This window comes from Chiloscyllium plagiosum, unplaced genomic scaffold, assembly GCF_037043375.1.
Source record: "Chiloscyllium plagiosum isolate Xiang-an unplaced genomic scaffold, Cpla_swu_hap1 HiC_scaffold_13, whole genome shotgun sequence".
Classification (NCBI taxonomy): Eukaryota; Metazoa; Chordata; class Chondrichthyes; order Orectolobiformes; family Hemiscylliidae; genus Chiloscyllium; species Chiloscyllium plagiosum.
Window position 1 is genome coordinate 37,389,434 of NW_028270151.1, and position 288,358 is coordinate 37,677,791.

General features: G+C 39.7%; 1 protein-coding gene and 2 long non-coding RNA genes across 7 annotated transcripts; 2 read left to right on the forward strand and 1 right to left on the reverse strand.

The window, feature by feature from the left end:
- The first annotated feature begins 7,023 nt into the window (after window positions 1-7,023).
- Window positions 7,024-71,202, forward strand: LOC122556009 (uncharacterized). The gene is made up of 3 exons (XR_006313432.2): window positions 7,024-7,207; window positions 67,790-67,837; window positions 70,109-71,202. It is a non-coding gene; the product is annotated as an uncharacterized LOC122556009 (long non-coding RNA).
- Window positions 71,203-122,749: 51,547 nt separating this feature from the next.
- On the reverse strand, window positions 122,750-133,347 carry LOC122556003 (uncharacterized). The gene is made up of 3 exons (XR_006313423.2): window positions 132,265-133,347; window positions 129,981-130,085; window positions 122,750-122,881 (listed from the first exon to the last, which is right to left on the reverse strand). It is a non-coding gene; the product is annotated as an uncharacterized LOC122556003 (long non-coding RNA).
- Window positions 122,873-235,539, forward strand: sox2 (SRY-box transcription factor 2). Of its 5 annotated transcripts, none has more exons than XR_006313422.2 (3): window positions 122,873-125,901; window positions 217,627-217,815; window positions 232,053-235,539. XR_006313422.2 is itself a non-coding variant. In XM_043702357.2 (3 exons), exons 1-3 carry the CDS (start codon window positions 134,566-134,568, stop codon window positions 141,933-141,935), a joined length of 765 nt encoding a protein of 254 aa, XP_043558292.1. In that variant the 5' UTR covers window positions 134,053-134,565; the 3' UTR covers window positions 141,936-142,800. The 5 variants fall into 5 exon arrangements, 3 of the variants coding, with proteins under 3 accessions (XP_087849656.1, XP_043558292.1, XP_043558293.1); XM_043702357.2 differs by lacking the exons at window positions 122,873-125,901; window positions 217,627-217,815; window positions 232,053-235,539 and adding exons at window positions 134,053-135,253; window positions 138,572-138,635; window positions 141,923-142,800; XR_015759173.1 differs by lacking the exons at window positions 217,627-217,815; window positions 232,053-235,539 and adding an exon at window positions 141,923-143,302.
- Window positions 235,540-288,358: the final 52,819 nt, after the last annotated feature.

A 288,358-nucleotide genomic window follows, 5' to 3' on the forward strand; every position in this document is an offset into this window, starting at 1 on the left:
GATGTCCACTGAGGTTTTCACTTAAGTGAGAAATTCTAACAATGTATGTATACTTGAGGGCAAACTGGCCCCCCAGAAAGGGCATCGCACTATTTCAGGAAATAGAGGAGCGTACTGATAATAAATTGTAATGGAATCATTTATGGGATGTGTGACCAATTTTCCCCTTGCTTACACCACTTTTTCTTGTAGCAACATGCAGAAATTCCCAATGATGCAAGAAAGCTGGTTGATGTTGCCTCCCTAACCCAAGAGTACAGAGCTTTGTTGAGCATTACATGCCACTTGTTGAGCATTGCTACCACTCTAACTGAGGTCAGTCATTACACATATGCTGGGTGATCAAACTTGGCATGAACTAACCACTTGCTGAGTCACCACAAGAGTCCCTGATCTCCACTCATTAATTTAAAATTTTGCATGATCATACAGTGATCCCCAACTCCATTTATTCTTATTCTGTCATCAGAGGAGAAAAGGAACTTGTTAATGGTCACATAGAGACTATTGCTGAAACTACTCATTCGAGGCTCAGAACATAAGATATACCCTTAACACTTCTGGTCTTAGAATGAATTGCATTTGTAGGAATGTAAGAAAAGGCAGCAGGAGCAGATTATTCAGCCCCTAGAGCCTGTTCCACCATTCAACACAATAATGGTTGATCTTTGGCCTCAATACCATTTTCCCATACTATTCTGCCTCAGGCAACTGACTGTGTGGAGTTTGCACATTCTCCCCATGTCTGCATGGGTTTCCTCTGGTTGATCCGGTTTCCTCCCACAGTCCAAAGATGTACAGGTTAGATGAATTGGCATGCTAAATTGTCCATAGTGTTAGGTGCGTTAGTCAGGGATTAATACAGGGTGGGGGAATGGGTCTGGGTGGGTGTGGACTTGTTGGGCTGAGGGGCCTGTTTCCATACTGTAGGGAATCTATCCCCATGTCCTTTGATATATTTAATATCTAAAGTATTTCACTCTCTGTCATGAATCTGCTCAATAACTTGGCTTCCACAACACAGCAATTTCAAAGATTGACCACTATCTGCATGAAGCTATGTCCACTTATCTCAGTCCAAATGATCTTATTTTGAGACTGTGTCCCTAGTTCACAAGAATGCATCTTTTTACCTGGTATCTCCAGATATCTGAAACAAAGTCACAGCGCTGGAGAAATATAGCAAGTCTGGCAACATCTATGGAGATCCTGTCTTGTTTCCAATTTCCAGCATCTGCAGTCTGTGTTTATCTTCAGACATCTACCTTGTTGAACGCTATAAGAATTTTGTATGTTTCAATGAAATCACCTCTCATTCCTCATATTGCAGACAATTCTGATCTTCTTCCTATTGGAAGTATATTGTGAAACTTGAAAGAGTTCAGAAAAGATTAACAAGGATGTTGCCAGGATTGGAGGATTTGAGCTACAGGGAGAGGCTGAAAAGGCTGGGGCTGTTTTCCTTGGAGCATCTGAGGCCAAGGGGTGATCTTATAGAGGTTTACAAAATTATGAGGGGCATAGATAGGATAAATAGACAAGGTTTTTTTCCCTGGGTTGGGTGAGTCCAGAGCTGGCCGGCATAGGTTTAGGGTGAGAGGGGAAAGATATAAAAGGGACCTATGGGGCAACTGTTTCAAGCAAAGGGTGATGCTTGTTTGGAATGAGCTGCCAGAGGAAGTGGTGGAGGCTGGTACAATTACAACATTTAAAGGAATCTGGATGGGTATATGAATAGGAAGGGTATAGAGAGATATGGGCCAAGTGCTGACAAATGGGACTAGATTAGGTAAAATATCTGGTCGGCATGGACGAGTTGGACTGAAGGGTCTGTTTCTGTGCTGTACATCTCTATGACTCTATAATTCTAAATTCCAAGTCCAATTTTTTCATATTTTCCTCATAGGACAATCCTGCCATCCCTGGGATTAGTCTGGTGAGATTTTGTTGCATTCCTCCGATGGAAAGCATATCCTTTAAAATACTACACAATTCTACACAATAGTGCAGATGCAGACTCACCAAGTATCTACACAATTGCAGCAAAATTTATTTTCCCCTGTACTCAAATCCTCTTGCAATGAAAGCCAATGTACCACTTGTTTTTCTAATTGCTTGTTGCACTTGTGTGATACTTTTTTGTGACTTATGAACAAAAACAGACTCGTTATTTTGGACATTGGGGCACTGACTTGAAAGAAATTCTGTGATTTACATATTAATCAATCAAAACTGCATCCCCATTCTAAGTGATTAAATACTTAACGCCATCTAGGTTTGTCTAATACGTTGCATCAGTTGTATGACATTTTGATTTTTTACATATAAATTCCGTGCCCTATGTACTCTGGCCCACGAGCTACCTTACGAAGGAGCAGCACTCTGGAAGCTTATATTTTCAAATAAACCTGTTGGACTATAACCTGGTGTTGTGTGATTTTTCAACCTTTGGACATCAACATTTTCCTATCTCTCACCATTGAATAAGTACCCTGCACTTTTGTTTTCCTCACTCAACTTGATAGCTTCAGGTGTTTCCATATTTATTCCATCTGCTATGTTCTTGTCTTCTCACCTAGCCTGTTTAAATCCCCATGCATCCTTCTCAAAACTTAGATTTGCACCTTGTATTGTAGCATCAGCAAACTTGGAAATATTACATTTAGTCCCCACATTCAAATCATTGATATGGATTGTCAATAGCTATCGCTCAAGACCTAATTCTCATGTTATCCCACTTGTCATAATCTGCAAATCTCAGAATGACTTGTTTATTCTGCACTCTGGAATGTGTATCTTCAGGTCCAGGGATACATCAATTTAATTTTGTATTAATTTCCCCAGTCCTACTTTTTATTCCCTATTATTGATTTCAGTGTTTTATCATCAATACTCACTCAGCTCTCTAGATTTCTAGAATAGCATGTGGATTATTTTTAGTCTTCCTCTGTAAAGACAGACAAGAACCATTTAATTAGTTTCTCTAAAATTTCCTTATTCCCCATCATAAATCCTCCTGCCTCTGTCTGTAATGGACTCACATTTGCATTTGCTAATCTTTTCCTTTTTTATATACCTATTGAAGCTTTTACAGTTTGTTTTTATGATCCTTACTAGTTCATGTACATTTTTAAAATTGCCTTTTTTATCAGTTTTTTGGTCCTCCTTTGCTGAATTCTAAAATGCTCCCAGTCATCAGGTTACATTTTGTCAATTTCATAAGCCTGTTTCTTCGATCTAATACAACCTTTAACTTTTCTATTGGCTATTCTTGCATGATACTTGCACATTCAAAACAATGTAAATTTGTTATAAACCAAGTATTTATTATATAAATGTTATTCATTGTCTGTTTACTGTTGCAAGTTTCCTAAACTTCAACAGCCAATTTTGCCCTTTATATCTTTGTATTTTCCTTTGTTTAGATTTAAGACCTCGTTTTCAATTGACCTACATCATTTCCAAACCTAAATACAAAAATGTATCATATTGTGGTCAACCTCCCTAGAACATCGTTTGCCATGAGGTTATTAATCAGCCCTTTCTCAGTGCACAGTGTTATATTTCAATAGCCCATTCTGAGGTTGGTTCCTCAACATACTATTCTAGAAAATCATCGCATATGCATTCCAGGAATTTGTCCTCTTCAACAATAATGCTAATCAGGTGTACCCAAACTATATGTAAATTGAATTGCCCAATGATTACTGTATTACATATTTTACATGCCCCTCTAATTTCTTGAATTTTACTATGCCCTTCATCTACATTACTATCTAGTGGCATGTAAATAACTCCTACCAATGTTTACTGCCTCATGCTATTGCTTAGCTCCACCCAAACTGATTCCACATCTTGATAGAGTCATAAAGATGTACAGCATGGAAACAGATCCTTCGGTCCAACCCATCCATGCCGACTAGATATCCCAACTCAATCTAATCCCACCTGCCAGCATCCGGCCCATATCCCTCCAAACCCTTCCTATTCATATAGCCATCCAAATGCCTTTTAAATGTTGCAATTGTACTAGCCTCCACCACTTTCTCTGGCAGCTCATTCCATACACGTACCACCCTCTGCGTGAAAACGTTGCCCCTTAGATCTGTTTTATATCTTTCCCCCCTCATCCTAAACCTATGCCCTCTAGTTCTGGAATCTTCAGATATAAGATCCTCTGTCACTAATATACTAATCTAATTCTTTATTAACAGTAGCTCCCAGCCAGAAAGGACAGGTCATCCTGCAGCAACATCTCCATGATAGCAGTTAGGTCATACATTTTATTTCCATTTGTGCTGTCAACTCATCTATTTTATCTCCTGAAAATCTTAGCAAATTAAGGAATTTGTTTGCCATTTCTTATTGTAGATTAGAAGAGCCTTTTACCTGACCATCAGTCAACATTTATGACAATTGTAATCAGCCAATAATTCCTCAAAAAGCCATTTCTTGTGTAGAGCAAGGGTTTACTGTGGGAAAAATAAATGATTAATTTTAAAATTCAAACTCTGTTGTTTTCCACTAAGTGTAATGTTTTCAGCAGTATGCTTTTTAGATTGACACTTAGCTGTTTCACTTTGATAGTTTGTCTATTTAATACTGTACTAAGCTTACCCATTGATTGTGAAATCCAACTGGAATTCTTTCTGTTGTGTGAAAGGCTATCCCAATTCATTTGGGCAAACAGAAATTGTGTCTTCCACACTAATTAAATAAGTACAACAACTTTTTAATATTGCATCTTTGTCATGATAAACATCCTAAAGTTCTTCATGGGGAGCAATATAAAACAAAACATGACATTGGATTGTATAAGGTGACATCAGGCAAGATTACCAAAACCTTGGACAAATAATATGGTTTTAGAAATTGTCTAAAAGGAGGATTAAACAAGCAGATGGATGTTGGGAGACTACTGAATGGTGGAACAATAAAAATTGGCAATGCCCGTCAGGCCAGAATTAGAGGAATGCAAATATTTTGCAGGGTTATAGGCCTGAAGGAGATTATGCAGCTAGGGAAGGGTGAAGCAGGGAGAGATCTGAAAATAAATATGCGCTTTTAAAAATCAAGATATTTCTTGACCATGTAGTTCAGTGATATAGGTTAACCGTTACAACATTGTGCCTGGAAAGTTACTTTGCATGAATGTGAAATATTTTAAGGAAAAATAATATCTCTGTAATTCACTTGAGTTAATAAAGTTGATCAGCATTAGTTGATCTCTATTGTAACTAACAATTAGAGATTTTGATGATACTTTTGGAGAATGAAATGAACAGCATGACCTTGTGTTTAATTCTACATTTAAGTCTGAAACCTAGCTCTGCACAAATACTCAGAAAATTGTACAGTACGTCTGCACACAAACAGAGCGAGATGACTTCCTTCAAGTTAACTGCAATCTACTTTCTTCTATTGTCAGACTAGGCACTGATTGGGGTTTACCATGTAACTATTATTGGTGCAAAGTAAAGTGGCTTCACACCAACCCTATACTGTTGAGTTGATTGCTTCCTTCAGAATAACAAGGAATTTTTCAATTGAGCAACACATTAACTGTACTGAGCCAAAGAGCATTAATAGTTAACAAAAAAATGTGGATAAAGTTCAAGGTCACATCGAGTATTCCATGTCTATTCAGACACATCTTATCTTACACTCACATGCCTAATTTTTCTCTACAAAGAATAGCTCTGGCGTTGAATAGGACCCTAAGTCCGGCCCAGTGCCATCTCTCATTCAGGATCCTTTATGCTCCTCTTTTTAAAGAAGCTGTCAAGTTCCTTTCTGCAGTTGGCAGGAAAGGCCAAATCTACAGTATAAGAATAGGGACAAAAAAGGAAACTTTTTGTTGTGTTGCTATTGTACTAAGTGAGTGAAGGAGAATTTTAGAATCATGTAATTTACTCTGGAGGCATTTACTGTACATAGCTTTAGTAATGGTAATTTCTCCTATTGTAAGACTGAAAAGATAACCATCAATCAGTTGTCAATTGGTCAATTGCTGAACTGATGAAAAGGAGCTGGTAGGAACAATCACTTCTATGGCTACCTAGAGCATTCAGTGGTCTGAAGGAAAACTGGGAACTGGATCTTTTTTATAAAAAGGAACTTGGAATTTTTTAAAATGGCTAAACGGTACAAGGGAAAAAAAAAGGCCCATAAATATAATCCACTTATAGTGTATCCTATACCAGAACAAAAATTAGTCTTTCTTTGCATGAGATGTAATTAATTCCAAGTCAATGCTTATTTTTTGGGCACATTTGTGAGAAGAAATATTTTGCAGGTTTATGCATTTAATTTTGAACAAATAATTATTCTGCTTAAAAAAAATGTAAGGACAAATGATCTAAGCAAAAGCCTAAATGCTGGGCATGCAGAGTAGATTAGTCAGAATCTCTGAGAAGAATGGATGGACTAATCTTTTGGTTATAGCACCTCATTCAACGTTCATAGCTTTTTACACTTGTAAACTGTCTGCTGCTAAAGGTTATGCAGTTGAATGTTCACTGAAAATACATTTCAAAGAATAGCATTTTCCTGCTCAATGAAAGTATGTAGAAACTGTAATACTGAAATTACATATTTCCTTATTGTCTCTGGACCTCTGTCATTAAAATGTCAGTTATTAAGTTTTATCATAAATTTTACTTGATCAGAATTTTTTCCTGTCCATGGATCATCTTATTCTGTTGAATTCCTTTTTCCATTTAAGCAGACTGATTATTGATTTTGGTTTATGTTCTCCTCAATCATTTGGACTGGTTAAGAAAAAAGATTACTGAACAGTGGATGAATGAGATATGATCTACTTATAATCCAGCCCATGGTTTCCTAGCTACCATATTGTCTATTCTGTTCCGCTATGTGAAAAATGTTGAATATCAACAATGGGTTTCAGTGCTGTATTGTTGAGTTTTGTATGAACTAATCTTGCTTCACTAAAAAAGACCTACAGCTTTGGAAAAAGTCTATAGCCAGTGCATTCCTAACTCCCCCTGCACTGGTGCTTGTTGTAGCTGTGGGAAGACATTTTACTCTCTTACTCTTTTCTGTTTCCTTTTTAAAAATTTTGTTAATATTAGATATTGTGTTTTACCTATGTAGTGTTACACCTGTTAGAGTTGTGTGTCTGGGAAAACATCTGGATTTATCTGCGGATTTAGGCCTCATACAGATGTCTGTATTTTGTGTGAAGGTAAGCCCTACAAACTGTTTTGCTGACTTCAGCTAAGCTGCCAGTTTCTAAACCTCTCTATATTTAGTCAAATTCATAATTTCATCAATGTTCCATATTACCAGGAAGTGCTAAGGATTTCAATTTCACAGGCCAATAACACAGGAGAATATCATGTATATAGGTCCAGTATGTCAGTCATCACAAGTTCGCACAATTCTTATGTTTTGACTTTGCTAAACTATGAACAAACTTGTTCTTAAGTGGGAAGTTAATATTACAACATTTTTTACCAAGCTGATTCTTGTCTATAAAGTTTCCTTTTCCAGCTGAACAATTATTCTTCGATTTTATTATTGCAGAACAATAGGTGTTTCTAGTCGTAGGCATATGATTTTCCTCACCATGGGCTGCCTTTGGAAGTGGGGGGAAGGATGCTTCCACTGTAATAAATGGGTGAAAAACTTTATAAGTAAACATAAGATATGTTTTTCTTCAAAATAATTTTTGTATGGATGGTGAAAGTAAAAGGGATTTTAATTGGAAGATGAAGGATTTTATTTTGCTTCTTGATACTTATAGGTCAGCTTTGCAAAATAATTACATGAAGCTTTTGTGATGGATGTACCATCAAATAAAAAAAATATAAAAGTTCAATAGTGCATAAATATTAGACACGGTGAATCACTTGCATATCCTAGAGGACAGCCTAAATTTTATTAATCTGGACTGCATAAATTTCAATTCCAATAATGTCTGTATGAAATAAGAAATTTTACTGACTCTAGGAGGTAGTTCATGTTGCTTGTCCCCAAATATGAATATTTCAGGAATAGCTGTATGGTAGTTAAAATTGGAATTTTTTGAAACATCAGAGAAACTTTCTTAAACTAGACTTGAAAGCTTCTTTTACATGTTATTGCAAAATTAATGAATATCTGTTAGTAATTTTTAATCTATAATTTTGAGAATAGTTATAAAAATTACACCTCTTAATTGGTCTGTTGAATAATAACATTTCCAATTTATGTTAACATGTGAAATATACTTCATCATTAAAAGTAATAAGTGGATTTTAATATCAAGTGTGCAAGTCTGTGGGCATGCAAATCAGTGTGCAAGTTTCCTATAAAGCTTCATTGGATTTGAAGTAGCTTCTAGTTGTTTTAAATTAGCTAGCAAGTGTTCTCCATATTTTATTTAATGGAAGCAATTAGGAATCTCAAAGCTACTTAAAATGATTCACTTTAAACTCTGTTTGATATTCTTACCATTATTTTCACAAAGCTATCAATCTATAAAGTGTGAACAGATTGTAGCAAATATACTAAGGTTTTGAGTAATTACTAAATAAAAGTAATTTGTAATCTGTAGTGGATTTTAAACTTTTTTATTTGGGAATTGAAAAATACAGGTATTTAACTGAGTTTCTATGTAACTTCAAAACAGGAGAATCCCTTTAGGGGATTACAGTGGCAAGCTACTACAAATACATTTGCAAAGAAACCGCCAACAGCATTCCTCAAGCTTTTAATAAAAACATAGTTAAAGAAAATAGACAAATTGCATAAAATGATTTTGTAACTCTTTTCATAGACCTCCCAAGTTTAGGCCTGTGGCTGAGGGAGAAAGATGAGCAGCAGATCTGCCCATAGTGCTCAATTAATTTTGTACAGAATGTCAGAGGATGATGGCCTCTCTGTGAAACATTGTCAGACCCTCTGCCTGCAGTAGTGAGCCTGATTTTTTTCTCCTTTTTTGATCATCTTTGTCAACCAATTATAGAATGGAACTGAACCAGAAAACCTGGTACAATCTGGCAATTAGTACAAAGAGTTTTCAGTCTAGTGTAAAGACAGAGTTGCAGAAGCCCAAGCAGCCATAGAAATAGCTTCGATTGGACAAGGCATTAGCTTTTAGTGCTGCTTGGATTCATCCTAATGGTATTGGCTTCTACCCTACAGGTCTTTACTGTAAAGTATTACATTATGGACTTGGCTTTCGATGAGCCTATTTCACTTTTCATTTTAGCTTGTCCATCTTACATTTTCTCTTTATCTTTTTGATCCATCATTCAGACAGGTTTTGACTTGAGCAACAAAGAACCAAGTTATTTGAACACTCACAGAATTTGACATTTTTAATTCATTCTCTATTATGTATCATAGCATGGCAGTCAGCGTAAAATGCATTAAAAGTTTTTTTGTATCTGTCTTGAAATTCCAGACTCTACTGGTGATATTCCTTTCACATTAATGTTTTTCTTCTTTATTTTCTTTTCTATTGTTGCTCCTGATGTGATGATGATGATGATGATGGTTACTAGCTAGCACAAACTGATTTATGATTTCCTGACCTTGAATTGCCACAAATCTCATTATTGTATTTCTACAACTAACGTGTTGACCACATAAGGCAAAATGATAAGACTAAACAAATGCATATAATAACGTGTAGAGCAATCTCACTGGAAACAATGCAGCATCCAAATTGCTTCCCCCGACATTGTAACAGATAATTAAAATTTTATAATTCCAATTTAAATCTGATAATTTCACTGCATGAGAATAAGTTAAACTGGAAAATGGATGCTCAAATAGCATCAAAAATAACTAATCTTGTTTCATTTCAGAAAAAATCCTGAGCAATGTACTTTTTGGCATATTAAAGCCAGTTTCCCTGTTTCAAATGTGACTTGTAATGTGTGTGCTGAATTCACAATTAGTTTGTTCTAATTTCTACCTCTATATAACCTGTGTTATGCTTACTGTCAGCACATTCTTACTCCTAGCACTTAAGGTTTCAATATGTTGCGATACTTACTATTAAGAGGTTCTTTCCAAGTTAATCTGGATTAATCTAACAATTTGAGCAAGAAAGCTGGCTAATAAGTGTATTTTTAATTGTATTGATGTTTTCAAACATTTGTAATTGCATACCTCCCACCTACTCATGCATACTTCCTTTCCAAAGTTAGGATTTTGGTACCCAATCATGCTTATTTAATTTCCACTGTTTAACACAGTCATCAGGTTTAATTGTTCTTGTGAAAGTCAATATTTATGGAAAGTAAAACTGTTAACAAAGGTTCAGCAATTCTTTTCAGATTTGAGATGATTGATTGAACCAAGTTGGGGTATATGGTTGTCACAAAAAGGATTTGCATTTACCTCATAAGGTTCATCAGCATTTGCCATAAAAGTAAAAAAATTAAATGGAATTTTAAAATTAAGATGAACAGTTCCACAGTATATCTGGTGAAGGCACAAAGGAACATTCAAGGTATAGGAACAAATCACTGCAGATGCTGGAATCTGCACTGAAAACAACAAATGGTGGAGAATGCAGTGGGTCAGACAGCATCCATGGAGAGAGCAAGCTAAGATTTCGAGCCTAGTTGACTCTTCATCAGAGCTGATGTGAAGTGGGATAGCATTTATGCTGTAGTTATGTTATAGAACATTCAAGCCCTAGAGACAGTATAGAAAGAGCCGTGAGACTGATCTTCAGCATAAAAGGATTATTGGAAAGATTACAGAAACTTGGGCTTCTCAGCCCTGAAGGAAAAAGGCTAACAAGTGATTTTCTTGAGGTATATGAAATAATAAACAACTTAGAAATAGTAAATCTCAAGCATTAATTCAAATTAAACTGTAACAATTAGGAAAAGAGATACATGTTTGAGCTTGTGGAATAATAACTTGACACAGATATTAGATAAATCAAGAGTAATGAAAGTTGGGTCTAATTTTGGGCAGGGTAATAGGAACATAGAAACAGGAGTGGTCTATTGAATAGCTTTTTTTCCAGCATTCAAGGAGACTATGATTAATCTGTGACCTAATGCCTTACAACCACTTTTAATTCATTTCCTTTCCATGTAAAGGAAAGTTCAGAATTACTTCAGAAACAGTTAGATGATCTGCTGGGAAATATAGATTATTTCTGAATCTAATCACATTAAGATGGAGTCATAGGGTTAAACAGCACAGAAACAGTCCCTTCTGTCCAACTTGTCCGCACCGACCAAACATCCTAATCTGACCTAGATCCATTTGCCAGCATTTGGCTCATATCCCTCTAAACCCTTCCTATTCATATACCCATCCAGATGCCGTTTAAATGTTTTAGTTGTACCAGCCTCTACCACTTCCTCTGGCAATTTGTTCCATGCACGCACAGCCTTCTGTGTTAAAAAATTACCCCACAAGCCCTTTTTAAATTTTACCAGTCTCACCTTAACCTATGCTCTCTTACTTTGGACTCACCCATCCTAGGAAAAAGACCTTGCCCCTCATGATTTTATAAACCTCTATGATGAATTTCCTATCTCGCCCCTGTATTGGAAAGTAGAAACAATGAGTTATATAGATCCTCTGTTCCACTATTTAGTGACATTATGGCAGTATGGGACCAAACTTCACATCTCCACTTTTGGACCATAAGCCTAAATACGTCTGGTTAATGGAAATCCATCAATCATCAACTATAAAGCATCAATTGCTATTCATAAGAGACCTGCTTCCTGCAGGGTTTACGGATTTTACTTTCGAGGTCTGTTCTAATGTTTAGACTATGCACTCTTGTCTCAGATTCCTGAACCGTTGAAAACAATTTCTAACTATTTACCCGATTTAGTTGTCTGAAAAGTTTAATTAAATTACACTTCAACCTTAAATTCCAGGAATTACAACCTAGTTTGTGTAAGCCCTCCTTGTAATTTAACTAATGGAGTCCAGGTATTAAATCCCGCTGACTAATTTTCTTCTTTCAGGAAGGAATGCTTACCGGCTGACCATGTATAACTTAAAGGGGTAGTCCTGATTGGCTATCTGAGATACCTGGACTTTATTGTGACTCTCATAACTCCCAAACTAGATCATTGCAAGCTACTCAGGAATAGGAACTACTTCAATTTTTATTCCACCTTCCCTGAACCAGGAGTGATGGGCTAATAGCACGGGACACCTTCCCCTGCTATTCCAGATATTGATTATTTAACAGAGATTGAGAATCACAGCTGGAATTTTCTTAGTTCCCAATTATCAATGAGCCATCCGGAGCACATTACAAAAATCAAGTTTGCTTTTGTTTTCAATATTCATATTGCACTTTATATGTTTTATAGTTAAAACTACTACTGTATGATTCATATTTTAACAATAACAATGACAGCATTTGAATGTTACTCCAAGAAAGAGATGTGCAGTCAAAAGCTTTTCATCTTGCACTCATCTGGACAGAATCACAAGAATGCCAAACCTTACAGGGGGCAATAGTTTATAATATATAGGAAGAGGATGCAGATTCTTTAGCATGTGGACACATTTGATTGGTGGAGTCATTGGAAGCAGTTAACTGACAAGCATTTGTTTCAATTCAAACCAGTAAGTTGAGCCATTGCTATGGGGAATAAACTTGGAAATGCCTGTCCTCTAAATATCTGATTTGTTTGGAAAAGACACAATATATTTAAATGTTCTTTCATTCGCAAAAGCCTCGGCTTTGTATGTCAGTGAGCCACACTGTGAAATTAAATTACTGGTAATCTTCAATTAATGTGCTTTTAGCATTCTTGGGGTTGTTTTTCAAGTGTTGTCCAATTAAGGAATCATTCCTAATGCTGGACACTATGTTCTGGATTTTATAAGCAGTGGTTGGACACAGTCAGCATTCTGTCTGTTGGGGAAACAAAAGGACTTGAAATAAAAGCTTGGCAGTTAAATGTTCTCTAGTGCATTCTACATGGTAATACCTCCATCAATGACAATTTACTAACCAATTAATCAGCACTGTCTTCTCATTCTTGGTTCCTTTGCAATTTGGTACTCTTGTCATTCTGTTATGATGGGTGCAAACTGTCAAGCTTTTACAGCTTATCTTTTCATCAGCAACACCCAAGTTTTGTGTTAACAAGCAGCCATTAATAACAGTGTTCCTAATATGGCAAAATGCCTCAAGGTGCTTCTTAGGCGCGTACTCAGAAAAAAAATTTATCAAAGGCACAGAGGGCAAGTCTCTGGGTGAGAGATTTCTATATTGATTACCAAGACTGGTTCAATAGCACAAGTACTGCCTGACTTGACCAAGGTGCAAAGGACATAGCTGTTAAGACTTGAGCAGGTAACATGCGAAATGGGAACAATAAGATGAAAAACAACTTGTCCTTATGATCAACCTGTTGCAGAGGCAGTATCGTAAGGAATTACAAAGACACGATCCTTTTGGAGATGAAATCTCATCTTTACGTTGAGGATACCCTCTGCCATGTTGTGTGCCACTACCACTATACTAAAAGGGATCGATTTTGAACAGATCCAGAAAGTCAAAACTGGACATCCATGATGTTCTGTGGGCCACTAGCAACAGCAGAATTATATTCAAACACAGGATGTAACTTCATGGCCCAGCAAATGCCTCAATCTATCATTATCATCAAGCTAGGGGATCAACTTTCATTCATCAAAGAATGCAGAAGGGCATGCCAGAAACAGTACCAGGCATACCTATAACTGAAGTGTCAAACTGATGATACAGGGCTACTTGAATGCCAAACAGGAAAAATAGTATGCTATAGACAAAGCTAAGTGATCCCACAACCAATGAATTAAATCAAAACTCTGCCACATCAGGTCATGAACAATGATGGACAATTAAACAACTAACAAGAATGGGACGTGTCACAAACAATCCCATCCTCAATAATGGGGAAGCCTAGCAGTTCAGTGTAAAAGACAAAGCTAAATTGTTTGCATCAATCTTCAGCCAGAATTGTTGAATAAAAGATCTACCGCAGTCTTATCATGTGGATTAGTATCAAGACATGTTGGTCTGCAGTCAATTTTTTAAAAATATGATACCAAAAAGTGGCTGCAAGTACTAGATATGGCAAAACATACGAATGCTGATGATAATCTGGCATCAGCACTAAAAACTTGTGTTCCAGAATTGGCTGTGCCCCTGCCAAGCTGTTCCAGTACAGCTACAACGCTGACCATCTACCCAACAATATGAACATATTCTCTATTTTCTATCTGCCAATCAAGCTGCAGCCAATTCCCTGTGGGCAGAAATCCAGGATCTTGTACTGAGCAACACCACGGAAGAGGCAGGAGCTACAGGTGGAATTGCACCACTGGAGTCTCAGAATTGGGAAGGGCATGGGACAAATGAAATGATGTGCAGGCAAGATTTCTTCAGGTTGGTGATTGCGGTGAGTGGAGAGTGGGAGTTGTGTTTCTGAAGCAAAAGCAGAGAGGGAGCATGCAGTGCCTCCTACCCCTGCCTGCTGTCAACTCCCTCGATTAGCAATGATTATCTTTGATTGGAGGACCTCCCCATTCCCCTGAGGTGACAATTTTCCTACAGAGTAGCAGTTATCAGGAACAGTGTGTGATGACAGGCCTGCCAGCAGTTGACTTAATCCCATCAGCAATAGGCTAAGGCCCTTAATTGGTCACTTAAGGGTGTCAATTAATGGTGGGTGGGAAGGTTGACTATGGGCATTCCCACCCAGAATCTTTTTCATTTATGTCAGCTTCTCCCCACTCAACCATGTATTTTTCAAAATAATTCTGCATGCTTTTCACAAATATTCATTTATTGATACTTTGAATTATTTAAAGCTGGGCAAGGAAGAAAACAATGATCAAGTACCAGAATGAAAGACCATTACTGGAATTGGCAGTCTGTTTAGTAAGTCATGCAAATATTGATACGAAACTGGAATGCTACTTTGGGTTCTAATGCTGGGAGCCAATGCAAGAAATGAACTTTGGAACTGGTGTCACTGCTGTAACAGCTTATGTGAGAAAGACAGTTTATTAGCAATAGAAAGTGACAACAAAATGAAATTGATAAGGGAAATTTTTAAAATTATGTGAAACACATTTGTGGAAGGTCGGCACATTTAAGTTGAACTATGCTTATTATTTCAGCCCCAATTTTAGATTAAACAATTTAAAAACAAAGAAAGCTAGTTAGACAAATCTACTGACAACAAAAATAATCAAAAGCAAAATAGGAAAGAATGAAAAAGTTGTAAATGTTCCAGTAGGTGAAGATCATGTCTGTACAATATAAAGAAAATAAATGCAGTTCAGCACAATTTGCAACTCCTCAGATGCTGAAGCAGTCCATATCCAAATGCAGCAAGGCCTGGACAGTATCCAGGCTTGACCTGAAAAGTGGAAAATAATTTTGCACCACACAAGTGCCAGGCAATGACCATCTCCAATAAGAAACAATCTAACTACTGCTCCTTGACATTCAATAATGTTACCATCACTGAATTTCTCATTATCAATATCTTAAGGATCATCATTGACCAGAAATTGAACTGGACTCACCATAAAAACAGTGGCTGCCAGAGCAAGTCAGATGCTAGGAATACTAAAGCAAGTAACTCAACTCCTGACTCCCCAAAGCCTACCTATCATCTACAAGGTACAAGTCAGGAGTGCAATGGAATTCTCACACTTGCCTGGAAGGGTGCAGCTCCAAATATAATCAAGAAACTTGATACCATCCAAGACAAAAGAGACTGCTTGATTGGCGCTACACACCCAAACATTCAGTCACTCTATCACTAATGCTCAGTCGTAGCAGTGTGTACCATCTACAAGATGCACTGCAGAAATTTACCAAAGATCTTTAGGTAACACTTTGCAAACCAAAAACCACTACTACCTAGAAGGACAAGGGCAGCCGATATATAGGAACAACACCACCTGCAAGTTCTCCTCCAAGCCACTCACCATCCTGCCTTCGAAGTATATCATCATTACTTCAGTATCACTGGGCCAAATTCCTTGCATCCCCTACCTAACAACATTTCGATCTACTTATAGCACATGGATGGGGCGGTTCAAGAAGGCAGCTCACCACCAACTGCTTAAGGGCAACCAGAGACAGGCAATAAATGGCCAAACCAGCGATGCTGACATCCCTCAAGTGAACATAAATGAATTAAGTTTAACTGAGATATTGAGAATGGAAGTGAGGTTTGAAACCAACTCTTTGGTCACTGTAAGAAGTATAGGCCTCTGGAGGGGAGTTTTATCTTTACAAATTGAAATATTATGTATTCACCTATATTAGTGTGAAATATATTTTGCATTATATTAAACCACATTGCTGTGTCTTTAGATTAAAAATTAAGAAGGCAACTGAAATCAGTTTTGGAAAAATAAATTCAGAGATATTTTTCACTTTACGGCTTTATAGGACATTGGTGAGACCACTTTTGGAGTAGGAGTTCTGGATGTCCTGCTCTAGGAAGGATATTATTAAATTGGAAAGGGTGCAGAAAAGATTTACAAAGATATTACTGGCTCTGAATAGCTTATTCTCTGAAGGCTGGATAGCTTTTCCCTGGAGGGTAGAAGGTTGAGGGGTGACCTTATAGAGATTTATAAAATCATGAAGGGCATAAATAAGGTGAATAGCAAAGGTCTTTCTCTTGTCGGGAGTTCAAAACTAGAGAGTAAATGTTTAAGGTGAGAGGGGAAAGATTTGTAAGGGACCTGAGAGGCAACTTTTCCACACAAAATGCGGTGCATATATGGAACGAGATGCCAGAGGAGGTGGTATATGCAGTACAGTTACAACATTTAAAAGATGTTTGAACAGGTACATGGATAGGAAAGATTTCAAGGGATATGGGCCAAACACAAGAAAATGGGAGTAGCTTAGTTTGGGAAACCTGGTTCACATGGACAAGTTGGACTGAAGGGTACATTTTTGTGTCCTATGACTTTATTATCCATATGGCAATCATTGTGCTAGAAAATTGATAGCTGCCAAATTAAGTGTTTTTTTTTGCTTTGTACCTCCTTCTTGAATGTTAATTTTTTATATTTGGTTCTGTTTGGGTGAATTAGTACGTCACTATGTGGAACACTTGGAAAGTATGTATTTTCAAATGCTGCAAGTAGGTTTCTAAGTTTCATAGACACATAGAATATACACTATACTTATGCAAAATTGAGATTTTTTTTGCTTTTATTTATTTGTGTTGGAAACAATATCAGCCTTAAAAGCATTCAAACGCACAGTCTCAAATTATTGGGAAACAAATAATGTTTGGCATTCTTGAATGCTCCAATGCTGATGGTTTGCATTGCCCTTAATGTAAAGTTTTTAGTAGGTTATTTAAGACTTATATAAATTTGTTTAAATCTAAGTTTGAATATAACAGTTGAAGCTGAATGTGAGTTGTTTAGACATCTTGAATACTCAATTAGAACTCATTTAATTTTGTGTCCACATACATTAATGTGTAGTACATATTTGTCATGCATGCTGTGCATGTTTGTTGCTTTCTAAATCAAGCCAGTAATGATGTGAATAAGTGTGTCCCTTGGTGGTAGATGAGAGCAAATTCATCAACCTTTTGAATACTGAATGGTTTCTGCAGCTGGCACAATTTGCATTATGGAACATCTGCAAAAAAAGTATTTTCAGAGCTTGCTTTCTCCTCAGTGCTATGAATCACAATTTGTGAAACGCACATAGCCATGATTGGTGTGAATACAAACCTCCACAATAGATTAACTTCGATCAGAAGCACCTGACTTCCTGCTATGATTGGCTTTAACAGTTCCATAAATGGAGCTGAACAGATAACAAAATTTGTAAGCCTTCTAAAATTAGAGTATTCAAATCATTGGGGGAGGAAATAGTGCTCTTGTTGGTCCCTGTCACAAAGTGGATGATCTGTCTGGAACAAATCCCTAAAGAATGCAAACTGTATCTTCCTACAAATTATGCCCTGAGACAATTTCCTGAATGCTGTTGAAGCTCTCAATGTCAGTTGACTGTCTCAACTGCAACTTATGTGTATGAGCTTTTCTAAAAGCCCCAGACAAATCCTGCTACGATGGCAGAAATAGACCATATCAGCCCAATGTATTGTCTTGCAACTAAAAAAAACACTCCTGATTGTCCTTGCTTCACGTTCAGATAAGTGAAGAAACAAAAATGTACGTGTCATTCAATGGCCACCAATTGTCCCATTAAAGAACTGCTTTGCCCAATTTGACATTAAGTTATTAAAACAAAAGTAAAGACCCAATTAACATAATAAATGGGATTGTTTAAGGAAAGCACCTTGCACATTTGGATATTTGCCTTGAATGTTGGACTCAAAGAACTGATGTATTTAGGGTGATGATCAGTGAATCACGCAAAAATGAAAGGGGAAAATTCAGTAGAGTAGAATCACATAGACTGTCTCTTCCTCAAGATTTGAGCCCCCATTTATTCAGCTCATGCATTTTTCTTCATTTTTATCGACAGTTAAAGTGACACACACAATGAACTTTTCTCCCAAACTATATTTACCTAATTAGAGGAACTGCGTGATTTATATCCAGGAAAAGGAGTACATGTAACATTGTTTGTCAAATGGTTATTCTAGATTAAATAAGGGACAGAAAACTGAATTGTACATCTGTCTATCTGAGTTGTAGGTTATGGAATTGAAGAAAAACCCTACTGACCTGGTTAAGAAATTGGATAGGCAGAGGAGACTATTAATAATTGACAGACACTTTATTGGTAGAATGTCCTTTGTACTGTCCTGCAGGGGCATACAGCTATTTATTGTATATATTAGTGACTTGGACAGTGGGATAGAAAGATAGATATGGAAATTTTTCAATGACACAAATATAGGACACATTGTAAATAGTGTGGTTGAAAGAAAAATTACAAAATTATATTCCCACAGTTTGCCTATTCACTTAGTCTATCAATATCTCTTTGATAGATGAAATGAATCACAAAAACTGTGGCAATTGGACTTGCAGGCATTTATGAAATCAGTGACTTCAGACTCAAAAATGATAGATTATTCTAAATGCTAACATTTATTCTCCGTCTCTAGTTGCCCTTGAGAAGGTGTTGGTGAGCTTCTTGAACTTCTGTAGGCTTTTCACTCAACAAATCTGAATAGTGAGTACCTTAGCAGGGAACTTGCAGGTGGTAGTGGTGTTCCCATTTATCTGCTGCCCTTGTCCTGTAGGTTGTACTAGTCACAGGTTTGGAAGGTGCTGTCTCAAGATGTTCAGTAAATTTATGCAGTGCATCTTGTAGATGGTATACACTGCTGCTACTGAGCATAAGTTGTGGACTGACTGAATGTTGTGGCTGTAGTGCCAATCAAGAGGGCAGATTTGGCCTGAGTGGTGTTAACATTTTGAGTGCTGTTGGAGCTGCACTCATCCAGGAAAGTGGGGATCACTCCATCATACTCCTAATTTGTGCCTTGTAGATGGCGGACAGGATTTGGGAAGTCCGATGGTGAGTTACTTGCTGTTGCACAGTATTAATTCAGTGAGTCTAGTTTAGTTTCCATTCGATGGTAAACCCAATATTGATCGTGGGGGTTTCATCAATGTTACTGCCATTGAATGTCAATCGGTGATAATTAGATTCTCTCTTGTTAGAGATAATCATTGTCTAGCGCTTATATCCTGCTGTGCTGCTTGCCATTAATGAGCCTAAATTTGTATATTGGTTAGATCTTGCTACACTTGAACTGGGCTGCTTCAGCCTCTGAGGAGTCACAAGTGGAGCTGAACATTGTCAATCATCAGCAAACTTATCACTTCTGACCTTATATAGAAGAGTAGATCACTGAAGCAACAGAAGATGGTTGGGTGTGAGCATGATTCTGAAAAAATCCTGCAGAGATGAACTGGATCTGAGATAACTGACCACCAACATCACAATCATCTTCTCTTGTGCCAGGTATGACTCCAACCAGCAGAGAGTTATTACCTGATTTCCAGTGACTCTATCGTTGCTCAGCCTCTTTGACAAAACTGTCTGTCAAATATGGCCTTGATTTCAAGGGCAGTCACTCTCACTTCACCTTAGAATTTAGCTATTTTATATGTTTGAGCCAACACTGGATGTGGCAGGACTGCAGAGATTTTATCTGATCTGTTGATTGTGGAATCGCTTAGCTTTGTTTATTCCATATTGCTTATGCTTTTTTCCATAAAATATTATGGAATGTTTAGTTCCATAATTAAACATTTATTATATTTAATAATCATAAATTTATGTTTAGTCCTCTGTTATAGCTTCACCTCATTTTTAGGTATGCATGATTCTGCTCCTGACGTACCAACCTGCACTCATCATTGAACCAGATTTGATCAGCTGGCTTGATGGCAATAGTAGTGTGAGGCATATGCTGAGCCATGGCTGTGACCCATAGTTCCTCATGAATATCCAGTCTTAAGTTGCTAGATCTGTTCAAATTCTATTCCATTTAGCAAAGTGGTATTGCTACATAACATGATGGAGGGTATGCACAGTGTGAAGAGGGGCTTGCCTTCACAAGGACTGTGCGATAGTCACACCTACGGATACTGTCATGTATAGATACATCTGCAGCTGGAGATTGGTGAGGATGAGGTCAATTATATTTTTCCCTTTTGTTGGTTCCTTCACAATCTGCCACAAACAAAGTCTAGCAGCTACTCCTTTAGGACTCAACTAATTTGGTCAGTAGTGGTGCTGCTGAGTCACTTTTGTGATGGACATTGAAAACTCTCACCCAGAGTATGTTCTGTTCCCTTGCCAACCTTGGTGCTTCCTGTCAGTGCAGATCAAGATGGAGGAGTACTGATTTATCGGGTGAAGAATGTCAGTAATGTAGTAATCAGCATGAGTTTTCCTTGCCCATATTTGACCTGATGCCATATGTCTTTGTGGAGTCCAGAGTCAATGTTGAGGACTCACAAAGCAACTCATTCCTGACTGTGCTTCCATCTCTGCTGGGTCTGCCCTTCTGATGGAATGCAACATAACCAGAGACGATTGATGGTGTTGTCTGAGACATTGTCTGTGTCTATTCTGTGAGACAGGTCTCCAGTTTTAGCACTAGCCCCCAGATGTTGGTCAGGAGTGATAGTTCAGATAGTTACTTTTAGTATAATCATTCACTGTTTTAGACATGGATGTTAGCTACTGGGAATCACATCTGCCCTCTGCCCTCATCTCTCCTGGGAAACACCCTTCCCCCTACATCACTCACTTTTGTCCTGGGTCCTCCACGATTCTACAGCTGATGATTTGACAGAACTCACTGCCCCTCCTTGCCATCATTGGGCACAAAAGCTGCTGGCTTCAGATTTACTGATAGCTCTCACTAGTCAGGACACCTGCCCTGATTCAAGGGGAAGTCCCACCAGTGACCTTGGGACTGCCTGAATGATTGTAGTTTGGTGGGCCTTCACTGGAAGAGAGAGCACATGTATATTGCCAACTCTCCAGATGGGTCAAGGCCTCTGAGACCTCAAGAAGATTCCCCTGGAATTTAGCAAGTTAAGGCTAATTGCATCAAAGTCATTAAGATATTAAAGGAAAGTGAAAGGATTGAGCAAAACTCTTTCCATTTGTTGAGGAATCTAGTATGAGACACATAGTCAAAAGAAATTACAGCTAGAAATTCATAATTTAACACAAAGGGTTCTAGAAGCTTGGAAATTCCTTCCCCAAATGTTAATTCAGTTAAATCAATTATTAATTGTAATATTAAGATTAATAGAATTTTGTTAGCCAAGGCATTAAAGGATGTAGAATTAAAGCAGGTATATGAAGTTAGATCACAGATCAGCTGCCTATTCCATCTACTTGTAACATTGATTGAATGTTAAGGTGGCATTAGTTTCAAAAGATAAAATGGAACAAAATTGATTGAGTTCTTTCTTTGTCACAAATGGTGTACTGTTGACAATTGGGGCTTAAACAATTTGTATTGTATTTACCTCAAAAACCACTTGCATTCAGTGAATGTTACACTTGGCTTAAAATTTCGTTCACTTCAGAAGAGGTGGGAAACGGGCCCTTTGTTCATGATGTTTTTACCTTGTTCAATGGATAATGTTGAGCTGGTAATATAGTAACGAGCTGACAGTGTACTGACAGTGTACAGATTTTAAAAAAACTTTTTATACTTTGAAATTTAATAGCCATTTGGAAGAAACATTTAAAAACCAAAAGAATTGCAAATGCTATGAATCAGAGACAAAATTAGAAATTGCTGGAAAAGCTAAGCAGGTCTGGCAGCATCAGTGGAGAATGTTTTCAGAAAGGGTGACTTGACCCAAAACGTTACCTCTGATTTCTCTCCACAGATGCTGCCAGACCTGCTGAGTTTTTCCAGCAATTTCTATTTGGCTTTTTGTTTCTAATTTACAACATCTGCAACTCTTGTTTTTCTTTTAAACAAGTCTTTATTGTTCTCATTTTCCCATTCTCATGTTGGAACTTAATGCTGTTAACTCTTTAGTCATTTGTCGAAGTGGCATTTTTTTTTACAAATCAGTCTACAAACTATAAGCAGCTATCGTGACCACAATTGCTTCACAATAAAGCCTGGTTCTTATCCTTTAATAGCTGATAGTGATCAGGTGCAGGAACTCTGAGTGATCCCTCCCTTTCTCTAGTTCAGGATCGCTGAAGGCAATTGTGTCTCTCTGCACACCCTAACTACATCAACTGAAATAAACTGATTTAACATCAACCGTGGATTAATCTGGGACTTTGTTAGTTTATATATTTCCCATACTTCATTTATTCATTGAACTATGAAGGAAACATCCTGAATTTAAGTTAAAAATTCTATCTTATCTAGTTCAAAAAAAATTAATGTCTATGTGAAGTGAAAAAGGTCCAAGGATTGCAGTGCTATTCTCAGTTCAAATCAAAAAGGGCAATCAGTTTTTTTTCTTGGGAATAAGTGTAAGAAGATTCCATTTATTTCTATAATTCTGTTTTAAAGAATTCAAAGTAGGCAGAGTACTATTCCAATAATATAAGTATGCATAGATATTTTTACAAATGTATTTCAATGAGCTATTACCCTGAGGCATAGGTATTTCAACTAGGACAAAGTGAGGACTGCAGATGCCGGAGATCGGAGTCGAGAGTGTGGTGCTGGAAAAATACAGCAGGTCAGGCAGCATCTGAGGAGCAAGAGAATCGATATTTCAGGCAGGAGCCCTTCATCAGGAATGAGGCTTGTGAGTCGAGGGGTAGAGAGATAAATGGGAGGAGGTGGTGCTGGTGGCAAGGTAGCTGAGGATGCGATAGGTAGATGGAGGTGGGGGTAATGGTGATAGATTGCAGAGGAGGGTGGAGCGAATAGGTGGGAAGGAAGATGGCGTCATGATGGCAGTGCTGAGTTGGAAAGTTGGAACTGGGATAAAGTGGGGGTGGGGAAATGAGGAAACTAGTGAAGTCCACATTGATGCAGTGTGGTTGGAGGTTCCCAGGGCAGAAGAGGAGGCGTTCTTCCTCCAGGCATCAGGTGGTTAGGGTGGTTAGGGTGTAGCGATGGAGGAGGCCCAGGACCCACATTGCCTCAGTGGAGTGGGAGGGGGAGTTGAAGTGTTCGGCGGTGGGGTTGATTGGTGCGGGTCTCCCGGAGATGTTCTCCAACGTGCTCTGGAAGCAAAGTACTGTTCTCAACTCAAATCCAGTAGCACCACATTCTCGACAAAAAAATTCAAGCAGAGTTATCATAAGAAATCTTCGGGGCGAAATTGGTCGAATGACAGCAACTCAAAACAGAAACTAGTTGGAACTGATTTTTCACAGCTCCTGAAACTAGTGAAAAACCTAGTGTTTCCGGCCAATATATAGGCCAATTTCGTCTCTGGCCCAATAGACACAAAGACTGAGCTATGAGCCTATTAGTGATGAATCTGCAATGTTCATTTTCATCATGCAGTGTAAAACTCAGATTAATAATTTGGGTGATTGGTGGTCAGTCAAGGAAGATTTTGGCGGCTTAAAGCATAATAAATTGTAAGTAAACATTATAACATGATAATTAATCTGCAATATTTGGCAGGTTGTTTTATTTAGCCCGGTGCTTAATTGAAATCTAATTATGATTCCTGTGTTTTGGAGTGGGAACATTTGCAAGAACAAACTCGTTGTGCATATTTTTGATGTTATAGAAGAATAACTCATTGTCGAGCAAGCATTGTCATCTGTAATGTGCTACACCAGCATATACTTTGGAATCAGTGAGTTCCAATCATGGGAAATATTATCAAATGGGAACTTAGCCATAGCAGAGCCATTTTTTATTTAACTAATGGATTTGAAGATCTTTGCAGTTCGTAAGAGGAGATATTATGAATTTACCAACTACAGGAAGCTGGCTCGAAAAAGCTAATGAGCCAAATTTTTCAGTCAATAATACTCACCGTTCACCTCAAAACTTTGTAGGTAGCTTTTCTTATCAGGAGAAGTTTGTTTAAAAAAAATGTAAATTGTATTTAAAGTGTTAAAATTAAGCTTTCAAGGTAGGAAGGGTTCTCAACATTAATTGTGGCCTGGACTAAACTGGCTCTCAGGAGATGGAATGAGAGTTTGAGGACTGGTAAAATTGTGAGAAGCTAGGTGTGATCCGCTGTCTGATGTGGTGCCACAATCAGGGCATTTTACTTTTGGTATTACCAGATAAGAAATAGCTGCTCCCTCAAAAGCTGTAGGCAGCTATAACTAACTAAAATAAAACTTAGGAGTCACTTTGTGGTGTTGTCAGAAAAGGGCTATCCCCCATAACGCAGGGAGACTGCTAATTAAATGGAGGGTGCCTCACAGAGCAGCAGTGGTAGGATGGTTTTATGGAACAAAGAAGGATCATTAGCAAGGAAAACAGAATTTTGTAAAATTACCTATTCTCGGCCCAAGGTCTCCCATTCTCGGCCAGTCAGGCAGCATACAAGGAGTAGGAGAATCAACCTTTCAGGCATAAACCCTTCATCAGGAATGTGGAGGGGGAAGAGGGCTGAGAGATAAATGGGAGGGTGGGGGTGAGGTAGGGGAAAGGTAGCCGGGAAGGGGATAGGTGGATGCAGGTAGCGGATAATTGTAGGATGGTGGAGTGGGTGAGGTAGGACAGGTCAAGAGGATGGTGCTGAGTTGGAGGGTTGGATGTGGGATGAGGTGGGGGGAGGGGGGGAGGGGAGATTTGGAACTAGTGAAGTCGATGTTGATGCCATAGATGGTGTCATCTTGAAAAATGTCCATATTACAGAGGAGGAAATGCTGGATGTCTTGAAACGCATAAGGTGAATAGATCCCCAGGATCTGATCAGGTGTATCCTAGAACTCTGTGGGAAGCTAGAGAAGTGATTGCTGGCCTCTTGCTGAGATATTTGTATCATTGATAGTCACAGGTGAGGTGCCGGAAGACTGGAGGTTGGCTAACGCGGTGCCACTGTTTAAAAAGGGTGGTAAGGACAAGCCAGGGAACTATAGACCAGTGAGCCTGACGTCAGTGGTGGGCAAGTTGTTGGAGGGAATCCTGAGGGATAGGATTTACACACTTTTGGAAAGGCAATGACTGATTAGGGATAGTCAACATGGCTTTGTGCATGGGAAATCATGTCTCACAAACTTGATTGAGTTGAGTAACAAAGAAGATTGATGAGGGCAGAGTGGGAGATGTGATCTGTATGGACTTCAGTAAGGCATTCGACAAGGCTTCATATGGGAGACTGGTTAGCAAGTTTAGATCACAGGGAGAACTAGCCATTTAGATAAAGAACGGGCTCAAAGGTACAAGACAGAGGGTGGTGGTGGAGGGTTCTTTTTCAGAATGGAGGCCTGTGACCAGTGGAGTGCCACAAGGATTGGTGCTGGGCCCACTACCTTTCGTCATTTATATAAATGATTTGGATGTGAGCATAAGAGGTATAGTTAGTAAGTTTGCAGATGACACCAAAATTGGAGGTGCAGTGGACAGCGAAGAAGATTACTTCAGATTACAACAGGATCTTGATCAGATGGGCCGATGGACTGAGAAGTGGCAGATGAAGTTAAATTCAGATAAATACGAGGTGCTGCATTTTGGGAAAGCAAATCTTAGCAGGACTTATACACTTAATGGTAAGGTCCTAGGGAGTGTTGCTGAACAAAGAGACCTTGGAATGCAGGTTCATAGCTCCTTGAAAGTGGAGTCATAGGTAGATAGGATAGTGAAGAAAGTGTTTGGTATGCTTTCCTTTATTGGTTAGAGTATTGAGTACAAGAGTTGGGAGGTCATATTGCGACTGTACAGCACATTGGTTAGGCCACTGTTGGAATATTGCGTGCAATTCTGGCCTCCTTCCTATCGGAAAGATGTTGTGAAACTTGAAAGGGTCCAGAAAAGATTTACAAGGATGTTGCCAAGGTTGGAGGATTTGAGTTGTAGGGAGAGGTTGAATAGGCTGGGGCTGTTTTCCCTGGAGCATCGGAGACTGAGGGGTGACCTTATAGAGGTTTACAAAATTATGAGGGGCATGGATAGGACAAATAGACAAACTCTTTTCCCTGGGGTGGATGAGTCCAGAACGAGAGAGCATAGGTGTAGGGTGAGAGGGGAAAGATATAAAAGAGACCTAAGGGGCAACTTTTTCATACAGCGGATGGTACGTGTGTGGAATGAGCTGCCAGAGGATGTGGTGGAGGCTGGTACAATTGCAACATTTAAAAGGCATTTGGATGGGTATATGAATAGGAAGGGTTTGGAGGGATATGGGCCGAGTGCTGGCAGATGGGACTATATTGGGTTGGAATATCTGGTCGGCATGGACAGGTTGGACCGAAGGGTCTGTTTCCATGCTGTACATCTCTGACTCCATGACCGTAAGTGTTCTTCCTTCAGTTCTCGTGTGGCTTGGATTTGGTGGTGGAGCAGGCCCAGGACTTACATGTCCTTGGCGGAGTGGGAGGGGGAGTTGAAGTGGTCAGCCACAGGGCAGTGGAGTTGTTTGGTGTGTGTGTCCCAGAGATGTTCCCTGCACACTCCGCATGTTGTTGACCTGTCTCCCCGATGTAACTGAGATCCCATCGAGAATAATGGACACAGTGGATGAGGTGGATGAATGTGCAGGAAACTCTCTGCTGAATGTGAAAAGATCCTTTGGGCCCTTGGACGGAGGTGAGATGGTAGGTGCGGTTGCAAGTTTTACTCCTTTTGCAGTAGCAACAAAAGGTGCCAGGTGTGGAGGATGGGTTGGTGATGGGCGTGGACCCAACGAGCAATCATGGAGGGAATAGTCTCTGCGTAGCGCAGGTAAGGGTGGGAAAGCTGCATGGAGAACCTATCTTCTATCAATAATTAAATGTCAGGTTCGTAGACACCCAATTTGGAGGCCTACTATGGTAAAATTGCAAAACACTTCCTGCTGCCAGAAGATGCCAGCCTAATCCAGAGCTTGGTCCTAAATCACCTTGTAAAATTCAGTCTTATAAATTAATGTACCTTTAAAAATTCAGTCGCTCCTGATGAACACAGTCTCTATCATCAGCCTTTTTAAACGTTGCTTGTTGGTAGTTTTGGCTCATGCCTTGCCACTGAATTCTGTACACAAAAGCAACATACTGCAGATTATGAGAAACTAAAATAAAGAGAAAATACCACAAGTAGTCAACAGATCTGGAAACATTTGTCGCGAGAAAAACAGGTTTTTTGTGTTTTTAATAATTCAGGTCTGTGAATTTCTATTTATGCAGGGAGCAAACATAGATTCTTAAAATGAGTCTCCCATGCTGAATAAAGTGGAATTCTTTCCCACTCTTCTTGTGAAAGAAATTGTAATACAGTTTTGTGGTTCTAGCCCTATAGTTTCTTCAAAACTCAAAGGACAGTTCTTGAAAACCTGAATATATTTGTACAACAGTTTCAGCAGTAATTTGTTTTTACAACTTGTGCTACTTATTTTTAAAAGTGACCAGTTATTATGAGAAGTAGGTTCCACCTGAATGTAGGCACCCTTTCCTGGGACATAATAGTTTTATTCAAAACTAACTAAATAATGAAAAGTCAAGTGGTTTAAACTTTGCAAAATTGTTTAAATTTTAAATTGTTCTACTGTGTACGGAGAAACCTTGATTATCCAGTATTCGATTATCTGAATTTCGGATTATCGGCAAGATTGCAACGTTCCAATGCTTGGCTAAACTATGTTATCCGGCATTCGATTATCTGGCATTTAATTAACTAAACGAAATACTCCCCGCTTGTGTTCTTTGGATAAATGAGGTATACATTTTCTTAAGGTATTCAATGCTATCATCTTCAGTCATGCAAGCTTTTGAGGTAGTCATTTCAATGTTTTTAGAAATGCTACCAACCGTGTATGAAATAATTTCATAGAAGCTGGTATCCCATCACCAAGTTACCCTTTATTTACAAATGGAGAGTCCTTGACACTGATCCAGCTCCCTCAGAGAGAGCTCTGAGAGAGAACAGGTGTCTGACACTCAAGTTCTTATCTGTCAGCTAGGACTTCCTGATTGGAACAGATTAACAGCCCCAATCAGGGAACTCATATTCTATGATGTCCACTTGGCTGACATCATTACAACCTATTCACTGTCGTCTTAGATGACCAGAACAAATGTGACCAATTTTAGAGAATTTGCATTTTTCATCACGAAAATAAATTATATGCTAAACAGTTTAAATTTCTAAGTCACATTCCAGAATTAGGAAGAAACAAATTGTGTAAAGGTTTGATGGACACTTAACTGCTGGTTTTCTTTAATCTGCTTTGAAAGTTAATTACAAGGCTTTTAACTTTACATTAATAGGATTTCTTTTAATTGCAAATGCATACCAATGTTAATGTATGTATATTTTCTATAGTTCATGTGAAATAAAATCTCTTACATTCTTCATTACTAAACTTTTAGAGATTTCTAACCAAATACATGATTCCATTTCAAATTGGCTGCGTATATGCAAACTTCCACCTATTCATTTCAGTTCATGGAAAATTGTGGATAGGCACGTACAAAAGTGGAGTTTATACCTGTTGTATGCATCAATGTCAAGTAAGTGTCTGGTATGAAATGTATGAAGGAGTTATATTTATCTTGTTGTGATTAAATATCTCATATTGATGGTCAACATTCTGCTTCTTATACTACTGGGAATTCTGATTCTAACATCTCATCTTTGAAAAGCCTAACATGATAACTCTTTGAGCATATCACTCTTGAAGTCTTTCAAAAGAGATCAAGAATTGGACTTTTTAAAAATGGGCCAGATCCACTGGTACCAAAAGCAGCAAATAGAGTCATAGAGATGTACAGCACAGAAACAGACCCTTTGGTCCAACTCATCTATGCCAACTAGATATCCTAACCAAATCTAGTCCCATTTGCCAGCACTTGGCCCATATTACTCTAAACCCTTCCTATTCATATGCCCATCTTTTTAAATGTTATAATTGTCTAGGCAACTTAGACTCCACTACTTCCTCTGGCAGCTCATTCCATATATGCACCAACCTCTGCATAAAAAGGTTGCCCCTTAGGTCCCTTTTAAATTTTTTCCCCTCATCCTAAACCTATGTCCTCTAATTCTGGACTCCACCACCCAAAGGCTAATATCTTCTCTATTTATCCTATCCATGCCCCGCATGATTTTATAAACCTCCAGAAGGTCACTCTTCAGCCTCCGATCTCCAGGGAAAACAGTCTCCGCCTTTTCAACCTCTCCCAAAGCTCAAATTTTCCAACCCTGTCAACAAATTTGTAAATCTTTTCCGAACCCTTTCAATTTTCACAACATCCTTCTGATAGGAGGGGGACCAGAATTGCACACAATATTCTACAAGTGGCCGAACCAATGTCCTGTATAGCCGCAACATAACCTTCCAATTCCTATACTCAATCCTCTGTCCAATAAAGGGAAGCATCCGAAACACCTTCTTCACTATCCTATTTACCTGAGACTCTACTTTCAAGGAACTATGAACTTGCACTCCAAGGTCCAAGCAACACTTTCAAGGACCTTACTATGCAGTGTATAAATCCTGCTCTGATTTGCCTTTCCAAAATATAGAACTCACATTTATCTAAATTAAACTCCATCTGCCACTCCTCAGCTCATTGGCCCATCTGATGAAGATCCCATTGTACTCTAAGGTAACCTTCTTTGCTGTCCACTATACCTCCATCATGTTGAGGTGTTCACTAATGTTGCACTTTAAAACAAACCCTTACGCATGCGCTGTAATTTCCAGGGAAGTTGTGCTGATTTGTGTTGCCCAGAACCCTCCACAGTGTCCCTTGCACTGACTCTGTTACCCTAAATACTATACTGTAGTTCCGACCTACTTTTGAACCAAAGATTACTTTGACAACTTCCTGATTTGGTAAGAATCTGACTTGATTCACCTTGGCGTTTCTAATCATTGATCCAACAAAATAACTTTTTCTAAGCAAAAGGATACCCTTTTGTCACTTTATTTTCCTAACTTGTTTAATGCAAAGTATATTCTAAGTTGTTCACTCCAATTTGATGGATTCTGAGATAGCTGAAAGTTTTGAATGATTAACACCTCAGCGCTGAATATATTAGCCTTTCGTGTCACCTGGTTTAAAGGATCTTGCAAAGTCTGCACTCCTCCAGTACTTTCAGGTGGTTACTGTAGATTGTTTGTTTCTCTGAAACCTATCAGATATATGAATCAATACTGCCAGTAAGCTATGACATTAATCTTTGGGTTGAGATTCTGGTTCTCCTCTTTTGTTTTCCTCAGTCTGCCAAAGACTGAGCTCACACATTGGAGACGATGGTGAATTTCATAGACTTCTGTGCCTTGATCAAGAGGAAATTGCCAAGATATTGAACGTAGTCCACACTTTCCAGGATCTTATTGTTCATCTTGTGGAATATGGTCTAAGCACTGTTGCCTAGAGAATCATAGCTTCCTGGTGTTCAGTAAAAGGCATATTCTTCAGAGATGGCATTGACAATGACCTAAAGCGGAGTTTCTGAGTGGTTTGCGATGCAGTTTTCATCTGCATAATGAAGATTAATGATGGATTGAAAGTAGTGCAAGATGAACAACTATTACTTCTGTTCTATAGTTTATGACTGTGTCTGTTGGTCATTTGTTAGAGTTGAGTATTGCAGCAAGGAAAATGGAAAGAGAAGATTGTGCAATGTTATAATGACATAACCTTGTTTGAGACTGTGCTGTGATAAGATCTATGGTCATTCTGTTGGTGAGAATCGTGTCATTATGGAGAAGGGAGAGAGCAGTGTTAAATTTCTGAGGGCATCCAAATTCGAGGAGGAAAATTGATGAGCCTTTGTAGTTAACAGAGTCAAAGGCATTAATGAGATTGAGAAAAGCAAAATGGTTTTCTTGAATTTAGCACACAGCAAAGATCTTTTTTTGATACACTTGGTTTTATTGATCGGTTCATTAAGTATAGGAGTTAGGATGTCATGTTATGGCTGTACAGGACATTCATTAGGCCACTTTTGGAATATTGCATCCAGTTCTGATATCCCTGCTATAGGAAAAAATGATGTTGGACTTCAAATGATGCAGAAAAGATTTACAAGGATGTTGTAAGAGTTGGAAGGTTTGAACTATTGGGAGAGGCTGAATAGTCTGGGGCTATTTTCCCTGGAGCATCAGAGGCTAAGGCTCTGATAGAGGTTTATGAAATCATGAGGGGCATGGACAGGGTAAAGAGACAAGGTCTTTTGCCCAGAGTAAGGGAGTCCAAAACTGGAGAGCATAGGTGAAGGAGAGAGAGGAAAAATGTAAAAAGGACCTAAGGGGCAATGTTTTCATGCAGAGGGTGGTGTCTACAGGTATATAGAATCATCTGCCAGAGGAAGTGGTGGAGGCTGGTACAATTACAACATTTAAAAGGCAACTGGATGAGTACATGAATAGGAAGAGATCAGAGGTAAATGGACCAAATGCTGGCAAATGGGACTAGATTAATTTAGGATATCTAGTCAGCAAGGATGAGTTGGACTGAAGGATCTGTTTCTGTGCTGTACAACTCTATGCTTCTATCTGTGTTTGCACTCTTATATTTTAAAACAAGCGATTGTTCAAAGTTCAAATCTTAACTTCAACTCACAGTACCAATTGAAAACTAAGAAAAATAAATGAAAAATAATGATGGACTTTATACCTGCAATGATCTTCCCTGGCAAACAATGAGAGAGCTCTCTGTTGTTACCATTATTGGATTTTTCTCACTTCCCAAATATAGTCATGATCACAGCAGATTCCAGGGTAAATATTTGTTAAGGCTGTGTTAAGCTGAGAGGAAACAATTTGAAATCCTATACCATGCTTAACATACCTTGGGGACATTTAAGAAACTCTTATGTTTTGTCATTCACTTGATATCGTTGATTCTGACAAAGTGTAGATGTTTTTCAAACTGTATCATCTTAAAATGCTATGTTTTTTTCAGAAATACTGTGACAAAAGGTGTATGATTTTAATATTTGTGTATTTTTTAAAATATAAATCAATTTATGGATTTTGAATGAGTGTCATGTGGATTTTGGTTTGTGTGTGTGCAGGGTTTAATGCTGAACTTGTTAGGCTTTCTGGAGCCATGATTCTTTTGGAAACTGGTATGAGAGAGAGACTTCCTGTAGGTAATAATGGCAATTTGTTTGCATTGGAAGTGTTTTATAAGTGAACAGAGTAAATATTGAGGAGCATTACCTTGATTTCTTGTTTAGAAGAATAAAATCTTGTTTTTGTTTTTTTTGTTTGGGGAAGATTCCACAGTTTGAAAAGCTTTGGTTTCAGTTCTCAGAAGTCCTGGTTGAAGTTAGATATTTGAAAGAGTTTGCCCTAGATGAAAGGAGGGAGTTTAGAACTGTTAGGAAACACCGTTGCCCTGGTGTATATGCAGAGATTGGAACAAGGTCAGCCAGCTGTACCTCATCGAATATGAGTTTCCAATTGGGGCTGTTAACCTGATCCAGTCAGGGACTGCTGCCTGACAGATATAAACAGGAATGTCTATTTCCCCCTCCAACTCTATTTTGATTTAATCCCTACCCTCCCCTTCACTGTTTGATCACACAGCATTGCCCTTTGATGTGAAGGGCAGTGCTTGTCACTGGCCACTCGGGTGTTTTCCTGTCTTCCTGGTGGTGGAAACTGAATAAAGATTTGTGCACCTTATGTCTTTCACTGTGTATCACACCTGCACACACACACACACACACACCATGGGTGCTGGGAAAAAATAAGCACTACCGCAGTTAGGCGGTAGTGTGGGGGTTAATTTTTTAAAAAAGAAAAAAGAAGAAAAAAAATAAAAATAAACAGGAATGTCAGGAATTCTGTTCACTCTCGAAGCCAGCTCTGAGCTGGCTGGATCAGTGTCATGTACTATGCACATGGAAATAAAGGGTGTCTTGGTGATGGGACACTGGCCTTCGTGGAGTTATTTCAGTGGCAAGGAGAGAAAAACAAGCCCCTGAAGATATTCACTTGTAACAGTCATCTTTTGAGTTAGGGTAAGCATTTCTGGCATCATGCCTCTATTGGGGAAGTTTCAGCCATTTAATCTTGTTATCATAGACTGGACTCAGTATGGGGAGAGAATTTTTTCCAGGCAAATGACATTGGGGCAGATGAAAAGCAAAGGGTAATTCTCCTGACAACTTGTGGAACTGCAGTTTTTTCAGTTATTTGATGGATTTAGCTAATGAATATTACAACCCCAAGCTTCCTCTAATTCAGAGATGTTATCAGTTTTACTTGGTAATTCAAGAACCAGAGGAATTCCATATCAGGATTTTTGACGAGGTTACGATAACTTGTAGAGGCTTGTGACTTTGATTTAACCCTAAGTAAGATGGTAAGAGACCATTTGGTATGTGGGATTAATGATGTAACTGGACTTCAAACAGGCACTATAACCGGTTTTATCATTGAAAAATGAGATCAGTGGAGCATATGAGTTGCAGGATATTCTGATAAAAATGGACATCCTTGCCATATCACTGAGCTTGAGGAACAGCACTTCAGTGAAGGCATTGTATCGCCTCACTTGGGACATATCCTGAAGAAAGGGACTCTAAGTCAGCCACAGCAAAATTCCAACACAAAGCCAAGTCTCAGCCAAACGGTTAAAATTTTCTTAAGGATTAGGCTGGCAGGTTATTGCACGTGCTGTTGGTATATGGACTCGAAACAGCATAAGAGTCCCCCATGAGGCCTGAATTGAGGAAGAGAACTCATAGACCAGTATCCAGCAGCGTTCAAATGAGAATCAATCGAAATAAATATCTGGCTAAATTATCATCCAGTTATAATGGAGGTCAATACCAGTGTGCCTGCATCAGTGATTGCGGAACCAGTCTTTACCAAAGTTCGCTCTGGACTTCAACCCTTAACTTTGTGTAAGACCTCGACCAAGTTAAGAGCCTAACCTGGGGATCACCTACAAATTAAGGGTACAGCTTGGTTCCAGAGTCTTATGAGAAGCAACTTGTTCCATTACCACTTGATTGTAATAAAATACTCGGGCCCAAGTCTAATGGTGTGAAATTGGTTGCAAAAGATACAACTTGATTGGCTCAACATTTTTCAATTGGAAAATGGCTGCCTGAGTGAAGTGTTAATTAAGTACACAGAGGTTTTTCAGGAAGGTCTAGGGACTATCAAAGGGGCCAAGACCACCTGACATATTGACCAAGAAGGAGGAAGTGAGCACTGCTGATATGGGAGATCAGAGTCAAGAGTGTGGTGCTGGAGACATACAACAGGTCAGGCAGTATTCAAGAAGCAGGAGGATCAACGTTTCGGGCATAAGCCCTTCAACTTGATATTGACCAAAAAACGATTCCACAATTCTGTACGGCTCACCCAATGTCATTTGCCTAATGTGCAAAAGTAGAGACAGAAACCAGGAGGCTCAAAAGTGAAGAAATCATCAAGCCATTATAGTTTGCAGAATGGGCTGCATTGGTTATCCCAATTGTGAAGCCTGACGGATCAGTTGGCCTTTGTGGGGATTTCAAACACATGGTAAATTGCTTTTCGCAGCTGGATAAATACCCAATCTCTTGCATAGAGGACTTAGACACAAAATTGATGGTGGCTGCCGTCCTTCACAAAGGTAGATATGAGCCATGCTATTGCAGTTAGATGAGGATTCCTAGACATATACTACAAACAATACCCATAAGGTTTTGTATCAGTATACGAATACACCAAGGTCTTTTGTGGTATTATCAGCCTGCACCATTTTCCAGCAGACATTTTTACAAGATGTACTAATAACCAAGACTAATAAAGAGCACTTAGAGAAGTTGGTCATAGTGCTTAAACATTTCTCCAAGGCAGGTTTACATCTTAGGATTGATTCTGATTTGGATATTGCTAAGCAATTTAACTGTTCCAAATCAGCTGTCAGCAGACTTTACAGAGTGTGCACTCTCCTAGATACTTACCTACTCGGGCTACAGAGTTACACCCATTGGAAGATAAGGTTGAGAGTGATCAAAGTTGCCCCAGCTGTCATGTCTGTACCAGAGCTTGGGTCTTTCCCTGGATTGGTGAATTATTATAGAAAATTCATACGTAATCTGGCCTCCATCCTGGCTATTGAAAAGGGTGAACTTGGAAATGGTCTCATAGCCAAGACGTACCCTTTAGGAAAGTGAAGAAGTGGCTGTCAACATCCAAGATGTTGGCATACTATGATCCCAGGCGAGATGTGGTGCTAACTTGAGATGCCTTCCCTGTACAGTATCAGGGTAGTGTTGGCTTACAGATTGGCCAATGGAGAGGAACACCCAATTGCTGTATAATTCCTGTTCATTGGCTGATTCATAGAATCCCAACAGTGTGGAAGCAGGCAATTCAGCCCATTGAGTCCACACCAGCCCTCCAAATGGCATCGCATCCAGGGCCACCCCGCTACCGTTTCCCTGTAACCCTGCATTTCCCTTGGCTAGCCCACCTAGCCTGCACATCCCTGGACACTATGGGTGATTTAGCAAGGCCAATCCGCTTAACGTGCACATCTTTGGGCTGTCGGAGGAAACCAGAACCCCTGGAGGAAACCCACGCAAACACAGGAGAATGTGCAAACTCCACACAGATAGTCACCCAAGGCTGGAATTGAAGCTGGGTCCCTGCCACTGTGAGGCAGCAGGCTAACCACTGAGCCACCATGCTGTCCCAAATAAAGATATGTTTAGACAGCGAAGGAACATTTGGTGGTCATCATTGGTGTGAGAAAGTTCCACCAATGCTTTTACAGATGTAAATTTATAATAGTAACAGACCACAAAACCCTTGTAGGGCTACTTAAAGAGGTCAGGCCATGCCGCCCATAGGTTTCAGGTTGAATTCAGCGGTGGGCTCTTATTCTAGTGCATACAATTACAAGTTGGAACACTGTCCAAAAAGGCAAGTAGCAAATGCAGATACTTTGAGCCACCTCACACTGGCAGATACACCACTAGTGGTGCCGCCACTCGAACAGTCCATTCTGGTTTTAAATTTTCTGGGCATCCTTCTGATCACTGCTGATGATACCAGATTGTGGACACAAAAAGATCCTATCCTGACTTCCTCTTGAATGTGGAAGATTTTACAATCTCTTACTAGCATCTTCAACTTCCTTTACAGTGAGAACAGTTCTCAACAACATGTTGGCAACGTATGTCTGCTTCAATTATTTGTAGAGACAAAAACTGCAGATGCTGGAGTCTGAAATACACAGGCAGGAGGCTGCAAGCCCTTCTTGTTATACCAAAAATGTTGACTTCTCAACCTCCTGATGCTGTGTGGCTTGCCATGTTCTTCCAGCCTCCTGCCTATGTATTTCAATTATTTTTACGTCATTTCCAACTGATATCTCTGTAAGCAAATGAACATTCTTTTTTGCAGAGGCTTTGGAGCAGATGGGAATGCTTTGAGAAGAATGCTTTGAAGTAGTTTGTGGTCACTCTGCTATCTTTCAGGCTGGACTTGAGGGCTGCAGGAACTCTACTAAATTACTCTTACTGTCCCATCTACTCCAGGATTAAATTTACCAGAGAGACCGCCAAGACCCATAAATCTCCTTGGGCATATGTAGTCTTACCAGCCCAAGCTATAGATTTGCTTCATTTGAGATGAGTGGATTTTTCTTGACATCTGCAATCTCAATCTGCAGATCATTCATCCCATTGAATTGGATTCTCAGTTTTGTTTGCCCTCTTGGGATATTCCATTCTATCCTACAGCCTGAATTTTAACTTTAGGATTGTATTCTTGAGTAATCATCTTGAACCACTTGTCACAAGTATTCAAAGCTCATGACATTGTACATAATCTATTTTTATATGGATTCTCACAGTCATAAACTACTTATCACCTTTAGACTTGATGATGCAAATCTTTGTATAGTATTAAGTGATTTGTCAGATTCATCATTTGACATCACTCCAGCAGTCAGCTTTATAGGCTTGCTTTGTTTCACTCCAGCAAAACCCAGGCATGCAGAGTAGTTCAGCTTTTTGTAATTTGACCACTTCTTTCCTCATATTGGACACATTTCCTTTTATTTTCTGTGGAGTCCTCTGCAATATTTGTAACTTGTACTTTGGCCTTAATCTTTCCACACTCTTTCCTCAATACTAACAACAGAATTGTTATCCTTATTCGTTTAGTTTTTGGTTTAACGCTGGCAAAAATATGAAGTAGCTACATGAGACTGGAAGATGTTCCAATTCTGTCTCATATCACCTTTCACTTAATCAGCCCCAGGAACTGGAAAATTCACAGCTATCCTGACTCAGCCAGTGGTTAATATTTGTTGACAGCTGATCTACTAATTCTTTCTGTTTGTTACTGCAGTTGGCTCTCTTACAGCTCTCGTTCCACATAATTTCAGCTGCACACTAATGAGACTGCGTTTTGTGCAATGAATTTAATGGCTACTACTCCAGTTGAAACGACATTTGAGGTCCTACGACTATAGCAAATCAGAGTGTGCAATATGTGTGCAACATTCCTCCAACAGTTCTCTTTATCTGTGTTGGCTGTATAGTTCTTCTATCCAATGAATTTGGGTAGTCTTTGCCCTAGTTTCATGAAGCCATTGCCCTAATTGATACTAATTTGGCTATTAGAGATTCCACACAGATTGATGAGGTTGAGGAATTAAAACATCTTAAAGTTGATTTTCTGGTGATAGCTTTATGAAGCATTTTTTTGGAATGGAGTAATAAGAGGTCTATTCTGCATCCAATCTTTACTATTTTTGATCAAGTATCCTTGTTGCAGACTTTAGTGAGCTGAAGTGAAAACATTATAAATTTGCTAGTGACAGCATTGACATTGATACTTTGATAAGTCTAAAACAAAATTCAAAAGCAACGGACTATATAAAAAGTTGGAACACCTCACCACATCACTGCAATCACAAAGCCAAATATGTCTCTCCTACCTTGACATTAAAATCTTGTCCCTCTATATCCTGCTAGATCATGTAATAAAAAAAAGTTCAGATCTGGCATCTTGATTAATTTTAGCCACTAATATTTGATTGAAAATGTAAGAGTCTATAATATATTTTGCTTAAAATTGAGAATTTTAAATTTACATTATAAAACTGCTGTAGATTTAAATGTAAGTCACTTTGAATTAATCTATAGATTATATGGAGGCAGAGTATGTCTTGCACTCAATTTTTGCACCATTGCCACATTGCCAGTCAAGCGTTACAAAGGTCTAGCTAAATTGTAAAAATTAATTAGCTGTATAAATGCCTGAAACGTTCTATTGTCGTGATACCTTTTGTAAAATTTGTGTTTTTTTTTGATGAAATCACTTTACTTAATCATTTAAAATATTTCTGATCACTGAATTAATAGTTTTTTCGGCCTGTTTTTAGATATTCATTGACATAGGTGATTGCCTCTTAATTACTACACTGCCCTTACTCCATTCATTCATATTAATTCATGTTTTTCTGGCACAGTCCCAAAAGGCAGCCTTTCCCTATATCTTCTAATTACTTCTGTAATTGAATTTGCCCACTTTTTCCAACCTTTTTTTAAAGTGACTGTGTTTGTTCATGGGCTTATTGTTTCTCTTTGTGCCTGCTCCGTTCAGACAGAGCATACATTGATTCCTTTCTCATTTCTCATTAATTTTTCAGGGTCTTGCAGTGCGTCTTTCTCACCCTGTCAAATTGAATGCTTGACAAAAATAAGGGCCTGCTTATTAAAGGTTAGGCAAAACAGACTGAAGTTAATTAATTCATTAGTAACTCTAAGCCAATTATTGTAGCCTTCTCTTATTTTTACACTTGTTAGCGAGCCAGAGATGGGAACAGCTAATTAAAACAGGCATTTATTTATGTCAGGAATCATATAAAAATTGCCCAGTGGGGGTTGTTTACATTTATATTTGTTAATAAGCTTTGGAACAGTTTTCATAATAGCTTGGAAAGTGCAACTCCCATACAAAAGAAGGTTTCGGGGCTTAGGTGCATTGTAAGAGGCCAAAACATTTGGTATGCATCAATGCCTTTTAATTATGGTGTTCTACATTTGAATCCAACACAGGAATGGCTGAAGTTAAAAAAAAATCACTGAAGATTGTTAAAATCACAATTGAAATGAGCTTCAGATCATATGAGGTAAGAGTCCAAATTGTATAAGTGATGGTTCTTTAACTGCTGGAACCATAGAAGTCCCATTAGGAGAAATAAAGCCCAATAGAATATGAGTACGGATCTTCTGGATTTTTGATGCAGTTGTTGGTAAGTGTTTGCAATGGGGTGGGGTGGAGCAGGGACAGAGAAAACAAGAAGTGAAGCTACAATACATTTCCAAGAAGAATAATCTTATTTATTAGAGTTAATGGTAAAACAGATTGTGTGTGATCTACAAACAGTAAGTACAGAATTACCTATTCTTATGTTTTCTGTTCATACATCCTGCAAATGGCCCATCTTTTTAGCTCATGGTGTTTGAGTATTCTGATTGCAATATCAAAAACTGTGGCAAAATGGTAGCTCCTATTTCAACACCAAGAATGGAATTGCTTCACTTAAACAATATCAACAGTTCAAAACATTCTCATCTCAAGTACGTAAGGACTGTAATCTGCCAGATAATGGTGGAAGAGCAAGAAGACAGTGAAGAAGAAACATTGTTATTCACTCTCAACCACAACTCAAATACTGACACTGCATGTACTTTAGAAGATAGTTTGGAGGAAGGAATTCATGTGGTGAGATATCAAACTCAAGTAGCTTGCTGTTACATCAGGAAACAAGAATAGCACAATTGCCCGCTTGATAGAGGATGCGGTTGCACATGAGTATTGCTATTGAGGACACAGATGATGATCTTGATCTAGTCACATACAAATGAACACTAATGAACATGTACATTTGCATTAGTAGGCCTGCCATAAAGGTAATGTTCATTGTCAAGGACCATGGATTTTGCAACAAGCTTGTGGAAAATGCTTTCCATAGAGGTGGTGGCCAACTCCATGAGCATACTTGTGGAACTAACTATAATGTAGCATCTGATGGCCAAAGTTTGAGTTTCTTTTTTGCAAATGTTTGGATGCTGAATTGGAAAATCAGGTTCAAGTCATGCAGGTAGAGTAGCAGGAAGAGCACAGCAATTCAGGCAGCATCCGAGGACAGGCAAAATCGACGTTTCGGGCAAAAGCCCTTCATCAGGAATAAAGGCAGAGAGCCTGAAGCATGGAGAGATAAGCTAGAGGAGGGTGGGGGTGGGGAGAGAGTAGCATAGAGACAATAGGTCAGTGGGGAAGGAGATGAAGGTGATAGGTCAGGGAAGAGAGGGTGGAGTGGAAAAGGTGGAAAAGGAGCTGGGCAGGTCGGACAAGTCCGGACAAGTCGAGTTGCTGGAGGTTAGAAACTAGGATGAGGTGGGGGAAGGGGAAATGAGGAAACTGTTGAAATCCACATTGATGCCCTGGGGTTGAAGTGTTCCGAGGCGGAAGATGAGGCGTTCTTCCTCCAGGCATCTGGTGGTGAGGGAGCGGCGGTGGAGGAGGCCCAGCACCTCCATATCCTCGGCAGAGTGGGAGGGGGAGTTGAAATGTTGAGCCACTGGGCGATTTGGTTGATTGATGCGGGTGTCTCTGAGATGTTCCCTAAAGCGCTCTGCTAGGAGGCGCCCAGTCTCCCCAATGTAGAGGAGACCGCATCGGGAGCAACGGATACAATAGATGATATTAGTGGATGTGCAGGTAAAGCTTTGATGGTTGTGGAAGGCTCCTTTAGGGCCTTGGATGGAGGTGAGGGAGGAGGTGTGGGCACAGGTTCCACCATAGAACACACCAGATGGCCTCCTTCTTTAGAGACCGCAATTTCCCTTCCCACGTGGTTAAAGATGCCCTCCAACGCATCTCATCCACATCCCGCACCTCCGCCCTCAGACCCAACCCCTCCAACCGTAACAAGGACAGAACGCCCCTGGTGCTCACCTTCCACCCTACCAACCTTCACATGCCCTTTAATTTTGGACTCCCCTACCCTGGGAAAAAGACCTGGACTATTCACCCAATCCATGCCCCTCATGATTTTATAAATGTCTATCAAGTTACCCCTCACCTTCCGATGCTCCAGGGAAAATAGCACCAGCCTATTCAGTCCCTCCCTACAGCTCAAACCATCCAGCCCTGGCAACATTCTTGTAATCTTCTCAGCACCCTTTCAAGTCTTTCCTATAGCAGGCAGACCAGAATTGAACGCAGTTTTCCAAATGTGGCCTAATCAATGACCAGTACAGCCGCAACATGACATCCCAACTCCTATACTCAAGTTATATACATTTTTAAGTTTATAAATTTGGTTTAGCATATTTATTTTGTGATAACTTTTTTTTATTTTTGCATTGTAGCCAGATGAAAGCTATGATGGTCTACAGCATAGGAAAGGAAGGTGTGGTTGAGGTACCTGAGAATGGAAGAACGAGGAGCATGAGTAGGCAATTCAGCCCCTCCAGCCTGCTCCGTCATTCAGTACAATCATGACCGATTTCATCTTGGCCTCATGCCCACTTTCTTGCTCACTCTCCATAACTCTTCAACTTATTCTCAATTTCTCCTCCTTACATTTTACTCAGTATCGCAGTATGCACCACATTCTGGTAGTGAATTCCACAGATTCACGATCCTTTGAGAGAAGTAATTTCTCCTTATCACTGTGTTAAATCTGCTACCTTTATCTTAAAACTATGACCTCTCATTCTAGATTGCCCACAAAAGGAAACATCCTTTTTATATCTACTTGTTGATCCTCTTTAGCATCTTATATACCTCAATTAGGTCTCCTCTCATTCTTTACGCTCCAGCGAGTAATGGCCTAAACTGCTCAATCTCTCTTCAAAAGACAAACTCCTCATCTCTGGAATCAATCTGGCAAACCTCCTCCAAACTGCCTCCAGAGTAACTACATCCCTCCTCAAGTAAGGGGACCAAAAATATATGTAATACTCCATGTGCAATTTCACTAATACCTTGTACAGTTGCCACAGTACTTCCCTAATTTTATACTCTTCCTTTGGCAATAAATACCAAAATTTCATTTGTCTTCCTTATTACCTGCTGAACCTATATACACATTTTCTGTGATTAATGCATGAGAACACCCAAATCCCTCTGCACTGAAGCTTCTCTCAATTTAGATAATAAGTTGTCTTTCTATTCTTCCAGCCAAAATGGATAACCTCATCCTTATTCATGTTAGTCTCCATCTGCCAAATTTTGGACCATTTATCTAACCTAGTTGTACTCATTTATAAATTTACATTTCTTTATTTCAACTTACTTTCCAACCTATTTTAGTGTTATCTGAAAATTTGGCCAAACCCCTGCATCCAGATTATTAATATAGATTGTAAATAATTGCAGCCTGAGAACCAACCCTGTGAATTCCCACTAGTTACATCTTGCCAACCAGAAAAAGACCCAATTATCCCAACTTCTGCTTTCTGTTGGTTAGCCAATCCTCTATCCAAACCACGTGCTAGCCCCACGTGATCTTTCTTATGTATTAATCTTTTGTGAGGCACCTTATCAAATGCCTTCTGGAAATCCAGATTTACTACATCTACAGAATCTCAGTTATCCACTTTGAGTTGTTATATCTTCAAAGAACTCTAGCAAATTAGTCAAGTATAATTTACCCTTCATAAAACCATGCAGGCTTTACCTTAATAATGGATTCAAACAATTTCCCAATGACAGATAATAAACTAACTGGTCTATAAGTTTCTATTTATGACTCCTCCCTTTTTGAATAGAGTGTTTATATTCGCATTTTTCCAATTCACTGGAACTTCTCCTTCAGGGAATTTTGTATTATTATGACCAATTGATGCACTATCTATACTGTCAATTCCTCAAAGTATCTTCAATGTAGTAAATGGCATCCTGAAATTCTCATGGAGCCACGTGTTCAATCCACCTTGTTTTCCATGCCAAGAAAGAATGAAATGTATTTAGCTCTATTGAACTACTTGAACCTGGATATATTCCTTTTATGGATTAATGAAGGGCAACTTAGAAATATTTCCTGCTGCAGTCTGAAAGGATCCAAATGAATTAATTATGTGGTCACCATCACAGCCACAGGCAATGAAGTTTTTGGCCTGCTCTGAGACTGCAGTTGCAGATACAGCATGTGGCAGATTTAGCGAAGGGCATCCTTAGTGATGTTTCTTACTTGGTTTGAGATCAGAGAGTTTTTTTTTCTGAACACTCTGGATGAATATGTCCATCCACTCGTGCCCTTCCTTATCCTCCTCCCTTTTTCACTTGCTTATCCCAGTCATGCTGCATTTATCCACTCATGTCTGGAAGGGAATGTGTTTTTTTTAATAAAAATATCCTTTATTCATAGCATATTTAAAATGACAATCCAAAACCTTTCAAATTAGACCTTCAGGAAGATGCAATAAAATATGTTTCTCCATTGAGCATGTTGCATTTTTCAATGCATCACTCCAATTGCAAAATCTGTGACTTCTTTTGTGTGCATTCAGTGACAAGTACAAACTCCAAAGGATTCCATAAGACTTCAGTTTTACTAGTGCCTTATGATTAAAAGCTGACAAGTTTTAAACAATGACTTTTCCTGGACTTTGAAATGTGTCAGTATGTAACATTCTGTTGAGGATAACTCCTCTCTCTTTGCACTGGTAGACATAAAAGCACTTTTCACCAAGTTCATATTAAAACGTCTACTTTTACCATGCAACACAAATTAATGCTTGCTGATTTCACATGTCATTCCTCACATACATCACACTCAAAAGTTTCTCTTCTGTTGCAAGTTAGTTGGTTCTGTATTAATTTTAAGCACTCACACAACATTTTGTGAGTAGATGTTGTGAAATCTGAATAAAAACATACCTTAATTTGATCTTCCCAATTGATTATCTAACTTATGTGATATTATTGTTAAACCCTGAATAGAAAATCCATTAAAAATGTGGAACACTTAATTATGTATTTATGATTTTGCACTGAGAGTGTGGAAGTTCATGTAACAAGATTGCAAATTGTGACTATTGGACATGAAAGCAAGTATGCCTGATTTGTAGTTTTAACAATTTTCCATCTCATTAACAATTTTATGAAAGGGAAAACTGTGTGGGCATAAATCAATTTGCTGATTCCCAAGCATGAAATTCTGATCTCAACTCCCAAAAGACACTCAGCTCTGTGCCAACAGTAAAAGTCATAAATTTTGATCAACATCTGTATTTGCAATCCTGTGCTGTGAAGTATTTTTCATTTGATCCAGTATAAAAACAAATGCATTTGTTTTACCATGAGTTGTTGTTGGACATGAGAAACAGAACAAAAATTACAAGAAGATTTTAAAAACAAGTAAATTCCACTGGGATCAACAATTTAACTTCATTGCTGCTTTTCATTTTTGCTTACCCATATTCTCAAAATGGGGATGTTGTGATAGAGTTATAGAGATGTACAGCACGGAAACAGACCCTTCGGTCCAACTCGTCCATGTCAACCAGATAGCCCAACCAAATCTAGTCCCACCTGCCAGCACATGGCCCATATCCCTCCAAACCCTTCCTATCCAAATGCCTTTTAAATGTTGCAATTGTACTGGCCTCCTCTGGCAGTTCATTCCATACACATGCCACCCTCTGCTTGAAAACGTTGCCCCTTAGGTCACTTTTATATCTTTCCCCTCTCACCCTAAACCTATGCCCTCCAGTTCTGGACTCCCCCACCCCAGGGAAAAGACTTTGTCTCTTTATCCTATCCATGCCACTCATGATTTTATAAACCTCCATAAGGTCACCCCTCAGCCTAATGCTCCAGGGAAAACAGCCCCAGCCTATTCAACCTTTCCCTATAGCTCAAATCCTCCAACCCTGGCAACATCCTTGTAAATCTTTTCTGAACCCTTTCAAATTTCACAACATCTAGGACCTTACCATTAAGAGTATAAATCCTGCTAAGATTTGCTTTCCCAAAATGCAGCACCTCACATTTATCTGAATTAAACTCTATCTGCCACTTCTCAACCCAGTGGCCCATCTGCTCAAAATCCCATTGTAATCTGAGGTAACCTTCTTCGCTGTCCACTACACCTCCAATTTTGGTGTAATCTGCAAATTTACTAACTATACCTCTTATGCTCATATCCAAATCCTTTATATAAATGATGAAAAGTGGTGGTCCCAGTACCGATCCTTGTGGCACTCCACTGGTCACAGGGTCTCCAGTCTGAAAAACAACCCTCCACTACCACCCTCTGTCTTCTACCTTTGAGCCAGTTTTGTATCCGAATGGGTAGTTCTCCCTGTATTCCATGAGATCTAAGCTTGCTAACCAGTCTCCCTTGGGGAATCTTGTCGAAAACCTTACTGGAGTCTATATAGATCACGTCTCCCACTCTGCCCTCATTAATCATCTTTGCTACTTCTTCAAAAACTCCATCAAGTTTGTGAGATATGATTTCCCATACAAAAAGCCATGTTGACTATGCCAAATCAGTCCTTGCCTTTCCACGTATGTGTACATCCTGTCCCTCAGGATTCCCTCCAACAACTTGCCCACCACTGATATCAGGCTCAGTAGTCTATAGATCCCTGGCTTGTCCTTGCCATCTTCTTAAACAGTGGCACCACGTTAGCCAACCTCCAGTTTTCCGGTACCTCATCTGTGACTAGCAATGATACAAATATCTCAGCAAGAGGCCTAACAATCACTTCCCTCGCATCCCACAGAGTTCTAGGGTACACCTGATCAGATGCTGGGGATTTATCCACTTTTCTGTGTGTCAAGACATCCAGCACTTCCTCCTCTGTAATATGGACATTTTTCAAGATGTCACCATCTATTTCCCTGCATTCTATAGTACAGTCAATACTGATGCAAAATACTCATTTAGTATTTCCCTCATCTCCTGCAGCTCCACACAAAGGCCGTCTTGCTGATCTTTAGGGGCCCTATTCTCTCCCTAATTACCCTTTTGTCCTTAATGTATTTGTAAAATCCCTTTGGATTCTCCTTAACTCTATTTGCAAAGGTATCTCATGTCCCCTTTTTGCTCTCCTGATTTCCCTCTTATGTATACTCCTATTGCCTTTATAGTCTTCTAAGGATTCACTCGATCTATCCTGTCAATACCTGACATATGCTTCCTTCTGTTTCTTAACCAAACACTCAACTTCTTTAGTCATCCAACATTCCCTATACTTAGCAGCCGTTCCTTTCACCATAACAGGAATATACTTTTTCTGGATTCTTGTTATCTCATTTCTGAAGGTTTCCCATTTTCCAGCCGTCCCTTTACCTGTGAACATCTGCCTCCAATCAGCTTTTGAAAGTTGTTGCCTAATACCATCAAAATTGGCCTTTCTCCAATTTAGAACTTCAACTTTTAGATCTGGTCTATCCTTTTCCATAACTACTTTAAAACTAATAGAATTATGGTCACTGGCCCCAAAGTGCTCCCCCACTGACACCTCAGTCACCCGCCCTGCCTTATTTCCCAAGAGTAGGTCAAGTTTTGCACCTTCTGTAGTAGATACATCCACTTTATGAATCAGAAAATTGTCTTCTACACACTTAACAAATTCCTCTCCATCTAAACCCTTAACACTATGGCAGTCCCAGTCAATGTTTGGAAAGTTAAAATCCCCTACCATAACCACCCTTTTATTCTTACAGATAACTGAAATCTCCTTACAAATTTGTTTCTCAATTTCCCTCTGACTATTAAGGGGTCTATAATACAATCCCAATAAGGTGATCATCCCTTTCTTATTTCTCAGTTCCACCCAAGTAACTTCCTGGATGTATTTCCAGGAATATCCTCCCTCAGCATAGCTGTAATGCTATCCCTTATCAAAAACACCACTCCCCCTCCTCTGTTGCCTCCCTTTATGTCCTTCCCCTGTGAGTTTAATGAATACATACTTCATAAAACAATTTACAATTTATTACAGAGTCAACAGAAGAAGTATTTTCTCTCCTTCGAGAAGAGGTTTGATAATTGTTTTCAAAATAATGTGGGTTTTAGACAGAGTAGCTAGCAAGAAACTGTGAACATCGGGTCATTTGAAGCTTTCAAGAACAAATTGAATCTTTCTGTGAAAAGGGAAAATTTGAAGAACTGCAGGGATAAAGACAGGGAAGTGCCACTAGGTGAATTTCTCATTCCGAGAAGATCAACATCATTCAGGACAAAGCAGCCTGCTTGATTGCTTCCTCCATTCATCAAGCCTTTATCATATGCAAGACGCAATGCAGCAACTCATCAAGGCTCCTTTCACAGCATTTTCCAAAGCAATATTTCATACTTCACATCTGTCTTCTCCAAAAGAATGAGGATGAAGGTATGGAAGTCAACAGGAAAGACTGCAAAGTGTTTGAGAAAATTAACTTAGGGAATAACAAGGTATTGAAGGTGTTGGTAGGCTTAAAAGTGGATAGATCTTCAGGTCCAGACGAATTGTGTCCCAGACTACTGTGGGTGGGGAGAGTTATTACAGGGGTATTGGCCCAAATTTTAATTTCTCTCTGATGATGGGTGAGGTGCCAGAGAACTGGAGAATAGCTAATGTGATTCTGATATTTAAGAAGGGTTGTAGAGATAAGTCAGAGACCAGTGAATCTTAAGTTAACGTTGAAATGTTAAAAAAAATTCTGAAGGAGAGCATCTACCTCCACTTGGAGAAGAAAGTCTTGATTAGGGATAGTCAGCCTGGCTTTGTCACAGGAGACCATGCCAAACAAATGTGATTAAACTTTTTCAGGAGATGACCAGGTGTGTAGGTGAAGGTAATGCAGTTGATCAAACCCTTTGACAAGGTGCCACATAGGAGACTTACCATGAAGGTAAATACTCATGGGATACAGGATAATTTGATCAAGTGGATTCAGATTTGGCTCAGTTTCAGAGATGAAGAGTGATGACAATTTCCTTCGTGACTAGAAGCCAGTGTCCAGTGGTGTACCACAGGGGTTTGTGCTGGTTCCCTATTATTTGTCATTTATATAATACATGACTGTGTGGGGTATTGGATTAGTACATTTGCAGATGACACAAAGGTTGGGTGGTTAACAGTGAGATTGAGTGTCTTGGGCTACAAGAAGATATAAACATGATGCTCACATGGGAAGGTGAGTGGCAGATGGCATTTAACCTTGAAAATTGTGAGGTGATATACTTTGGAAGGAGGAACTTGACAATGAATGGCATGACACTAGGAACTTCTGTGGAAGAAGGGGATTTTGGTGTGTTTGTCCATAGATCTCGGGACGCAGAAGGGTATATTTGTAGGCTGGTTAAAAAAGACACATGGGACACTTGCCCTTACCAACTGAAATCTAGATTACAAAAAACAGGAAAGTCATGTTGGAGTTGTATGAAACTTTGGTGAGACCACAGCCAGAGCACTGTGTGGAGTTCTGGGTTGCCACATTTGCAGGAAGGATGTGATTGCACTGGAGGGGGTGCAAAGGAGAATCACCGGGAAACTGCCTGGTATCGAAAATTTAAGTCATGAGGAAAGGTTGGATCAGATTGGCTTTTTCTTTTTTGGAGCAGAAAAGGCTGTCTGAAGGTCTGTCTGATTGAGGTGTACAAGATATAAGGGGTATGCACAGAGTGGATAAGGAGCAGCTGTGCCCCTTAGTTGAAGGGTCAATCATGAGGGAAAACAGGTTCAAAGTGAGGGGCAGGGGGTTTGTGGGGAATGTTAGGAAAAGCCTTTTATCCAGAGTGTGGTGACGGTCTGGAATGTGCTGCCTGAGTGGATTGTCGAGGGACAAGCACTTGGGAATCATAACATTCAAGGCCATTGGGCCAAGTGCTGGTAAATGGGATTAGGTTGATGTTCAGGTGTTTCTCACATCTCAGTGCAGACTCGATGGGCTGAAGGGCCTTTTTTGCAGTGTATGATTCTACGATTCAATAACCTCTTCCACTTAGAAAGACAAGAGCAGCAGATGCACTTGAACACCATCATCTGCAAGTTCCCCTCCAAGTCACTAAGCATTCTAACTCAAAACTTTACTCCCGATCATTTATTGTCATGTTATCAAAAGCCTGGAGGAACCTTCCTTACAGGACTGTAGGTACACCTGTGTCAGATGGACTACAGCAGTTAAAGTTTATTTTCACCAGCTCCTTTCCTAGGACAATTTGGGATCAACAGCAAATATTTGCATTGCTAGCAATGCCCACACCTAATGGAAGGAAATAAAGGCCCTGCACAGACACACTGTATTGAATGCCTTTCTGTGTATCACCATTCTTTGATTCTATGGAGTGATTTATACAGTTTTGGTGTGGGTTGGGATGCATATTAATTCCCACTCCCCAAACCAGTCAAACAGTTGGTTGACACTGTATGCAAACTTTAAGTCTAGCAGCCCACGGCAATAATTTGCAGGTGGTGGCCATAATGGGGTGAGAGTGGGACTTTCACCCCTCGGGGCAAAGAAATACCACCTTTGAGAACTGCCAGCCAATCAGATTTGTTGGCAGCTCTGCAATCCCAGATGTCTGAGAAAGCGAGTAGTAGTCATTGCTGAGACAACATACAATCCCCACAAAGGAATAATGTGGAAACAGACTTAAAGATCTCAGCATTTTGGTCACGAATGGAGTGGAAACCTCAGAGAGAGGCTTGGGGTATGTTTATTTTCGAGGGCAGCAGGAGCATTGTAGGGAGTTACATCCTTGAGGTGGGAGCCTGAATACATACAGAGAAATCCCCAAAGCAGATATTCCTCTTTCATCTTTACCTATACAGTGAAATCTTCTGTGCTGGCCACCTTCAGTTGTATTAGGGCATAGATTCCAGACCACTCATCTATACCTGTAACACAGTTACATGACATCATACCATGTGACGTTCTATTATAAAATTACCCACCATCCCTTCAGCCTCTGTCATTGTGAAGGAGCAGAGAAGGTAATGGGGGAACTTAAATAGAGTTGTATAAGACATGTACAGCATAGAAACAGACCCTTCAGTCCAACTCATCCATGCCAACCAGATATCCTAACCCAACCTAGTCCCATTTGCCAACACTTGGCCCATATACCTCTAAACTTTTCTTATTCATATATCCATCCAGATGCCTTTTAAATGTTGTGATTGTACCAGCCTCCACTAGCAGCTCCTTCCATACACACACCCCAACCCTCTGTGTGAAAACGTTACCTCTTAGGTCCCTTTTAAAATCTTTCCCCTCTCACTTTAAACCTATGCCCTCTACTTCTGGACTCCCCCACCCCAGGGAAAAGACCTTGTATATTAACCCTAACCACGCCCTTCATGATTTTATATTCTTGCGCACACAAAACCAGGATTCCTAAAATAGTTCAACATTTGTCAGGCACAAAATGGGTCTGTGAGGTTAATGCCTGTGTTCTCTTTCTGGTAAACACCTTCTATTAGCAAACAGAAAGATACCTTGAAGCAGCTGACTCACAATTTGCCACGTACACAGCGAGCTCCCAGCCTTCATCCCTGGCCTGTGCTGAATGAGGAGAGAGTGAGGTCTGCAGATGCTGGAGGTCAGAGCTGAAAATGTGTTGCTGGAAAAGCGCAGCAGGTCAGGCAGCATCCAGGGAACAGGAGAAGCGACGTTTCGGGCATAAGCCCTTCTTCAGGAATGGCTCTGTGTTCCTGTTCCCTGGATGCTGCCTGACCTGCTGCGCTTTTCCAGCAACACATTTTCAGCTCTTTCTGTGCTGAATGAGCCAGTCTCAGGTTGATGCTTAATGGAATAAAGCCGCAATGTTAAACTGGAGATGTGGGGTGAGCACATTCCATTCCAGATAGCCAGGTGGTGAAAACTAAACAGCACCTAAACTTTCCCCACTTTTGGAAATATTTATTTACAGAGACCTCCACATATGCACCTTCAGACTTTCAGTCTGCTCCTTTTTATAGAAGTACAAGTGAATGACCACCACTTCAATAAAATTACAAATACAATTCACAACAGTACCCAGGATGATGACACCAGGAGTCTACAGCAAGTTGTTTTATGCTTGGTTCTCACTTACAGGTCCCACTGCCAAGCCCTTCCCAAAACCAGATAACGGATAGTCTGACTGTCAGCTTCACAACGATCATAGTCAAGGGACCTCCAAGGAAAGACAACCCCAAACTAAGCACTTGTGGCATTCAGAGAAACAATACCATTTCACCTAATCCATCATGAATACTTTTGAAAAGCAAAACGAAAGACCAGCAGCAACTGAGCTTTCCTGGGTCCTCACCCTGTTCAAGGCCAGGCTCTGACTCATTGCTTGGGAACAGGAGATGGCTTGATGCCTCACTGTTAGAGCAATATCTGCTCAATTATGACTACTGGGGCTGTGGCATTGGAATTTATACGAGGCTGCACCCCACATGTACACACACATGCACAGGCATACACAAACTACACAGGCATGCACATAGACAAAGATGCACAGATTTCAGAGACAGACAAGTGTGCGCCCACACATTCATAAGCTACAGAGACACGTGTGTCCACAGACATAAAACCTAAACACAAACTACACAGAAACATAAACATGTGTGTGCACACCTGTACAAATTACAAAGAGACACAGGCACCTACCAAGGGCTTAGATGCTTCTGGAAACATCTGCGTCAAAACGGCAGGGAGGGTTAACCACTGGCAGTGACAAGGCAGATATCTCCCAGCCTAGAAAGGCTAAAGTCAGAAATCGCTGTGTCTCCTGCACTCACTTGGATGAAGCTCCCATGAGGATGCATTGCTGACAACCCAAAGAAAAGGAAAGAAATTGTGGAGCAGCTTCACTCTGCTGACCAATGAAGTACACTTTTAACATGCAGTCAAGGTCTGCCAACAGCAGAGAAGAATCTGGTCACTCCATTTGGGGCACTGTGAGCAGACCTGGGCACCACCCCTTAGGAAGGATACATTGGCCTTGGAGGGAGAACAGTATAGGTTTACAAGAATGAATACCTGGACTTTGAGAATTAGGTTATGAGGAGAGATTATAAAAACTAGGCCTGTTTTCTCTAGAATTTAGAAGGTTATAGATTAGATACCTTACAGTATGGAAATAGGCCCTTTAGCCCAACAAGTCCACACCAACCCTCCGAAAAGTAACCCACCCAGAACCATTCCCCCTACTCTATATTTACCCCTGACTAATGCACCTAATACTATGGGCAATTTAACATGGCCAATTCACCTGACCTGAACAACTTCACGATTGTCAGAGGAAACCGGATCTGATTGAAGTCTTCAAGATATGAACAGGAAAGACAATGCAGATAATGATAAGCTATTTCCACTGGTTGGGGATTCCGAATGAGGGGAATATTCTGACAATTAGGGTAAAACCTTTCAGTAGATGGAGTTCAATCTGAATAAATGCAAGGTATTGTATTTTGGTACAACCAACAAGAGTAGGGCTTCACCATTAATGGTAGTGTCTTGTTGTCAAACAGAGGGACCTAGGAGTTCAGGTACATTATTCTTTAAAGTTTGCATCACATGTAGACAGGGTGTTTAAAAAGATGTTTGGCACACTTGCCTTTATTGCTCAGTCCTTTGAATATAGGAGTTAGAAACTCACTTTGGGTTTTCTAGAGAAAACAGGCCTAGTTTTTATAATCTCAATACATAAGAAACAAACGACAGGCAAAAGTAGACATTGGGCCACTTCAGACTGATGCTGGAAGCCTAGTGATGGGAGATAAGGAAATAGCAGGAGAACTTAATAAGTACTTTGCGTCAGTCTTCACAGTGGAAGATATGAGTAATATCCCAACAACTAAAGGGAGTCAGGGGGCTGAGTTGAGTATGGTTGCCATTACAAAAGAGAAAGTGCTAGAAAAGCTAAAAGGTCTTAAAATTGATAAATTTCCTGGCCCCGATGGGTTACATCCTAGAGTTCTGAGGGAGGTGGCTGAGGAAATAGTGGAGGCGTTGGTTGAAATCTTTCAAAAGTCACTGGAGTCAGGGAAAGTCCCGAATGATTGGAAGATCGCTGTTGTAACCCCCTTGTTCAAGAAAGGATCAAGACAAAAGATGGCAAATTATAGGCCAATTAGCCTAACGTCGGTTGTTGGTAAAATTCTAGAATCCATCATTAAGGATGAGGTTTCTAAATTCTTGGAAGAGCAGGGTCAGATTAGAACAAGTCAACATGGATTTAGTAAGGGGAGGTCATGCCTGACAAACCTGTTGGAATTCTTTGAAGAGGTGACAAGTAGGTTAGACCAGGGAAACCCAGTAGATGTGGTCTACCTAGACTTTCCAAAAGGCCTTTGATAAGGTGCCACACGGGAGGCTGCTAAGCAAGGTGAAGGCTCATGGTGTTCGAGGTGAGCTACAGGTATGGATTGAGGATTGGCTGTCTGACAGAAGGCAGAGAGTTGGGATAAAAGGTTCTTTTTTGGAATGGCAGCTGGTGACAAGCGGTGTCCCGCAGGGTTCAATGTTGGGGCCGCAGCTGTTCACGTTATATATTAATGATCTGGATAAAGGGACTGGGGGCATTCTAGCGAAGTTTGCCGATGATACGAAGTTAGGTGGACAGGCAGGTAGTACTGAGGAAGTGGGGAGGCTGCAGAAGGATCTAGACAGTTTGGGAGAGTGGTCCAGGAAATGGCTGATGGAATTCAATGTAAGCAAATGCGAGGTCTTGCACTTTGGAAAAAAGAATACAAACATGGACTACTTTCTAAGCGGTGAGAAAATTCATAAAGCCAAAGTACAAAGGGATCTGGGAGTGCTAGTTGAGGATTCTCTAAAGATAAACATGCAGGTGAGATTAAGAGAGCGAATGCAATGTTGTCATTTACCTCAAGGGGGTTGGAATATAAAAGCACCGTTGTGCTACTGAGGCTTTATAAAGCTCTGGTTAGGCCCCATTTGGAGTACTGTGTCCAGTTTTGGTCCCCACACCTCAGGAAGGACATACTGGAACTGGAGCGTGTCCAACGGAGATTCACACGGATGATCCCTGGAATGGTAGGCCTAACATATGAGGAACGGCTGAGGATCCTGGGATTGTATTCATTGGAGTTTAGAAGATTAAAGGGAGATCTTATAGAAACTTACAAGATAATACATGGCTTGGAAAGGGTGGACGAGAGGAAATTGTTTCCGTTAGGCGAGGAGACTAGGACCCATGAATACAGCTTAGAATTAGAGGGGGTAAATTCAGAACAGCAATGCGGAGACATTTCTTCAGCCAGAGAGTGGTGGGCTTGTGGAATTCATTGCCGCAGAGTGCAGTGGAGGCCGGGACGCTAAATGTCTTCAAGGCAGAGATTGATAAATTCTTGATGTCACAAGGAATTAAGGGCTACGGGGAGAATGCGGGTAAGTGGAGTTGAAATGCCCATCAGCCATGATTGAATGGCGGAGTGGACTCGATGGGCTGAATGGCCTTACTTCCACTCCTATGTCTTATGGTCTTATGTCTTCTGGTCTTTACAGGACATTGGTGAGGCCTCTTCTGGAATATTGTATCCAGTTCTGGTTACCCAGTTATTGGAAGGATATGATGAAGCTGGGGAAGATTCAGAAGAGATTTGCCAGGATGTTGCTGGGTATGGAAGGTTTGAATTATAAAGAAAGGCTAGATAAGCTAGGACATTTTTCACTGGAATGTAGGATGTTGAGAGGGCATCTGATAGAAGTTTATAAAATGATAAAGAATATAGATAGAGTTAATGACAGTTATCCTTTCCCTAGGATGGGAGATTTCAAGAGAGGGGGCACAAAGGTGAGGACGGGATTTTAAAAAACATGAGGGGAAATTCTTTATGCAGAGGGAGGTTTGCATGTGGAATGAACTTCCTAAGGAAGTGATGGATGTGGGTACAATTATGTTTAAAAGACTTGGCTAAGCATAAATTTGAAAGGATTGGAGGGATGTGGGCTAGGGGCAGGCAGATGGGACCAGTTTAGCTTGGGATTCTGTTTAGCATGGAATGATTGAACTGAAGGGTCTGTTTCCATGCTGTATGACTATGACTCTATAAGAGATATTAGGAAGTACTTCTACATACAAAGGGTGGTAGATGTTTGGAACTCTCTTCCTCAAAAGGCCGTGGATGTTGGATCAATTGTTAATTTTAAATGTGAGATAACTTTTTGTTAAGCAAAGGTATGAAGAGACACAGGTCAAAGGCAGCTACATGAAGTTAGGCCAAAAATCAGCCATGATCTAATTGAATGGCGGAATGGGGTTGGCGGGGGGAGGGGGGGGCGGAATTAAAGGCCTAGTTATGTTGCTATGCTCTAAGGAGAAAAGGAAAAGGAAAGATTCAACGCAATATAGTTGAAAACTGCCTCATCTTTAATGGCACACAGCACCTGGTATTACAGTAATACCAGCCATTACAGCTAAATAAATGTTATATGTAGTTTGGAGCACACTCAAAATCCACTGCACTCAAGTGGGCATTTTTGAAAAGTGATTTTCAAAAATTCCCGGACACCCACTGTGTTAACTCCCATGATGAATTCCCTTTCACCACTCAATCCCCATCTACAAATCCTTTGTACACTGCTGAAAATCCATTTGAAAGTCACCATCTATGCAAAGTGCAATTTTAATTTTTAATAAATATTATACTAAGATTGAAAGGCATGGCCACAATGAAATGAAAGCAGCTGGTCCCCTTAGCTGATGGGGCAATAACAGGAGGCATAACTTTAAAGGCAGGGGGTTTACTGGGGAAAATCTTTTCACCAAGAAAATGGGAGGGGTCTGAAATGAAGAGTAATTGAGGAGGTAACTTCACAGCTTTTAAAAAGTACTTCAATGGGCACTTGAAATGTCATAATATTCAAGGCTACAGGTCCAGTGCTGGAAGATGGAAATAGTGTAGATTTAGTGCTACAGACCTGGTGGGCCAAAGGGCCTTTTCTATACTGTATAATTTCATGAAATAGAATCTGTGTAAAGTCTTCAGTCAGTCTGCTATATAAATGCAGTGTACAGCAACATTAGTAAGCACACAAACTACACTGTGTGTGCAAGTCTGTGATACTGTGTCTGCATAGCTATTTAGTTTTGTAAATAACCTTCAACCAATCTATTTTAACAAGAACCTAATTCTCTGCAGCATATGTTATGTGGGCTAACATATAGAAAACTGCAAAGTATATCATGGTAGTAGCACATAGATATCCATTACTGTCACTAACTAGCTGTCACAACGAGCTTTTAGTACCTAAGTGCTGAAAAGCTGATAACAGTTGACAGTTGTGGAAAGTCTTTCTTTCCTAGCATCCATCAATTGGTCTGTATGAGTTCAGAGATGAAGTTCAGAACTGCAACGAAAGTTAAAGTGCTACAACTAAAAGTAAAGGCTACAAATCTGTACTGAAGCATTATGAACACACTACCTCTGTCTCATTCAAAAAAATCTTTACAAGAGGCCCAAGACTGCTCCAGTTCAGCCCCAATTTTAAAAAATCACAAAAATGCTGAAGTATCGCACCAATCTAAGAAACTTTTCTGAGAACAAAATGCATATAAAAGTACCATACAAAGTATCAATACACTAAAGAGGCATCTGTCAATGGGTGCTGTCAGAGAAGCAGAACCTTTTACCTCCATCCAAATGATAAATCCCCAAAAGAATAGATAACATGTGCTAAATGCTATGATTGACACTGATTACAGTGCAAGTATCATCCTCTTTATTTATCTTACGTAAGATATAGTCAGGAAACTGACACATTGTGGTGCAGTCCACGCAGCTGTTTATAGCAGGTCTGACATCCAACATTGTTGTATTATTTGGCTTAAATGTTAATATGGCTCCTTGGGATGGACATCTGAAACATTCAACATTGTCAAAACAGATAGACCGCCTATTATTGGGCGACCAGTATGCACGGTTGTACATATTAGTGTGATCCACAAGGTAACAAATCCACCAATTGGAGCACCAAAGATTCCAGGCCGCCACATTGAGTCTCTCCATATCCCCAAGGTCAGAAGTCACACAACACCAGGTTATAGTCCAACAAGTTTATTTGAAATCACAAGCTTCCAAATTGCTGCTCCTTCATCAACTGACGAAGCAGCAGCGCTCCAAAAGCTTGTGATTTCAAATAAACCTGTTGCACTATAACCTGGTGTCTGACTTCTAACCTTATCCACCCCCATCCAACACCAGCACCAGACATCATATCCATATCCTGACTAACCTCAAGCGATGCAGGTTTGGTGCTATTGCTATCTTTAAAGTGTAGCTTTCACAATTCAAGAAAGGCTCAAAATGGAATTGGATTACATTATACAAAAGAAAATCCACGAAGTTGAACACCATACTGGCTGGTACAGCTCCATTACTTATATTGTGATGATAGATCACAATATGTTTGCTAGATCAACGATAACTAAATATTGCACTCAAAAAAAATGTCCACACAAGATTCCTACCCTGGAAGAACTGAATACCAATCTCAGGTCCCAAGCAATTTTCCAAGCTCAATGTCAAGAATGGACATTGGTCCATTCATCTTTACCTGGAGTCACCAGTCTGATGACATTTAGAATGCCTTTTTAGTGGACAATGTTTCTTTGGATTCCCATTTGGATTATCGGTCAGCCAGGACACATTCCAAAAGCATATGGATCTTGTTATCTAAAATCTACCAGCTTGTCTCACAGATGGCACTGCAGTTCTCAAAGGAAATAAACATAGCATGGCACAAACCTCCATCAGCTCATTGTAACTGCATAAAACATTTTGATTTCAACAGTGAAAATGTTAAATCAACATGAGCCAAATCAATTTGCTTAGTTTGATCTACCTGTCAAAAGGTATACCCGATTATACCAAAATAGAAGTCTTATGGGAGATGCCTACTTTGTAAGCCAGAAGTGACTCGCAAAAGTCAAGTAATTTCTTTAATTTTTAAATCGCCATATCCTCCAAACTTTGGAACCAAAGTAACTCTTTCTCAAGACCTTATACACAAATTACATCATTCATGGCAGGAAGAACTCCAATTTTTTTTCAATTTTTAAAAAAATGCTCTATCATCGAGTAAGTAAGCATTTCAATACTTTGATATCTCCAACCTTCACCATGTTGAGAGTAGATACATCCCAGAAAGCCTCACAGCATGTTGACTGCAGGATGACAAGCCTATTGCATTGTGTACTAAAGTCCTTATGACAACTCAGGCTAACTACTCCAACATTGAAAGACAGACTCTTGCTCTAGTTTTCAGAATATAGTGTTTTTTTACATATTTTGTAAGCATTTAAATTATTCATATTGACTATAAACATCAGAAATTATGTATCAAAAACTTTCCACGAATGCATCTCTGCAATGTCTACGTGTGAAGATTCAATGGTGTGATTTAGAAGCACATCACTGGTGCTGTTTGCTAACTTCCAAACTCTGCTAAGAAGAAAGATATTCCTTTAAGCCTCGAAATGGATATAATGCATCTGAATTGGAAGTTAGTCTTAACATTGATCTAATACATAATGGTCATGGCCAAGCAGAGCATATTCAACAATTTATATCAGAAGCAGAACTGCAGAAGCTCAAAAAAGTGAAAGCATCCAACAGGTTACCAAACTAACACATTTGTTTTGGTCATGCAGAAATGGACTGGAATTCTGTAAGAATGTAATCTTCAAAGGCAAACAAGTTGTGATTTTGCCAGCTCTATGTCAAGACATGCTAGGTCATATATTTAGGTCCAAAAGAAATAAGACATTGGCTTGTGAATCCACATATTGGCACTGCATTAACTAGGACAATGATCAACTAACCTAGTCTAATGCAATGTGTCAACTTTATCAACCTCAACAATTGAGGGATTATCTGCTTTTGAGTCATGATAGAAGATTGTTAATGATATTTTCCAAGATGAAGATCATGATTACATTCTAGTGATTAACTATTTCACCAAATTCCCCTTTTGTGCAAGTGGAAATCCCTTATCATTAACTGTAAAGGTACTTGCCAAAATTTTCAGATAGCTATGCTAATTCTACATGTGACTTCTCTGGGCAATGGTTTATCCTCACTGACAACTCACATATTTGGGTGACCAATCCACACAGATCATCCCTCCCACATTTATGAGAAAGAAGAGAGAAAATGGCATGAGAGTGTGATAAACGTCCCAGCATGCACCAAGGGCAAAGCAAAAGAATTCAAGATTTTCATATAAACACATGAGTTTATGGAAGGAGACCATGCTGTTGTGCTCTGCCTAGGACTTAAGGCATTGTCATAAGCAATCATCAAGTTCTGTGAAGAAATAGATAACATATCCAATCTATATATCATCAACCACCCATTACAATTCAGATACTGAAGATTTCATGAAAGACAATAGCCTCATGTCTAAAACAAATTATACATAGAAAGATAGAAATTAGGAACAGGAGTAGACCTTTCAAGCCTGCTCAGCCTTTCAATCAGATCATTACTGAGCATCCAACTCTGTACCCTATTCCTGATTCTCCTCATATACTTTCATCTCCTTAGCCATAAGAATTATATATATATCTCCTTCTTGAAAAAAGTCAATGGCTTTTCCCTCAACTGCTTTCTGTGACAGAGAATTCCACAGTCACACCACTCTCTCGGTAAAGAAATTTCTTGTCATCTCAGTCCTAATTGACATACCCCATATCCTGAGACTGTGACCATTGGTTTTAGATTCCTGGTCATTGGGAATTTGATAGCCTCTTGCTTGAGTATTGAGGTTAACTAATCTAACTGAGGTTATATTTTAGCAGGTGCAAATAACACCTTCAGGGTTCTAACCAACACTTGCAGCCTGGAACTTTCAAACTAAAACCTTCGCACTGAAGTAACCTATTTCTAACTTCTATGAATTAATTTCTTGCTTCAGGAGAGCAATTACATAAATCTAACTTTAACCAGGATATTTGTGAATTGAAGTTAAATACTATCTGAATTATGGGTGCTTCCCCCAGACATTATAAAAAATTAGATCTTGATCCTTCTAACCAAAAGCAGCCTAATGCTGTTAATATTTACTCTGTCCACTTGTACAACTCTCCCAATGCAAACACATTAGCACTCTAGGAACTATCTCTCTTCTGCAGCAACCATATTTTACACAATAGATTAGATTAGAATACATACAGTGTGGAAACAGGCCCCTCGGCCCAACAAGTCCACACTGACCCTCTGAAGAGCAACCCACCCAGACCCATTCCCCTACATTTATCCCTGACTAATCCACCTAACACTATGGGCAATTTACCATGAGGAGAAAGTGAGGTCTGCAGATGCTGGAGATCAGAGCTGAAAATGTGTTGCTGGAAAAGCGCAGCAGGTCAGGCAGCATCCAGGGAACAGGAGAATCGACGTTTCGGGCATAAGCCCTTCTTCAGGAAGCCTTCCTGAAGAAGGGCTTATGCCCAAAACGTCGATTCTCCTGTTCCCTGGATGCTGCCTGACCTGCTGCGCTTTTCCAGCAACACATTTTCAGCAATTTACCATGAGCCAATCCATCTAACTTGCACATCTTTGGTCTGTGGGAGGAAACTGGAGCACCCGCAGGAAACCCACACAGACACAGGAAGAATGTGCAAACTCCACAGAGACAGTTGCCTGAGGCAGGAATCGAACCTGGGTCCCTGGCGCTATGAGGCAGCAGTGCTAACCACTGAGCCACTGTGCTGCCCTTGGAGTATTTCACGTATGCTCTTGATTTCTTTTCCAGACACAAAAAAAAACCATTTCAAATAATATTGTCAGAGAATTAAGCTCCATCCGAACAATCCTAAGCTTGTGTCCCAAATATTTATCCAAGAAAATCAGAAAATTGTGATCTGTATCATAAATTACAGTTTCTTCAGCATTGTCGCTGATCTATATTTCAAAATGATGTAGAGCTAACACAAGGCTCAATGTTTCTTTCTCAGCTGTAAAATATTTTTTGCTGGCATGCGATCAATTTCTTATAAAATGACTGATGGGTTGTTTGACCCCTATCTCATCATCTTGCTGTAAAACAGTCCCCACACTAATTCCATTTGCATTAGCTGCCAGTTTGAATGGGTTCTCATAGTTCAGTGCAACTAAAATTGGTGTGGTTGTCAACACAACATTCAGGTTTCAAAGGCAGCCTGATACTCCTTCATCTATACAAATTTTCTGCCTCTTCAACAATTTCTTTGCAATGACAGTGCTGAAGTTCCAGACAAACTTTAAACAAAATATATTCATGCCAACAGAATGAAAAAGTTTATGTTTTAATTGAGGCATAGAAAATTCCAAAATAGCCCTTACTTTCACTTCTCAAGGTGCTACTTGGTCTCATCCCATGGTGTATCCTAAATAAGCCATATTTGATTTAGCAAGTTCACTCTTAACCAGATTTATAAATAAATTGACTTTTTTGTAGCCGATTAAACAGATTGATTAAGTGGTGTAAATATTCTTCACATGTTTTGCTATAAACAACCAAATTGTCACTGTAAACAACAGTTAGACTGTTCTTCATCACAGGAACACAACTGATGTTGTTTGATATGAACATAGATGACTTTGCATGTATAAAGTTCATCCAGTATTACAAAAGCTGATATTTCTTTGGCTTTATCAACCAATAAAACTCACTAATATCCTTTTAGAAAATTGAATTTTGTGGCAAATCATGGATGTCTAATTCATTCAATGCAAACATTGAATCTTGGAAGAGAATATGAATGTGCTTTAGTTATTGCATCAAATTTGCGATGGTCAACACAGAATCTTTGTGACGAATCCAATTTTGGAACCATGACAATAGGTGAGCTCCAGTCACTATGACTCAGTTCAATAATTTAATTGACCATCACTTCCCTGACTTGAGCTAATTTCTCTGGATTATTTTTGATGTAGTGTTGTTTTGTAGATAACAACCCCACACCCTATAAACATGGTGAACAGCCAAAGCCATTTTGCTTGGCTAATTTACACAGATTGATTTATGGTTCTATAATAGTTTTCATAAGTCACTTCATTAGTTTTCTGGAAGGTAAAACATGATGCTGTCTAATCTGTTAAGCACCTCTATATTATCAAATCTGATTGCTGGAGGATTCAACTTTTACATTTTCAATTTTTGATCAGATCTCCAATTATTCTGATATTTCAGTTTCATTCCCTATTTCTTTCATTGCTGTAATTTCACTTTTTTTCCCCTATTGTTCATGTCTTAATAGTTAACATGGCACATCACTGATTCTTGCTCCTATCTGGAGTGGTTATTACAAAATACACAAAATTTAGTTTCTTTTTGATTTGGTAAGGTCCCACAAGCCTTATTTTTAATGGTTTGACAGAGACAGGTAGTGGCACTGATGCCTTTTCTGCAGCAACAAAATTTCAAACTTTAGGCTTTTAATCTGCTATAGTTTTCATTGTTTGCTCAATACTCTTCAAGTGATTTTAAACCAATGCACATGCTTTGGTAAGTTTCTCACTGAAATTTGAAAAATTAGCTTTGGCTAATCAATTTTTATTTAATTAATTTAAGTGATCATCTCACCTCACGTTCATATATTAATTCAAAAGGACTAAATCCTGTGGACTTATTGGAGTATCACAATGGTATTAGTAACAAAGGAATTCCTTTACCCTAATGATTAAGACATTCTTGACAATAAGCTCTAATAATGTTCTTCAAAATTTGATAATATCTTTCAATTCATTTTGAGATTTACATGATAAGCAAAAGATGTAAATTTGTTTTAGTCTTAATTTCTTTGAATATTTATGACATAAAATTCAGACATTGATTTGATTGTATTTCTTTGGATCATCCATACCTTGTGAAAATTTGAAGTAACGTTTCCGCCACCACTTCTACAGTAATTTTTCCTGAAGGCACCCTTTCAGGAAATCTGGTGGAAACATCCATAATTTTCCTATCTAATTCTATGGTCCTAAGACATAGTCAGAAAATAGTCAGGAAACAAGCTTCCTCCTGGAAGATTTCAGTTTCTTTTATCTTCACTAGTTGTTCCATCACCCTTGGTGAGGCCAATAATCTTGAACCAGTCATTCCCTAAAATAAAGTCAATTCCATCTCTAGAAATTTGTTTCACTTACTCCCATGACAATTTCTCCACGACCACAATTTCTCTTTAATCCAACTCGACATGACAAGACTGAGTTGTAACATTTATTTATACCTCCAGTTAGTATTTTCTTCTTCATTAACCCCCAGAAGACAGCACCAGTGATCTGACTTGCTCCAGTCAGTCTCAATAATTTTGTTGGTTTATCATCTTCATTCAAAGCATAAGGAAATTTTTCTTCTTTTGGGATAAAATATTCAGTAGTCTGATTCTCCTGGTCAATATTCAAAAATAAATGACTGTCCTGAGCTATCTCTCCCTTCTTAGTACATTAATTGTAATCAATGCGTATTGAAACCCTATGCAGGTTTCAGGTGATTAACAGTCAACTGTCACTCATTCAGGTGACATCATCTACTGCATCCGCTGCAGCCGGTGTGGCCTCCTCTATATTGGGGAGACAGGCCGCCTACTTGCGGAGCGATTCAGAGAGCACCTCTGGGCCACCCGGACGAACCAACCCAACCAACCTGTGGCACAGCATTTCAACTCCCCCTCCCACTCCACCGAGGATATGCAGGTCATTGGACTCATCCACCGCCAAACCACAACAACCCGACGGTCGGAGGAGGAGCGTCTTATCTTCCGACTGGGAACCCTCCAACCGCAGGGGATGAACTTGGACTTCACCAGTTTCTTCATCCCCCCTCCCCCCACCTTGTCTCAGCCGGATCCCTCCAGCCCGGCACCGCCTTCCTGACCTGCAGTCTTCTTCTTGACCTCTCCGCCTCCATCCTACTCCGACCTATCACCCTCACCTTGACCTCTTTCCACCTATCACATTTCCAACTCCCCTCCTCCAAGTCCCTCCTCCCTACCTTTTATCTTCTCCTGCTGAACACTCTCTGCTCATTCCTGAAGAAGGGCCTGTGCCCGAAACGTCGAATCTCCTGTTCCCTGGATGCTGCCTGACCTGCTGTGCTGTTCCAGCAATAAAGTTTCAACTTTGATCTCCAGCATCTGCAGACCTCACTTTCTCCAGGTGACTCATCTACCTTATCAACCTTTTGACTAGATAACTGAACTTTAAAAAAGATGAAAGACTTACCAGTTAATTCCCACCATACTGCAAATTTCCAAATAGACACTCTCATTCTGGTTGTGTCTCATTCCAAACTGCTTGTGTGCAAAGCTTGCTCAAAGCTTGCAGTCTCAGTAAAGATGTTCTCTTGTTGCTACCACTACAGTGTTAATACTAGCATTCTTTCCTGATGCCCCACTTTCTGAAAATTGCTTAGGCATTCCTCCTACTACAATTGCTCTCACATTTAACTTAAAGCAATTGGCTTTGCTATGACCAGTCTGATTACAACAGAAGCATGTTAATTTTTTTTGCATCAACTTTACTTCCAGCCTTTCTCCTTTATTACTTTGGTATTCTTCTGTCTGATGTCTAAAACTAGTATGGTTTGTTCCAAAGCCACATTGGCTTCCAGGGAAGATTTCCTCAGAGACTGAGAGAAAGCGCCTGACGAGGATTTGAGCGATGATTTTCCTGGTGGTGGAGAGTAAGGAGATTATTCAGTAGTTCCTGTAGTCCACTTGGCCACCACAAGACAGTGGTGATGGCAATATGTCTGCGATCAGAAGGGCTTTCTTCATTGTCCTGAATTTTCTGGAATAGTTGATGGTGAGAATGGGTAAGCTGTACTCCTCCAAGTTTTAAAATCTCTATTGGAATCCCATACACTCATATAGTTTTTCCATTCTTCATGTGTCTCATGGAGACTTTAACTTCTGCCACACTAGGTGGGAGTCCAAGATCATCTTGCTACCTCTCATCTAAGGCTGGCATCAATACCAAGATTTAACATCACATCTAATCAATTAAGCACTACCTTTAGACAGCTAAGAATAACCGTGACATCCATGCTGATACCAAGATCCTTGTGTATAAGACAGTCATCTTTCCAACTCTTCTATATGGCTGTGAAACTTGGACTACTCAAGACCCTTGAGAAATACCATCAACGTTGTTTGAGATGGATTCTCCACAACAATTAGGAGGGCAATGTTAGCATGCTTGAAGCAGCCAATCACACTCACATCAAGGCTATGATCATTTGCGGAGCAAACCTTCTTCACTCAGCTTTTGAAGGCATTCAAATGAGAAAAGAACAATGGAAGTGTTTTAAAAGCTCCCTGAAGGCCTCCTTCAACATGTTAACATGTGGGAGACCCTCGTTCAGAAGAAAATGAGTTTGAGGAAACTTGTGTATGAAGGCACATAATTCTTTAAGAACACCTGGTAGCAAGAGGAAGTACAGAAAAGAGACCAAAGAAAGCAATGCCAACGACCTCAAGGCCAAAGACCAGTTCCACCTCCCAGAAACATCTACCAAGTGTGCAGTCAGAGATACGGCTCTAGGATCGGGGTCATCAATTAAACAAGAACCCACAGACCACATGGCCAATGACATGGGATTTCCTTGGTGGATAACCATACTCATTAGTGTGTGATTGCTGATGAAAACTAGTAACTTTTCCAACTACATATTTTCTATTCCCCCTGGTAGATTTCCATAGGACCATCTCCCCACCTATAATTCTCTGTGCAAAATATCATAGTATCAGCCAGCTCTGCTGGTTCTCTGATTTTTAATACCTCATGCTCATCTAAACAAGATTTTTTTAAATTTGCAGGAATACTGTTTCCAAATTCTTCCAAGATGATTATTTGCTTTATATTATCAAAGATTTTCTCCAGCTTAAGTATTCATCTGACAAACTGGTGTGGAATCTTAGTTGTACCTTTCAAAATTCTTTAAAATTATGTCCAACCTCTTTTGACCACTTCATCTGTACAACTACCTTCTTCAATGAAGTAACATACCTTTCAACTCCATGTTCAGTAAACGTAGGTACTAAGTGTATGTTCTTAATTAAATCAAATTTCTCAATGGAAACATCCTCTGGACCACTACCTCTGTCATCTTTCTTTACTCTAAGCCTTTTTTTGACCAACTTATCTAAGTTTCATACTTCTTTGAAGTTCAAGACTTTGAATCTTTTTTTTAAGATCCTCTACGTTTTCCTTATCCTCACTTTATACTTTGTGTTTTATTTTTAACTCCACGTCTCTCTGCTTTTCTCCCTCATCTGTTTCGATCCCTTTCATTTCTAACTGTATCTTGTTGTGACACACCAATTTCAAGTTTCCATCCTTTCAATTCTCAATGTTAGATAATCACTTGAAGCATCCCATCCTGACAGGATTCTACTTTGCCTCTACTTTCAATTTATCTTCTAACTCTCTCAGTTTAGCCATAGTCAAAGATTTAAATAATCTACTCTTATGTCTTTCAGTCTCAGAAACCCCTTAGCAACATTCAAAAACATCTCCAAAGTCCATGCAGTAAATTTCACCACAATGCAGCTGTTTTATGTGCAAAGCCACTACTTACTCATTATTTTTAAAAACAAGACATTTATCCCTCTTAATTCCAGAGGATTCAAATCCTGAAAGAACCCAATTGTTATGATATCAGATGCTGTTATTACTGGACAAGTCTGATCCTAAACTAAAATCTGGTTTAAGGGATTTTTTTCATTTAACAAGATCTTTCACTGAAACACAAGCTGCAGATCTAGTTTTAACAATGAAACAGAAGTCCATTACACAAATAAAAGGAAGATGAAATGCAATAACCAAGATACTTACATATAATACATTTTAAAATATTTTGAAACGTACAGTAAAGTATGATGTTTCACACATCCCACAAGCAAACCTTTACAATACTCAAATACCAGGGAGAGTTTAGCACTAAGCAAAAAACAATGAGTGTTGATGCTAGAAATCTGAAACAAAAACAGAAATTGCTGAAGAAATTCAACAGGTCTGGCCGCATCTGTTGAGAGACAGTTAAGTCAACATTTCAGGTCCAGTGACCTTTCTTCAGAACTTCTGAAATATTGACTCAGTTTTCTGTCCACAGATGCTGTCAGACCTCTGAGCTTTGCCAGCAATTTCAGTTTTTGTGACCAAGGAGACTTTGCTTTCCTTGGTGAATTTAAAAGGAATGGCAATGTGATAATGCCAGTCTCTATTGCAACAGTTTGATATATGTTTTTTTAAAAGAAAGACCAGCGAATCAAATACAAAATTGGCTTCTTTCTTCCTTCCGTATTGTTTGTCATCAACAGCAAACAGTTGAAGCGAAATTTTAAAATGGCATGGAGGCAGGGCCAGAGGTGAGTGAGACTGCAATTTCTTGCCATTTTAGCGATTTTTGTCCTAGAAGGATCAGAGTGGGGTGTTTATTCTACTGTAACCATGTTTTCTGTAGGCTATTGGTGTAATTGCATGTAAAGTGCCTTTTTTGGTTCCTGAAAAGGCAGTGCTGAGAGCTGGTATCTTGCTATACAAAAGAGCCAAGACAACTGAAAGAGTATGTATTTTTTTTTAAAAAAAGCAATTTCAGTGAAGACTGAATCTTTGTAGTGTCAAAGTCAACTAAATTTGACCAAAAAAAGTAATAATGTATTGAATAGATTATGCCAAAGATGAAGTTTTATCCTGGTGGGGTCAAGGTTTTTATGTTAATCAGTGAATTTCTGGATCCTGATCTGCAAACGATAGGTGGGCCAATTAAAGGACTGATTAAAGGAGCTATTAACGTCAATCACCACATGTTGACTGGAGCCAGCACTCCAAGCACTAGTGAAATTGCTTCCACTGCTAGCCTGTAGCCATTGTGCCACTGCGATGGCTGCCAGCTGCCAATGAAGGGGTTATACCTCCACGATGACTGTCTGTCAGCTGTGACCTTTTTGATTTAAAAATTGAGGCATCCTTTCTTTCACTTGCCTACTTTAGCAACCTCAATGCTGATGCGGATGTTTATTTGATGTCCCTCAAAAATTGAGGATACGGACTGCCATCCTAAGTTGGGTGGCAGGTGCATACCCTAGCCACTAATTGGCCCACAAGAACCAACACAATGCAACATTGAGACCTGAACATTTTCCAAGTGCTAGGATCCTGACTCCTAAACAAAGATTCAGTATTCAGCAGTGCCTGATTTGTCATGTCTTCATTAATTTTAAAAAATTGATAATCTTCTCAACTGTGGAGATTCAACCTACACTGAGGGTTGCACTATTAAAAAAAACACTGCTTTCCCAGCTGCCTTGACTGCTTTGTATAGCATATTACCAGCTCCCAGCACTGCTTTATCAGGAAATCAAAAATGGCATCTTAAATGTATTTACAGCAATAGCCGAGAGAAAACATGGTAACAGTGAAACAAAAACAGCATTTACATCCTTGTATGAAGGATGCAAGTTTGACCTTATATCATTCAACAGTTTAATATTCTTGTGGTAAAAATGTAATATAGCGATTCTGTAACAAAAATGTACTATTGAATTATTAATGAAAGTCTTCTACCATCTCCACTTGTGTGGCTCAGCATTGACAGTCTTTGATATTTTCTTCATGGTAAGTACAGGCAGCCTGTAATATAATAGCGTAGTTAATGTTTAGCAGACTTGAATGCAGAGTTTTTCCTGCGTGTGATTTGATGAATAAACTATTTTATCTCCAACATGATTTAAACCATCCAGTACAATGTGATGGATCACTCCTGAATCTTTTTTTTTACAAACCTGTAGATGCCCTAGTGACAGAATGGAGCAAAGAATTCAGATTTGTTGTCTGTAGGTTTGGTGCACAGAGGTGTCTGTCACTCCAAGCTAACATTACTACAACCAAATTCTGTTTATTCTCAATTGAAACAACAGGAGCAGTGCCACACTGTGGTGAGACACTTATGTTGGGGTGGGGGCAGAGAAAACTTTCGAAGCAGTGTTAACTAAACGGCAAACAAGATGGATTGTAATCATAGATTCTGAGCCCCAAACATTCCTGCTGTGTAAACTTACAGAGCCTATAGTTGGTATGAACAATATTTGTGAATAAATTCAAATAAAATCTGGAGTTTGCATATTGAACTATTAAAAATTAATGCTGTATATTCATGATATTACATTTAACTGAGAAATTTAAGGCTATCATTTTTCCTGTTTACTTTGGATTATTCTCTCTTGTACAATTTTTGCACAGTTGACTAATATGATTAATTAATGAAAATACAGCCCGCACTAATTCATGCATTAATTGAAACAATAGATTTTGAAATTAATTTTTTTAATAGTGCCAGGATCTTAAGTACTTTAGTTATCGTGCTGTTGCCCTTTGGATCATAGTGATGCCTTGCTATTCCAGTCATCCAGCTTTGTATGGTCACCTACCACTTGTGTCTCAAACCTGCTCTTAGTGCATTGACAATTTCCTGCCCCACTGATGAACCTGGAGGACATATTGTTCCCTTGTCAGGAGTAATTATCTCAGCAATTCAGTTAAATTTCTCTTCATTTTGACAGTTTGTCTTTCAAACTTTCTATGCTTTCATTGATTTGTTTTCTCCTGTTCCTTTCTTCCCTTTTGTTTCCTTATCATAGCTTCAGGTTATTACGTGCAAAGTATTGATGGAACTGGATGGCTTCAGTCGATCGGGAGCTAATGCATCCCTAATCCTGTCTTTGTTACAGAGGAATGTTCTGCTTGGGTCTCTGATGGGGAAATAGGTGCAAAGCTGTTGATCCTAGTTTTATTTGTCAGAAACCCATGCATCAATCAAATACAAGCCCAGCTGAGCGTTGAAAGACATGGGGTTTCAGCTGAAGAAATTTGATAACGGTCTATTGTCAGGCTGTACATTCACTTTTCGATAAGAAATACATTTGACTGATGTAGATAAGGATGGAAGGGTTGTAGAGGGGAAGAGAGAACTGACATACATGGTACTAGAGGTGCAGCTGCTTCATTACTGCAAAATGTGTGTATAAAATCAAGTATTGCTACATCGAAATGTGGGCTTTGACTCCTGGGTTCAAGTAAAATTCATAGAATGACTGAAAGGAAAGCTGCATAAATACAGCACAGATGTGCTGGCCTGTGGGATCACATGCAGTGCTGGTACTGTAAGACAAACTAAAGCTTGTTATTATTAGTGCTCAGTGAGCTTTGCAAAGGACTGTTACAATCCATTTTTAAAAAGACAATTGCTGTTTTAACATTGAAAGTGCTGCTAAAGAATTTTTTGAGGTATAATGATATTAGTTTTCTTAATATAATTTATTCTGTTGAGAATCTGGTCAATTAAGAAATGGTTTATATTATTTATATTTACCCCTACTTTGTAATTGCCATTGTTAGGGAACAGACTCAAGTTGTCTGTGTAGATGTAATATGAAATGCATAGAAATTGCCAATTTTGAATAGAAAGAATCTGAAGGTTAACAGATGACGTTGAGAATTTCTAAAAATTCTCAATCTAGCTGCAGTTTCACTTTTGAAATTGGGTCTTTTATGACTCAAATTAAAATTTTAAAGATTTACATCAACTGTTAAATCTGCAGTGAAAATGGTGCTCTGGAATAATTCTAAGAAAAGTATCATTCAGTGACTGGTTAATGTGACAGATTTCTGCTGTAAAATAAAAATAAAAAATTAAAATTATACTCAGTATTGTCTCAAAATCAAAAAGAATAAATTGAACTATTAGCATTTCATGAATCTTATAATTTTCTGATAATTTTATAGTACCTGTACTTTGCAATAATAATTAAGATTTCAATAAAAACATTTCATAAATTTAGCATATTTTTAGAAATCTATTACTTGGTAGCTCTGTTGTTAATTTTTATGAGGACTTCACCAAAAACATATTTGTTTTTCATTTGTAAGATTATTTTACTAGATTTATAATTGTGGATAATACTCAGCAATTTTCTAAGTCTGAACAAATATAGCTGGGAGGCAATTGAACAAATAGTTCCAAGTTTATTCTGAAAATAACATGACACCACAGTAGTATTATTAATATTTTATAAATGATTATTATTTCTATCATAGCATAGATAGATTATAGTTCATATTTAAAAATAGCACTCTGACCATAAATGTTTGGAAATAATTTGCAGTATTCTTCATGAAATACTTGGCAATCATTTATGTAGAGAAGAAATACAGTCATAGTAAATGACTTATCAAAGACTTTTGCTTGAGGTACTGTACTTGCTATACTGCATATTTCCTGCCAAGCTCAAAATGCTGTTCAAAATAAATTATTTTTAATAGTGCCTCTAATTTTCTGGAATGATGGATGTAGACTTTAGATATTTACCTCAATTTCTGAAGAATTGTTGGACAAGTTTCCATCTTAATATGTTGTGCTCTTTCCATTCCAAATATTTTGCTTGTTATGAATTTGTTAGTGTTCTCACATTGTCCCAGTGAATTAATTTTCTAATGAAACATAAACATCAAGTTTGCAAATTTAAACAATGAAATGCAAGTATAATTATAGTTTAAATAATGAAACAACTTGTTCAGTCTTTGCAATTAATTATAGTACTTGTTTGATGTCTAATCCTTTGGATTTCCGCTCAACATATCTATAGAACACTACTCTCTTCACTACCTGAAATAATGGGACTTTTTTTGTAGAATTAACAATGATTAGGGAGTTACCTGGCTTAATCTCAAGTATTGGAAAGAAGAACCTCATTGTGAAAAATTGTTCATTAATATTTTTGTTTGCATATCAGATTAGATTAGATTAGATTACATTACAGTGTGGAAACAGGCCCTTCGGCCCAACAAGTCCACACCGACCCGCCGAAGCGAAACCCACCCATACCCCTACATTTACCCCTTACCTAACACTACGGGCAATTTTAGCATGGCCAATTCACCTGACCCTGCACATCTTTTGGACTGTGGGAGGAAACCGGAGCACCCGGAGGAAACCCACGCAGACACGGGGAGAACGTGCAAACTCCACACAGTCAGTCGCCTGAGGCGGGAATTGAACCCGGGTCTTAGGCGCTGTGAGGCAGCAGTGCTAACCACTGTGCCACCGTGCCGCCCACTGTGCCATCGTGCATACATTGTTTGGATGATGTGTTTGCTGGCCTTGCGCTTTTAAATCAAGTAGCTGATTTCATTTTATTCTTAGCTCACATTTGTAAGCAGGAGTTTTATAAGTGTCCAATTAAGCATCTAATTCCATCCTTGCAACTGTTGAAATGGAATGCAAAGCACTTCAACTTCCTCTTAAATCAGGGCTTCAATATGGAGTTCTAACCATGAACAAGAGTTGAGACACTCTTAGTAAAAAAAGAATCAAGTTATTTTTATATTGTATATATACTCCAGTTACTCTATGCAATGTCCAAACAAAGCATTGTAAGTGTACTTGTTTCAGGAAGTCTTACACTGCTTTAAATCAGTTTGTGACCTGACTCTGAATTTATAGCTTGGCCAGATTTTTAACAAATGCTATGGGAAGGGATGCAAATGTGCATGTCAAATTCCATTGTTGTTTTTCCCACCAATTATCCACCTGTCCCCAAGTTGAATAGCCGGGAGGCAAGATCTTAGATGGGAATAATTAATGGCTACTGAAAGCCCTCTTCAGATGCATGTGCAATGTTTGAATGATGAGGAAGTGAGCAATGAGCATGAGGCCTACTGTGGCCATAGGTGGGAAATGGTGAGGGTGTATGTTATTCATTGCTGTTTCTCTTTGGAGTTCGGATTAACTGCAAAGTCTTTACAATTACATTGATTTCTCAAATGCCTCCAACGTCAAATGCATTTGTTGCTGAAACATTAATAAAAAATAGAAGTCCTTGGGTATCAATCGACTTCTAATTCTAATATGCATGTCACCCAGTGAATTGTGGGATGCGGTAGAATTTAATGACCATAAGATATTGATTCATTCCATGGGTGCCAAAGGCTTCTAGTACTCAACACGAATGATGTCTTCAAGGTGAACTTGATCAATGAATGAGGACATCAGAGTTCTAACCAAAAGTACATACAGTTGGTTCAACATATTGGATTTGATTAATAAATAAGAACCCTGACTATCTTATTTTACTCACTAGCCTAGGCACCCTAAAGTCAATTTTAGCATCCAATATCTGACTACTTAACTCATCACAGACCCTTGCATGAACCTTCTTGGCCTATCTGATACAGTACATAAGGAGAGGATGCAGCACTATAGAGGCATTATTACGTTTTTAGCATTTAAATTGGAGAAATATATTGGATAATTATTAATTAATTGGTATCCAATTAATGAATTTTGTTCCCTGAATAATCTACTTTTTGACTATTTAATTTATGTGCAGTCTTATGTTTAGTAATAATAGATAACAAAAAGACAGTATGTTCCGGCAAACTGTCTTCCCTTGATTAATGAAAAGTGACGTGGGTGTTGATGAGAAAATCTATACAATGATATAATTGATTTTGTAAAGTTTTCAATGAATACTTCAACCAACATTGAAAAAACAACACAACTTTTTACTAGAGCAGCTCTAATTTCTGACATAGGTCTAATTTCCACTGTAGATGTAATATCTGCAGCAGAATCAGTTGCTTTTAAAGTGCCACCTTTGTGTAGACACAGGATGGGGTCTGCATTGACATGGAAGTGGCAGTATTACTTGAGAATCACGTCAGTAATCTTATATAAAATTTGACACCTGAAGAGAAAGATGCGAGTCTATTTTGACTACTTAGACTTACACCAGTTAGATTGAGCACCTTGTAAGTGTATCTCCAGCCTGTTGTGAAGCCGCAATTTAAAAGTGTCCAGAGGTCCATTAGACTTCCTGGAAACTTTCTAAACTTACCTTTGTGATGTTTTTAATGTTGGAAGATAACAGATGTTCCTGCCCACTCACGCACAACACAGAGGAGCAGGGAGCTTTTTGTTGCAAAGCTAAGTACAGGTTTCAGTTGATTGTGTAACTCAGCTCTGCCATTTGTACATCACACTCTACAGATGTCCTATTCTGACATTGCTGGCTGCAGTATAACTATATTAATTTACTTCCCTTGTGACCAGCTCAGAAGAGTTTTCATGCCTGACTTTTCACAGACTGAATCTACTCAGTGTCCTATCAAATGTGGTTAGTTGGAAGCAATTACTGTATCAAAAATAACAACAATCACATACATTTGGTTCCTAGCTTATGAGATATAGTAAAAAAAAGCTAACTTTTAAAAATTACTGAATGGAATTCCAGAAGAACATTTCAATATGGATCATGATATACCATCTATTCTCTGATTGTATAGTTGACTTGTCCATCAACTGATTCCCAATCTCAAAAATTATGAGTAGTTTAACTTTTGATGAATATTCTGAGTTTTGTCAGAGATGGTTTATGGGGTTTTGTTTTCTAACACTGATGTCCTATGCATATTTCAGTTATGTAACGTAGCCTTATTTTATTCACTTGCTTATGAAGTGGAAAGTGGAAAGCAGTTCTTTTTAACAGGCAGGTGAATAATCTCAGAAAATACGAACTGTAAAATTTGTCTCATAAACTGGTTTGAGAAAAAATATTTTCAAGTAAAAAATGAATAATTTGTAAAATCCCTCATTTTATAAGAATGTGGCCTTTTATAACTTATATTTCCAACTGAGTTCACCTTGTAAAGCATTCCTTCTGATACACAAGAAATCCAAGACATTAAAATCTGGTGGCGAACATTTACTTGGCATCAGTAAGTGGTGGGGCTGGTAGTGTAAAATCTATTCATTAGTTTCAAATCAAATCCACAATTGTACATTGCTGGGTTGTGTGGGTTTAAGAATCAATTGACATTTACAAGTATGTTAGCGATATTACATCAACAGTTTATGCTTTTTATTAAATGTTGAATATGTTTTGTTACTTAATAAGAATTTTACACTTCAATTTAAGTTCTTAGAAAACTATCAGAATGACCTACAAATTCATCTCAATTAAGAAAAATAGCCAGAAGGCAAAATATTCTCAATATTGCCACATTTATTTTCTGTCCATTTTTTCAATAACCAGGGGCTAAAAACTAAATAAAAGTGTATGAGTGCTTGTATTTGTCTGACAAATTACACATGCTTGGCTGCTCCATTGTATCCGTCCCATATACTTGACTAGATAATAAAGAGGGAACTGCCAAATGTTACTTATATAGTTACTGTTTTCTCTAGCTCAATCCTTCTTAACTATTCAAGCCTTCTATGAGCTGGTTAAAGTGCTGCTTGGTGATACCACAATATATGTAAGATATTCACCTCAACTTTTTCCATTGTAAATTCCTATAACCACATTCATTGCTAAAGTAAATTTGTCACACTGTAGTTATGCTCATGCTACAGTTGACACAAGAGCAGTAGCATTTGCCTTGTACTTACAATGTAATACATGTATATAGACAAATTTCATTATAAGTGTGGGCATAGGAACATTGAGAATTTAATATTCTTTGTTAAAAAGATTCCAGATATGTGAAAAAAACATAAACTGCTCATAAAACGTAAAGCAGTCACCAAGTTTGGCCCAATCTGTGAAGGGAGAAATCGAGTTAATGTTTCGAATCCAATGACTTGTCATCATAACTGAACAGAGCTATTGAGTTTATCCAATGCTTTCTAGTTTTATTTCAGATTTCCAGTATCTTCAGTATTTTGCTTTTTATTCAGGATAGATGTTATCGAAGTAAGGTTTTTAAAGTTTATATTCTTGTTTCCAAAACTATTTAAAGGTTAATGAGCAGAAAGTGGTGGAACTAAAGGAAACTATCTCATCAATGGTATTGATGAGTCAAAATGTCTCCACATGGTTGTACAGCAACCATGTATGCACAGAAGCATAGATGGCAGCTGCCAGGAATAAAGATGGCACTGCCCATATAATCACACCATAAAACAGTCATGACAAAATACTCAACCATTCAGAATGTCATTACATTATGACATGTGCTTTAAAAAAGCAAATAAAGAAAACTACAGTCTTTTCTTGCTGAAAAACAAGTAGATGTTATAGTGAAAACAATGCAAATAGTATTGTCTCATTTCCAGCTCCAAGTAAGGCCTCTCCCCAGTCAGCAGGGTAGGTTGAAAGTGCCACTTGGTGACGTAGGAGTGTTGGTTCGAGCTCTCTAAAGGAGCAGTGGACAAGGAGACCTGTCCCACAGACACCATTGGAGATGCTCTGTTTCATCAGCCCCAGCCTTCACCTTGAGGCCCAAAGTAACTGTTAATTTAGGATTAATAGGTCAATAGTTCTCCAATGCCTTCCCTGGACCTGTAAGATTTAAGACAGATTGGGGTAGGTGACAGGAAAGCCACCTGCTAGATTTTACTTGCATTCTCATCTTCAAACTCAGTGTGGGAAAGCATAAAGTCCATTCTTCAATTCAGGATTTTGAGAAAGGCTGAAGTTTTAAACAAAAAACTTAAATAGGGATATTCAGAGACTCTAAGATTGATGCAATAAACATATAGAATTACGTTATTATCAAATAGTTATTTTTAAAGAAAGTTAAACACTTATTTTGGACAGAAGAGATTTGTTGCTAAGAAACCATATGAACAGAATTGATTTCAGCAAAAAATTTAATGATTTGTGGAAACTTGCTGATCAGTTTGCTGACATAACAAAAGCTATAATTTTATGAAAAGTGTGCTATATTGTGATTCTTTCCACAATTCAAAATATATTTACAATATGATCAGCAGGAGTAACAAATGCTGCGGGTATTCACAATAAAACGTATAACAGGTTACCAGATGTAAAACAACATCTTGCAGGATGGATGGACAATGTGAGAAAGGTATGAGGTTGAAAACCAATTTACTAATCGCTTTGCCACGTCACTTTGATCCACCTACATCATTGGTATTCTGCCTTAGGGTTGCCGAACCAATTAAGGAGGGCAGATGGGATGATGTGTCTGTTCTATCCAAACCACAGCTTGTGTTACATGTGCTCACCAGCATTTGTACTTTTGAGGCTTTAGCAACCAAAAAAATGGAGAGGAGACCTGTGACAACTGTTCTGCAACTCTCTCACTCTTTTACATGAAATGGGTCCACTCATGATCTGAGGATCTGCATGAGGGGTACTCTCGCAGGAATAGAATGAAGAGAACAAGTTCTCTGACCAAAGCAGGCAAAGAAGGAAGTGGCCAAGGATATCAGCATTAACAGTGTGTGATCATCTTACCTAGAGACAGTACATAGCAGGCATCCAGGATCTCAGGGGAGGGAAGGTGAGTGGCATGTATCATGGCCAGAGGTCGTAACTCCAGATCATCTATGAACATATTGAAATTTAATTACAATATGTGTTTTTTAATGAAGATATCAAGCCAAAATACAATTGTGAATATAAATTCTCAGCAATGCAATTCAGTGACTGTCTGGAACTGCTTTGTGGATTATCCCCAGTATCAAGGGAGATCCTGGACTTTTACACCTGACAGACGTCAAGGGAGCTTCAAAAAGAAGGACATCAAAAGGGAGACATGTTCTGCAAGCTGAACTGTAATCTCCTGTGAGATCTCTCAGACTAAGTACATGATGGTAGCAAAGAAAGCAGCTTGAGTGACAGGCATGTTTCTGTTTTCCACTTTCAAGGATATACAGAATGGAGGTTAAAAGCCAAATTCAACTCTGGTCTGTGTGTGCTAGTAGACATAGGTGTGCACAAAGAGGGTAACAGCTGAGAAACCCCTCTTCATGGAACTCAGAGACTGATCCACATTTTTTAAACTTTTCTTCTGGACTCACCTCTTATTTTAATATGTATATTGTATTATTATTTCTTCTTGCATTTAATAACTAATAAACTCAATCTTTTGATGACTCATGTCTGATAAAATTGGCTTCTTTTAAAAAGTACATTAATTTGGTCTGGGAAAAAGGCATTCACAAGGAAAGGGATCTTTTTAAATTAACCTTCATACGACCAACTGAGAGGACTGGTGAATGAAGAATAGGAGGCATTTCATTCCTGTGCAACCAGGAACTTGACAATTTGGGTTATCCCTCCTGGAACAATTGTTAATTGATAAATCTTGCCTGAGTACTGATCAAAACACATACCAGTACTTACAGGTGCCAACACCCACATTCGCAGAATTTGCCTTAACTGGGAATTAATTCTGTTCATTCCTCTCTACAGGCATTTCATCTTCTTTTTGGAACACCTGACTTTCTTACCCAGTTAGTCAATTGCACTTTTACACCCACAACTCACAGTCACACTTTCAATAAATTATGTCCTTTGGTCTCTCCACATAAGCCATTACAATGCCTCTCTGACTAGTCTTCTTGCAAGAGAACATGACATACAGGCAGAGGCCTGAGTTGGTTGGAGTGACTCTTCTGTGGAAGGCACCATGTCAGACTTTGACAATCTATGCCCAGCTGGTCACCAGAGAAGGACTTGATCCAGGAGGCTGTAGATGTCAGGAATAATCTGCCTCAAGTATGTGGGCTTCCTGACTCACTGATGCTCCTGCCTGCTGAAGTAGCCGATTCCTATCTCTAGACACTCTTGGTAATCTGCAGCCTTTAATTGGATCTTGGTGTCCATCACTTCTGTACTGAAGAGCATGTGACTGAGGAAAAGGCAGCTGCTGTTAGTGTTGCTCTTGGTCCTGTTGGCAACAGTATGGTTTCTGCTTTTGACCTTGTCAGAGATTCAAAGTGAAGCTACCGTAGCCACTCCCACACATGGTAAAGGCTGGTAACAGCTAAGTGCAGCTGAAGGTAAACGAAGTACTTGATGGGTAAAGTGCCACCCAATAAGTTGGCAATTATTTTCAAACAATGTTAACACACTCCTGAAGAAGCAATGCAGTCTTTCGATGGCCATTGTTGGAGCTCTGCTGTGTAACTGATCAAAGTCCTGATAGACCGTCATTTCATTGAAGATTTTCCTCCTTCCTCTGTAATCATCTTGGTAAGCTGTACAAATTGTTGATATTCAGAATAGACTATTAAAACATTTCCTTTTTTTTAGTTGCCTTAATAATATACCTGACAGATTTAAGGATGTTTGCTGTTTACCTTCAATTGTGCTTTGCAACAAAAAAGGAAGATGGCAGGATGATTTTGAGATTCCAACCCAAATGCCAGTTTCAGGAGATTTAATTCCTCACACAAATACAAACTCGTCTCCTCTTATCTGGGACAATTATTTATGAAGTTCATTTGGGAATCTGTAATTCTCTTAAGCACTTGGATAACTGGAAGGCAAAGTGGACATCCCACAAAGCCAGCATTGACAGCTAAGTGCTATCTCACCAATTATAACAAAACTTAAAAATTCTCTGCAAGCTTATTGCAAAACACAAGTATGCATGAAGGATTTTCTTGTAAGTGTGGGTGTGGGGTAATTTCCAGCTCTAGGAACAGTAATTAAACACCAATATAGCTCACCGCAGTTATCCCAGAATACGGCAGCAGTTTAGAGGATATGGAATTGTGAGCACTCAAAACAGATGAAGATCCACCAGTATTTGGAGTGTGTGTCAGTAGAGGCAAGAGATCTATCTGAATTGTGGAAAATGACCAGAGTTTGGGAACATTTCTTGGAGGGAACAGGGTCAGAAGGTCTCAGGATTTCGAAGTGCTGGGAATGTGTCAGCATAGGTAATATGTGAGGAAGAGGGAATGATCTGTTACCAGTAAATGGGGGGGTGGGGGGGTGGGGGGAATCTGTTGTCTTATGATGAAGTGGAAGGTGGCTCAATCTGTGTGTATCTCTTTCTCCTTATCAGTTTCTCTCTCTCTCCCTCTGTCTCTGTAATCACTCTGTTTCCCTATCTTTTACTCTCTCCTTCTGTCTCAATCTCTTTCTATCAGATATTGGCTTGAGGTTCATGATGTAGTGGGTTTTTAACTGCAATGTACTTGCTAATTGCTATCTACTGTTGAAGTAGTTCTGTGTTTAAAACTGACTGTAGACTGGGGGTTTGGCACAATGAGTGAAAAAGAGGCAATAAGTAAAAATAAACAGGAGCAAGGTAAGAAGGAAGAAAGAGTGAGAGAATGTAAGTGCAGCAGAGACCTAATTGTAGAAACATTATAAATTGGAATTATAAAGAGGTAGGCATAGCTTGTTCAATGAGCAACGTCTTAGAAATTCTGCTGGTATTTAATTAAGAGGTAGCTTATTGTAGAAGAGTATGTATACTGCTAACACAGGCATCAGCATTCTGGAGTTAATTTCATAACATAAAATTCATTTGAAGAACCCAGTTTGCATCTACACATCAGATATTAAATCCTTATGTAATAATTTTTTGAGACTACAATTGGGAAACACCAGCATTCAAATGTATTCTGTTTTCAATGAATTTGCAATGAATAATATGGGTATTACATTACACTCGTGGGAACAGCTTCATATAGACTATAATGAAGCACCATTGCCAGAAAGTGCAATGAACTGGTATCAATGTGACAACTCATTGTAGGTGAGCCAAACTTTGATATGAATTAAGAGTGCAGCTTAAACAAAATGAACAGTTAAAAGAGAACATATCAAGAGAAAATGTAATGGTGGTTACCAACAGAAATATCTCTTTAATCAGTTACAATGATCTGTGAGCTACATTGTGTGAGAGTAAGTTAGTCTTTGTGGCAGGCAAAGCTGTATAAAGCTAAATTTACATTAAATGAGTGTTTCTGCTGACAAATGTGCAGCTCTGTTGTCTTCAGCCTTACTGTAATAAAATTATTCAAAGGTGGAGATCCTAGTGTCAGATCATTCACGCTTTCTTGGAGTTTGCAAGCTCATAATGGGCTCATCAACCTCAGAAAGCATTATGAGGAGGTGCCAGTGTTGGACTGGGGTGGACAAAGTTAAAAATCACACAACAGCAGGTTATAGTCCAATAGGTTTATTTGGAACTACTAGCTTTTGGAGCACTGCTCCTTTGTCAGGTAGCTAGTGGGGCAAGATCATAAAATGTAGAATTAATAGCACTAGATCATGGTGTCATACAACTGATACGGTATATTGTCACACCTTCAATGCATTGTCTGAGCTGAGACATCACCTTTTTTTTAAAAATCTTAAGTTATCTTGGGAATGTGACTTGAAAGAAGTTCTGGGATTTACATATTAATGAATCAAAGCCTGTAATCCATTCTAAAAGATGAAAGACTTAACAGTAATCTAGGTTTGTTCAATATATCATATCAATTGCATGACACTATGACCTTGTGCTATAAATTCTGTGCCTTTTGATCCTGCCCCACTAGCTATCTGATGAAGGAGCAGCACTCTGAAAGTTAGTGCTTCCAAATACAGGTAAACCTGTTGGACTGTAACCTCGTGTTGTGCGATTTTTAATTTCAACCTTGGAAAAGCGGCTTTTAACCTCTCTAATTGGTCAGGCATTTGGGTAATCAGATACTTAGTTTGAATCATAGAAACACTTTTCTGTCCTGTATGGTGATATGTTTCAAGGCATGGAAGGGATTTAATTGGGTGGCAGGATAGGTACTCTGCCATCTTCTTGTCTCTATTCCAATTAACTCCAAGACAGGAGGAATATGGGTCAGTATTGCAGCCCCAAAACCAATTGAGGCCCTGAGCTAGACAATTACTGAATATTCAAGGGCCTCATCTTGCTGCCACTAGTAGTGAAGCCACTATGGCAAGCCTGTCTGCACATTGGGAGCACAAGAAAATAAAGCAGGCTACTTGACATCTCTTGAGAGCAATCCCTCCTCCTTTAAAGATACACGCTGCATGAACAAGGAGCTTGGCAATAAGAAGGGGAAGGCCCTTGCAACCAACATTGCATACATCAACCCTGCACACCTCCGAGCATGTGACTCATCCCATAGTACATGGTAGCTTTACATGCCACTCCAAATGCAATTACTATTTCAACGCAATTTCATGAAGCTGTCCTGCAATATGATTGAACTATTAGGTAGTTATGCAGCAATATCTTTCTCAAGCTTTTAAAACTGATTGAATCCAGAATAGTGGAGGCAGATGTTCTGATGAGAAGCTGGATCCAAGGCCAGGATCAGGGAGAGTACATAAAAAGCCCAATAACCAAAGCCTAAGGTTCTCAGGGCCAGCTGTGCTTGGGTTGACGGCTTGGGGGTGGCACAGGGGACTCATGTTAAGAGCAACACTGGGACTGATGATTTCGTTTATGCCCTGGCTGCAGTCACAATTATTTCCAAAACAGCAGCTGACAGCAAGGACAGAAACATATCTAGAATTGGGAACCTTACAGCCTCAAAGTGCGGACAGGCAGAATTCCGGCAAATGTCATCTGTTTCATTTGCGTTAGTTGAAAGTTTTAGAGTTAATGGGGGTCTTCTCCTTTTCCTTGCTTCCTTGAATGGGCCTTGTGTCATCTGGTCTTCTGCATGCAATTTTCATGAAATGTGTTTACAAATCAAACATGTTATTTCTTTTCGTCTATTCAAAGAAATGTTAGTTTCCTGTCTGTGTTCCCAGTTTGCTTGTGGTAAGTTGTGAAATTCAACAACTTGTATTCAAAAGTTTGAAACAAAGCACTGCACACTGGAATGCAACCAAAGTCACGGCTTGTCTGACAGCTGATGGAAGGCAATTACAGGATGGTGGAAGCAATGGCCCTCTTTCCTCTCCTGACTTGTATCACCATATATAGCTGAAATGCTGACAGCAGCATTGCTCCAAATCTGTTCTCTTCTGCAGAATAACAAGAGAAATTCATGTTTAAGTCTATAATATAGTGACTGGCTGTTGGCAGTAAATTTCTGATGACAGGGATGGGGCTATTAGGCAACACAAAATCGTAGGAGTGAGCTCAAACCGCTTTCACAAGTAGATGTTTACCTGATAACTTCAATTTAAGTTTCAAATACATTTCTTCATTGATTTTAGTATTTGCTTCTTAAAAGATAAACACACTCTTTGCAAAGTATTTCATTTTTGGTCAGTTTTCAAAATTACTCACAACACTTAATTAGAGTGGGTGAGAGGGATGCCTCATTCCTCTTTGTTATAAATTAAGCTTTCAGTAATCCTAAACAAAAAGCTGAGATGTGGAAGCTATAGGATTTGGTTGCAGGATTATGGTGTCTCAGATAATGATGTGCAGTCAGCAGAACCAAAGCTGTATTTTAATTCAAATCAGCTGGTAAACAAACCATTGACATGTTTGTGGATGACAGCAACTGAGTCCCGTGGAAGTGTCTTAACAGCAAAATTATTATTATTTTTTCTGTCAAAGACAACTACTGAATAATAGACATGTCCCTTACTCCACATGTACTGCATCCATTCTGCTTTCATGTAAGATGCTGGTAATGATACAGCCCTTCTTATTGTTCAGTTAACCCTTTCCTAGTCCTCGCAGTGTTGGTTTCTGCAAAAAAAAGGAACATGTGAACTGCTCAGCTTCCTTTGCTGTGTCTTTTGTTCAGTGACTAACATATATTGTACAGATCAGTAGATTCCTCCAATTGTAAGTAAACATTCAGCCTTCAATGTGTGAATGTCTTCCATGATATATAAAAATTCTGCACTCAACTGGTGCAAGCAATTACATTTCTGAAGGGAAGATTTTCTGATGAACATAGGAGATAAGAGCAGGAACAAACCATTTGGGCCTTCAGCTGGGGTTCACCATTCAATTAGCTTCTGGTTGAACCACCTCAATGCCATTTTCCCATACTATCCCATATCCCTTGATGCTCTTCATGTCTAGAAATCTATTGATCTCTATCCAGACCATACCTAATTACTAAGTTTCTTCAGCCCTCTAGAGAATAATTTTCATCTCAGTCCAAAATGGCTTGCCCCATATCTTGAGAGTGTGTCCCCGTTCTAGAATTGGATATACATTGTAAAATCTCTCTTCGTATCTTGACTACGTGTTTTAAATTTCTAATATGTATTTACTGGGTTGTGAGGTAAACAAGATTTGTCTGAATGAGAAGTAGTAAACATATTCAGAATGCTGAAGTAGCATGAATGCATACTGATTATCTTTTTGGAAGATGCATTGTGTCTGATTACTTTGGTTTACAAGGTCATTGCACTCTCAATTGTTGGAGTGAGTAAACACTATTGTTCAGGGCAAGCAATTCTTTGTATTTTCTCAAAATACAAAAGCAATTTGCCATTATCAAAGAATAATTGTTGCTTTTACTTTTGTGATACATTTGAGTGTTGGGTAACTAAGCGAGGAAAACATATAAAGTGCAGGAATTAAGAAGTCAATGTTGTTGCTGCTTTTCTTCTAACAAAACAGTTTCAACAATGTCTTCCACATTGAAGAGCTAACAAAAGATGCTTGGTGAGAATTTTAAAATGCAACTTAGATTAATTTTCAATAAAATCAAAATGCGAAGCATTAAGAAATCTACTATTTTCTCATAGGATGATATTCTAACAACATGGCTGTTGAAGTGGTATTGAATTTGGTTAGTTTAAGAACTACCTAAATAAAGATTTGTGTTCCATTTCTAAATGCCATGAAGTTTGCGTAGATTTGCATGACCAGTAATTATCTTTGGCATATATAAATGACACGTAATCTTTCATTCTCATCAGATCTTTCAGCCAATATATATCAATCAAAACGAACTTCTTATATTTGAATAAAATAAATTGTGACATTTAATGCATTATAAGTCAATCCAGATAAAGTATAAAACTAGTTTATATTACACTTTATTTCTACTGTAGTGTCATTAAATTTTATTATCAAAAACCAGAAGTATACAACTTCTTAAAATAATTCAAGTTTTCTCCTTCCTTCTTCAGATATTGAAGTGCAACACTGAGAGATTGCTATACTGTTGGACATGTTGTCTTTTGGATGAGTTATTCAAATGAGGCCTCCATTGGCCCTTGCAGGTGGCCATAAAAGTTCACATAGTGCCATTAAAAGAAGAATGTGTTTGTTCTCCAAAATGGCCAGGTCAAAATTTATGTCTCAAACCAACATACCAAAAGCAGATTAACTGGTCATTTATCTCCTTGCTCTTTGTGGGGCTTTCCTCTTTGCAAATTAACCATTCAATTTACCTGCATGATAAAGTGAGTTTAGTACTTTAATTAGCTGGGATGGTCCAGGCTCATGAGCAGTGCTCTGGAAATGCACTCTATTTCTTTCCATTTATATTCCCATGTGAATGCACTGAATGTGCAGTTTCACAGCTGCTGCCACCATCTAGCACAACTGGCCATTCTTCATATAAGTGATATAGCATTAGGCTATTTGATAGGCAACAATCCAGCAAAGTCTGACTCTTCCCTCATCTGACAGTTAGCTAATTCTGAGCTGGAGTTATTGGGGTGCTGATGAGACAGATGAGACAGGCTAGAAGGGAGAATAACTGAGGGGAACACTCCAATGAAGCCATGGATGTTCATTAGGGGTGGGGGCTCTGGCTCCACTATGGCAACTTTCCATATAAGGAACTCTCTCTCAGAAGGATATTAATTGGCCTCCATGTGGGATGGAAATTCCACTTCAGGGTCCATTTAAATGGCAAGAAGCTATCTGATCCCAGTGGTGCCACTGAAAGTGATAGCCACTGCTGAAACTACAAATGTTTTTAGTGCCGAGGACCCCAACTCAGAATGAAAATGTGTGGTGTGTGTTGCTGGGACCTGCCTAAAAGATGCCAACAAGGGAGGTGGGTTCTAGGCTAGACAGGCCAGGGTTGGGGAATAGTCCAGGGAAACCTCCAATGGGTGTAAGTGGCCCAGTAAGGAACAATGAAGGTAGCACGTTGTTGTCTACCAGCAAGCCATGCAATGAATGCCACCAGGCTGGATTCTAGTTATGGGCCTCCCTTAATTTCTGATTAAACTTAAGTGATGATGGGATAAAACCTTTAGGTGAGCTCAAGTCTTCCATTGACCCATAGGTGGATGGACTGCCTGGCACCTCTCCTGGTTCCCCTGCCACGGTGGATTAGCAGCAAATGCAGACAAGCATGATGCCCATGGCAACTCACAGCTCCCTGCCTGCTAACAAGACAATGGTGGGGGAAAGTGTAAAATCCAGCCAAAGGTCACTGAACAGCAATTAGAAAAGAGAACACTGGCTGATTTGTTCCACTGTCTAGCCTCAAGCACTGGGATTCCTGGAAAGTTTAAATATTTTTAATTAATTGTGACTACATGCAACAAAATTGAAGTAAAAATCCAAATGGCTCTACTTTATTCCAATGACTCATGTCATTATCTTTCTCAGACTGAATTTTAGTTGAGAGCTTTATCAATACGAATTAATTGCTCTAAATAAAATCTGAGTAATTATTTGTCAGTTGCAGTGGAAATGTACCACACTATCGAGTGGCAGTTAAGTGGAGTTAAGTGTATTGGCAGAGAGTAATGTAATTTTTTTTGCAGTACCTGGATAACTTTCTATAAACTTTTCTCACTGTGATGTTTTCTCACTGTTAAAGAGCAAACGCCTTTGGTATTCATAGCTTCAGGTGTTACTTCATCTGGATCAGATTGCTTGCAGTGTGATAGAGAATTTAAAGCATTATTTGGACCGTAATCCTCTCCAAACTCAAGGAAGAAGGATTTATAGGGATCAGCAAAGCTTTAGATTCTGATTCTCCAAATATAGAATGAATCAAAACTATTGAACAAACAAGGAATTTGCCAAAGAAAGTGTTTAAAACAAGTGTATAAAAGCGGGAAAAGCAAGCATCCTTAAAACAAATGAGAAAATGTTGTTTGGCTATTTAAGTGCCAGCGACTGGCTCTGAAAATCACCAGGGTTTGAACATTCTGTACAAGTACAAACAAAGTTTATCAAACAACCTTTAAAATAGACCATTTATTTTGGACATTGGAGAAGCCTTCCCCTTAAACCACTAGGCCACAACCAAGACTTTCAGATGAAAACTCCAGATCACAACAGATACTGAACTTTCAGGTTTTTAGACCACCCGGAAGGTCAGTGTGTTATCTGAAAATTCCTTCTTGCGTAGCTGATATCATTGTGATTGTTGAGGATTCTTTTTTGGATCATCAGGAGTAAGATATTCTGCATGAAATTGTCACTCCCAAACCTACCTCCACCCCCTCCTCCACCCCAAGTCATATCAGCATCTAATTTGCAACTTTCATTTGCATTATCTGATTGTTCACTGTGCTGTATAGCAATCTGGCTCAATTCAGTTGAATTCAGTTGGGGTAGACCATTGAGTTGCTGTTTCCTCATTTGCCTTTCCCCTCAAAATTTGTTCGCACTTGGTATCTGAATTCTCTTCAGTGTTGATAACAGTGGAGTACATTTCTGCCAAACCAATATGGTCACAACTTTCCATCTTATTGACTGCGTGATAAATTCTAATTCTAACATAATTAACATAGAGGGATTTGACTCTTTATTTAGGTTTTGCCATGAGTTCTGCAGCATCTTCTATTGACTGCATCTTGACGAGCTGTTCCTTGACCCTTCTGTTGTTTAACCCTTGCCTGCTTTCGCATGTAGTTGACAAAAATTGCTTTTGTATTTAGGAGTCAGAATTCCTAGTTTTGGCATACATATGGATTTTCTGCAACATACAACACCAGAAATGGTGGAGGAATTCAGCATGTCTGGCAGAAGTGTTACTGGACTCAAAATGTTAATGCCGCTTTATCTCCACACATGCTGGCAGATCTACAGAATTTATCCAGCAATTTTGTTTTACTGTTTCACATCTCTAGCATCTGCAGACTTTGTTTCATTCGAGATGTTCTCATGATTGATATCCCTTAAATTGGAGAATTGCTTTTAACGCTAAAGCGATGCCTCCGCACTATGTAATTGAACTTCTGTTGGCTACAGTGTTTTTGTCAACTAAGCCTCACTATCTGATAATATTGCGACACTTAAGAATTCTTTCCTCCAAGATTCAGAACACTCCAGAATCTTATTTGGCCCATCACTGCAATTAAATCTTCTTTCTAATAACCATGGCTTCCTAAAATGATTAAGTATTTTGTTTTCTTTAAAGATTTTTAATGTATGGAAATAACAGTTCACCCAAATGTTTGCTGCCATTCTGCTATGTCTTCCCATTCTTTCATGAAAGATTCCCACCTTTTTGCAGCTGTACTGAAGTCTCCCAAGAAATTCTGTATGACTAGAATCACTTACCTCTATATATTGGCCTATGCTTGTCTACTTTAAATAATTGAGTTTATGATTTTTCTGGTTCTCTATTCTGGATAATGAGAGTTTCTCTCTTGACCCTATTAGTTTCATTTTTTGTTTCTCATTGTGCTTTATAGTGTCAGTTTACTAAGGTGGCAGTGCTTGATCTGAGTTACAACTTTTTTTTGTTAATTCTTACCTTTTCTGCCTGAATTACTATGGCATTTAAAGTTTTTCCTTTGTACCAGGGTTTTTTTTTTATTTTGACGAATGCAATTTCCAACATTTATTCTATCACTGATTGTCTTCAGAACATGGACTGCTCCCACAGATCACTGCATCGCAATACAGCCAAAATCTCTGCCTTGGGGCTGCAGATTTCTTCCGTTTCACTGCAGCTCTTATAAGGTCTGAAATGCTTTCTATCATTTGGCCAGAAATGAATACAGCAGACTAAATTGAAGAGAAGTACAAGTAAGGTGAAACAGCAATTTACTTGTCATCTAGCAATCTGTCTACTGTGTTTACTCGTCACAATGCAGTCTCCTTTACATTGATGGGATCAAATGCAGACTGGGTGACCATTTTATGGAACACCTCCATTCTGCCTGTAAGAATGACCACAACTTTCCACTTGCCATTTCAATAAGCCACCTTGCTCATTTTGCTTACGGAAGTGTGGTCCCAATTTATCTAAATCACTCTTATCATTTACACATGTTTTAAATATCAATCCTACCTTTACCACCAATGGCACTATCTTTGTCTTTTGCTATGGGGAACCTTACAATCTGTTCCACTAGCTCCTCTTCCCTCTCTGTCAACAGCATAAAAGCCACCATTTTACAACCCCCTTTCTGTCCTGAAGAATAATCAAATTAGTCTCCAAACTTTAACATTGTTTCTCTCTCCATAGATGCCCCCAGACCTGCTAAGTAACAGGAACATACTGTATTTTAATATTGCATCTCCCAGTGACATATTGATATATGCAGCATCTGGAGGAGGGTGACATATTAAAAATAAATTTTCTGATTTGTACCTTTAACTGCTCATGTGTACTCTCTGGTGTTTTCACTTTAATGTTGAGGGTTCCTGTTAGTCTCACAGTTATTTCTACAGCAAAATCTGACTAACTGAGTGTTTCCTACTTTAAACTTTAATGAACAATAACATACAAGTCATTTCCTTTCTTCAAGTTGAGCTATGATGTACTTGTGTTGAAACCCTCGGTACCACCAAACGTGCAGCGAGATTAATGGTATTGCCCAGTTACACTCAATAGGAAATCTCGATATTGATTTGTTTTCGTGCATTTTATATGTACCGATCATCAATTGCAGAGTATGTTAGCTGTTTAAAATATTCAAATGTAATTGACAGTACCTGGCAGCAGGCAAAGAAAACGTTGCAAAAGTTGTATTTGGGAAGCAGGTTTAAGAAGAATAGAGGATGTGTCAGGTGCTGATGAATGGTTTCACCTTTGAATGTATTGTCATTACATTGATATTTGTTTACATTAATATCGTCATGAATCCAATCCCAAAAATCATTAAAATAATTTCCATATGGCAGTTTATCCATGAAATTAATCATAGAGTCATAGAGATGAACAGCACAGAAGCAGATTCTTCAGTCCAACTTGTCCATGCTGAACAGATATCCCAACCTAATCTTAGTCCCATTTGCCAGCACTTGGCCCATATCCCTCCGTACCCTTCCTATTCATATACCCATCCAGATGCCTTTTAAATGCTGTAATTGCACTAGCCTCCACCACTTCCTATGGCAGCTCATTCCATACATGCCCCACCCTCTGTGTGAAAAATCTGCCCCTTAAGTCCCTTTTATATCTTTCCCCTCTCACCCTAAACTTATGCCCTCTAGTATGGACTTCCCCAGCACAGGGAAAAGACCTATCCATGCCCCTCATGATTTTATAAACTTCTATAAGATCACCCCTCAGCTTCCGACGTTCCAGGGAAAACAGCCTCAGCCGATTTACCCTCTCCCTATAGCTCAAATCCTCCAACCCTGGCAACATACTTGTATATCTTTTTGAACCCTTTCAAGTTTCACAGCATCCTTCTAAGGAAACGAGAATTGAAAACTATTTTCCAAAAGTGGCCTAACTAATGTCCATGCACTCCAAGGAGAAAGTGAGGACTACAGATTCTGGAGATCAGAGTCAAGAGTTTGGTGCTGGAAAAGCACAGCAGGTCAGGCAGCATCTGAGGAGCAGGAGAATCGACGTTTCGGGCTAAAGCCCTTCATCAGGAATGAGGCTTATGGGCTGGGGGTTGAGAGATAAATGAGAGGGGGTGGGATTTGGGGGAAGGTAGCTGACAATGCGATAGGTAGATGAGGGTTGGGGAAAAGGTGATAGGTCAGAGAGGGTGGAGCGGATAGATGGGGAAGATGATGGACAGGTCAAGGGGGTAGTGCCGAGTTGGAGTAAGGGGAGAGATGTGACACATCAACTCCAGTGCATCTTTTCTACTTCCCTCACCTCCACCCTTGAACCTGACCCCTCCCAACACAAGGATAGAAACCCCATGGTCCTCACCTTCCACCCACCAACCTCTATTTACATCGCATCATCCTCCGTCACTTCCACCACCTACAAATAGACCCCACCACCAGCAATATATTTCCCTCCCCACCCCTATCAGTGTTTCAGAGAGACCATTCCCTCCATGGCTGCCTCGTCAGATCCACCCCCGCCCCCACCAATGAGCCCACACCCCACTTCTGGCATCTAGCCCTGCCATCACAGGAAGTCAGGAAGCATCCAAGGAGCAAGAGAATCAACGTTTCGGGCATAAGCCCTTCTTCAGGAATGAGGAAGGTGTGCCAAGCAGGCTAAGATAAAAGGTAGGGGGGAGGGAACTTAGGGAAGGGGCGTTGGGAATGCGATAGGTGGCACGAGGTTAAGGTGAAGGTGATAGGCCGGAGAGGGGGTGGGGCAGAGAAGTCGGGAAGAAGATTCCAGGTCAAGAAGGCGATGCTGAGTCCGAGGGTTGGGACTGAGATAAGGTTGGGGGAGGAGAAATTAGGAAGCTGGAGAAATCTGCATTCATGGAGGAGAAAGTGAGGTCTGCAGATGCTGGAGATCAAAGTTGAAACTTTATTGCTGGAACAGCACAGCAGGTCAGGCAGCATCCAGGGAACAGGAGATTCGACGTTTTGGGCACAGGCCCTTCTTCAGGAATGAGCAGAGAGTGTTCAGCAGGAGAAGATAAAAGGTAGGGAGGAGGGACTTGGAGGAGGGGCGTTGGAAATGTGATAGGTGGAAAGAGGTCAAGGTGAGGTTGATAGGTCGGAGTGGGATGGAGGCGGAGAGGTCAAGAAGAAGACTGCAGGTCAGGAAGGCAGTGCCGGGCTGGAGGGATTCATCCCTTGCATTCATCTGCATTCATCCCCTGCATTCATCCCTTGTGGTTGAAGGGTTCCTAGGTGGAAGATGAGGCACTCTTCCTCCAGGTGTCGTGTTGCCATGGTCTGGCAATGGAGGAGGCCAAGGACCTGCATGTCCTTGGCGGAGTGGGAGGGGAAGTTAAAGTGTTCAGCCACAGGGCAGTTGGGTTGGTTGGTGCGGGTGTCCCAGAGGTGTTCTCTGAAATGTTCCGCAAGGGGAGGGAAATATATCCTTGGTAACGCTGATAGGGGAGGGGAGGGAAGTATATCCTTGGTATCATCCTTCGTCATTTCCGCCACCTCCAAAAAAGAACTCCACTGGTCCTCACCTACCACCCCACCCACCTCCAGATACATCGTATCATCCGTCGTCATTTCCGCCACCTCCAAACAGACCCCACCACCAAGGATATATTTCCCTCCCCTCCCCTATCAGCATTCCGGAAAGACCACTCCCTCCACAACTTCCTCGTCAGGTCCACACCCCCCACCAACCCAACCTCCAATCCCGGCAACTTCCCCTGCAACTGCAAGAAATGCAAAACTTGCGCCCACACCTCCCCCGTCACTTCCCTCCAAGGCCATAAGGGATCCTTCCATATCCACCACAAATTCACCTGCACCGCCACACAAATCATTTACTGCATCAGCTGCACCCGATGTGGCCTCCTCTACATTGGGGAGACAGGCCGCCTACTTGCAGAACATTTCAGAGAATACCTCTGGGACACCCGCACTAACCAACCCAACCGCCCTGTGGCTGAACACTTTAACTCCCCCTCCCACTCTGCCAAGGACATGCAGGTCCTTGGCCTCCTCCATCGCCAGACCATGACAACACGACGCCTGGAGGAAGAGCGCCTCATGTTCTGCCTAGGAACCCTCCAACACAAGGGATGAATGCAGATTTCTCCAGCTTCCTCATTTTCCCTCTCCCCACCTTATCTCAGTCCCAACCCTCGGACTCAGCACCGCCTTCTTGACCTGCAATCTTCTTCCCGACCGCTCTGCCCCCAACCCCTCTCCGGCCTATCACCCTCACCTTAACCTCCTTCCACCTATCGCATTCCCAATGCCCCTCCCCTAGTCCCTCCTCCCTAGCTTTTAACTTAGCCTGCTTGGCACACGTTCCCATTCCTGAAGAAGGGCTTATGTCCGAAACGTCGTTTCTCCTGCTCCTTGGATGCTGGCTAACCTGCTGCGCTTTTCCCGCAACACATTTTTCAGCTCTGATCTCCAGCATCTGCAGTCCTCACTTTCTCTATTGCAGGAAGTGCAAAACCTGCGCCCAGACCTCCCCCCTTACTTCCATCCAAAGCCCCAAATGATCCTTCCATACCCAACAGAAATTTACCTGTACCTCCAACAATGTCATCTATTGTATCCTTTGCACCTGATGTGGTCTCCTCTACATTGGAGGGACAGGACGCCAACTTGCAGATCGTTTCAGAGAACATCTCTGGGACATCCACACCAACCAATCCCACCGCCCAATGGCTGAACACTGCAGCGCCCCCTCCCACTCCAACAAGGACATGCACATCCTTGGCCTCCTCCATCGCCACTCCCTTACCACCCAATACCTGGAGGAAGAACACCTCATATTCCGCATTGGGACCCTGCAACCACACAGGATCAATGTGGATTTCACCAGTTTCCTCATTCCCCCTCCCCCCAACATTATCCCAGTCCCAAGCCTCCAACTCAGCACCACCCTCTTGACTTATCCATCACCTTTCCCATTTAAAAGCTCCTCCCTCCTCGCCGATCGATCACCTTCTCCCCCACCTTCATCTTCCTATTGCATTCTCAACTACCTTCCTCCAAACCCCACCACCCTCCCACTTATCTCTCAGTCCCCCGGCCCACAAGCCTCATTCTTGATGAAGAGTTTGTGCCTGAAACATTGCTTTTCTTGGCCCTCAGACACTGCCTGACCAGCTGTTCTTTTTCAGCACCAAACTCTCAACCTGCACTCCAAGGTCTCTTTGTTCAGCAACACTCTCTAGGATCTTACTATTAAGTGTATAGGTCCTGCTCTGATTTGCTTTTCCAAAATTCAGCACCTCGCATTTATCTAAAATAAACTCCATCTGCCACTCCTCAATCCATTGGCCCATCTGATCAAGATCCCATTGTACTCTGAGGTAACCTTCTTCGTTGTCCACTACATCTCCTATTTTGGTGTCATCTGCAAACTAATTATACCTCCTGTGTTCACATTAAAATCATTTATATAAATGAAGATAAGCAATAGACCAAACACCGATCCATATGGCACACCACTGATCACAGACCTCCAGTCTGAAAAGCAACCCTCCACCACCACCCTCTGTCTTCTACCTTTGAGCCAGTTCTGTATCCAAATGGCTGTATCCAAATGTTCCATAAGGAACCTTTCAAATGCCCTACTGGAGTCCATATTGATCACATCTACCACTCTGCACTCATCAGTCCTCTTTGTTAATTCTTCAAAAAACTCAATCAAGTTCATGAGACATGATTTCCATGCTGACTATCCCTAATCAGTCCTTGCCTTTCCAAATAATGTACATCCTGTCACTCAGGATTCCCTCCAACAATTTGCCCACCACAGACGTCAGGCTCATCGGTCTATATTGGAGTTCCCTGGCTTGTCTTTACCACCTTTCTTAAATAGTGGCACCACGTTACCCAACTTCCGGTCTTCTGGTACCTCACCTATGATTATTGATACAAATATTTTAGCAATGGGCCCAGCAATCATCTCCCTAGCTTCCCACAGAGTTCTAAGGTACACCTTTTGGAAACCAGCTTTTAATGAGTTTGGTTAAAAATATCTGAAATGTAACCTAGACAATGCAGCAACCTTAGCACAGCTGTTGCCCATTTTATGGTTGGATTTGTAAAGAGATGCTGTCATTGGAAATTCTAATAGGTGTTCTGATGTTTTTATTTTATTTGCATGTAACTAAATTATAAAATAACTTCCTTTATGGTGAATTAGTCGTGTCAAGTGTGTCAGTCATTGGCAAACACAATTCAGAAGCAAATCCTGGTCCTTTATTTGCGCGTTCATCATTAAACCCCTCTTAGTCTCAGTTCTTATCTGACTTTCTCTAATATTTGGTATCAGGTCCTGTTTCTGATACTGGTCTGTTTCTGCTACCACTGATGCTGCCATCATTTATGGAGATTACAAAGAAAGTAAAAGCATGGCCATGAAAGAACTTTTGCTTGAAGATAAGAATTTTGAATTTTGAGGTACTGGAAAAACTAGGAACTCATGAAACTCACCAGGGAGGGATGACAGCTGAACAGGACTTGGTGCAGGGTTTATCGGAACTCAAGTTCATGCAACCTGGAGAACAGGAAGTTGGGCCTGGAGTGATAGTTCAATCTGAAGGTGACAAAGGCAAAGATGAAGCTTTCAACAGCAGACTTTTGTATATTTGAATTCAAACTATAAATATAGATTAGAAAAACTGTGTGAAACTTATTTAAACGTTATTAGATACTGGAGCCTATACTGACTTGGGTGACCTTCAGACAATGAGCTGGTTAGACAGGAGACCTGAAGTATTTTGAGGGTAAGGTGACATTAATGTTGGATTGACAAGCTGCAGAATAACGACAAACACCTCTAGCAGAATCCCTAGCTTACTTTCATGGGATTCCCGTTGCATCAGAAACAAACTGCAACTTACCTGCTGGTCACCATTTAAACCAAAGCATTACCTGACACTTTGTAGTCTTTTCACAGCAAAGTGTTCCACCCAGTTATAGTACGATCCTAAAATTCTTACTCAGGCCTGTGAAGAGGGCCCGTGACTGCCCCTATCATGTTTCCTACCTGTACAACATGGGGAAAGATAGAAACAGTCCTAGCATTGACAGCAGCGAGGAAGTAAATCATTCCCTATAAAGTTTTGGGTGATACTTCTCTGTTTCTGTTCAATGGGAGGCATCAAAGTCTACCCCCTTCCCATTGATTAGAAAGAATTTCCTGTTTACAACAAATTACCTTATAGACTCATCACTTTCAGGATCAAAAGGAGTTGCAACCTTGTAACTTTGGGTCTAGTACTAAGAAATTTAGTATTAAATGCAAATTTAGGATGAAATAATCCCCAAGGAAAGGCAATAAAACATAAAAATAAAAGGCCTCTCACAATGTATTCGATGTGTGAGATTTTTTTGTTTCTGTTTTTTTCATAAGTATTCCTTGCTGTTTCCTGACAGTTTCAATCAGACTGCTAACTGTACGCAGAGAGCTGACTTCCCACATCAACATTATTAAAATGATTGACATGAGCCCAATATTCTGAAGCTACGATGTCACAGAACACACATTACAGCTGAAGGCATACCTGCCAATGGTGAAATGATTAAAATTATATTTTACAGGAAGTTGAAAGTGGGGTAATATAGATCTGAGAGAGTTGTAGGATCAGCAAATATTACAGACATGGGAGGAACGAACTGGCAAAAAAATATTGAAAACAAAGATGACACATTTAAAATGCTAACTGAAAACAATGTGAGTCAGTGAACATAGGATTGATAGGTGAAGTAGAATACATCTAAGATAGGGACATGGACAGTAAAGATTTGAATAGCCTTAGTGTTATTGTGGTTATAACTGGGAGACCAGTTAGGAGTTTATTGGAATCATTGCGTCAAGAGTGTAATAAAAGTATGAATGATCTGAACCAGAGACAAAATTAAGTGATGTTAAAGAAGTGGAAATAGTCATCTTAATGGTGACATGAATATGTAATTGTAAGTTCACCTTAGCATTAAATAGGCCATCAAAGTTGCTGCAGGCTTTTACTGTTTCCAGGGAAAAGGATAGAAATAATAGCTCGGGAATGAAGTGTTGTGGCAGGGTGGATGGCAGTGGTTTAAGTCTTCCCAATATTGAGTTAGAAAAATGTTTTTGTTCATCCAGTACGTGCAAAGTAACAATCAAATGACTGAGAGACAGTGGAAGGCACAAGAGGGATGAGGTTCAGTTAGGTGTCATAAGACACGCATATTGGAAACTGTGATTTCTGATGATGTCACTGAGGGGCAGCAAGTAGATGAGTTCAAGGATATATCTAGAGGGACACAGATGAAAAGCTATTATGAGTGATTGTCTGGCTATAACTGGATTAATAAAAAATCCAAAAAAAAAAAGAAAGGCTTGCACAGACTTTAAAAAAATCAATTATGCAGATGCTCTGTTCAAGAAAAAGGTTTGGGATAGGATTCCAGCTTTTGGGCACAAAAACCCACTAATTGGCTATGTGTTCTTTAACCCAGCATTCAAATTCATGCTGGAAATTCCAAAACGCCGCAGCTCAATAAGCCACCATGGGGAAATCAGAACTTATAATCGGGTAGTATTAAATCAAAGTAAAATACTTCAAGATCTTCCCTCCAACATAAGGTCAGAAGTGGGGATGTTTTGCTGATGCTTGCTCAATGGTTAGCATTATTTGCAAGTCCTCAGTTGGGTCAAGCAGTCCATGTCCAAATACAAGAAATTCTGGGCAATATCCATGCTCGGACTGAAAAGTGGCAAGTAGCATACTTGCCATTCAAATCCAAGCAAGGACCATCTCCATCACGAAACAATCTAATTACTATCCCTAGATATTCAATAGCATTACCATCACTGAATCCCCCACTAACAGTATTCTGGGGGTTACCATTGATCAGAAATTGAACTAAATTCACCACATAAATACAGTGGCTACAAGAGCAGGTCAAAAGCTGGGAATAATGCAGTGAGTAACTTACGTCCTGAATCCCTAATACTTGTCCACTATCTACAAGATACAAGTCGGGAGCATAATTGAACCCCACTTCCTGGATGAGTTAATTTCCAAAAACACTCAAGAGGTTGGACACCATCCAAAACAAAGCAGCCCCTGCTTGATTGGATCTGGATCCACAAATGTTCAGTCACTTCACCCCTGATGCTCAGTACCAGCAGTGTGTCCCATCTACAAGGTGCACTGTAGAAATTTCAGCAAAGATTCTTAGACAGCACTTTCCAAACCCACAAACTGTCCCATCTTGAAGGACAAGGGCATCAGACATATGGGACCACTACCATCTGCAAAATCCCCTCCAAGCCATTCACCATCCTAACCTGGAATTATAGTATTAGGGAATTCAGGAAGAAAGTTACTTCCTTCAGTGCCACTGGATCAGAATCTTGGAACACACTCCTTAATGGCAATGTGGGCCAGTGGGATTGGTTTAACCCAGGTGATTGGGGTAGAGAATGATACGGTGACCCTCAGGTTAAACCAAGAACTGTCACCTCTCTCGAATGAGAGAGCAGCCCTATAGTCTGGTAAGACTATGGTGACTTTAAACTTACCTCCTACAGCAAATAGACTGCAGTGGTTCAAGATGACAGTTCACCAAAACTTTCTCAAGGGCAATTAAAAATGGACAATAGTCAGCAATGCCCATGTTCCATGAATGATTAAAAAAAATTGTAATGAGGTGTTATCATTGATCCATTTGACATACTGGAGCAAAGATTGAATTTTGAAGCAGACAGGAATGACCACATTTCACAAAACATGAATTGTTTATATCAAGTCAGTGATCTATAAAATATAAAGACACCCGTTTTTCAGGATGTAGCAACATTATCCACCCCAGAAAGATCAAATTAATCACACACAAATTTCACAAAAAGTGATTAAAATATTTAAAATTCACTGAAACCCATGGGACTGCAAGAATGCATTAACTGCCTTCAAAGGTGGCAAGTAGTGTTTAATTAAGTAGTCAAATGACTAAAACATACAAAAGAGGCTCAGTTCCACTGAAGAATATATTTGCATGGTTGGAGGAAACCATCTGAAAACATTTCCAGTTAGTTACTAACCCCCGAGTCCCAATAAACTGGGAAGTATAAATTCTTCTTTTTCTTGGACTAATTAATGACACAGGTACAATAATTATGTTTGAAAGCAGTGTGTAAAATGCATATTTTAAGAAGTAATAATCATAACATTTTGAAAACTAATGAGAAAATAAAGTTATTCATGAGCAAAGACCCCACTAAAAATCTTCCGGAATGCCACCCAATTTCATATTAGTAGGCAAGCGTATTACATTTTTCATAACATAATCTTTAAATATGTCAGAGTTCCATGAAATATGCAATTCTTTTTGTCTGCACATAGAAACCGTTTTTGTCCAGCTACATTGCATTCATCCCAAAGCTTTAACCAATTTAGCCACAGCACAGTTGTTAACCAGGAAAAGAGTACACTACAGAAGAGAATATACTAACAGAAGGCTATGGCTGTGTTATGTGTCATTAAATTTTCTCTGAGGTAACACAAACATTATACAGAGGGTGATTTGCAAGTGGAATGGACTTCCTGAGAAAGTGGTGGATATGGATACAAGCACCACAATTTCAAGACCTTTGGATAGACGCATGAATCGGAAACATTTGGAGGGATGTGGTCCAGAAACAGGCAAGTGCGACTAGTTTAGTTTGGGATTATGTTCAGCATGGACTTGTTGAACTGAAGGGTCTGTTTCCATGTTGTATGACTCTGTGACTCTATAAGATTGCCTCTCAGCTCCTGAAGACTTTTAGTGCACAACTGCTTCCTTAACGATATCTCAGCCTATGACAATTGTGACTTAGTTGGTAGCCCGGTAGCCCTGTTACCTCAGAGTTCAAAGGTTGCGAGTTCACACCCCACTCCAGGATTTGAGCACAAAAATCAAGTACCAAGTGAGTGCTGTACTGTTGCTGTATTTTGTGTGAGATGTTAATCTGAAGTCTTATCTGCCTTTCACAGAAATGAAAATTATTCTGTGATACTACTTCAAAAATGAGCAGGGGAGTTTTTGCCTGATGTTCTGATGAATATATATATATATATATATATATATCCCTAGGTTAACGTCACAAGGAGTATCTGATACTTGCCAGATTGCTGTGTGTGGGAGCTCACTATATGCAAACTGATTGTCTTGTTTGATACATAACAATTGTGACTAGACACCAAGAGTACTTCACTTGTTGTAAAGTGCTTGACATTCTCTGATGAAGAAAGGTACTATGTAAATCTAAATGTTTTTTCATAAAGTGGTAGAATGCTTACTTCAACAGAACACATTGAGAACACAGACATGGTTAGATTGGACAGTATTATGCAGTTGGAGCAGTAACAGTTGAATAGTAATACAGTAGTTTGGTTGAATAGACTGGTTCTTGTACACCACTCTAGTGTGCAACGAACCAAGCTATTTTGTATTGTGTGAGGATATATTAATTACAAGCTCTCAATTTTACAAATATATTTTTCTGAGGTTAAAATCCACTTCCCTCAAATCCAAAGACATTAGGACACATCTGTCATGGACAGTTCTTCCACAGCTGAACCATCAGTTTCTTGAATCAGCAAATTCAAATAATCAAACATACGTCCTGCAATTAAGCATCTACAGCAAAAAGAATCTAACAATGCTATTATGTTTCTTTTACATTTCATCATTGTTTAAGGTGTGTATTAAATTAATGCAGATTGGTAGACATTGTAGAATTACTGTTTATCTATGCTGTAAATGATTTAGTCATTTAAGATTACTATTTTATGAAACCAATTAGACATTTTATTTATGCTCTAATTTGATGTATTGTTAAATGTAATATTTTCAAGTAATGGCTATTTATTTTATTCATTTACGTATCCAGTGTCACCTTTGCCCACTCACCACTGATCTTTCTTAATGATTCAATATGTTGTCTGCTCACAAACCTGAATGAAACCAGATTGTTCAGTCATATGTGATATACTGTTGCTTTTCAAATCCACTTCTTCTGAATATGTTAATACAAGGGGTTTTAGCTTGCTGCTGTTCAAACAGCGCTATTTGGCATATTTCATATGTTCATATCAAGACAATGTTTGAAAAGTTGCGCGCAAGCTAAAATGTGCTAATTCATTCTTTTTATGATATTCTGACGTCGAAGTCTGGCATGGGCATCTTAGATGGCATTACATCTGCCATGGCGCATGATAAGTTTGTTTATGTAATCATCCACTCTTCAGATCATTATTTATGCATGCGATTTTTATGACAACCTAAATGGCGAATGATGTGTGGATGGATGATGGATGGAAAGTTTCTTCCTACCGACATTTTCTGGCATCAAAGGTTCCATACTGAAATGCCTCCTATGCACCCATTCACTCAATGCAAGTCAAGAGCTCTATAATAAGGAGGATTGTTCTACCCATTCCCTTCCATGCCCCATCCCCCCACTTTCCCCAAAGATATCAGCAGAGAACAAAGAATATTACAGCACAGGAATAGGCCCTTCAGCCCTCCAAGCCTGCGGCAATCCATATCCTCTATCTAAATCTGCCACCTATTTCCTAAGGATCTGTATCCCTTTTCTCCCTGCCCATTCATGTATCTGTCTAGATACATCTTAAATTACGCTATCATTCCCACCCCTACCACCTGGCAACACATTCCAGTCCCCCACCACTCTCTGTGTGAAGAACTTTCCACGTATATCTCCCCTAAACTTTTCCCCTCTCAATTTGAACTTGTGACCCCTAGTAATTGAGTCCTCCACTCTGGGATAAAGTTTCTTGCTAACCACGCTGTCTACACTTCTCATGATTTTGTAGGCCTCAATCAGGTTCCCCCCCCTCCCCATCCTCCTTTTTTCCAATGAAAATAATCCTAATCTACTTAACCTCTCCTCATAGCTAGCACCCTCCATACCAGGCAACATCCTGGTGAACCTCCACTGCACCCTTTCCAAGGCATCCACATCCTTTTGGTAATGTGGCGACCAGAACTGTACACAGTATTCCAAATGTGGCTGAACCAAAATCTTATACAACTGTAACATGACCTGCCAACTCTCATACTCAATACCCTGTCCAATGAAGGAAAGCGTGCTGTATACCTTCTTGACCACTCTACTGACCTGCATTGCCACCTTCCGGGAACAATGGACCTGAACACCCAGATCTCTCTGTACACTAATTTTCCCCAGCACTTTTCCATTTGCTGTAAAGTTTGCTCTGGAATTGCATCTTTCAAAATGCATCACCTTGCATTTGTCCGAAGTGAACTCCATCTGCCATTTCTTTCCAATCTATCTATATTCTGCTGTATTCTCTGACAGTCCTCTTCACTATTTGCTGCTCCACCAGTCTTAGAGCTCCAGAAGATGGCTCCTAGTGTAATGGATGTCTCACAAAACACACTGCTCCAGGCTGCCTGGATCAGGAAAGAGGTCCTCTTTCTCTCGTGGGCATAAAAAAAAACGCTTCCATCAGGCTCAGACTGAAGTTATATATAAAATCAATGCCTCCAGTAGGCTTGGACAAAGTTGGAATCAAGCTCACACTCTTAGGGCCATCATTCAGAATAACACTGCACTGGGTAGCCATGTAACACAGGCCTGACAACCACACAAGCACAAGCATGATGTCTACTGAAGGGGCTCACTGGCATGTTATGCCGACAACCTCATAATGCTTCCCAGACACTGCACTTCCTATTCACTTACTGGGAAGGGATCACCACTTGGCAGAGCACTGCGTACTCATCAAGTGCTCATGCTTGTATTCCTATCACACCGAATCTTCTCTTGCCCTTACTGCAGGATGAGTTGATGCACAACCAAAGGAGAGCACCCAGGAAGCACTCCTGATCTCCAATTCCTCACCTGTTTTGAAGAAGATGTGGTCCACCTAATGGGTAAGTACAAAGACCCTATTTGATAGCGCAATTGGAAGTGTGGAAACCAGTGAAAAACATTGTTGTCAGCTCTTCTCAAATAAGTAGCCACTCTCTCACTTTCCTCTATAGCAACAAATTTTCTCTCTTTCTTTCCTTAGTTACAAAGTGATGGGCAGACAGCAAGATAGAAGTGGGCCCACAGACTCTCCAACAAAGACACCTCAAAAGTTGAAGCCTGTGGAACCTCAGAGGATACACTGGCAAGGCATTCACATGCACAGTCCATTGGCACAGAGATTGTCACCTTGGTGGGTACTTTAGTTGGAGTCGATTTGAGGATGCAGTGACGAGCACAATACAGACATCTGTCCACAGCTGCTGGAGGAAACAATGTCCATGTATCTGATACTCAGAGGACTGCCAGAGACCAGGCACTTACTTCCACCCTATTCAGAAGACATCTATATGCAGGCGGCAATATGGAACATGGTCAACCTGCAGAGATAGTCAAGGCAAGATCAGGCAGGGATGTAAGAGGCCCTTACTAGACTGAATCCAATGATAGTCTAGATTAGAGTGGTGCTGGAAAAGCACAGCAGGTCAGGCAGCATCCGAGGAGCAGGAAAATCGACTTTTGCCCAAAAACTTCAATTTTCCTGCTCCTCAGATGCTGCCTGACCTGCTGTGCTTTTCCAGCACCACTCTAATCTAGTCTCTGATTTCCAGCATCTGCAGTCCTCACTTTTGCCTAGTGAATCCAATGGTAGAGGAGTACATCCATCTCCTATTGTTGTAGCTTCAGTATGTGAGCACTCACAGCCTCACAGTAAGGTTGTCAATCACCTTGGAGACCCATGTCCAACAGAATGCTCAGTAGCTGCTGGATATGCACTGGGACCTGCACTCCATTATTCTAGCCATTGGTGCTCAGCATCAACAGCAAAGCAAGATGGCAATGAGGCACCTTGTCCTTACTCCAGCTGTCCCTTTTCCTCAAGGAGACAACATTGTGCCAGCAAGCTACCACAGGGAGGAGGTTCCGGCAGGAACCCTAGGAACTTCATATGAGGACATTCTAGTGGTGCCATAACCTCCCACTTTCCTTCTGCCAGTGACCCCATTGCTTGCAGAAGATCGTGCAAGAAGGGTGCACCTGCAACTGTACAGAAGACTCTCACCAGGGTTCACACAGCCACCAACAATGTCAGTCACCAGGATATGACAATCATCTGTGGACAGTACATTGAAATATTATGGTTGGCAAAGGAAAAATAAATATTTTCAAGGACACACCTGTGGCATGGGTGCTTCATAGAAATATAACACAGGTAAAGATATAGAATAGAATACAATCCCTACAGTGTGGAAACAAGCCTTTCGGCCCAAGTCCACATTGACCCATTCCCCTACCCTATTTTTACCCCTGACTAATGCACCTAACCTAGGCATTCCTGAACACTATGGGCAATTTAGAATGGCCAATCCACCTAATCTGCATGTCTTTGGGAAGAAAACAGAGCATCCGGTGGAAACCCACACAGACATGGTGAGAATGTACAAAGTCCACACTGACAGTCACCCAAGGCTGGATTCAAACCCAGGACCCTGGCGCTGAGGCAGCAGTGCTAACCACTGACCCACCATATATTCACTTTCTCTCTTCTATAATTTCATGTTGCCTTCTTTCCCAGAAGAGTTCTGACCTGGTTCTCAATGCATTCACCCAGTGAATACAGTGCAGCATCTTGCCCCGTTACAAGGAGATGCTGCCCTTGCCTTGGGGCACCTTTGAATGTCTCGCTGTATCAGTAAGCCACTACTCCTTCTCATAACCCAATAAACTCAGATTTAGTATTTGGTCATTTTATTCACAGATGCAGAAATTGCGAAGTATTCGCATTTGTAGATCTTATGATACTGGAAGCTCACTCAATGAGAGTGTGCAGCATTTGCAAAAGTAGTGTAGGATCCTAAAAATCTATAGGACTGTAGGGAGACAGGGCAGAATGGGATTAATGTTGTAAGATAAGATGTCCCAGACTTGGCACCTTCTTCAGGTTGCATGCTCTTTAATTGGACTTCTTTTTAATGCAGGGGTGTGTCAGAATATCTTAGCCCTCTGTGAACCACTGTTGATGGATGCACCTATTGTGTTACAGCCACAGATATGTGTGGTTAACACATAGCCTCAAAGTATTTCAGCTCGGCTTCCTGCCTCAAAGTTTTCACATCACAAGCAAACAGAAGAGGAACATTACTGTTATTCCTAACGGGAGTGGAAAATGAAATGCTTCTCAATCAATGAGCTATGCTGAATAGAGCATATACTAGCCTCACAGCTCGCTGGTCCACAACAAATGGAATAGAAAAAGAAAGATATTCATGCACCTCAGTTCTCCTAGAAGTGTGTGGCTATGAAATTTTCATACAGCTCTCTGGCTTGTCCAACTATAATCTCAACATCTCAGTATTCACATGGGTGATCTGTGAGGAGATCCCCCTCTCTCCTGTCCATTTCCTCCTAAGTGAGATCTTCCACTCGTCCATCTCATCCTATCCCAATTCAATCTCCCACTTTGTCAAGTCAGAATGTAGTGGGTGCAATAGGCAACAGTGGTGTGAGATACTTGATCCAGTATGTGTTGTGTTGCACAACCTGACAGGTTCAGGCACCTTATCCTCAGGAGCCTTATGGTTTGCTCTACAGTGGTCTTTATTGAAGCATATGCAGCATTGTACCTCTCCTCAGTGTCAGGCATAGCTTCATGACAGGTGTCACAAACCAGGGTATGAAGAGTTAACTCTTGTCATTGACTAACCATCCCTGTATGGGCTGGGGAGAGCTGAACAATGAGATTACTTGTGAATGTTCCAGGATATTGCTATTGTGATAACTCCCTGGATAAAATGTACAGACCTGCATTATATGATATAAGTGATCTGTACATTCATGGAATGGTAGCCTTCCATAAAGATTTTATTTTTTTCTCTGTATATTTGATTGCAACTGAAATGGGAAAAGAACTATTTTAAAACTAAGGGTTGTGGAAGAGAGTGGTGCACGTTTTAAAAACAAGTGACTAGCATTTAGTGTAAGTGCTATTTACACTGGTCTTCATTCAACCAGTGGGAGAAGGTTATTGCTGATGAGATGCAGCCAGCAAATGTCTCTGAAAGGAGATTTGTCCAGTAACAATTAGCGGATTAGTTTGCAAAAAGGTGACCAGTTATAGGTGACAAAAGGCTTCTGCCTTCCAAACATTACATGATTGGCTCCTGGGTAGTTGAACAGCTTTGTGGGTGTGAACAACAGAGAAAAAAGCCTTTGCACTTCCTGAAAGGAAGGTGCTGCCTATCTCATACCTAAAGCCTGAAGAAAGCCATTTTTTGTTCCCACACCAGTTGCTGTAATTTATGGCTTTAAACAAATACGTCAGAAACCTTATAGTTTGTAAAGAAATTTTGTGCCTTCTGCTCAGAAGTGACAAACAACTGGAGAAGAGGGAGATCACTGAACAGCAAGTCCTAACAAGTGTCATTTCAGAGAACCCTGTCCACCCTAACTGCCTTCCCAATTTATCCCTCCATTCATAACACCAATTTATTTTTATTTTATGTCTGCATGCTTGTGTAGGAGGACTTTATAAGAAGGCTAAAGTTTTAACAAGTAGAGTTATGTGTTGTTGATTGATAATTGTTTTCCTATAACTAGAATTTACTTATTTGTAACAAATAGTAATTCTTTTAAGTACGGAAACCTGGTCTGCACTTCCTGTAACCTGTGTAAAAGGATTGATAAAATAAAAAAACGTTTTTGTATTTATAAAATATTTAACTTTTGTGAGATTCAGGAGACAAAGTACTTGGATCTGCTTGGATGCATGATGGGACTTGGAGAAAAGACTTTGTGAGTGATTAAAAGCATGATTTAAAGCCATATCACTTTAAAAGCAAAGTAGTAAGTTGCCAAGCATTTGCTTGCTTTTTGCTGTCAAATTTCTGTAACATTGTGTTTTTTGACTGGGTGGAGTTTCAGTTAGAAGGTGAAGTTGATTACAATGAATTGTGGTGTTAATGAAATGTGTATAGGCTTGTTAGATTAGATTCCCTACAGTGTGGAAACAGGCCCTTCGGCCCAACCAGACCATACTGACCCTCCGAAGAGTAACCCAACTAGACCCACTTCCCTCTGACTAATGCACCTAACACTATGGGCAATTTAGTATGGCCAATTCACCTGACCTGCACAACTTTGGACTGTGGGAGGAAACTGGAGTACCCGGAGGAAAGCCACGCAGACACGGGGAGAATGTGCAAACTTCACACAGACAGTTGCCCAAGGCTGGAATCGAACTATTGAGCCACCGTTGATGATATACTTGACCCACTAGCTGAAGGGGGAGAATATGATCATCCCAGTTTACTGCAACAACAAGAAATTGATTTTTTTGCCTCTCACCTGATTAAGTTTACCCATACATCATTATTCTCACATGGCAGGGATTGGAAAATCGTGCCCATATTTTAAAAAAATTGGACATCATTCATTGGGGAACAAGCCTTTTATATAACATGGCAATGTTGTCTGCTGAAATGTACAGGGAGAAAGTTACTTATCACAAATATATTGTCATGCATAGCTTTTATTCAGCCAGGACTTTGCATACATACTTTTGAGGATACAGGATTGAGCAGGAGCAGTAATTGTAAATGTGTATGATCTAATTCATTTACAGGCTTCAACTTGCTTCAAATTGGTTTTACATTTCGAAGGGAACACCAAATAAAAGTAGCGGAACAGATAGGAGACATTCCGTTTTTCTGGTGTTTCACTGTTCACTGTATTTTATCAACACAAACATATTGGAATACAGATGTAATCTGTCTGCAGAAGCATTATAATTTCAATGTCAGAAATGCAACTGTGGCTTTTTGCTTTACTAACACTTTTTGCCTTTGCGCTGCTAACACTTGGATATCAGGAACACTCATTTCTCCTTGTCGAAGTCTTCTGGTTTGTTCATGATAATGTATTCTCAGACAACAGCTCGACATTTATCAGAAAAATGCTCTTGAAAATGACAAAAGGTGGCTCAATCCATTCATTCATAAAGATGCACATTTGATATTATAACTTTGAACCACACCAGTGACGAGGCAGAGAGTATTGTACTTAAAGCATTGAATGGCCAATGTAATGGAAGTAATTTACCTAAGCCTCTATAGTGGAATTAAAGCTATTCAACAATGAATAACATTCATCAATAGTATTAAAAATTAAGTCAGAAAAGCAAACTTCATATTCAAGTGTTTTGTGGGTTTGGTTCAGTATGAGATTGTTTTATTTAATGTTCTAATTGCATTGCAAATTATTGACTAGCCTATGAAAACCGATAATCCAGGTCTGAAATTAATCTGCACTGTTGCTTCCAATGCAGGCAGCACACCAACATTGTGCTGCATGATGTGGAGGAGCCAGTGTTGGACTAGAGTGGATGACTTCCTGATGAAGGAGCAGCACTCCGAAAGCTAGTGCTTCCAAATAAATCTGTTGGACTATAATCTGGTGTTGTGTGATTTTTAACTTTGTGCTGCATGTAAGCAACACCAAATGCTGTTCAGTTGCTGCATGCCTCACTAGCAGGGAGTCAGGTTCCTGTCACTCAAACACCAAATCAAGCTTGCCTGCCCTACTTAAACCCACCTACATTTTTAAAAGGATAATACATTCTGCCTGGAAGCAATAAGGCAAACAATTCAACAACCTCTTGGATGTGGATATATCTTTAAATACCAAATCCTACAAGTTGCACCACTGGCTCCTTGCAGCATACCCTAATTACTTAGCTGTCCACAATCTCTATCAATCACAACTTATACTTAAAATTTAGAATTCCAACTCACCCTCACAAGTGTGACACTACCACAAGCCTGTCATGCACATTTCCCATCTTCAAAAATTCCCAGCTGTTCAATCATGACAGTCACAACTCCTAAATACTTCCTCCTTTTTACTTGGAAAAGTGCTCCCTGTTGAACCAGAGGAAACCAGTGCTAACTGGTGTGGGATAGGTGGTGCAGCTATTTATCTTATCCTGCAGGGTAGACAGTAGTCACCATTATTGGAGCATCCATGTGTCAAGTTTGATAACACATAAGACGACCTATAATCATATCTAATCATTCCTTCCATTCCCCTCATCTCATAATCTGTTCTGGCAAACTGCAGGTGATTAGCATTCACCTCTTACTTTACTGCCTCCCATCACTAAAACCTAACCTTTGTGCCTCTCTGCTTTCAGATACCCAATAACTGCCACCTGGCTAGGCAGTGATGGAAGAACAAAATGGTGGTGATGATGAAAAAGCATCATCAATCAAACTGTATTCTTAGCCACCAACTTAGATATTGCCACTGCATCTAATTTAGAGGATGCCTTGAAGGTGAGGTATGTAAGTGATGAGATACAAGGCATACATGGCCAGTAGCAAGGGTAAGGTAGGAAGGTAATGCACAAGCCAGCTTTAATGAGATTCAGATCAAAATAGATTCTGCAGCAAATGACCTAAGATAAGTTGTCAATGGGCCAGGACACAGAGGAAAACCAATGGGAATTCATAGTAAAATGCTTGACGAATTGGCAGGCCTGTCAGAAGGAAGGCCAGAAGGAAGAAGTATGAAGGAATCTGGCACCAAACTTGTTCTGAATTTTGCACAAAACTTAAAGACCAACATTTCCAGCATGGAGGTGGTAGCTGTCTCCATTATGTCACTTGCAGACCCAGCCTTGTTGGCCAATGTTTCCATTGCAGTGCAGTAGAAACCACTCAATATCTAACTACTGTCATGACAGCTCAAACTGAAGTCTTGTAAGGTTAGCTTGCTCAGAAATACTCCCTGAGGATGAGTGCATTTGAACACCCACTCCTGCCATTCTGCTAGTACTGTTGCTGATGCCTCTCAGTTAATCAATGCACCTACTGTCAGATCAAGATGATTCAGTGTGAAACCTCATCTTCTAGGATCAGAACTGCATAAGATTGACCTGCAAGGCCCTCCCCTGGAAGTAGTACCGTAATATAGCCACTAGGGCAATGCTACATGGGAGCACTAGGATAGACAACTAAAGGAATATGTCTGTTGATATTTGAATGCAATTTGTACATATTTTTATGGAGTGGTTTGATTTCTGAATATTTGTACTGTGGCCAAACAGATATTGTTATTGTCGGTGATGGAGAGAAAATAAAGTTGGGGAATATTAGCAATGGGAAATCCGGGGTACATTTGTTGTTATCATAATGGGATTAATCAGTTACAGACAAAACAATCACAAATCATTTGTTATTTGCTTCCTTTCTTTTTTTCCTTCTCCTCCTTTGCCATCTGCTTCTGAACTGCACACCAAATACAGCGAACTGGGTTTAAAATCAACAAGCACTCTTGGTCTGTTAGCAAAAATTGTATACCTCACATCTTGTGATCTACCATAATGTCTGAGTATTTATGCTGTAAATAAGTATAATAGGAATATGAATACCCCCTGCATTGCATTTCCATTACTTACACAGTTTTGACATTGACTTCAGGAGGTGTTTTCATGTTTTTACATGTTTTTGAGGGCTGTTGATGTCTCAAAGCTTGCTTGGTCAGGGTTTCCTGCTCTGACACTTAACTCTTGAGTATCTGGATTATTTGATAAACTGGCACACTCCTGGTCCAATAGGTACCAGTTAATAAAAAGGTTGCTGTAGCTGGTTTTACGGGTCATGTAAATCTATGACAATGTTGTGAAATATTGCGGCAAACTGTCACAAATCTTGACACCCACCCTGCTATGTATCATAGGACTCCTCCAGAGTGGTCCAGTCAGGAGAAGTCTTGTTTCAACAGGTCAATAGTGTGACCTACTACAATTTGTGTGGCAGTATGGCTTTTGTTTTATGCATACTATGCCCCAGCAGAGTCATCAGCTTCAAGAGGCATCAAAGGATATCTCTTGTTTTCTTGTAATCACCCTTTTGTTTGTCACAGTAGCTCAGCAGGCTGCTGAAGAATGATGGTATCATGACTGCTATCAGAGTGTTGAACATTGACCCCTACATAATTCTCTAAGTATGGTCACATATAAGATTAACATTGAGGGCATGTACTCCCTTTCGGTTGAGGCTTATCTCAGAGTTGATACACAGTGTGCAACACAATGTGTGTCTTAACAATGCAATTCTGCAACATGGGAAAGCCTGAAAATCTTGATCAGGTCATTGTACCTTGGCAAGAGAAAATTAAAGGTCTTGGAGTGCAGAGCATCTTAACCCCCTTTGCACAATAGTGAGATGTTGATTGGGAGATTACCAGTTGGGAGATGTTGATTTAATTAGATTCCCTACAGTGTGGAAACAGGCCCTTCACCCCAACAAGTCCACACCTACCCTCCGAAGAGCAACCCACCCAGACCCATTTCTCTCTGATTAATGCACCCCACACTATGGACAACTTAGCATGGCCAATTCACCTGACCTGCACATCTTTGGACTGTGGGAGGAGACCGGAGCACCCGGAAGAAACCCACGCAGACACAGGGAGAATGTGCAAACTCCACGCAGTCACCTGAGGCTGGAATCAAACCTGGAACCCTGGTGCTGTGAGGCAGCAGTGCTAACCACCGAGCCATCGTGCCACCTAAAAATTCATAGCCACACTCATTCACAGGCACAGGCAATATCATTCACAACCTGCTCTGTGGCTGCAGTAAATGGCAAATTTCAAAGAGGACATCCTTGTTGAAGCATCGATATTTGATATGCATTTAGTCACTGAGTTTCAGCTAAGCAGATTGCTCCTTAGATGCTCTCGATATATGCCCTCCTTCTGATCTGTCACTTCTTTCCTGTTCCACCAGCTTGGTTTGCTTTGTATCAATTCAAGTCCAAGGGCAAAGTCTGGGAGCAAGAGGTTTGTGTAGAATTCTTAAAGTCAAAATAACAGGCTGCATTATATAAAGCTCTGAATGATTTAGGCTGTAGCGAGATGAGTGATAGATTCGGTCGAGATGTTCTGCAAACATCATCTCAACATTGAGATCATCTTACTATTTCTCTGTATACCTTTCCCAAGCAGTGTGGTGAGATTCTTGCTGGGCAGTGGCAAGTTCACAATTGACACTCGTTATTGCTTGTTAAATGCCTTGTTAACAGCTCAAGTTAACACCAATTGTGATCTTACCAAACTCATCAGACAAACTAGCCGTAAGGAAAATTTAACATGGAAACCAGCATGAGTTTTGGTGGGTTTTTAAATGGCCCTGGTGACCAAGACTCCACTTACCTGAGTTCTGGGGCTTCCTCCATCAATGCTGCTGCTGCCTGACTCCAGTCCCTGCATTTGCTGCCATTCCCACTGGCACTTTGAGACTTAGAGTTGCCAGTGGAAAGGGAAGGAAGCCCTCAGTCTGCAAACAGTCTGCTGACTGCAAATTTGAGTTGGAGCCTTCCTTATCACACTGAGACAAGGTTGCCCCTTGCTTTCCAAATGGTGAATCATGCCATTGCTACCTCATAAAATCCTGACCACAGTATCAGACCAAAGTGTTCAAGAGTATAGTTTGAGAGAAGCATCTATCTCTATACAAAATCACCAATAACATTGGGATATTAAAAGGCACACTAGTAATCGTTGGTTAATCCAAAGGTTTAAAAATTATGGATAGCTTAGTAGCTAGCAGCATATGATATAATTTTAGAAAGTACTAATGGAAGGATAACGTGAATGTAATTTTAATTCAAGAGTTATCAACTTTCTGATTGAGATAAATAAATCTACAAGTAAAAACAAAATTGAGACAACAGCAAAAGATGAGTATAAATTTGAAGATACCCATCTTAAAGATCATGGGAAGTATATTATCAGGACCATAGCTCTTGTCAAAATTTCAAGATTAGGCAAGTTGACACACCCATCAGATATATTACTTCATGTTGTTATTAACAGAATAGAGGATTGTGACCTGGACATTTTTTATTTGATCAGATGTCATAACTTTATTTGAAACATAAAAGTGAGCTAAGAAAGACAGTTTCTCCCAAATAAATATAGCAACTGTACCTCCAGTAAAGAAGAGGATGGGAAAGAAGATTCACAAAAATTACAAAAATTTACTTTGGCAAGCGACCAGATGAAGCAGCTGTTGAGAGACAGAAAGATAATAGTTGATGCTTCTTTTCCATTTAGCAGCTTTAATCAAGGATTTACAGAAGTTACAAGTAAACAAAAGATTGGCTCAGAATGCTTTGGATTAATCAAGATGTGAAGGACCATTTGTATTTTTGTGACAGATAGCAGAATAGCAAATGTGAATCGAGAAAGTTTCAGTACTAGATCAAACAAACAAGGAGGACCATAAGATATAGGAACAGAAGTAGGTCATTCAGTCCGTGAAGTCTGCACCATTCAATGAAATCATAACTGATCAGATGGTCCTCACCTCCACTTCCCTGTCTTTTCCCCATAACCCTTGATCTGATTAAAAACGTGTTGATCTCAGCCTTGACTATACTTCATGACTCAACCTTAACAGCACTCTGAGGGAAAGAATTTCACAGATTGACTACCCTCTCAGAAAAGAAATTCCTCCTCAGTTCTGTTTTAAATACATAAGCCCTCTGGTCCTAGACTCCTCCTGCAAGTGGAAGTAAGCTCCCCACATCTATCCTGTCATAGAGTCATAAAGGTCTGCAGCACAGAAGCCACCTAACTACTCTAAAATCATTTTCCAACACTTCGCCCATAGCTTTTTATGTATTGGCTTGTCAAGTACATATCTATATATTTCTTAAATATTGTGAGGAGTTCTGCCTCATTTCAAATAACCTTCCCACCCATCCCCCAACTGTCTTTCTGGCTCTGCCTCCTCCCCTCCATTCAATGTCCCAGCCCTTCCTTCCAGGTACCAACCGGATTCATTCCTCCCAGTGACCAACCAAGTTGTATCCACCACCTATGTTCACCTATCACTATCTCACCATTTCACCTCTCTCCCAACTCAAAACCCTCCCCCCTCTCTTTATCTGCAGCTCCCCCTACCCCAACTTCCATTTCTGAAGAAGGGTTATACCTGAAATGTCAACTTCTCTCCCTCATGATGCTGCCTGGCTTGCTGTGTTCTTCTAGCTTCTTGCTTGTCTACCACCATTACAGGCAGTAATTTCCAAATTCTCACCATGTTCTGGGTAAAAACAAATCTTCGCATTCCTTCTAAGCTGCTTTCACCCTCCCTTAAATCTGTGCCCCCGATCATTGATTCATCCACTAAGGGGGAAGACTCCTTCCAGTCAATCCTATCAATGGCCCTCACGATTTTATGTCTCAATCATGATACCACAGACTCCTCTGCTCCAAGGAAAACAACCCCACTCTATCCAATCTCTCTTCATGATGAGAACTTTCTCACCTGGAAACTTCCTGAAAGATTTCTTGTTTACCTCTCCAGTGTAAGCATATCTCTTCTATAATGTGGATTCAAGAACTGCATGCACAATTCACTGTGGCTTAGCCAATGCTTTATACAGTTCCAGTATAGCCTCCCTGTCTTTATGCCCCAGCCAATAAGGGTATTTATCCATTATGTCTTCTTAACCACTTTATCCACCTATCCCAGTACCTTCAGTGACTGGTGGACATGAACACCAAGGTCTTCCCTTGCCTTGTTTGTCCTGCCCAGAAACATCACCTCACACTTAATTGAATTGAATTCCATATGCCACTGAAACACCAACAGACCAGATAGTTCATATCCTCATGTAATCCAAGGCTATCCAAACTATTTAACACCCCACTAATTTTTGGATCATTCAAAAACTACTGATCAAACCTCCTAAATCATTTAAATATACTACAATCAGCAAGGGCTCCATCACTGATCCCTGGGGAACCCCACTGAAAAAAGGCTTCTAGTCACATAAACATCCCTTGACCATCACCCTCTGCTTCCTGCCACTCAGCCATTTCTGAATCCAATTAACCAAAATTTCCTTGCATCCCATGGGCTCTTACCTTTACTATCAATCTCCCATGCAGGACCTTACCAAATGCCTGAAACATAAGGGTTAGGTGGAGCTTGCATGAAAGAGAAGTTGATGCCTGGAGCAGATCAGTCATAATCTTGTTGAATGGTGGGGCAGGCTTGAACAACTAAACTGCCTGTGCCAGTTCCTATTTCTCATGGTCTCATGTTCCCATGGGGTTTAGAACTGGGGCCGCTGCTGTTGTAATATATATTAATGATTTATACTTAAATGTAGGAGGCATAATTGTGAAATTCGCAGATAACACAAAAGTTGGCTGGCTAGTTGATAGCAAACGGAACAGCTGTTGGCTGCAAGATGATACTAATGATTTGGTTGAGTGGGTGGGCACATGGCAAATGAGTTTCAATCTGGAGAAGTGTGGAATTATGTAACTGTGGAGGACAAAACAACACAAGGAAATTCACAATAAATGGGAGAGTGGTACAGGGTGTGAGAAATCTTAGAGTGGACGTCTACAGTTCCCTGAAGGTGGCAGGACACAGGTAAAATGATAAAGAAGTCATATGGTTTGCTTTCTTTCATTGGGTTAGTTATTGATTACAAGAACAGGATTTAAATGTTGAAACTATATATGACATTGGTTAGGCCACATCTGAAGTTTTGTGTACTGTTCTGGTCACCACATTGCAGCATGGACACAATTGCTATGGATAGAGTAGAGGGGAAATGTACAAGAATGTTGAAAATTGTGGCTATGAGGAAATATTTGTCTGGCTGGAAATGTTTTCCTTCAAATGGAGGATGTTAAAAAGTGACTTAATTTAGGTGTACAAAATAATTATGTTGAGATCTGACATGTAGTATAAATGGTTGTAACTCCTTGATTAAAATGTTGCAGCTTTGTGCATATGTGATGGAAACTCATTAGCTGTTCTTATAATGTGCATTTAGGATAATGACTTTATGAGTGTAGAATTGTCAAAAGTTATTTTGATTAGAAATATTTGTTGATAACTTCATCTTATTGTTTTGTGCCATTGTAAATATGTTGGTGTACACTAATGTTCTTGTGTGTTGTGACTTTAAGTTGAACAGAGTGTTAATAATTTAAGATATTGGTGAATTCTTCTAATTTTACTTTGTTCTAAGTAAAAATGCCACATACGTGAACATAAGGAGTGAAGGTGTTATTATTTAATTACTGCATCACTTAATATATCAGTTCATGAGAATGAAAAAGAAGCCCATGAAATCAAAAAATCTCAAGAAAATCTTAAGAAGAACCAGCAAAAAAATTAACATAGGCCTGGTTCAAAGAAGCGAATCTATTTGTATCATATAAACAAAAGAGCTACATCCAATTGGCTGACAAAACTGTGATTTTAGAATATATCATATTGAAAGTTTATTACAGTCCGACTACGTTATGATTCCAGTTTCTAGTTCTGGGCATGGGAAGGATGCAAAGGCTTTGTAGAGACTTCACTAAAAATTTGCTAGAACGGATTCAGGGATAAAGAATTATAGAAAAGCTGAAGTTCTCTTTAGAAGCAAGAGGCTGAAGGGAATTTGATGGAGATGTATACGATGATGAAGAGTTTAGATGGAGTAATTAGAAACTTTCCAAAAGTTGAAACGTCAACCATCAGGTGGCCTGGTTTAACTTTATGAGTTGATTGGCAAGGGAAAGCTTTTGCACAAAGGTGGTTAGAGTTTGGAATACACCCCTTCCTAATATTGTGAAGAATATAGATTCAAATTAGTGTATAAGAAGAAGTTGAAAAATACAGATCTAAAAACTGACTGGAAACAATTAGTGCAATTTTGGTGGGCTGAATGGCCTCCTTTTATGCTGCACTTTGCTATGCTATAGGATCCAAAGTGAATTATGAAGGCACTTGATGTAAGATGTCAAAAGATAAAAGGAAAGGCAGAATAAAGTGGCCAGATACATGAGATGTACCAGGGCCTGTGATTTCTTTCCCATGGCCCTCCTCCCTCCACTACCACAGTGTGTACCATCTGCAAGATGCACTGCTGCAGAATCTCACCAAGGCTCCTTCATCAGCACCTTCCAAAGCTATGACCTTAAGCCCCCTATAGACAAGGGCAGTGGATGAAGAGAAGCACCACCACCTGCAAGATTTTGCAAACTTCACACTATCCTGCCTTAGAACTTCTTTCATTGCCTCCAGGTCAAAATTCTACAACAACTTTTCTAACAGCACTATAGATAAACCTACATTATGTGGACTGCAGCATTTTAAGATGGCGACTCACCACCACACTCTCAAGGCTAACATGTTATCGATAATAAATGGTGACCCAGCCAGTAATATCGGAATCACATAAATGAATAAAGGAAAGTGTAACTTTTAATCGGCATGCTAACTTCTTGTGATTCACGTACAAGGACACCCAAGCAGCATTTGTTTTAGTCTCTTACCATTTATTTAATATTCAGTTTCTTGTTTGCTTTTGTGAAAATGAATAATCTCACATTTTTCACCTTATCTGTCAATTTTTTTGCCATCTAAATAACCTATCCATATACTTCACAATCTCTTTGTATTTCCTGATGATATGCTTCCCCACTTAACTTTATACCATCAGAAAATTTGACAACTTTACAGTCGACCCCTTGATCCAAGTCATTAATATGGATCATAAATAATTGATGAATGATCTGTATCACTTCACTGGTTCCAGACTGCCAATCTGAAAATAATCCATTTATCATAATTCTTGCATCTTGTTAGTTAGCCAGTCTTCTATCCATTGTTTCACCCCCAACACCATATACAGTAGTCTTAATTTCATGTGACACCATATAAAATGCCTTTTGTAAATTCAAATATACTACATCTACTGGTTCCCATTTATCCCTACTTGTTACATCCTCAAAGAACTCAAATATAGAAATTAGAAAATTAAGGGGTGATTTGATCGAAGTTTTCAACGTGTTAAGAGGAACTGATAAAGAGAAACTATTTCCACTGGTTGGGGAATCTAGAATTCAGGACATTGCTTAAAAATTAGATACAGGCCATTGAGGAGTGAAATGAATACACTTCCATACACAAAAGGTTGTAGAAGTTTGGAACTAGCTTTATCAAATATTATTTGATGCTAGATCTATCATCAGTTTTAAACCTGAGATTGATATATTTTGGTTATCCAAAATCATTAGGGGATATGAGGTATGTGACTTCAAACCAAACGCACTGCTACTCTGAATTTGCCTTGAAGGTTTTATCACATGACCTCCTGCCTCCAAAGGTTTTTGGGCTATTTTCCTTTTGGATTACTAACAGCGGTGTTCAGGAAATTAATCTTTAACTCTTGGAGACTCCAGAAAAATTTTGAAGGGTTGGCAACACTAATCCAGACCATTAAATCTTTTTCCTTTGTTGGTTATAAAGCTGATATGTCAAAAGAGTTTGGCCAATATCAACTTAGTTGCTTTTGGGCTTCACTCCTTAATAAAAAGTACTCTGATGTTGACATCAATTAGCAATCCAGCTGAATTAGATCGTAAGGAATTCCTTATGTGTTAAGTGATAAATTCATTCCAGCAGTTAAAGAAAGTTTTACCTGCATTTGACTGATTATATTTAACCTGAGAGCTTCTGCTTTCTTCTTTTCAAAAAAGCTGAAAATAAAGTATACAAGTTAACAAAAATTGAGAATTACCTTAGAAAAATGGATAAGTGTCAGCAAGGTTCACTGTAATTTCCTGCAGTCTTTCATTTTGTCTTGCATTTATTATCTTTATTACTTTGTAACAGCTAGCTAGTTCTCATGAGAAGTACATAACCATCATTTGTCATTTAATGTTATTTAATGCAAGATTTTTTTAAAAATTCCATCATTGTTCCAAATCCAATAATTCATAACTACAAGAGCTTGGCAATACCTGTGCCCAAATACAGACCCAATCTGTGCATAAATATAAGATGCAGTCTAAACGATTGTGGAATTTGAGTGCAAAAAGGGTTCAATTCTCAATCCTTTACCCTTCATTTTCTGCAATTGAGTTTCCTCAGAGCTCTCTTAAAATTATAACTAAATTTTAAGTACAGAAGAAAAAAAGTTATTTTTCTTATGTTTACAGTTTTTTAGAATTTTAAAATATTTATCCGCATGGAGATCCTCATATTAGTTTATGTTTCTTCGAATGGATTTTTATGGTATGTGATATAGTAAAGAATGAAAAGCTGCCCAATTGCAGTTGCGTAAGCATGTTGTGCTTAACATACATGAAGTATATGCTGCCATTTTCAAGCATTCTTTGGGCACCATTTTTAAAATGCTGATTAATATCCAATTTGTTCTAATGAGATTTGCTGGAAATTTGGATGCAATTATATCATCAGAATAAATGCATTTTCAGACCTAACAGACGGGTTGTGTTTATGCAAGAAATTTCAGACCATGATTTCTATTTCTCAACATTAGTTTTACTTAAGGAATATTATCACATTGATGAATACATATCTATAAGAGGCCAGAAAAGAAGATTTCAAACAATTAACTAAACCTTGAATGTTAGTAATTATAATGTGACCAAACCAGATTGTAGCTTTCCTTTTCACACATTGCAACTGAGCCTCAGCCATTACATTCCATGTGAATCAAAACCCATCTATGATGGTGGTCTAGAAACAGCAGTGTAGAGAAACAGTTTGGCAAACCTTGACCTTTTCATTGAGAACAGGTTTCATATGTCACACTGTCGCAATGCAACAGTGTTTGGAGGGCATTCTAATTACTTACGCCATCTGTACCTGCAGAATTCTCAGCCCAAAGCACTTATTACATAATTAAGAACTGTCAAGAACAAAAATTGTTACATTGTAGCAAAATAATTTCAATTCCAACAGACACAAGATTTTTTTCCCCTCCAACGTAGTGTACATTGTTAATTTAAAAATTATCCTAAGTATAGTACTCTTACTCTTTTAGTTTTAATTATGTAATTCTTAAATAAGACATAAAATCTAATTGTTTGTCTTTATTAATGAATTCAGTGAGGTAATTAGTCTTTTGTCCCACCCCATGTCAGATCGAGTTAGCTTCTCGTTCACCCCTCTTGTGTGATTAAGTATAGAAATCTATCACATTATCCATCCCTAATTTAATTTAAATAGTGCTATACAGCCATCTGAGTTATAGACAATCATTTAGTAGCAGCAATTATAAAGAAGAGACTAAGATAAATTGCCAAGGATTATTTAGTATACTCCAGTGAAAGATAGTTGGAGAGGTTATCTAATGTGATTAAATTGATCATTGATTTAACTTGTTTGATAGTTAATGTGATTAAAGTGTTCACTGCTTAATCTGTAATGCAGATCAATGTGAGTATGCCTGAAGCTAGTTTCTTCAAACATTCATTTAAGGGAAATATATTGAATCAGGTCATTTAAAAAAATGCAGCTATTTAATATGAACAGTCACCTGTAAAAGGGATTGTCTGTCCTATGAGTGCTTGTTACCTAGAAATCACTTTCATCTTTCTTCATTATGTTTGAAGACTTCAATGTTACTAAACTCCGGATTGATCTCATAATAAATACTATTGAAACAAAATATGTGCCAATCTTTAGGAGGAAGTTTGTTTTGTATTTCTTGTACAATACTTGACTGAGCTACATGAAAATATTTATTAGCTTGAAATTTACAATGTTTTGTGTACAAGTGCCTCAAGATGGAGCAGAAGGTGAAGGGGGTGTAGTAACAGTATTGCAATAAATCTGGAACAACAAGAAATAATCAGCTAAAATCTTGAGTATAATGTTGGAAAGTCAATTCTTAATACCACCTTCCTTCACTATGGTAATATAAATCAAAATCACTGAAATGGGCAATTTGTGCAATTCAGTCATCTGTTAATTTGAGATAATGCTGTTAAAAATAATTACCAGAATTGAAAAAAAAATGAACTTGTACACATGAACTTTCATGTACTCATTTAATCATTGGCCTATCCACTTGATCTAATCTGATTTAATCCTTGCAAAACAACACTTATTTTGTTGGACAAATAATAGACTTTCTTTCTGAGATTACATCTGGCTGTTATGATATATTGTATTTACAAAATCAATCAATTTAAGCTGAGGTATATTTTGCAAGAAAACACATACTGAAATTAGTCAAACATATAATGAAAAGAATGTGTCTCCATTTGAAATTTGAATTTCACAGTAGTTGGGAGAACTCCATTGAAATAGTATAACTCAAAATTATGTGAGTTTAAGGTTCTCAAAAAAAGGTTGTTAAAGTCTCCTGGGAGAATGTCACCAATACCTACACTTCATTGTGAAATTGTAATTGACATCAATTAGTTTAGGCAGAGTATTTATAAAACAACCTTTTGAAGGACTGGACTGAGAGATTGATATCAGCCTGACAGTTACTTTGTCCCACTATCAAATTAAGAATCTGAATTACACCTATCTATCTTATAAATTGGGTTGATCTCAAAACTATTTATTTGCAGAATTGATGATAATTGGGTCTGTAGTAAAATTATAATGAAACAAGGTTGTTGCTTCATAAATTTAGAAATTTGCTATTTATTTGTGTTATATTTCAAAAACCTCAAAAATCATTAAACTACCCCCATACATTAATTTTAAAATTATTTTTAGTTATTACATTTTCCTATGGTATACTTGTGACATTTCTATGTAGCTATGTAATTTTGAGGAAGTATTTTCCTTGTAGCATGCTAACTGCAATTATAGTATAAGCTTCTGTATTTACTTTAACAATAGTTTCTGATGTACTGTAGAAATAGAAACAGTGTTGTTTCTGTACCTACCACTTATAAAATTAAAGAAAAACTAAGAACAGTTGGCTCTTCTTGGGCCTGCCCTGTAATGGTTTATCTATAATTGAATATTATCTTATCAATACAAGTTCTTAAATTAACATTCAAATGTGCTTAATTATATTTCAACAAGCTTTTCCAATCCGATTTTTCAAATCAGTAAAGGGAAGCTAAACATATTGTGAACTAAGGTGATATATAAATGAAATTGGCATACCCATTTTCATATTTCTGAAAATGTTGATTATTGCTGTGTTATGATTTCATTGGCAAAATCAGCAATCAATACTTCAGCCATAAGCCTATTCTTCACATGTGAACCTAAGCTATAGGGGCAGAAACCTGGCAATGGCAGAAGGCCATCCGTTATACAAGCTGCCCATTTTGCTTTTCATTGTCTCCACTCGAAAGAAAATTGTATTGGGTGTGTATGATGGGCATTCGATTCACTGCTGCCAGTTTTCCATCTGGCATAGAAAATTACTCACATGAATCTTAGTAAACTGTTTCTTCAGAGAGGAAACATTGCAATGAAGCCTGATTCTATCTTTAGTTGATATCCACATGTTCACCTTCCAGCAGAAGTTACTTGATGAAACAAAACTTAATTGTAGTGCAGTGTTTAAAAGGAGTACTTTTAAATAAATTAACCAAATGGATATCAAACTTATGCATGAACATTTGCATCATAATCTTTGATTTTCAATTTTGAATTGAGGAAGATAGTAATGTGTGGCTTACTCTGTGCATTTTCTGCGATTAACTAGTCTACACTTGTAATTGTATCCTATTCGAGACAGTACTGTAGCAGCAAATGTAAATGTAGATACCAATGCTTCAACGTTTGAAGGAATATATGCATGTATTAAGAAGATTATTCATTAACAATTACAGTTTAATGGTTTCATAATATGTAACAATATTTAGGACATGAACTGCACAACTATTAGGTCAGGTTTATAGAGAACCGGACACATAACGTTCGAAAAAGACTCATTTAAAGCCGATTAGAAGCTTGATGTATGGATTTACGACACAAAGTGTCTGCGGACCTGATAGCTCCAAGTAGTTCTTTTAAAGCTCACTTTATGTAAATATAATTTCAAAAGCAGTTCCAGCGGCATCTCTGCAGGAAATGTCGATTTTCCTATCAGGTCCAGGAAATCGCGTTACGATTGTGTGAACTTTCTTCCGTTTGCCCGTTACATCCATTTCAATGCCCGTTGTCTAATCCCTGTAAAGACACTTCTCAGAGTATACGTTATTGGTTTCAATTTGAAGTTGCTCGCGGTGGCAAAATGTTATATGAATATTAACTAATAAATCACACATGTAATCTCTACTGATTTAGTAATGAAACTCAGAAAATAGATTGCGCATCATAGAAATTCGCAATCGAGTTTAAATTAATATAATTGAATACATGTACACTGAAAACAGGCTAGTCTAAATAGGCTTTTATTTATATCGGCGATGATATGTTTAGAACCGCACATTATTCCTTGCTTTGGCGGGATAACAGCCTTCACATCAAAACATAGGTGAACTTATTTTGAAACAGTCACACTGAACACTCAGAAACTGAATATATAGTTGGTCCAACGCAATTGTTCTTGTATCTGGAGAGCCTTGCAGCTACGAATTGACACTGGGGATGTTGCTAATTGTCAGGGGCGTTGAAATGTTACACACTTGCAGGCAAAACAGATCCATTCAGTAATACACTGGAGATACACTGCATTAGTTTTGTTTTGAGAAACGTAAGCTTCATTGCTCAGCATTTCTGATACCAACTAAAAGTGCTATAAGATGTTGAATTGAATAGAAATGGCAACTGTTGTTGGGGAAAACGGGAAAATAAATCTGCTATCAATAATTTATAAATGTTTGTCAGCTTCAAAGCTAGGATAATGAACATGGAATGTCTATCAACAGCACTTACATGCTTTAATTAAAATTTATACAGTGCGTTGATCGAACAAAAATTACCTTTATTTGAACATCTAATGATGGCTAGAAATGTTCGAGTGATAAACAGATAAAGTTGCAAATTAGGGTAGGGCGTCTATTCCAATAGGAAATCATAGCAGGAACAGTTGGGACAGAAAACATTTCTTCAGACACTCTCTATTGTACACGCATAAAGAGACGTTGGTAATTGAAAATTGATTTTCTAACGCACGAAACGCTTTCATTGACGTCGAAGACAGTTTGTTATAGGTTACAAGAGTGAAATCGCCTTGGATTAAGTTATGTGTCGTTACGATTGTAAAATAACAACTGTATACATATGTACAAAATCTCATGTCTAGAGATAAGGCAGGAGCCTATTAATATCAGCAAACATCTTATTAAAATAGCAATTGAATGGTAGACTGGTCATTGGGAATCTATGTGCTGATTCTCATCCATTGAGTTAATATCACGGAGATATTAGTAACAGGTTTACAAGTTGATTTTAGTTGTTTGAGATCAAAAGCAATCTATTCACTGATTTGTGAAAATTCTTCTAATTCTAGCATGTGTCAAGCAAATTGCAAAAACAGTATCCCATTGGTGCCCGCTTGTACCTCCAACACCGCGAATAAGTCGCCGATTTGACAAACCAACTTCTACCACACAGGCTGCTCTCCTGCACCCTGAAGGTTAATTAAAGGAAGTAGTGTTAAGGTTAAAGTCATGACATCCTATTGTAATTGTAGCTTTGAGATTATGGTTGAGACATGTACTATAAACACACAAAAGGCAGAAGTCATTGGAGTGGATTACTGTCAGTCTGGAACTGGGAGAGAATGAGCTAGTAATTCCTAGAGAAAGGTAGACAAACAGAGAGTCAGTGACTAACAACTTTCCCTGCAGAGATCCATTGTTTCCGACTTTCCCTTTCTGAGGAGCTCGCTCTCAAAGCCGATAAAGACCTCAACTCAAGCCAAATACATGATCTAGATGTCAGACAGACTAAATTGATGCTGAATCCACATGACACGAAATATATTTAGTCCTTCCTTGAACAATATAGTTGGTGTGTCGATAGGCATTTTAATTAGAGTTTAAGAACCATTAAAGGTGGATGAGAAATCAGATAGTAACAACTTTTTGTCCAGTTAATTTATAGCCATGCTTTGTTTAAACTGATGTATGTTTAGGGCAAAGTCCTTGGTGCCTACCTTTAGCGGATGTTTGACGAGGACTGAATGTTACTATTGTGCTGATTGAAAAATTTTTTTTATGAAATTTGAAAATTTCGCTAGGCAAACTATGAATGTTGCACAGCTGGGAATTATACCACATGGGAATCATTTATGTTGTGTGGCTTTGTTTCACTTTTTTTTGCAGTGGAATTGGTTTCCTTTATTTTTTATGACCAATTTCTAAAGAATAAGCGGGGAAACTGGTGTGTTGTGCAGTTTTTGTATTTCTTTGATATATTTGACAATACAGTATTAAACCCACTGTCCTTTGTAACTTTTAACCGACATATGATTTAACACATGACAAGCTGGAAGGACGTAATTGTTTTATTGACACAGATTCCTTTAGGTGCAGTTAAGAGTACTTTTTACTTTAAAATAATATTTTATTCAGATAAAGAGTTTTCGTGTGACCTTGTAACGTCTTTTTTCTATCCTTTATCCAGCCCCTATTCCATGGTTTCAATAAACAGCGAAACCATTACCTCACGGCAGCTTTTGTTGGCCCTATACAACAGAGAACAAAATGGTTATTCAAGAGAACGCTTTAGATTTTATTGTGGGTAGTATGCACAAAGAGCAGTGTTATTGTATTAAAAAGAACCATCTGTAGCAGAAACAATGGCTTCAAATTATCTTGAATACCCACTGAAAAAATATAAAGCTTTTTCTTCTGTCTGTCGGTGGGGGTATAGAGCAGCGTAGTGTAACTGACTTTTGTTGTTCTGCAACCATTCTTTCTTTAAAACGTTCAGCCTTTTAGAATTTTTTTTTCCATAAACGACTTTTCTTGTTCCAGGGTTTGCATATCCTCTGTGGTTATATGAAGAGGACTGTACGCGTTCGCAGGCGACCGAGAAAGCGCAGGGAGTTCGGTTTCAAGCAAACATGAGTCGCCTGCCTGTGCTTCACAGGAAGAGAAAAACAAACCAGTGGATCTCCGGCTCTCTCAGCCCGGAGAGGTCTCAGCAGCAGCGGTACACAGCAACTCCCGCAGGCGGGATTGCGGCCGTTCGTTCCTTCTCCAGGCGATAGCAGTACGGCCAACACCCAGACCTGTCAGGTAAGTGACTCGCAGTATTTCACTACTTGATTTTGAAATTTCTGCTCTATTTGGGGAGAGAAAAGAAAGCTACAGCGCGGCTCTTGTGCAAAGCTTTTTAATGAATTGCTTCTTTCTTGGTTCGCAGTAAAATAAGTCTAAAATGGCGTGCGCTGTAAATGACCGGGTTATTCTAAACCAAACCATGTTCTTTTGGGGAAAAAAAACATTCTGTTGCTGTGTACAAGTTCCGAATTTTTGCCGGAAGGACGGTAGCTCAGTTGGATCATGAACCTTTAATTTGTTGATGATGCAGTATTGCGGAAGATTCGGCCGAGTATTTGCGTGTGAAAACTTCAAGGCTGGTCCCTGGCCGGGGGAGTTGACAGAACTGTTCAAATGTAGCATGTAATAGAGAGGAAAAAAAGGCCTAGCGCTTTCAGCAGCGGAGGTGGTGACCTTGAGTGAATGCCAATAAGAAATCAGGGCTGTTTTCTATTTCTCACTAGGAGAGTCCCTGAACTTTTTTTTTGCTTTGTGAGTGTTGGGGGATGGGGAAATCAGCTGACAGCACTGTAATGTAAAATCGGACTCCTCTTAGTTGCAGCGATGAGGAAACAGGTCGCCATAGTGCTGTGTTTTCCCCTGAATTATTTGCTTGTTTGGGGGGGAAGGGGGTCTGCTAAGTAGAACCTCTCTCGGGCGTCCCCTAACGGTCCCTCGAGTGCTTAACAAGCACGAATCCACTGATGGCTGTCTTTTGGGAAAGGAAAACTGATTCTGGAACCAGTCTGATTACAAGCCTGTTTACAATCGGCTTTTTTTAAGGGAAATCAAACAACGCTGTGTTCCACTGTTGTGTAATTAGTCATGGCCCATGTACCTGGCCACCTCAAATACCTTCTGAATGTAACGGCCCATGATCCCCGAGTTTCCCCAAACAGCTAATAATTACTGGCATGCCCTGTGAGCTCGCCTGTGATAAATGTAAAAAAAAAGTTCTTCTTGATATTTGTCATCCAATATTCAACTTGAACCCAGTAAACCAAGCCATTTCTACGCAGATTTACTTATAATTCATGTTTCATTTACTCAGGAGTGAAGGAGTTAAATTGTTCAGAAACGTGCAATCTATTATCCAATGTCGGATTTAATAATATAGTATAGCAAATCAGAGTGGTTGAGAAGGGGAAAAAACTAATTTAAAAAATCTTGCCTGCATTATTACTTCCTCCGTTATCAAGGCGCCAACTCCTATGAAATTGGTTGAGAAACTGGGCTGGATTTTTGACACTTCGGTTAATTATACTGAAATTTAACAGATCTTTTCAGTTATAAAAAATTAACCACTGTAGGCGAAGGTTTTTTTTTAATTTTGCAGATAAAGGTTAATCTCGGGATGAATTGCAGAGCTGTGATTGACAACAGAAAAGGTGTTAAGGGGAGGTCGAGCTGTCTTATTTACGGCCCACTGCTTGCTATACAGGCTTTGTTAGAGGGAAAGCTAATTTACTGCTGATCAAAAGGAGCATATAGTTAAAAGACTAGTAATGACTGCTAATTTCATTCTAGCCTCACATCTTCAGCAAGAGTAATTAGATATGTACCGCTTAAATTTAGTTCTGTGGATAACAGTTTAAAGAGATAAATAATTCAATTTTGTTGCTAAGGTATTTTGTATCATTTACTTAGATATTAAATGTTTATGTCTTGCTCCTTGAAATTGGATGGATACCTCAGAGATAATAATTATTTATCAGATTTTAAAAACTAGAATGAAATCAATTATTTGTTTAAAAACGCTCCTCAACAACTTTTGTTTGTCGACACAGATGCACTTTTATTCCAGAATTGTAACGTTTAATGGGAAAATAAATTAAAGTTGTGTTGTCTCGATGGTGAAATTTCAAATAATCAAACGACGGATTAGCTAACGCCGTTTGGAAACTGTATGTGTGTTCGTTGTGGTATTAATCTGGGAGCATTTGCTGTTACCTTTTACCATGGGCTACTAAAGATTATGGGCAATCACAGTCCCTAGTGTCTTTAATCAGAGCACAAAAACTACCCCAAAGTCGGTCATTTTAGCTCTCAGGGAGGTGGCTTTCGGTTGTGCACACTTTCCATGTCACCTGCTGCATCAAATAACCCAGTTTGTCGGGTTTTTTAGTATAAGAAAACAGGAGCCTCATCTTGTCGCTGCCCAGCACCAGCCTCAATTTGAGAGGATATTGTTTCGACACCACTTTGACAACACGGACTTCAATCGCTACAACATTCATCATGGTTAACATATATACATGCACACTCGGAACCTCTTATGAACAGTGCAGTTCATGATGAATAAATCATTTTCCCAAAGCTATACTAACATCCAGCGTTAGATATGGTGCAAATAAATGTCCCCTCTGTGACCATATTGCTGGAATTAAGTTTTTGTTTCCTGAAGGAGATGGTCGAATTTTTTCGTCTTTTCCTGGTTCAATAAGTAGACAGAGTTTAAGATGTCAAGGCCATAAGTTAAAATGACAAAGCACAGAAAAGGGCCATTCGGCCCATAATGCACGTGCCATTTCTTTGAAAGTACGTCGCGCTTATCAGTGCTTGGGTAACATGATGAACGGCAAAAAATGTATGCTCAAACTGTAACTTCATTCAATTACACCTAACTAACTAATCAATTAAAGATGTGGATAGTCTGTATCAAAATAATTCCTATTTCTTCAATTTAAGGTGTTTATTTGAAGCAGTTTTGTTTATTGTTGAAGGCGTTAACTATTTAAATACCTTGTAAAAACCGTTACAATTTCAGATTGCGTAGATACCTTCTGAGGTACCTTTGATTTTTGCAATCTACATAAACAAACCACGACGATAATTCTTAATGATAATTCGTTTACTCGCGATTTAATCTCCTTCAGATAATTTACTGGATATAATTGCAACAACTTTCTTTGCAAAATTCATTTGGATGAACTGCAATGTATAGAATCGGACCGTGAACTTTTTTGATTCAATAGTCTAGTGCGTTGTATCAGCCAAGTCGAACACTAGACTCATGTATTCATTAAAATTGAATCATGTGTATTTAAAGGTACTTTATAATCAATTGGAATCTGGAAAATCATACCATTCAGATGCCACGCAGAGGGTTTGTTACATCAAATTATATGGATTAAAATTACATTAAGGCTTTCACACTTTAAATTACAAAAAAGATTCGAAGTCGGCATGCATAATGTCCCTTTGATTTATGAAGGACACTTTTGGAGAATTGTGTTGAAGTAGTACATCGCGGTAAAGTTATGTCTGTTGCACAGTTCAATTTGCGGTTCTTTTTTTGTCGGAAGAAACGAAAACAATTAGAAATGGGTATGAAACTTTTAAGAAGTGCTTAAGGCAAGATGGTCAAAAGAAGCAATTGTCAATTTCAGACAGAAGTTGCTGGAAAAGCTCGGCAGGTGTGGCAGAATCTGTGCAGAGAAATCAAAATTCGGGTCCCAGGAAGTGTCACCGGACCCGAAGCAACTTTGATTTCTCTGCACAGATGCTGCCAGCCCTGCTGAGCTTTTCCAGCAATTTCAGTTTTTGTTTCTGATTACCAGCATCGACAGTTCTTTCGGTTTTAATTTTGTCAATTTCAAACATTGCACACGATAAGGAAGTAGATGCATGCTTCTCACGTGGGTTTCCAGCCAGATTCAGCTTTGGAGTATTACCGAATACAAAAGCCAAGAAAATGATTAGCGGTTAAATAAATTGGACTGTCGCCCACTGTAATGTAGTTTATCAAAACTGAATGATTCCTATTTGACCCGTTGTCTCCTGACGCGGTTTGATTTCTAGTAGCAGCAGTAGACGATCAGCTCCGGTATCAAACGCAATGTTAGACAATCCATGTTTCGAGTTTAATTATAAATAAGACACTTCGGAGTGACACCGATACACTTTACCCTTTGGAGACGCCGAAAATATGTGTGCTATTTTTGAGATGTTGGTACCACTGAATTTGTTTTTAATTTCGCGAGGTGCCATGTATTTGACATCGGTTGTGTGATATAGGGTCAGCATACAGGATTTCCTTTTCATGTTGAACTTACCGAAATCAGTTGGTTGAAAGTAAAACTCGCCCGCTTTGTTAATTCTACATGTCAGCGATTGGGTGCGCTCGAACTTGTTGCAACCTTCAACGAGCAGCTCAGAAACTTAATAGAACAGAAAGTTTTGAGTTCGCGAGGTGATCATCATTGAAATCACGACAATTATATCATAGGGAGATGGTGACATTTGAATTCATGGTTGACCAGGGAATAGGGACTTGCTGCGATAAAGGCGCCACTTTACCGAATAGCTGTAAAGATGAGCGACAAAATAACTAACATTTCTTTCAAATTTATGGTTAAGAACAAGATGGCGTATTCGCTCAACGACCCAACTAAAACTCTTGGATTGCCTATACTGCTAGTTTTCAGACTCGTAGTCTTTACTAAAATATGAATCGTCCAAATTGTCGTTTGCAACGGCACCACTAAAATACGGTGTCAGATGACATCATCTTTCAATTTGAGATTTTAGCACCTTTGCAATAATTAAATTCAAAGCTAAAGTAGCATACTTGAGTGGATGAGTTGTGTTCTCTTTTCTGAGTACGTGAAATGTTTTTGGGGACTCGTATTGGGAGTTATTCTGAAGAACGGAAAACACCAGAGTAGAGTTGCTGTAATTTCCTCTAGGTTTCAAGTACCCTTGAATGAAATTGTTTACCAGAGTTAGGTCTTAAGGAGTCTGTTGCCTCCCTGTTCTTTGAGACTTAAAATGCCACTTGTAAGTCCCTGAATCGTTAGCGCAGGTATTTGCCCCGTAATGATCCAAGGATTTCACAATCCCGCAGAAACATTGGCCTATATCGCAAAGTAGTAACTCATTTCACAAACGCGATGTAAAAATGTTTGAATTCAGATCACTGGACATATGGTTTGAGTAAAGGAAGCCCCCTTTATTGATTCCATTTGCAAAAGAAGTGTTTTTTTTCCCTTGCGTAGAACTGTTGTCTACTGAATCCTGTAGAAATGCTGTTCCCTTTTGAACTTCTACCACGTCGTAATTTTATTATGTAAAATATCTAAACCACATTTTGGATGGTTTGTCCTCAATTAATGTTATTCCTAACTTGTGTTTATCAATTTGCAGTGAAGTGTATTGAGTGTTAATGGCTTTGGTTTTCGGGCAGATAAAACAATTCATCTATATTTTGGTTTAACTTAACCTCCAATATTACTCATTTGTTTTTGTGAAATGTTGCACTACCTACTTGAAACATTTGCCAGAAACTCTTCAAATTACTTAATTAAAGAAAATATTGTACTGGCTAATCAATAAAATATCAATAGAATGATGCTTGTATTATTTGACAAACGGGTACAAGGCATTTTTCCTGTTCCAATTGAAAGTTTATTGGTTTGGAAACAGCTGGTTAAGGACCATTGGTTTTAGATAATTTTTACTTAACAAAATTTAAATTTTTGGCGTTTCAGTTGACATTTTGCAGAAATTGAGTTATCAAGGCGGCAATTATTTCACGGGGAGATAAAACGCTCAGAGCTTTAACTGTCAAATAGGCCTTTTCAAATTTTAATTACAAAATAAAATTAGTCTGCTCCCTCGGATGGGTTGTGAGTGGTTAAACAGTGCTTCCCAATACCGGTGGTCGTCAAATTCTGTACTAATTAGCAATGATGAGAAATTCCAGTTAACAAGGACATTCTCCTACACTCTACTGGATCCCCGCTGTTCGCCTTCATTTCCATAAGAAGATTATAGTGGAGGGGACACACTCAAATGCAGATGCGAAACGTTTTTAACAAGCATCATAATAGTCAGATGCTTGGCTAGTTCTCACCCAATTACCTCAAAGTTAAATCTCCATTTGCATCGAAAGACAAAATAAGAAATAGTTCTGTTCAAACTCACAATTTCTATCTTTAATTGCAAAAGTAGTTAAGTGAAATGTCTTTCTTAATAAAACTACAAGCCTTTTCATATATATTATATAAATTGCGGTTCTATTTGCAAAATGGCATTGCACATAACCCTTTTGGTAGTACATGTATCTGTATTCATTCAGATCCACTGGGAATATTTTTTATTTCAATTAGGTTGTTTGTATATCACCATGCATCAGTTATCTATTTATTACCATTATCAATCAAACACTTCACACCCACACCCTCCTTTTTTGAACGTTAATTATACGTAAGATCGTAAAATAATGTTATCAAGGAGCAAAGCATAAACAATAGCAGCAAGAAATTGATTTGAGCGCCCTTTCCATTGTTTGATTAATCATAATTCACTTACACCATAAATTAAATAATATGCACTTACTTTCATTCCTTCTAGCCGAACAGAAGTCTAATTTATCTAGTCGTTTGGAAATAAAGATGAAATGAATGTGAAACTACAATTTGTTTTTTTTAAGGTACTGCCTTTTTTTAGCAGTTAGCTAATTCACAGTAGGGATTCATCACAACTCCGTAGCTTTCTATGATAAATTAGTATTTTTCTTGCTTAATAGCGTTTTTCTAAATGGCAGTGAGTAAAAGTGGCATCATTGAAAGGAGTCTGCCAGCAGACGGCGATATTAACACACGCCTCACTCTTGCTTGTAGCTCTGCTGTCTATTACAAAGGCAAGTAACTTGCAATATAAACGAATAAATTATTGCTATTCATATAACTTAGAAATGTTTTATGGACGGCGAAAAAAATACGAGATTCACAAATACGTTTGTATAGGGTACTGTTGCTACGACATATAACAGTTTACTCGTTAAAATAAATTAATTTTAGCCTCTGTGGCTAACGAATGAATTCAAATCACGTTACACACACTATTTTGCTCAACTAAAAGATCAGATCTCTGATGAAAGCTGACAAATTGAACTAACAAACCTAATGAACAAAGAAAAGATACACAGGCGATGTGTTTTTTTTAAAATAGAGAGGAGTCGGTTTCGTTTTTTAAAAGAATCAACTTCTTTCGCGGCTGATTGGAAAAATAGAGATCTTTCAAGTACCATAAACACTGAAATACTATTAGTCTTTTTTTTATTTTTGTTCAAGTGCATTTTACTGAAAAGATCCAAACAACGGTGTGGAAGTAAACTTATACCAGTCTTTGTTAGCTACAGTGTACTGACAACAAGAGGAACAAAACTACCTATTTGTAATGGACGTGCTTGTCTTTATATTGGCATTGATGTTTTCTCTATTCAAATTCCTACATTCAAACAAAGAAGGCTCGATTAAATTACAATCCATGTGTTACAAAAATCAAGAAAACAAAGCATAAATGTAAAGTAAAAAAATGTAGGATTGCGCCTTGTAAGGCACGTGCATTCGTTCGAAGTCCGTTTGTACTCTTAAAAATGGAATTTATGGTCATGTTCTAACTCAAGAAATGCGAAACTTCGTCACAGGGTGAAAAGAAAACTCGAACAGGATTAGGGCGACTGTCCGCAACGAGTCACTATATTCAGAATTGGAGTATCTAGCCATTGAGTCGTGACTCAGGAGGATTGATTTAGTTGTTTGAAGAAAGTAAATTATTCATCTAATAAGCTTCACACCTAAAATTTGCCTAAAATGTCCCGTTTCAGAATGCCAATGTGCAAAAGCACACGGGTAATGTTGGTCATGAATTTGAATCGCCGTTGAGTTGGCTTTATACAACTAATCTATAAACGAGAGTATCTTATTCTGCGGTGATTTCTCTCCCCCTCCCCGGCAGCCCCTCCTTGTGAATACGGACCGATGCGGTTGCTAAGGGAACTTTTCAGGCTTGAATATAGGACGCGCCAGTTTGTTGGGCTGGTGTTGTGGTGTGTTTGAGGGGTGGTGGGGGGGGGGGAAGGAAGGGAGGTGCTGGCGGGGTTTGATTGACAGCCGGCCGGCTGTCACTCAAGCGCGTCGGCGGGGGGGGTCAGACACCGGCGGCGGCGCCATTTTCCGATTTCTCCGCGCAAGAGCAGCGCAAGTGACGGGGGAGGGTGACTTGGGGTGGGTGGGTTGGTAATGGTGTAGAGGTGCGGACTGCCGATTGGCCGGAGGTGCCCATCCCCATGTGCAGGGGGATGTGGTGTGGATGAGGTCCGGCCACCTGCCCCCCCGAATCCTCTGCTGTGGGGAGGCGCGGGCTGCTGATTGGCTGGGCTTACCCATTCTCCGAGGGATTGGGGGGGAGGCGGGTTGGACGCGGCCCCACCCCTTCTCCCTCTCGCTCTGCCCCTGAGAGGGACCGCGGAAGCGGTAGGACACGCCCCCTCTTATGCAAATACAGCCGCGCGAGCTGTCGGTCTGGGGCGGAGGACCCCTCTGATTGGCTGCAGCGAGGCCATTTATTGTGTGACAGCCCCCATCACATGGATGGTTGTCTATTAACTTGTTCAAAAAAGTATCAGGAGTTGTCAGGCTCTCCTCTCTCTCCACTGCAAAGTGCCCAGTTGTTGGTTTCTATAACTTGCAAAGAGTAACGAAAATATTAACAAATTCCACGCTCGTTCCTTCACTTTTTGGTTTTGTTGACGGACCGAGACGAGAAAAGTTTCTTTTTTTAAAACCAACGCCAACCCCCTCCCCCTCCAAAAAAAAGACATTGAAAACAAAAGCTCTCAGAACATCAGGTTGAATGTACAACATGATGGAAACCGATCTCAAACCGCCCGCCCCACAACAAACTTCGGGGGGAACGGGCAACTCCAACTCGGCGGGAAACAACGCGAAAAACAGCCCAGACAGGGTCAAGAGACCCATGAATGCGTTTATGGTCTGGTCCAGGGGCCAGCGGCGGAAAATGGCCCAAGAAAACCCCAAAATGCACAATTCCGAGATCAGCAAGAGGCTCGGGGCGGAGTGGAAACTTTTATCCGAGGCCGAGAAGAGGCCGTTCATCGACGAGGCGAAGCGGCTGCGAGCCCTGCACATGAAGGAGCACCCGGATTATAAATACCGGCCCCGGAGGAAAACCAAGACCCTGATGAAAAAGGACAAGTACACTCTGCCGGGCGGCCTGCTGGCGCCCGGCGCCAATGCAATGAACGCCGGGGTCGGGGTCGGCGTCGGCGCTGGAGTCAACCAGAGGATGGACGGTTACGCGCACATGAACGGCTGGGCGAACGGGGGCTACAGCATGATGCAGGAACAGCTCGGCTACTCTCAGCACCAGGGCCTGAACGCTCACAACGTGGCCCAGATGCAGCAGATGCACCGCTACGATATGAGCGCGCTGCAGTACAACTCAATGACCAGCGCTCAGACCTACATGAACGGCTCGCCCACCTACAGCATGTCCCCAGCCTACACGCAGCAAGGCACAGGTATGGCTCTGGGATCAATGGGATCGGTGGTTAAGTCAGAGTCGAGCACAAGCCCCCCAGTCACTACTCACTCTCGGGGTCCACCGTGTCAGGGGGACTTACGGGACATGATTAGCATGTACCTGCCCGGAGCTGAGGTGCCCGAGCCCACCGCCCAGAGTAGACTGCATATGCCCCAACATTACCAGAGCGCACCTGTCCCAGGCACGGGTATAAACGGCACACTTCCTCTAACACATATGTAAAACTGTAAACAAACAAAAACTCAAAAATCGGACTTCTTTGGACTATTTTTGTACAGAATAATACATGCAGAAAGAACTTGTATAGAACCATGGGGCGGGGGTGGGGGAACTTAATACTTCAAACGATTATAGTCCTATGATTCCTTGGTAGAAACTTTGCAAAAAGTTTGCAACAGTCTTTACCAGTAATATTTTAGAGCTAGTCTCGGTTAAGGAAAGAAAAGTTTTATTATACATGCCACTTTTTTTGTACAGTATTTATCAAGAAAAAACGGCAATCAAAATGTCCACAGTTTGTAAACTGAGAAATTGCCAATTTTTATAACAGTTCGCAAATGTAAGCTTCTGTACATTTGCTATTGTTAACATTAATGCAGAGAAGGATGGGGAAAGAGTGGCTGGAAAATGGGCATTTTAATTGTTTGGGAATTCAACGAAAATGGAGCGATTGAGTCACAATTTTACGAACTGTTGTGTGGAGTTTTCACGAAAACGGGCGAAATTTTAGATTGTACTAAATTTTTTGTTCTTTTTTTACTCATTGTTAAAAACAGCAAAATAAGGCCTGCAGGTCAAATCCTTGTTAATTAATTTATAGTCATGTTGTTTTTCATATTTTCATCTTGTTCCGAAACTGAAAACATGAAGTTACTGTGTTTGAATTATTTTCTTATGGTTTGTAATATTTCTGTAAATTTATTGTGACGATATTTTAAGTTTTCTCATTTTCCGTAGTGTATTGTGCAACTCGGCTGTGTATTATTTGAATCAGTCTGCCGACCAGTCCATGTATATAATTAACTAATACAGCCTTATAACAGAGCATTTCGACCTTACGTTTTTTCCATTATGCAGAGTTTGAGATGAATAAATTTTGCAAATTTAGACACTTGAGTTCCATTTGAGTTGTGTAGTTATTTTGTTGATCTCTGCCTTCGCAAACCTTCATTACGCATTCGCAGTTTGGCCAGTAGAGAAACCTAAACAGGTGCCTGAATGTGAATGAGTTGTAAAGAAAGATCCCGACTTTAGATACGTACAGAACAATTAAACCATTGCATATTACTTCTCAGTAACTAAAGTTAGCTCAACCCTTTGTACTTTTCACTTTATATGGTAAAGTCAGTGGGTTTATACCCCTCCCCCAGACACTGCCAATAAAACAAAAATCAACTTTTGACCTGCTACCGACCTATTAACGCATGTTACTTCTGATCAACGCGGAACTCAGTTCATATTTAAGAAACTGGGAAGCAAAATAATCAATTCATAGAAAGGCCTGATCTTTGGTTTTGCTACTTGTTGAGCTCACACAACCAAGCAAAATTGATTGAAGTGTGTTATTTCTAAAACATACTGCACAGTAGCGTTCAGCTCAATAAACTACGTTTATTTAATTTTTTTGTTTACTGGGAATACATCGAGAGGTTTTTTTAGAAGTCGTGCTTATTATGTTTTTATCTTAAATAAAACAATATTTGTATAGGCAACCAAAAAACCACGGAAAAGTGGAAAAAGACTGGAAGTTGTGTAGAATCGCGTGAGTGGAGAGCTCTTTTGCCGCAGAATGCCGAGGGATAGATTTTGCTCTAATCCTGTTTCTGCATTCCCAGTGGGGGTTGGCGGTTGACTCTGCACAGTAGCGCAGTTTGGATAAACTCTGCATTAGATATCAACTCACGGCATCAGTCAAATTCTCGAGGCTTGCAGTAAAGAAATACTGACAATGCAGGAAGGTTCTGAACTCTTCCCCACCGTGATCCCTACGTAAGTCCTTTATGGTTTGGAAAGGCTTGGAGAGGACGCGAATGTTCTCTCTGCTGCGTCAGAATGAGTTACAATGATGAGCATAGTCACTTAACTCTCCATTACAGTGACCACACTCTTACTATTCCATTTGAGTGTATAACAGACTATACATTATTAACAATAATCCTAACTTTTAGTGAACTAACTAGTAGTATATGCATTATAATAAAAAAAATGCTTAGGACCTGAAGTCATGTAATCCAACAAAGTTAGTGCCGTTTACTGCACCCTGATCCTTAGGAATACAAATGAGAATAGGAAAGATGTCTCTGACCATGAAGCCCTGGTCCAGGTTTCTTGATAAAACAATGATATGCTAGATTTCCACGTTTATGGTGAAGCTGAACATCGATACGTTTAAATGGAACAGACTGCAGTCGAAAGCTGTCGATTCGAAAGATTTACCATGTCAGATCCACTTCGGAAGTTGAGAGATAACATTTTAAAAGTTTTTGATGGCTCGAAAATGAGGGCGCCGGCTAGTTTGTTATACTTTTAATCCACCAAGTGTGTTTAATACAGTGGTGTTAATTTTCAAAGGAATCCTGAATACTAGTAAAAAGAGATGAGCGAGTTTTACAACTACTTGAGAACTGGGAGGAGTTTAGTAACAGGTACACATATATTGTCCCTTTTTAAAGACCCTGTTAAACAGAGGCCCTGGGTTTTGCATGGCACCAAAGGAATTTGCAGAATTGCACAGCATGTAGGGATTATTCATACGGTGATGGCCGCAATTGGCCTCTCATATACATAAGAAAGAAGTGTTTTGAATATGGTCTTAACGGTCCTGCCGTTCATTTGAAACTGGCTAAGTAGCCAGTATGACATAAATTATACACGGCAAAACTTGCCTCTTCTCCCGACGAATGCACTGAAATGTCGTTTTCCATCTTTTATTACGAAATTCTAAACTCTAACTTCCCACTGTAAATTATGCGTCAATAAAGTAACATCGTGTACGCCGTGATGACCCAGTGTCACGGGTGTTAATGTGCAATATAAAACAATTGCTTAACTTTTTTGAGGACCATTTGTGCTTTTCCAAATTAAACATTTCTTTAAGCCGGTTTACAAATCGCGCCACTGGACGGTTTAGACGCATTTCAAACGGTAGCTTGGGAAGATCTCTACCGCCTGAATATTTCAATTTCACAATGAATTCCACATTTCCCAGGCGAAATTAATCAATGTTGCGATAAACTGAACTGCGCTTTGAAGCAAGGGAGAGGGTAATTTTACATTTGTTGTGTTGTCCAAACAGATCAGCCTACCCCGAGCGAAGAGGGACTCTATCAACCGTGTCAAGCGCGTCTTTGCCGGCCAGGGTCAGACAGCTTTGGTCAAATTAATTATTGATAAAACCTACAGATGCAATCGTGGTCAGACCTTTCTAAAGAAAGCATGATGTCCCACCCACATGATCTTTATCGCAGTGTAATATGCTTATATGAATGCAAACATAGCATTAAATACAATAATAAAGTGCATCTCAAACGCCAAATGCATCAAATTTAAACGACTGCTTGCTGACTATAATCTACCTTCTAATTTTAGATTTTATAATTTTCCATTTATATTTGTAGTAAACTTGTCATTTCATGGCCCTAATGCACCATAAGCGAATATGTTTTGGTATAAATCCGCTGTACTTGTTGTGGAGATTACCTGACAATAATATACATTGAATGAGAATAGATAAGCTAACGGAACATGAACTAATAATTACAATGCTGAATTAAATCAGCTAGGGGGTTCTCAATCGAGACCTTTGTATATTGGTCCATTGAGGGTTCCAGCTGACAGCGTTTTGACAGAAAATAGCCTCAAACCTGCAGTGTGCCTCGGAGGGGCAAGCGATACCGCTAAAGTGGAAGTGTGATGGGATTCCCATTTAAAGCTGTTACCTCGCGACAATAAAATGCCGCCTTTCTGCTAGGAAGGTTTAACTTCCAATAACTCACCAACACTGAGATAAAGCCCAAGAGTCACAGTAAATAAAGACAATTCAGATCGTGGGGATCTCCTATTCGACTTGAGATTAAAAACGCGCAGAAAAGATGTAACTTCCATCGTGTCAACGGGGGAGCGTGTACAACATCATGCCGACCCTAAGGGTTTGCTTTTGGTGCAACAGGTGCCATCATATAATACATTGCGATTTCTCCATTGGTCTTTGCCCAAACGGAGAGTTTCTAAGACAGGGACACTTCTTTACACTTTATAAAAATAAGATAACTTTTCCCTTTGAGGGGAAAAGGATTATTTTTGTTTATAATTGCGCCACTTCTTCAAGCAATGCGTAATGCAATTTACGAATGTTATAGAAACGCATTATTTAGTCAGATAATGAAAGGAGGCAAGAGAAACTTTAAATCGGCTATCATTGTCTTTCTTATTCGATGCCAAATTCATATTTTGCCTTAGATTGTCGGAATAACTAGAGATTTAATTAGTTAATTAAATAGACCTCTAGTATAATATTGGTTAACATTAATCTCCTCATTTAACACTTAGGACAGCTTGCTAAAGAAATCATGGCGCAGACGGATTAACGCCACAAACTGAGTTGTCATAGCGATTGTCTTCTTAAACTACACTTGGCAGCTTGTGGGACCTATTGCTATATTATAACTGAAAAATGTAAACGACTTCAACCCCAAGTACATGTCTTCCAATTCCTCTATTAATCAAGTAGTGATAGCTGCCGTAGCGTTGAAAGAAAATAAAACATGGATTTTGTTTTGCCAGACTGATAATATATTTCATTTCAGTGTTATGCTAATATATTTTCAATAAACTACATTTATATAAATACACAGATTTAAAACAGTGCAAGCATCTGCGGTTGATATATTAATTTAAACTTTGTAATTTTAAATATGTTTCTATTCTTTTTGCGAGTCTTTGCGAACATTGCCTAGATTAAAAGAATCGGTGGGCCTATCAGGAGTTTGATTAAAATCTGCTCTGGCAACGGGGACAGGTTCACACCCTGACGTCATCGCCCTTTGCTAGTTGGCTCCCAGATTCCCACGGCTCCCAATCCAGAACACCCCTTCCCACCTCCCACCGCCATCACCCCACACCCCCCCCCCCCCCCCCCAAACCAGGATTTAACATAAGTTCCCTTTAACGATCTCATAGCATTTTAAAGATCCCTTCCCTGACGTTGTTCATTCACACTGACGCACTAATCTTACATACAGTATGGATGTAAAAGTTTCAAAGTAGCACCTTCTCCCTGATCAATTCGATGAACATAAACTTTGCACTTTGAATGTGTCAGGTTCAACGGTTTTAGTTGTCTGCGTGAATTCCTAAAAGCAAAGCACATTTCTGTTCTAGTTTGGAGGAAAAAACAATGGGCGACTCAAGTTTACTATCGGTTGGACTGAAGTGAGCTGTATATCAGCAGGCTCACTGCAGCATAACCATCAAACCCTGAAGAAAGTGTCATGAATGATCGAAATTGTCCGCAAGGACTCAAATGGCACGCACCAAATTCCATTCTGTGGCAGTCCTTTTTTTCATTTTCACGCCAAGCATTCACTTTTAACTCAGCAAAAGCCACTTTTTAAAGAATTAATAATACTTGCCGTCATTAACATATTTTAGGACGAGATGCGAATTGATTTTAACTGCCAATGTAAATATTCGGACGCAAATACATTTCAGTTTACTAATCTTTTAATTTCTTAGATATGTTATGGTTCGGAATCTGTCAGATCCGCAACACCAAATAATTCTCACTGTTTTTTTAATATAATAGCACAGGGTCAAATTCGTAGAACTACAAATGAAAGTGACAAAACCAGCCTAAAACATCTTTAGCGGACATTTGTACCTTGCGACCGTGAACAAAGTGTTTGCATCTACTGAACATAATAAAATCCTCGCAGTCAGTGCTTTATGTAAAAGCAACTTGTGACTATCCGAGTATTAACGTCACAACGCAATTTTTGTTTTTTTTAAATCTGGCTTTAAAATTAACGTGAAAACCAAAAAGTGACTCAGTATACACTAACCGCAGTTGAGAGGGAGTATTTGAATTCCAGAAATTACGTAGCACTTTGATAATAACTGACGGACTAAGGAACTGATCAGCATTAATGTAATTAGACTGCCTCATTCTTTTTATATATTCAATGATTATTTCAGATAATTCATGGAAACTGTGTGTGTATTTTAAAAACGTGATTGGTGAGACCCTGATAAGTCCGACGTGTAACTTGTGCTTCCACATTTAAAAATGTGTTGAGTTTTCTTTGAAAGCAGTAGAACTATGTAGTACTTTCAGCTCTTAGACATCCGCATGCAAATCACTGGGTTCTGGCTTAAGCTGTACATTACAATGCCATTGAACAAAGCAGGCCCACTACAAATATATGTAGTGCGGTTGCTGCAGCTTGTTTAAAATGATGGAAGAAAAGCACCACTTATTCAGTACAAAGTAAAAGGTCGAAGATACTTACAAAATAAAAGACGTTTTTATTAGAAAAGCTTGAGTAAAGTGCTGCGACATTGTGAACATTTGTGTTGAATTCGGGCTGTTTAATGTCTGTTTAGCGTTTTGCAGAATGTTATTTCTTAAGATTTCTTTTTCAAATTACAGAACTTGGAAATAGCTGGCAGATAGATGGAAAGTAATTAAGGTATTAAAACAAGCAATGCATTCCTCCAGAGGACCTTATCAACCAAGAACAGACTCAGCATCCCCTCAATATGCTAATATAGGAAGAGTGACGTCACGGCTCCAACTTGCCGCCACCCATTGCGGAAACAAGGTGTGAAGTTCTGGAAAGAAACTGATGTTTCCCATTATCATTGTAATCATTTAACTCTTAGCCACAGTTTTAAAAACGCCAATCCCCTACTGTGAAGTGACTTGCCGCCCCTACTCCCATCCCATTATTTGATAGTCTAAGATGTTATAGTTTTGTTTGACGCATATGATTTAGTAACTGAAAAAAGAATCCGGAATTTAAAACGAAATGAACTTTTAAAACCAAATGTTACTGAGGCGATGGATCAGAATTTGGATTTACCCATTAATGTACAGAAAAATATATAGTGTGACATGGTATTCATGTGGCTGAGCGATTCATATCAGGTTCAAATGATACCAAAAACTTGCTAAGTTTTATTTCAGGAGACGAAGATCTGTGCAACAAAACAAAAAGCTCTGACCAGCAATAACGATTGGTTGTGTTTTGCAAGTATGACAACCCGACTCGATAAGAAGGACTTCTTTTTTTGCCTGGGAACAATGCCATCTACTTGCCCGATGGGCCATTATCAGTTACGTTTCCTTGAGTTTAATTCTGGAGCTGGCCATGTATCTAAACAGCTCCTAACATGTTGCGAATCAGATTGCATAAATCAAAAGCTTTTATTTAATCTAAAATAAAAAGGTCATTATTGTGATAGCAATCAATATATGATGGCATACTTTCTTTTGATTCACAATATAAGAGTCTAACTACTCTGAAACATTTACTGACCAGTCGTTACTTTACTACTTAAGTAAAATCGCAGTTCGTTCCTTCAATTTTCAGTCTACTAGGTTGGCAGATCCAGTGCAGATATTTATATTATGTGTATATTATACACATTATATACACAAAATCCACATTTTGCAGATCGTGTTTACAATTTAAGGAGAGGGAAGACTCAGCTCGTGTTCGCCAGAAACCAATAGACACATTCATTACATCTATGTGCCGCAAAACTGATCTATCACAATGTTGTTGGCCAGTTCCAAACAATCATATGGTTCTGTACATGAAACCAATACATTGAATACAATATTGATTTTTAAGAAAAACTTTCGTACGTTGAATATCCAATGCAGGCAAGGTCCTCCTTTCAATTGCTTCATGTTGCCAGTTGAGGTGTCAAGACCCCATTAGAACTGATGACAACGACATCTGAAAAATTGAACATTATTATTAGAAATTATTTTTGTAACATTTAAAACTTGCAGTAAATGTATTCAAAAGTTTTCTGTTGGAATGTTTTCCACCATGAGAGGCGAGTACAATGAGCTGAATCAAATGAGGGTTCTTATCCTCACCCTATCTCAGAACATTTTAAGTTAGATCTTTGTTCAACGTTCTCTTATTCGCGCGTTTAAACAAACGACAGTATACGATCCCTGTAAAAGATTTAATTCCAACCCACATTATGCAGCCGGGAAGAGGTCGGTTTACTTTAGGCGCCATTATTCAATGGATTATGTATGCGTATGGTGTCCAATACAATATGTGACAACGATGCGCAAACTGCTGCTACTGAGCTATTCGGACTCCACTACAGTTTCCTACTTTGCACCTAAAAGTGCTACTTGATCGCTTTGTGTTTCATTTCCAAACACACCCGGGATTAGTCCTCGTTATTAATGCTGGCATTTTGTGTCCTAAAGGCACTACAAAGATTTAAACATTTGCTTATTAAACCTGTTTCCTTTCACAACTGATCTAAATTTACAAATCGTTAATGAATGGCCCGTCAAATTATACTTTAAGTCAATAAATATCCTATGTATTCTGATTGGATCGTATGATCTTGATAATGTTAAATAAACCGTGAAACATGCACCTCAAATCCTACACACATTCAAACTATCTATGCGCACTTTACTGTTGTTTTAACTTAGAAGTTTTGGAAGTTTTGCCTTGCAGTCGGAAATACATGAATAACTGGAAAGACGCAGCCGGAGTTAAGTTCCAATTTAGCTGATCAAAGTTTGTTGACCTTCCGAAATGTTTGAAGACTTTTACACTTCGTCCTTGACTACCTGGACACATTTCCTGACTGAATTAACCCGAATCTTAGAAATAATATTGGAAAACATGTTAGTAAACACCACCTGCATCTTATTGTTAATGGTAATGTTCCGTCATTTTGATACTTATATATACAACTGAATTGCAAGAAAACTACTAAAAGGTGTGTAGATCGCACTTGTTTTGTTGTTTTATCCCTCGTTCAGTCTGGAAATCATGGAGTTTAAACGTGTACTGGTTTAAAATGTGCGCCTTTTCGGTTTGCTCTCTATTTTGGCATCTGTTATTACAGCTAAGTGAGGGAACAACAATGCATAACAGTAATATCGCCATCTCGTACTTTAAACGCTAGCATATTGTTTGATTACTAATTCGAGCTAATGCGATCTTTATGGAAACATAAGAGCGGATAATTGCCTCTTTTTCTGAGCAACAATATAAATCACAATCGCTTTATTATTTAATAACGTCAAACGCTTCGTTGGATTGGCTCCGACAGGGAAGACCTTTTCTCTGCGCAGTGTTGTCGGGAAATACAATGCAGATCTAATTGTGAAGATTTTTGAAGTTGGCTCCTGTAAGTGAACAACAGAGATATGGAAGTTCCAACAGATGTCTGCAGTTCTACTCTGACAAACTAAGCCACACACAGACTGACGACCTATAGAAGAATTTTTGCACTGGAAGCCTAGCAACAGTCTAAATCTTTCTCAGATACAATCCCGTCCTCGGTTGCTAGAGAGCACTTCAAACTGCAGAAAAGACTATATTGTGTTAACCAGGGCAGAGCATTTTGCAAATTTTAATGCACTGTTCTGTACACAGCACGTCATGTAATCCGAACTGTTGAAAAGATGTTTGGAAAGTCGAAGTTGTGACTTTCAACGCAAATTTCAAGCCTGCATCCTAAGAAAAGCTTTGCAATAAACTTATTTCGTGCCACATTCCTCAAATACCTCATGATACTATTTCCCGCGTTAAGCAAATCTAATCTATTCTCGTTTGGCAAAATGCAAAGTATATATACACAGTTTCTGAACTCGTTTTCCTGTAGCCTTTAAGCCGATGATTTCAGTCTTACTATCCATCGAGTGTTAGGTAACAAAGTATCAACGATATTTAATAATCTAAAAAGCTATGTTTTCACTGCACAACACGCCCTGTTATCAACATTGTAATGACTGTTAAAGAGATTGGGTATTGAATGGATGCACAGCAGTCGAAACGAACAGTTTACATCATTTGCAGAAATAGGCAGCTCCAAAACGAACTCATGCTCTCTTGAATTCTTTAGGGTGATAATTGACTTTTCAAATCGATGAGGTAGGTAGCACATTTCAACCGAACCTAATGGCTGTAGATACGCAAAACAATGGGAATACTGGTTACTAGTTCCTTTGAAACATGTAAAAAAATCGTTTTTCCTGTTGATCTAAAATGCTATTATAACTACAACACCAAGGCACAGCGATGTGTGGTTCATGTGTAGGGGTGGACAGAGAAGGTGGGAGGAACCTGACGCCACGATTGGGGTGAATTCTCAAATTCTCCAGAACCTAGGCATCCGACATTGATTTTTATGTGGTCCTACACCAAGCCGTGACCTCTCAGTCATGCTTTGCAATCAGTTCAAACTGAGCTGAGCAATAATAAGATTCAAGCATGTTTGGGAGCGAATAATCTGAATGTTACCAAGGGAGTGACTATTGCTTGGAATACCAAACCCCTCAAAGCATTGAAGAATCATCAGTAAGTTAAATCAAGCTCCCCAAAGTCCTGAGACAGGGTTATACTACAGCAAGTGGGAACCTTAGTGCAGTGGAACCACTTGGTGAGAGCCTCAGGACCCGAGCTGTATACAGACTTTGGAGCCAGGGCGCGAACTAGCCATACTGTGTATCCAGCGTGGATTCACATCCAAAATCACAGTGGAATGGCAGACACTGCAGAGAGCATTTGCCAAGTCAAAGACTTGCTTCCTCAGTTAAAAAAAAAGAGTAATAAGGATGCAACTTCTCGCACGTCACTGTTTTGCTGCTTTTCCAATTCTTTTGTACTGTACTTGGTTCACCACAAGCTTAGAACAATGCGCGCTTTGATACCATTCTCAGCTCAGCAGGGGTCGTGAAGATGTGTAGCACGCACCAACCCCACATTACTCTTCGATCTACAATATAATAGGTTGCCAGGACACAATAACTTTACCATTTGAAGACGGGCCGAATATCCATCAAAAGTTCCCCTTTGAATGTTTTTAGAACTCATATCCCAACATACTGATGAAACTATGTAAATATCGACCAATCGCGATCGGTGCAGAGTTACATAGAATCAACTTGCAATGTTTGTTTGAAAGAGCAAAGGAGCAGGTACATCTAAAATGCATCACATTTTTGTTATAGATTCTTTTCAGCTGTCCAACAAGAACGTTCTAGAGAATTTGGCTATGGGGAAATTTCGGAAATAAGGAGTGCACGCATTAGTCTGCAAGTGCTGGTCACTCTCTGTGCCGGGGTGTTAAAGTTTGCGTTATTGTCCACAGCACAGTGGACAGCGTGTCAAGTGCAGGATTGAAGTGAAAATAAACTTAGGACTCTCCTGACCGAATAATAACTTAGTACTTCTGCAGCCACGAGAAACAGCTGCTCACTTGTACGCGTGTTTTCGCTTTTCGCCAATCTTAGATATTAAATCCAGATATATGAAAATTATCTCGAAGGTAGCAATGTGGCTGAAGGCAACTTCAGAAAAATAAAATGCGATTTGTTCTCAACCCATAAATAAGTGAAATCAATTAATCTCAGCGCAACTAAAACGGGGTCGGAGTGGGGGGACGGGATCTTAATCATGTCGCCTTGCTACTTGTAACGTTACATAAAGGAGGTTGCCAACTTTTGCAATAGTTGAATAGCAATTGCTCTTACATACACCTTTAACCAAAGGTGAATCATCATCTCTCTGCTGATGAAGTATATGGTTAACACTGTTCATTTTATAAAACGATAACAGCTTAAAGTATTCGGCCCATCGTGGCAATACTAGTCTGACTACCTTGCTCTTTCCCCATAGACTGATGTTATTTCATCTTTTCAAATATATATTCAAATTCTTTTTACAGTTTAGAATTGAACCAGCTTCCACCACCCTGTCAGGCAGTTCACAGAAGGTTATTAACAATCTTTAACGCTTAAGGGAGTTGTTACTGTAAATACATAAAAAGAAAAATATCGAAGCAGACCAAATTTTATTCCGCTTAAAGTGTCTCTTTCTCTCATCTCGAAGCGTTAATTCAGTTTCTGGACTGTAATGTATATACTAACACCAATGAAGGAACGGGAATCCTGGAACTCGTTAAGGTGGTGTTGCAGGGAGATGTTTTATTTCACAGTGTTACATATTATACTACATTGACAAAGTGATAGACTGGCTACTGCCACGTAATTATTGATAGGTCTGTTTCAGTGGCCTGACGACTGGCAAATAGTTTGGAACATGCCCAGTGATCTTTTGGACCTTGACTGCCTCCGAAGTTTCTTTCGAGAGTGCGCTAAACAACGGCCATCTGGACTTGGCAGCTCTTAGAAACTCCAACTGGCATCTGTAACCGTAATCTGAACGCTACTGTGTGCGCGCACTGTGCAATGGACTGTTCCTCGGGCACCTGCAGTATATCCGTGGTGCTGGCATACACCCTGTCATACTGTTTTTTTGGTTGCCCTCTTCTCATCCTTTTTCCCTTTCAGTCCCCAACCTTAGGGCCTTTGTGCGTCAGTGAATGTGAATGACTAATATGTCAAAGGCTTTGGAAGCCTGCAAGTGAAATCAAGGAATGAATCTCCAATGCAAAGATCCGGGGGGTACTGAGATATGCTTACAACACGATGCATACAACAAAACGGGAATTTCCAATACGTAATCAAAACTGGAAAATACTGGGAAACGTTCAGCAAGTCAGGCAGCACCTGTCGAGAGAACACACTATTTCACAGTTCACGTGTAAATCCTTCGTTTTGAATGTAGCATTCTTGTTGTGTTCTTTTCAGAGTTGTATCTCTCTCTTTGTTTGTTTCAAGTGCTAAGTGGGACCCCTGTGTTGAAGTGTTCCTATATTAGAATACAGTATTCCAATTTTGTTAAATATTGGTTGGCGCTAAAATTCACATACGCCCCGATTGCAATCTTACGTTGACAGCAAATCATTGGCTTCAAACCTCACTATTGATACCGTGAAGAAAGGGCATTGGGCAATGTCTATTAACTGTGAAAACGAGAGTTGACCACATGTGACTCTCTCAGTCAGCACCGTGCGCTGGGTTATTGGGGGAATTCGCTGAGATTAGCAGCCTCTTTATGGGTTATGTTGGGACGGCGAGTGGAGGAAGCTCGGGGCGCGGGGGAAGGAGTAGTGACTAAGGATGTTGGCCCATTTTCGCTAAAAATATCACTCTGACGCCCACGTTTTATGATAATGAATCCCGAATAGTATGAATAAGTAATGAGTATCTGGTGCCTCAGATATTTTCCTATCTTTTCCAAGCATCAGAGCTGCAGCGCGGGAAATCAGATTTCCGGTGAGATGGCAGCCTTTAAGCGGGACAGTAAAGAATACATCCAGTCTAACAATCATTGAATTGTTATTTCCTACAAAACACTGAAAACATTTAAATCGATTTCAAAATTATGCCTTTTTTGAAACAAAACATCGTATTTTTAGTTTTGACGTTTGCTATGGTTTTGCCATATTTACACCGAAACGCATCTATCTCCATGCTAACTATATTGCGAGGACAAGTTGAAGATTTGGATGTGGTATTAGCATTTCATCCCACCCCAGATGAAATCTTAGTCATACAGTTTCTTTGCAAACTGTTTACCCGTATATCAGTCTACATTGAGGTGATTCGTTTAATTGGATCGCATAAAGGAAAGCAGTTGAGTCCTGGGGACTGCCGTGGCTGGTTGTTTATTATTCAATGGGCAAGCTTGCGTTTTGAGCATTAGCAGAAAGAATAGGTTGCAGTCACTCAGTAGAGCCATGTCCAGTCAAGTTGAGGGAGCCCAGTACCAGCTACAGGATAAAACTATTAACAAAGACTTCGTCAAGTTAGAGCTGTTTCCAATAAACAACCGAATGTAGTTTCACAATCACGGGTTAATTTGCGATTAAACGGTGTGTCTTTATAATATCCAGAGAATTTACAGTTACGAATTGCTCTACTTCAAATATAAGAGAAAGATTTCATTTGATAAAAAATAGAAATGGGTTGTGACACTGGGTCCCAGTGGAAACAGGAAACTCCCAGGAAACAAACAGTGGGATGTTAAATATACTGTTAAGTGTTCGTCTTGATCGAATTATACATCTTTTGTTAGGAGAACGGGGCAGATAGCGGATACCCCTGCAGGTGCACCCTCCGCACTCTGTCATCCGGACATTAATGTAGATCGCCCTCAGTCCCTTTCATCGGGCCTTTAAAATCCTATAAAACTGCCTGTGACGAAATGCCAGTCTCGTATTTTCTTGAAGAATGCCTCGGGGCGCGTCCTTTGCAGCTTTAAAGATCTACTGGATGTACGGCAAGCCTTTGCTGCAAGTGCATGAACATGTCAGCTTTCACTAGAGATCAGGTTGCAGTGAGCTGGTCATTCAGCAAACATCAGACCAATACCTGCTGTACCCCTTTGTTTTGTCTACAATCTGAGATATTCCTTGTGCAATCAACTCTGCCGCTTCTTAAAAACTGCACCGTTATTATACCATTGGGAGATTTATTATTCCATAAATAAAACGTATATTTAGTTGGCACGGAGCTGCTGATTAATATGCATACTTGTGACGTTGCCATATTTCTTTTGAAACTTCGCAAGCAGATTTCGTTACAAGTTTTCCAGTTGCAAATCCACCAATAACTTTTTGACCAACCAAGTTGAAATTAATGGGGATAACAAATTAGCATTAAGACAGTACAAATACGGGCCAGCCTCGCTTACTCTCATTGTTTTCGCTCCTTCAAAAGCTTATAAAAGGGCAATATCACCCTTAACCCTTTGTTAAGCCGTCAATACCAGGTTGAAGTTCCTACTGTTGCCCACCAAAAAAAAAATCCGATCCGAACTTTGTCAGTTAATTCTTTGACCGTTTGAATAAATCGGTTTTGTAAACTTTAATCAAATCGAATAGTGGTGGTGCTGTATTTAATTGGACACGTGACGTTCCTGGGAGCAGCTGAATTGATGAAAGCGCTGGTATTCTCCGTTCTGCTGACCCAGAGCTTCAAACTGTCGCAAATCATATGATCAAACTTTACAAAGTACAGTTATCATTCGGTTTAATGTAAGCTCTGGAATGGCTGCCCAGGGTGTCGTCTAATATCAGATAAAAGCCATGAGACGGTTTTCGATAGATTTATGTAAACGGGATTAGATTGGAAGCTTTTGGAAACTTGTTTTAGGATAGTCAAGTTCTACCCTATTCAGGGCAATACAATGCCACTTCTCTTCAGAGAAACAGACGCACTGCGGTCTGTAACTAGCTCCTACTTGCATAGCCAGGGAAACTGAGGAACAGATAACGATTGTTGTTAAGTCTACACATCTCAACCCTAAGAAGCAGCAACAATCTGAAACAATCAGTTACATTTAAAGTGTGTGTCTGAAAACTTGACTACTTTACGCAATATCCTAACTAGAACCGCCATTCCTGTCATAAGCAGACTAAAAGAATCGTGGTACTAGACGCAGGCAGCCATACAGAATTCCACATTAACTTGTGTGAATAGAAAGAGGAGATTTTACAACACCAGCCCCCATTGTTCCCCAGATCCCTCCCAATTTCAGGCTTGACTTGCACATCCAAAGTTTATTTGTTAATGACGCCGTTACCATCTGCCTCGTTCCACTTTCCAAAAGAAGTAAATCTCTCTTACATTTTGTGAAAATTTGCGTTTTACAAATTATATTTAAAACGATGTTGTTTTTAAAAAGAAAATGCACTTGCGTGTTAACCATTACACATTCGTATATTCCATCAAATGAAAATGGCACAGAAAGTTAAGAAGCTGACGGTTCCGATTTCCAAATCAGTGCTTTACTTTTAAAATGTAGTGGGTCATAAATTAAAGCCCCTCACACTTCTCTAGATATGACTTGAAACGGGAACGTTAGCAAAGTAGCCATAAATTACGAAGGCAGTGCGGCAGACTGGGTGATCATTCAAGAGACTAAGTGAATGCACCCAAAGGAAAAGCTTGTCACTATTTACCCTTCATCTTCGCACAAAACAGAAATCTGTTCTCTAGCTTGCTGAACCTAAATGTCTTTGGAGATTCGCATTTTGCGTCTGTTTCCGAGTAATGCCATCTCAACGATTTGGTGTCTTTTGCATTGAAAAGCGATTGAGGTCTTGTGTGCTTTTCACATAAAAGCTTGACAAAAGTTGTGATGGTTTATGTATGGGCCCCACAATGGCTCTATTTATCCTCTGCGCACAGCCTGAGCCTTCAGTGAATTGGAAAACCGAGTCAAACTCAACCCCGATCGCGTGGTCTTGTTTACAACCCCCAGCAGCCCAGAGAAAGCTATGAAAGAACTGAAAACGATGTACATACAGAAAATGCATAGTTTACTTCTTTGTGTAAAAGTTAGAAATAAAATCCTTGTCAGCTTAATAGGGGAAGAGGGCAGTTGCTTTCCACATTCGCCAGTTTTGAGCCAGATGGTATTTCATGTTGCATTTTCAGTTCCTACTTGTTGATCTGTTGCCGTTATAAAGACTAGATCGATATTTCCTCGCTTTGCGTCTACGTTTCAAATTAAACCTATCAACTTCTCAAATGAACTACAACTTCTGTAGTACTGCTGTAATCAACCAATGAAAAGGATAGATCTCGTATGGCCAGTTGTGATTTCCCTTAAGAAATCAACAGTTGGTTATCAACCATTGCACAGTTTTTCAAACTTGCAACGATCTGATTTTTCTTCAGTGATATCCGAATACGATTACGATGGTTTATCAAGTGTGCAGCAACTCTTCGCAATGGAAGTTAATTGCCACTCATGCACATATGTTCAGTTATCAGTAACATTATTTAGATGCTACTTAACTGATAGAATCCTCGATCCTTGAGACAATTTGTTTAACTTAAAAGACACCAAGCAGGAAACTTAGAAACATTTAGCATTTACTTGCCCATCTTAATAGGGAAAATATATAAACTGTAGTTTTACTTTCCGTGGTTTGTGTAATCAGAATTACTAACAGAAAAAAACTAACTTTGCTCTACACGGAGAACATGTCTTTTCAGTAAAGTAGTTCATTAATTGTGAACTAATTGTATTAGAGAGTAGATGATGGAGTTTGCATTTTTACTGCAAACCTCACTGACAGATTCTGAACAAAGTTTTAATTTACATGAACATTAAATGTACATAAATATCACATTCGTCTGTACATTTCATTTATTTTTGATCGTTATCTGAATGCCATACAACCCATAAGTAAATTAATAAAGGAAGGTAAACCTATTTCTTATTAATCACCAAGGCTTGAATCTTAAATGTTAACTTTACTCAATTATTCGCATGACTTCACTTAAACAGTAATTTCTGTTATCCAGCTGTCCACCTATTCTTTAACTACTGCCAGAAGTTGAAACTCGATTATGTCGAATCTATAGCCCCTTTTAGATTTTCACGACCTGATTAATGCTTCGGTGTGGTCCACTATACAAGCACTGAATCGGACTCTCTCTGGCTTCTCCATCGCGGACACCACTGGAATGCAATGGGACATTATCTATTACTTGTCCCTAAGGTTGCTTTGTAAATCCACGAAGTACAGTAGGCATAATTGTAATCTCATATCTGACATCAAACTATCTGCAGCAGTCACTGACTGATAATAATAACTTAATTATCCCAATGCCTAATATGCAAATAGCAATTATGTGTTTTGCATTTGTTTTATTAGTAGGAAATGTTTAGTCTTCTTCATTCTTCCTGCTAAGTTTGAAGCTTTTTCTACCAACTTGTTTTACAACCTTCCAAAGTTCAATCATCTGGAGACATTTTATATCCAAAGCTTAACCAACAGCTTTTGTGTCTGGAAATGACTAATATCTGAAAAACTATATATATATATATATTCCATTAATCAATTCAGAGCATTTTCCCAGGTCATGATTGTAGACAACGCAATATATTTTCGTCATTGTCGTAATTATTGTATTGTCCTTCTTAAGTCTAACTAAAAGCATCTGTTTCATGGAGACTTTCCGTCAATAAATTGGAGCTTTGTTAGAAAACTACTGCAGCTTAAATAATATGTCCTGAATCTGTTTCTGTGTCGAAAGCGTAATTAATCTGCAGTGATAATTTTCCAGTTCACAGAAGACGTCGAGAATCAGACTAGCGTTTGTCTAAAATGGAATATGAGAGGACTGTCTATGGGTAATTGCCTGAAATGTCGTTTGCGAATACTCACTACATTTCATCTCACAACTACAGACTAGCAAACTGGATTAACTGGCACCGCTCATTCTGAGTAAGACCATGGAATTGGGGAACTTCATCACATTTGCCATTAATTTTTACAGGCAGTTGCTGCATCACAACTTGAAACGCGTGTTCTTCTCTAAACACGATCAGGAAAGTTGATGACCGAAATCTGTTGGAAGGAGACCGCCCTGCAGAAGGGTCTGCAATTGCTGCGATTCAGGCACTACACATTATTGTAAATAACGCGGGTTCACACGCTTATCAAATAACGGCAGAACAACCAAGCCATTTTAATCAAGTGGTTATCGTAACCATCATGGAGATCAGAGCGCCATCACTGTGGGGTTCGTCATTGTGCTGCTGCTGGAAATGACAGCTCCCTGACTAATGGGGACCAGGCAGTGGATGAGATTTCAGTACCCTGGACTAAAATTCACGCATTACCATTTCATTAAAACACAGAGGAAGAAAGCATGCCTTTTCAGCATTTATTAAGACCGATGCCTAATTGTGCAGTTGGGATCCAATAATAAATCGCAGCGAACTCTCCAAAGTCTTTTGCCTAACCTTCCCTGGTATTGGAAACTGGCAAACATTAACTCTGTACTCAACTTTTCTGGAATCGTCACTTCCAAAAAAAAGTGTAAAGTTTTGCATTATTTAATATTCACCAAACTGTTACCGTTTTCGAAATCATAGTGAATCACTTGTCTCAGTTCAGTTCCACCCGCATTAACACTGAATCTCTCAAACTATATTCTCCTACGGACCAATTCAGAATAAAGTACATTGCTTATTAGAATCAAATTCCTGGTAAAAACAGAGATGCTATATCGCTTTCTAGCTAGCTTTGACCAAATCTCCGTACATCACATCAATTAGAATTACTGATAATGCTAAACTGTACGTTTGATTCTTAAACGTGTTTAAATTCAGTTTATATATAGAATTACAAAAGACATATTGTGTACTAGTAGAGTATGTAAACAGTTTGGGAGTGTGTATTTCAGTTCCAGAGACAGCAACTTGAATTCTTTAAAGTATCTAATTTCCAATGTTTTACTCAAGTGTCCCAGTGTTATTTATAAAGGGCAGATAATCAGATAAAAACAGCTATTAATCAAAACGAGACACTCCCCATTCATGAATAGGATATTTTAAGCAAATGCAAAGTTTGCCTTAAAGTTATAATTTGATATTTATGATGTATAATAACCAAAATACTTTAAACACAAGATCAGACAGCGTATACTTAAAGCGTAATAACTTTGTGCAAATTCTACGCATTTGATTATTTTCGTTTACATTACAATGTTCCTTGAATCCATTAGAATGTGCCTATTATCCATTTAGGGGATGGTTATAAATAAGTTCAATATTAGACTGTCAAGAACATCACTTCTCAAGCCACATTTGCATTGGAAAATACAGCCAATTTTACACGCATTGTCTGTCATTTGAAGTTCACACACCAAATTATTCCAAATGGTGAAACCCAAAACTTCCTCAAATGACAAGTCATGTTATCATTTTAGGAAAAGGCGGGCTGAAGATCTGTGACAGCTGAGGTTCTCACATCGATTATATGACAGTGTGGGTCATTTACGGTACTCTACGTGAATAATTGTAAATATCACATGAGACACCACCTTTCAGACACAATTTGAGTTCAAAAACGAGCAGATTTGTGGAGTGACTGTGCATCATATTTGCCTAACCGACACATCAGCTGGTTGCCTCTTCAACCCACACTTCATATCTAACCCTGCTGATGCAAGACATCTTAAGGTAGAAATCTTCCCCACTTAAACTCTCTTAAGAATATTCTCTGGTTGAAATTTTCTGTAATAGTTATGTTAATCTTTCGAAGATCGTTCCATCACTTGACAGTAATGCAGCCAAACAAAGAGAATACTGAAATGTTCTTATATTGATTATTTGTCACCGTGCATTTGTCACTTCCAGTAACTTTTCTTGAAGTTTTACTTACGGGCACTTGAGCTTTTAGATGAGCTCAGCTCTTTGTATTTCTGAGTAGTTTTACGCCAAAGGCTTAATTATACAGTGTCCTACTTCCGAGTGGTCAAATTCTGAAGCAGACCATTGTGGTAGCCATCATAAAGCGCAAAGCACTAATAGATGGCACCATTAATCTGCTCTCAGTTCAAGAAATAACACCCTACAGCATTCTTCATTCAGATCGATCTGAGAAGTCTTTGCATAAACCGTTGCTTTTCCAATCTTATAACCTGTAAACTCTGCCTGTTTAATGTTCTCAGCATTTCCATCTTAGAAGTTTGTTTCTCCTAGTAATTTACTTTAATAATCAACTTGTCTTCACCTTCTGGTCTTTTTCACAATGAATGATAATGATGCAATGTTTCTATGGGAGCACACATTCATTCGAAGCATACGACCCACTTTAATGCAAGCGATATTTACATTGAAAGACGTGCTATGTGAATAGCATATAAAGGCACCAACCACCAAACAAGTGGGAAGTTAGGTGAAATATAATTCTGTATTGGAAAGGCAATTTGACTTTTAGTCCGGAGTGTCGCGTTGATTACCAGCACAAGGAAAGGTGTCTCGAAGACTTGAAACAAGCTAAAGAAAACCCTCGCGGGAACGTAAGGCTAACGTGAAACCCTAAATTTATCTGATAAACAATTCATGAGATGTACGGGAACATATCCACTATTAGGCTGCGTTGTCCACGAAAGGACAGATAACCATCAGGTGCCTGCAGTCGTTTCTTAACTGCCCAATCCATTATCATTCTGTGTAAAACTTGCAGAGGCAGCAAGAAAAAAACTCATCAGTCTCAGAACTCGGTCACAAGGGAACTAGACTGGACTTTATCATGGTCCCAAACCACCTTTGAACTTGACAATTTAAAGTGCTTTGCTGAACTTATTGCTACAATAAAGTGACTAAAAAGTAGCAAAATGTCTCTTCATATTTAAACTGTAGATGATATTCACCAGCTCTACTGCGGATAAAATGTACTTCGCATCCTAAACTCTGCTGGTACATTTTGCATGCAAGAGTGCGATTGTTTGCCTCATTGAGCACATTTTTCTATTGTTTCACTGTTATGTCTCATGTTATTCTGAAGGATGTGTATATAAGCAGGTGTGGATCAGCTGCTGCCGGAAGGACAGATTCCACGATGCATTAAAGGAACTTGTAACAGGAAAGCTAAAAGTTCAATGCCTTCATTTTCTTACTGTGAAGTGTATCAGTACAAATGAAAATAAAAGTCGCACATGTATCAAATCATCTTTTGTGTGCTTGGGGGTGAATTAATGTACTGGATTAACGAGAAAACAACTACTGGATATAATATTGAGGATGGCGCTGGCGAGGTGGAGAGCAGTCCAAGTTCCTGCTCAGAATCATTACCACACGGTAGGTTGCAAAAACAAAAAAAAAACTGTTTTTCTCCTATATTTTTTATTGTGGTAACTAGGATAAGCTTGGGGTGCCCAGTCACCACGGTAACTGCCAGAAAAATTGTGCTGAAGTTTGAAGGGGTCAGGCAACAGGGTCAACAACTCTGGCCTTTTTCCGCGATAGCTTTGCCACCTTATATTCACGAGTGGCAATGGCAGGCCGAGCCGGGGCTAGCCCTGGGAGGTAAGGCCGCCAGAGCTCTGACAAAAATTGTCTGAGTCAGTTCACGGCCGGGGCTCACCAGGTGGCCTGTGAAATCGATTTTGACCCCTCTGACCCTGTCTAGCAGAGGCATGGCAGCCAACACAGCCGGGGATTTAGCTGGGCAAGACGGATTTACATTAAGTGTTTTGGGCAGCCTTGAAGGTTTTGAAGACAGAAAGGCGAAGGTAGGTTCACGTGATCTTGGAGAAGGTGCAGCGCGGTCAAGTCCCAGCTACGAATTTACACTGACATTTCCTGAAAAACAATGCTCCTCTTATCATAAAGCCAAAGAGAAAACTGTTACAATTGGTCCACAATCTATGTTTCTCTCCCCCTCCCCCATTCCCCAAAGTATCTGTCCCCGATCTGGTAAAGGTGAGCATCATCAACCTGCTTTGTTGCTACAATAGAAGCAAGCAGTATTAAAAGAGCACTGTCTCCTTGAATAGAAAGTGTTTGACAAATCTTTTGGATTTTTGTATAAAAACACTATGATGATCAACATCACATTTTCCACCATTGTGCAGTATGATCAAATATTTTACATGAAAAACTATCCTTAAAGAACAATTTTATAACTCTAAGGCTTTGAATTTAACTTTGCAGCCACAAAACTACACATTAACTACAAGAGGGATTTGAATATGAGAGGGATTAGAATCATACAATTATTATTACACAGTGGCCAATCAGGCTATTGTATTTGTGCTGGCTCCTTGCAAGAGCAACTTAGTTACTTGCCTTCCTGACTTTTCTGTATGCAATTATTTCTTTTCAGGCACTTCCTTTTAAAAGGAAGAATGGAATTTAGAATTCCACACTCTCAGATGTTACATGTCATATACTAACCATTCACTGAGTTAAAAAATAGGTTTCTCCTCTTGTCACAGTTGGCTCTTTTGCCATATACTTTAGTGAGTTGCCTGTAGTTCTTAGCCTTTCCACCAGCAGGACTAGTTTCTCCCTGTCCACTCAGGACTTTGAACAGTTTGATGAAATATCCTGTTAATCTCCTCCATGTAGAACAGTGGGAGAAAGTGAAGACTGCAGATGTGGGAGAACAGACTCAAAAGGTGTGGTGCTGGTAAAGCACAGCTCATCAGGCAGCATCCAAAGAGCAGGAGAGTCAACGTTTCAAGCATAAGCTCTTCATCAGGAATGTAGGACAGTACCAGTTTCTTCAAATTGCCCTCACAAGTGAAGTGCCTTATCCTTGGACCAATTCTTGTAACTTTTCTTTGTACCCTCTCTAAAATCTTCACAGTCTTCACATCATTTCAAAATTGTGGTGCCCAGAACTAGATACAGTACTCTAGCTGAGATTATATTATTGGTATTTTTGTACACTGTACCTCTATTTATGAAGCTCAGAATTTTAATTTTTTTGTTTAACCACATTCCTGCCACCTTCAATGATTTATGCACACATGCCACTTGATCAGGAAGGGTAACAACATTCAATATATTTTAGAGGTACCTGCACAGCATAATGAAATGAAATGAACATTTCCTTCCATATCTTAATGGGCTCCATTGCTTTCAATTTTACATTTGAACCAGAACAGTCAAACAAACTGTGTTTCCTCAATTTTCTTGATGAGAAACCAGCCAGTGGGTTTGCTGCTACAGTCTACAACAAACCTATCTTCATTAGTCAATACTCACATTAAGATTCCACATGCCATTAGATTGGCCTGATTTGCTGCCTCAAATAGGGCCAAACATGTTTGTTCACCCCGCAAACCTGACGTTACAATAGTGCACATTAAAACCAATCTGTGGGAAAATGGCTACTCTGATCAGATCATTTCTCATTGCATATCATGCAAACTCATGAAAGGCCCAAGGCTAAGATGTTTGATCCTGAAAAATGCCTGTCTACTTCAGATTATGCTGGAAGGCAAAGGTATATCAAAAACTTAAGCCACAGGTGAAGCCAACATTTCATGTTGCTACTATACAGATTATTCTATATAGGAGCTGTCAAACCAAAACCCATTCTTATTGTCACATGAATAAATCCCTCAGTGCCAGTGTGTTAACAGCCATTTAGGCCATTTGTCCCAAAGACTGTGGGACAAACGGATCATAGCAAACAGAAGTCCCTTCAGCTGTTTGCAACAAGTTTCTGATCACCCCCAACAAGTCTGTGCTTGCATAGCTTGCAACACGATGCTCAACTTTAGACACAATTCCAAAATTGGACAACATTTGCTGATTGATCTTGAGTTTGTGAAGAATTGCATTGAAGACCAATTTAAGATTGTGAGTCAGTTTATAGTGTGGTACACCTGCGCATACTGGAAACTCCATTTTAATTATACGGGCCCTGTTTTTGCAGACAGAAAGAACATGTACTGACAATGCTCTTATTTCAACTCAGCAAAATACCTGATAGGCATTTGTTGGTTAATTTCTCAGGGGAGTGTCTGATCAATCCGATTCAATCTTCCTGTTTTAAAATTTAAAGGAAGTACAACAGTTAACTGTCAATCATCATTAATTGGTGCATTCTCCATAACAAAGCCTACACTAATCAGGACACTTTCCAATCAGTTTAAATAGTGGTTTGTCTCTTGAATTGGTCTTCTTGCAAATGGTCCTAATAATTGTAAGATGAAAGGCTTAGAAAAAAGTGTCTTTATTTGGCAATATTCAAATTCTGCAATACCAAAAAGAACATTGTTTACTTTTTTGTTTTAATTAATTCCATGGCAGAATTTAATCTGACTTGTGTTCTAAATAAGAGGGCCTAACAATTATTGATGCAGAAAATGAGTTATGTAAAATCACATGCAAATGTTTAACATGGAAAATAGTGGAATAATTTGAATAGATTCTGACTATATTGACATTGTTGTCAATGTGAGTACTGAGTCACAATTAAGTAGAATGGATGGTTTTGAGGTATGTACAGAAGAGGTGTTGGAAATTCTGGAAAGGGTGAAAATAGATAAGTCCCCTGGGCCTGATGGCATTTATCCTAGGATTCTCTGGGAAGCAAGGGAGGAGATTGCAGAGCCATTGGCCTTGATTTTTATGTCCTCGTTGTCTACAGGAGTAGTGCCAGAAGATTGGAGGCTAGCAAATGTGGTTCCCTTGTTCAAGAAGGGGAGTAGGGATAACCCTAGTAACTATAGGCTGGTGAGTCTCACTTCTGTTGTGGGCAAAATCTTAGAGAGAATTGTAAGGAATAGGATTTATGAACATCTGGATAGGAATAATGTGATCAAGGATAGTCAGCATGGTTTTGTGAAGGGCAGGTCGTGCCTCACAAACCTTATTGAATTCTTTGAGAAGGTGACTAAGGAGGTGGACGAGGGGAAAGCAGTAGATGTGGTGTATATGGATTTTAGTAAGGCGTTTGATAAGGTTCCCCATGGTAGACTACTGCAAAAAATACGGAGGTATGGCATTGAGGGTGAGTTGGAGGTTTGGATTAGGAGTTGGCTGGCTGGAAGAAGACAGAGGGTAGTAGTTGATGGCAAAGGTTCATCTTGGAGTGCTGTCACTAGCGGTGTTCCACAAGGATCTGTTTTGGGACCATTGCTGTTTGTCATTTTTATAAATGACCTGGAAGAGGGGTTAGAAGGTTGGGTGAGCAAGTTTGCGGATGATACGAAAGTCGGAGGAGTTGTAGACAGTGAGGAAGGATATGGCAGGTTACAGCGGGATATAGATAAGCTGCAGAACTGGGCAGAAAGGTGGCAAATGGAGTTCAATGTAGCTAAGTGTGAGGTGATTCACTTTGGTAAGAGTAATAAAAAGATGGGGTACTGGGCTAACGGTCGGATACTTGGTAGTGTGGATGAGCAGAGGGATCTTGGTGTCCATGTACACAAATCTTTGAAAGTTGCCACCCAGGTAAATAGTGCGGTGAAGAAGGCATATGGCGTACTGGCTTTTATTGGTAGAGGAATTGAGTTCCGGAGTACTGAGGTCATGTTGCAGTTGTATAAGACTCTGGTGCGGCCGCATCTGGAGTATTGTGTGCAGTTTTGGTCGCCATACTATAGGAAGGATGTGGAGGCACTGGAACGGGTGCAGAGGAGGTTTACCAGGATGTTGCCTGGTATGGTAGAAAGATCGTATGAGGAAAGGCTGAGGCACTTGGGGTTGTTTTCATTGGAGAAAAGAAGGTTTAGGGGTGACTTGATAGAGGTGTATAAGATGATTAGGGGTTTAGATAGGGTCGACAGTGAGAATCTTTTTCCACGTATGGAGTCAGCTATTACAAGGGGGCATAGCTTTAAATTAAGGGGGGGTAGGTATAGGACAGATGTTAAGGGTAGGTTCTTTACTCAGCGAGTCGTGAGTTCATGGAATGCCCTGCCAGTAGCAGTGGTGGACTCTCCCTCATTATGGGCATTTAAGCGGGCATTGGATAGGCATATGGAGGATAGTGGGCTAGTGTAGGTTAGGTGGGCTTGGATCGGCACAACATCGAGGGCCGAAGGGCCTGTACTGCGCTGTATTCTTCTATGTTCTATGTTCTATGTTCTATATTAACACATGTCTTTTTTTTTAGAAAAATAATTACAAATAGGAGTGTTCATATTTATGCACAAATACCTGTTTTTGGTTTCTTCATGGCCTGGTGGATAACTGCACTGCCTGACCTTGACATTAATCCATTCATATCTATAAGCTCTAAACTTTGATTCCTCATCTAAATTAAGTTGTACAATCTCACCTAGGGCCTTTGATAAAATTGTCAGTTTTCTTGCTACTACAGGTAAAATCAGTCAGGATTTCTTGCCCTTATTGTCATGATAAGATTCCTGCTGTTACTTTTACATTTGCACACACTAGCCTGATGACAGAATCAGATTTGCCAATGATGCCCTGACATTTGAATAACCTGCAACCACTGACTGTTTCAATTTGTACATGAAGAATGGCTGCTGAGTGAGGAACCAAAACTCCATTAGTGCCCATGGACTGTTTCTTGTGTATGCTGCTTCTGTAAGAAAAGGAGAGTGGGGAGGTGGCTGAGAAAATGGAGGTGGAAGGGTTTGGAAAATGCTTCATGTTTATTGGCTAGTACAAGCTTGTCAATGTGATAAGTTAAATGAATTACTGTTTATATTTCAAGAGATAATACAGAAAGGTGAAAAGTACAGTATTGAATTCTCCATTGTGATTTAGAAATTTAGATTTTCCCTCAATTTATTTATTTTGTACCTTATCTGACGAAACAAGAGCTATCAGATTATATTTTGGTAACACTAAGCATCTTACTCCTATAGTTTGGCAATTTGGATTAATTACAAGTTTTATGATTCATGAATATGAATTTAGCAGTCAATTCAATTTTTTATCTTCTACTATGGAGGTAAATGTTAATTTCAACTCATGGTCTACTTATCAAAGCTGCTTAAATGCTAAACTGGATAGGCAAGTTACACTGCAGTTTCTGATTCAGTACGATGCAATTTTTGAATTACCTTGATGTATAAATAATGCTGCAATTCAGGCTTGAGGCTGCCAGTTTGATTGCATTCAAAATTCAGACAGGTAATATGAAGCCTCCTAATATAAAGATTGTAAACTTTCCGCTGGTGGTTCTAAGAATAGCTGAGGCTAAGAGACTGGAATGTTTAAACCTGGATGTTTCTTGAATTAGCTGACCTCAACATGTATAGTTCTAGGAGTGCTGCAGTTGGTAATGGCCTCAGTATCTTTTTTTTAGGAAGGACGTTTGGTGAACAGGACATTCTGTCAGTTAGACCAGGTTCAGAATGATTTTAATATGACCTTAACCTTACAGAGGGCAGAATGTGAAATGCTGGGTCAGAGTGCGTAAGAATGGTGAAGCCTTGAGATGACAAAGACAGAAAGTTACTGCAACAGGTGGACAGGCATGGAGTAAGGTGTTGTTCTGGCGTTGGATATATGCAGTCTTTCTGATGGCACGGATATAGATTTGAAATCTCAATATGACATTCAAGTTTGTGAACATCATGAGTTATCGCTATTATTGCTCTCTGTTGAAGCCAACAAAGTATTATGACTGATTGGGTATAGTTTTGCTGGTGATTGGTGGTTGTAGAAGTGCTCTTCAGTAAAAGATCAATATCTTTCAGAGAATAGGGAAGAAAATTGTCAAGGAAAAATGGCATGAAAACATGATAGTAATTCATCTGATTAAAGGCAATATTTGGTGAGCAATGTCTAAATAACAATTATTATATTGAGTTACCTTTTATGTTACTAGATATCTATAGTAAAATAACTAATTCAACTAAAGCATTTTACTATTGAACAATATTAATTCCATATCTGTTATATGAACAATACATGGTGGGAAATAACTTAGTAGGCAGCTTATTCAAAAATAAGTTATGGCATGTTTTTGAGTTTTCAGCTCAAGAGTGTTGTATGTCAACTGTTATCTATTTAGTCTTGTTATCTGTGAAAGGCAGAAAATAAACACAATTTTTCTCTTTGTATTTTCTTTAGTACCTTAGCATCTGCTGCAAAGTTATAGGTTTATTTTACTGACACTGAGTCAGTTAAGTTACTAACTGTTGTTATGACATTTGCCTACAGGCATACGGAGTGTAAACTGATATCTTCTGATCCATAATATTTCACTAAACTTAATTTGATACATACACTCAGAGATTAGGTTACAATCTTTGTTCCTTTCTTCAGTTTGTTTGTATATTATGTATATAATGATGTTTTTAAAATGTGTAAGTTGTTATGAAAGCATTGTCACTTTTGATGTTTTACAAACAGTACCAAATGGTGATTATGGAAGTAATTGATCATGTTGACGAATGTTCAGTTGACACTACAATAATATGAAGTTTTTTTGCTGTACACCATTAAACTGTGGAGGGATTCACTGGTCAGAAAGTACCACTTGGGATGTTCATCCAAGGACTATAGTAGTGCACATTGCAAGATACTATCCATCAAGCACCACTCCACCGCATTCAGGCTGACCAAGGTCTGTGTCTTCCTTTGCCCTGCTCTAATAAAAGTTTATCTCAAAAATATATCTACTGCCTGTGAGGTCATTTATTTTTTAGTTATGTTTTCTTTAAGTGCATATAGAACATATACACACAGTACAAAGGACAAATTTATATTGCTGTAAAATAAAAAAGAAGGGATAAACAATGTCAGAGGTAAAAACAAAACCCACATGCCTGGAAATTAATTGTCTCACAACTTAGTTTGTAGCTTCTTTACAGTCTTGTTGTTCCTTCATGGATGAAAGAACCAAGCTCCAGAGGTAAGGTGAGAGTGAAAGCCTATGGTATCTACACAGCATTTGACCAAATATGGCATCAAGAAAGCCTAACAAAACTGAAAAGTCAAAGTGAACGCATAGGAAGATGGTTGTGGTTGTTGAAGATCAAACATTTCAGCTCCAAGGCAGTCAGTGAAAACCACATCCCATGAATTAGCAATAAAGAATCTGTGAAAAGTAACAACAAATGACATTTCCAGTTTATACCCTTGGTCATATTGTAAGGTTGGCTGGAAGATGTATATTGTCCAAGAGTAAATGACTTGTTAGAACAAGTTTTTTTACTATTTTTCTTTGAAGCAGTGTTAATACAGAGTTAACACTAGCCTTGCAAAATATAATTGGATAAATACTTGAAGGAGAAAATATTGCAGGGATGTGAGCCAGGAGTGTGGGCATGGGACTAACTGGATTGCTGTTTGATAAATCAAATGGTTACCTTCCATTCTATACTATTTTCAGTTTCTATGACAGAGTCTTAGAGGGGTCTGAATGACCTAGGCTTTCATTAGATTTGTGGTAGAATTAAACAACTAGTCTGAACTAGCCTATCTTGACCTCAGGAGCATCTTGCGCCATTTTTAATATTTTTGGCAAATAGCACTGTGTGTTTCTCACTAAGCATGGGATAGGATAATTAGTTGTTAAATGTCTTGTTAATGACACAGTTTGCCTCATTAATATTCAGTTTTCTACTTTACCAAATGTGCCAAACAAGTTACATGTTGAGAATATCCGACACGGAGCTCAGAGTGGATAACTGACAAATTCTACTCACCAATTCTGAAGGAACTCCATGTTGAGTATGACCAAGCTGCATTTCAGGGCATGATCTACAGTGCTAACCACACACTACTCTCATCCATGGACATTGGAATCTGGCATTTACAACCTCTTGATACACTGCAGTGTACTCTGGAAACACGGACTTGCATTATAGGTCACACTGGCAACTAACATTGAATGGCTGCAGCAAGGACACTTTGTGCACAGGGTCCAGCACAGATTAGACCAGGCTGCATCTCAGAGCTAGTCACTTGCTGTCTTAGCACTCATTCACTCTGTGTCTACCTGCATGTTTGCAGCCACCATGCCTTGCTATGCCAGTTAGTGCAGTCACATGATGAGGTAGCTTCTTGTGGGCAGCAGTCAAGAGGGTGTACATTTTGCTGTGTGGCAGAGGGCTATGTCAATCTCACACCCACATTGTGTACTAGTAGCTTATGTGCCAAACACTCTGCACATGCAGCAAACAGGTTGCGGTGTCTCGAAGTCTTAGGGGAGTAATCCTCACTAAACTCCATGGAGGCACCTGTTAGGGGTTCCAGGTAGAATTGGTCAAGGATTGTCTTCCATAACAGGCCGAGGATTGGCAAGCATGAATTGGAAAGATGTACAGCCACCAGTCAGAAGTCTGGGCACTTCAGGTTTTCAGGTCTTCAGGTTTCTCAAAGGGTTGGGCCACAGTCAATATGTTAAGTCCTTTAAGAGAAACTGAAGTGTTTGGGGGTGTGAAGGGGTGCCACTGCCACAGGAAGGAGACTGAGCTGATTATTCTTCAGGACTAGGGCTTTAGGCTTGGAAAGAGAGGATGAAAATGGAGAAGGGGGGATATGGTAAAATATGGATAGAAAGGCATTTGTGGGGGAGCAGGTTTGTCCATGGTCAGTAGCACCCTGATGTCAAGGGTGAGGGGATGGGGGAACTGTGCATGATAACATTTGGTATGGTCACCTGATATGCCAGCGTGGATATGAAAGGTGGGCAAGTTGAGGCTCATGTTGACAGGTTAGGTGGGGACCTGGGGAGGTGTGTTTATTGAAGAACTACCAGGAAAGGAATTTGAATGTTTGGGACTCGTTGACATATGGAGAAGGAGGCTGCAAGGCACTGGCTGAGGAGTGCTCACTGTCTCCTTTCGTTATGCTTGGAATTGAAAGTGCAGAGTGGACAATAAAATAGTTGTGACTTGAATTGAAACGGGAACAGGAAGTGATTCAGTTTGTGAGGGAGAGATACACAGGATACACCATTGCTGGGCTTTTAGAGGGAAAGACAAATGCTGTACTATAAAGGACACATAGTTGCAGAGTTCCTAATGTATTTGGATAAAATTAATTGTGCAAGGGCATGAGAAAAAATGAGCAGGAGATTGGCAGTAGGTAATTATACTCATTTAATGAGCTGGTGCAGGCATGATGATACAAGCATGAATGGCTTCCTGTGTCGCCATGAACTTATGCCTCGTGCTGGAACCATGATATTCAGAGCTACACAGAAAGACAAAAGATCAGATGTAAGGTGAATACAATGCCATTAATAAAGAAGCACAAAATAATGTACAGTGCCACCAAAGTGCTCTCAATAAGTTTTCTTCTTCCTCTCTCTCCCACTACAACTCTGAAACTGGGATGCAGAGAGCCTGCTAGGTAGAGGAGACTGTTGGCCCTGGAGGTTTCTTTGAGTGAACCTGGGGTGCTTGTGTCTGAATGGCCCTGACATGGTGAACGTCTTCTTGTTGGGTGCAAGTTGACTTGATGTGAACTTTTGTAGGTTAGACCAGGGTAGACATGGTGGAGGTGTGGACCTCTGGAGTGGAGACCTCTGATGGTGTTTCATGTAGTTTCTCCTCTAGCTGGGTGCCTATGGCATTGCCTTGTATCTTTGTCAGGAATTGGCAGCTCGGGAGCATGTTCTGTGTGACCCAGTCGTCATGTCTTTGTTCCTGAGGACCAATGGCTAGGGCGATGGAGTACGGATTTGTGCAGACCCTGAGGGTGCTGGACCTAGCTTTCCATGGCAGCTACCAACCTCTACATTGAGGCAGGTGAATAATCATCTGAGGAGTGCCAGTGCCCTGGAGTGTTTGTTCCTCAGCCAACTGTGGAGCTGTCACACTGAGGTGCTCATTAGATCATGTTTCTACAATTTCTAAGCCTAATATCTCCACTGAAGTGTCAGTAGCTGAACTGGTTTGGTGCAGGAGGCAGCACCTCTGATATTTCCTCTGATGCCTCGCTACTCTTGTCCTTGTCAGGGCTGAGGAGCATACTGTCTAGCTGGTATGAAGTCTTTACCCTTATATGGTCTGTCTTCTCCTGTAATGAGAGAAACAGAGAGAATGAATTAGATAAAAGAGGACAGCATGCATGTTAATCATGATACATTTAGGTGAAAGGTGGTGAGGTGGTCCAAGGGAATGAGCAGAGAGCAGGGTTAGTTGTATGGGATATTGCTGGATGGCTAAGAGTCAGTGAGGGATGCTATTGCAAGCAATAGGTGAGAGTGGCAGAGATAGACTGAGTTCAGGAAGCAGAGAGGCTATTGCACACTCTGGCTCGGCAGAAAGGTCATTGGTCTTCTTACTACACTGTAGGCCACTCCCCCAGACTATGGAAACAGTACTGACCAGGGTGGCTGCCAGAACCTGGTGCCATAGATTCCTCTCCTAGTACTCCAAAAAGACGACTTCTGTCTTCTGCACCATCCCCTCCAGCAGCGCTTCCAGGTTCCTGTGGGAGAATTGCAGTACCATCCCTTTCCCTTCTCTGACGTATTCAGATACTATCTTTCAATGAACAACAGTTTTGGAATGCCAGGGGTACAGCAGTCTTTAAAGATGGCACAGCTGCAAGGGATACTGGCCTTTTGGCAGCTTTCCACTGTTGTTCTTTGAATGGCATGTGTGAGTTAGGATCAGAAATAGACATGGTAGATGTCATTGGGATGGGATAAGTAGTTAACAAGGCAAAATTAATAAGATTTTGTAAGAACAGTCCCACTGGCCCTCACAATGGAAATTCCTCCAAAACACTCAATACACGTCGGAATTAGCAAAACAATGTAACATTCTGCTCTATGACTCTTCTCTGATGAATGGATTTTTCCATGCACTTTAAAAAGAAAGAAAAGAAAGTCAGTATTTCAACTAATGGCCTATTTCTGTGTGTCTCTATATATTTTATGGATCAATATTTTCAGTGGCATAGGACTCCCAATTGATCTAAACATTTTCCATTACTGTATTATTTTGATTTTAACTGTTTCAGAAGTGGTGAGGAGTTGTCCTATTTCCAGAATAACAGGGACACTAATGTAGAAGCCCATTAAACTGGCGTTCCATATTGAAAGTATATACACCTTTATTGAACATTGAAATTTAATTGAAAATTACTTTAAAGTTTGAGAGTAGAAGATTAATGCACAGGGTTAACTACAAAAGGCTCTTGATGCACAGTGGTAATGTAGCGCTTCAAAAGCGAGTGCCTCCAAATAAACGTTGGACCAAAACCTGGTGTCCACTCCAGTCCAACACCGGCACCTCCAAATCATTAATATAATTAAATGGCACATGTCACAATGGGGTTGCAGGCAAGCTGCAATGGACATGGCAGAATGGTGCAAGACAGATGAACATGGCATATCCTCATTGCTTATCTCCTGGCAGGAGTACCTATAAGTCACAGCAGCAACAGAATTGGGGTACCAATATTGTTTCTCCCAGTGAAACTTAATGATTAAGAATGAAACAAAGAAACAGCTGAGACAGAGGGTGAATTAGGTCGAGTGAATAAGATAAATCAGATACTCAAAGTAAAGTAATGAGGAGGAAGGACAAATTTGAATAAGAGGGACAAAATGGGAAAGAAAATCTAAGAACAAAACAAAATGATACTTTAGAAACCTACAAATTGCTCCATTGTGTAGAATGCATATTTTCTGCATCAGAGAGGTTAATGAGTCTTTAGCAGTTATCAGATTGTTAAAAGAGTATTTAGTACCACAAAGATATTGGATTTTTCTTAATGTGAGTTTATTATGGAAATTATTATGGAAATCCAACAAGTTATTTAAAAATTGTTAAAAGTGAGGTATTGTTTGTATGAAGCTAGTACCAAAGTGGTGCAAATCATTTTGCAATGAATGGCAATTTGCAATTCATAAGGTTTCTCTTCCCAACTACAAGCTGCAGGACAATTTACACTTTGATAATATCAAGTGTCATTAAGCTTCCCATTATCGCAGCAGCACATTTTGACCCTATATATTTATATTGTAATGATTGTGGTCACTAACACCTGACCTTGACACTTGGATAATAAATTTTTGTTGCTGTCATGGAGTGCTATAGTTTGACTAATCTTGCTGACAATTAACTGGAAACTAAATCACCTTTTGCTTCGAACCCCCAATCAAACCACCTACTAAAATTTCCAATGTATGACACCTTGCCAAATTAATGCATGACTTGTAATTTTCATGTTTAATTAATTATGTATTATATTGGTACATGCCTTGCTCTTTGTTCGTGTTTTAGAGAGATGATATTATCAATGAAGCAAATGTTTATTATGACCTAATGCAACTTTTGATATGTCTCAAAATGTCTCAAGCGACATGTTGAACCTGCTTTGGTACTTTGTTAGTGAAAATCTAGTGACATAAACTAGTAGAAACCTGCACTCTGAAAAAAAAGTCAAGTGGTATCATAAGTATCAGGAGTATCCATTAATGCTTTCACTGTCAGACAGCTACTCGTATTGGGCAATTTTAGCTGATCAAAGCAATAGACTTTAATCAGCTTGTTCCCCAATTCCACCATTGAAGATGCATGATTGCACAATATAGACATTCTAATTATCAAAGTATTAATATTCATGATTACATAATGCTTAAGGGATGCATTTTTGAATGGATTATGAAAAATTAATACATATTCTACTAAAACTAAAAAGTAGAGATGTAATGCAGCATTTTTAAAATAACTTATGTACAATTTCTCTGTCCTTGGGACATGTAGTCATCAGAATCTTTTCATTCAGTGGTTTGCAAATGATTTCTCCAAATACCAATTTATACAGACTGCACTAAGATCTATGAAGGAGGAATAAAGAAAGGGAAAATTATCAAAATGGTTCAGTTTTAAAGGTGCAGGGATAGAGAGCTAAGGTTTCATACATATTTTTAATCAACCTGGTTAGAAATGTTAAGTAGGTGGGATTTTAACCAAGATCTACTTGTCCCAGAACTATGGACAACACCAATGTGCCATAAAATCTCATCCTGGGGATTTATTTGCTGAAGTTTTTGAAAGTGGCAGGACAAATTTGGTTTTAAAAAGGACACGGGCTTTGGGGTTTTCTGGGTTCAGGCTTCATGCTAATCTGTCCCAAAATTTTAAATTTGACATATATTTTGCTGCTGATTTATAAAACAATAATACTTTTATATAGATATCAATTAGGAAAAAAATGGATCGAGGTGAAAGTGAGTACTGCAGATGCTGGAGATTAGAGTCAAGAGTGTGGTGCTGGAAAAGCCCAAAGGACTTTTACCTGAAGCGTCAATTTTCCTCCTCCTCGGATGCTGCCTGACCTGCTATGCTTTTCCAGCATCACACTCTTGAAAAAAATGGATCTACCTATTATAGCTCTTCCTCCTTAATGGTTTCCATAATATTTTTACAGTACATGCATTAAGTAAAGGTAAGAAGAAAACATCTTCAGAATAGATTTGTATATACCCAGTATGTGTTTATGCCAATAATTTGAGCTATTGTTCAAGGCAGATTTTTTTACCTAAAATTTCTCCCACTGGTAGAAAGAGTTTCTGTGATACTGAATTAGAATTAGAATTAGACTTTATTGTCTTTTTATTTTAACAGTAAAAATACAATGAAAAGTCTTCTAAGTCACCACACCATGGTGCCTATAATGACAGAAATCATGACAAAAACACAAGTTGCAAAATTAAGTAAAATTAAGTAAATATAAGTTGAAGTTTAACAAAGTCCATTGAAAGGCTCCTGGTCTCGAAGAAAGCAGATCCACGATGAGAATGACATGACGGGACAAAAACTGAAATGCTAGGCCGCCACATCACTGGGTCCAAAGCCTCTGAAGCAATACTGCTGCCAAGAACACCAGCTAAAAAAAAACGCTGGGCCTCGGATCACTGGGCTGCCACCCATGGACAAAATTAAACGGTGAGGCATCAGAAAACTAAGCCAGAAGCACTCAACGAAGATCTAGATTCAAGCTGGATGGCTGCTAAGATCACAAACTGGGACAACCGCTCCAACAGAGACCGCACTGCAGGCTGAGACCAACATGTTGAGAAAGACCGCCAAAAGCAACAGCCACGCAGGAGAAGCTCATGGCTGAAGCCTTCAAAATGAAGGTAAGTGAACTTGAACTTATCTATTGTATAGTATATATACCTATAGGCAACTGAGTAGATAAGAAACAAACTCCTGAGCTGATGAGCCCATGTTATATGCTGCTACTGTGTTGCTGCCATTTTGGATTAATGCAGGTCATCATCTTCAAGGTGGACTGAGTAATGAAAACTCTAATGCCATAATTACTTTTATATAATAAATATTACTAAGTTCATTTACTTCGCACATCTCCAAATTGGTCAAGGTCTGAGTTACAGAAATAATCTTGGGCAAATCCAAAGGTTATGATGGCTTATTGTACAAAAGGATATCTTACTCATCTTGGAATTGGTTTAGCTCGGTTGGCTGCATTGTTGGTCTACAGAGTGGTGTGATGTCAACAGCATGGGTTCAAATCCAATCACCAGATTGAGGTTACCATGAAGGACACTCCTTCTCAACTTCTCCCCTTGCCTGAAGTTAAATCACCACCAGATGCTTCTCTCTCCAATGAGAGAGCAGCCCCTATCATCTCATAAGACTATGGTGATGCAGTGACAATTTTAATTCATCCATGTTTATATCCTCATTTGCTTTTCCCTGGTATGCAAGACAGTTGATCGTTTTCCCCTTCGACACTGTCTCTTTTGTGTGGCTCACCCCTGAGAGACTTTGAACATCTAATTTTATATTTAATTCTTGAACATAGCCAGTGTGTTTCCCGTAACACATTATCACTACTGAAATACCCCAAGCTTCCTAAATTCCCTCCCTAAATGCACTTGGAATATCAGTAGCAGACATGAGGTAAAATTTGATACCTTTCATGATGACATGACATTCTTCTTCTCCACCAGCATCCTCAATTCCAAGACAGTTCTTCATCTGCCAAATCCATTTATCTCATGTCAAGTTGTGAGTGAACAATAGCCTTCTGCAGTTGAACACTGGATAACCTAAAACCATTTCATTTGGCACCCATCCTTTTTCCCACATGCTTGTTTTTCTGCCTTTATCCATCCCAAGGTCATCATACTAGTTGTGCACCACCTGATTCAACCTCCAAGGTTAACCTGTTACTGAGATGCAAAATCCATGGATGGAATTTTCCCATTTTCAGTTAGTGTTTCATGGAGTGCAATTATGATAAAAAATTGTGATAATTACAGATTGTCTACTGCAGCCAGCTCGCTTCTGTTGGATACAGATATCATTGGGGTTCTACGTCACTGAGTGTGGTGTGTATCAGTTCTTTACAGCTGAGCTTAATCAGGGACAACCTCAGCAACTTTCATCCCAACTTTTTTGTTCTCCCCCTCCACAGTTCCTCAGCACCAAGGACATCACCCCATTACCTGCAGTGCTCAGAATACCAAGATAATGTGACCTACTGTCCATATTATATTGTAATGTGTCCCCAGCTTGTCCAAGCAGTCCTATCATCTGCTCTACCATGGCTGAAACATGAGGGCATTATACCTGAACACCATATCACTCAGGGTGTTGCACAACCATCAGTTATGGTGGCAGTGGTTAGCCTGTGTACACGAGTACTCCACCCGAATACCCAGGCTTTTAAGGCTCCTGGACCTCCAAACACACCAAGTATACACGAGTGTCCCAGGATGTAAGAGTTATGATAGCTTCAAGGGGGGCAGACACACAGGTCCAAGAAATGGTAACACTTAAATATGACAGGAATGTAACCCCTACCTGTAGATACATTTTGCAGCACTTGACATGAGATAAAATGGATTTGGCAGAACAAGAACTGTCTTGGAATTGAGGATGCTGGTGGAGAAGAAGAATGTCATGTCATCATGAAAGGTATCAAATTTTACCTCATGTCTGCTACTGATATTTCCAAGTGCATTTAGGGAGAGAATTTAGGAAGCTTGGGGTAGACAACCATCTCTGTGCCATGTGCATGGAATTGATAGCACCTTCTACCTGGGGGATCTCAGATATGTTCCCAAATCCAATGCCTGGACTGCAGCATTGACCTTGTCTTGAGGCAATGAGATGAACCAGTGTGACTTCCCACAGATGGCATTAATTACTGCCCTGATGCATTTGTGGGTGCATGACTAGAGGTCACCCATCACTGTATGGGAGGAGCTCCCACCTTCCTGCAACATATCATTCCCCTCCATGCTATTTCAAACTCTCCCCATTTAACTTCAGTTTACCCACATCACTTCCTTATCCCACTACCATACATATTTCTGCTTTCCTCTCCTAACTTTGACTCCACTACCCCTTCTATCATTGATCCGCTTGCTGTCTCTATAAGTACAAACATCACACCCCCCCTCCTCCCGCACCACCCTCTCCAACCAAATCCTAATTGAATCGTCCAGCAAGATGGAAATCCAGGACTGTATTCAGTCCAGACATAGAATCATAGAGTCATACAGCACAGAAACAGACCCTTCAGTCCAACTAGTTCATGTCGTGCATAATCCCAAACTAAACCAGTCCCACTTGCCTGCTCCTGGACTATATCCCTTCAAATCTCTCCTATTCATGTACCTATCCAAATGTCTTTTAAATGTTGCAATTGTACCATCATCCTCCAGTTCCTCAGAAACTTCATTCCATATGTGAACCACTCTCTGTGTAAAAAAATTATCTTTCATGTCTTTTTAAAATCTCTGTTCTCTCACCTTAAAAGATCTTGAAATCCCCCATCATAGAGAAAAGACAATTACCACTAACTCTATCTACACCTCTCATTATTTTACAAACTTCTAACAGGTTAGTTCTCAACTTTCTAAGTGCCAGTGAAAAATGTCCTAGCCTTTCTTTACAACCCAAACCTTCCATGCCTGGCAACATCGTGGTAAATCTCTTTTGAACTCTCTCCAGCTTAATAATATCCTTCCTTTAACTGGAATTGGACACAGTATTCCAGAAGAGGCCTCACCAATGTCCTGTACAACTTCAACATGACTTCCCAATTCCTATACTCAAAGGACTGAGCAATGAAGATAAGCATGCCAAATGCCTTTTAAACACCTTGTCTATATGTGAATAAAACTTCAATAATTATGTACCTGTACCCCTAGGCCCCTCTGTTCTACAACACAATCCAATGCCCTACCATTAATTGTATAAGCCTTACCCTTATTTGTTGTAACAAAATGCAATACCTTGCATTTATCCAGATTGAACTCCATCAGCCACTTTTCAGCCCATTGTCCTATTCGATCAAGATCCCTTTGTAATCTCAGAAAACCTTCTTCTCTGTCTACTATGCCACCAATTTTGGTGTGATCTGCAAATCTACTAACCATGTCTTCTATATTCTCATGTGATAAGTTTGACGATCATTCTCTTGACATGACTGACCAGAATGCTAACTACTGTGTTTGTGTTGAATAATTACTTTGCTTGCATATTTACAGTAGAAAAGGAGGAATAGTTTGCCAGAAGTCCTAAGGAAATGAATAGTGGATCAGGGACAGGGACTGAGTAAAACATCGATAATGAGGAAATCAATAGAACTAAATTCGGAGATGCCGGTGTTAGACTGGGGTGTACAAAGTTAAAAATCACACAACACCAGGTTATAGTCCAACAGGTTTAATTGGAAGCACACTAGCTTTTGGAGCGACGCTCCTTCATCAGGTGATTGAAGGTGATGAAGGTGATGAAGGAGCGTCGCTCTGAAAGCTAGTGTGCTTCCAATTAAACCTGTTGGACTATAACCTGGTGTTGTGTGATTTTTAAAATAGAACTAAAGAGTGACAAATATCCAGGACCTGACGGTTTCCATCCAAGGATGTTAAAGGAAGTAGGGGACCACATTATTGATGCTCTAACAATAAACTTCTAGAATTCCCTATATTCAAGAGTCATGTCTCATGAAAACTGAATATCTTACTCTGCTTTTTAAGAAGAATGGAAAAGGAAAACTAAGGAATTACAGATCACTTAACCTCACGTGTGGTGGGCAAATTGTTTGAGTCTGCAATTAACTGAACATTTCAAAAATTTTCAGTTAATCAGGGACAGCCAGCATGATTCGTGACAAGTAGGTCATGCTGATAACCTGAATGAAGTTTTTGAAGAGGCGATTAAGATCGTGGATAGGGGAATGTCTATGGATATTGTTTATATGGGCTTCCAGAAGGCAGATGATAAAGTCGCTCATAAGAGTTTGTTAACTAAGATTAATTGTAGGTAAATTACGTCAAGGCTGGAAAATTAGTTCAGTTGCACATGATAGAAAGTAGGGGTAATGATTAGGTAAAAAGTGAGGACTGCAGATGCTGGAAATCAGAGTCAAAAAGTGTGGCACTGGAAAAGCACAGCAGGTCAGCCAGCAACTGAGGAGCAGGAGAGTCAATGTTTCGGGCATAAGCCTTCATCAGGAAGCTTCCTCTGGACCAGTGGTGACCAGTGGAATCTGTGTAAGGGCCTCAATTATTCATAATATTTATTAATGATTTGGATAATGGCATATAAAGTTATATATCCAAATTTGTTGATAACACAAAACTAGGTGGCATTGAAGACAGTGTTGATTAAGAGATATTAATAAGCTAGTTGAATGGTCAAAACTGTGGTAGATGGAGTTCAATATAAGCAAATTTGAGGTCATCCATCTTGGACTAATGAAGGATAGATCCGGGTACTTTGTAGATAATATGAAGGTAAGTGCAATAGATGTCCACAGAGAATTGCGGATTAGATCCTTGATCTTTAAAATGCCACAAATGGCTGCAGAAAATAACCAAGAACGCGAAAGTAGCGTTGGCCTGGAGGATAATGGCATCGAGACTATGGTGCAGTTATGATCAACACTGTTTTGACACCATTTGGAGTACTGTGAGCAGTTCTGGGCACCACACCTCCGGAAGGATATATTGGAGGGAGTACAACATAGGTTGACAAGAATGATACATAAAATTCAGGAGGTAAGTTATGAGGAGAGATTACACAAATTAGGCCTACTTTTCTCTAGAATTTAGAAGGTTAAGGGGTGATCTATTCAAAGTCTCCAAGATATTAACAGGAAAGGGTAAGGTTGATAAAGATAAATAGTTTCCACTGTTTCGTGATTCTAGAACTAGGGGCATGGTATAAGAATTAGCACCAAATCAACTAGGAGATGTTAGGAAGCATTTCACTGCAAACAACAGTTGATGCTGGATCAGTTGCTAATTTTAAATATGAGATAGATAATTTTTTGGTAAGTAGAGATGTTAAGGGATATGGACTAAAGGCAAGTATATGGAATTAGGCCAAGATCAACCATGATCTCATTGAATGGTGACACAGGCTTGGGAGGGCTTAACAATTTCCTGATATATGATTGCTAAAGAACAGACCACTGAACGTTCCAAAACTGTACTTGGACAGATTCCCAGATTGTGAGGGTTCCAAGCAGACAACTGACTGTGATAGAACCCCATGAATTCTGTGTACCCTGTGCTCATGACGGATGGTACTGACAAATGGCCCCCTGTCTTGACTTGACTGAAGACTCTCCTCCCCGAGTTCCAGGCATGTCCATCTGGTTGAGTGAGTATGCAGTGTATTTTCCATGCAGGCAGCTGGCTCATGCTGCAGGTATAACATTGTTGTCTTGGTGTGCCGACAGCAAGACTTCCCCCACCAGGACTGTCAAATAATGACAAGCATAGCAATCAGCTATTCCGTGTGTCTATGCTAAACAGCCCTTTGGAACAGCAGTAATGGTAGTCTTTGGTTCTGGCTGAAATGCCAACACACTAACAGACGCAACATGGCAAAGCAAGGCATGGATAATATGAGCATACAGGTAGTCACAAAATGAGAGAGTGGTAAGAAAGCATGTGAGCAGCCCTGAAATGCAACCTTGAAAGTTCCTTGAGCCAGGTCCCTGTCTGAGCATGCAACGTGTCCTTGTTTCAGCATCCTCAATGCAAGTTAGTGCTATGGCCCGAATTGCATGTCTGTGCCTCTTGAGTGGCCTGCCAGTGTATCAGGAAGGTGCCATGAAGGTCATGATAGTTTGGAAGATGCTGGATGCCAACATCTGTAGATGAAGGGGGCATGCAGCTGGTGCCCATAGGTCAGATCCTGAGCTGTTATTGGCTATTTTTTAAGCCGGATGTCATTCAGAGCAAGTGGTGAGCTAAATTCGCCAGATACATACTTTGGTTTGCTTGTCAAAGTTTCCTGACAACTTGTGAAAAGATGGAATGAGATGATCTTGATATTGATATGGACTTCTTGCACTTGTTGTCTGATTATGCTTTTGTCTTACTGTAGGCCATCCTGCTCAGACTTGTATAAGAGTCCACAATTCATTTTACATATTTTCTGCAGGAAACTAATGCAAATATGCTTTTCTCATCTGATGACTAAATTATGACGTGCCCAAATAATTCAGAGTTTAGAAACAAATGATAAAAGAGATGGTAATAAGTTGAAAGGATCCTTTTCTTATTCATATGTTTTCCCTATTTAGTAAACTTACAAACAAAGAAAAGCATATCAAGGTAGATAGGGGAATATACACGTAATATTTTGAGCCAATTAAATGAAATGACATTGCTTTCCTCAATCTTCACTGGAAACTGATGTTGAGAAATAAGCCAAAGAGATATTACAATAGTTTAAGATGGAAAGAAAGACTTCCAAAAACCTAGCCAAACTTAACAAGGTCAGAACCCAGGTTTAAATTGACTTTATCTGCCTATAACTTCAAATTGACATTATCTTATAGTAGAGGCACTAGTATTCATCTCTAAAAGTTCAATGGAGACAAGAATATCACCAGATGACTAGTGAGCTGTAAACATAATTACTATCTTCAAATGTAAATTGAACGCTAAGCCATTTTCAAATTGCACCATGTAAGTGCCAGGAGTTAAATATCTCCAACAATAGTAACATAATAATAGCGATGTAGGCCAACAGATGTACTTCATTAACTTAGCAAGGCTGCTTCAACAGAATCTACCAAACTGGACCTCTATCACCTAGAAAGACATAAGTAGTATACTTTCTGGGAGCTTCGGCAGGTTCTCCTCCAAGCCACACGTCACCCTTGACTTGGAACTATATTGTTGTTCCTTCAGTATCATTGGATCAAAAACCTGGTGCTCCCTTCCTTACAGTATGCTGTATCTCTCCATCACATGGACTACAGCAGTTCAGAAAGGTAGCACATCATCACCTTCTTCAGGTATATAAGAGAAGGACAATACATGCTGATCTAGCTAACGCCAACCACATCCTGTGACTTAATACATACAAATAATTTAAAACATAAGATGACCAAAGTATCTAAAAGTGCAGAATGTAATAAAAATAATGTGGATTTCTGAAAGAATTAAGGTTAGGGTTAGGAGCAAATGCAGATCACAGGGGGGATGGGTGAATAGAATTTGCCACAAATTATGACACAAGCAGCCATGTTTTGAATCAAATCAGATTTTCAAAAGGGAGAGTATGGGTGGCCTTCCTGTGGTATTCGAATAGTCAAGTCTCAATGTAACAAAGGCATAGATGAGAGAATGATAGCAATCAAAAAATGACTGAAGAAAGTGCGGGTATGATTTATAGGGACATTACCAGACTTGAGCTTATGTAACTTTCTGGAAAGATTGAGCAGGTTGAACCTTATTTTGTCTGAAAAAGAGAAGATCACAGGCTGTGTTTTACCAGAAATCATCTAAATACCATTTTTGGGGAATTTCACGGTGAGTTTCTCTCTGTGAGTTAGCTCATGCAGTTCTCTGCAGCTCACACAATTCTGTATGTATCATCCCTTTACAGCACCATGCTTGAGCTATTTTTCATTCATCAGGGGCAGATAGACTTTCTGCTGCTAGGACTTTTCAGATGTCATATCACTTGTGCCATATTTAAATCCCAACTGTCCAGTGGGTCAAACACTGACAGAAATAGAGGATGGTGCTATAGGCTATTTGTTACTGGAGACTGGTGTCCAGTGGCAAACCACTAGGTCCCATCTTGTTCGTGATACATTTATTTTGCACACAAGAAAATGTTGGGAGATGATAAATAATGTTGCTGATGATACAAAGATTGACATGTGATTGACAATGTGAAAGAAGATCTTCGGTTACAGGAGGTTAGAGATGGATTTGCTTCTAGGATTAAACAGGAGCTGCTTTACTTTCACGCAAACAAAATGTAACAGTCTGACTGGTGACTTCAACGAAATAACACTTACTGGGGCAGGATGTCAATCAAGTTCTGTCTGGCTTGTTGCACCTGACACTGTACCACTCTATCATGTGAAGGTTTTATTTTTTCCTGCTCAATGTTCTTGTTTTCCTCCTCCGAAGTCTGCTGCCACTCCCAGATCTTCAGCATCCACCACATCCCTTCTTTCCTTGCTCCAGTTGTGCACTGCACAGCATGCAACAATTGTGTAGGACCTTCTGATTGCAATATGCTGTGTCTTGAGTTGCTGGCTACAATTTAGTATTTTATTTAAAGTTAGCGTTTTAAGTCTAAAATCTCTCAGAGACTTTGGGTCGGTGCTAAACAAGCAAACTGAGGGCCTTTCTGCTGAGCAGGTGAGATAGCCAATTAAGAAACTGGCTTAACTGTTTTCATAACTGCCTGTTTGAAGAGTTGTCTGAGTCCCAGTAATATAAACAATGAGAGTTTAAGTGCTCTGTCACTCATGCTCTGGTGCAGAGTGGCAATGTTGTGTTCAATGATTACAGTAGGAAGGAGCTCTTTTCCCTTTTCTTTCTCAATCTTCAGCCTCAAGGAGACCAGGAGTTGAAAGACTTCATGAGATGATTGAGCTTTGAAAACATTCAACCGTAACATCACAGAGAAAACATAAGCTCATCACTTGGAATCAGATGCCAACACAAGATGCGTTTTTGAGTAATGCCTGGTCAGTATTTCAAATGTACAATATTTGAAGTAAAATTTGGTGTGGAATTTAGATTAAAGTTGTTGAAAGCATAAGGAGTAAGGGCAAGCGCCTGGAATAAATTTAATATTCTTTAAACTAGAGCAAATAAATGGAAAGAGACTAATTTAAAAGTAAGTTCTGGGAAAATAGTTGGGCTAAGTGGGATGCTGTTCCTGTGTGATGGGGAAAGTCAAGGATTCTTCCAGTGCCCAGGCTGACTATGTGTACAGGAGGTGTCTGCAGCCATAGTTACTAGAAATGTATGTTCCCAATGTGGAGTGATGGCTAGAGTCACTGTGGAATATCCACAAGGCTGAGATCTTCATGGATGGCATGTATAATGAGATGGTCACACTGTGCGTAAACAATGCATAGGAAGCAAAAGAATCAGTGACTGCCATACAGAGTAAAAACACCAGGCAGGTTTTGCCGGAATTTCCTGGGTCATCTCCTTTCCAAACAGGTTTTCTATTTTGGTTATGTTTGGGGAAATGGTTTCTCAGGGGAATGCAGCAAAAGCCAAGACCTTGGGATGAGGTCTGGCTCAGGTGCGTGGAGTGGGGAATAGAGGAGGGTCAGCAAGAGAAGGTCGGGAGAGCAACAGTGCCAGGGGATTTGATTTTGCGTTTTGATTTTGATTTTATTGCTACATGCATTTTACAGTAAAAACGTAATAGAATACACTGAAAACCTTTCATTTGTTGACATGAAATGACACCATTTTGAATAACATAAGAATAAGGAAAAAATATAAAGATATAGTTTGAAGAAAGTCCATCAGTCCTGAGACAGCTGATCTCTGTCAATGATGCCTGTGCTGCTATTCTTCTGCAGCCAGTTCGCCGCTGTCTGCACTGGGCCCAATGAACATCCAGGTCACTGATCCTCAGGCGTCATTTTTGCTGCTGGTCCGATTCTCCTCTGCCACTGTCTCTCCACCACCTGTGCCAGAGCAAATAACATCAGAGTCACGTCTCTTGCATGTGGGCCCACCTCATCAATGTTGTCATGTTGCTCTTCTGCCACCGCTTCGCCGGCACCAGCGGCACACCCATCCAATAACGGAGTCACCAATCCTCAGGTGCCATGTTTTGCTGCTAGGCCTATCTGCTGATGGAGCAGTCATTGATTCCAGGTCTTATGCTTGATCCAGAAAAGTATTGAGGGACATATTCTCCTCCATGCTGGGCTTGCTTAAAGTCCAAAGTACGCCCACTCGAGGTCCAAACCCTGGGCTCTGACTGCCACCAATGCCGTCCAAGGTCAGGAGAAGGTAAGTCACAAAAGGAAAAGAGAGGGGCATAAAAGAATAAGAAAAGCAGTTGGAGCGGATTCTAACATAAGGGCAATAAATAGACTTTTGTATGGCTACCTATGTGATAGCAGGATGATACATTGTTTCCCTGGTGCAGGGTCCATATTCGGAAGAATGATGGAGAACCCTCAGAGATACATATTGGGATCAATGGCAAATATAAAAAGAAGGATAAGGTGCAACCAGCAGAATAAAAGAATTAAGAAATAAATTAAAAAGCAGAACCTCAATGGTAGTAATCTCAGGATTACTGCCAGTGTTACATGCTTGAAGATCAGGAATAAGAAAATAAACTGGCTGATTGTGTGGCTGGAGGGATGATGTAGGTGAGAGGGATTTATATTCTTGAGGCATTTTCTAGTATAGTGAGGGATGATTTAAACCATAGTGACAGGGGGACATGAAGCTGAACAGGCAGAAAAGAGTGAGGGAAAGATGGAACTGAAATATACTGAATAAGAAAGCAAAAGTGGAAAGCCGAGAAACTGAGGGCTGTTCGCAAATAGGGTAGTAATACAATAAAGATGTATGAAAATGTCAAAAAGACACATCTAAAGATATTATCTCTGAATTCTGGGAGTATTTGCAATGGATTAAAAGCCAGATGTTTGTAAATGATACAATATAATTGCAATTATGGTGACAAGGCCAAGGGGTGTTTAAGGTTGGGAATTGAACCATCCAAGGTTATTCAGTATTAAGGAAGGTCAGGTAAAAAGTACAAGGATATGGGGTGATGCTGTTAGGGAAAGATGAAATCAATGCAATCATGAGAAAGGATATTGGTGCAGGAATTCCAGATGTCAGATCATTCTGAATGGAGCTATTAAGCAACAAAGGATAGAAAACATTAGTTGGAGTTGCTTAAATGCCTGCAAACATTCATAATAAAATAGATGATGGCATTAAACAGCAAATTAAGGGTGCATGCAAAGCTTGCTACAGCAAGGATAGGTAGCATTAATCTACATATAGATTGGGGAAACCACATTAGCGATAGCATAGTGTCAGATGAATTCCTGGACTGTGTACAAGCATTTTTTTTATACACCCGAACATTGAGGAACCAACAAGGGAACAGGTTATAGTAGAATTTGTATTGTGCATCGAGAAGGAGTTAATTAATAATTCTTTTGTATATGATCCTTTAAGGAAGAGTGACTATAATATGATAGAATGCTTCATTGAGATAGGAAATGTGGTAGTCCAATTTGGAGCTAGGTTCTTAAATCTAAACAAAGACTTTTGTTTATGAAGGTATAAGTGGTCATTTGGCTGCAACAGACTGGGTTACTTCATCAAAAGGCATGACAGTTGGTAGGCAATGGCTAATAATTAAGGAATAAATGCATGCATTGCATCAGTCATACATTTATTTTGGGAAAAAGAACATAACAGGACAATGGCCCAATCATGGCTAACAAAATACATTAAGGATAGTATTTGATCCAGAGATAAGTCATATAAAGTTGCCAGAATACGTATCAATCCTGAAGACTTGGAGCAATTTAGAATTCTGTAAAAAAGAACCAAGAGGATGTTTCAGAGGAGAAAAGTAAAACATTTGAGTAAACTTGTAAGGTGTATAAAAGAAGACTATAAGAGTTTCTATAAGCATGCAGCAAGGAAAAGCCTAGAAGACAAAAATGTACATTAGTTTTAACTTTATAGAAGAAGACACAAATAATGTATCAGAAATAATAGAGAAAGAAGAGTCTAATGGGAAAGAGGAATTGCAGGAAATTAGTTTCAGTAAACAAAAAGCTGGCAAAGTCATTGGGTTGAAAGTGATAAATCCCAGGGCATGAAAATCTGAACCTGAGGATGCCAAAGGTGATGTCCACGGAAATAGTGTTTGCTTTGGTTATCATTTTCCAAAATTCTGTAGATCCTGGCAAAGCCCTAACATAACGGAGGGTGACAAATGTAAGCTCACTGTTTAAAATGGGAGGGAGAAAGAAAAGGAGGAAATATAGATCAGTTAGCCTAACATTAGTTGTAGGGAAATGCTGAAGTCTATTACAATGAATGTGATGACAGGACAGTGAGAAAATACCAATGGGATTACAAAAAAAATCAACATTTATGAAAGACCCATCATATTTGACAAACCTAGCAAAATATTCTTCTCAGGCATAACTAGTACATCAGGTAAGGGAGAACTAGTAGATGTGGTACATTTGGATTTTGAGAAAGCTTTTGATAAAATTTTGCTGAAGAGGTTAGTGCGCAAAAACAAAGCACATGGGATTGGTGATAATATACAGGCATGGATTGAGAAATTATTAGCAGACAGGAAACAGTGAAGGGGAAAAAAAAGGGTTGCTATCAGAGTGGAAGGCAATGACAAGGGGAGTACTGCAAGGATATGTGCCTGGGCCCCAGCTAATTTATAACGTTGTACTCATAACAATATATATGTCAATGATTTGGATGAGTTGAGTGACGGGCAGATGCAAAATAAAGTGAGTAAGTCTGCGGTTGTTGGCTTTGCTGCAAAAAATCAGAATGGCAGAGTATTATTTAAATCATGATCAATTTTAAAATGTTGCTGAATGAAAGGACCCAAGTGCCTTGTACACCAGTCACTGAGAACAAACATGCAGATGCAACAAGCAGTTAGGAAAGCAAATGATATGTTGGCCTTTGTTGAAAAGGGTTTGAGTACAGGAGCAGGAAAGTGTTACTGGAACTACACAGGATCTATGTGAGACTATACCTGGAGTTTTGTGTGCAGTTTTGAACTCCTTGCCCAAGGAAAAGATTACTTGCCATACAGGGAGTGCAGTGAATGCTTGATTGGCTGATTACTGGGATAGCAGGTTTTGTGTATGAGAGAAATTAGGTTGACTGGGCTTGTATTCACTAGAGTTTGGAAGAATAAGAAGGGATCGCCCTAAAACATATAAAATTTTAACAGTATTTGATTATGTTTCTCCTGGCCAGGGGGATCTAGAAAAATGCATCACAGTCTCATGATATGGGTAAACCATTTTGGAATGTGATGACGAGAAATGTCTTCACTCAGAGAGTGGTGAACCATGGAAATCTCCACTGCAGAAGGCTGTAGAGGCCAAGTCACTGAATTTATCTAGGAAAACTTGGATAGATTTCTCGAAGCTAAACATGTCAAGAGCTATGGGAAGAGAACTGAAGTATAGCATATATTAGAAGATTAGCCATGATCATGTATAGTGACAGAGTAGGCTTGATGAACCAAATGGCCTCCTCCTGTTCCTATTTTGTATGTTTCTAATGCTGGCCAAGATGAAGGTCAGAAGGAGTAACTGGTGAGCAGGAGCAGCTAGGTACCCACTCAGCTTTTCATTTTGGGAATTGTTGCTGTTTAATTGTTGCTGTCTCTTGGCTGTCTGAGAAAATAATAATTTACAAATAAATGAGTTTAGAATACGTAATAAAGAGACATTAAAGCATAGAAATAGGCCCCTCCCTGTTCACCAGTGAGATTCTCATCTCATTGTTAAAATGATGGATGGAAAATTGCTCTTTTTTTGTGATGTTGAGAATCTCATATGAGTACACAAGCAAGGATATGGGCACTCGGCCCTTCAAACTATTCTTTAGGAACATGGTTTAATTTGATCTTAATGTTAACTCTACATTGCTGCATATGTAATCAAGAATTTACATAACTCCACCTTAAAAATATTTAATGATTCTGCATCTATTGCCTTTTGAGGAAGGGAATTCCAAAGACTCTCAATCCTGTGAGAGAATTTTTTTTTCTCATCTCTGTCTTGAATGAATGAAACTTAATTTGTAAACTATGCTACCCTAGTTCTAGATTCTCACACACAAGAGGAAGCATTCTTTCCACATCCACTTGCTCAAGTCCCCTCAGACCTTATATGCTTCAATTAAGTCACCTCTGATTGCAGAAGAAACAAGCCTAGCTTGTCTAGCCTTTCCTTATAAGGCAATCTGCTCATTCCAGGTATTAAACCAGTAAACCTTCCCTGAACTGCCTCCATGCATTACCATCCTTCCATAAGTTTGGTCACTAGTACTGCAATGTAGTACTCCAGATGCAGTCTCAGCAATGCCCTGTATAATTGAAGCATAACCTCTCTACTCTTGCAATCAATTCCCCTCACAATAAACCATTCTATTAGTTTTCTTGACTTCTTGCTGTACTTGCGTACTAGCCTTCTCTGATTCATGCACTAGGATATTCAAATCTCTCTACATCTCAGAGCTCTGCAATCTTTCACTGTTTTGGTGCTATGCTTGTTTTTGATTCTTTCTGCCAAAATTAACTATTTCACCCTTTTCCACATTATACTCCATTTATCAGATATTTGTCCAGTCACTTAATCCTTTTATATGCTCCTTTTGTCCTCTTCACAACTGACTTTCCTGCCTATCTTTATGTAATAAGCAAATTTAGCAACCCTACTTTCAATCTCTTCATCCAAATCATTTATATACATTATAAAGAGTTGAGACCTCACCACTTGTGATACCCTTATAGCACACCACTTGTAACATCTTGCAGCCTGAAAAAGATCAATTTATTCATACTCTTTTCTTCCTGTTAGCAAGCCAATCTCTATTTGTGCCAATACGTTACTCTCATCATTATTCTGATGTTCCCATATTTTCCCAACTAATTTGGCAATGCCCACATCATTCAGAGACTGGGAAGATTCTGCCCTAAGTTTTAATACATGAAGGAGAATAGAATAGAGGGATATGGAGGTGGCGTGTGAGGAGATAATTAAAGTTGGAGGAACTTAATGTGCAGTGTAAAAACACATGCATTGACTACTTGGACTGATACTTTTCTTTGTGACACAAATTCTGCTTTATTCTTTGCAGTAAAAGTCAGGTGTTGAATATCATTAGTAGAGTTACCAAAATGTTCAGAAAAAGTTTATTTTAATTCATAATTTTATCTTACATTCAGGATTTAAACAAACTCTCTTTCAGATATATCTTATCTCCAATGCCGTCAGCTTGAATGCATGTTTCCCTCTATTAAAGTTGGTCAACTTATGACATACAGCTCAGGACAGGCTGCACATTCATCCATGTCATTTTAGAATATCTCTTGTTACATGAGGACAGCCAGAACTGGTTAAGCTCTGTCTTGTGTCAGTTGTCAGTTTAAATTTGACTGCCTTTCTGACAAAGAAAACTATCTGGTTCAGTTAATGGTTATTCAGAAAATTACTTTCACAAATGAGATACTCCTTTTTCAGGAACACATAAAATATTGCATTGTATGCTTTGTCAAAAAATATTTTTAGTGTTTTCAATCTGCAATAAAATATATTTTAAAATGTTTTCCTGTGTGTTACCTTAATTCTAATTACATACTTGCTGATGGATAAGTTGAGTAGGAATCACAGCTAGCTACATAGAACGTAATTGTATATAAAATAGAGACCTTGACTTACTTTTATTTGCAGGCTGAAGAAATGCACTGATGGTGCATTTGGCAGCAAATAAAATGACCTCGTCTGTCCTTCTCTTCCTACTCTCTTTTGTGAAGAATTTCTTTCTGTATTCTTTTATATTGTGAGGAGAAAATGTCTTCAGCATTTGCACTGTGCTGTGCAAGGACATTCACTCCCTGATAGCTCTGGAAATTCGAGTGCACCAAAACAAATCATCAGGAATTGTTGTTAAGAAGCTGATGTCTGATAATTTGACAATACAAATGAGAGTTAAAACTGAGAGCAATATGAAAAACAATACTTCAAGCTGCAATGTATCAGTTCCAACAACATTATCTCTCAAAATTATGGTTATTGCTCTCTATTTGTTGGTCAGTAACTAGGCAATACATATGATTCTCAAGCCTAATTACCAGTTTTAACTGAAATGAGTGTAAAAGATCATGATGGATATTGTAAACAAAATATGATAATCATTTCTGTAGAGGAATTAGGCAAGGTCCTCGAGAGGTCCATTCATTAAACTGAAAGTGAACAATGTACATTTCTTTTTGCAGAATGTTGCAATCATGTTTATATACCCAGCTTAGTTATGCTCAATCAACAGCAATTACAATGTTGCCTTATGCAATGGAATTACTATTTTTCTAATTTTGCTCCCTTAAAAACAACTTCGCTAATAGTCAACTGGTACTATACATCATTTTAAAATATGTGGCCTTTTAACTGTTAGTTTTTTTTTCATGGGACACATCACTGATATCCTCCCTTCGCATTCACAGATACACTTCCAACAGAAACATGGAACCACTATCTCGGAACCAAAACTGAGATCACAAAGATTTCTGTGTTTCTCTCAGATTTAATCCCTCGAACATTGAATGTTTTATTAATTAAATTGTCACATTGTAGACTTAATCTATAAATGCAATATTTAATTCAGTTTAGATTATGACCCATCATCTAACATTTCAACTTTCGTAATGCTTGAGATGTTATTTGAATTTCTCACCTGACGTTGCAGCTGAATTTAGACCTATAAGCTATTCAGAAATTAGAAGTTTTAAAGAACTTCTCAAAATCTTTTCTGAACTGTTAAAAAACTCTTAAAGTGGTTTATATTAAGAATATAGCATCTTATTATTTATGAGGACAGAAAATATTTCTGGTGGTGATATTGGATAGAAAGGGCACTGGATTTCTTTCTCTGGAACTAAATGTTTACTGTCCTCAGCACATCTCCTTTGTCACTTGTTAACCCTAAGTTTGACAGTCATTCTATGTTATCTCACAACCTCAGCATTTAGTTTCTAAAACTGTGTACTGGGCATTCTGGTAAATCGCCATTACTCATCTGTCTCGTGGTAGTTTTGTTTCAAAACTGCTGTAGTTGGAAAATGGGGATTTTATCAGATCAGCAGTGTGTAATGCCAGCATGTAGCTGAACAAAGGGCAGTAATGTAAGCTTTGACCATGTTTAAACATGGGATCTTCTGTAGTCATGTAAATACATGTTCACTTTATTAAAATAGACTTTCTAGGTCCAAATAAAAATGTCACAAATGTTCACATAGGACAAAGTTGTTTCATCTGTGTAATTGGATCTGAAAGCTCTCACAGTCATAATTGCCACTTATTGAATGATTTGAAACCTAGATGGCCAGAAAATGATGTTTTCTTCAATCTTTCATCTTAACCTATTTTAAAATAGACAAGATTAAAAGTTTAAATTTTCTTCTAAAGACAAGAATAGTCTTTAAGTTAAGCCCCGGAAGGTAGCATCCATTTAATATTTGTCTTTAGAATGACCTGAAATAGTTCCCTTGTTCAATGATAAAGTTAATGACAGCAGAGCACGACCACATTGGAACTGAAGCTGATAGTATTCATTATTTAAAAATACGCCTTTAAAAAGTCCTCCAGTGTTTCTATTTATTGAATTGTTTATACTTTAATAAACTGAGCAGAAGCTAGTGTGAATGAATTTCTGGAAATTTGGAATGGAATTTAAAACGAAAGGCTATGAGAGACTATGCATGGCATTCTGATATCCATAATATAACAATTCTTTCATAGTTTTATTTAAAGGCAACAAAAACGTTTATGAAGTTCTTACGTTTAAAATATTCCTTCAAAATGTTGGCTACAAAAGATAGCAAAATTAAAAATCAATTGCAAAACAATAAATAGATTGTTAACACTTTTAGTTAGGTCAACCATTGCAGAGGTGAATTGATGATTAAATATCAATTGGATAGATTTAATTGCCTAATAATGGATGGGCATGTTGGAACTTCAAAATCCTCAAATCTGAGTCCAGTCACCTTGAACCCAAGTTTTAATGAAGGAGGAAAGAGGGTAGGCAACGTACTCCCAGGACATAGGCCATCCATTTACAAATTTTAATGCCTCAGATTTTAACGTTCTTCTGGCTGACCAGGTTTTTTGAGCCTTGGAGAAACTGACAGCTTAAGTTAGGCAAACATTGTGGCATAGAATAGGTAAATGCCTTTCAATCACTTTTTATGGACCCCTTTCACGAAAATCTAACCAGCATTCCTCCCTTAGATCAGACCCTTACAATTAGAATCCCATACTAAACAGAAAACTCTTGTTGATTGTTGGCCCTGCTGTTGCTTTCACTAGCAGCAACACAGAGCCCTGCCCCCACAATTGGTTTTGCAACAATCAGTGACTGACATACCCTAAACTCCCATCTCTGCACCTTTCTCTCTCCATCCCCTGCATTATTACTGTCACCCTTCAAGTCATTTAGTACCCATCAACCCACCTGTGATCTCTCAAACATTCCCTGTGTGAAAGGGATTGAACGTTGTCAGTCAGGCTGGTCTCTCTGTACTTATCTATTAAAAAGTGACTATACACCTTTTGCAGAAACCCAGACAAATTTCCTAACCAGAACCTCCCACTTGAATGTCCCAATTTAAGAAATAAAATGGCCAGAGAGTTTGTGGGAAGAGGACAGCAATGTCAATTCTAAGCCAAGGAGCAAAGAGAAGGCTGAAAATATCACATTTCCATGCAACAATTAGAAGGAGTAATGAGCCCCTTTTATACCCCTCTTGCGGAACCTCAGAAATACTCTTCAGAAAATATATTCCTTTTTTGCATTGCAGTTGTCTGATCCTTCAAGCAGATTAACATTTTGAGCTTTAGCCTGTGTATCAGTAAATAAATGTAAAAGGCTTATCCGATCACTTTCAATCATGCATATTGTTGATATATTTACTAAGGCTGAAGAAAGTGACCCAAGTATATCAGACCAAAGGTGAAAACTAAGCCTTTCATTAAAGCTTCACTATATTTAAATCTAAAATAGATAATTTTGTAGATGTCAAAACATTTGATCTATCCGAGACCAAGTTGGTGACATGAATCCTGAAAATCTTTTAACTTGAACTGATCATCTATCGTCTTTTCCAATCATATTGTTGTCACCTATTATCACCAGATATATTGTGATGCCTGTTGAGAATCTTCTATCTCATTGCCATGGATATTCTATACTACTTTGTGACTTCATTCTTTATAAAGGCACTTGAAGATTCCTTTCAGAAAGATAAGATATATTTTTAAAACTTTTATTTTCTTTTGGCAAGACTTAAATTCAGGGCTATACTTATCCATATTCTTAATGCAGTCAGACTCAACTAATTTCAGTGAAAGGCATTGGAAAACATTTTTCTCCTATTCATTTAAGTGATCAAATCTATAAAATTTTCTAACATTCATAGCCCAGAGTGGTGATATTGCAACAGATCAAGATTCACTATAAGTAACATTTGCTGTTTTGTAACTTTTAGTATATTTCATTTACAGTTGCAGACAACTGAAGGAAAAGGAGTCACTTTATATTTACAGGAACCATGTAGCTATTGGTTTTGTATAATTGCAACTGTGAATAGTGACTATAACTAAGGCAAAAAAGTGTTTACCGAATGGGTGTAAATTGTTCAATTTGTTCAATTAACATGACTGAATGTAATGGCTGCGAAAACATAATAATTTTGAAGGTGAATTCCTATTTACTTAAGAAAATGTTATTTGTGGAGTCAACATTTACAGTCACTTTTCATGTTACGAAATATTAGAGACCCTAGTCTTTTTCATTATTTTCTCACCTTTTTGTGTAAGAAATATTGATTGGAACAATCTTCATGTTTCCCCAGACCATTCTTTACTTTTTTCTCCTAATAACTGAAAGCAACACCCACCTGAAGAATATTTCAGCACCTCATGACTTGCTGGACAATGACTTTTTCTAAAATGAAAACTTCAACTCAACTATGAATAGGCAATCAAGAAGAAATGGACATTTGCTGCATGCACTGTCAAATGTTAGTTGCTGTATAATTAATATGTTTTAATCATTTGTAAAACACTATGTTAAGCAATTCAGTGTGTTTCATGCTGAATTTCCATTTTACAATGGAATGGAAAAACTACTTAATTGCTCGAAGTGAAGATATTTAATTAGAATATATTCTGAATTTTGCAAACGATTAGGTTGAATCTTCAACTAGGCATACAATGGCACTCAATAGAAAATAACAAACGATCTGTGTTTCTAACACAATGATTAATGCAAAATAATTAAAGAACATTCTCACAGATGTCTTTGTTAATTCAGATACTAAACCTGTACTTTAGCCAAGTTGAATACTGAGGTTGAAACGGAAGTCTTAATCTTTCTTGGACTTCTGCCCTACTGCCACCCCTTCCCTCATTCCAGTACTTCTACAATCCCAAACAAGGGAACAATCCCTGTTTCAGTACCTAACAAGGCTAAAGACCACAGCTAGAGATGGCATCGGCAGGCCCTGCAGGCAGAACTTTGTAGACTCAGCCAGCTTCCAACAGACCCTCTTTATGCTCCCATTTCTGCAAAGAATTATGATTTCAGTGCCCTGCCGTTGATCGGTCAGATCTGTGGTAGGCCAAGAGATGGAGTTCTGTAATTCTGATGTACTATAAAACAGCAGATCCTATTCATTGGAGACTATGTGTAATAAACCACCAAAAAAGCAGCTGCTGTGTGCAGAGCCAAACAACGAATCTCATTCTTAAAAGCCCAATTTTTGAATTGCTGCTGGGCAGTCCAGCTTTACTGAAATACTTTGTGATTATACAGTCATGCCCTTACATTCCAAAACAGAATTTATGGGGGTTTGTTTTTAAGTTTTAAAGGCCATGGTCTTAGTTTTTTCTTAATCTGAAATGTGTAGACACTTTCTACAAAGAATAAGGCAAACAGGAATGACCCTTAATTTGGAACTAACAGCCAGTTTAGGTTTAGTACTGCATAAAATTATGAATTCAAACTATATTCAAAGTCTTCAAAGTTGTAGTTCAGAACTTTTTTCTGAATTAATTTGGTACTGGAGAATAGTGTTGAATTGCTGTCCACATCATTCTTTTAATCTCTTGTCCGTTTAACATGCAGAGTCGACAAATACAATAAAAATACTCAGCTAGTGAATTTACTGAAATGGCTGCTTTTAGTATGATGCTACGTCTTGATCTGTGTTGTGTTGCTGAGGAGGAGGAAGCAATGCAGATTTGGATTCTTTGACGCCGCTGATTTTCTGTCTTCGTTGAACTTGGGGTGTGGGTGATTCGAAGGAGGATTGTTCCTGAGCTCTGCTGTGTGCATACTAGTTGCTGGCTGAGAGAAATACTGCCAGAAAGTTGGGAGCTGATCACCGCTTCAGCATCTTTTTGGAAAGTGGAGATCTGATGCTGTCAAAAGTTGTCAAAAAATGCTACTTTTATCAGATAAACAAATGACTACTGATTAGTCATCATCCCCTGTTGAAAATAGGACCTTACAATGTCTTTTAACATTTCATGTTTAATTATTTAGATTTATTGACTATTTACAAGCAATAATTAATCATGTTAGAACGGTAAACTTTACCCCTTCTGCTGTACCCTATTGTCTCTTACTAGTGGGATAGCATACTGTAAATTCCACAGCTCTTTCAGTGAGAAGGGAAGTGTCAGAGGGCTCAGATTCATTGGACTGAAAGAAATTCCATAGATTTAGGAATTCTTGCAGGTGCTAGCATTGCAGAGAGACCTTTTAGGGCAAAAACATCTATATCTGTCTTATACCATTGTGCTCAAGGCCACTCTTCGTGTTTGTTTATATTCTGCACTGACTGTTGCTGATCATAGCTGCTGAAGTACTGAATGACATTATATATATTAGATTACCAGAGTAGTAAAAAGTTGTGCAAGACTGAAATACAAATGGATGTTAATGTGATGTTTTTAATTTTAATTCCCTTTCATACAATGAATGAGATGAACCATTCAGTTTTGGTACGTTGAGATGTTGCAAGAAGCTTTCTCAGTGCATAATAGTTGGTAATTGTTTTTAATTTCTTGCTGAGTTTTCTTATGGTCTGTTAACAGTAGCCTTAAAAACATCAGAATTTGTGGAAAGTTCTTTCAAACTGTGCTCACTGTTCCAGTGTTATAAAATCAACCCATACTGCTGAAATCCTAATTCAGAAAGCCTCGTATCCCACTGAATCTCGCTGGGCTGCTTTTAGTAGGCCTCAGCATGTACTAGATTGGGGGTGACTGGCTGGAGGAGGGGCCCAGGCCCTAATCCTTTGTAGCTATGGGGAGAAACATTGACATCCCACAGAGAAGGAAACAAGGAGGCCCCTGAGCTAGGAAGAAATCGTCCTAGACAAAAGCCCATTACATGGTTGCAAATCACCTCACTGCTGTTTTTTTTTATTTACAAGAGTCTGCAGGAAGATTGTTTCCTCCCTGCTAAATTTTGATGCTTCATAGGTCTTAATGCTTCACTTCTATAGGCACTTATCTGAATTGCCACATGCAGACAATATTCTCTCTACGATTCTAATTATTTTTAAAGCTGTACACTGCTTGGTGTGGATTCAGTTAAAAACTGGTGATTCAGTTCACAAAGTTATCAACTTTGAGGAACAATTTTTTAGGTTAAGCTAAATAAGTGCAACTGAAATGTATAACAAATACTTTCCTGTTAGTAAACAAGTTATAATGACTGGTAAAGAAAATTTAATCAGCTGACAAAGAAGTTGTGTTTTGATGTTCTTCTGCTTCTTTTAGCCTGCATGATCACTCACTTGCTCATTATTTCAGTCATGAAATTACTTTGTAATGAAATGTATTTTGAGTAGAAAACATTATTTGTAGCATTCCTATTTCAGTTAACTTAGCTGAAATATTATTTCCTTTGTCACCTCACCTGTAGAATTTGGTCTTTTAAAATGTGTAGGAAAAGAATTTAGTTATTAATAAAAAATTTTGAAAATTCAGTGATATTGATTCATTATGATGGAAATATAAGTTAATAGTGAAAAGCATCATATAGTGATTACAGAGCAACTGAATTATTAATTTCAATTGTTGCTATAGGCCAGTACCAGAATTTACCTGGCTGGTTTGATGGTTTTTCAAAGAAAATTATTTTAAAACTCTGCAGGCAAACCCACGACTGATACAGTTAAGATATTTTTTTAAACGTCAAATAGTGCAGGAATTACAATCCAAAGATCAAAGCTAAAGGAGTTTTGAAAGAAAGACAAAAAGACGTGCATTTATTTAGCCCATTTCATAACACCAGGATGTCCCAAAGTGCTTTATAGCCTTCCCGTCCACTCCCAATCCCAACCAGGGCTTCTTCCCATGTTCCCTGCAGATTGATTGGGAGTATTCCCACAGGATCTCAGCCTCAAACTTCCGCCAGCATATGCCCACTTTTGCCTGCTGGGTGTTGGGCAGGCTCCTGCAGAGCTGTATTCAAATGAGGCCGATAAGAACTATTTTCCTTCACAAGGGCAGGCTATGTGTAGTTTATTGTCTACATAATTGCAGTTTATCAACATGAGACTGACGTGTATGCCCCAATCTAAAAACTGTGTTGAATCTTGCAGCTTTGCTACAATTCACAGAATGATAATACTAAGCAGTTAAGTTAAAAAACAGTGAAGCAAAATTAACACTTTACTATTTGCCTTGTAGTTAATAGCACACAGTTAGAAAGCCAAACTGCTAACAATTACCACTTGATTGTTTTAGTGATAAGTGCCAGTAATTTAAAAAGTAAGCTGAATGTCTTCATTTTAAGTAAGCGTATAGTGTGGGCATCACCTTCTAAAAATCACACTTTGCATTTATCATAAAATCACAGAATCCCTACAGTATGGAAACAGGCCATTTGGCCCATCAGATCTGAGAACCCTGCATTTCCCCTGGCTAATCCACCTATCCTGCACATCCTTGGACACTATGGATAATTTAGCATGGCCAATCCACCTAATCTGCATGTCTTTGGACTTTGGGAGGAAGCCATAGAACCTGGAGGAAACCCATGCAGACACGGGGAGACAGTACAAACTCGATACAGGCAGTTGCCCAAGGGTGGAATGGAACCTGGGTCCCAGGCACTGTGAGACAGCAATGCTAACCACTGAGCCACAGTGCCACCCATAAATCAATCAATTTATAAATCAATACAAAAAGAATCAAACATTTAGTTAATAGCAATCAGGATTGGGACACAATAGCAGTGTGTGGAAGCTGCTGGCTTACTGTATGTAAACATTTATTTTCAATACAATCAGTAGTCATCTCAGAGAAAGGCTTAAAGAAAACATAAGGGCTGTCGAAAGAATTGGCTGACTGTTTCAACAACAGAATTAGAATGTTGAAAAGAGAACATGTGGTAAGTACCTTTTCAATGAAAAGGTGAGTTCTCTCTTTGACAGGTTTACAGAGGTATTTACAAGGTGTTTGACCAGGTAATTAGCAGCCAGACTGGACTGCAGGAAGTACCTCTGGTCACCTCAGAGCGAGAATATGTAATGAGCTTGAGTGCTTGATTTTCAACGGATGGTTGGCTCTGAACAATACTGCCAAACAGAACCAACTGCAGTGCTTCCAATGCTGGGAAGCAGGCTGGAGTGGGGTGGGGTAGGGAGGGGGGATGGTGGAGTGGAAGGTTGGAGTTGCTTTCACATCAGCTGAAGTGACTTAAAAAAATCTGGATTAAGAATGTAGTTTCAAGCTTCTGACATAGTTTTCCTAAAATTCCAAAATGCACCTGCTGTTCTACGCTTTGGAATGACTGAAATAATTATCCAGGTGCTAACTGAAATCAGATTAGAAGGAAAGTTACTTTCAGCACAGTTTACTTTTTTCCACGCATTCTAACTTGGAAAAAAAGACAGACTTGCTTTAGGTATAAGTGAAGATGGACTTTGACCATATATTGCATAATCATTAAGTATGTTAACGGTGCCACAACATACTTCCTAACCCTTTTAATCATACAAATACAATTCCACAAAGAACATTAATTTATAAAGAAGTTGGAGGGATTGGAAACCGTTTACAGAAAAATGGAAGAGTTTAGGTATTCTTGTTGGTCTGGCTTTTTAAAGAAAATTCCTTTAGTGCTCAAGTATGAAATTGGATTGTGTTTTGTATCTGCATTGTGTCTGTCCTAAATTTTATGTTGCTAACTTGATGTACTAGCATTTGTATCTTTTACCAAACTCACACTCATAAAGATTAATTAAGTAAAACATTCCTGTGTTGGTCTGAGTTATTCTTGTAATAAGACTTTTAAGTATGATTGTGTTATTAGTTACGTTGCAAGCAACCTGACATCATTAGAGTTTAAAGAGTAATTAGAGGTCAGGTGGAAATTTTTCATCATTTAGTCAGAATGTACAACATAGGCCATTTAGGGTCTGATTCACATTGCAGTGCTAACGTTTCAATTGAAGACAGCTACTGCAATTTTATTTCTCTACTCTTTTTCTGTACCCTTTTATGTTCTTTCCTTTCGAATACTTAGTCGCATGAAGAAAAACAATCTTTAACATTATATTTCACAATGTAGAAAATTTCTAATTTCTATTAATCAATACTTCATTGAAAAAAATGCTCATTGTTTTCAAGTCTTTCTTCATAACTCGTCCTGATATTGTTCTAGCAAACTTTTACAAGATTCTTTCCATGCCTCAAGTATTCTTCCTCTAATGAGGTGCTCAGAACTATGTAAAATATTCCAACTGGGATAAGACTAAAGGCTTGTCCAAAAATAACATTATTTCTTGTCTTACATAATCAATAGCCTACAGAATCCTATTTATCCTGTTAATGGCTTTCAACACCCATGATCCTATCATTAAAGATATATATATCCATCACAAAACTTGCTTTTCTCCATTCTGCTAAACGTTATTTCCAAATCATTTAGTGTATACTGTTACTATTGACTGTTCGTCAGGTCTTTGCAGTGAACTGCATCTGTCATACATCTGCAATGACTTCCTCAAATCTCATGTTATCTTTCCTCAGACTTGCCAGGCATTTTAATTTAGCACGAGCAACAAACTTCACTATCACAATCTTTTGCCTACAATCAAATTAATAATGTAATTGGAAAAGCAAAAAAAAAAATGCATGTTACTCACTGAAACACTGACATTTTCATTAGACAAAAATGAAACAAACCCACTGGATTTTGCTTTCTGTCCTCCTGGCATCTCTGCATTCAAATGATTTTATTCCTTTCAGTGCATCGGATCTTAATTTTTGTTAATGGCACCGTATCAAATGTAATACCTTCTTTCATAATTAACATACTTCTATTTGGTTTGAATCTGATTTGCAGTGCAAAGCTATTGAGCTCTGAGTCTGTTTTACACTGTGTAGGTGCATGGGTTTTGAACAAGTTAAAATCTTGGCTAACATTAAGTCAGATAAATGATTGATATTTCAAAACATGTAGAGGTTACAACATGGAACAGGCCATTTGTCCCAACCAGACTTCCTTGATAGTTATTGTGCATGCAAGTCAACTGTCCTAATCCTATAAACTTACTCTGTTGCTTCTTCATGTTTATCCTTTGAACCAATCTAACCATAGGTGTTGCCATAGGTCCTGCCATTGCTATAAATCCTGCAAGGGAATACTGCAGCCTCCCAGTACTCTGTGTAAAGAAATTTCTTGTGTAGCTTTGTTTTAAATCTCTTACATTTCATCATGCATTTATGAAAGTTTGATTAATGTGACTGAATAATTGGAAATAATTTACTTCTGTCTATCCTATTTAATATTTTCATAACTTCAAATACTTTATCACAATGTAGCAGACAGCATCCTTCAGAGCACTTTTATTTATAACCAAACTATATATGTCACATTTAGCCCATTCTACTATTTAAATGTTTCCCTGCAGTTTCCCTTTCTCCTCTAAAAACATATCTCTTACATCATTTGAAAATTTTGGACCCTGATTCTTTAAGCCTATCTTTAATTTCTAATGCACACAGTGATCAGATGGCCCCAGAATTTAATCCTAAGGGATACCACTACCATTTCCAACTACTCTGAAAAAATGCCTTAATTCTTTGGCTGGAATTTTCCTTGCATCTTAATGACATGGGCAATAACGGCAGAATTGGGAAAATACAATGAGAATAAAAAATTGAGACCCTCAGTAGTTTTCCTGTTAAAATTTCAATGATTGGATGAGAGTCTTACTAGTAAGCAGTGAGGGCCCTATTTGCATGCATTAACATCTCATTATTAACTAATATCATCTCATTTATATGCAGGTTGCTATTCTCCTAGATACCAGCGAGAAAGTAGATGGCACCAATTCCCAATGTGAAACTCCAAGCAGTTATCTAGCAGATGCAGCTCACTGGCATTTTCTCCATGCCTTCATATTATCCTGCATTCCCCAATATCTCAGGACAAGCTCCATAGGTGATGACTGCCTGAACCCTCTGTCCACAGTAGTCAGAATCAGACAAGGTAAAAACAATGACTGCAGATGCTGGAAACCAGATTCTGGATTAGTGGTGCTGGAAGAGCACAGCAGTTCAGGCAGCATCCAAGGAGCAGCGAAATCGACGTTTCGGGCAAAAACCCTCCATCAGGAATAAAGGCAAAGAGCCTGAAGCGTGGAGAGATAAGCTAGAGGAGGGTAGGGGTGGGGACAAAGTAGCATAGAGTACAATAGGTGAGTGGGGGAGGGGATGAAGGTGATAGGTCAGGGAGGAGAGGGTGGAGTGGATAGGTGGAAAAGAGATAGGCAGGTAGGACAAGTCCGGACAAGTCATGGGGACAGTGCTGAGCTGGAAGTTTGGAACAAGGGTGAGGTGGGGGAAGGGGAAATGAGGAAACATTGATGCCCTTGGGTTGAAGTGTTCCGAGGCGGAAGATGAGGCGTTCTTCCTCCGGGCGTCTGGTGGTGATGGAGCGGCGGTGAAGGAGGCCCAGGACCTCCATGTCCTCGGCAGAGTGGGAGTGGGAGTTGAAATGTTGGGCCATGGGGCAGTGTGGTTGATTGGTGCGGGTGTCTCGGAGATGTTCCCTAAAGCATTCGGCTAGGAGGCGCCCAGTCTCCCCAATGTAGAGGAGGCCGCATGAGGAGCAACAGATACAATAAATGATATTAGTGGATATGCAGGTAAAACTTTGATGGATGTGGAAGGCTCCTTTAGGGCCTTGGATAGAGGTGAGGGAGGAGGTGTGGGTGCAGGTTTTACAGTTCCTGCAGTGGCAGGGGAAGGCGCCAGGATGGGAGGGTGGGTTGTAGGGGGGGCATGGACCTGACCAGGTAGTCACGGAGGGAACGGTCTTTGCTGAAGGCGGAAAGGGGTGGGGAGGGAAATATATCCCTGGTGGTGGGGTCTTTTTGGAGGTGGCAGAAATGTCGGTGGATGATTTGGTTTATGCGAAGGTTGGTAGGGTGGAAGGTGAGCACCAGGGGCGTTCTGTCCTTGTTACGGTTGGAGGGGTGGGGTCTGAGGGCAGAGGTGCGGGATGTGGACGAGATGCGTTGGAGGGCATCTTTAACCACGTGGGAAGGGAAATTGCGGTCTCTAAAGAAGGAGGCCATCTTTCCACCTATCCACTCCATCCTCTCCTCCTTGACCTATCACCTTCATCCTCTCCCCCACTCACCTATTTTACTCTATGCCACTATCTCCCCACCCCCACCCTCCTCTAGCTTACCTCTCCACGCTTCAGGCTCTCTGCCTTTATTCCTGATGAAGGGCTTTTGCCCGAAACATCGATTTCACTGCTTCTTGGATGCTGCCTGAACTGCTGTGCTCTTCCAGCACCACTAATCCAGAATCAGACAAGCACCAGCCTCACCACATCATTGTGACACATCTCAGACTAACTTATAATACATTCCAGTGCTTCACAACTGCTTGGAGCTCATTGACAGCTTACAATGCAGCGCTGTCAGGCCACATTGTGCATGGGACATGTATCAATCTCATGCATTGGAAGAGGATGCAAGTCAGGGATCTTAGCTTGCTTTCTTAGCCCTCACTCACTTCATGCTAACTTGAATGCTAATAGCATCTCTGCTTTGCCGAGCCTTTTATTGCAGACAGAAAGCCAGGCAACTTGTTATGCATGCTAGAACTAAATGTTAGAGGGTAAGGACATGTTGGTTATGGCACCGTGCTGTATTGTCACACTTACATCATGCTTGGCAAATACACTGTATGTGCTTCAATGAAATAGAGTCACAGAGAGTCACAGAGTCGTACATCACAGAGACAGGCCTTTTGGCCCAAACTGGTCCATGTTGACCAAAGTATCCACCAATGCTAACCCCATTTCCCTGTACTTGGCCCATGTCCTTCTCATCTTTTCCTATTCATGTATTTGACTAAATACCTTTTAAATTTTGTTAATGTACCTACCTCAACCACTTCCGATGGCAGCTTATTCCAAATGCGTACCACCCTCTGTGTAAAAACGCTGCCCCTCATGTTCCCTTTTATTCTTTCCCAATGCCTCTCATGATTTTATACACCCCTACTGGTCCCCCCTCAGTCTCCTACACTCTGAAGAAAGAAGTCCTAGCTTGTCCAACCTCTCCCTATAACTCAGGCTGTTGAGTCCTGGCAACATCCTTGTAAATTTCTTCTGCACTCTTTCCAGTTTAATAACACCTTCCTATAACAAGGTGACCAGAACTGAACACAATACTCCAAGTGCAGCCTCACCAACCTCCTGTATAACTGCAACATAGCTTCCCAACTTCTATAATCAGTGCCCTGACTGATGAAGACCAGTGTGCCAAAAGCCTCTCTACTGCCCTGTCTATCTGTGACTCCACTTTCAGAGAACTATACACCTGAACTCCAAGATCACTCTGTTCAACTACACTCCTCAAGGCCCTACCATTCACCTTGAAACTCCTACTCTTGATTTGACTTTCCAAAATGCAAATCCTCACACTTATCTATATTAAACTCCATTTACCATTTCTTGGCCCACTTCCCCAGCTGATCAAGGTCCTGCTTCAATTTCTAATAGCCTTCCAGAAATGGCCATGTCTTAAAGTCTAAAAGGAGTTGTCCTGAACCTAGTCAAGGGCAATGATAATTTTCACTCCTGATGAAGGGCTTTTGGCCAAAACATCAATTCTCCTGCTCCTCGGATGCTGCCTGACCTGCTGTGCTTTTCCAGCACCACACTCTCAACTCTAATCTCCAGCATCTGCAGTCCTCACTTTCACCTTGGTGACTATGATCAGTCAGGGGATGGTTCATTCTCAGTCAAGAAAAATGGGAAGGTGCCCTGAGTAAGTGCATAGGAAATGCAGAGGTAATGAATAGCTAGTAGCTTGGGGGTACCAGGTGGGTGAGAGCCATTACGGGAAAATGCTGGATGTAATATTTGGAGTTGTAGGTGATGAGTGCTTGTGAGAGGTGGGTGCAGTAACAGAGTTAGAGGTAGCAAAGAGAAGATAGTGGAGTGCAGAAGTTCATTAACCTTCTTGCAGCATTGCTGCCAGCCTTCCCAACCTTGGACATTATGCTGATTGGGCTGGTTGCTTCAGACCTGGCTGCCAGGGCCTGTTGCTGTGCTTTCCTCAAGTGGTCCTGGGGAAAGAGAACTGCCCTCCTCTCCACCATCTTGTCCAACAGGATCTCCAGGATCTATTAAGTAGAATGCCAACTTCCCTTGCTCATTTTTAATGACATTTGGAATTGCACAGCAACACACTAAGGGTTGTTCTTGCCTTGTAGCATTTGAAATGGTACACTTCTAGAGTTTAAATATAGCGCCTGCAGCACGGATCGTTAAATCCTGACGCTGCCAAACACTTCTGCAGCTGCTGAGTACCAATTTCGCAAGAGCGGCACCATGGAGGCAGGATGCTTACAGACCCAGAGCAGTGGAAGGGGAAATGAGCCCCAGGGCAGCATGAAGGGAAACATGTCCCAGAGCAGTGTGAGGTAAAACAGGTCGCAGAGCTGCACAAGAGGAAATGAGTCCCAGAGCAACACAAGGGGAAACGGGTCCTGGAGCAGTGCGAGGGGAAATGAGTCCCAGAGGAGCACGATGAGAAATGAGTCCCAGGACAGTGCAAGGGGAAACAAGCACGAGGGGAAGTGAGTTCCAGAGCAGCACGAGGGGAAATGCAAGGTGAAACGAGTCTCAGAGCAGCACAAGAGGAAATGGGTCCCAGAGCAATGTAAGGGGAAACAAGTCACAGAACAGCAGAAGCGAGTCACAGAGCAGCTCGAGGGGAAACGAGTCCCAGTGCAGTGCAAGGGGAAACAGGTCCCAAAGCAGCACACAGGAAAACAAATCCCAAAGCAGTGTGAAGGAAGTGAGTCCTGGAGCAGTGCAAGGGGAAAAGAGTCCTGGAGCAGTGCAAGCTTAAGCAGGACCTGGAGCAGTGTGAGGGGAAAACAGTCCCGGAACAGCGCAAGGGGATCTGAGTCCTAGACCAGCGCAAGGGGAAATGAGTGCCAGAGCAGCGCAGTGGGAAATGAGTATTGGAGCAACAAGGGGAAATGAGTCCCGGTGCAGCGCAATAGCAACGAACGCTGGAGTAGCATGAGGGGAAATGAGTCCTGGAGATCCACAAGGGGAAAAAGCAAATCCTGGAGCAGAACAACTTACCTTGGTGTAGCTAAATGCTGTTGCAAAGTGGACTGAAGGCTTGAAGTGGAGCAGGACTGTTGTTGCACTAGGGCCTGGCGTGGGTGGCCAGACCATGAGCTCGCTGAGCTGCTGCAATGTACTGTATTGTCGATCTGAAATTCTTTAGCGGACTGTAATGTCAATTCTTTAACTATGTTATGACTATCTTACTTCTAATTTATTTTTATACACTGTAAGTAATGCTACTACTTTCCTTTTATGCCTCTTTTGTATCCAAGATTTGTTCCTAGGTACTTGACCTAAGATCATGCCATTAGTGGTAGCCATTATAAAAGTTTTTCACTGTACTCCTGTACATGTGACAATAAAGGATACTTTATTATCTAATGAAGTAAGCAGCAGATTATTGTGTGAGAAAATTCACCTGGACCCACAGACAGTAAGCTTCATTAAATTCCCTGAAATTAACACTTAATCAAAATAAGGGAGAATTCATCTCATTTCTGTTTTCTATATTGTAATTAACTTTTAACTCAATTTGTCATCTTCCTTCTAATTCCATATTCCTTAATCTTCTTGAATAATTTTTGTTTCCCATGTCAAAGGTTTTCCTAAAGTCTACATAGTGATGTGGGACATGAAAGTTCCTAATTTCCTCTTTTTGCTGAATTAAGATGCAATGGTGGACACCAATTGAGTATGAAATGGAGATGTCAAGTTACCATTCTATTTCCACCTATTAAAATATTTAGCTTAACTTCAAACCATGTGTCCAAACCCCTGCCAAAAAGAGGTGGAGGTCTTGCTGTTAGGTTATAGTTTGGCAAGTTGGTGTTATTAGACAAGCAGGAAGCTGGAAGAACACAGCAAGCCAGGCAGCATTAGGAGGTTAAGGTGTACCTCTAACCAAGTTGATGTTATTGTCAGTTTAGATACCATTTGTATTCCTATGCATATTGCTGCCATTATTTATTATTCCCATTCACAAATCATAAGTGGTACAAATTAGGGGGCAATCAGTTTTTGCAATATGCCAGGGGCATGTCAGTTACTCTTAAAGAATATGGTGCATAGAAGTTTGGAAGATATTTATTAATAATTAATATGAGTTTGGTTCAAAGTACTTTGTGGTGTAGAGTTTATAGGGCTCTTTGCATTAACTTTTTTTTCTTTCTGCAACTTATAACCTTGAAGGAAGAGGAAGGGAAGGGGTGCAGAGCAACAGCGCAGAGAAAGCAAATGAAAGGAAACATACTCACAGGGTGGCTGCACAATTCGCTTAGTCTTTGTCTGTTGGAATGAGAGAGTTTGTAGATGAGAAAGGATGGAAAGATGCTCAAAGACCCTTTAAGCCTTGCTGTCAATTTGATCATCTCCACTTCTGCCGATGATCATAAGATGCAGGAGAGAAAGAGGCCATTCAGCCCAATAAGTCCGCACTACCATTCAAGATATAGCCAATCTGATAATCCTCAACTCTACGTGCTTCCCTTTCTCCCTTGCTATTTAAGAATCTGTCTATTTTAGCCTTAATATACTTAACAACCCAGCTCTGTAGCATTGTGGTAAAGAATTCCACAGATTCTCTGTCATCTAAGAGAAAGAATCCTCCTCATGTCTAGATGAGCCTGAGCTTATGCTCTCTGATAACAGACTCACTCACAAGGTAAACATGCTCTCAACATCTATCCTGTCAAACCCCTAAAAGTCAACTGTCACTATTCTAAACCCCAATGCATACAGGTCCTCTACTCATCCTATCTTCATAAGACATTACCTCTATGATCAGAGTCAGTCTATTGAACCTTCTGTGGAATGCTTCCAATGCTAGTGCATCTACCCTTAGATAATGATACTAAAACATTTCAGAGTATTCTAGGTACAGTACAACTGATGCCTGGTATAGCTTTAGTAAGACTTCTCTGTTGTTATCTTCCATTCCTTTTGAAATAAAGGCTAATATTCCATTTGCTTTCCCTATTACCTGCTGAAGTCTTAAGCTAGCTTTTGTGATTTATGTACAGCATCCAAATTCCTCTGTGCTGCAGCTTTCTGCAGTCTTTCTCCATTTACATAATATTCAGCTGCTCTATTCTTTCTATCAAAATGCAAAACCTCATATTTTCCCACGTTATATATCATCTGCCAAGTCCCTGCCAGCTCATGTAGCATGTCTACAGCCCTCTGCATACTTCTTGTATCAATTACATCATTTGCCTCAAAGTTTGTTGTGCTGGAAAAGCACAGCCGGTCAAACAGCATCCCAGGAACAGGAGAATCGAGCTTTCGTATATAAGCTCTTCATCAGGAAAGGGGAGAATCTGATGAAGAGCTTATGTTCAAAATGTTGATTCTCCTGCTCCTTGCATGCTGCCTGACTGGCTGTGCTTTCCCAACACCACAGTCTTCAACTCTAATCTCCAGCATCACTTTCTCTCTACATCATTTGCCTTCCGACCTAACTTTACATCATCCACAAACTTGGCTATAGTACATTCTCTTCTGAACCTGTGGCACTCCACAAGTTAGAAGTTGCCAATCTGAAAATGCCCCACCAAAATGCTGGTGTGGCCACACTTGGAATATTGTGTACAGTTCTGGTTGCTCCATTACAGGAAGGATGTGGAAGCATTGGAAAAGGTGCAAAGGAGATTTACCAGGATGTTGCCTGGTCTGGAGGGAAGGTCTAATGAGGAAAGGCTGAGAGACTTGGGTCTGTTCTCTTTGGAAAGAAGAAGGCTAAGGGGGGGTTTGATAGAGACATACAAGATGATCAGAGGATTAGATAGAGTAGACAGTGAAAGACTTTTTCCTAGGATGATGACATCAGCTTGTACGAGAGGGCATAACTACAAATTGAGGAGTGATAGATTTAAGACAGATGTCAGAGGCAAGTTCTTTACGCAGAGAGTAGTAAGGGCGTGGAATGCCCTACCTGCTAAGGTAGTCAACTCAGCCACATTAGGGAGGTTTAAACAATCCATAGATAAGCAAATGGATGATTTTGGGATAGTGTAGGGGGACGAGCTGAGAATAGTTCACAGGTTGGCGCAACATCGAGGGCCTAAGGACCTGTTCTGTGCTGTATTGTTCTATGTTCTATGTTCTATTCAACTGTCTGTCTTCTATAAGATAGGCAATTCTCTACCCATACTATTACATTATCCCACCATCCCAACTCTCTGTATTTAGAAGTTATTCAATTCTCTATCCATGTTTATATACTACCTCCAACATCATAGCTCTTATCTTATTCAGTAATCTTACTTGTTGTATCTTATCAAATGTTTTTTGGAAATCCAAACTTATTACATCTACCAGTTCTCCTATTGCTTCTTGTAACTTCCTCAAAGGATTATAATAAATTTGTTAGGCATGATTGCCCCTTTATGAAACTATGTTAACTCTGCATGATGATATTGTATATTTATATGTGCTCTGCTATTACATTCATTAAAATAGAGTCTAATATATTCCCAATGACAGTTGTTAACCAAAATGGCCTATAGTTACTTGTTTAATATCTTGCTCCCTTTTCGAATAAGTATATTATAGTGCCAGTTTTCCAATCCCCTTATTCAGAATCTAAGGATTCTTGGATGATTACCACCAGTACATCCAATATTTCTGTTGCTAATTCCTTTAATATCATAGGATACAACCAATCAGGCCCAGGGGATTTATTGGTCTTTAGTCTCATTAATTTCGCAGTGCTTTTTCTCTAGTGGTTGCTATTGTACTTAGTTTCTCTGCCCTTTGGTCTCTTGAATATTTAGTATTTTTGGAATGCTACTGGTTTTCTACTGTGAAGATTGATGCAAAATACTTACGCAACTCAACTGCCATGCCTCAGTTCTCTATTTTCATTTCCTAGTCTCATTCTCTCAGGGGCTTATGTTCACTTTACTGGTCCTTCTCATCCTGTTCATATATTTAAAGAATCTCTTATTATCCATTGTTATGATACCATGCTAATTTTTCTCAAGTTTTATTTTCTCCTTTTATTTGGTCAACTTTTCTTGGTTTTTAAAACTTGCCCGATTCTCTGGCATATCAGTAATCTTTGTCACATTATATGATTTTTGTTTTATTTTGATACTATTATTCACTTCCTTGGTTAACCATGGTCAGTTTATCCCTTTCCTAGAAACCTTCTTACTCATTGGGATATACCTTTGCTGTGAGTCACAAATTATGTTCTTAATATCTGCCATTGCTCATTTACCATCTTTTTTGCTAAACTCCTTTCCAAGTCCACTCCAGCCAAAGCTGCCCACATTTCTTTGTAATTACTTTTACTTAAGTTTAGCATATTTGATTCTAAACCATATTTCTCAGTCTCAAACTGGATGTGAAATTCTGCCATGTGTTTCATAGGGGTGTGTTTACTCTATGTTCATTTATTAATCCTACCTCATTACATAATGATTCTAATAAGATCAGCCAAGTAGACCTCATCGAATATAAGTTCTCTAATTGGGGCTGTTAGTCTGGTCCAATCAGCGAACTCTGGCTGTCAGATAAAAAAAGGAGTGTTGCCCCAGAGGTGGTCGAAAGGTGCTGAGGGTGGTTAGTGAAGCCGGAAGGTGGGTAGGCTGTCCTGACCGCTGTCACCCTGGGCGGGTACCGGGGCGGGCTGTCCTAGAGGTGGTCGAAAGGTGTGTCAGGGCGGACCGAGAACCGGAAGGTGGGTAGGGGCGGGCTGCCTTAGAGTGGTCGGAAGGTGGGAGGGGCGGGGGCTTGTTGGGTCTGTATTGTCTGCACTTTTGTATGTAACGGTATTGTCTAATGTACAAATGTCATTGTCACTGTCTTGTCATATGTGGAACTGGGATTTGAGGTTTGTCCTCCTCTCCCTGTAAAATGGTTGAATGGTAGGGTTTGGGGCCTAGCTTTGCTGCTCCTCTCCCTTGTAAAACTGCTGTCTTTTGTGTACAGCTGTCAATGTTTTTTGTAAACTGTTTTGTAATTTGTTTAATATAAAAAAAAACAGGAAAAAAAAATAAATAAAAAAAAAAAAGGAGTGTTGCCCCAGAGGTGGTCGAAAGGTGCTGAGGGTGGTTAGTGAAGCCGGAAGGTGGGTAGGCTGTCCTGACCGCTGTCACCCTGGGCGGGTACCGGGGCGGGCTGTCCTAGAGGTGGTCGAAAGGTGTCAGGGCGGACCGGAAAAAAAAGAGTGTTGCCCCAGAGGTGGTCGAAAGGTGCTGAGGGTGGTTAGTGAAACCGGAAGGTGGGTAGGCTGTCCTGACCGCTGTCACCCTGGGCGGGTACCGGGGCGGGCTGTCCTAGAGGTGGCCGAAAGGTGTGTCAGGGCGGACCGAGAACTGGAAGGGGCATGGGGTGGACCGAGAACCGGAAGGTGGGTAGGGGCGGGCTGCCTTAGAGTGGTCGGAAGGTGGGAGGGATGGGGGCTTGCTGAGTCTGTATTGTCTGCACTTTTGTATGTAACAGTACTGTGTAATGTACAACTGTCATTGCTGTTGTCTCTTTATATCTTTATGTGAAACTGGGATTTGAGGTTTGTCCTCATGTCCCTGTAAACTGTTTGAATGGTAGGGTTTGGGGCCTGGCTTTGTTCCTCTCCCTTGTAAAATTGCTGTCTCTTGTATGCAGCTGTAAATGTAACTGTTTGTTGTAAACTGTTTTTTGTAATTTGTTTAATTTAAAAAATAAACAGGAGTGTCAAAGGGAAAAAAAAATAAACAGGAGACACTGAAAAAAAAAGGAGTGTCTGCTGTCACCCCGGGCGGGTACCGGGGCGGGCTGTCCTAGAGGTGGTCAGGGCGGACCGAGAACTGGAAGGGGCATGGGGTGGACTGAGAACCGGAAGGTGGGAGGGGCGGGGGCTTGCTGGGTCTGTATTGTCTGCACTTTTGTATGTAACAGTACTGTGTAATGTACAACTGTCATTGCTGTTGTCTCTTTATATCTTTATGTGAAACTGGGATTTGAGGTTTGTCCTCATGTCCCTGTAAACTGTTTGAATGGTAGGGTTTGGGGCCTGGCTTTGCTGCTCCTCTCCCTTGTAAAATTGCTGTCTCTTGTATGCAGCTGTAAATGTAACTTTGTTGTAAACTGTTTTTGTAATTTGTTTAATAAAATAAAATAAAAAAAAAGGAGTGTCAGGAATTTTGGCACACTGATAGCTGACTCTGAAGAGACAATAAAGGTTAACTTGGTGACAGGATGTTGGCCTCTGTGAAGTTATTTCATTTTGGATATAGGTTTGCTCAGAGAGCTGGAAGATTCATTTCCAGATGTTTCGTTACCCTACTAGGTAACATCTTCAGTGGGCCTCAGGTGAAGCAATGCTGAAAATTCCTGCTTTCTATTTATATGTTCAGATTTCTTTGGATTGGTAATGTTATTTCCTGTGGTGAAGTCACTTCCAGTTCCTTTTCTCAGGGATAGTAGATGGGGCCTAACTCAATGTGTTTGTTGATAGAGTCCCGTTGGCATGCCATGCTTCTAGGAATTCTCGTGCATGTCTTTATTTGGCTTGTCCTAGGATGGATGTATTGTCCCAGTCGAAGGCTCACTGAAGATGTTACCTAGTAGGGTAACGAAACATCTGAAATGAACTTTTCAGCTCAGCAAGCAAACCTACATCCAAAACCTCAACCTGAGCTACAAATCTTCTCAAAACTCGCTAAGTTATTTCATTACGCACTACCCAACCAAAAATAGCTTGATTGCTGGTTTGATTCACAATATGGTGAGAAGTGAAAGGAGAAAGGTTTAAGGGGGATACACGCAGAGAGTACTTCACACAGAGGGCGGTAGGTGCCTGGAATGCATTGCCAGCAGATGTAGTAGAGACAGCACAGTAGATTAATTTAAGGTATGTCTGGACAGATGCATGAGTAGTTGAGGAGCAGAGGGATACAGATCCTTAAGACTTGAGCGATAGGTTGAGACAGTGGGATTTGTATTGGAGGAGAAAGTGAGGTCTGCAGATGCTGGAGATCAGAGATGGAAATGTGTTGCTGGAAAAGCGCAGCAGGTCAGGCAGCATCTAGGGAACAGGAGAATCGACGTTTCGGGCATTAGCCCTTCTTCAGGGAAGAAGGGATTTGTATTGGCACAGGCTTGGAGGGCAGAGGGCCTGTTCCTGGGCTGTAAATTTTCTTTGTGCTTGTTTAATATACTGTTGCAGGAAACTGTTCCAAATAACTCCATGAATTCTTCCTTGTGTCTACCTCAGCCAATTATTTTCCTAATCTACATGAAAATTAATGTCACTCATGATTAATATACTACTATTTTTACATGCCCTCATTATCTGCTGATTTATTCACTGTCGTACAGTATAGCTACTTCTAGGGGACATGGATTCTATATCCTCCAATTCAAGATGATTTCTGCTATTGTACCTATCCTATCTTGTCTTAACAAAGTTACCCAACCATTGTTTTCTTCCGGATTGTCCTTTTGAAAAATCACACAACACTGAATATAGAGCTCCTAGCTGGATGTCCTTTAAAATGCCTCTGTAATGACTCTAAGATTGTTTCCATGAACCACTATTTGTGTTATTTCTTCATTTATTTTGTTCTGAATATAATGTGTGTTCAAGAGCCAAACGAAATGTAAAATGGGTATAAATTAAGGTGAGAAAGGGGGACAATTGGAGTGAGGTGGTGTTAAGCTGCCTTCTCAAACCACTGCTCTCCTTATGCCCAAAACATCGATTCTCCTGCTCCTTGGATGCTGCCTGACCTGCTGCGCTTTTCCAGCAACACATTTTTCAGTTTTGGTGTAGACACACCCACTATGTCTTTAGGGAGGGTATTCTAGGTTTCCAACCCAGAGGTATGGAAGGAATGGTAATATATTTTCAAGTCAGGATGCTGAATGGCTTAGAGGGGAATTTACAGATGGTAGTCTTTGTCCTTCTGGATACAGAAGTCATGGGTTTGGAGGTGTGAAGGAGCCATGGTGAATTTCTGCAGTGCATTTTGAAGATGGTACACACTGCTGTGACTGAGTGTTGGTGGTGAAGGGAGTGAATGTTTGTGGATGTGGCGCCAATCAATTGGGCTGCTTTGTCTTGGATGGTGTCAAGTAATGAGAGCAATGAGAGTATAGAATTTGGGAAGTTATGTTACAGTTATACAGGACGTTGGTGAGCCTACAGTGTGGAGTATTGTTTGCAGTCTTGGTCACCTTGTTATAGGAAGGGTGTTATTAACCTGGAAAGAGTACAGAAGAAATTTACAAGGATGTTGCCAGGACTCAATGCTCTGAGCTACAAGGAGAGGTTTGACAAGCGAGGACTTTTTTCTTTAGAGTATAGGAGACTGAGGGGGAACCTTATAGAGGCATATAAGATTATAAGAGGCATGGATAGGGTGAATGCACTCAGCCTTTTTCCCCAGGGTTGGAGAATCGAGGATTAGAGGACAGCTATTACGAGGGGGCATAGCTTTAAATTAAGGGGTGGTAGGTATAGGACAGATGTTAGGGGTAGATTCTTTATTCAGCGAGTCGTGAGTTCATGGAATGCCCTGCCAGTAGCAATGGTGGACTCTCCCTCTTTATGGGCATTTAAACAGGCATTGGATAGGCATATGGAGGATAGTGGGCTAGTGTAGGTTAGGTGGGCTTAGATCGGCGCAACATCGAGGGCCAAAGGGCCTGTACTGCGCTGTATTTTTCTATGTTCTATGACATCAGTTTAAGGTTAGAGAGAAAAGAATAAAAGGGAACCCGAGGAGCAACTTTTTTTACACAGACGGTGTTATGCATATGGAATGAGCTGTCAGTGGAAGTGGTTGAGGTGGATACATTTAGAACATTTAGAAGGAATTTAGACAAATACAAGGATAGGAAAGGATTAGAAGGATATGGGCCAAGTGCAGGGAAATGGGGTTCGCGAGGATGGACATTTTGTTCGATATGGACCAGTTTAGGCCAATGGGCCTGTCTCTGTGCTGTAGGACTCTCTGACTCTATGACTATGTGTTGTGAAGCAGCAGTAAGTTTTGAGGGTGCGATTTCAAGTAAAAGGAGGTGTATTAAGTGCCCAATGCTTAATTGATAAATAAGCATGGGAAACTAGAAAGACAATAACTCATAATGGTTCGTCTTAAGCAAGATTTTGCAGGGCTGTGCAGAGAGTAAGGGGGAGTGTTGCTAACATTGCTTTTCTTCTGTACTGTAGCCAGGTTCTTGTGACATCACAAGCAGTGTTCAAATCTTTTGTCAGCAATCTCTATGCCTATTGTCTTGGCACAAATCTCCCATCACGAAAGAGGCCATTTGTTCAATCTGCATTTTCACTGTTGCATCAGAGAACCTAGATACTTACTTCAAAGCTGTTTCCCTAATGATGTCCTGCTCACTGCAATACAAGGTTTCTGAGTTGCAGCTGCCGTACTAAATTTCCTGCCCTCTCAACAGGCAAGTTGCCTACAGGTTGTGTCATTTAGACTGGTGCTAATTTCATCTGTATTTCTAGATAGTGGATAGGCTCTTGTACTGTGAGCAAACATGCAGGGACACTTCCTGCTATTGGAGAAACATGCATTCACACCTCTAGCAGAGGAAGTGCATTCAAACATTTTTGACCTGCATTAAATGCACAGCTTTACTCTCAGCTTTGCTTATATATCTGATATGGTATATGATAACACACATGTATATCTGGAAACCACTGTGATGAAATCCATCATACGGTATGATAATCAGTTAAACAAAGTAGAGAGGCTTTAGGTCCATTCCTAGGTTGTCATCACTGATTTGTTTTTTTCATTTTCTGTATTGGGGATGTTGAGATGGGGGTGGGTTGGCAGATGTTGAGTGTGCTGCAATTAGAGTCATGTTCTAAGTTAAGAAAAGGGAATATTAGAAAAGGCTCCTATTGCTCATTTCAGCTATGTTGCACAATTATGGATATTGCGTCAGGAGAAATTAACTCAATCATGATCCTCCCTCATAGATAACTACACAAAACAAGTCAAAATTTTTTCAGTAATTATCAGAAGTTTATTTTGATATGGCCATGACTCCAATCGAGAGTTACTGTATTCAGGAGGGCATTTGTAAGAGACACATAATATCCCTATACAATTGGATATTTATTACTGGCAATCTGATTCCTAAACCTGATGATTTAATATTTTACGTCTTTTAGCCATAACACACATGCTGTTAGGAGGTCTGACTTTCATGATAGGTGCTGTGAATTCATAATTGCTCAAAAAGCTTTATTGTCTTTATTTTGTTGTTGTGTGGATGCATCTGCAGTTGTTTCTCCTTGTTAAATATGTGACATTTTTAAATGAAAAGACAACAAGAAACAAAGTGCATTTAATCATCAGCAATTGTAAAGTGGGAAACTTCATAAAGGGAGTTGTACTGAAAGTCAGAATGTTACCATCTGGTATCTTAGACCCACATCAACCAGTAACAAACCTCAGTTGTCAACCACACACCTCCCATTGTCAATCAAGGAGATAATACAAAACCTCAAGAAGGCAATTAAGTATAAATTAGAATCTCTATGAAACTAGCAGGCATTTTTGATCCATCTGATGAATATCCAAGATTTGAAACCGAAAACCTTTGGATGTCTTGTGATATTTAAATTTTAGCAATGCACAGAGAGAAAAAAATATTTGACTCTACTTGAAATCCATGAAAGCAGTGATTGTTCTAATCTCAGCAATTTGGCAAATAAAGTTTAGGTCTTTGAATAGAGACAATTGTGAGAATTCTTTTGTACAATAGGATGATTATATAGTCACAATCTGATAATGTATTTTCCACATGTCAAGATAATTCATCTTCTTTCCATTCTTATGCTCTGTATCTGGTAAAAAAAATTGTGGGAATAGGAATTAGTTATAAATGTGGAATTAATTGGTTATCTATAGTCGCGCTTGATAAAACTGAGCATGGTTGATTTCAAGGGAAGAATTTTTATCTCATTGACAAAAATCAAATAAGGTAATCATTTGAATATTAAATCCTTTTGGGGACCTTCACTTGAACATACAATTGTAACATATATTTCCAGTTACTTTTGGACTTGGCCTGAAGGGTCAGACACATCTAGACTGTGAGAAAACAAACAATTAATTTAGTATCAAAATGTAATAGAATAAGACCATAGCTGGACCTTGCTATTGTTCTGTGGGAATTAACTTCTGCAGGTCACATGTCACTGGTCAATGACCCCAAGCTACATAGGGTCAGGGATCAGGGGAGAGTACACTCGGTTGTTTGCTGTGTTATTGCATTCAGCAAATGCTTATTCTTTTACTGGAATAAACACAAAAGATTTTAATACTTCAATATGTTTGAATAATTTATTTTGGTAAATTTGTTGATTTAATAAACATTTTCAGATGTATTTGAATTGCAAGTGACAGAATTAAATTACATTTTATGCTATCTTTCCAGAAAGATATGGAAGTTCTATCAGTTCAGTTTCTAAGAACACTACTATCTGTACTTCAAGTTGAAATGGCTGCAAGTTGATTATGCACTTTCAAAGTAAATGGAAAATATGTTTAGTTGAAATGCACAACAGAACAATAGTCTTACATTTTCATGATTGATTGATAATACCTTTGTAATCAGTTCTGCTTTATTAATTTTTTTGAATCTGAATAGCCATTACATGAACTAAGTAGATCTCAGATTTCCAATATCAGTGTTGTTACATTAAAACAACCTACTGCCCTCAATGTATGATTAAACATGGAAAAGTGAATGAATTAGTTAATTATTGAAAATGTATAATAAAGTTGGAGTTAAATTAATTAATGCAATTTGGTGTAATATTTCATATTGTCTTTGAGATGGTCTGTTTCTATCTAAACCATTATTGTTGTGGAAAAAATAATATTTTCTTGGATAACTGATTTTTACATTTAATTTTGTAGTATTAAATGTAACACATGACAGAGTCTACAACATTAAGCACGCTTTGGCAATATGGTGTTGTAAAATGCTTCAGGCTATGTCCTCCAGCTATTAGAAAAGCTGCCACATGTCTTTATTGTGTATCTAGTTAAACTTTAACATTCCTTTCCAGCCCATGACTTTTACTTGAAAAGCCTTTAAAAGTCCTGACAGCAGCCATTTACATTCTCTTTGGGCCATGATACCGACAAGCTGACAAAGTCTAAAAGGTCCTTGAAAATGTAGATGACATCATATTCAGGCACGACTGATTGATTAAGGGCGTTTGTGGTTACATTGACCTATGAATAACTGAAGATCTTGACCACTGTAGTCTAGAAGTGTCAAAGCAGCTTTCAGAAAGTCAGCAAAAAGCCTATTTGAACTGTAAAAGGTGAAAACAAGGTACAAAATCTAGTTAAATAGAACTGTGCTGGTAAGGACTGCTCAGTGGTTCCAGTGTGATTGTGATTCTTTGTACTTACAAATTAAAGTTGCAGGATAAGTTTAGTTTAAACATCCCCTATGTGTAAAGTGATAACTGCAATTCCATTTGTTGCAATAGAGTGTATGACTCTGAAAGGGTTAATGCTAAGGAATTCTTTAAGCACCACTCACCAGGATGATATCATACAGTTTTGATGAGAGAACAGCTTAGGACCTTAAAGGAGTAACACTCACCAGACAGATCCTCCTGTAACAAAGTATATAGTGTAACTTGTACTTAGTTGCTCATATGTAATAGGCTAATATAGAAATCACCAGTTTCCTAATCTCCCCTACTCCATCTCATCCCAGATCCAACCCTCCAACTCAGCATCAACTTCTTGAACTGTCCTACCTGTCCATCTTCCTTCCCACCCATCCACTCCATCCTTTCCTCTGACCTATCACCATCACTCTCCACCTTCATTTACCTTTGGCATTCCCAGCTACCTTCCCCCCATCCCACCCACCCCCCCCAAACCCAATTTACTGATGAAGGTCTTATGCCCAAAACATTGACTCTCTTGCTCCTTAAATGCTGCCTGACCTACTGTGCTTTTCCAGCGCCACACTTTTGACCCTGATCTCCAGCATCTGCTGTTCTCACTTTCTCTATGTGTCCATATAACACATATTGCAGTGTAAATCAATAGGCTGAGGGGATGAAGCTTCATTTACCAATGCTTACATTAACAAACAATTATGTGTGAATGAAAACTTCAGACTTCATTTCAAAATATTCACTCAAAATACGTCTGTATCATAAATGCGATCTTAGTACGTTGATCCACTATAGTACAATAATTTCTGGTAAATTGAGCACCTTACCATATTGAAAGCAAATTGATAGTTTCCTTGTTTCCCATCATCAGCACTGATCCACAGCATTTGTAGTGAAGGTCTGTAAACTGAACCATCCTTCCTGGCTGACTGAGGGTGTGTGATGTGAAGGTGCCAATGTTGGACTGGGGTGGATAAAGTCAGAAGTCCAAAACACCAGGTTATAAATCCAACAGGTTTATTTGGAATCATAAGCTTTCGGAGCTCTGCTCATTCATCAGGTGAAATCAGGTGAGGGTGTGTTGCGATGGAAGGCCTCATAGGAAGAGGAAAACTGCAACACATAGAACTGTTAAGTAAAAACACTCCAAAATAAGTCATTCTTATATTATCTCACACGGAGCAAAAGCTCAAGGAGAAGTTCAATTAATGAAAATGTAATTTTTATTGTATTCCTCATAATAAAACTTAGATAAAAATATATTTTAGAATTTACATCCCATAGAGCAGAAACCTATGACATAAACCTTGGTGAAGATAGAATGTAAAGTTCACATTAAGCCATGATAATTTTAGTCGAGGTTGAGCTTTGGACTGCTGTCAATAGTTTGCTACCAGAAATAAGCACAATTTCTAATTTTTTTGTTTTCTTCCTCTGATAGAAATAATGTTTGTACATCCCAACAGCCATTAGAGAAACAGGTAGTATTGAAAATGTAAAGATGTACCTTTTTGAAATATTGGTATAATTTTTTTATCCACTTTGCCTGGAGGGAAGGGAGGAGTGCTGAGAGAGGGAACTTGAGTATTTAATTTGCTGAAATTCACTCATAGCTCAGACTCCACTGTAATCGTGCTGGTATTCATTTAAACTTGATTTTATTTGGGTGACTGAGGTGCTTATTGGATCTTAAGTGTAATTTTTAATTAACCCAACTTGTTGTACAAAACCTCTCAGAATTGCCTTCAGGCACTGTCTGATTCATTGACTGAAAGCAATATGTAAGTGACTGTAAGCAACAGGTTTTAAGACTTTAGGAATCATGTGCTAATATGCTTAGTGGATTTCCAAGATGTTTTTTAACTTAAAAATTACTTGCTTTTGATTATCTTTTAATTGCTCACTCAGACTAAGCTTCCATAATCTATTATGCTCCCATTTTTAATTCATTTCTTTAGATGGAGGAGCAGCAGAGGAAGAGGAGGAGCACAATCCTCAACAATCAGTATGAGCAGCAAGTGGACATGTCAGAATACAGGAGGTGAAGGGAGATGAGAGCTAATTCTTGAGGCCCTTCTGTGCTCACAGATTCCGAAGGATAACAGTTATTTGCCTGCATATCGCTGAGACGGCCATTCACCAAGCAGGTTATTGCTGATCATGATCTTCTCATGCACTGTGACCTATTGCTGCTAGCCCAGGACAGAGGTAGTCAAAGTCAGCACATGTCTTAATTTATCTGGCTAATGCACCTCAAGATACTCAGTACACTGCTGTACCAAGCCAGACATCCATGTTCTGTTTGGAAGGGTCAACTAATACTTCAATTTACGGACACCAGCACTTAATAGGAGAGAGGTTTGGAATATTTGGCATTGACTGAGTTCTGTTGCATCCAGGGAATTACAGACTGCACTTAAATAGCCATTAAGGTAGCAGAGAATATGCTGTTAGCTCGTATCATAAGAAAAGTGTGTGATTGCAATGGAAGGACGATATAAACAAATGCCATTTTCATAGACAATTATCACAAAATCCTGTAATATCTTGTAATAGCCAATCAGTTCCCCACTATTTCAGTTTTCTGGAATGGTTGCTTCAGAATAAAGCTTACTCTTTTGCAATTTCACTATTTCATAACAGTTCAGGAACTTGACTATCACACTTATTAAGCAAACGTTTAGGTCCCTGAGATCTCCCTATAAAGTTCCTCACAGAACATGTTATATTAGTGTAGTATCCTGCCTGATAATAACTATAGTGAGTCTCACTTCTGTTGTGGGCAAAGTCTTAGAGAGAATTGTAAGGGATAGGATTTATGAACATCTGGATAGGAATAACGTGATCAAGGATAGTCAGCATGGTTTTGTGAAGGGCAGATCGTGCCTCACAAACCTTATTGAATTCTTTGAGAAAGTGACTAAGGAGGTAGATGAGGGTAAAGCGGTAGATGTGGTGTATATGGATTTTAGTAAGGCGTTTGATAAGGTTCCCGATGGTAGGCTACTGCAAAAAATACGGAGGTATGGCATTGAGGGTGAGTTGGAGGTTTGGATTAGGAATTGGCTGGCTGGAAGAAGATAGAGGGTAGTAGTTGATGGCAAAGTTTCTTCATGGAGTGCCGTCACTAGCAGTGTTCCGCAAGGATCTATTTTGGGACCATTGCTGTTTGTCATTTTTATAAATGACCTGGAGGAGGGGCTAGAAGGTTGGGTGAGCAAGTTTGCGGATGATTCGAAAGTCGGTGGAGTTGTTGACAGTGAGGAAGGATGTGTCAGGTTACAGCGGGATATAGATAAGCTGCAGAGCTGGGCAGAAAGGTGGCAAATGGAGTTCAATGTAGGTAAGTGTGAGGTGATTCACTTTGGTAAGAGTAACAAAAAGATGGGATACTGGGCTAATGGTCGGATACTTGGTAGTGTGGATGAGCAGAGGGATCTTGGTGTCCATGTACACAGATCTCTGAAAGTTGCCACCCAGGTAAATAGTGCGGTGAAGAAGGCATATGGCGTACTGGCTTTTATTGGTAGAGGAATTGAGTTCCGGAGTCCTGAGGTCATGTTGCAGTTGTATAAGACTCTGGTGCGGCCGCATCTGGAGTATTGTGTGCAGTTTTGGTCGCCATACTATAGGAAGGATGTGGAGGCACTGGAACGGGTGCAGAGGAGGTTTACCAGGATGTTGCCTGGTATGGTAGGAAGATCGTATGAGGAAAGGCTGAGGCACTTGGGGCTGTTTTCATTGGAGAAAAGAAGGTTTAGGGGTGATTTGATACAAGATGATTAGGGGTTTAGATAGGGTTGATCATGAGAACCTTTTTCCACGTATGGAGTCAGCTATTACAAGGGGGCATAGCTTTAAATTAAGGGGTGGTAGGTATAGGACAGATGTTAGGGGTAGATTCTTTACTCAGCGAGTCGTGAGTTCATGGAATGCCCTGCCAGTAGCAGTGGTGGACTCTCCCTCTTTATGGGCATTTAAACGGGCATTGGATAGGCATATGGAGGATAGTGGGCTAGTGTAGGTTAGTTGGGCTTGGATCGGCGCAACATCGAGGGCCAAAGGGCCTGTACTGCGCTGTATTTTTCTATGTTCTATGTTCTATAGCTGAAAGTGGCAGGGTAACAGATGCTATCATCTGAGTAAGAGGAACTGGCTGTAGCTGAAGGTGATGGAGGATTTGAACAATGCATTGCTAAAATGCAATACTACTAGAAATAAACAAAGCTCAGTTGTTGGAGTTGCATTTTCAGCATTCTGCAAATTCTGCTACACTGAGGAGTGGCACCAACGTCTTCCATTTTAACAGTCACTATTGCCAATCTCTTGATCCTTTTGAAATATATGGCACAGAAGTATCTATAATATTCCTTAATATTGAATTCAGTAAGACAACTTGAATATCAATAGTTTACTGATAATAAGTTATATCAATATGATATCAAAGATAATATCATTATATCAAAATGTTGTGGAAAAAGCACTGAAATCCAAAGTGCCAAATGTAGTCAAGACAATTAATTTAATGCCAAACACAAAAATTGGCTTGAATTTATTTCTCACCTAGGTATCAATTCATTGCATCTTTCTCAAAAGAAGCTTAACTAGACTGACAAGTTACTTTCACAGTAACTTCAGCAAAGCTGATGGGATACCATTATTACTCATGTGGTATTTTTGACTTGGCTGTGGTCAGCAACTTTTGGTTGCTTCAGACTTTGAGGCCTAACTGTGATTTTGGACTTTGGCAGTTGCTCGGACAGTCTGGCTGATTTCTGACATCATTAAAATCATGTTCCTTCACTGTCACTGAGTTGAAAGTCTCTCCCTAAAGGCATTGTGGGTCTACATGCAGCAGACGGACCGCAGTGGTTCAAGATGGCACGTCACCATCACCTTTTCAAGGGCACCTATGGATGGTCAATAAATGCTGGCCCAGCCAGTGACACCCAGGTCCTGCAAGTAAATTTAAAAAAAAATACAAATGTTCTATAAATGAATGACCACATGTTCCTCAGAGAAATATAGAAGAGTTAATATTCTTTTCTCTCCTTGAACAATGTTCTGCAAACTGAAGAAAAACCTGTCAAATTGTGTCATAAACACTCCTCCAAAGACCAGAAAGTTATCAAACGCGACATAAATCGGGGTCCTTCTGGCTCAAAGACAGGCAGACATCCAATTGAGCCACAAGATCTCCCAGGGCTATAATTGTCAGAGTTCTTGCTGAGATAAGCTTCTAACCTCAAACTCTTACCTTTGCAGTGCTGGAATGATTATTGCTCCCCTCAGTTTGAAATGATGATCAGCTTGAATGTTCTTACCCCTGAATTATCTATCTCTCCCTCATGTTCTGTGCCATTTCCACAAATACCATGTTTGTCAGAGTAGTCAGAGGCTGTGTATTCAGTGTTATGATCCCTAGCTAATGTTATTACCAGACAAGTCAGATCCCTGATGGAAATCTGACTTGTTAAATTATATTAAGGTTTATTTTGGTTTTAAGATGAAGTGATCTCCAACTGAAAGCTATGTTTACCAATATTTAAGCCTTGCTCCTGAAGAACCACTTGTGAGAGATGGGCCATTGCATCTGGGTACCAAATATCACCTTCCTTGGATGGTTCTCTCCTCCCAGTTCTGTGTTGGCTAATGCTTAAAGGGCAGCTGAGAGTAAAGATAGACGGATATGTTCCAGATCACCTTACAGCACAGAGACATCACTAATTGGGAGGAGAATGCTGTTGACTGTTCAGCACGGCAACATCACTACACTAGCCAGTTTAAGGCTCATCAGTTTGAACATGAGGTGGAATGGTGGTTGTTGAGGAAGGAGAAGGAAACTAACCTGGGGCTGTGAAATCCATTTCCCTGACAACAATATGTTTCCACTGTGGAAAAACCTATGGAGCTAAGATTAGCCTCCTCAGTCATCTGATGACTTCTCAGGTCGAATGGAATTCATCCTTGATTCTGAGGAATTGTCAATGATACACCATAGCAACTTGGAGGAAGTGAGGAAGCAGATGCTGGAGATCAGAGTTGAAGAGTGCAGTGCTAAAAAAGCACAGCTGGTCAGGCAGCATCTGAGGATCAGGAGAATCAACGTTTTGAGCAGAAGGATTCCTGATGAAGAGCTTATGCTCGCAACGTCAATTTTCCTGCTCCATGGATGCTGCCTGACTGGATATGCTTTTCCAGCACCACACTCTTCCACCATAGCAACTTGCCAAGGCTTCAAATTCTACATTGCCTTGATTTGGAGCTACCCTTCCTGGGCCAAATTTCTGGAACTCCCTCCCTATCAGAGCTGTCGATGTATCTAACCTGGGGCTGTGAAATCCATTTCCCTGACCACAATATGTTTCCACTGTGGAAAAACCTATGGAGCTAAGACTAGCCTCCTCAGTCATCCTCCACTGTGGTGGTTCAAGAAGTTGAATTAAAAATATTTCCTCGTAGCAAACTTCAAGATTTCAGCATTTCCTGCTAAACTAGAGAAGAAGTGCAGAAATAAATTCAAATATTCCCTTCTTTCCTAGTTTTGTAAAAGGCCTAATTAGCTACTGAGTTATTTCATAGAGCTTGTGATATACACAAGAAACTTGCATTATATTTGAAAAATAAACAAAAACTTATATGGTTGCTGAAAGATAAAACTGCTACAGGTTATATAAATTGTCTATTATTTAAATACTGAGTCTTGCATTTAACATCAGTGTTAGAAAAATATTGTTTCAAATCTGAATTTAATCTATTCTTCGTATATCTTCCGTGAACACACCCTCCAATAAATACCAATGTTTTAGTGAGAGAATGGTTTTTAAAAATATTATGTGTATTTTATCTTTTCACATGCTTATTTATAATCCAAATTATAATGGAGTAAAAAGAGCTTCCTATAACATCTCTTTTCCTCATACTCTGTCACACATAATTCTGAATTTTAAACCCTCAGTTTCAAAGACCCAGGTGCACCAGTTTTTCCTTTGTCTCTGAAGAGATAAACAAACACTCATGTCAGTTAAAGAACAAATTAAAGGAAATGTGTTTATAAAGGGATAAGAAAAGCAATTTGTTTAGAAATACATTCCACTGTGATGTTGTGTAAAATGTAGTAGAGTGATTACCCATTGGTGTTTATCAAATAGGCTCATTTTCATGCTCAACTGCAATCATTTCTAAGGAAATCACTCTTGTAGGGACATTCCCTGGGTGACTCCAGTTTAACAAACATTGACCAAAGACTGATATACAGTGTAAAGTGCAGGCCCTTCGTAATGGTACTTTCTCTAGAACTAGTTTTGTGTCAGAAACCAGATGCTTTTACAAAGCTGTGCAAAAATCTTATTTTTGAATTAGCAGTTTTCAGACAGCCTGATTTTTGCATGGTTTATGTAGTCCATGTTAAAATGAACTTAAACCACCTGACCACAGTTGATACCTTGGGGTTTACAGCAGAAGAGAGGTTATGTCACTGGAGTGTTAATCTTAGATAACCAAATAAAGGCGATATGTGACTTCAGCCGCAGGCTGACATTATTTACTCTGAAGTGACCTAATGAGCCATTCTTCTGTGTCATGCTGCTACTGGTCAAATCAGAAAAGGTCCACCACCAACTTTCTCAGACTAATTAGAAATGTGAATTAATGCCATTTTACCAGCCATTTATTTATCCCAAGAACTCAACAACTTTCCCTGTCCCTTCTAATTTCCCACCAGGCTCCACTAACAACATTTTCTTAGGCTGGAGTATTTTTACCAGACCACTGGTTTAATAGTTTAGCCACAGATCTGGTTTAATTATCTGAAGTAATACTGCATTCTTTACTCCCCATCGAAATGCTCTTACTATTCCAAAATTATCTTGGAGCTATGGATAACCTTAGGTTCCTGCTCTCAATGACAAACCACATCCTCTGGCCCCTTTCTTCATTTCCTGTTAATCTTCAACATCAAAGATGAAAGACATTTCTTCATCTTTATAGATTAAGATTACCCGATTGGCTGCCTGAACTACCCATGTTCTACTTTGGTCTTGACCAGCCATGTCACAGCAAAGTTTTCAACTTCTCTTCACCCCAGCTTTTAACAGATTTATCTTGATAAATCATTACCTTCTGTATTTTGCATCTCTTCTTGTTCCAACTCCTAGTCACATGATTAACTTTTCTTATCCCAGTGCTCATGTAGATTACCAATGGCTCATTTACTACTGGATACGTTTCCTCTGCCCTTTGCAGCTATTCTCATAGTCTCATCCTCAACTCCTCCATCTTCCCCAACTAATGGTCTCTCTGCAAAATACCTTTGGATTCCATAGTTTTTGGAGGTGGCAGGGAAAGTGGTGAGAAGAGCAAATATTTGGGCAGCTTGGCTCGAGAGAGACACTCCCCCCTTTCTTACCATCTCGCAAATTAAGCGAAGGCCATTAGCTGATCTTCTCAACTTGCCAACAATTAAAATTCTTAAGTGCTCAATTAAAAGCCATTTAAGGGCCACAACTCACCACCAGCTGATTATCTGCCTTGCCAGCAGGCAGGAGAAATAGCTGGTTCCCAAACTAGAAAACAGGGTGACATGCTTGTGGCTTGGAAGGAGCTGCTTCTCCATTGCCCCAACCTGGGGTCAATCAGGGATGGGATGGAATGGAGAGGGAGTGGCCAATGAAAGCTAGTCAGCACCTTTCCTTGCCTCAAAACCCCCCTTTCCCCACAAGCCCAATCCTATGAGACCTGAAAGAAAACCACTTACCTTCTTTATGCTGGTGAAGACTTGTCTCACAAACTTGATTGAGTTTTTTGAAGAAGTAACAAAGATAGGGTAGGGCAGTGGAATTTGTCTACATGGACTTTACTAAAGCATTTGACAAGGTCCCTCATGATAGAAGATTAAGTCATGTGGGATCCATGGTGAATTGACAAATTGGATACAAAATTGGCTTGATCATTGAAGACAGAGAGTAATTGTGAAGGGGTGTCTTTCTGACTGGAAGTCTATGACCAGTGATGCTCTGCAAGGATCAGTGTTCAGATTTTTGTTGATTGTATTAAATGTAAATGACTTAGTTGAAAATATAGGTGATCTGATCAGTAAGTTTACAGATGACACAAAAATTGGGGAAGTTGTAGATAGTAGAGAAATAACAAATGGAATTTAATCCAGACAAATATGAAGTGATACATTTGGGAGCTCAAACACGAGAGGAAAGTATACAGTTAATGGCAGGATCTTCCAAGTCCAAAACTCCCTCAAAGTGGCAAGACAAGTAAATAAGGTGGTAGAGGAGGCGCACGGCATTTGCTTTCATCAGTAGGGATATTAAGTATAGATGTTGGCAAGTCATATTGCAGCTGTATAAAACTTCAATGTCTACATTAGATTGGTGCTGGAAAAGCACAGCAGGTCAGGCAGCATCCGAGGAGCAGGAAAATCAACGTTTCGGGCAAAAGCCCTTCATCAGGAATCATGAATTCCTGATTCCTGATGAAGGTCTTTTGCCTGAAACATCGATTTTCCTGCTCCTTGGATGCTGCCTGACCTGCTGTGCTTTTCCAGCACCACTCTAATCTAGACTCTGATTTCCAGCATCTGCAATCCTCACTTTTGTCTGTATAAAACTTCAGTTGGATTTTATTTAGAGTTTTTGTGTGCTGTTCTGGTTGCCCCACTATAGGAAAGATGTGGAGGCTTTGCAGACGGTGCAAAAGAGGTTGACCAGGATTTAAAACAAAATCAGAAACTGCTGGAAAACACTCAGCAGACCAGGCACCATGGGTGGAGAGAAAGTGGAATTAATGTTTCAAGTCCAGTGACTGTTATTCAGAACAGGATATTGTCTGGATTGGATTGTATTAGCTATAGGATGGTTGAACATATTTGGACTGTTTCATTAGCGTATAGGAAGCTGAGGGATGATCTGAGAAGTATATAAAATTATGAGTGGCATGGATAGGATGGATAGTCAAAGTCTTTTTCACAGAGTAGAATTTTTTTTACACAGAGTGTGGTAGGTGGTAGAAACAGATATATTAGCAGTGGCATTTGGACAGACACATGAACAGCTAGAGAAGAGAGGGACATGAACCATGTGCAGGCTGATGGGATTAGCTTAGAATGGCATCATGGTTGGCATAGACATGGTGGGCAAGAGGGCCTGTTCCTGTGCTGTACTGTTGTATGTTCTATATTTTTGTCATTGAGCCCCTTAAGATTAACCCTTCACTATTTAAGCTTGTAATCCACAGAGAAGCTCACAATCAGCTCTTATGTGACTGTTTGGATCTTACTCCAGCAAGCTTTCTCACTAGTGGGCCAGGAAGTCAACCACTCTTAAAGATATTCATAGATATTGCATGGAACACCAAATCCCAACCATAGACTTCATGCATCTTTCCTCATCATCTGGCAATTTCTCCTCAATGTTTCTGCATTTCTACAGTCTCATTTACTTTTCAAAATCCTCCTCAAAATCCAACTTTTGAAATTGTTTGTTCCCAACACTGCTAATTCTTATAGAATCATAGAATTCCTCCAGTATGGAAGCAAACCATTCAGCCCATTGGGTCCACACTGACCCTCGGAAGGACATCTCTCCCAGACCCAACCCCCTTATCCTATTCCTGAAACCCTGCATCTCTCATGGCTAATCCACCAAGCCTGTACATCCCTGGACACTATGGCAATTCAGCATGACCAATCCACCTAATCTTTTTCTAATTTTTCTTTTATCATAGTTCAACATGTTAGTATGTTAATCTCTGAAACAGTTTGAAATGCATTTTTATGGAAAGGTGCTATAAGGTGAATTATGTGAAATTGCTATTGAGTTTCAGTTGCTGGTCTATGCATTTGCATTGCACAGTCACGCTGCTTCCATTTCAATATTGTTGTGGTGGCTTGCAGCCTACTCACATGTAGTATTTTCCAAGTTTCATCAGATGACACCGGCATTTCATCAGAAAGCATAAGAGATAGAGGATTAAAGTCTGTGAAATCAATGGTACAGTTCCTGTCAAGTCATCCTAAAGTGACACATTTAAAGGGTGATTTAGTCCACTTATCTGGCAGGAACATGGTGGGAATTAAAGTCGAGGCTGTGCAGAAGCCATTGCATTTCTGCAGCTCTTGCACCAACATTTTAATTTCTTGGTTTTTAAGATTGTGAAGTTTATCCACCTGAATTTGACATCAACATTATAAAAATGTTAGAAATAGTAAAAGGAGTAGGCTCTATGGTCGTTCAAGCCTGCTCCAACACTGAATTTGAGGATTGTTAATCTTTTAGGTCCACTCCACTTTCCCTCCCTATCACCATAAGTATTTAAATTTTTTGTATGTTGTTGCCATTTTACCTCAGAGCTGAGTGAAATGTGACCCTTTTAAGGTGTCAGATGGGTCAGATGTAGTGAAACTCAGAAATGTGTTTAAACCAGAAACCAGAAAGTCTCCTTGGCTGCATTCAGCTCATGAGCACCACCGCAAAACTCATTTTTGTTGACATTTACTGCAGAAATTGCTCTCAGTTTTGCTCTAACATGAACATCATTCCTGCTGACTTTCAGCTTGCGCCAGGATTAGGTAATTTAAATCTTCTGGTCCCAGATCATTGTCCTAGAACATAGAACATAGAACAATACAGCGCAGTACAGGCCCTTTGGCCCTCGATGTTGCGCCGATCCAAGCCCACCTAACCTATACTAACCCACTATCCTCCATATACCTATCCAATGCCCGCTTAAATGCCCATAAAGAGGGAGAGTCCACCACTGCTACTGGCAGGGCATTCCATGAACTTACAACTCGCTGAGTGAAGAACCTACCCCTAACTTCAGTCCTATATCTACCCCCCCTTAATTTAAAGCTATGCCCCCTTGTAATACCCGACTCCATACGCGGGAAAAGGTTCACACTGTCAACCCTACCTAACCCCCTAATCATCTTGTACACCTCAATCAAGTCACCCCTAAACCTTCTTTTCTCTAAGGAAAACAGCCCCAAGTGTCTCAGTCTTTCCTCATACGATCTTCCTTCCATACCAGGCAACATCCTGGTAAACCTCCTCTGCACCCGTTCCAGTGCCTCCACATCCTTCCTATAGTATGGCGACCAAAACTGCACACAATATTCCAGATGCGGCCGCACCAGAGTCTTATACAACTGCATCATGACCTCAGGACTCCGGAACTCAATTCCTCTACCAATAAAAGCCAGTACGCCATATGTCTTCCTCACCGCACTATTTACCTGGGTGGCAACTTTCAGAGATCTGTGTACATGGACACCAAGATCCCTCTGCTCATCCACACTACCAAGTATCCGACCATTAGCCCAGTACCCCATCTTTTTGTTATTCTTCCCAAAGTGAATCACCTCACACTTAGCTACATTGAATTCCATTTGCCACCTTTCTGCCCAGCTCTGCAGCTTCTCTATATCCTGCTGTAACCTGCCACATCCTTCCTCACTGTCAACAACTCCTCCGACTTTCGTATCATCCGCAAACTTGCTCACCCAACCTTCTAACCCCTCTTCCAGGTCATTTATAAAAATGACAAACAGCAATGGTCCCAAAACAGATCCTTGCGGAACACCGCTAGTGACGGCACTCCATGAAGAAACTTTGCCATCAACTACTACCCTCTGTCTTCTTCCATCCAGCCAATTCCTAATCCAAACCTCCAACTCACCCTCAATGCCATATCTCCGTATTTTCTGCAGTAGCCTACCATGGGGAACCTTATCAAACGCCTTACTAAAATCCATATATACCACATCTACCGCTTTCCCCTCATCAACCTCCTTCGTCACCTTTTCAAAGAATTCAATAAGGTTTGTGAGGCACGACCTGCCCTTCACAAAACCATGCTGACTATCCTTGATCACATTATTCCTATCCAGATGTGCATAAATCCTATCCCTTACAATTCTCTCTAAGACTTTGCCCACAACAGAAGTGAGACTCACCGGCCTATAGTTACTAGGGTTATCCCTACTCCCCTTTTTGAACAAGGGAACCACATTTGCTATCCTCCAGTCTTCTGGCACTACTCCTGTAGACAAAGAGGACATAAAAATCAAGGCCAATGGCTCTGCAATCTCCTCCCTTGCTTCCCAGAGAATCCTAGGATAAATGCCATCAGGCCCAGGGGACTTATCTATTTTCACCTTTTCCAGGATTTCCAACACCTCTTCTCTACATACCTCAAAGCCATCCATTCTACTTATTTGTGACTCAGTATTCACATCGACGACAATGCCCTGTTCCTGAGTAAATACTGAAGAAAAGTATTCATTCAGTGTCTCCCCAATCTCTTCCGCCTCCACACGCAACTTCCCACTACTATCCTTGACTGGACCTATTCCTACCCTAGTCATTCTTTTATTCTTAACATACCTATAGAAAGCCTTAGGGTTTTCCCTAATCCTACCGACTAAGGACCTTTCATGTCCCCTCCTTGCTGCTCTTAGCTCTCTCTTCAGGTCCTTCCTGGCTACCCTATACCTCTCAATCGCCACAATTGAACCTTCACGTCTCATCTTGAGATAGGCTGCCCTCTTCCATTTAACAAGGGATTCCAATTCCTTATTAAACCACGGCTCCCTCGCACGACCCTTTCCTCCCTGCCTGACAGGTACATAATTATCAAGGACACTCAATAGTTGCTCCTTGAACAAGCTCCACATATCATTTACTGTTTAGCCCTCCACCCTAGATTCCCACCAAGAGTTCAAATTGGGGACTGGATTTTGCCTTTTGTTTGGCAAAGTGTTTTTTCCTTTAGTGAGAATAATGGTGGGTGGTCTGCCATGTCCCAGGTTGACGTTTCCCATATGATTGTCTGCTCTTCAGCTCATTAATTATACATTTGGCCTCCCTGGTGCCCGTCTCATGAGCTGTAGGGCAGGAGAGGTGGACATGTTCACCACTGCCATGACCTTGCAATGTTGACACTGCTGCAGCCATATTTAAACCCCAGTTTCATAGTTCTTTAGATACTGCAAGTGAGACATTGCCCTTCCCACAGTAGAGTTGCAATGTTATCCTGAAGAAAATGGCCCAGAAATGCAAGGTAGCTTGGAACAAGGAGGCATTATTGGAAGGGCTGATGGAAAGGAGGACAGTTATTTTTCTTGTTGATTGACAAAGGACACCATACCAGACTTAACCAACCTCAACTGAGATAGTGGCCTAGCTGAGACAGCAGTGCAAACGATTAAGCCACTGTGCCACCCGAAATTCACCTGTAACTTGTTTTGTTTGCAGGTTTGTGAAAGAAAAAAAATCTTCTGATAACTGATTAGGAGACAGGTACCGTTTTGCTCAGGAACCTCCCTGGAGGTGCTTCTGGTAGAGGTGAAGAGGGAATTCCTGTTTCCTGGCAATCTGAATGTTAGGCGAATTGGCCATGCTAAATTGTTGATTGTGTTCAGGGGTGCGTAGGTTAGGTACATTAGGTATAGGTAAATGTAGGTAAACAAGGTAGGGGAATGGGTCTGGGTGGTTGTTGGGCCTAATGGCCTGTTTCCACAATGTAGGGATTCTATGATTCTATAGGGATTCTATGATTCACTGCCACAAGAACAGCCACTAGACTCTTCTTGGGAGGAGGGCTGGGAGACACTCTTAGGTTAGAGTCATACCTGGCATAAAGGAAGAAGGTTGTGCTTGTTGGAGGTCAATCATCCTAGTCCAGGACATCTTTGCAGGATTTCCTCAGGGTAATGTCCTCTCGGCACAACAATCTTCAGTTGCTTCATCAATGACTTCCCCTCCATCATTAGAATTGGGGATGTTTGCTGATGTTTGCATGATATTGAGCACCATTCACAACTCCACAGATACGCTAACAGTTCATGTCCATATGTAGTAAGACCCAGATAAGATCAATATTATATCAATACCATGTTACTCTATGACTCTATGATCAATGCTGATTCCCCCATTATCAACATCCTCATGGTACCATTGACCACAGAATGAAATGGGCGAAAGTGAGGATTGCAGATGCTGGAGATCAGAGTTAAGATTAGAGTGGTGCTGGAAAAGCACAGCAGGTCAGGCAGCATCTGAGGAGCAGGAAAATCGACATTTCCTGATGAAGGGCTTTTGCCTGAAATGTCGATTTTCCTGCTCCTCAGATGCTGCCTGACCTGCTGTGCTTTTCCAGCACCACACAGAATGAAATGGACCAGCCATAGGAAAACATTGGCTACAAGGTCAGGTCAGAGACTCTGCAGTAGGTAACTCACTTCTTGTCTCCCCAGTGCCTGTCCACCATCTATTAGTCACAAGTCAGGAGTTTGATGGAATACTCCTCAGTTGCCTGAATGAATGCAACTCCAAAACAACTCAAAAAAAACTTGACACCATCTAAAACAAAGCAACCCACTTGATTGGTATCTCATCCACCGCTTCCATTATTCACTCCCTCCACCACCAATGCACAGTGACATCAATGTGCACCATCTACAAGATACACTGCAGCAACTCTCCAATGCATCTTCAAAAGCACCTTTTAACCTACAACCTCTACCACAAGGAATACAGGTGCATGGGAATATCACCTTCTGCAACTTCTCCTTCAAGCCACACACCATTCTGACTTGGAACTACATCACTATTCCTTCACTGTCACTGAGTCAAAACCATGGAACTCCCTTCCTAACAGCTCTGTGTGATTCAACAAGGCAGCTGATCACCAGCTTCTCCAAGGCAATTAGGAATGAGCAATAAATATTGGCCCAGCCAACGATGCCCATATCCCAGAAATGAATATGAACAAAACTTAAAGAGTTAATTGGTCCAGGTGCATTGTCCTCAGAACCAGGGAAATGCTAAGAGTAGCAAGGGCAAATATTGCTTTTATTTGTCAATCTCTTCTAATAACACATGACAACAATCCTTAAGAAATCTCGTAACAACACACACACACAATTTCCTTGCTCCCTTGACACCGTTTAGTTATCTCTATTTAATCTTTCTTTTTCCTGTTTGTTGCATCTCCCTTCCTGCTTCTGCACTGCCATCACAAACTCTACAGATTGCATTGTCATTGCAGGAATCATCCACAAACTCTTTGCTATCTTTTCCTGCAAGACTAAATGTTGCTGTATACCTAATTGAAGAGTAAAACTGGGGTTAAATTGGAGAGCTAAATGAGCAGCAAGCCATTGAAATTTGTGATCTTGCCAGAATTATTCACATTGGGCTTTGCAAGATTGGGTCTTCATTCAGTAAGGTTTCTGACCATTCTTTGTGCCTCTTCACTGATCTTCAGGACACCACACACTTAGCCAGTTTGGTGTATTAAATTGCAGTAATATTTGTGTCTTCCCATGGTCATGTCATCCTGACTTTTGAAACTTTTCTCCCTCTTCTAGATACTTCTGGAGCCAGAGCTCTCTTAAGGAGTTACCTCAGAAGAGGAAAATTGAATTGAAGTAGCACTGTCACATGCTTCATCACTCTCTGTCACCAACACTGAACCTGGGGACTGCATTTTAAACATGAGCTGGACCTGTCAGCATATAGTAATTCACTTAACATTTGAGTGCAGGCACTGATGGACAATGGGACAATGTTACACAACTCACTGTTGCACTGCATTGGAAGGGACAATGAAGATACTGTACTTTCTCAGTTCTGGTGTGCAAATGTGGAGCTGTGAGAAGCAATCCCTTGACTTTGCAAATCGTTATATGAGATATTGAAAATCCTGTCAAGGAGTTTCACAGACATGTCTGATAGCATAAAGAAATCTTTCAACTTTAGTGGTATAGTATATATCTCTTTTTGTATAGGAATTACACATCCAGTTCCTGTACACCTCCATCTCCCATCACGAAAGATTCAAAGCCCTCCGCTTCTTCCTTTCCCGCCGTACCAATCAGTACCCCTCCACTGACACCCTCCTTCGACTGACTGAATTGGTCCTCACTATGAACAACTTCTCTTTCCAATCCTCCCACTTCCTCCAAACCAAAGGAGTAGCCATGGGCACTCCCATGGGCCCCAGCTATGCCTGCCTCTTCGTAGGATATGTGGAACAGTCCATCTTCCGCAGCTACACTGGCACCACCCCCCACCTTTTCCTCTGCTACATCAATGACTGCATCGGCGCTGCCTCGTGCTCCCACGAGGAGGTTGAACAGTTCATCCACTTTACCAACACCTTCCACCCCGACCTCAAATTTACCTGGACCGTCTCAGACTCTTCCCTCCCCTTCCTATGCTTTCCATTTCTATCTCGGACGACCGAATCAACACGGACATTTACCATAAACCGACCGACTTCCACAGCTACCTAGACTACACCTCCTCCCACCCTGCCCCCTGTAAAAACGCCATCCCAAATTCCCAATTCCTTCGTCTCCGCCGCATCTGCTCCCAGGAGGACCAGTTCCAACACCATACAACCCAGATGGCCTCCTTCTTCAAAGACCGCAATTTCCCCCTCGACGTGATCGACGATGCCCTCCACCGCCTCTCCTCCACCTCCTGCTCCTCCACCCTTGAGCCCCGCCCCACCAATCGCCACCAGGACAGAACCCCACTGGTCCTCACCTACCACCCCACCAATCTCCATATACATCGTATCATCCGTCGTCATTTCCGCCACCTCCAAACGGACCCCACCACCAGGGATATATTTCCCTCCCCTCCCCTATCAGCGTTCCAAAAAGACCACTCCCTCCGTGACTCCCTCGTCAGGTCCACACCCCCCCACCAACCTAACCTCCACTCCCGGCACCTTCTCCTGCAACCGCAAGAAATGCAAAACTTGCGCCCACACCTCCCCCCTTATTTCTCTCCAAGGCCCCAAGGGATCCTTCCATATCCACCACAAATTCCCCTGCACCTCCACACACATCATTTACTGCATCCGCTGCACCCGATGTGGCCTCCTCTATATTGGGGAGACAGGCCGCCTACTTGCGGAACGTTTCAGAGAACACCTCTGGGACATCCGGACAAACCAACCCAATCACCCCGTGGCTCAACACTTCAACTCCCCCTCCCACTCCACCAAGGACATGCAGGTCCTTGGACATCTCCATCGCCAGACCATAGCAACACGACGGTTGGAGCAAGAGCGCCTCATCTTCCGCCTAGGAACCCTCCAACCACAAGGGGTGAACTCAGATTTCTCCAGTTTCCTCATTTCCCCTCCCCCCACCTTGTCTCAGTCCCAACCCTCGAACTCAGCACCACCTTCCTAACCTGCAATCTTCTTCCTGACCTCTCCGCCCCCACCCCCACTCCGGCCTATCACCCTCACCTTGACCTCCTTCCACCTATCGCATTTACAATGCCCCTCCCCCAAGTCCTTCCTCCCTACCTTTTATCTTAGCCTGCTGGACACAGTGTCCTCATTCCTGAAGAAGGGCTCATGCCCGAAACGTCGATTCTCCTGCTCCATGGATGCTGCCTGACCTGCTGCGCTTTTCCAGCAACACATTTTCAGCTAGGAATTACACTATACAATATACCTTGCAGAGTATGCTCACCTCCAGAGACTCCATAGCTAAGTTTTCAGACCAATAGTTCCCAGGCACAAGCTCTGTAGTTTTGGTAGAAGTTCAGACAGCTCTCTTGCAGATCCAAGATTTAAAATTCCACTTTGAATTCCATTTCGTGGAGTGCAATCTGGGTAAGTGTAACATGATATACTTGGGCAGGACAAACAAGGTAAGACAATATATGATAAGTTGTAGCAGCTGGGAAGCACTGAGGATCAGAGATACCTTGATGTGTATGTCCACACTTTTATTTATAAGACGGGTGTCTAAAGTGGTTAAGAAGACATATGGGATACTTATTTTTAAGTACCTTTATTAGGCGAGTTTAAGAGCAAGGAGGTTATGCTGGAACTATGATAAAAGGTTGGTTAGTCAACAACTAGAGTATTGTGTGTAATTTTGGAATCCACATTGTAGGAAGGATGTGAGTGCACTGCAGAGCATAAAGGATCTTTACCAGGATGTGGCATGGGCTGGAAAGTTTTAGTTATAAAGAGAATTTGGACAGACTGGGATTGTTTTCCCTGAAGTAGAGAAGAGAGAAGGGGGCATGATTAATAAGCTTACAATTAGGAGGAGCATAAACAGGGTAGACAGAAAGAAACTTTTCCCCTTGGTGGAAGGATCAATGACGATTTAAGTAAGATGCAAGAGGTTTAGAGGGAATGTGAGCAAAATGGTTTCCCCTCTAGAGGGTGGTAGGAATCTGGAATGCTGATTAAGGGTGGTAGAGTTAGAAAGCCTGATAACATTTAAGAAGTATTTAAATGTATACCTGTGATACCAAGGTGTTCAAGACTAGAGGCCAAGTGCTGGAAATTGGGATTAGAATATTTAGGTGGTTGTTTTGACCAACATAGACTTGATGGGTTGAATGGCCTTTTTCAGTGCTGTAAATCAGTGCTGTAGTCACCTCTATGACTCTATGACTTATAATTTTGAAGCTGAAAATGTGTTGCTGGAAAAGCGCAGCAGGTCAGGCAGCATCCAGGGAACAGGAGAATCGACGTTTCGGGCATAAGCCCTTCTTCAGGAAAGCCAGGCTACTGTTTTGGTGAGATTGGTGGAGTCTGAGTCTTTCATCTTCTGTACTTTGCTGTCTTGAAGATAAGTGAAAGCGATGAGCCATAGTCCCATGGTACAGCATGTGTGTGCAGTATTGCTTCCTTTCATGTTATCTTCTCATTAGACCAAATCTTCATCATCAGAAGCCTGAAAGCTAAAGTCCATTTTTTGATATTTTATTGCAATGCATTGAACCTTTAAAAAGAAATCCTCACTGAGACCAGCTTTGTGTTTGCTGTTTCTTTTAAGAGATATATGTCTTATTAAAGAATGAGAAACATGACCAAGCATGCTGTTTCTTAAATGAATTGTGATTGACATCAATAAAAGCACAAACAAAAGTATTTATATGAAATTTTTGATGTAAGAAAAAGGCATATGATCATTCACAGGAGCATGGTAAAGCAAACTTGCATGAGTTACATTAGCCAATATTATGAGATTACCAAAATCACAAATGAGGACATTGGATTTAAGGTATGTCTTAAAGATAGAAAGAGAGGTGGAGAGGTTTACAGTGAGAATTCCAGAACTTAGGGTCATACATCTGAAGGCATGACCATCAGAGATGATCAAAAGATCAATATTAAATGAATGCATATATCTTGGAGGGTTGTGCAACTCAAGTAGCTTAAAAAGGAGTCAGGCAATGGAGTGCTTCAAAAACATGGATGGGAAATTTAAAACTGAGGCTCCTGTTAATCAGGATCAGTTGTAGGTCAGTAAGCATGAAGTTTTGGATAGACATAGAACATAGAACATTACATTCGGCCCTCGATGTTGTGCTGACCTGTGGAGCCAATCTGAAGCCTATCTATCCTACACTGTGTCATTTTCAACCATATCTTTATCCAATGACCATTTAAATGCCCTTAAAGTTGGTGAGTCTAACTTGGTTGCTGGTTCCACATCCCTACTACTCTCTGAATAAAAAAACACATTTGACATCTGTCCTATATCTATCACTCCTCAATTTAAAGCTATGTCTCCTCCTACATAGCTATATAGCCACCATCATCTGAGGAAAAAGGCTCTCACTGTCCATCCTATCTAACCCTCTGATTATTTTATATATCTCAATTAAGTCACCTCTCAACCTTCTTCTCTCTAATGAAAACAGCCTTCGGTCCCTCAGCCTTTCCTCATAAGATCTTCCCTCCATACCAGGCAAAATCCCAGTAAATCGCCTCTGAACCCATTCCAAAGCTTCCATATCCTTCTTATAGTGCGGTGACCAGAACTGTATGCAATACTCCAAGTGCGGCCACTCCAAAATTTTATACAGCTACACACGTGACCTTATGGCTCTAAAACTCAATCCCTCTACCAATAAAAGCTAATATGCCTTCTTAACAACCCTATCAACCTGGCTGGCAACTTTCAGGGATCTATGTACATGAACAACAAGATCTCTCTGCTCATCTACGCTGCCAACAATCTAACCATTAGCTCTGTCCTCTTTATTCCTGTTGCTCCTTCCAAAGTGAATCACCTCACACTTTTCCACATTAAACCCCATTTGCCATCTCTCAGCACAGCTCTGCAGCTTTTCTATGTCTCTCTGTAACCTGCAACATCCTTCGGCACTGTCCACACCTTAGTGTCATCTACAAATTTACTAAACCATCCTTCTACACCCTCATCCAGGTGGTTTATAAAAATGACAACCAGCAGTGGCTCCAAAACAGATCCTTGCGGTACACTACTTAGTAATTGACTCCAGGATGAACATTTCCCATTAACCACCCCCCTTTGTCTTCTTTCAGCTAGCCAGCCTCTGATCCAATTGGCGAGATGGACAGGATTTGATGGAAGTAAAGATATGGGCATTAGTGTTTTACATTATATCAAGCTTACGAAGGATAGAATGTGGGATATCATAAGTGTATTGGAATACTCAATCCTGAATGTTTGGAGGAGGGCTTCAGTAGTAGTAAGTGAACAGTGACAGTGACAGAATCAGACGGTATGGATATGTAGTTACTAGCTCAGTTTGGACTCAAACGTAACATCAAAGTTGTGAACTGTCAGTTTCAGTGTACATTAATAAAATAAAAATGAAATAAAATATCAATCTTCACAGTAAGTCTGATTGTTTATGATAATTCATATTCAGTCACACCCACTTTTACAACCTAATGAGCTTGGCAGGAAACGAACACACCACTTATCCTCAACAAATTTGGCATACTTATGGATTTAACTTATGTGTTGCACCCATGGGTGTGCTTGGTTGCCTTGCATGTGTCTAAATGTGTTTAATAACTGAAGTTATCTTTATAATGCTAACTATTCTATTGCAATGAGAATTGAACTGCAAGTATTCTACTCTTAAAATTGTGATGTCTTGTGTTTTCCTTAGACTTCCTATGTTATATCTACATGTAACAAATCGCTTTACTTGTAGAACTAAAAATACAGTAATCAGTAAATTTAACGTAGGGACAGCTGTCAATATTATAAAAATACTATTCATATAATATTCTGATACAATGTAATTATTTGGTGGAATCATATAGGGGTCTCCATGACATGCACTATGGCAAAGTTTGTCGCAAATTTGGATAAGAAGCCTGGTGAAGCCTATTTTGATTTCAAGAGCACCTCCCTGCGTCTTTAATGTTTCTGCTGAACGCTGAGGCAGGTTTCTCACGAGGCACTGGCGAGGTGCCAGTTGAGGGGGATTATAACTTGTTAAATGTCTTTTTAATGCCGCAACTCACCTCATTAATATTCAGCTTCCTGTATTCCTAAACATGTGGAGCATGCAAGATGTCAAACGTTTTCAACATAGAAATCAAAGTGCATACCTAGCAACTGAAGAAAATCATTTATCTTCTTACAGCACTGCTGCCAATCCTTTTCACTATGGAGATGGAACTGATTCATGTAGTGACCTCGGATGAGGACGAGGCTGCCAGAATCTGGTGATGAGTCTTCCACTGCTGGTCCTTGGGAAGATGACTCCTCTCCTTTGCACCATCCACTAGACCGGAATTTCCAGTTCCCTGTAGGAGAATTGTGGCTTAAGGTCATAGGGAGTGTCACTGAACAAAGAGACCTTGGAGTGCAGGTTCATAGCTCCTTGAAAGTGGAGTCGCAGGTAGATAGGATAGTGAAGAAGGTGTTTGGTATGCTTTTGTTTATTGGTCAGAGTATTGAGTACAGGAGTTGGGAGGTCATGTTGCGGTTGTGCAGGACATTGGTTAGGCCACTGTTGGAATTTTGCGTGCGGTTCTGGTCTCCTTCCTATCGGAAAGATGTTATGAAACTTGAAAGGGTCCAGAAAAAACTTACAAGGATGTTGCCAGGGTTGGAAGATTTGAGCTATAGGAAGAGGCTGAACAGGCTGGGGCTGTTTTCCCTGGAATGTCAAAGGCTGAGGGGGTGACCTTATAGAGGTTTACAAAATTATGAGGGGCATGGATAGGGTAAATAGGGTAAAAAGAGATCTAAGGGGCAACGTTTTCACACAGAGGATGGTACGTGTATGGAATGAGCTGCCAGAGGAAGTGGTGGAGGCTGGTACAATTGCAACATTTAAAAGGCATTAGGATGGGTATATGAATAGGAAGGGTTTGGAGGGATATGGGCCGGGTGCTGGCAAGTGGGACTATATTGGGTTGGGATATCTGGTCGGCATGGACAGGTTGGACCGAAGGGTCTGTTTCCATGCTGTACATCTCTATGACTCAATGACTCCTCATGTCCACTGCAAAGCAAGAATTGCCCCTAAAACTCTCGTTAAATCCCCCTTAGCATTGTGAGTTTTGAAATGTCAACTCAATCTTTATACCCAAAATCCAAATGAAAAAAGTATACTTTCACTTTGTAGCTTAACGTTGTTGACCTATACTACTGAGCTAGGTTTCAGTGTGGTTCAGGTAGCTATTTTCCTTTGAGTTAGAAAGTTATGGGTTCAAGCCATACTGCAGGATTTGACCACAAATCAAGGATGACACTTCAGCTCAGTGCTGAGTGAGCAGTGCACTGTTGGAGGTGCCTAATATTGATTGAGGCATTAAACTGAGAACCTGTGCAGATGGAAATGAAAAACCTCATGGAACTATTTGAAGCCAGTTAGGGAAGCCTTGCTGTCTTGGAAAACATATATCCCTTTATTAACACCATTAAACATTAAAGCACATTACCTAGACATTTATCTTACTGCTGTTTGTGTGACTTTGGTATGCAAATTGACAGCAATGTTTTTCGACAGAACATCAATATTCACATCAAAAAAGAATTCACTGCCTGTCAAAAGTTTTAGGAACCCCTGAAAATGGGACAGGTACTAAAAAATTGCAAATTTTTTTTTATTTATCAAACATGAATTACAGTGGAACCAGATTAGGGAAAGCACGGCTTTCTCTTGGTGCTTCATGTTTTTCTCACTCTTCCAGAAAAATACAGCAATTTATGAAATGTTGTTCCATTTCGGCTGCTCTGTACTGTCCTGTTTTTCTTGGACGATGGTAACTTTACCTTTACCAATATCCCAACAAAGTGACTTCATTCCATGAAACTGAATTCTCCAACATTTTTACAGGCTTTCTTATTCTTGATGAATAGAATCAAAAATAAAAAGTTCATACCAAGCTACTGAGTGTGGTTTAAAGCTAATTCTAAAACTCATTTGTTAGTATATGATCGTTTGAAATTGATTACCAGTCAATTATTGTTAGTGCCATATTATGTATTTGGCAACTCATACAAGACTCAAAATGCCAAGAATTTTAAATTATTTATCACACTATTACCAATACTTTAGTAATTTCTCCACACCAAATCATTTATTTGCTTATTCAAGGAGAATTAGTCAGACTGTCTACTCCTGTCATGTATAATAATATTGTACTGCAGCACAACATTCTTGCCAGGGGACAGAAGATACTTTGCTGCTGAAAGAAGCATATAGTGCTTTATGCATTGTTTTTGGCCACACCCTTTTCCATTGCTTAGCCATAAATGGTAGCAATTAGCATAGAATGGATTCAATGTTTATTTAAACAGGCATTCAGTGCTACTTTTTTGGCATTCATAAATTGGTATTGAATCTTTAGCAAATGTTCATTTTAAGTAGCAATCATATAACATGAAAGAAACTTAAGTTCATTTGTTACTATGTTATCTCCTTGAAGAAATTCTGGTAGCCCACATTTTAAATTTAGTTGACCATAGAATAGATAGAGTCAATAGCCAGAGACTTTTCCCCAGGGCAGGATTGACTGGTATGAGAAGTCATAGATTGAAGATATTAGGAGGAGGTATAAAGGAGACGTCAAAGGTAGTTTTTTTTTAAACAGAGAGTTGTGAATGCATGGAATGTATTACCAGCGGTGGTGGTGGTAGCAGAGTCATTGGGGGCATTTAAGTGACTTCTGGACATGCACATGGATAGCAGTGAGTTGAGGGGTGCGTAGGTTGTTAGTATATTTTACATTAGGATTAAATCTCGGCACAACATCGTGGGCCAAAGGGCCTGTTCTGTGCTGTACTTTTCTATGTTCTATATCCATTCATGTAATTCCCAGTATTGAGGCTGAAGATACTATTGCAGAAAAAATTTTTTAAAAGCTGAAAACTAATTGCAAGAGTCTGGAATAACTTTTTTGAGAAGACTATGCTTTCTACAAGCTGCTTCCACTCGTTTGATCATGTAATTCATTCCCCAATTTTCACTTTACACCCCATCGAAGAAAATTGTTTGTGGATTATTTCAGGAAAGTCTAAGTGATCTAAACTTTCCATGGAAATTTATAAAAATTTCTTTAAATTGAATTATCTGTTAAACTCAATACAAGTTTATCTCTTGGCAGTGAATTTGCAGTATATTTAATGGTGCACAAAGACCTAAAGGAAGAGAACAAGATGAAAATCTTTTTCCACTCCTAAATTCTCAGGTTTCAGGTTGAATGGAATGAAAATAGTTATTTTTAATGGTTTTGGTATTTAAATGTTGAAAAAAAACTTTTAAAATGTTAATTACAAGTAACTATTGTGTACAGTTTAGACAAGTAAGATGCTGGAAGAACACAGCATGCTAGGCATCAGCAAGAGGAGTTTGGAAAGAGTGTTTAGAATTAGAGAAATAGACTGTGTCTACTTCTGGCACTTGTTACTTCATCATAACTAGTGGTAACAAAACAATTTATATTTCTTTAAGGATAATAAATATTTATTAGAATTTTCATAAGTTTAATTTTATCCCATTCCATGGTTTCCATCTAACAGTTCATTTCAGCTTTAAACTGACAAAAGGGACACTTCCTTGAAATCATTAAAGCTGGAATCCATCACATTATTTAATTATATTGTCTCAGGAACAAAGTGGTATTAAAATAGACAGACTATATGAAATCATACCAATCTATATTACAAGAAAACTTTTGTTTTATTTAAACAAGAAAATGTTAAGACATATTCACCTGACAATATGATATGCTACTTTCTTGTACTTTGTCCTGTGTTTGCATTTGTGGATGCATTAAAATGTTGTCTGATATGTCTAGCCGCTTTAAGTGGTTGCATTTCAACACCAAATTCTATGATAATGTTTCATCCCAGCACAGTTCACCTCCGATGAATGATGATTATGAAACTGAGCCAAAATAACTGATGAGAGGTGGCGGGAGTATAGGTAGTTCTGTAGTTTGTGCAGAGTTTGTCAACTTCAGCCATGTTTGGCTTGTCTGAAGGTCAGGCAACCGCAAAGATTTCTTGCCTTAGTGAAAAATTATTTGCTGACATTTTCTGCAATCTTTTGTGATTTGCTCTAAGAATGAGTTGTTTTAAGTGATAAAAAATAGTTGGCCATCTGCAGTGGCTTTGTGAGCAGTAACCAAGGCCCAAGACATGGATATACCTTTACCTGTCAACAGTAAACAAAGCACAGCCAGAGAACTTGGGGCTTGCCGCACACCTTGGTCACACACTAAGCAAACTATCACCAGGTGTGCTTACAGAACAGACCTTCCATCAGCGTCCTGTCATGCATAAGATGTTTATCCAATTTGTCAAGATAATCTTTCCTCAAATAAGCCCATGAACTCGTTCTCTGAACAAGCTAAAAGTAAGGCAGCATAATATAATCACACTCCTCCCCTATTTTCTCTTAATCTTGTTGCTGGAGCTTTCCCTAGCTTTAGGTTTTGGCAAACTGAAATTAACAATGTGACAGTTTTGACACTGATCACCTTCTGTGTGAGGTCCAGAATAGGTAATAACTTCCAATGCATTTGATCAAAACTGTTTTTATTCCACTTGCTAGTATGAGTCACAATTTCCAATATTGCTGGTATGCTGTAATTTAGCAGAGTGAACTAAAATAAGGGAGGTATCAAATTGTGACCATTACTAGCTTTAAATCAGGTTTAAAATATTGGAACCTAACGAAGTCAGAGGAAAAACAAATTGCAAAAATTCGTGATCTCCATACCGATAAGTATCCAATAAGTAAACACAGATTTTTTTTCTCTAATAGCTGGAGCTGTAAGGTAAAGAAAGTCAAGTCTAAGTACACACCCAAAGATAAATATAATTTCATTACCCAATGTGTACATGGTAACTTATTTGTTACTTTATGTGTGAATTAAGATAATTTACATACCACTTATAAATAGCTATTTTGAACTTTATCATAAAAATAGTGTGTATCATTTGATTGACATAATGGCTAAAGGGATCACCTGGTGTCACTCTAAGCAGTGCAAACTAAGTACAATTCCCTCTCTATACTGAATTAGGTGATCGAATACTACAATTGCCCTCAGTATTCCCAGGCTAAGAAATTAGGTTTAAAAAATCAACTGAAGTCCCCACTCTGAAATTTATTCATTGATTCCTGCCAGGCAATCTGTGTTTGTGAACATTGGGTCAGAACAGAATTGGGCTCAGCTGTGATGCCCTCTGCATTTGAATAGCTAGATGACATTCTTTGTCTATGCTGACACAAAACTATTAGACGACGTACAGAAGAGCTGTTGATATACATGGGACTGTGCCTCAGTAAAAATCAGCATCTTTGAAAAAAAGAGATGGGGGTGGTGTTGTTGGTGAAAAGAAGAGCAAATTGGAAACACAGGATTTCAGCAAATCTTATACCTTGTTTATGTTTACACAATTCAATGGTATTAATAATCTCCATCTGATAGTGTTATGATAAAGGTGGGAGAAGGAGCTCCTTGTATTTTTCCCTTTCTGAAACAGAATTTTTAAAACTATATCATGAAATCTTGTCTTTGGTTTGGTGCTTGCATGCATCAGAAATGGAAATTTATTTTTCTACATTTTCATGCATTTCAAAATAATCCTACATCATTCCCTATGCAATTGAATTGTGTTTTCTACAGGTGCCAATTTGACTTCATTCCATGTTATGCATTGATGTTTGAGAATGTATTACGTAATGTCAAAAAAATTACCAATGTCAGAGGTTACTTAATCTTTCAGAATAAAGCTTTCTCCAGCATTTAGACCTGAACTGTTGAGTTCTAAACATCAGTCCAAAAAAATTAATAATGGATCTTTGCAATGGTGTTTTAATTTGGAGATGGAAATCAGAGGAAAATGTGTTTGGGGCATGTGGATGCAGTCAAATCATGCCAATCTCTTTCTTCAGTCATTAATTTTGTTAAAACAGGTGAGTTTAGCAATGTACTCACATTTTATTGCAACCATTACTTCCTACATTTAATTAGTTAATAGAGGAAAGAAATTAAAATTCAGAACAATTGGTTGTAAAATGCATGTACAAACTGTTCTGTAAAAATAGTCATTTTGCTAGTTCATGGACTTCAAGCAAAAGAAAAACTAATTGATATTTATTGTTGTACTAGTGTACATCTCCACAGTAACCTAAGAAATTATTGCTGATACTTACGAGCCAAATGAATTTTTGTCATGTTTTCTAATCTGTTTTAGGTCCTATAATCTGAACTGATTGGTTAAAAATACTCAGCTGAAACACATTAACAATTGAGTCTTGTCATTATTGCCTTTCAAAATCAAACTATTACAAAGAAATATGATTGACTTATACCATTTTATCAGTTTGTTTTTGTTTTAGTGAATATTTATGTTTAAAGTAAATAATGATCTCACAAAGAAATCATGTTTATGTAATAGAATCTGTAGAAGGAGCTGATTAACATTTATACATGTGGAAAATGTTTGCCCAATGTTAGTCTAGCCATCTTTTGTCTTAATATTGCCAAAGCATTTTTGACGGAGAAAAACGTTCAATATTACTGTGGAAAAGAACCCAAAAATATATTATTTTGTCGTTGAATTACCACTCCATACACAATTCACTATGGTCATTTTTTGCACAGTTTCTCTTATCTTAGTAATATAGGAACGCAGTTATCCAAGTCAGCTCCTTAAAGCTCTGGAGAAGCTCAGGAGGTCTGGCAGCATCTGTGGAGAGAAATCAGAGTTAACGTTTCAGGTCAAGTGACCCTTCCTCAGGTCACTCGACCTGAAACATTAACTCTGATTTTTCTCCACAGATGCTGTCAGACCTCCTGAGCTTTTCCAGCAATTTGTATTTTTGTTTCTCATTTATAACAGCTGCAGTTCTTTCGGTTTTTATTTAGCTTCTTAAATCTATTGTGCCTAGATAATGGCTGTACTGTGCCTCAACTTAATTTTTCTGCCTTGCCTATACTTTGATCTCCTTACTTAACAAAATAAGTCTAGAAAATTCTAAGTGACAGTATTTACAACTTTTGAAGCTGCAAGTTCTAAATTCCAACTACTTCACTATAAATAGTGCTTCCTGATTTCACGCTGAAATATCTAGTCTAATTTTAAGATTGTTTTCTTGTTCAGGATTTCTTTATCAGAGGAGATAGTTCCTTGATATCTAACCTGTTGAATCTCTTTATAAAATTAAACATTTTGATTAGTTCATGCTCGATAATCTAAACTACAAAATAATATGAGTCATCATTCAATCTGTCCTTGTTATTCAATCCTTGCATTATCATCTTTCCAAAATCAGTATATCATTCCCAAGACTGGGTAGCCAAAAACTGAATTTTGAAAACATCAGCTTGTGAGAATATTTGAAGCCATGTAGCACTGCAAAAATTCAGTGACTCTAAACATTTTATTCAAGTTACGATTCCAAAAATTCCACTGATTTAGACCCAGAAGATAATGTCGGATCAAAAGTATCCTTGCTATTGGCAGAATTAATTGTTACTAAGAGGGATTTGAAGAAAAGAGGCACGATTAAAATTAGACTTAGACTTAGATTGTATTGTCACATGCACTCAAGTACAGGCTACAGGATTACAGTGAAATGTTTACAATGTTGCCATTCATAGTGCCATCTTAGGTACAAGGTACATAAATACAAAATCTTAGATAAAGAGTTGAAAAATAAAGAAATAAATTAAAAATTGAACATTATAGTTCTTGTCAGTATAAATTACTAAGTAAGAAATAAAGTTAAAAGTTCTAAACTATAGTCCTTTTTTAGCCATAGGTCTGCAGTTGCTCCACACTGGCTTTCCCCGCTAGGGCACGATCTCTCTTCTGCACTGGGTGCGATTTCCGATCCCCGCAACTCTGCGCTGCTGCCTTGCCAGTGACCGCCATCTTTTCTCTCCCATGCTAGGCTTGATCTTTTGATCCACGTGCCTCCGTGTTGCTATTTGTTTGAGGCTTGAAGCTGTTTAAGTGCAGTATCTATTCTCTTTCATGTCTATGCAAATATGGCAAAGATTTTTATAATTGGTTAAAAGACAATCAAACATTCACCCTTTCAGTAGTATTCAGTATTAGTCATTGTCAGTTAACATTTAAATTTAAACTGGCTAGTTAATTTTTCTTAGTTTTATTGTTCTGCTGTTAGAATCAGAAAAAAGATGTTTAAATCCATTTTATTCACAGTTGGAATTCTTGCTGCCTTCTTGAATTGTAGAGATAGAAAATAAGAACAAACAAAATCATCTAAGACTAAATGACAGATAATGAAGACACAAGCCTGTGCCCATGAATGGGTAGAATGGGAAGTCACGGAAGATGCATGATTGTCTGAACTTTCTATAGGTCCACATTTTGAATTATATTTTCAGGAGATTGGACAATTGTCTAAGCTGAAGGGCCCAGGTAGATAACACACAGCTAAAGAAGAATATGTGAGGAACAGGTAAACATAGATCAGATCTTTTCTTCAAGGATCAGTAGAGTATTATAATTCTCAGTTGTTCTTTGTCAATTGCAGACCAAATACTGCATGCATTAAGTCTCATTTTTGTTTAAATAAAAATCGTAACTGTTACCAATATTGGATCAGCTTCAAATTATTGAATGGACTGTCCAAAGGGACTAGAATTTATTACAGAATGTATCATCCAGATGGGTTCTGATGAAGGCTTTGTATGACTGAAGCATAAATTCCTTTTAATTATATTCCAGTCCTCTTGAGATAAAGGCCAACATTCCATTAACCTTTTTGATTAATATTTGTACCTGTGCACTAGCTGCTTGTGATTGTGTACATATGTTATGCACTTAAATTCCTTTGTTCCTCCACAGTTTCTACTCTGTCATAATTGAGAAATCATTCCTGTTTTCTTTTCCAGATTAAAAGTGAATGAATTCATACTTTCCCAGAGTTGGTTCTATAGTTTGGCCCATTCACTTACTTGGTCTTTGACCCTTTGGAACTTTCTGATCTTCGCCACAATACTTACTATGACATTGGAAAATTAAATGCAGAAATCTTGATTTGGAACAAATTTCCAGCTTCAATTCCCACCGTTTGGGCTGGTGTTTGCCATGACCTTCAGGGCCCCACGAGTCATGTTGGAAATGCATTTGCCTACGCAACATCCAGGTGCTAATTGACAGCATCTATTTTCATCATCCCATTAAGAACAGTGGAATGGACTCTCAATACCGCTAGGAGAAAGTGAGGACTGCAGATACTGGAGATCAGAGCTGAAAATGTGTTGCTGGAAAAGCGCAGCAGGTCAGGCAGCATCCAAGGAGCAGGAGAATCGACGTTTTGGTCATGAGCCCTTCTTCAGGAATGAGGAGAGTGTGCCAAGCAGGTTAAGATAAAAGGTAGGGAGGAGGGACTTGGGGGAGGGGCGTTGGAAATGCGATAGGTGGAAGAAGGTTAAGGTGAGGGTGATAGGCCGGAGTGGGGGTGGGCGCGGAGAGGTCAGGAAGTAGATTGCAGGTTAGGAAGGTGGTGATGTGTTCGAGGGGTGAGACTGAGTCAAGGTGTTGCTATGGTCTGGTAATGGATGAGTCCAAGCACCTGCATGTCCTTGGTGGAGTGGGAGGGGGAGTTGAAGTGTTGAACCACGGGGTGGTTGGTTTGGTTGGTCCGGATGTCCCAGAGGTGTTCTCTGAAACGTTCTGCAAGTAGGCGGCCTGTCTCCCCAATATAGAGGAGGCCACATCGGGTGCAGCGGATGCAGTAAATGATGTGTGGAGGTGCAGGTGAATTTGTGGCAGATATGGAAGGATTCCTTGGGGCCTTGGAGGGAAGTAATATCTGCATATCTCAACACGGTCCTGTCCCCCTTAGTCTAAGAACTCCGCACCTACGTTCGGGACACCACTCACACCCTCCATCTCCTCCATGATTTTTGCTTCCCCGGTCCCCAACTCCTTATCTTCACCATGGACATCCAGTCCCTGTACACCTCCATCTCCCATCACGAAGGACTCAAAGCCCTCCGCTTCTTCCTTTCCCACCATACCAAACTGTACCCTTCCACTGACACCCTCCTTCGACTGACTGAACTGGTCCTCACTCTGAACAACTTCTCTTTCCAATCCTCCCGCTTCCTCCAACCAAAGGAGTAGCCATGGGCACCCGCATGGGCCCCAGCTACGCCTGCCTCTTCGTAGGATATGTGGAACAGTCCATCTTCCGCAGCTACACTGGCACCACCCCCCACCTTTTCCTCCGCTACATCGATGACTGTATTGGCGCTGCCTCATGCTCCCACGAGGAGGTTGAACAGTTTATCCACTTTACCAACACCTTCCACCCCGACCTCAAATTTACCTGGACCATCTCAGACTCCTCCCTCCCCTTCCTAGATCTCTCCATTTCTATTTCGGGCAACCGAATCAACACGGACATTTACTATAAACCGACCGACTCCCACGGCTACCTAGACTACACCTCCTCCCACCCTGCCCCTTGTAAAAACGCCATCCCATATTCCCAATTCCTTCGTCTCCACCGTATCTGCTCCCAGGAGGACTAGTTCCAATACCGAACAACCCAGATGGCCTCCTTCTTCAAAGACCGCAATTTCCCCCCAGATGTGATCGACGACGCTCTCCACCGCCTCTCCTCCACTTCCCGCTCCTCCACCCTTGAGCCCTGCCCCACCAATTGCCACCAGGACAGAACCCCACTGGTCCTCACCTACTACCCCACCAACCTCCATACACATCATATCATCCGTCGTCATTTCCGCCACCTCCAAATGGACCCCACCACCAGGGATATACATTCCTCCCCTCCCCTATCAGCGTTCCAAAAAGACCACTCCCTCCATGACTCCCTTGTCAGGTCCACACCCCCCACCAACCCAACCTCCACTCCCGGCACCTTCCCCTGCAACCGCAAGAAATGCAAAACTTGCACCGACACCTCTCCCCTTATTTCCCTCCAAGGCCCCAAGGGACACATCCATATCTGTCACAAATTCCCCTGCACCTCCACACACATCATTCACTGCATCCGCTGCACCCGATGTGGCCTCCTCTATATTGGGGAGACAGGCCGCCTACTTGGGGAACGCTTCAGAGAACAACTCTGGGACACCCGGACCAACCAACCCAACCACCCTGTGGCTCAACACTTCAACTCCCCCTCCCACTCCACCAAGGACATGCAGGTCCTTGGACCCCTCCATCGCCAGACCATAGCAACATGACGGCTGGAAGAAGAGCGCCTCATCTTCCGCCTAGGAACCCTCCAACCACAAGGGATGAACTCAGATTTCTCCAGTTTCCTCATTTCCCTCCCCCCACCTTGTCTCAGTCCCAACCTTCGAACTCAGCACCACCTTCCTAACCTGCAATCTTCTTCCTGACCTCTCCGCCCCCACCCCCACTCCGGCCTATCACCCTCACCTTAACCTCCTTCCACCTATCACATTTCCAACGCCCCTCCCCCAAGTCCCTCCTCCGTCCCTTTTATCTTAGCCTGCTTGGCACACTCTTCTCAATACCGCTAGCCCATTCAGAGATCTGACAACTCTGAAGTCTCATCAGTCCCAGTAGGAGAGAGGAACACAGTCAAGGCAGCACAGAGATCATAAAGGTGCCTCAACACATGGATAATGTTGGATGTGTTTGTGAAATTAAAAACTGAGCAGAATAAAAATTGGTATGACCTGCTGAAGACAGAGGGAGGAATAGTTTTGAGTGCAGGTATGGCCTTACATACTCTGCTCCTGTTATTCATGTGCGAAGCTTCATGCTCGATTAATTTGTTCAGTCATATGAAGATCCACAAGAGAGACATATTAAACCCCTAAGTGGACATCATTCACCAATCTAGGGACTGTTGTTGAAGTTGATGAATTATGATAAGCTCCTAATTTAACAAATATATTACAGTATCAACATTTGTACATCACCAAACAACATTTTTTGGTAGGCATAGTACAGTATGCTTGCCTTCATTGGTCAGTGCATTGAATACAGAAGATGGGATGTCATGTTGTGGCTGTACAGGACATTGGTGAAGCCACTTGTAGAATTCTGCATTCAATTCTGGTCTCCCTACTAAAGGAAAGATGTTGTGAAACTTGAAAGGGTTCAGAAAAGATTTACAAGGATGTTGCTGGGATTGGAGGATTTGAGCTACACGGAGAAGCTGAATAGTTTGGGTCTTTCCTCACTGGAGCCGTTGGAGGCTGAGGGGTGACCTGATAGAGGTTTATAAAATCACGAGGGGCATGGATAAGGTAAATAGCCAAGGTGGTTTGCCCAGGGTAGGGCTGTCCACAACTAGAGGGCAAAGGTTTAAGTTGAGAGGGGCAAGATTTAAGAGGGACATGAGGGATAACTTTTTCACACAGACAGTGGTGCGTGTATGGAATGAATGGTGGAGGCAGATACAATTACAATGTTTAAAAGGCATCCAGCTGAATACATGCACAGAGAGGATGTGGAGGAATGTGGGCTAAATGCTGACAAATGGGACAAGATCAGTTTATCTCATTGGCATGGATGAGGTGAACTGAATGGCTGTTTCTGTGCTGTGCAACTCTTTGATTCTGATTTTGGTGCCATAATATCTCATAAGTTCTGTATTAATGTAAAAATGTAGAACTAGTTGCAAAGCACAATATTCCGTATGACATTCAACGTATAGTATTTATAATTTGGTTCATCAGGTAATTGTTTCTTTGGAATAATAAAAAAAGAATTGTTTAATTTTCACTTGAGTTTTAATTTGTTTGAAAAATATTTGCAAAATAAAATATTTTCCTCAATTAAAACCTTTAATTAAGTTTGTGAAAATGAAGTTGGGTTTTCATACGGGATGAAGGGAAGAAAACTGGCGGGATGTTGCAGTGTTTATTAACTAAAGAATTCCGGTTGTGAAGTACAATGTTTATGCAAGAAGGGTCATCAAGGAAGGCCACATCGGTTAAGCTGAATAATGAAAAAGAACACTAACATCACTGAGTTTATACTATAAGCCCCAAAGAATCAGGTTAAGGTAGAACAGCAGGTATGTAGCTGAATTGCTGAGACTAAAAGAAGAGGGCAGTAATGGTAGGGGTTTTCACCTATGCTAATATTAACCAGAATTAAATCAATGTAAAAGGTATATATGTTGCATAATTTGTAAAATGCATTCAGGAGAATATTGTTAACCAGTATGTCTCAAATTCAACAAGAAAACTGCCAATTCTGGACTTACCTGTAGAAGATGAACTGGGAGGTTATTTTGGCGATAGTGATCACAATTCAGTTAGATTTTAACTAGTTATAGAAAAGGAAAATATTAGACCAAAAGTAAAAGTTTAATAATGCAGAGAAGGCCAGTCTTACTGAGATACTAAGATGCAAATTGACCAAGTAGACCAGAAACAGCTATTTTAAATCAGCATCAGAGCAGTTGGGAGATGTTCAAAATGGAGTAAGAGAGTTCAGAACAAAAAAACTCCCACAAAGAAATGAGGAGACTGCAAACTCTTGAGCTCCTGCATATTGAAAAGTGTAGAGAGTAGGATAAGACAAAGAAAATCATCTCTTAACTTACTGCGCAAGCTCAATGCTGTAGAAAGCCCAGGAGTATAAAAACCAACAGTGAAATTAAAATAGAAAATAGGAAAGCAAAGAGATCCATGACATAATATTGACATATGAAGTCAAAGAAAACTTAAAAGATGTCCTATAAATTATTTAGAAGTAAGAAGGTAACACAAGACAGACTAAGGTCTTATCAACCCTCGCACAGTGCAGGAGGGCATGCCAGGAGCAGTACCAGGCATCCTAAAAATGATGCATCAATATGGTGAAGCTACGCAACAGGACTATGTGCATGCTAACCAGCATAAACAGCAAGTGATAGACTTGAGCTAAGTGATTCCACAACCAGTGAATTAGGTCAAAGCTCTGCAGTCTGTCACATTAAGTGAAAAATTGAATAACTCGCTCAAGGAGGAGGCTCCATAAATATCTCCTTTGAATCCTCCCACTTCCTCCAGACCAAAGGGGTTGCCATGGGCACCCGCATGGGCCCCAACTATGCCTGTCTCTTCATTGGGTACGTGGAAATGTCCATCTTCTGCACCTACACTGGCACCTTTCCCCACCTTTTCCTCCACTACATTGATGACTGCATCGGCACCACCTCGTGCTCCCACGAGGAGCTTGAACAGTTCATCAACTTCACCAACACATTCCACCCCCACCATAAATTCACCTGGACCATCATGGACACCTCCCTCCTTTTTCTGGATCTCTCCATCTCCATCAACAGAGACTGACTCAACACGGACATCTTCTTACAAACCCATCAACTCCCGCAGCTACCTGGACTACACCTCTTCCCACCCTGCCTCCTGTAAAAATGCTGTCCCTTTTTCCCAATTCCTCCAGTTCCATGGTATCTGCTCCCAGGGGGACCAGTTCCACCACAGAATATATTAGATAGCCTCCTTCTTCAAAGATCGCAATTTCCCCTCCCACATGGTCGATGATGACCTGCAGTGTGTGTCATTCACTTCCCGCAACTCCGCCCTCAAACCCCATCCCTCCAACCACAACAAGGACAGAACTACCTCCCCCAGTCCTCACCTTCCACCTCACCAACCTCCGTATACATCGCATCATCCTTCGCTATTTCTGCCACCTACAAACTGACATCACCACCTGTAATATATTTCCCTCCCCACCCCTATCCATTTTCCGTAAAGACCATTCCCCCGCGACTCTCTTATCAGGTCCATGGCCCCCACAAACCCACCCTCCCGGCACCTTCCCCTGTCATTGCAGGAATTGCAAAACCTGTGCCCACACCTCCCCCCGCACCTCCCTCCAAGGCATCAAAGGAGCCTTCCACATCCATCAGAGTTTTACCTGCACTTCCACACATGTCATTTACTGTACCTGTTTCTCCCGATGTGGTCTCCTCTATGTTGGGGAGACAGGACACCTACTCGCAGAGCACTTCAGAAAACATCTTCGGGACACCCACACCAATCAACCCTACCACCCCATGGCTGAACACTTCAACTCCCCCTCTGATTCTGCCAGTAACAAGCAGGTCCTGGGCCTCCTCCATTGCAAACCCAAGCATCTAAAGCCTGGAGGAAGAGCGTCTCATTTTCTACCTTGGGACCCTCCAATCACACGGGATCAATTTCACCAATTTCCTTATTTCCCCTCCCCTCACCTTATCCCAGATCCAACCTTCCAACTCGGTATTGCCCTGTCCTACCTGGCCATCTTCCTTCCTACTTATCTGCTCCACCCTCCTCTCTGACCTATCACCATTACCCCAACTTTCACCTACTTATTGCACTCTCAGCTACCTTCCCCCCTCCCCCTCCCACCCCACCTCCCTCCCATTTATCTCTCCACCTCTTAGCTCACAAGCTTCATCCCTGATGAAGGGCTTTTACCTGTAACATCAATTCTCCTGCTCCTCAGATGCTGCCTGACCTGCTGTGCTCTTCCAGCACCACATTCTCTACTCTGATTTCCAGCATTTGCAGTCCTCACTTTCATTTGACTCCACAAATATCTCCATCCTCAATAGTTAGGGGCCCAGTGTACAATCTTTAGCAAGACGTGCTGACAGGAACCTCCTCCAGAGGTTGCCATCATCAAAAATGCCAGTCTTCAGCCAATGTGATTCACTCCATGTGATAGCAAGAAATGGCTGGAGGCACTGGATACTGCAAAGATTATGGGTCCTAATAGAATTGAGAATGGTACCAAAGATTTGTGCTCCTGAATTTGCCACACCCACTAGCCAAGCTGTTCCAGTACAGTTGCAGCACAGACATCTACCCAACAATGTGGAAAATTGCCCCAAGTATGTCCTATACATAAAAAGCAGAACAAATCCAACCCAGCCAATTACTGCCCTATGAGTCTACTCTCCATCATTAGTAAAGTGATGGAAGGTGTTATCAACAATGGTACCAAGCAGCATCTGCTCAGTAATAACCTGCAAACTCCAGCTACATTTAATTTGCAAACATTTCTTCACACTTATGCAAAGTATGTGGAGTGAATAAGTGAAAGCATCAAATGCTGTATAGTCAGGACAGTGTGTACCACAACATGGCTGGTGACCTGTGCTCTACACAATTGGGAGCAGGCAATGAGACGATAAGATAGATACTGAGAAACAAGGGTTGGGGAATAGGAGGTAGTTGTCTGAGCAGAAGGATGAAGACATTGAGCTGGAGGAAGCTCTTCTTGTGGGAGATAGAACTCAGCTACTTCAGGTGCTACAAGACAGGCAAGGCCTGATTGACACTTGGTTCAAGTAGATGAGAACTGGATGCAGAAGACCATCATGGACTGTCAAGGTCATGATTCCAGTAGTTGTTTAGCATTTCAGCTTTGGATTTGTCTGACTGCATGTGTGTGTGTGTGATATTTCCCCTACTAGGCAAAGACAAGATGCAGGTTCCCAGTGAGCATTGAGGACAAAAGAGTGGTGAGCTAGAGAAGTGTTTGGACAGAACAAAACTAAAGACTGGTAAGCTCTGCGCTATGGTGGTTAAACAGCAACTAGAGTTTAAATGTGCTTTGAGCAGTCTGGCTTTGTGACTACTTTGCCATGACATTGTTAGTAGGAGGAAATGCTGGAATGCTTGTCCAGAGGCAAAGCGGCTTTTAAAGGTGGTGTGCGCACATGAGATGCTAACCTTTTGGTGGATACCTGGTGAGTGGTGAGTTGTTCTGGGAACAGCAAGTGGTTTAATTGAGCTAGAATCAGATGTGAGGGCATCATAGGAGTGGGTTAGCTAGTTATTGAAATGCACTTGCGAGGATAGGGTGAGTAATGTCATTAGGTCTCACGGCAAGAAGCTTTCCAAAATACTTGACGTAAATCACACTTAGCCAAAACAATATAAAAATTGCCAGTGTGACTCCTGCCAGAGGTGGGGCAACTGATTCCTGGGGGCAGGTTTCCACAGGTGTAGGCTATAGAGTGAGGGAGTGGGAGTTTAGGAGCCAGAGCAGGGACATTGTTTTCAGTGGCCATGCTCCTCATTCATTTCCATGCCATCAGTCTGGCAGGTCAATGTCTCTGATCAGCAGCCAGTCCCTGGCCCAGCTGATAAGCAACCTGCACTCAGCTTCTGGGAAAGCCACTTGTCAGAAAATCGGTCTAAAGCTGGGTTAGCCTTACCATGGCCCTCCTGTCCACAACTTAATTCCTGTCAAGGAAGGAATGTGGCAGAGATGGGATAAAACCACCACACTGCCTAATTAGATGTCCTTCCTGTCTCCTACCTCACCTCTGCCATAGTAAGAACATTTTGCTTATTTCAGATTTGTGGTCTTTGATCTGTTTTTAATTCAGATTTCCAACATCTGCAGTATTTTACTTTGTGTTAAATTTCAGAAGATTATACTTCAGTCTTCTCTATTGTTCTCACCCACTTCCTTTAAAATCCTGTGGTGGAAAACCATCTCTAGGTATGTTTTCACTGTTGTTATTATTTTCTCCAAACTTTATTTTACTTGGGCTCATTCATATCCTGAATCAAATATAACTTTTCAGCATGAGACATGCAGACCACTTCTTCTGCAAATAATAATGCAATAAGTATTTATCATGTCTGTCATTTCATTATTTTCATTGATATTACCAGGTTACATTTCAATTCATTCATTGTTGCTTAGAAGTATGATTGTTTATCAATTTGTAAGGAATTGTTCCAAACTGTCCTCATTTTCCTAATGTAAATGCAAACAATGTTTGTGGTGGTTTTGATAACACTTGTAAATTTTTTTAACTCCCTTTTGTAGATCTTATAATCTGTTTTGGAACACTTCGCTACTTTTCATGTTTTTTTCCCCAGTCACCGAAATGAGTCTTTTTTGTATTTTTGTTTATTTTGTCTTTTAGTTTTACATTGTTTCTTCCTTCTTTAGTAGAAACTGGTTTGTTATCACAATAAATTAATTTTGAAATGGTCCACTCATTTTCTGTCAACTCTAGTGATCCCTGCATCCAGTAAATATTATTATTTGTATTTTCTTGGCATCAGCCTACTTTCTGCCTTAATTTCTAGAAGGGGGCCTTGACTAGAATTTTCTCCTCCTGTGAGTCCATAATTACTCAGGCCAATTATTGTGCCTTTGCCACATGCCCAATTGACTAATTCAACACAGACCAAGGATAAAACCTGAGAATTCTCTGGACCTGGGACTAGTACCACAATTTAGTTACAGTTTCATTGGAGAAGTCAAATACATTAAGTTATAATTAGTAACCTTTCATTATCATTCAATTATAGGAAGTGGATGTCAATGGTAAGACCAGAACTAATTACGTGTCCTCAGTTGCACCTGAGAAGGTAGTGGTGAGCTTCTTTCATAAGCTACAGAAGTTCAGGTAATGTGGGTACATTCACAGTGTTGTTTTGAAGAGAATTCCAGGATTGTGACACATTGACAATGAAAGAACAATGTTATTTTTCACATCATTGGTGTATGACCTAGAGGCAAAAATGGAGGTGGCGATGTTCCTATATGACTTTTGCCTTTGTTCATCTAGATGATTGAGGTCAGGGTCTTTGAAGATACTGTCAAAGAAGCCTTGGCAATTTGCTGTGGTGTGTCTTGTAGATGGTGTAGTCACAATGCTCCACTTGTAGAGGGAGTGAATATTTAAGTAAGTGAATCACATGCCAATCAAGCCAGGCTGTTTTATGCTGGTTGATGTTGTGCTTCTTTAACATTGTTGCTGCTCTATTTTCCAGCTTTATTGAGAGTTTTCCATCAGACTCCTGACTTATGCCTTGTAGGTTGTGGACAGGCCTTGAGGAGACTGGAGATAAGTTACTCCCACCAAAGATCCAGCTAAATTTCTTGTCAATGGTAATTCCTCAAAATAGAAGTGGTAATGTCATTGAATGTAAATGAATTGATCCTCATTAGTTGGAGTGTGGCAATTGGATACAAATACGTCGATATATGAATTAGGATGAAGAGTGGGCCATTCAGCCCTTTAGGCCTTCTCCATCGTTCAATAAGATTATGGCTGATCAGAATACTCCGCATTCTCACCAAACCCAAAAGACTATTACCCCTTTTCAATCAAAACTCTGTTTACCTTTGCCTTAAATATCTTCAAAGATGCTGCTTCCATTGCTGTCTGAGCAGAGATCCAAAAGCTCATAAACCTCTGTCTCAAAAATTTCCATTATCTCTGCCTTAAATAGGTGATTTTTATTTTTAAAGTGACATCTTGTTCTAATTTCTCCCACAAGAGGAAACATCCTTTCTATCTCCCTCATCTAGATCAATCAGAATCTTATGTTTCAATCAAGTTCCCTTTTACTCTTCTAAACTTCAGCAGATACATGTCTAGCCTGTCCAAACTTTCCTTATGTCAACCTGCACATTTCAAGGTACCTCCTACAGGATGAGATTTTATTTTCACACCTTTGATGTGACATCTTATTAAATGCCTTTTGCGAATCAATTGCAATATATTCACTATCTTCCCTTTATCCACAAAACACATTATTGCTTCAAAGAACAATGATAAATTGGAAACACAATTTTCCTTTCATGAAATCATGTTGACTGCCTAATTATCTTGAATATTCCTAAGTGCACTGCTATAATGTCACCAATAATAGCTTCTAACATCTTTCTTATGACAAATATTAAGCTAGCTGTCCTTAGTTTCTTGCTTTTTGTCTTTCCTTTTTGATTAAACAAGTTATATTCACATTCTTCCAATCTAATGAAACCTTCTCTGAATTTAGGGAATTTTGTAAAGTTAAAACATATCCACAATCTCAATAGCCACTTCTTCTAAGTCCCGAGGATGACATGTCTCAATACTTAGGGACTTGTCAGCTTGGAGAACAGTTTTCTCAGTACCACTTCCCTGAAAATTGTACATTTCTTAAGTCCCTCTCTCGCTTCCATTTCATGATTTATGACTATTTCTGGGATATTATTTGTATTTTCTATAAAGAAGACCAATACAAAATACCTATTCAATTTATTTCCTAACTCCTTATTTCCTTTTATTAATTCTCCAGACTCACTTTCTATCAGGCCAATGTTCACCTTATTAGCACTTCTCTTTTTAAAAACCTTTAGAAACTCTTACTATCTACTTTTATATTTGTAGCTAGCTTTCTTTCCTACTCCTCCATTTCCTCTCCACCTTTTAAATATTTTAGTAATTCTTTGCTTTTTTGAATGTTCAGCCCAATCTCCTAGCCTGCTACTAATCTTTGCACAAATCTGCACTTCTTACAGAGAGGAACAAGCAAGGTGAGGAGACAAGCAGGTGAAGCAAAAATCCCAAGACAGCCAGGTGGGAAAAGGGAAATGTTACCTGGATTCTTTGTACCAGGAGGCACCACTTTGGATACAGTTTTCTGATTTGGTCAGGGACATGTGTGTTATGACTATGAGTTAAACAGGTTCTGGGACCCAGAGAGCAGTAGTATGCGGGTTTTAGTAGCTGCAATTATTCAATGGATTTGAGGTTCTCTCAGTCTGTTTGGATGAGAGCAGAGCATGCAGGGTGGAAGAGCCAACTACTGATTGTACTATGGTATCAAAAGTCATTCAAGTGGAGAACAACAACAAATGTCCTCATAGTAGTCATTCTAGTAGTGATAGATGATATATTTAGTGAGTTTTGAGAAGAGTTGTAGCTCAGGTTGAGGTTTTGGATATAGGTTTGCTCACTGAGCTGCAAGGTTCATTTCCAGACATTTTGTCACCCTACTAGGTAACATCTTCAGTGGGCCTCAGGTGAAGCACTGCTGAAAATTCCTGCTTTTTCAGGAAAATAAATAGAAAGCAGGAATTTTCAGCAGCATTTTACCTGAGTCCCACTGAAGATGTTAACCAGTCGGGTGACGAAACATCTGGAAATGAACCTTCCAGCTCAGCGAGCAAACCTACATCCAAGATGTTAGACTAGAGAGGAGGATTGACACAGTTTTCTGCAGCAAAGAATGAGAATCTAGACAGCTATACTGCCTGCCTGGTACCAGGGTTTAGGACCTCTGTTCAGGACTGAAAAGGATATTGTAGTGGAAAGGTGTGGTTTATCAAAGAGTAAGGACAATTGCGAGAAAAACAACTTAACAATTTGGGAAGTGAGGGTCAGAGAGAAAGAACTTAGGAATATATCAACAATCAAGTAGGATGTTTCAAAGATAACAAAAAAGACAGAACTAAGCTCTGTATCTGAATGGGTGAAGCATTCAGAACAAAATAAACAAATTGATAGTATGCATTAAAGTAAATAGGTAAAATTTGATAGCCATAATGGAGACATAGCTTCTAGAGGATAAGAATTGGAACCTGAATATTGAGGAGCGTATGACATTTGAGAAAATAGGAATCTAGTTAAAGGTGGAAGGAAAGCACTATTAACCAAGGATGGCATTCTCTGAAATAGTTTCAGATGATCCTGTTTCAGGAGATCACCTTGTTGAATCGTAGGGAAATGAAATGATTATTGGGAGGAATGATTACTGGTACCTAATGGTAACATAATGTGGGACAAAGTATACAAGAAATATTGAATGCTTGTGATAAAGAGAGGGTAATAATCATAAGTCATTTAAATCTACATATAAACTGGAAAAATCAGATAGCCTGGATGAAGAATTCATCAAATCTTTTTGAGAGTTTCTTAGAGCAGTACATTTTGAAACTGATCAAATTGTATTAAACTTGTTACTGAGCAATGTGACAGAATTAATTAATGATCTCAGTGTTAAGGCATCCCTAGGCAGCAGCAACCAAAATATAACTAAATTTTATATGCAATTTGAATTGAAGAAGGTTGGGTCTAAGATTAGTATTCCAGATAAAGCCAACAATGTGGGCATGCAAATTGAGCTAGCTTACGTAAACTGGCAAAATGGTAGAGGGGCTATAACAAGAGAGAATGCAGTGCAGAGAATGCAAGTATTAAAAAAGGAAAAGAGTACATAAATTGAGTTGATACTCTAGAAAGTGAGAATAAGGTATCAGCTGTAGTTAATAATGAAATGGTGGGTGAAATGCTCAAATATTTTCACTATAATCTTCACTATAGAGATGACAAAAACATTCCCATAATTGCTATAAATCAGAACATGAAACGGAAAGAGAAACTAAGCAAATTTACAATTGTGAGGAAACAAATACCAAGCAAATTGATGCAGCTGCAGGCTGACAAATCTTCAGATTCAAATTAACTTCATCCTATGGTCTTAAAAGAGGTTACTAATGAGGTGTGTGTGGTGTTAATTTTCTAAATCATAGGTTCAAGGAAAGGTTCCGTTAGACTGGAAAGTAACAAATACAACTCCTATATTCAAACATTGCTCTTATTTAAGTATAAAACATATTTACCTTCTCTCTTGCAAACTGAATTTAAAATGTAATCTTTCTATGATGGCTGCTACTTAGGGGCATCTTCACTAAGTTAATTAATCCTATCTCATTTTACAATGGCTGCTCTGGTATAGCTTGCTCTCTTCTTGGTTCCAGAATATATTTTTGTAAGAAACTATCCTAAATATACTCTATGAATACTTCTTCTAAATAATATTTACTCATCCAATAGAGTCACAGAGATGGAAACAGACCCTTTGCTCCACCTCGTCCATGCTGACCAGATATCCTAACCTAGTCTGGTCCCATTTGCCAGCACTTGGCCCAAAACCATTTAAACCCTTCCTATTCATATACCCATCCAGATGTTTTTTAAATGTTGTAATTGTACCAGCCTTCACCACTTCCTCTAGCAACTCATTCCATACACTCACTACCCTTAGCTTGAAAGATTTGCCCCTTAGGTTCTTTTCAAATCTTGCCCCTCTCACCTTAACCTAATCCTTCTAGTTCTGGACTCCCCCAACCCAGGGAAAAGACCTTGTCTATTTACCCTATCCATCTTCCTCATGCTTCGATAAATCTTGACAAAGTTACCCCTCAGCCACTGATGCTCCAGGGAAAACAGTCCCAGCCTATTCAGTTTCTCACAATACCTCAAGCCCTCCAACCTTGGCAACATCCTTGTAAATCTTTTCTGAACCCTTTCATGTTTCACAACATCCTTCCGATAGGAAGGAGACCAGAATTGAACACCATATTCCAAGAGTGGCCCAACCAATGTCATGTACAGCTGCAACATGGCCTCTAAACTCCTATACTTAATGCTCTGACTAATAAAGGAAATCATACTGAAAGCCTTCTTCACTATCCTATCTACCTGAGACTTCACTTTCAAGGAACTATGAACCTGCACCCCTAAGTCTCTTTGTTCAGCAACATTTCACAGAACCTTACCATTCAATGTATAAGTCCTGCTCTGATTTGCCTTTCCAAAATGCAGCACCTCACATTTATCTACATTAAACTCCATCTGCCACTCCTTAGCCCATTGGACCATCTGATCAAGATCCTGTTGTACTCTGAGGTAACCTTCTTCGCTGCCACTACACTTCCAATTTTGGTATCATCTGCAAACTTACTAACTATACCTCCTATTTTCACACCCAAATCCTTTATATAAATGACAAAAAACAGTGGACCCAGTACCAAGCCATATGGCACACCACTGGTCACAGGCCTCCAGTCTGAAAAGCAATCCTTCACCGTCGCCCTCTGTCTTCTACCTTCGAGCCAGTTCTGAATGCAAATGACTAGTTCTCCCTGTATTCCATGTGATCTAACCTTGTTAACCAGTCTCCCATGAGTAACCTTGTTTAACGCCTTACTGAAGTCCACATAGATCCCATCCACTATTCTGCCCTCATCAATCCTTTTTGTTACTTCTTCAAAAAACTCAATCAAGTTAGTGAGACATGATTTCCCAAGCACAAAGCCACATGACTATCCCTACTCAGTCCTTGCCTTTCCAAATATATGTAAATTATCTCCCCCAGGATTCGCTCCAACAACTTGCCCACTACCGATGTCAGGCTCACAAGTCTATAGTTCCCTAGATTGTCCTTACCATCTTTCTTAAATAGTGGCACCATGTTTGCCAACTTCCAGTCTTCCGGTACCTCACCTGCGATTATTGATAATATAAATATCTCAGTAAGGGGCCCAGCAATCACTTCCCTAGTTTCTCACAGTTCGAGGATACACCTGATCAAGTCCTGGGGATTTATCCTCTTTTATTCATTTTAAGATATCCAGCACCTCCGCGCTGTAATATGGACATTTTTCAAGATGTCACCATCTATTTCCCACATTCTTTATCTTCCATGTCCCAATGTTTCTAGCCTATATGGAGATTAGTATGCCCCATGATTATCATCACACCTTTCTGACAGGCTCACATTAGTTCTTCCTTTATACTCTATCCTACAATGTGATTCTCAGTAGAAGCTTTAATGCTGCACCTACACATGACATCTTTCCTTTGTCATTTCTCAACTCTCTACAAACTACTTCTCCATTATGATTTCCTGAACTTAGGTCGTCCCTCTCTCTTGTGCTAAAGCTATTATTAATGGGCAGTGATTCACCACATTACCCAGCTTCCCGTCCTTCCTAAAGTTAATATACCCTTCAACAATCAGCTACCAATCAATCTCATTCTGCTGCCATGTTTCTGTAAAGCCTATTAGATCATACTCACTTAATTCTATTAGTGTCATTAGTTACTCTGATTTGTTTCAAATGCCACATGCATTCAGATACAGAGCCTTTAGTTTTGTCCTTTATTATTTTTGTTATGTATTTTATTATTATAGCAATGTATTACATTATTTGTTCATAGGATGGAGGCATATTTGCTCTACCAACATTTATTGCCCACCTCTAATTGCCTTGGAAAAGGTCATGGAGAACTGCTTTCTTGAACCACAATAGTGTCAGGAAGGGAATTCAATGATTTTGATCCAATGACAGTAAGGGAATGCTGACATAGCCACAAGTCAGATGGTTTGTGGCTTGGAGGGGAATTTGCAAATGGTGGTTCCCCATGCTTCTATTGCCCTGGTCCTTTCAGCTGGTGGAGGTAACTATTTTGGGTATCATCGATTTGTAATCTGTATCTCTTCCTTTTTATCATTTTTCATATGTAATCTTTTTGTATAGTCTTGTATCTGCCATTTGATTTAATATGTAGATTGCAATGAATGCTCCCAAATTAGTCCCTTTTCCCCATTATTTCATTTAAAACTTTCTGTACTTGTCTCATTCTATGGCTCACTGGAATACTTGTCCCAGCAAATTAGAGGTGTAGACTGTCCCAGTGGTACAGCCCATTTTCCCAACACTAGTGTCAGTGTCCCATGAATTGGGCTACACCAGTCTTTGAGCCATTCACTCATTTCTGTAATCTTATTTACCCAATGTCAATTTGTATATGCTCAGGTAATAAGTCAGAGATTATTACCTTTCAGGTTCTGTTTCTGACTTCCTTGCTACTTGCTATTACTTGCCACTTGACAAGGACAAGTGACCACAACAATAAATAGATGTATGATGACCTTGTATGTGCCCTAGTATAAGTACAATAAAATCTGGTCAGAAATATTTATGCTTTCCCATAGTGTATTTGAAACTGTATATCTCCCACTTAGAATCTTTAGAAGACCTTGAATGTATTTGGGAGCCCAACCATAAAAATATACTCTCCAGAATCCCATTAGTGTGGTTTCATACATGTAGCCAATCTAGAATTTGAGCTAATTTCATTCAGCCATACAGAGTCTGCTAGATCCTTAATCTTTTAGATTAATCTTAAAATGTAAATTGGAATTGGTAAAGTCGGCCACCTCTTGTAATCTTCTTATAATTGTGTTGGAATGGTACAGGATTCTTGAAAAGAAATAATTCTTGACCTCTACAGAATGACTTGTTAAATGGAATTGAGCTCTCTACTCTTTATCATAAAATAAAATAGAAGCAAGCAATAGAATGCTGAGAAGTTCAATCACTTTCACTTGAGTTGCCTACAGAAACTTCTGAAGATCAAGTGGCAGGACAAATACTAGAAACTGAGGTTTTCATCTGAGCTAGCATGCCAAGCGCTCACACCTTACTGAGACTGTCATAACTGAGCTGGAGTGATCTGTAGCTGGGATGCCTGATACTCACTTAACAAAACAAATTTTCAATAGAAAGGTTGAACTTGGAGTGTGCTGGAAGTCAAAGGATATGCTAATGGGACACTCCAAAGGCTTACTTAGGAGTTTTTGTGTTGATTTGATTTGATTAATTTATTGTCATGTGTACCTAAGCACAGTGAAAAGCTTTGTTTACAAGCAGTACAGACAGAGCATTGTTAGCAAGGACATAAAGATCATAGGGTGGAAAAAAACTTAGACAGAGACATTACATCACTCTAAGAGGGGTGGGTGGGCAAGATGAACATCAGCAAGATTAGCATTGTTTGAAGCTAGAGAGTCTATTTATCTGTCTAATAATGGCCAGGAAGAAGCTGTTCTAGAACCTGCTGTGTCTTCTGGAAGCTTCTGTGTCTTCTGCCCAACTGAAGAGATTGTAGGAGAGCATTACCAGAGCCTGATGGGTCTTTGGTGATGTTGGCAGACTTTCCACGGCAATGAGCCATGTAAGTGGAGTCCCATGGATGGAAGATTGGCTTCTGTGAGGGTCTGGGCTGTGCACACAACTTTCTGTAGGTTCTTGCGGTCTTGGGCATGGCAGTTGCCATATCAGGCTGTTATGCACCTGGATAGTATGCTTTCTATGGTGCATCTAAAAATTGGTGAGGGTCCTTTTGGACATGCCAAATTTTTTGAGTTGCCCGAGGAAGAAGAGGTGTTGTTGTGCCTTCTCAACCATCACGTTTATGTGGGAACTCCAGGGCAGGTTGTCAGCTATTGACTTTAAGTCCTGGGAGAAACCTGCCCAAGATTGTTGCATGTGATGCAATCAAGTAAGATATGGTATGTGTCCTCCTTTGAAACCATGCGCATTACAGAGCCATAGAGAATATGCAAAGAGAGGAACTCTGAGACAGCAACTAACCCAATGCTCCATCATCTGTGTTATCCAGTCCTATTTACAGTTTTTCCTTAGCAGCTGCCTATCAGAACCAGAACAAAGAGTCTACATGATGAACAGGGTCATCACCAAGGAGGACCAGAGCAAAGAGTTAGCTTTGACTTGAATTTCTCAGAGGAATATTATCTATGTTTTGTCTTCAGTAAACTTACATTGACACAGCATGATCAGTGCTCATGTTAAAATTACTACCAGGCATATCCTCAGGGGTTTTTAATAACGGATCTTTTAACTTCAGAGAACCTTCAAACAAATTGCCAACCTGCCAGGCCGTCAAGAAAGGAGAGAGTGGAATAACTGTGGCAGGCCCATCTCTGGCTCACTAAGTTCCAGAGTTGAGGTCCAAGTCCCACTCCAAGGCTTGAGACTAAAAATCAAGGCTGATACTCTAGTGCTCTGCTGAAGGAATACTGCACTGTTGGAGGTGCTGTGTCTTGGTTAGAGCTTCCCATTCGATGGGTAGAAAAGATCCCTTGGCACAATTTTGAAGAACAGCAGGGGCATTATCCTGGTTTCCCACTAATATATATCCCTCAATCGATAACACAAAAACAACAGATTGGTCATCATATTTTTGTTTGTGGTGTGTTGCTGAGCACACATTGGCTGTTCTATTACCTACATTACAAGAGTGAATATGCAACAAAAATATTTCAATGGCAGTAAAGCACTTGCAGATGTCCAATGCTATTGCAATGTACTGTATAAATGCAAGTCTTTCATTTTACACGGAGATGTGGAAACAAAATAATCAGTTAATGTTATATGAATGAGTAACAATTGAAAATTAAATTCTCCGGGACAGCATGTTATTTAACGTTCATTGGAGGAGAAACTGTTGTGAAAACCTTTAAAACCTTTAAATTTAAAATGTTCAGTGACAGATCCATTTTCTGTTTATCTATTGTATTTCAAACATTATTGCTTTTATTGAGAAAAGGACTAGTAGGGTCATGTGTACATGCCATTCATCCTACAAGCAAACCAGATGTCATAACAAAGTCATGAATTTGTTGCTTATGAATTATTTAGTTTAGTCTGCTTGCTGGAAGAGTATCATATGCAACAAGATCTAGATGTGTATCATTTATTAATGATTTATTTCTTAAGCATCCAACTTGACAGTAAATTATATCATTTATATTTTAATAATATTGTTAACTGAGTTTTCTATGATGCATTGTCAGTTTTGGTTTTAAGCTTTATTGTCTATTTGGACTAAAATTTGCACTTGCATTCTCAAAGATATGTATATAATATTCAAAACTTGTAGCATTACAAGAGCCTTGGTCAGATCCTGTCAGGAATACTGCATGCAGGTTTGAGTACCGCACCTCAAGAAGTTTATTTTGGCTTTTCACATAAATTCACCAGAATAATGCCAAAATTTAGAGGGCTAAATAAGTAAGACAAATGTTACTTCAGTATAGAAAACTCATTAGTGATCTGAACACGATCTTACAATTACCAAATAGGCTAGACACAACAAAAGTATTTTTGGGGGAACACAGTACAAGAGGAAATAAAATTAGAGTAAGGATGTTTAAGAGGAAATTAAACATTCACACATTGAATTTTTTTTAGGTTAGATTCCCTACAGTTGCTTATACTTCAGAGCTGAGATGTGACATCATTGCGAGAATTTCATGGGGCCCTATCCTTCTTCTAGAAAGACACAGTCAAACTCACTTCAGCTAGATTTGGGAGACTCAAACAGATTAATTGCCTGCCGTCACTGCTTCCAGACTTTTAATGGATGAAGTTCCATTCTGAAGAGTTGCTGACCAATTCATGGAGGATTGATGAATTAAGTCTTAGCAATGCCACCAGGATAATGCTCTGACTGCAACCAGTGAGAGCACCCAATGATGGTGAAGGCTGAGAATTCAGGTGAGCGAGATGAGGGTCATTCAGACTAGCCTTGGTGAAGAAGGGTAGAAGTGTCCTTTATGAGGGCAGGCAATGCAACTGAGTGGTCAGCTCTTGCCATAAGGGAGTCCTTTCCATCCTCTACCAAGCCCTGAGGATGTCAGGGATTACCAGGTGGTCTCCCCACAGGTCGAATTGCCTACCACCTCTGGCAACATACCAGAAATAGTGGGGAGATATCCCTGATTGTTTTAATAAGGGCCTGAATTAGCCTGAAGGTGGGAAAGCTGTCTATTATTTCCCCACAGCTGGAGAAATGTCAGTGATGAGGGGGAGGCAATTGCCATGCCACCTCTTTCCATCACAACTGATCTTTTGCCCTCACCTCCCAGCACTTCCGTTGTACAATTTTGGCCTGTGTCATGAAACCAGACTGAGCCTTATCATTAATTTATTAATAGAATTGTAATAGAATTTGATTTAATAATGGAAGCATTGATTTTACATTGACTGCTTACCTTCAGAACATTTCTAACAATTTAGTTCTGGTTCAATGATTGACAAAAACATCTCACCACGTAACCATTGTATCTGATACCCCATTAAGGGTGGAGTACTTCTTCAGGAATTATCCTGCACAAGCTTAATTTCTTTCCTGCTGTAAGCAATTCCATAATTTGACACCAGTACAGTTATTTTAAAGTTACTGATTGATATTATTTGCTGTTCATACTTGTGTTGTTTCCATGGACTTGCAAAGGTGTGTGGAGGCCAGAAGTAGCAAAACCATTTTGCTACCTATAAGGAATTGAGTGGGAATGCCATTATGATTCAGTCAAATTGTCATCATTTTTCTTTGTAGTCTCTGCCTTCAAGGCCTGCATGTAAACTGGAATTGAAATTGCATTGCCATTGGAGATATCACTTAAAGCCATCTATTTTGATCATAAATATCCCTTCCAATTGAACATTTTAAAGTGGCAGCCAAATTTAGACTTGCAGATTATAAATAAGACCATAAGACATAGGAGCAGAAATTAGGCCATTCAGCCCATCGAGTCTGTTCCGCCATTCAATCATAGCTGATAAATTTCTCATCCCTATTCTCCTGCTTTCTCCCCATAACCGTTGATCCCCTTGATACTCAAGAACCTATCTATCTTAGTCTTAAACGTAGCTTCCACAGCTTTGTGGCAGTGAATTCCATAGATTCACCACTCTCTGGCTGAAGAAGTTTCTCCTTATCTCTGTTCTAAAAGGTACTTTACTCTAACGCTGTGCCCTCAGGTCCTAGTCTCTCCTACCAATGGAAACATCTTCCCAACACTTACTCTGTCCAAGCCAGTCAGTATGTTTCAATTAGATCCCCCTCATCCTTCTAAACTCGATTGAGTATAAACGCAGAGTCCTCAAACGTTCCTCATATGTTAAACTTTTCATTCCTGGGACCATTCTCGTGAACTTCCTCTGAACACTCCAGGGCCAGTACATCCTTCCTGGGATATGGGGTCCAAAACTGCATACGATACTGCAAATCTGGTCTGACCAGAGTTTATAGAGCCTCAAAAGTACATCCCTGCTTTTATATTCAAGTCCTCTCAAAATAAATGCCATAATTGCATTTACCTTCCTAACTAGTGACTCAACCTCTAAGTTTACATTGAGAAAATCCTGGATGAAACTCTTTGCACTTCAGACTTCTTAATTTTCTCCTCATTTAGAAAATAGTTTCTGCCTCTATTTTTCCTACCGAAGTGCATGACCTCACACTTTCCCATGTTGTATTCCATCTGCCACTTCTTTGCCCACTCTCCTAACCTGTCCAATCCTTCTGCAGCCTCCCCAACTCCTCAATGCTACCTGTCCCTCTATCTATCTTTGTATCGTCTGCAAACCTATCTGGAATGCCCTCAGTTCCCTCATCTAGATCATTAATGTATAAAGTGAAAAGTTGTGGTCCCAACACTGAGCCTTGCAGAACACCATTAGTCACTGGCTGCCATCCTGACTCTTTTACCCCAACTCTCTAATTTCTGCCAGACAGCCAAGCTCCTATCCATGCTAGTACCTTGCCTCTGACACCATGGGCCCTTATCTTACTCAGTAGCCTCCTGTGCGGCACCTTGTCAAAGGTCTTCTTGAAGTTCAGGTAGAGAACATTCATTGACTCTCCTTGGTCTAACCTGCTCGTTACTTCCTCAAAGAATTCTAGCAGATTTGTCAGGCATGACCTCCCCTTGATGAATCAAGCTGATTTTGCCCTATTTTACAATTAACTTCCAAGTATTCAGAAATCTCATCCTTCACAATAGATTCCAGCATTTTACTCATGACCAAAGTTAGGCTAATCAGTCCGTAATTTTCCATCCTTTGCTTTATTCTGTTTTTAAATATAAATATAAATTTTAAAAAATTAAACATAAATGAGTCATGATGTGTTAGAGCTGCCATTCTAGCTCTCCACTGTGAAGTTCCAAATGATATGTTTGAAGTGTTGTGAAAGCCTGTTTTAATTTAGATACCACTGGGTAATGAATTGATTTAAAAATTATTAATTGCCACTATCCACTCAGTGGACTCTGTTAAAACAAACAGTCTGACAGCAGACGAGGACAGTCGTCATTGGGTTGGGCACATGGTAAAAAGGGCTGTGTATCATCAGCTTTCATTTGACAGTTTACCCTTGGCCAATGGATGTCATCAATGAGGAGAAGAATGGAGGAGAAGAATGTAGGAGAGGAAGAAGGAAATCAAGTACAGATTCCTAGGGCCACTGTAGCTAAACCTTTCTGTTTCCTACCTTGCTACTCAGCTTCTGCTTTGTAAACTGTTTTGAAATGTCTTTTAAGGAGTGCAGTAGAACTACGAACTTAAAAATGGGAAAACCTACTGCTTTAAAGCAGGGGACTATGGAAGAAGACATTGCAGTTTTTAAAATAATAAATTAATGGAATTTATTTAGTGTAGTATCAACAATGTTGCCTTATTCACGCAGTGAGGTAGGTTGCTAGACACCTTGACTCCATGGGTGTGTGTCCAGGGCAGTTTTGGCAATGATAAACTTTTGATCGATTTTCCAGCCAAGACCATTGTATGTCTTCAGGAGTACTCAGCACAGTAACAACTTCTTGATTGGACTTGGCCAAGAAGTTACACTGTGGCATTTGAACAATATCGTAGAAACATCCTATTTTTGACTGTAAAGGCAAAAACATCTCTCTCTCTCTCATTCACATTGTTCTCGGTGAGTAGAGAAGTATAAAAACATTCCAAACATCTACCACTCTCTTTCTTTATAAATTCCATTCTTGAAAGGACAAAAGGAAAACCACCTTCTGAGACACCAAAAGGGTGAATCCTCAACTAGTGAATGAAAGGTAAAGTATCTCTGTGTCCACAAACTAGTGTCACCTTCAAAAAGTCCTGAGGAACCCCAGAAAGGAACTGAAGGAAACCAACGCATCAATGCATGTAATCCAGACTGGTGCTAGCACTGTGCTTCAATGACTTTTTTGTTTATTTCCCACTGTACTACCTGTGTTTTGGCTGGTCTCTCTGCGTGTTCATTTGTACATGTATGGGATTTATTTTCTTTGTAAAAAGGGGATAGACTTTAACTTATAGAAAGTAGTAAATTAGTCATTTGTGTTTCTTTTCTTAATGTGAAGCATATTTAACAGGGAAACTTGAATCGGTTAACTGAGCATTTCAGTCTCAGTATAATGCAGCAAAAAGCAAATAATTTGCATTTATATACAAGCACCTTTCATGTTCTTGGCTGTGAAGCACTTTCAGATAACTTATGAAATGCTTATGAAATGCAGAAGAGTGATTGTTACAATGGAAGCAACTGGTCTAATATTGGTAGCTCTAGGAGAGTTATAGCTTTAAATTTATGAGTTAGGATCTTCATCTACAGCATGCTTGATAGAATCTAGGCTACAGCCTGAGGAGCAGAGGTGGTAATCGCATACCGGATGTGAAAAGCAGAAAAGAAAACATATGAGCTGCGTTATTAGATCCAATCTTATGGTTTAGAAAAGCATTAATCTGGTTGTTTAGCATAATCTTTGCACGGTTACAAACATATGTTTATGGAACCTGAATCTTCGTTTAGCGGAGAGTGCACCATATTATTTTTTTTTGATAGGATAATGTTCACTCTAGTAGTCAAAAACAACATCATCAGCATAATGTCAATCCATTGAAGAGAGATAAAATTATTTTGTTCCAGTGAGCTCCACTTTCCTCTTCTGGTGCTTTTATAGATGTAGTCTACATTGGAAGGACAAGGTGTTATAATAAACGAAGTGTAATCATAAGATGACATCTTCATCAAGGATCAGCAAATTTTGATATGTTAATATGTTGTTTTCACTGAGATAATTCGAATAGGACTGAAGAAGGGACAGTTAGGAAGATTAGAGAGTTAACAAAGCAAATGTATTTTATTTGTCATACTATATGATGTACTAACAATTACAACAGAGGAGTGAAGGTACAATGTCATGCTTTGTGTATTTTTATTATAACTTTAAAAAGTACCTCAACCAGTCTTAATTGTGTTTTGATGATTCATCAGGTATTCCATAGTCTTACATCTGCCTGAAGAAGGGTACAAAGAGACCTAGGGGTGCAGGTGCATAGTCCCTTGAAGATGAAGTCCCAGGTAGATGGGGTGGTGAAGAAAGCATTCGGCATGCTTGCTTTCATTCGTCAGTGCATTAAGAATAGAAGCTGGGATGTCATGTTGTGGCTGTACAGGATATTGATGAGGCCACATTTGGAGTACAGCATTCAGTTCTGGTCTCCCTGCTATAGGAAAGATGTTGTTAAAGTTGAAAAGGTTCAGAAAAGATTTACAAGGATGTTGTTGGGATTGGAGGTTGAGAGCTCTGGGGAGAGGCTGAATAGGCTGATGCTTTTTCCCTGGAGCGTCAGAGACTGAGGTGTGATGCTTTAAAAACTTATAAAATCATGAGATACATGGAAAGACTGAATAGCTAAGATCTTTTTCCCAGGGTAAGGGAGTGAAAAATTAGAGGGCTTGGGTTTAAGGTGTGAAGGGAAAGATTTAAAAGGGACATGAGGGGCAACTTTTTCACCGAGGGTGGTGCGTTTATGGAATGAACTGCCAGGGGCAGTGGTGGAGGCTGGTACAATTGTAGCATTTAAAAGGCATCTGGATGGGTTCATGAATAGGAAGGGTTTAGAGGGAAATGGGCCAAATGCTGGCAAATGGGACTAGGTCATTTCAGGATCTCTGGTCAGTGCAGGCGAGTTGGGCTGAAGGGTCTGTTTCCGTGCCGTATAACTCTATGACTGTATGACATCATGATTGCCAAAGTACTTAGTAGCCATACTACTCATTCAATCTCATTTGCATTTGGCCTCATTGCGACCCTATGGCATGCTAACATTTGACAAAGACAACAGCTGCTTTGTAGCGGCATAAGTTGGGGCCATGCACCTGTGCTCAAGCATATAGTGCTTACAGCTGTATATTCTACATATCCTGCACTGTAAAACTCCAGTAAATATGTTAAAATAAAAATATGTGAACAAAATATGTGCTTTCTCAAAAACAAACAAATTGCTGACAATTTTCAAAGGGTTAATGCACATAATACTTTACATAGAGCACAGCCAAGAACTGCCAGCTCTCATTTCCTGTTTTGTAATCTAAAAAGGTAGTGAGTTTAAGAGCACAAGTACTTTCTGCTTGCTTGTTGGCTCAGGCTTCTCAAATTCTGCCCTGTTTGCTTAGCAATGTTCTGTTCTTTGGAAGTTGTTAGGGGTAACCACAGCAGCAGATTGCTTAATTGTTTAAACCAGGAAATCGGGTCTTTTCATTAGTTTCCATAATGCCCTAAAGAACTAACAAGCATTCTGCCTGACTAGGTTTCTGATCCTATAATTAGACATACACCTTTACCTTAATACCCTTCAAATGTTTTCTTGTTAAACTGATTTTAAAAATAAATTGGTTTTTATTTTCTTCCAGATTTAAAATCATCACTATTAATAAGCTTATACAGAACAGAAAGATAAAATTAACTATATTTATGGATATTGTAAATCAACCTGTTTAGATGTATATTCATATTGGAAATGTAAATAAATACACAAACATATTTATATTTGAAAATTGCTGAAAGAAAATGTACCTTACTGGAAAAATGTATAGATCACGTGGGTGGATATACAGTTGTTTAAACAAATAGCAATGCAAATAAAGGTAAATTGCTTGGTGCAAGCAGACAGTAATTTAACAACAGGTTTTGCTGCATGATATTTAACATGAAGCCATTTCATGGAAGAACAAACCTAACACTTAACACCTAATACCTTACAGCTGTTTCTAATGCACTTGATCTAATATTATTTCCTGCTCGGTTAGGTTTTAGGTCAGAGGGTAGGGAGTTTAAACTTTTATATCAAAAAAAAGCACTACACCTTTCAAACTCTGCTTTTTAGTATGCCAGTTAGCTACTAAAATATATTGACATGGAAGAGAAATCATTACCTTGATGTAAAATGCTACAAGTAAACTGAGAAGGACTATGCTTCCTCACCCCCAGTTCAATGGGAGATGTTGTCTGTGTGACCGTTTCAGCTGGAAAGGGTTTACTTTGGAACAGATTTGCAGGAATCAGAATCCATGATGCTGTTTTTTGTATACAGACTGCTGCAGCCAGAAACATTTGCAAACTTTTAGTTTTAATGGCACAATGTTATATCAGTTTAAAAAATGATACTGTTTGCTTTAGTTTTTGTTCTAGCTTATTATTTTGTTATTTTAAGCATTCTTTTTAGGTTCCCTTCCTGTCCATGTTGATGGTGCTCCAATGACTGGTTTCCCAACTACTGCAAGGCAATGATTTGGACTGATATTGCTCAAAATTTTATATAGTGAAGCAACAGGTCAACAAATTGTTCATATTGTACATCACTTTACATCTATTTAATTAGTACTCATTTTTAAGTCAATACTTTTAAGACAAGCATGGCAACCAAAATATATTTGGTGAAGTCCCACAGGCATTCTTGAATGAAAGATCAAGTTATTTGCTTTAGGAGATCTTGGATGAGGGAAGAATGTTAACCAATGAAGATTATGTGCTCAGGTTTATGGTGAGACTTGAGTCCACAACCTCTAACTCAGGTAAAAGTACCTCCACTGAACCAAGCTAACATTTGATAAATAAAATCCCTCTCTCCTTAAAACCACTAAACAACTTTATATTATTCCCCACATCCCCGTTTTAAATGAATGAAATGGATTTTAAACTTTACTGCCTGGTGATGATCGAGTGGAAGGCTGTGCTCTCTTGTTCTTGATACTGTCCAATTCTATTTCTGAGTTTTTCAATGGGCAACAGACTGTAAGGACAATAAAACTAATACAATATTGTCATTACTTTAATTATTTGTAAAATAATGCAATCTTCTAAGTCAATCTTCTAACTGAAATCGCCCTTATACAATTCAATGTAGCAGTATGTAAATTATTCAGACTATGTGACTATAAGATATTTAAGATAAACTACCTTCAAAGCATTTTTAAAAATTCTCTCATGGGATGTGGGCATCACTGTTTGGCCAGCATTTAATGTTCATCCCTTGTTGCCCTTGAGAAGATGGTACTGAGCTACCTTCTTCAACCACTGCAGTCAATGTGCTGTGGTTGATCCCCAATTCCTGAGGAGAGAATTCTAGAATTTGTCTCAGACACAGTGAAGGACCAGTGGTTTATTTCAAAGTAAGGATAATGAGTGGCTGGAAGGAGAGCTTGAAAGAACTTGATGTTCCTCTGTACCTGCTGCCCTTCAAGATGGAAGTGATTGTGGGTTTGGACGGTACTAAGGATCATTGGCAAACTTCTGCACTGCATCTTTAGCTGGCACACTGCTACTGAATATCAGTGGTGGAGGGAGTGGATGTTTGCAGATTTGGTGCCAGTCAAGCAGCCTGCTTTGTTCCTGAATTGGTGTAAAGTTTCTTGAGTATTGATGGAGCTGCACTCATTGAGGTGTTAAAAAGATGTGGATGTACTGTATCTTTTAGAAAGTTAAAACCTAGCAGAACTACCTGACAGCACCAAGTGTTCTCAACAAGATACAATGTAGCATGTGGTCCAGCAATTAGCATAGCTGGTTGCCTGGAGGCAAAAACAAATTCAAATTCAGCCAATCAGTTTAAATTATACCCCAAAACACCAACCTCCAATCAAGTTTGAATTTAGTATATGGATAACATTAAAAACCAATAAAGCAATCCGATGCTTTGGAGTATAAGACTGGGGAAAATTGAACAATTGGGAGGAGAACTGCCAAGCCAATGGCACCTGCAGATTTCCCAGAGAATAGCTCTCTTAAAGGTACCTTTATCAATCAATAATCTGTAAGGCAGAAATCCCTAAGAAGAAAAGAAGATTCGACATCTGGCTGGATTTTTTTGAAAAGTTGAATTTTGGTAAATCTTAATCGGGAGGTTTTATTGGACTAGTATTGTAGAAGGGAAAGATAAAAGATAGGTTAGAGGAAGGAGTTGCAAATAGTTGTTAGTTAATTATTCTCTGTTATACTTTAAGAAATAAAGTTGTTACTTTTACTTTAACTAGTTCTTGGCCTCTCAAATTTTCACAGATTACTGCACGGGATAATTTTTTTCTGTGTTGCTGGTTTACGTTAAGCAGGAGGATTTACCCGGTGTCATAACATAAGGGATTGAAGAATATTCCATCACACTCCAGACTTGTGCCTTGTAGATGGTGGATAGGCTTTGGGGAGTCAGGCTGTGGGACAAAATGAGGACTGAAGATGCTGGAGAGTCTGAGTTGTAATTGCGGTGCTGGAAATGCACAGCAGGTCAGGCAGCATTTGAGGAGCAGGAGAGTCAACATTTTGGGCATAAGCCCTTCATCAGGACTATTACTTGCTGCAATATTTCTACTCTCTGATCTACTCTTGTAGCCATTGTTTATATATGCTGAGTTCAGTTGCGTTTCTGGTCAATATTAACTCCAAGGATGTTGATAGTGGGGGATTCAGTGATGGTAGCACAATTGAATGTCAGAGGGTGGAGGCTAGATTGTTTCTTATTGATGATGGACATTGCTTGACCTTTGTGTGGTGTGAATGTTACTTGCCACTTTTCAGCCTGTCCAGATCTTGTTGCATGTGAATATGGATTGCTTCAACATCTGAGGATTTGTAAATGGTGCTGACCATTGTGCAGTCATTGGCAAGCAACTCCACTTCTGACCTTATAATGGAGCGAAGGTAATTGATGAAGCAGCTGAAGGTGGGTGGACCTAGGACACTACCCTGAGGAACTCTTGCGGAGATGTCCTGGAGCTGGGATGACTGACCTCCAACAACTACAACCATTTTCCTATGTGTCAGGTATGATTCCAACTACCAGAGGGTTTTCTCCCCTAATTCTCATTGATTCCAGGTTTGCTGGAGCTATTTGATTTCACACTCAGTCAAGTGCACTCTCTCCCCACCTCTGGAATTCAGCTTTCTTGTCCATGTCTGAGCCAAGATTGTAATGAGATCAGGAACTGAGTGGCCCTGGTGGAACTCAAACTGAGCGTAACTTAGCAGGTGATTGCTGAGCAGGAGCTGCTGCATAGTACTGTTGGTGGTACTTTTCATCACTTTACTGATGATTGAGAGTAGTCTGATAAGGCGGTAATTGGCTGGGATAGATTTATCCTGCTTTTATGTGTGCAGGCCAAATCTTGTCAATTTGTTGGTTAGATGCCAGGGTGGTAACTGTACTGGCACAGTTTGGCTAGGGGTATGATAGTACTGAAGACTTGTGCTGCAGAACATACAACCTGAATGTTGACGGGACCCATAGGCTTTGCTGTGGAGCTAGTGCCTCCAACTGTTTCTTGATATCATATGGAGTGAATCAAATTAGCTGAAGACTTGTATTTGTAATACTGGAGTCCACTGGAGGATGCTGAGATGGATCGTCCGCTCTGCACTTCTAGCAGAAAATTGCTGCAAATCCATCATCCATATCGTTTGTGCTGATATGTTGGGCTTTTCCATCGTTGAGGATGGGGATATTTGTGAAGCCCGCTCCTCCAGCGAGTTGTTTAATTGTCCAGCACTATTTAAAAAGCAAACTCAAATTAAACCTTTTGTGGGCTGGTTGTTTTAAAAGTAAATTCTGAAAAATCTTCACCTCTTTGCATTGTGAGACATTCTATTTTTCATAACTTTCCATCTAGCTGACTATACTCTAGATTATTTCCAGAGCCAAATGGCAGTTTATGATGACAGGTTTTAACCTGGGTCACATCTTAGTAGGAGAATTGATTGGTTACCATCAGGGCCAGGAGTTTAACTACTTTACTCCCAGTCAACATGTACTCCACTGGACATTCCAAGACTGGGGTACCTCTGTATCTGGAGCACAATTAAAATGATATAAATTTATTGATGGATTGACTTGTCCTGCCCCATCAAATCGAAGAAAACTTTCCTCTTCCTTGGATATAGCAGAAGTCTGACAGAGGGACTGAAAGTGTAGAATTTTACCCTCCTCACCTGAATAGTGGTCTAGTGAAAATGGGTTGTCTGTTTTTGTGCAATTAACTTGATTTGGAATTGATGGAATCAAAATCAGCAGATTCTACAATGGTTCTGTAACCAGCAACAGCAGATCAGCAAACATCTACATAATCTTGTGTCAGTTCTCTTGTCATGAAAATGATGTAAATGTACCCTTGTTATTTGTGTGTGAGTGAGAAACCTACCCTTATTCCATTGTAAGAGCTTCAGTGGTGTCAAAAGTTTCTTTTAACCTGCAATAGGATGTAGCTTTTATTGGAAATAAAACTTGCTGTACAGTTTCAAGTGATGAGTTGCTAGTAAAGCTGTCTTTCCGACTATACTTTTGGCTTACAGCCGCTGATCATAAGAAGTTTCGTGATATACAGAGTTGTATGCGTGGAGAGTAACCTCGTTCTAAAAAAAAAGACTGTCTCAGGTTTCTGCCCTTTGTTTGTTAGACCTGGTTAGTGGATGTATGACAATCAAGGTCAGGAAAAGTACAAGACCGTAATCTACTTTCGTACAGCTACACCTGAAAATAATCATCTCCTGATTTACACAAAATACATTCTGAGATTTAGAGTAAATTCTTGTTAAGTGAATAATTCTGGTTTGTGAAATTATGTGTCACCAGAAACAATTTACTAAATAGGGAAATGCAACGATATTCACAAACAAAATTGTTCTTAAAGTAATTGTGATTTGTTGAAACATCGTTCATTGTGGCACGGTGTAATTACATCTGACAATAGCCAGCCTATGCATGTAGTTTCAGTCTCGACTTGCTTGTAGTCTTCTATGCCTTCTTGTTGACCTCTTCAACAATTGTATTTTATACTTTTATTACATAATGTTAGCTTGGAACAGTTTTAATAGTAAACATTTGAATTGTTTCTCCTATGTTTATCAATTCTCAAAGTTCTTTTATGAGGTAAACAATTGCTTTTTCTGTTGTTCCACTATTTTGCAAGTCACAACCTATTGAAATTAAGAAACAGCAAAATGCTGTAGGTACTGACAGTCTCAAATAAAACCTGAAAACACTGGAAACTGACAGTGTGCCATGTGGAGAGAGAGTTAGGATGTCTGACAACTGACCTGAAATATTAACCCTACATTCTGCTCTCCATCAATACTAGAGATCAGCAGAATGTTTCTAGCATGTTATGGCTTTACATTGATGTCAATGTTGAATGTGATAGTGCATGAACTGCTTGAAAGTGTCTGTAAATTAATGAATGATGTCTTATAGTATAGCATTTCTCCTTCCAATATTCACTTGTTCAAAATTGACTGTTAAGGGAATTTAATTCTAAAAAGGAAACAATTCCATGTTTACTACAAATAGGGACAAGGTTATTGAGTGAGGAAGAAATGTAATTGATTATATAGCACCAGATGCTGTAAGGATGGAAAGAAACAACAAATAAGTGGATATCAGTGGTAAATTCACGAGTTCTACTCACAAGCTGAAGAACTTTGCTCTGCCTTGCTTTTTTAGTACAGACATGACACTAGGTAACTTGTTGTGGTTGCCAGTAGTAAGCATGATGCAGAGTAGCTTGTGAGTGTGAATGATTAGTCAGAAGCCATTGGACCTCTGACAAGGAAGGTGCAATCCATTTTCTCTGCAACAAAAAGTGCACTAAGCCTGAAGAAAGCCAACCTATTTCCCCTACTTATGAAGTATCTAACTTATTGGTTAAGAGTTTCCCCTAATCAAGTGTTGTAAACTCTTAACCAATAAGTTAGATACTTCATAAGTCTAAACATACCCCGTGCCTCTTGCAAGCAAGAGGAAGTACCTGGAGAAGGAAGATTGAGCAGCAGCAAGACTTGATCAGCCAAAATGATCACTCAACCAATCCTTTGAACAAGGAGCACTGAACTCTCTTCCGAGTTTTTCCCTCTGCTCATAACAGCATTTTTCTCATGTCTGCCTATTCTGTCTGCATGTGAATAGGCAGAGCTTTATAACAGGGCTAGCAGAGTTACACATTGATGGTTCATAAGCATGGTGATGATTCATAAGAGGCCAAGCCATGAGGTTGCAGATCATGTTGGAGTACAATTTTGCCACCGTTGATGGCCCAAAGTGCATCATGGATGCCCAGTCTTTAGTTGCTGGATCTGTTTGAAGTTGGTTCCATTTAGTACAATGATAGTGCCACACAATACGATAGAAGGTCTTCTCAATGTGAAGGCAGGATATTGTTTCCACAAGGACTATGCAGTGGTCCCTCTTACTGATACTGTCATGGAGAGATGAATCTGCAGTCATCAGATTGGCAAAGATGAAGTCAACTATGTTTTTCCTTCTTGTTGGTTCCCCCACCTGCTGCAGACCCTGTCTAGTAGCTACGTCCTTTAGGACTGAACCAGCTCGACCTGTAGTGCTGCTGTCGAGCCACTCTTGGTGGATATTGAAATCCCCCACCCAGAGTATGTTTTGCACCACATGTGCCTCAGTGTTTCCTCCAAGTGTTGTTCAACATTGAAGAGTACCAATCCATCAGCCAAGGGAGGGTTTTTTGTGGTGATCAGCAGGTAGTTTCCTTATCCATGTTTCACCTGAAGCCATAAGAATTCATAAAGTCTAGAGTCAATGTTGACGACACCAGGGCATCTCCCTTTCAACTGTATACCACTATATAGCCACCTCTGCTGGGTCTGTCCTGCTGGTAGGCCAGAGTTGGCAATGGTGGTGTCTGGGAATTGTCTAAAAAGTATGATTTCTTGAATATGATTTTGTCAGGCAGTTGCTTGATTGCTGTCCCAGTTTTGGCATTACCATCTATATGTTAGTAAGGAGGACCTTGCATGGTTGATAGGGTTGTTTCTGCTGCTGTCTTCTCCAATGTCTAGGTCAATGCCTAGTGGTTTCTCCAGTTTGATTTCTTTGTTGAGATTCCATAACAATTCAGACAGCTAAATGGTTTGCTAGGCCATTTCAGAGGGTAGTTGAAAGTCACCAATATAACAGTGGGTCTGGAGTCACATGTAGGCCAGACTAGGTGAAGAGGACAGATTTCTTTCCATGAAGAATATTAGTGACCCAGATGGGTTTTTCCAACAATTGACAATGGTTTCATGGTCATCATTAGATTCTTAATTCCAGTTACTTTTTAAATCAATTTCAAATTCTACCATCTGCCATGGCAGGATTCAAATCCAACTCCCCAGAATGTTAGCTGAGTTGCTGGATTAATAAATCTAGAGATAAAGCCACTAGGCTATAGCCTCCCTCACTGGTGAGTGGAAGATAACACAAGGGTGGTACCATAGAGGTGTGGTACGTACATAATGAGGTCAGCAGTGGAGAATTGGGTGAGATAACTTATTAGAGCTTGGAGAGAAAACCTCCATGAAATTCCTCAAAATTGACAGCCGAATTTTGGTAAAATTGAAACCAATTTATCTCTGTTAATAGCATAATAAGACTTTGGCTGCAAATCCAATAGGGTCCTCAGTGAGAAGTGTAGTTTTCTTCTGGATGAAATCCCTAACCTGAAAAAAATCTCTGCTGGGTAACCCATATTTGTGGCTCAGTTGCTCAAAAGACATCATAACCTCCCCTCAAACAAGTCTCCCAAACTAGAAACTCCTCTCACTGCCCATCGTTTGAACCCTGAGTCCATCATCCCTGGTCAGAGCCCTGGCATGCAAACTATAGGTGCAAGTGGCGAAGTCTTGGATAAACAACCCTCACTCTAACGCATTGCCCTCCATGCCTTGACTGTACTAGTGACAATGGGGTTCTGGCAGTGTTCCATAACTGTCCTCATATTATCCATGAACAACAGGTTAATAAGAGGAGGCCTCAATATCAGCCATATTGAGTTTGGATCGTTACTTACCCAATCGCAGACAAAGGACAGCAGGGAACTCAATTGATACCTTCTGATGTCTGGGAAATCAACTCCTCCCCCTCCTTGAGGCAACTGCCATTTAGTAAGTTTGATGAGGGGCCGCCCATGATGCCAGACAAAGGAACCAAACCACCCCATAAGCTTCCGCAGCATTGACCTGGGAAACATTATAGGGAACATACGCATAGGATAAAGCAAATGAGGAAGAACATTAATCTTAATGAGAGATATTCAGCCCAGCCATGAAATTGGAAGAGCCTCCCATCTCTGGAAATCTTGCCCAATATTGTCGAGGAAGTGAGCAAAGTTAGTCTGAAATAACAGATCAAATCTGAGGGTAATAAAAATGCCTAGGTATTGGAACCCTGCCCGTGACCACTTAAAAGGGAACTTCAGGCCACCTTCAACTTCTGGCACATCCTTAAGGTTTCCCAAAGGCATAGCCTCCGATTTTGCAAAGTTAATCTCATATCCTGAAATAGCCCCAAATGACTTGAAACATTGTATCAAATGAGGTACGGAGGTGATCGGGTTCGATAAAAACAGAAGGACATTGTCCGCATACAGTGTAATCTTGTGTGCCCTCGATCCCACTTCCAGAGCGGTTATGTAGACGTTCTCTTGAATGGCCTCTGCCAGCGGCTTTATCACCAACGTAAACAACAATGGTGAGAGGGGGGCAGCCTTACCAACTACCCCAACCAGCCTAAAATTCCAAGACTTCACCCCATTGGTGATGACCGCGGCCAGAGGGTAGTGATATAAAACCTCCACCCACCTAGCAAAGACTCTACCCAACCCAAATTGTTCTAAGACATAAAAAAGATACGGCCATTCCACCTGCATCTAAGGAAATCACCAACCCCTGAATTGATCGTGGCTGACAACTTGGACCACATTCAGCAACCTTCTAATATTATTAGAGGACCTACGGCCCTGTATAAAGCCTGTCTGGTCCTTTTTAATAATATGGGGCAACACCCTTTCCAATCTCAGCACCAGGATCTGAGACAGAATCTTGAAATCTGAATTTAATAGAGAAATGGGCCTGTATGAGGCACAATCCTCAGGAACTTTCCTCCTCTTAAGAATTAAGAAAATATTAGCTTCTCTCAAAGATGGTGGTGGACATTCATGCATATAGGAGTGATTGTATATCTCCAACATCGGCCCTGACAGAATCCCTATAAATTCCCTATAAAACTCACCCAGGAGACCATCAGGGCCAGGCACTTTCCCACTCTGAAGTTGCCTAGCTGCCTCCTGTATTTCCTGAACTGTCAAGAGGGCCTTAAGGAGAGAGGTCTGTTCCAAGGTTACCCCTGGGAGGTCCAGGTTCTTAAAAAAAGTCTCCAATTTAGTCCTCCTGTCTTCGCAACCTTCAGACCGATACAATTCAGAGTAAAAGCTCCAAAAAGCCTGAATAATTTTTTAGTATCGTATGTAAGGACCCCTGCGCTGTCTCTGATTGCAGTAATGAATTGGAGAGCACGCTTTTTCCTAGTCAGGTATGTTAAATACTTCCCTGGCCTATCCCCATATTCGAACAGCCTTTGTCTAGCAAAAGCAACTTCTTTCTTTGCGCTTTGTGTCAGTATTGAATTCAAGGCAGCCCGGAGGGCTGTGATCTGTTATAGTTAGTCACCGAACGCCGTGCAAAATGTGCTGCCTTGGCAGCTTTCAGCCGCGTCTCAAGTAGACGCTGCTGTTCCTCCTTCTGTTGTTTCCGGCTAGCCGAATAGGAAATAGCTAATCCCCTAACAAAGGCCTTAGCAGTCTACCATAACACGGATGGACTACTAGCTGTGCCTGAGTTGATAGTCAAGAATTCCTGAAACTCCTTCAAAAAGTATTCCACAAATTTGGAATCCTCAAGGAGAAAAGGGTCCAAATGCCAGTGCCGCAAACCTAGCCCTTCACTCTTGGCCTTAACCTCCAAATATACTGCCGCATGATCAGAGATAGCTATATTCCCAATTATACAACCCATAATCGAAGCCAGAAGGGCCGAGGCAGCCAGAAAGAGGTCAATCCTCATGTGACATTTATGTGGGTTTGAAAAAAAGGTGAAGTCCCTGTCGATAGGGTGAAGACATCTCTAAATAAAAATATTTGATTTAATTCTAAACGGTAATCATTTCACCAAAAATAAGGCAGCTATGTAACTGAATTTTGTGCCTTTTATGTAGGTTTGCATTATAGTAGGGTTTGCAATGCAGTATTATGTTTGCAATGCAGTCAAAAAATAATTGAGTGTGAATGGCTGTATTCATGTGTAATTTTTAAGCCAGTATTTGTAGGCTGTGAAATGATGATGCTCACCACTAATCTCAAAGGAAAATACCCATCCAGATGCTTTTAAATGTTGTAATTTTACCAGCCTCCACCACTTTTCTGGCTGCTCATTCCAAACACGCACCATACTCTGCGTGAAAAGGTTGCCCCCTTTAAAATCTTTCCCCCTTACCTTAAACCAATGCCCTCTAGTTTTGGACTGCCCACCCCAGGGAAAAAACCTTGTCTATTTATCCCTATCCATGCCCATCATGACTTTATAAACCTCTATAAGGTACCCCTCAGCCTCCAATGCTCCAGGGAAAAAAGCCTCAGCTTATTCAGCCTCTCCCTATAGCTCAAACCCTCCAACCCTGGCAACATCCTTGTAAATTTTTTCTGAACCTTTTCAAGTTTCACAACATCCTTCCTATTGCAGGAGATCAGAATTGCAGGCAATATTCTAAAAGTGGCCTAACTAAAAGTACATCTGCAACATGACCTTCGAACTTTTTTTTAAAGATTAAATTAGATTTGATTTCCTATGGTGTGGAAACAGGCCCTGCGGCCCAACAAGTTCACACCAACTCTCCGAAGAGTAACCCACCCAGACCCATTCCCCTACATTGCCCCCTGATTAATGCACCTAACATTATGGACAATTTAGCAGAGCCAATTCACTTAACCTGCATATCTTTGGATTGTGGGAGGAAACCGGAGCACCCGGAGGAAACCCATGCAGACACGGGGAGAATGTGCAAACTCTACACAGACAGTTGCCTGAGGCAGGAATTAAACCTGGGACCCTGGCGCTGTGAGGCAGCAGTGCTAACCACTGAAACTTCTATATTAAATGCACTGGCCAATGAAGCTAGCATGCCAATTCCTTTGTCACCACCCTATCTACCTGCAACTCTTTTCAAGGAGCTATGCACCTGTACCGTAGGTCTCTTTGTTCAGCAACACTTCCCAGGACCTTAGCATTAAGTGTATAAGTCCTGCCCTGATTTGCCTTTCCAATATGTAACACCTCAAATTTATTTAAATTAAATGCCATCTGCCACTCCTCAGCCCATTGGCCCATCTGATCAAGATTCCATTGTACTCTGAGGTAACCTTCTTCATTGTCCACTACACCTCCAATTTTGGTGTCATCTGCAGACTTACTCAAACCCAAATCATTTATATAAATAACAAAAAGCAGTGGACTCAGCACCGATCCTTGTGGTACACCGCTGGTCACAGGCCTCCAGTCTGAAAAGCAAACCACTACCAACACTCCCTATCTTTTATCTTCAAGCCAGCTCTGTATCCAAATGGCTAGTTCTCCCTGTATTTCATGAGATCTATCCTTGCTAATCAGTCTGCCATGGAAAACCTTTTCAAACATCCTACTAAAGCCCATATAGATCACATCCAGATTAGATTCCCTACAGTATGGAAACAGGCCCATCGGCCCAACAAGTCCACACTGCCCCTCTGAAGAGTAACCCACCCAGACCCATTCCCCTACCCTATATTTACCCTTGATTAATGCACCTAGCATTGTTGGCAATTTAACATGGCCAATCCACCCTAAACTGCACATCTTTGGATTGAGAGAGGAAACTGGAGCACCTGGAGGAAACCCACGCAGACACGAGGAGAACATGCAAATTCCACACAGACAGTCGCCCGAGGCAGGAATCGAACCTGGGTCCCTGGTGCTGCGAGGCAGCCATCCTAACCACTGAGCCACCGTGCCGCCCCCTGCTCTGCCCTCATCAATCCTCTTTGTTACTTCTTCAAAAACTCAATCATGGTTTCCCACACACAATGCCATGTTGACTATCCCTAATCAGTTCTTGCTTTTCCAAATGCATGTAAATCCTCTTCCTCAGAATTACCTCCAATAACTTGCTCATCACCAATGTCAAGCTCACCAGTCTATAGTTCCTTGGCTTTTCCTTACTACCTTTCTTAAATAGTGCCACATTAGCCAACCTTCAGCCTTCTGACATCTCACCTGCTACTAATGATTTTACAAATATCTCAGCAAAGGGCCCAGGAGTTACTTCCCCTAGCTCCCCACGGAATTCTAGGGTATACCTGATCAGGTCCTGAGATTTATCCACTTTTTTGTGATTTAAGCCATCTAGCACTTTCCTCCCTGTAATATGGACATTTTTTCAAGACATCATCTATTTTTCCACATTCTCTATCTTCCAGATCCTTCTCCAGCATAAATACTGATGCAAAATACTCATTTAGTATCACCCACCTCCCATCTCCCGTGGCTCCACTCATAGGAGGCCTTGGTGTTCTTTAAGGGGCCCTATTCTATCCTTAGTTACCCTTTTGTCCTTAACGCATTTTATAAAATCACTGTGGCTTCTCCTTACCCTATTTGCCAAAGGATTCTCATGTCTACTTTTTGCCCTCCTGATTTCCCTCTTAAGTATACTCCTACTGCCTTTATACTTTTCGAAGGATTCACTTGTTTTCTGCTGTCTATACCTTACATATGATTCCTTCTTTTTCTTGATCAAACCCTCAATATCTCTAGTCATACAGCTTTCCCTATACCTCCCAGTCCTGCCCTTTTCCTTAACAGGAACATACTGTCTCTAGACTCTTGTTCTCTCATTTCTGAAGGCTTCCCATTTTTCAGCTGTCCCTTTACTTGAAAACATCTCCCTCCAATCAACTTTTAGATTAGATTAGATTAGATTAGATTAGATTACAGTGTGGAAACTTTTGAAAACTTTTACCATCAATATTGACCTTCTTCCACTTTAGAATTTTAATGTTTAGATCTGGTCAATCCTTGTCCATCACTATTTGAAAACTAATAGAATTATGGCCACTGGCCCCAAAGTGCTTCCTCACTGACACCTCAGTCACCTGCCCTGCCTTATTTCCCAAGAGTAGGTGAAGTTTTGCACCTTCTGAATCAGAAAATGTTTTTGTACACACTTAACAAATTCCTCTCTGTCTAAGTCCTTAACACGATGGCAATTCCAATCTATGTTTGGAAAGGTAAAATCTCCTACCATAACCACCCTATTATGCTTACAGATAGCAGAGATCTCCATACAATTTGGTTTTCAATTTCCGTCAATTATGAGGGGGTCTATAGTACAATCCAAATAAGGTGATCACCACTTTCTTATTTCTCAGTTTCACCCAAATAACTTCCCAGGAATATTTTCCCTAAACACGACCATAATGTTATCCCTCATAAGAAACATCATTTCCCCTCATGTCTCGCCACCCCCTCTCCCCCCATCTTTTTATCCTTCCTGTAGCATCTATACCCTGGAACATTAAGCTGCCAGTCCTGTCCATCCCTGAGCCATGTTTCTGTAATTGCTATGATATCCCAGTCCCATGTTCCCAATCATGCTCTGAGTTCATCTGCCTTCCTTGTTAGGTATTGCTTTGAAATAAATGCAGTTTAATTTAATTTATCAGTCCCTCAATATAGGAAATGAGAGAACAAGAGTCTAGAGACAGTATGTTCCTGTTAAGGAAAAGGGCAGGACTGGGAGGTATAGGGAAAGCTGTATGACTAGAGATATTGAGGGTTTGATTAATTAAATTCTCTGTTTTGTTCCCGCCTGCCCTGACTGTTTCAATCGTTCCTTTGCCTAAATATACTAGTCTCAGACTGATCTCTTTCCTCACTATCTCCCTGGGTCCTACCGCCTACCTTACTAATTTAAGTCCTCCCAAGCAGCTGTAGCAAATCTCCCTGCCAGTATATTAGTCCCCCTCCAATTCAGGTGTAATCTGTCCTTCTTATACAGGTCACTTCTACTCCAGAAGACATTCTAATGATCCAAAAACGTGAATCCTTCTCTCCTACATCAGCTCCTCAGCCACATATTTATCTGCTTTATCTTCCCATTCCTACCCTCACCAGATCGTGGGACCGGGAGTAATCCAGATAATACTACCCTCGAGGACTTCCTTTTTAAATCCCTGCCAACTTCCTATATTCTGTCCTCAGAATCTTGTCTTTTTCTCTTCCTATATCTTTAGCTCCAATGTGCACAATGATTTCCTGCTGGTCCCTCTCCCCTTTGAGAATATTCTACACCCTCTCCAAGATACCCTTGATCCTGGCAACAGGGAGGCAACATTCTGATGTCTCGCCATCAGTCACAGAAACATCTGTTGTGCCTTACTTGAGAGAGACCATTATCACAATCGATCACTTGGAACCTAACGTACCCTTCGTATGTTAGAGTCAGTCTCAGTACCAGAAATCTTGCTGTCAGTGCTACATTCCCCTGAGTGTTCATTACCTCCTACATTTTCCAAAACAGCAAACTTGTTTGAGACAGGGATAAACACAGGAGACTCCTGCACTCTGCCTCCCTCTCCTACCTTTCCTGGAGATAACCAATCTACCTGACTGTATCTGCAGCTTATCTCCCTTCCTACAACTGCCATCCATCCCACCCTCTAGCTCCAGTAAATTCCTCATTGCTTCTAACTGCCACTCCAACTGATCCATGCTATCCAATAAAATTCTCAACCAAACACTTCATATAGACATAATCATCAGTAACATGGAAGCTCTCCATAATCTCCCACATCCAACAGGAAGAACACATCACTCTACTAAAGGCCATCTTTGCACCCTAACAGTCTGCAGACCCAGAAAATAGCTCAGTCTTACTGTTTTATAAAATACTGTTCTAGGCTAACTTAGTACCCATGTTTTATATTTTTAAAGTTTAATCAAAAGTCAGATGTGTGACGAGGTGGCCAAGAATTTAAGGCAATGGACTGCCGATCCATTGTGCTCTGC

Coding starts and splice junctions, on each gene's coding strand:
- sox2 (XM_087993530.1), top strand. CDS start 134,566: ATGTACAACATGATGGAAACCGATCTCAAACCGCCCGCCCCACAACAA. Junction 135,254..138,571: donor CTACACGCAGCAAGGCACAG/GTATGGCTCTGG, acceptor TTGTCCAAACAG/ATCAGCCTACCCCGAGCGAA.